The sequence below is a fragment of the Falco punctatus genome, assembly GCF_963210335.1.
Source record: "Falco punctatus genome assembly, chromosome: 18".
Taxonomy (NCBI): Eukaryota; Metazoa; Chordata; class Aves; order Falconiformes; family Falconidae; genus Falco; species Falco punctatus.
Window position 1 is genome coordinate 2,635,433 of NC_137598.1, and position 262,389 is coordinate 2,897,821.

The 262,389-nt window shown below is 58.9% G+C and overlaps 22 protein-coding genes and 1 long non-coding RNA gene across 69 annotated transcripts in view; 14 read left to right on the forward strand and 9 right to left on the reverse strand.

Annotated features, from left to right (window-relative positions):
- The window catches only part of LMNA (lamin A/C), a 22,136-nt gene extending 20,108 nt beyond the window's left edge, over positions 1-2,028 (forward strand). For both annotated transcript variants that reach the window (XM_080368745.1, XM_080368744.1), the window contains exon 12: positions 438-2,028. In XM_080368745.1, the coding sequence (XP_080224871.1) occupies positions 438-470 (33 nt within the window). In that variant the 3' untranslated portion in view covers positions 471-2,028. The remainder of the gene's footprint in view (positions 1-437) is intronic.
- A 3,399-nt stretch (positions 2,029-5,427) lies between these two features.
- On the forward strand, positions 5,428-16,548 carry SEMA4A (semaphorin 4A). Of its 3 annotated transcripts, none has more exons than XM_080368739.1 (15): positions 5,428-5,560; positions 10,313-10,453; positions 11,484-11,644; positions 11,779-11,841; positions 11,968-12,066; positions 12,562-12,670; positions 12,775-12,891; positions 13,009-13,139; positions 13,218-13,387; positions 13,476-13,617; positions 14,025-14,214; positions 14,313-14,428; positions 14,520-14,680; positions 14,769-14,881; positions 15,442-16,548. In XM_080368739.1, the coding sequence occupies exons 2-15, from the start codon at positions 10,360-10,362 to the stop codon at positions 16,041-16,043; spliced, it is 2,268 nt and encodes a 755-aa protein (XP_080224865.1). In that variant the 5' UTR covers positions 5,428-5,560; positions 10,313-10,359; the 3' UTR covers positions 16,044-16,548. The 3 variants fall into 3 exon arrangements, with proteins under 3 accessions (XP_080224865.1, XP_080224867.1, XP_080224866.1); XM_080368741.1 differs by lacking the exon at positions 5,428-5,560 and adding an exon at positions 6,507-6,676; XM_080368740.1 differs by lacking the exon at positions 5,428-5,560 and adding an exon at positions 8,687-9,846.
- Positions 16,549-18,724: 2,176 nt separating this feature from the next.
- SLC25A44 (solute carrier family 25 member 44) lies at positions 18,725-29,006 on the forward strand. 3 transcript variants are annotated; one of them, XR_013924348.1, is made up of 5 exons: positions 18,725-22,992; positions 23,307-24,042; positions 26,045-26,172; positions 26,718-27,175; positions 27,687-29,006. XR_013924348.1 is itself a non-coding variant. In XM_080368766.1 (5 exons), the coding sequence occupies exons 3-5, from the start codon at positions 23,421-23,423 to the stop codon at positions 26,907-26,909; spliced, it is 942 nt and encodes a 313-aa protein (XP_080224892.1). In that variant the 5' UTR covers positions 18,725-22,516; positions 22,882-22,992; positions 23,307-23,420; the 3' UTR covers positions 26,910-29,006. The 3 variants fall into 3 exon arrangements, 2 of the variants coding, with proteins under 2 accessions (XP_080224892.1, XP_080224893.1); XM_080368766.1 differs by having other exon boundaries at positions 18,725-22,516; positions 22,882-22,992; positions 26,718-29,006; XM_080368767.1 differs by having other exon boundaries at positions 18,725-20,625; positions 22,882-22,992; positions 26,718-29,006.
- Positions 29,007-29,720: 714 nt separating this feature from the next.
- Positions 29,721-33,533, forward strand: PMF1 (polyamine modulated factor 1). Its single transcript, XM_080368771.1, has 5 exons — positions 29,721-29,895; positions 30,237-30,342; positions 30,757-30,857; positions 31,622-31,817; positions 32,200-33,533. The coding sequence occupies exons 1-5, from the start codon at positions 29,756-29,758 to the stop codon at positions 32,251-32,253; spliced, it is 597 nt and encodes a 198-aa protein (XP_080224897.1). The 5' UTR covers positions 29,721-29,755; the 3' UTR covers positions 32,254-33,533.
- A 128-nt stretch (positions 33,534-33,661) lies between these two features.
- On the forward strand, positions 33,662-43,005 carry BGLAP (bone gamma-carboxyglutamate protein). Of its 2 annotated transcripts, none has more exons than XM_080368772.1 (4): positions 33,662-34,524; positions 34,783-34,827; positions 34,928-34,994; positions 35,176-43,005. In XM_080368772.1, exons 1-4 carry the CDS (start codon positions 34,344-34,346, stop codon positions 35,306-35,308), a joined length of 426 nt encoding a protein of 141 aa, XP_080224898.1. In that variant the 5' UTR covers positions 33,662-34,343; the 3' UTR covers positions 35,309-43,005. The 2 variants fall into 2 exon arrangements, with proteins under 2 accessions (XP_080224898.1, XP_080224899.1); XM_080368773.1 differs by having other exon boundaries at positions 35,179-43,005.
- SMG5 (SMG5 nonsense mediated mRNA decay factor) lies at positions 42,376-73,670 on the reverse strand. Of its 4 annotated transcripts, XM_080368735.1 has the most exons (22): positions 73,538-73,670; positions 66,564-66,662; positions 65,783-65,906; positions 64,983-65,139; positions 61,866-61,955; positions 60,473-60,562; positions 59,507-59,585; positions 58,781-58,906; positions 58,259-58,327; positions 55,840-56,048; positions 55,558-55,695; positions 53,771-54,472; positions 49,644-49,813; positions 49,284-49,359; positions 48,417-48,592; positions 47,214-47,372; positions 46,935-46,994; positions 45,928-46,087; positions 45,446-45,536; positions 44,729-44,803; positions 44,272-44,410; positions 42,376-43,875 (listed from the first exon to the last, which is right to left on the reverse strand). In XM_080368735.1, the coding sequence occupies exons 1-22, from the start codon at positions 73,612-73,614 to the stop codon at positions 43,792-43,794; spliced, it is 3,150 nt and encodes a 1,049-aa protein (XP_080224861.1). In that variant the 5' UTR covers positions 73,615-73,670; the 3' UTR covers positions 42,376-43,791. The 4 variants fall into 4 exon arrangements, with proteins under 4 accessions (XP_080224861.1, XP_080224863.1, XP_080224862.1 ...); XM_080368737.1 differs by lacking the exons at positions 42,376-43,875; positions 44,272-44,410; positions 44,729-44,803; positions 45,446-45,536 and having other exon boundaries at positions 45,952-46,087; positions 46,935-47,011; XM_080368736.1 differs by lacking the exons at positions 42,376-43,875; positions 44,272-44,410; positions 44,729-44,803; positions 45,446-45,536; positions 45,928-46,087 and adding an exon at positions 46,103-46,750.
- Positions 73,671-74,751: 1,081 nt separating this feature from the next.
- Positions 74,752-78,888, forward strand: TMEM79 (transmembrane protein 79). Its single transcript, XM_080368748.1, has 4 exons — positions 74,752-74,890; positions 76,360-77,181; positions 77,405-77,618; positions 77,893-78,888. The coding sequence occupies exons 2-4, from the start codon at positions 76,449-76,451 to the stop codon at positions 78,095-78,097; spliced, it is 1,152 nt and encodes a 383-aa protein (XP_080224874.1). The 5' UTR covers positions 74,752-74,890; positions 76,360-76,448; the 3' UTR covers positions 78,098-78,888.
- Positions 78,889-79,022: 134 nt separating this feature from the next.
- On the reverse strand, positions 79,023-82,491 carry GLMP (glycosylated lysosomal membrane protein). Its single transcript, XM_080368747.1, has 6 exons — positions 82,285-82,491; positions 81,440-81,697; positions 80,991-81,173; positions 80,610-80,828; positions 80,169-80,446; positions 79,023-79,993 (listed from the first exon to the last, which is right to left on the reverse strand). The coding sequence occupies exons 1-6, from the start codon at positions 82,351-82,353 to the stop codon at positions 79,825-79,827; spliced, it is 1,176 nt and encodes a 391-aa protein (XP_080224873.1). The 5' UTR covers positions 82,354-82,491; the 3' UTR covers positions 79,023-79,824.
- Positions 82,492-82,545: 54 nt separating this feature from the next.
- CCT3 (chaperonin containing TCP1 subunit 3) lies at positions 82,546-91,033 on the reverse strand. The gene is made up of 14 exons (XM_080368746.1): positions 90,882-91,033; positions 89,401-89,462; positions 88,899-88,949; positions 88,747-88,809; positions 88,045-88,141; positions 87,503-87,620; positions 87,120-87,306; positions 86,512-86,661; positions 86,106-86,238; positions 85,531-85,612; positions 85,225-85,405; positions 84,701-84,946; positions 83,988-84,119; positions 82,546-82,896 (listed from the first exon to the last, which is right to left on the reverse strand). Exons 1-14 carry the CDS (start codon positions 90,910-90,912, stop codon positions 82,792-82,794), a joined length of 1,638 nt encoding a protein of 545 aa, XP_080224872.1. The 5' UTR covers positions 90,913-91,033; the 3' UTR covers positions 82,546-82,791.
- Positions 91,034-92,559: 1,526 nt separating this feature from the next.
- On the forward strand, positions 92,560-97,541 carry SSR2 (signal sequence receptor subunit 2). 2 transcript variants are annotated; one of them, XM_080368768.1, is made up of 7 exons: positions 92,560-92,911; positions 93,168-93,300; positions 94,942-95,096; positions 95,653-95,751; positions 96,135-96,243; positions 96,414-96,491; positions 96,783-97,541. In XM_080368768.1, the coding sequence occupies exons 1-7, from the start codon at positions 92,745-92,747 to the stop codon at positions 96,891-96,893; spliced, it is 852 nt and encodes a 283-aa protein (XP_080224894.1). In that variant the 5' UTR covers positions 92,560-92,744; the 3' UTR covers positions 96,894-97,541. The 2 variants fall into 2 exon arrangements, with proteins under 2 accessions (XP_080224894.1, XP_080224895.1); XM_080368769.1 differs by lacking the exon at positions 93,168-93,300 and having other exon boundaries at positions 92,873-92,911.
- Positions 97,542-106,836: 9,295 nt separating this feature from the next.
- TPM3 (tropomyosin 3) lies at positions 106,837-127,401 on the reverse strand (the record flags this gene model as incomplete). Of its 18 annotated transcripts, XM_080368756.1 has the most annotated exons (12): positions 127,287-127,401; positions 126,591-126,716; positions 119,917-120,050; positions 118,981-119,098; positions 118,664-118,734; positions 117,250-117,325; positions 116,707-116,769; positions 116,472-116,541; positions 114,585-114,663; positions 112,595-112,658; positions 108,665-108,784; positions 106,837-108,058 (listed from the first exon to the last, which is right to left on the reverse strand). In XM_080368756.1, the coding sequence occupies exons 1-11, from the start codon at positions 127,398-127,400 to the stop codon at positions 108,707-108,709; spliced, it is 993 nt and encodes a 330-aa protein (XP_080224882.1). In that variant the 5' UTR covers position 127,401. The 18 variants fall into 18 exon arrangements, 14 of the variants coding, with proteins under 14 accessions (XP_080224882.1, XP_080224885.1, XP_080224886.1 ...); XR_013924342.1 differs by lacking the exon at positions 112,595-112,658; XR_013924343.1 differs by lacking the exons at positions 112,595-112,658; positions 117,250-117,325 and adding an exon at positions 117,824-117,899.
- Positions 109,665-113,545, forward strand: LOC308055136. The gene is made up of 2 exons (XR_013924349.1): positions 109,665-111,515; positions 111,554-113,545. It is a non-coding gene; the product is annotated as an uncharacterized lncRNA (long non-coding RNA).
- Positions 127,402-131,845: 4,444 nt separating the features above from the next.
- LOC308055133 (protein C1orf43 homolog) lies at positions 131,846-136,116 on the reverse strand. The gene is made up of 7 exons (XM_080368770.1): positions 135,960-136,116; positions 134,743-134,844; positions 134,370-134,478; positions 134,068-134,121; positions 133,606-133,772; positions 133,444-133,502; positions 131,846-133,029 (listed from the first exon to the last, which is right to left on the reverse strand). The coding sequence occupies exons 1-7, from the start codon at positions 136,026-136,028 to the stop codon at positions 132,831-132,833; spliced, it is 759 nt and encodes a 252-aa protein (XP_080224896.1). The 5' UTR covers positions 136,029-136,116; the 3' UTR covers positions 131,846-132,830.
- An 81-nt stretch (positions 136,117-136,197) lies between these two features.
- On the forward strand, positions 136,198-167,037 carry UBAP2L (ubiquitin associated protein 2 like). Of its 15 annotated transcripts, none has more exons than XM_080368720.1 (29): positions 136,202-136,282; positions 140,142-140,271; positions 140,853-140,930; positions 141,311-141,445; positions 143,949-144,117; positions 144,432-144,527; positions 145,273-145,318; positions 145,585-145,697; positions 147,345-147,419; positions 150,961-151,013; positions 152,522-152,607; positions 153,069-153,240; positions 154,125-154,326; positions 155,551-155,828; positions 156,088-156,260; positions 156,977-157,166; positions 157,770-157,824; positions 158,269-158,443; positions 158,681-158,753; positions 159,452-159,647; positions 159,754-159,842; positions 160,531-160,584; positions 161,203-161,284; positions 162,815-163,032; positions 163,121-163,226; positions 164,413-164,480; positions 164,780-164,977; positions 165,438-165,488; positions 166,028-167,037. In XM_080368720.1, exons 2-29 carry the CDS (start codon positions 140,182-140,184, stop codon positions 166,121-166,123), a joined length of 3,417 nt encoding a protein of 1,138 aa, XP_080224846.1. In that variant the 5' UTR covers positions 136,202-136,282; positions 140,142-140,181; the 3' UTR covers positions 166,124-167,037. The 15 variants fall into 15 exon arrangements, with proteins under 15 accessions (XP_080224847.1, XP_080224852.1, XP_080224851.1 ...); XM_080368730.1 differs by having other exon boundaries at positions 165,453-165,488; XM_080368728.1 differs by having other exon boundaries at positions 160,537-160,584.
- Positions 167,038-167,931: 894 nt separating this feature from the next.
- Positions 167,932-169,900, forward strand: HAX1 (HCLS1 associated protein X-1). Its single transcript, XM_080368362.1, has 8 exons — positions 167,932-168,072; positions 168,270-168,484; positions 168,584-168,729; positions 168,856-168,901; positions 169,021-169,136; positions 169,257-169,407; positions 169,481-169,627; positions 169,773-169,900. The coding sequence occupies exons 1-7, from the start codon at positions 168,020-168,022 to the stop codon at positions 169,597-169,599; spliced, it is 846 nt and encodes a 281-aa protein (XP_080224488.1). The 5' UTR covers positions 167,932-168,019; the 3' UTR covers positions 169,600-169,627; positions 169,773-169,900.
- A 1,284-nt stretch (positions 169,901-171,184) lies between these two features.
- Positions 171,185-172,488, forward strand: AQP10 (aquaporin 10; the record flags this gene model as incomplete). 2 transcript variants are annotated; one of them, XM_080368361.1, is made up of 4 exons in its annotated part: positions 171,185-171,316; positions 171,399-171,536; positions 171,623-171,741; positions 171,820-172,488. In XM_080368361.1, the coding sequence occupies 4 exons, from the start codon at positions 171,217-171,219 to the stop codon at positions 172,396-172,398; spliced, it is 936 nt and encodes a 311-aa protein (XP_080224487.1). In that variant the 3' UTR covers positions 172,399-172,488. The 2 variants fall into 2 exon arrangements, with proteins under 2 accessions (XP_080224487.1, XP_080224486.1); XM_080368360.1 differs by having other exon boundaries at positions 171,217-171,741.
- Positions 172,489-174,894: 2,406 nt separating this feature from the next.
- ATP8B2 (ATPase phospholipid transporting 8B2) lies at positions 174,895-185,849 on the forward strand. Its single transcript, XM_080368359.1, has 27 exons — positions 174,895-174,987; positions 175,932-175,990; positions 176,683-176,796; positions 176,980-177,159; positions 177,258-177,319; positions 177,466-177,538; positions 177,896-177,966; positions 178,113-178,192; positions 178,399-178,557; positions 178,632-178,720; positions 178,796-178,992; positions 179,710-179,918; positions 180,133-180,176; positions 180,251-180,416; positions 180,496-180,684; positions 181,221-181,336; positions 181,456-181,620; positions 181,712-181,823; positions 181,974-182,079; positions 182,199-182,340; positions 182,427-182,610; positions 182,800-183,023; positions 183,275-183,358; positions 183,571-183,816; positions 183,959-184,097; positions 184,185-184,321; positions 184,435-185,849. Exons 1-27 carry the CDS (start codon positions 174,927-174,929, stop codon positions 184,720-184,722), a joined length of 3,696 nt encoding a protein of 1,231 aa, XP_080224485.1. The 5' UTR covers positions 174,895-174,926; the 3' UTR covers positions 184,723-185,849.
- A 146-nt stretch (positions 185,850-185,995) lies between these two features.
- On the forward strand, positions 185,996-189,798 carry IL6R (interleukin 6 receptor). Of its 2 annotated transcripts, XM_080368367.1 has the most exons (10): positions 185,996-186,188; positions 187,379-187,624; positions 187,709-187,832; positions 187,943-188,127; positions 188,214-188,374; positions 188,468-188,612; positions 188,708-188,751; positions 188,897-188,966; positions 189,075-189,183; positions 189,266-189,798. In XM_080368367.1, the coding sequence occupies exons 1-10, from the start codon at positions 186,080-186,082 to the stop codon at positions 189,453-189,455; spliced, it is 1,383 nt and encodes a 460-aa protein (XP_080224493.1). In that variant the 5' UTR covers positions 185,996-186,079; the 3' UTR covers positions 189,456-189,798. The 2 variants fall into 2 exon arrangements, with proteins under 2 accessions (XP_080224493.1, XP_080224494.1); XM_080368368.1 differs by lacking the exon at positions 188,897-188,966 and having other exon boundaries at positions 189,266-189,340.
- Positions 189,799-191,597: 1,799 nt separating this feature from the next.
- SHE (Src homology 2 domain containing E) lies at positions 191,598-196,013 on the reverse strand (the record flags this gene model as incomplete). The annotated part of the gene is given in 13 exon segments (XM_080368702.1): positions 191,598-191,788; positions 191,790-191,931; positions 192,347-192,456; positions 192,458-192,467; positions 192,590-192,600; positions 192,602-192,741; positions 193,588-193,663; positions 193,665-193,761; positions 193,763-193,898; positions 194,713-194,719; positions 194,721-194,840; positions 195,617-195,898; positions 195,900-196,013. Coding segments are annotated over 13 exon segments (1,290 nt in total). The 3' UTR covers positions 191,598-191,743.
- A 4,024-nt stretch (positions 196,014-200,037) lies between these two features.
- UBE2Q1 (ubiquitin conjugating enzyme E2 Q1) lies at positions 200,038-209,237 on the reverse strand. Its single transcript, XM_080368786.1, has 13 exons — positions 208,850-209,237; positions 207,518-207,622; positions 207,076-207,180; positions 206,667-206,717; positions 203,617-203,757; positions 202,944-203,028; positions 202,428-202,488; positions 201,806-201,896; positions 201,650-201,708; positions 201,325-201,373; positions 201,024-201,119; positions 200,803-200,869; positions 200,038-200,476 (listed from the first exon to the last, which is right to left on the reverse strand). The coding sequence occupies exons 1-13, from the start codon at positions 209,132-209,134 to the stop codon at positions 200,445-200,447; spliced, it is 1,227 nt and encodes a 408-aa protein (XP_080224912.1). The 5' UTR covers positions 209,135-209,237; the 3' UTR covers positions 200,038-200,444.
- A 553-nt stretch (positions 209,238-209,790) lies between these two features.
- CHRNB2 (cholinergic receptor nicotinic beta 2 subunit) lies at positions 209,791-214,304 on the forward strand. The gene is made up of 6 exons (XM_080368782.1): positions 209,791-209,963; positions 210,877-211,022; positions 211,155-211,199; positions 211,725-211,834; positions 211,961-212,921; positions 213,975-214,304. The coding sequence occupies exons 1-6, from the start codon at positions 209,921-209,923 to the stop codon at positions 214,143-214,145; spliced, it is 1,476 nt and encodes a 491-aa protein (XP_080224908.1). The 5' UTR covers positions 209,791-209,920; the 3' UTR covers positions 214,146-214,304.
- Positions 214,305-216,156: 1,852 nt separating this feature from the next.
- ADAR (adenosine deaminase RNA specific) lies at positions 216,157-229,678 on the reverse strand. 4 transcript variants are annotated; one of them, XM_080368975.1, is made up of 15 exons: positions 229,534-229,678; positions 225,827-227,366; positions 224,266-224,452; positions 224,027-224,184; positions 223,479-223,620; positions 223,064-223,281; positions 222,666-222,822; positions 221,455-221,626; positions 220,778-220,871; positions 219,222-219,350; positions 218,986-219,119; positions 218,328-218,510; positions 217,759-217,871; positions 217,259-217,386; positions 216,157-217,029 (listed from the first exon to the last, which is right to left on the reverse strand). In XM_080368975.1, the coding sequence occupies exons 2-15, from the start codon at positions 227,269-227,271 to the stop codon at positions 216,798-216,800; spliced, it is 3,492 nt and encodes a 1,163-aa protein (XP_080225101.1). In that variant the 5' UTR covers positions 227,272-227,366; positions 229,534-229,678; the 3' UTR covers positions 216,157-216,797. The 4 variants fall into 4 exon arrangements, with proteins under 4 accessions (XP_080225101.1, XP_080225100.1, XP_080225099.1 ...); XM_080368974.1 differs by having other exon boundaries at positions 225,827-227,369; positions 229,534-229,668; XM_080368973.1 differs by lacking the exon at positions 229,534-229,678 and adding an exon at positions 228,535-228,682 and having other exon boundaries at positions 225,827-227,369.
- Positions 229,679-242,763: 13,085 nt separating this feature from the next.
- Positions 242,764-262,389, reverse strand: part of KCNN3 (potassium calcium-activated channel subfamily N member 3) — a 20,626-nt gene continuing 1,000 nt past the window's right edge. Inside the window, exons 1-8 of the mRNA XM_080368994.1 lie at positions 262,145-262,389; positions 258,099-258,194; positions 253,692-254,110; positions 249,885-250,026; positions 247,826-247,936; positions 246,493-246,620; positions 246,264-246,333; positions 242,764-245,803 (exon numbers count right to left, since the gene is read on the reverse strand). The exon at positions 262,145-262,389 is cut by the window's right edge and continues 1,000 nt beyond it. Of these exons, the coding sequence (XP_080225120.1) occupies positions 245,507-245,803; positions 246,264-246,333; positions 246,493-246,620; positions 247,826-247,936; positions 249,885-250,026; positions 253,692-254,110; positions 258,099-258,194; positions 262,145-262,389 (1,508 nt within the window). The 3' untranslated portion in view covers positions 242,764-245,506. The remainder of the gene's footprint in view (positions 245,804-246,263; positions 246,334-246,492; positions 246,621-247,825; positions 247,937-249,884; positions 250,027-253,691; positions 254,111-258,098; positions 258,195-262,144) is intronic.

Sequence of the window (262,389 nt, forward strand, 5' to 3'; positions counted from 1 at the left end):
ACCCCTCCGGGCTTGCCCAAGCCTCTTTGTGAGGGGAGCGTGGGGTCTGAGGGGGATGGGAAAGGGCTGTGGCCGTAGCATCTCCCCACCCCATCCCACGCTCAGCTCCCCCAGAGCATCTCTGCTCCCCCCACGGCTCTCGTTCCACCGCGTTTCGCCGCCGCGGAGCGTTGTTCCTGCTGGTAACAGGAATATTGCAGCACTCGACTATTAATACCCTCACTTTTAGTCAATATTCTCAATTTTCTGACTTCAGCACTATAAATACCAGCTAAAGGGTATTTATTATACCCCAAGGGCAGGGGTGGACGAGACCCAGGGCACCATGGACATCCCGAGGGTCCCACTCGGACACCGCTGCCTCCCCCGCAGCCAGGGCAAACGGGTAGGGATGCTGAGTTATTTCTAATTTTCTCCTTTGTCTTTCTTCCTCCCAGGCTCAGGCCGTGCAAAACTGCAGCATCATGTAACTCCGTGGCACCATTCCTGTGTTTCCTGGCCATCTTGAGCTAGTTTTGTTGTTTTGTTGTTTGTTTTTTTTCCCAAAGCAAAAGAAAATTTTTTTCCTTAAAAAATACGATACCAAAAACCAAGGTTGGGGTTTTTGTTTTCTATAGCAGGAGTTTTATATATATATATAAATATATATATTAAAAATGCTAAAAGATGCTTTTTTTTTTTTTTAAAGAAAAACTCTATTTCTATAAAAAAAAACCAAATAAAAAAAAGCTTTTTCAGCTTCAAAATTTTTTTAAAACTTCAGCCAAAGACACCGAGGAATCGTGTTTACCGAACAGCCATGCAGGAAGAGATTGTAGTTTAATAGCTCTTTAGATTATATCTTTTTTGCCAAAGCTCTTTATATAGGACCGGGAGAAGCGAAGCTATCCCCACCGGAGCTGCGCGGCGCCGCGGCACGAGCGGGTCCGCAGAAGCGCTGGGGCAGAGGCTGAGCGCCCCGATGCTGGTGCAGATCATCCTGCCGGTGCTGGTGGGTGCTGGTGGGCACGTGCCACGGAGGGTTGCTGTCTCAAGCAGAGCACAGTGCCTTTGCAACCCTTCTCTTTTTCTAGTTTTTTGTTTTTTTTTTTTTTTTTTTTTTTTTGGTGGATCTGAACCCCAAATTCCCTTCCTTTTTTTTTTTTTTTTTTTTTTTTTTTAATTTTTTATTTCACTGCCACGCCGGCGTGGGGGGCTCCTGGCAGCTTGCGGGTGATGCCCCACGTCTCTCTGTGGCCGTGTGGGCATTATCCCCCCTTCCCAGCCCCTTGCCCACGTGCACTCCCAACGCTCCACGTACTGTATTTCCCATCCAAGGCACCTCTTTGCCCTTTGGGTTTGGTTTTTTTTAATTTTATTTTTAAGCAGCCGAGTTGTGCCTTAGCCCAGGTGGGGGCTGCTCCGGAGCCGGGCTGGGAGCCCCCCAGGACCTTGCACGGCGTTGAGGGTAGATGGAGTAGGGGAAGTGAAAACCTGCCGGAGCTGCATCCCGGGACCAGATGGATTTGGCAGATTGGGTGGTGGACCTCACTCCTGCAGGCTTGGAGCCGGTGGGACCCCCTTGGACCCCCTTTTTGGGGGCTGCTGCATCCAGTGTGGTTCACCTCTGTTCTTCTCGGCTGTGGTTAGTCGGGCTCTTCTCTGGTGGCAGGAGCTCAGGAGCCCATTTCAGGGCAGGATGAGGCCAAGGATGCTTAGTTGGGACAGGGCTGGTTTGCCAGGAGGGCACTGGGGGAGGCTTTTTGGGTGAGGGGGATTTGGGGGTCTGGCACGGGGGGCTCCTCTCTCTGCAAGGGTCCATCCAGCTGTTAACAGAGATTTCAGCTTTTTGCCTCGATCAGGGTGTGCCTGCAGCACCCCCTGCCTCGAGCGCAGCCTGGGGGAGGGGGGGGGGCAGGTTCAGTTCCCCAGCACGAGCCCCCCCACTCCGGCGGGATCTGGTGGGACCCCTTATGTATCTGTGCTTGCAAAGCTTCTGTATTACTGCCTGTATTTCCTTCCAGAATCAATACAGCCAAACCCTTCCCACCCCTGTGTCCGTGTCATTGCTGTCCTGGGGGGGGGGGGGGGGGGGCTGGGGGGGGACACGCTTTGCTGCAGCCCAGCCTGGCCTTGCTCTTGCCCTGGGGCTGGGGGTGGGGGTCTCTTTTAGCCCCGCAGCGAGGGTTGGGGCTCAGCACCCTACCGGGGGTAGGGGGGAAACAGGGTGGTCCCGCACACCCTGATGCACCCATGGGACACCCCGGGTGGGGTGCTGAGAGCTGGGAGGGTGGGGGGTCCTTGCAGGGCTAGTACCCCCTCCCCCCCCGAGGCTCGGTGCTGATGCAGAGAGGGGATAGAATTTGGGGAGAGGGCTCAGAGATTCCCACCTTTTGGGGTTTTGGGGAGCAGACATTCCCTGGGATGGGACGGGGTGGGATGGGACGGGGTGGGGATGGGATGGGATGGCATGGGATGGGATGGCATGGGATGGCATGGGATAGGATGGGATGGGATGTGACAGACTGGGATGGACTGGGGGTGGGGGTGGGGGTGCAGAAGCAGAGTGAGCTCCTGAGCGCAGGTTTGCTCCAACCATGGGGATGACCCCAGCACCCCACCGAGGGGACCCCCCCTGTTCCCCCCGCCCCCTGCCAAGCCGTGCCAGGCACTGGAGTGAGGCGGGATGCCGGGGAGAAGGAGAGCCGTAAAGCCAGCGCATAATCGGCTTTGCCGGGCACAGCGTTGGGGAGCCGCAATGTGAGCGAGCGCGGGCGGGCGGCCGGGGTGCAGGCACAGCCAGGTAGGTGCCCGGGGTGCCCATCCTGGGGGTACCCCCCCCCCCCAGTGCTCAGATGCCTGGGTCCCCCCAGCCGTGCAAGTTCATAGCGCCCAGACTTGGGTACCAGCAGGGCTGAGCCGCACGAGGGCAGGGGGTGCCAGGGGGTCTCTAGGGGGTCACTGCCACCATCCAGCTTTGGGGTGGCTTTTGGGGACATGGCAAGGTACCCACATCCCTCCCCAGGACGGGGGGTTACGGTGGGGGGTCACAGGGTGGCACGGAACACAGTGGCTCCAGCGTCACCCCCTCCCTGTGCCACATTTGCCCCCCCATCTCTGCCAGCTCAGGGATGCCAGTGCCACAGCGCTGGGACAGATAACCGGCACAGCGGGTGACACCGAGGAGCTGCAGCGTGTCCCCCTTGCGCCCCGAGGTGGGACCCCAGCCTGACCCCCAACCCCGCACCTCCGGGCTCCAAAAGTCACGAGATGTGCCCAAAATAGCGGGTTGCTGAGCGCCGGGGGGGGAAGGTGGCTGCGCTGCCGGGACCTTCTGCCCCTGCCCCACCGCGCTGTGGGGAGCAAGGAGGTCAGGAGACAAGGGGAAATGTCACGGGTGCTCCCCACACCCCCTGGGACCCAGGCGCAGCGAGACTGGGTCACGCTGGGGAAGGGCTGAGCTGGCAGCATCACCCTGTGTCTCCTCACCACCCTCGGTGACCCATGGTGACCTGTGGGGTCCCTGCACGGTCCCACGAGGACCTGGCACAGCCCACGGGGACCCTGCGCGTCCCACGTGGACCTTGCACAGCCCCGTGTAGACCTTGCATGGCCCGGTGGGGACAATTGCACAGCTCATGGGAACCATGCACAACCCTATAGGGACTGTGCACAGCCTATGGGGACCTTGCACACCCCTATGGGGACCTTGCACAACCCTTTGGGGACCTTGCACCACCCATGAGGAGTGTGTAGAGTGTGTATGGCCCATGGGGACCTTGCACAGCCCTATAGGGACCATGCATAGCCTATGGGGACCTTGCACAGCCTATGGGGACCTTGCATCACCCATGGGGTGTGTGTATGGCTCATGGGGACCTTGCACAGCCCTATAGGGACCATGTACAACCCGTGGAGACCTTGCACAGCCCCACCTGGACTTGGCACACCCCTGTAGGGACCTGGCACACCCCTTTGGGGACCTGGCACAGCCCATGTGGACCTTGCACAGCCCCACGTAGACTTTGCACAGCCCTATAGGGACGATGTACAGCCTATGGGGACCTTGCACAGCCCCTATGGACCTTGCACCACCCATGGGGAGTGCATATGGCCCACGGGGACTTTGCACAGCTGACGGGGACTGCGCACAAGGGTGCCTGTGCCAGAACTCCAGCCCTGCTCCAGCTGGAGCAAAGTGGGGGCTGGGTTTCTCCAGTTCCTCCTGCAATCCTGCAGGGCTGAGCCCCGCTCGGAGCTCCCTTGGGAAGCAAGAGGGGAACCGGAACCCGGAGCAGGGGGCCATGACCCACTCTCACTCACTCATGCCGCAAGTCTCGGGGTCTCTGCAGAGGCACCCTGGGGTGCTGGGTGGGAGCACTGGGGTTTGGGCACTGCAGACACAGGGAGGGCACCTGCTGGGGACCATCAGGCTTTTTTTTTTTGGGGGGGGGGCGGAAATTTAGCATAAGGGTCCCTTGGAGCAATTGCTGGGATCGGGTAGAGCCAGGACTGACCCCATGTCCAGCAGCCACTGGGGTTGACTGGGCTGGAGCATGGCTGAGCGGGTGCTGGGGGCTGAGCCGGGGGCTGGGGGCTGAGCAGGGGCTGGGGGCTGAGTGGGGGCTGGGGGCCTCACAAGCCCCACGCTGGCCCCCTCTAGGCCCCTGCGTGCCCGGGGGGATTAAGGTCAGGCCGCCCCGCTAATCCCAAGGGTGGTTTAAGACGTGAGCCTGTGCTCCCCTGCCACCCCCAAGGCTGCACCCCAAGGTGCTGCACATCATGGGACAGCCGCAGGGCACCCTTGGTGGGACAAGGCAGGGGTGGGGGGGCCACGGCTGAGCCCTTGGGGTGGGAGGGGGTGCAGAGCAGCTGCCTTTCCACAGCAGGCTTCGGCTAAGCCTCTGGTGCCGGCGGGCACAAGGCACAAGCTCCTTACGACTCCCAGGCAAAGGCTCCCGACATCCCAAGCCCCGTGGGAACGGGGGCAGCAGACCCCGGGACCCCTCCCCAGCCCTGGGCAGGGCAGGTACCCCCAGCGTGGGGTGGAAACGCTTGTCCCCAGCCCACTGCTTGTGGGGGTGTTGGTAGGGGCAGAGCAAGAGGGCTGGCACCGCTCCTGGGTGCCTCCCCAGCTTGTGCAATTGCTGGCTGGGTGCAAAGTGACGCACCCAGGGTCACGCAGGGGAGGAGGTGGCAGAGGGAGGAAGCAGTTGGGGGGTGGGGGTTCTGTTTCGGGGCTCAGGGCACCCCGCTCCCACATGGGGGAAGGGGAAGGAGGGTAAGTTCCAAAGGAGAAGTGGGATCTGCCTGCGCCAGCTGGGCCAAGGCTGCCCAGCAAGGGAAGTTTCCAGGGGGGGGGAAGTGCCGTGGACCAAAATTGGATGTTGTGGTTGCTGGGGGGGGGGGGGGGGGGGGGGGGGGAGGGGGCGGAGTGTGGGGAGGGGGATATATGTGGCCGCTCAGGATCAGCTCATAGTGGCTGCTGGTGGCCCCGTGACCGGGCCCTGAGCCCCCTCCCGGGACCCCCCAAAGGCAGGAGGGGACAGGCAGCCAGAGCCAGCACTGCTTGTCTGGGGGGGTGAGCAGAGCCGGGGGGCTGAGACAGGGGTGCAGAAGTGGGGGTGCAGGGGTGGGGTGTGGGTAGGGGGGAGCAGGGAGGGGGTGCCAGGATGCAACACAGAAACAGGGATGCAGAGATGGGGCACAGGGATGCTGTGTGGATATGGGGGTGTAGAGATGGGGTGCAGGGATGAGGGTGCAGGGATGTGGTGGATATGGGGGAGCAAGGATGGGGTGCAGGGATGCTGTGTGGATATGGGGGTGTAGAGATGGGGTGCAGGGATGGGGGTGCAGGGATGTGGTGGATATGGGGGAGCAAGGATGGGGTGCAGGGATGCTGTGTGGATATGGGGGTGTAAAGATGGGGTGCAGGGATTGGGGTGCAGGGATGTGGTATGGATATGGGGGAGCAAAGGTGGGGTGCAGGGATGCAACACAGAAACAGGGATGCAGAGTTGGGGTGCAGGAATGTAGGTGCAGGGATGCGATGTGGGTACGGGGGAGCAGGGATGGGGCACAGATACAGGGATGCCAAGATGGGGGTGCAGGGACATGGCACAACCAGAGGGGTGTAAAGATGGGGTGCAGGGATGTGGTATGGCTACGGGGGTGCAGGGATGCGGTGTGGATATGGGGGCACAGGGACGGGGCGCAGGGATGCGGTGTGGATATGGGGGCGCAGGGATGGGGCGCAGGGATGCGGTGTGGGTATGGGGGCGCAGGGATGGGGCGCAGGGATGCGGTGTGGGTATGGGGGCGCAGGGATGCAGCACAGATACAGGGATGCCAAGATGGGGCGCAGGGACACGATGCGGTTCTGGGGGCGCCGGCACGTGCCGGGAGGGGTGCTGGCGGGGGCGCGCCGGGGGGGGGGGGGGGCGCGGAGGGCTTCCTGCGCGTGGCCGCGCACCTCCGCGGGGGGTGGGGGCGGGCGCGTGCCCGCCCGGTGCACGCGCGCGCCGGGCCGGGGTGCAGGGGTGGCCGTGCAGGGGCGCGGGGTGCGCAGCCGTGCCCCCCCCCCGCGCCGCCCCGGCCCGGTGGCCCAGGCGAGGCCGGCCGTAGCCATGGCGATGTGAGCGGCGGCCGCGGGCCCCGCGGGGATGCTGGACCCGCCCGGGCGCGGGCGCTGCCACAGGTCGGTACCGGCACCGGGGCCGGGCAGGCGCGGGGGTGGGGCGGGGAGAGCCGGGGCGGAGGGTGGTCGCCATAGCGGGGACCCCCCCGAGCAGCTCTGACATTGCCGGGCGGTGACAAAGGGGCTGAGGTCCCAGCGGCGGTGAAGCCCCCCCACCACCCCTGCCTTGCATCCTCGCCTTTGCACCCCCCCAGCCCCCTTTCTCTCCCCCCATCTCCGGTGCATCCCTCTGCCCCCCCAGCTCCCTCTGTGCATCCTCCTGCCTCTTCCCGGCTCTATCTATCCCCCCCGTTTGCATCCTGCCCTTCGCATCCCCCACCTCCTGAATCCCTCCCCCATCACCCCCTGCACCCCCCAGATTTCCCCCTGCATCCCCCCATACCCTCACAGCATCCCCCCCTCCCCCCCTTGCTTTCTATCTTGCTCACATCCCTTCCTGCTCCAGCTTGGGAGGGGGGATCAAAGGAGCCTCCCCCAGCCACAGCCGGGCTCCCTCAGCCCCTGACTGGTGCTGGAAGCACCCCAGCACCCCCCACCCACGCCACAGGGGTGCTCCTGGGGGGTGACATGGGCAGGGGGTTGGGATCAGGTGGCAGGGAAGGACCACACTCTGCCCTGCTGCTGGGCGACCCCGGTTCCCAGCCACTGGGGAAACTGAGGCACGGGGAAGGTGCGGCAGCCAGGAGCTCAGTGCCGATGTGCCCCCCAGCTCCACGTCTGCCCTGGGCCACCACGTCTGAGCACAGGCCGTGTCCCAGGACAGGTGAACCCCCTTTTTGCACCGATGATGGGGGGTTATCAGCAGCGTGATCTTCCCCAGCTTGTAGGGAATCTGGAGAGCGCTTGGGTCAGGGGACCAAGTGCCGTGTCCCAAGTCCCATGGAGCTACAGCCATGGAGAACCTGGAAGCACCAGGGAAAACCCACACCCCCCCAGGGAAAACCCACCCCCCCCCCCCGGCGCTGCGAGGCCCTTGGTGACACTGGCCTCCACGTGCCAGGAGGCTGTGGTGGCCCAGGCCACCAGGAGGGACAGGGCTGGGACAACACTTCCAATGCCGCTGGAGCATTCCTGAGGTCATCCCTGTGTCAGAACTGTCTCATCCTGGGGGGACACTCTCAGGGGGCTCCCCCCAGCCCCACCGCGGTCCCCCCTGAACCTTCAGCCTCACCGAGGAGCTTCCCGTCCTTTTCCCATCCCTCCTCCCCCTCTGCCGGCCCCGGTGGCTCCAGCCCAGGGCAGAACAATGCGGCTGGTCCAAGGCCCCGTTTTCCAGCCAACCCTTGGCCAAGTGGGAAATCCGGGGCAGAGTAACCTACTTTCTGGGTTTGACAAGGAGCTTTCTGTCCCAGCCAAGCAAGGTGGCAGGGGGGGGCACTGCCCTGCCAGGGCTGGGGGTCCCAGCAGGCGGATGGCTGGTGGCACCAGGGGAAGGCAGGTAAGGAGGCCCCGGCAGGGCAGGATGGTCCTCAGCCTTGTCTGGAGCGGGATATTGGGGTACCTCAGGTGAGGCTGTGGGGTTGGGGGGACACCAGGGCTTTGGCTTCGGTGGGTTTCTCGCCCACCGGCGTCCCAAAGCAAGACGATGGAGCGTGCAGGGGTCCTGGCTGCCACGACCGCTATGGGCTGGGGGTGGGGGGGCGATGCTCGGCCCCAGGGGGCTGGTTTTGGGGGCCAGTGCTCAGCCCCATGGGGTTTTTGTGGGGGGCGATGCTTGGCCCCAGGAGCTGTTTGTTGGGGTGATGCTTGGCCCCAGGGGGCTGGTTTTGGGGGGTAGTGCTCAGCCCCATGGGATTGTTTATGGGGGCAATGGTTGGCCCCATGGAGCTGTTTGTGGGGGGCGATGCTCACCCTCAGGGGCTGTTTGTGGGGGTGATGTTTGGCCTTAGGAGCTCTTTGTGGGGGGCAATGCTCAGACCCAGGGGCTGTTTGTTGGGGCGATGCTCAGCCCCATGGAGCTGTTTGTGGGGGTGATGCTCACCCTCAGGGGCCGTTTGTGGGGGGCAATGCTCAGACCCAGGGGCTGTTTGTTGGGGTGATGCTCAGCCCCATGGGACTGTTTGTGGGGGACGATGCTCAGCCCCAGGAGTCTGGTTTTGGGGGCAGTGCTCAGCCCCATGGGGTTGTTTGTGGGGGCCATGCTCAGCCCCATGGAGCTGTTTGTGGGGGTGATGCTCACCCTCAGGGGCCGTTTGTGGGGGGCGATGCTCAGCCTCAGGGGCTGTTTAAGGGGGGGTGATGCTTGGCCCTAGGGGCTGTTTGTGGGGTGATGCTCGGCCCCATGGATCTGCTTGTGGGGAGCAATGCTTGGCGCCAGGGGCTGTTTGCGGGGTGATGCTCGGCCCCATGGGGCTGGTTTTGGGGGGCAGTGCTCAGACCCAGGGTGTTGTTTGTGGGCACCACGCTCAGCCCCAGGAAGCTGTTTGTGGGGGTGATGCTCACCCTCAGGGGCCGTTTGTGGGGGGCGATGCTCAGCCTCAGGGGCTGTTTAAGGGGGGTTGATATTTGGCCCCAGGGGCTGTTTGTGGGGGCGATGCTCATCCCCATAGATCTGCTTGTGGGGGGCGATGCTTGGCCCCAGGGGCTGTTTGTGGGGTGATGCTCGGCCCCAGGGGGCTGGTTTTGGGGGCAGTGCTCAGCCCCATGGGGCTGTTTGTTGGGGCGATGCTCCGACCCGCTGTTGATCCTCACAGTCCCACCATTGCTTTGCTCTCACCCCAAAGATTTCCCCAAAGCCCAGAAGGGAACCCAGCCATCTGGGCACCCCATTTCCCACCCTGTCCCCCCCTGGGCACCCCAGCTGGAGGAGCAGAGCACCCCGGCTCCCATCCCAGCTCCCTCCAGCAGGCTTCGCTGCCTTCCCGGCTGGGGTGCGAGGCAGGCGAGGGGGGAGCAGGTCCCCGCTGCCCCAACCTGCCGAGGCTCGTCCTCTTCCAGCAGGACTTTCTGGTTCCAGCAGTCCCCGGCGGGGCCACGCTGGGCTGGGCTGGGCCGCAGCAAACCCTGCCACGAGCTGGGCTGGGAGCCTGGCAGTGCGGCAGGATTTGGCCAAGTGCTGGGCATGGGCCTGTGGGGGTCTTCTGGTTGCAGCCCCCCGGGGCCAGGCACCCGCTGGGTGACGATGCTCCAGGGGTGGAGGTGAGCCAGCTCTGTCCTCGCCCGCCGGAGAGGTAATGTCACTTGCTGGGGACACGGTGGCCGCCTGCAAGGGGTCTGGGGGACTACGTGGCTCTGCAGACGTTGCCCCTTCTCCACTGCTTCTGGAAAGAGCTGCAAGAGGCCGGGGGTGTCCCATCCCCCCCAGTTTTGCGGAGTAGAGGAATCATGGAGGAATCGCTGCTGGGGACGGGCACTGTGGGGCTCTGCGGGGGCAGGGCAGGAGCATCTGGGCACCCCTGTGCCGGGGGTGGGGGTCCCGCTATGGGGAGCCCAGCAAGGCGTGGGGACATCTCCGCCTGCCCTGGGGTGGCAGTGGGAAGCTCGTACCCACATTTGGGGGCCACGCACGGCTTCAGGCAGCGGAGCCCCACGCCCCCCACCCCCACCCCCCACCCCTCGTGCTGGGTGCTGGCTTCCCCCCTCTCATTTCCGCTCGGTGACACGCAGCGCTTACCCTAACCCTCACCCTTCCCGCAGGGATCGTGCTGGGACCCTCCAGGGGTGCATCCCTGCCGCCCCCCGCCATGCCCACAGCTGCCCTCCGCCTGCTCTGTGGTGTGGTGGTGCCGGCTGCCATGCTCTGCGCCGAGCCCCTGCCCCGCGTCACTTTCCTCGGCGGTGAGTATGGGGCAAAAGGGCTGGGGGCAGGATGGGGACAAGCTGGGGGGACACCCCCATCCCCCCCATCAGCTTGGGGGAGCAGCCATCCCCAGGGCTGAGCATCCAGCATCGGGGACCTGGTGCTCTCCACCGCAGCATCCCCATCTCCTTACCCCATGTGGGGCAGGGGGAAGGTGGTGCTGGGGTGGGCGCTGGTGGCAGCAGGGCAATGCAGGGGGCTACGGGACCATTTTTGCGGGGGTAGGTGTAAGGTGGCCGGTTGGCACCCAAACACCTCGGGGAGTGGGAGGTGGGTGCCCCCCCAGGGTGCGGTTGTGGCACCTACCTGGCACCCAGGAGCTGCTTCAGGGCCACCTGGGGTGGAGGAAAGAGCAGTAGGGTGCTGCGTCCGGGTGGCAAGGGAAGGGGGTTGGTGGTGCAGGGGGCTGGTGAGGTTTGGGTGGGCAGGGGGGGTCTGCACCCCCATGGCAGGGCCATGCCCTCCGAGGCGCCCGCCTGCGCTGCCACTTCCCCTTCCCCATGCAGCCATTCCGAGAACTGCAAAATGCGGATGGGGGGGGGGGGGGTTTCCCTGTTTCGATGGCTGGCAGGGGCAAAGAAGAAACCTGTGGCCCCCCACTGTGCTTGAGGGCACCGGAGGGGCTTGTAGCCCCCCAGGTTGGCACCATGGGGTGGTGCACCCCCACATTGCCCCATGGCTGTGGCCCCAAAGCATCCCAGGCAGAGCTTGCGGCCCAGAACACATCCCCCATTTTTTGCAGGAGAGCAAAGCGGCGCGGCTGTGGGGGCTTTGCAACTGGGGGGGGCGTCCAGCTCCTGCGGTGGGACCCCAGGGGGCCGGGGAGGTGTGTCAGAGATGAGTGGGGAAGTGGGGGCAGCGATGGGGGGCTGCGAGGGGAGCGGTGCACCCCGTTTCCTATGTCAGAGGCGACACGAGTCAGACGGTGTCTGCCTGGGGCTGCTGGTGGTACTGGGACCCGTGCGCGCGTGTCTTGGCCCCCCCGTGAACTCCCTTTGCTCCTGCCAGGAGACCCCCGGCGGTCCCTGACCCATTTCAGCCAGGACAACGTCTCCCACTACGACATCTTCCTCCTGCACGAGAGCGAGGAGGAGCTGTACGTGGGGGCGCGGGACCGGGTGCTGGCCCTCAACATCAGCAACCCGGGCAGCATCCGTGCCAAAGCCTCGGTGAGCCCCTCCTGGGGAGCTTGGGGGGGGGGGGGGGGGGGCTGTCCCGTGCCGTGCCTCAGTTTCCCCACTCAGGCTGGGGGCGGGGGGTGGCCCGGCTCAGCAGCTGTGGACCCTCTCCCTTCCCTCCACAGATAATGTGGGGACCCACGGCCGAGAAAACCTCCGAATGTGCTTTTAAGAAGAAGAGCCAGGAGGTGAGAAAGCACCGTGGGAGGTTTGGGGAGGGGTCCACAGGGAGGCTGTGGCGGAGGGGGGAGGGGGGACGTCACACAGCCACAGGGATGCTCAGCCCCCCCGGCTCTGCTCTTTCCCCCTCACAGACCGAATGCTTCAACTTCATCAGGGTCCTTGTAGCTGTGAACCAAACCCACCTCTACGTCTGCGGGACCTACGCCTTCAGCCCCGCGTGCACGTACATCGTAAGTGCCAAGCCCCACCGGGGACGGGGACGGGGACGGGGACGGGGACGGGGACGGGGACGGGGACTGGGACGGGGACGGGGACGGGGATGGGGACAGGGAGGGCTCGCCAGACATATCGTAGCATTGCTATCAGGAGCCACAAAACACCAGCCCAACCCCCCCCAGTGGGATGGGGGAACCGCAGCACGGGATGGATGGGGGTGCTGGGTGCCCCCCACCAAGGTTTCATGCACGTCAAGAGCCCCCGATGTTTCTTGCCGTGGCTGCCAGCGGCTTTGTACCTGCCAGCTCAGATGCAGGTGGTAAAAAAAGATAATTTGGGGTCCTGGTTGCTTCTGGGCAATGCCAGGCAGCCCATCCCTGCCTCAGTTTCCCCACTTGTCAAGCAGATGGCGAGTGCCAACGCTTCCCCGCAGGGGCTCCCAGCCGTTTCTTGCAGGTTTTGGGGTGTGTTTTAACCCCCTGGGCTGGTTTCCCCCCCCTTTCCCACAGCGCCTGGAGAACTTCACGCTGGTGCCCAGCGGCAGGGGACAACCTTTCCTGGACGGGAAGGGCCAGTGCCCCTTCGACCCCCAGCACACCCACACGGCGCTGCTGGTGGGTGAGTACGGGGGGTGGGCACCCAGCCCTGGCGTGGAGGCGAGGTAGGGGGTGGGGGGTGGGGGTGTCCCTGACGCCGCTCACCCCCTCCCCATCCCGGAGCAGACGGTGAGCTCTACGCTGGCACCATGAACAACTTCCAGGGCAACGAGCCCATCATCTCCCGCTCGCTGGGCAGCCGGACCCTGCTCAAGACGGACGCCTTCCTCCGCTGGCTTTCGGGTGAGGGGGGTCGGGACCCCCGCCTGCCCTCCCCTTCCCTCTGCCTAGGGATGGGGGGTCTGTAGCAGCCCCCCCCCCCCCTCCCCCTCACGCCTGCCCTTGGCTGTGCCCCCCCAGCCGACGCCGCCTTCGTGGCCTCCTTCAGCATCCCTGGAGATGACAAGGTCTACTTCTTCTTCGAGGAGACGGCGGATGAGTTCGATTTCTTCGAGCGGCTCCTGGTGCCGCGGGTGGCCCGTGTCTGCAAGGTGGGTGCGGGGATGGTGACGGAGGAGGAGGATGGGGGTCCCCCACCCTAGGGCTGAGCAGCCCCCTGGGTCCCGCAGAGTGACGTCGGGGGGGACAAGGTGCTGCAGAAGAAGTGGACCACGTTCCTGAAAGCCCAGCTGGTGTGTTCGCAACCCAGCCGCTTCCCCTTCAACGTCATCCATCACGCCTTCGCCCTGCCCCGCCGCCATGGCGGGGCCGACTTCTACGCCGTCTTCACCTCGCAGTGGTGAGTCCCGGCGCCCCGGGGAGGGGGCTCTGGGTGCCCTGGGGACCCCCCCTCCGTCCTCCCCACGCTCACCTCGCCATCCCTGCAGGCAGGCGGGCAGCGCTGCCGTCTGTGCCTACAGCCAGGAGGCCCTGGAGGAGGTCTTCGAGGGCAAGTACAAGGAGCTGAACAAGGAGAGCTCCCGCTGGAGCGTCTACAGTGGCCCCGACATGAGCCCCCGCCCCGGCAGCGTGAGTGCTGCCCACCCCCGGGGGACGAGACCCTCCTGGGGGGACGATGCTGGTCCCCGTGGGGAGCCCTTTGGCTGTCCCAGTTTGCCCTAGGGTGGTGCAAGTGGGATGGGAGAGGGGGAGGGTCCCTCGGCACCCAAGCGATGCTGGCGTGGGGCAGCCTGGTGGCGCATCTCGCCCCCCACTGCTCCCCCTGCCTCAGTTTCCCCACGCCGGGGGGCACAGGAGGATCGCCCCGCCAAGAGTTGAGTGTGGGGACGTGGCAGAATGGGCTGGGGATGGGAAAGGGGAAGGGTCCCTTGGTACCCAAGTGATGCTGGTGTGGGGCAGCCTGGTGGTGCATTGCCCCCCACTGCTCCCCGTGCCTCAGTTTCCCCACGCCAGCACTGACTCCTCTCTCCCCGCAGTGCTACATGGGCCCCTCCTCCGACAAAGCCCTCACCTTCATGAAGGACCATTTCCTCATGGACGGGAAGGTGTCACCCACCCAGGGGCGGCCGCTGCTGGTGAAGACGGACGTCACCTACACGCGCATCGCGGTAGACGAGATCCGTGGCGTCTCGGGGACCACCTACCGCGTCATGTTCCTGGCCACCGGTGGGTTTACGTGGGGGGCACACGCACAGGGTGCCTGGTCACCCTTCTTTTAGCGCCCCCCCCCCCAAACACCGGTGACGCCCCCTGTGCCCCCGCAGCGGAGGGTTTCCTGCACAAAGCGGTGGAGCTGCCCAGGGGTCCCCACATCGTGGAGAGCATCCAGCTCTTCGGGACGCCGGAGCCGGTGAAGAACCTCCTGCTGGCCCCGGGGAAGGTAGGGGACGGGGAGCGGGGTGACCCAAAAGCCCACCCCAAACCTGGTGTGGAACATGGGGGGGTTCAGCCCTGCTCCTCTCCCTCCCCAGGGGATGCTCTACGTGGGTTACTCTGGTGGCGTCCTCCAAGTCCCGTTGGCCAACTGCAGCCTGCACCGGAGCTGCGCCGAATGCGTGCTGGCGCGGGACCCGTACTGCGCCTGGCACAGCCTCGAGGGGTCCTGCCAGCCCACCCGCGCCGCCCGGGACACGTGAGCAGGGCAGGGGGAGCAGCGGGAGGAGGGTGGCCGGGGGGATGTGGACGCTACCGGGATGCTGATGCCGCTCTCCTGGCCGCAGAAGCGCGTGGCTGCAGGACGTCGAGGCGGGGAGCCCGGCCACCGTGTGCCACCGCGGGAGGAGCGTGGCCATGCCCCGAGCCTGGGGGGCACAGGAGGATCCCCCCGCAAAGAGTTGAGTATGGGGACGTGGTGGGATGGGCTGGGGATGGGAAGGGGGAAGGGTCCCTCGGCACCCAAGTGATGCTGGCGTGGGGCAGCTGCTCCCCGTGCCTCAGTTTCCCCACATCTGGGGGGCACAGGAGGATCCCCCCCCAAAATGTTGAGTGTGGGGACGTGGCAGGACAGGATGGGAAGGGGGAAAGGGCCCTCGGCACCCAAGTGATGCTGGTGTGGGGCAGCCTGGTGGCGCATCCCCCTATCCCCCCCAACTGCTCCCCATGCCTCAGTTTCCCCACACCTGGGGGGCACAGGAGGATCCCCCCGCAAAGAATTGGGTGTGGGGACATGATGGGATGGGCTGGGGATGGGAAGGGGGAAGGGTCCCTCGGCACCCAAGTGATGCTGGCGTGGGGCAGCTGCTCCCCCTGCCTCAGTTTCCCCACATCTGGGGTGGCACAGGACTAGCCCCCCCCGTGAAGAGCTGAGTACTGGGACATGGTGGGCCAGGCTGGGGACGTGGAGGGACAGAGGATGGGGTGCATCACCCCGCTGTCCCCCTCCTCACGCCGCAGGGCTGACCCCCCCGCTGAACGCCGTGGTCCGTCTGCCGTGCCCCCACCGTTCCGCCCTGGCCACCTACCGCTGGCAGCAGCCGGGGGGGGGCCGGGGGGCCACGGCGCTGCTGCCGGACCACACGCTGGTGGTCATCGTGCAACGGGGCACCGCCGGCACCTACACGTGCCAGGCCACCGAGAACGGCTACACGTGGCCCGTGGCTCAGTACCACCTGCGGGACCCCAGCACCCCCGAGGAGGGTTTGCCCTGGGGGGACTCAGCCCCCAGCCCCCAGTACTCTTACTGGCCCCAGTTTGTCACCGTCACCGTGCTGCTGGCCGTGACGCTGGCGGCCGCCGCCGGCCTGGCTCTCCTGGGCTACCACGACCAGCTGAAAGCCAGGAGCAAGGTGAGGGGGTGCAGCGCGCCCCGCAGCCCCCCCGGCCAGCGCCGCGAGAAGGTGCCCCTCAATGGGGGCACCCCGGAGCCCCCCACGCCCGGAGCCCCCACCGAGGAGGAGGAGGACGACGAAGGCTCCCGCGCTTGCTGCCTCCAGCTCGACGGGGACGTGGATGCCGATAACAACAGGGTCCGCATGGCGGGGGGGGACACGGTGTGATGGCGATGATGGGGCGGGGGGGGACCATGGCGGGGGGGGGGGATATGAATGTTATGAATGTGAAAATTTATTATTTTTTTTTATTTAATACATGTTTTTAACATAAGGTACCATTGGGGGGGGGGGGGCTGGGTGCAGCGGGGGGGCAGCAAAGGGGTAGGATGGGGGGGGGGTGCAGAGGAGGAATGAGGACAGGGGGGGGACAACAGTGGGGGCTCGGTGGGTGCTGACACCAGTGTCACCCCAGGAAAAAAAAGTGGATTCCATAAAAAATCCCAAATGGGATGGATGGGACAGGCTCCATGGGGGGGGCACCCACCCCCGGAGAGCCATGGACCCCCCTCCCCCCCAGCTCCCCCCCCCCCATTGGCCCCAGCTGCTTTTTTGATGACCTTGAGCCTTTTTTTTTTTTTTTTTTTTTTAAGACGAACCAGCTGTACATGTTCCTGCTCTTTGTACATTTGATTCTATTTTTTTTTAATTATTATTAAAAAGGAAAAGCTGCTGCGTTGCGCTGCTGGGCCCCAGGAGCAGTGCCAGGAGAGCGGTGACACACGTGGGTGTGCAAGGTGTGCATGCATGCGTAGTGGGCGTGCGTGTGCAAGGTGGGGGCGTGCAAGGCGTGCACAGGTGCAGTGGTGCATGCACACCCAGGGTGTGTGTATGTGCGGGGAATGCGCGCTCCTGTGCAACACCGGGGGTGTGCAAGGGTGCAACACAGGCATGCATGTGTAGTGCGTGTGCAAGGTGGGGGTCTGGACAGGTGCAACGCGTGCATGCCCGTGCAGTGTGTGTGTGGAATGTGCATTCACGTGCAACACGGTGGTGTGCAAGGATGCAAACATAGGCATGCCCATGCTGTGTGTGTGCAGAATGGGCCTGCGTGTGCAATGTGGGGGTGTGAAAGGTGTGGGTGCACACACAGGGTGTGTGTATGTGAAGGGAATGTGTGCTCCTGTGCAACACGGGGGTGTGCACGGGTGCAGCACAGGCATGCATGGGTAGTGTGCGTGTTGAAAGTGCATGCATGTGCAAGGTGGGGGTGTGCAAGGTGTGCACAGGTGCAACACGTGTGTATGCACAGTGTGTGTGTAGAATGTGCATTCACGTGCAACATGGTGGTGTGCAAGGGTGCAAACATACGCATGCACATGCAGTGTGTGTGCAGAAAGGGCCTGCGTGTGCAATGTGGGGGTGTACAAGGTGTGCATGCACGTGCAGTGTCTGTGCTGAATGTGTGTGCATGCGCAATGCGTGGGTGTGCAAAGTGTGCATGCAGAATGGGCCTGCCCATGCAATGTGTGAGTGTGCAAGGTGCACACAGGTGCAACACGTGTACGCACGCGCAGTGTGTGGCATGTGCATTCACATGCAACACGGTGGTGTGCAAGGGTGCGATCTATGCATGCCCGTGCAGTGTGCATGCAGAGCGGGCATGCATGTGCAAGGTGTGGGTGTGCAAGGTGTGCGTGCACATGTAGTGTGCGTGCATGTGCAAGGTGTGGGTGTGCAAAGTGTGCGTGCACGTGCAGTGTGCGTGCAGAACATGCATGCATGTGCGGTGTGGTGTGCAACATATGCATGCCTGTGCAGTGTGCATGCAGAGCGGGCATGCGTGTGCAAGGTCGGGGCATGCAAGGTGTGCAGGGGTGCAACACGCACATGTGCACGTGCAGAGAATGCGTGCACTCCTGTGCAACACGGGGGTGTGCAACGGTGCAGCACAGGCATGCACGGGTAGTGTGCGTGTTCAATGTGCATGCATGTGCAAGGTGCGCGTGTGCAAAACGAGGAGCAAGGAGCCGGGGTGGGGGGGGCACCCCCAGCCTCCGGGAGGGGGAAGGGCCCCCTTACACCCGCCCGTCGCTCCCATCCCCCCGGTGCGTCGCTGCCGCTCCCCCCGCGGCTGTGCCCTCTGCCCTCCCAGCGGCCCACGCCTGCACCCCTCCCGGAAAGCCGCAGCCGCAGCCAGGCGGTAAGAGCCGCTGGCCCTTTAAGGGCGGTAACGAAACGCTGTCGCTTTAAGGCGAGGGCGCCGCTCTGCGCATGCCGCTGCCCTCCCCGCCCGCCTTGCCGGGGCGCAGCGGCCGGCATCTTTACTGCGGCCGGAAGTGCGAGCGATCACTTCCGGAGCGGCCTCTGCCCTTTCCCAAGATGGCGCCCGTGCTCGGGCGCTGATTGCTCGGGCGGCGCGCGAGGCCCCGACGCCCCACCGCCGTTCACTTCCGGCCGGCGGCCGCTGAGGGGGGGGCGGGTAGCGGCCATGGGGCGGTGGGACCGGCCGGCGGCGGGGCGGGACGGGACGGGGGCCTCCCCTGCGCCGGCCGTGAGGTGAGGGGGCGGCGGAGGCCGGGCCTGTGCCGCGGGCCGGGCGGCTGGGGAGCGGCTGGGCGCTGGGCCGGGAGGAGGAGGCCTGGCCTGGGCGGGGGTGGCCCGGCTGGGGGGCGGCTGGAGGGGGGGGGGGGCGATGGCGAGCAACCGGGGGGCTGGTTGGGGACGTGCAGAGAAAGCGGGGTGAGGGGGGGCGGGTTGGATGTTGGGGGGGGGGGCTGGGGCCAGACCTGCCTGGCTGAGGCGGCGGGGGCTGCGCCATTGAGCCCAGGGGCAGCTGGGGGAGGGGGTGGGGGTCCCTGCGCCTCCGGGGCTGCAGGGGGCAAAGCTACGTGCGGGGGGGGGGAGAGGGGGACATGTCTGCGGCGTGGAAGCAGGGTGCTGGGAAAAGGCTGCTCGTCCTCCGCGCAGCTGCTCAGCGCCCGGTGACCTTGAGCAGGTCCCGTGCCGAACGCCGCGCCTGTTCGCCGCCTTTACAGCACATCAGGGATTTTGTGGTCGGCCCCGACATAAGCGCTGAGATGGCTTCACCTACACGGTAGGCGGGTGGCTCGCTGAGGCGGCTGCCCGGCTCCTGCCCGCGCCTCCCAGCGTACCGGGGTGCTGGCCTGAGGGCGGCTGTGCCTCATCGCTTACAGAGAAGCAGCTGCTCACAGAGGAGCTGCACAGCTTCAGGGAGGCTGGCTTTATATCCGCTTCCATCCCAGGGTGTGATCGTAGGATGGGTTGGCTTAGAAGGCATCTCAAAGGTCATCCAGTCCCACCCCCCTGCCCCGGGCAGGGCCACGTCCCACCAGCCCAGGTCGCTCTGAGCCCCATCCAGCCTGGCCTTGAGTGCTTCCAGGGCTGGGGCACCCACAGCTGCTCTGGGCCACCTGTGCCAGCGCCTTGCTGCCCTCACAGGAAAGAATTTCTTCCCAATATCTAATCTCAGTCTCCCCTCTTCCAGCTTAAAGCCGCTCCCCCTTGTCCTATCGCTACAGGCCCTGCTAAAAAGTCCCTCTCCAGCTTTCTTGTGAGCCCCTTTACGTACTCTTCAGTGCTGCTCTAAGGTCTCCCTGGAGCCTTTTCTTCAGGCTGAACACCCCCAGCTCCCTCAGCCTGCCCTCAGAGGAGAGGTGCTGCAGCCTCTGATCATCTTTGTGGCCTCCTCTGGACTCGCTCCAACAGCTCCATGTCCTGGAGGCCCCGGAGCTGAATGCAGTGCTGCGGCGGGGGGGGGGGGGGCTCCCCAGAATGGAGTAGAAGGGGAGAATTCACCCCTCCTCACCCTGCTGGCCACGCTGCTGGGGGTGCAGCCCAGGAGACTGTTGGCTTTCTGGGCTGCCAGCGCACGTTGCTGGCTCATATCCAGCTTTTTATCACCCCCCGGGTCCTTCTCTACAGGGCTGCTCTCAATCCCTTCCCCGCCCAGCCTGTATTTGTGGTTGGGATTGCCCTGCCCCACGTGCAGGACCTTGCACTTGACCTTGTTGAACTGCACGAGGCCACCCCTCGAGCCTGTCCAGTCCCCTCTGGATGGCATCCCTTCCCTCCAGTGCCTCGACACCCCCCCCACACCCCCCCCAGCTTGGTGTCGTTGGCATTTAAGGAGTGTAACAGTAAAGACTGGGAGAACGGAGCTGCCTGCTCAGACCAGGTTCGGCATAGCGTGGCACGGATAAAAGGCTTCACATCTGAGGCTTGTAGTGGATTTCTTTGATCTCGTGCTTTCCCACTTGAGAGGATCTCCACAGGCAACCGCACAGAGCGGCTGGGGCTTGGAAAGGCGGCGTTGCCGCTGGCTTCTGGATGGTTCCCAGGCTGTCCTGCTATGGCATTAGTATGCCGAGCAGGAGACGTCCTCGGCCAGGGGTACACAAAGACCCTGTCTTTTATTTGCCAAAGAATCATATTTAGGTACAGCTGCAGCACAACTGGTTTGGGGGACGGCTTGAGGGGGCTGCACGAAAAAGGAGATAAATTGCTGGGCTGTTCGTACCAAGTTGTGGTCCGTGTTTAGAAGACTGAAGCTGTAACCTGTAGGTTATACTACAAACTGGCGAGAGAGCAGCATCGGGTGCAGTCTGCTGGGTAATCCTCTGCTTTAATTTCTAGGCAGAAATTCAAGAAATGTGTTTCTGTTCACGGTGAGAAGTCACCGTCTGTATAGGTCTAATGAAGTGTCGTTTTGGTGTGAAAACTTCCAAGTGCACAGAATGGTTCCGTGACCTGGAAGGGAAGCTGGTGTACTTCTATTTCGTTTTAGAGGGTAGGTCAGTTCTTTTGAGATTTAGCAATTATTTTTATGTCTTCCCTAAGTTAGTTGAAAGATCATCAATGAGTTACTGAAACTGGATGTGAGTGGATCACTGCTCTGAGCAAGGCCCTAGATTTAATTTCTGGAAAAATAAATGCTCTGAGCAAAACTCTTGTCTTGGCAGAGCAAGAATTGTGATGGTGGTGGTCAACTGGGAGCATCCCTGGTGATGCTGGGATGCTTTCCCTCTTCACACACCCCCCACACCCCCACCCACCCCCCCTGCAGGAGGAATTTAGGGCTTGGAAGGGCTTGGATTGCTTGCGGGCCCTGGGATTAAAGTGGCATTGTCTTTCTAATTTAGATCCTGAATGAAAGGAGTTAGCAGTAAGAATCCAAAGAAAGTACAGTTATTTCCTCAAGGAGGTTATGGCTAAAATTGTAAAACCGAAGCACTATAGCACGTAAAACTAAATAAAACTCAAGGCTACTTTTTTTGTTATTATTTATTCTCAGTATTGCAGCAGTGAGGATTTTTCTTAGGTGCACCTTCAGCCCTTCACGTGGGGAGCTCTGTTACATATGGTCCAGGTTTTGGAAGGCAGAGGAATTTGGGGTATGGAGTAAACCCTCAGGCTTCACCAGGAAATTGCGTTGGCTAGACTTCATCTCATTTATATTTTTTTTTTAATAAAATATTAAGCTAGTGGGACTCCTAACAAGAATAAAATTACGTTTTCGTAGGTGCTGTGTGCAGATAATACCTGTGTAGGAAGCTTTCTGCTGTCTAATTATGCCTGTATTAGTGAACCAGTAATACTGTAATTATAATTAAAGCAATACAACTTTTGTTTAGACAAGCCATGGCGTTTGTTATGCGCTGTCTGTCGAGTCAATTGGCTGGAATGATGGAGTGCCGTTTTCTTTGTCCTAGGTAAAACAGGGTTTCCCCCACCCTCCCTCTTGCACCCGGGTGCCCGTAGATCTTTTTAATTTCACCGTCCATCAGCAGTGGGGGCAGCCTGTAATGCTGTTTGCTGATGTTAAGCAAATATTTTGGTGGCAGATAGGCGATGAAACGGTCTCTTAATAGTACCCCCCTGCCATAATTTCATAATCATAAATTTCTTCTCTAGGTAATTTTGTTTTGTTACTGTTATTTCTAACCAAATGGCCCTTGACTGTTCGAGCTCTCTGCATGAAACCTGCAATTTGGAGACATTTGCACCGTGGCCTTTTTGCATTACGCTGGTAACGTAAAATGGCCCCCAAACTGGTGTTGACTGCATCTGCTGTTAAATTTCAGCGAATTGAAAGTGAATCTGTTTTCACAGCTCTGGTTTCGGCACGCTTGTTCCCTTTCCTGCCTTTGCAAGTGGAGCTACTTGGTATTGCTCTGCTCCCCCGACGCTTCGGCTTGTGCCTGCGCACAGACTTCAAATACCCGTTGGCTGGAGCCTGGGATATAAGCTGTGACGCAGCTGCAGTCAAGCTTTTTCTAAAAATTTAGCCATCTGTTATTCCAGAAGACCCGTAGATATTTTTTTTGATAGGGGAAGAAAGTCCTTGTGCTCCGTGAAATGATCAGTTTCACACGGAGTTGGTTCTTTGAGATGCTCTTCTCTCTTTGCTTGCGTACCCCTGGCCCTGCAAGGAGGTGTAGCTTATTCCGGGCTTGGTTAATGATGCACCACGTTAGAGCAAATTACAACCAGGAGGGAGGCGGGTGGAACTGCAGAGTGTCTCGTCCTGGGGAAGCCGCTGTTGGTGACTGAGGCGCAGCGGTAGGGCGTCAGGGGCAGGAGCCAGGCTCAGAATGCCGGAGGAGGCTGAACCAGGCCCTCCCCTCCTCATCCCTCCGTTCCTGCTGCTCCGAATGCTGCCAAAGCTGGAAGCGCGGCAGGTTTGTGAGTGTTACCGTACCAGAAGTGGTGATGCAGTGCTGGAAGTGAGGATGAACTTTGCTCGCCTGAGCTGAAAAGCGTGGTTAGGCACTGCCTAACTGAGAAATCGCTGGGCTGTGATTTTTTTAACCTTTTCTTTTCAGGGTCGTGGTCATCAAATGTGGAGACTCTGCACGGCTGTTTGCATTTGCCTAGTTCTCCCATTGTTGCTCCTCTTTTTGCTGCCTTCTCCTCCCCCTTCCCTGGCTGGCATCACCCTCCAGCTTTAGGAAGGTCGAAATAGAAACGCCCAGAAAAACAGGTCTAATTTGTGCAGGCAATCTGGGAACGCAAACGGAGCCTTGTCATTTCCTTCTTTGTACAGAGCCTGGAACTGAAAAGTGGCATCCTGACATCCAGGAGCATCCCAAACCCGGAATGACTGGGGAGAAGCTGCTTTGGCTGACAATCCCTCTTCCTGCGCGTTCGTGGCAAGGTAGTGCGAGCTGTCAGAGCCGTGCTCTTCCCTTGTGGATCTCAAAGCTGCTTCGCAGAGTCTGGAGCGTAGCGAGACCTGCCGTGTGTGCGGGCTGCTGTTAAGATTTTAACGAATAAAACTATGGTGACATCGGAAGGTGCTGCCATCAAGCACGCAGCACGGCCCTGCTTCCTGAGGTTACAGCCCCACCGCTCTGCCCACAGGATGGTCTGTGCCAGGGTTGTCTCTGTGCTTGAGGAAAATCGGCAGAGTCAGGTGACGTAGGCTAATTGACGTGCTTAATCATCTACTGAACGTGTCTCTCGTTTCAGATGCCGGCCCTTCCAATCTAGTCGGTCGAGATCGGAGGTCTGAGCCTGGATCTGCTCTGTATTTTTGAGGTAGATCCGGGACGTACCACCTCTCCTGCCCCGCTCTGAGGAGTCATGGAGGACAAACGCAACATCCCCATCATTGAGTGGGAGCACCTGGACAAAAGGAAATTCTACGTGTTTGGGATTTGCATGACTATGATGATCCGGGTGAGCGTTTACCCTTTCACGCTCATCCGGACGCGGCTGCAGGTTCAGAAGGGCAAGAGCCTGTACAACGGGACTTTTGATGCTTTTGTGAAAATCCTGCGGACAGAAGGGACAGCTGGGCTCTACCGTGGCTTTTTGGTCAACACTTTCACCCTGATCTCTGGACAGTGCTATGTGACGACGTACGAGCTCACTCGGAAGTATGTGTCACGGTACAACAACAACAACGCCGTGAAGTCTCTGGTGGCCGGTGGCTCAGCCTCCCTGGTGGCCCAGAGCATCACGGTGCCCATCGATGTGATCTCCCAGCATCTGATGATGCAGAGGAAGGGGGAAAGCATGGGCAGGTTTAAGGTGCAGAACCAAGATGGCAAGCGGATGTTGGTCTTTGGCCAAACCAAGGACATAATTGTACAGATTTTCAAGGCCGATGGCTTTAGAGGCTTCTACAGGGGCTATGTGGCCTCGCTGCTCACCTATATTCCCAACAGCGCGGTCTGGTGGCCCTTCTACCACTTCTATGCCGGTAAGTGAAAGGACCCTTTGAATGCATCTCATCCCAGGAGACCTAGAAGCCCCCCCAAGACTGACTCTGAAACTGTGGATCCAGCGGGATTTGCTTTCTCTCTTTGATTTTTGGGGTGGGAGCAGAACCTGCCTTGAAACAAATAGCCGTATTCAATGTAAACGACTTCTGCAGGCTCCGGGGGGAGGTTTAACAGAGCGGCACCGGTTTAAATGCAGAGTTAAAGAATGGGGGTTCAAGTGCTAGAGGACTTAAAACGAGGTGGCTTTAGGCAAGAGGGACTTGAAGCATCTCCTTTAAACTTTCTCTTCTGCTAATCCCAATTATTGCTTGCCTTTTGCACGGAAGTGAGGGAGGCTGTTGTCTGGCACTGGACAGAGTTTTGCAGCCACCGTGTGAGTATAATTCGTCTTTCAGTTCACGTGGGCGCAGGAGTCTTGTAGGTAGCAAAAAGACTTCCACAGCCCCAAATCTCTTAGCAAAACCAAACGGGAGGCAGAGACAAATGCCAAGTCTTCCGTGGTTTTCTGTCTTAAGAGCGTGCCTCAGTTTCCCTAGCTTTGAAACTGGCACCCAGCTTTGAGATATAAAACTACACGTAAGAGTATGTTCTGTCTCCCTAGCTCAGCTCTGGTAATCCTTAGGGTGTTCCCAAATGCTAAAGATATTGGTCAGCTGAGATTTTTCCTCCCCCCCCTCGCCTCTGATAATCCTTTAGATTTCTGTCCTGCAGCTTTGCATGTGGTTTTTAGACTATTATTTACCTAACAGCAATCTGTCTAAAAATGGTGATAATGAGAGGCATAGCTTTCCCTGTGCTAGGCTTAAATATATCTTGGAAATCACCTGCTCTTGAAAATACAGGTGTCTTGGATGTCTGGTTTGCTTTTCAGAGTGGGCGCTTTCCGGTAGCAATGGGGAGCGTTGGTTACGCGTCGGTGCTGGGTTTAAATAGCAACAGCAGCTTGTGATGTTGGTCCAGTCTGAACTTTTTTGGGAGCACTTGCCTTCCCTCTCCATGTCAACGTTTTTTAATACCAAAATCCACTGTGTTAATTGCAAGACTTTGATGCCAGAAAGGTTCAAAAAGTGAACATCTAAGAACAAGCAAGTTAATACGGAGAGAACAGAGCTTGCCTTTTTCAGCTGTTTGCTCTCTTTTCTAGTTTTTCGCTGTGGAAATCAAGATGATGCTAGACATAAGCCCCAGCTGTCAGTACACCTCTAGTTTGGCCGCCTTTTTTTAGTCCTCTGCCCTGGTCTCGGCCGGCAGCGGTCACTGAACCTCCCTCGGGGCTCAAAGTACACTGCTGGCAGCGATTCCGATCCGTGTGCCGAGCCGCCGGCAGAGCACCTTCCTTCCCTCTTGCCAGGCAGGCACAACCACCACGTCATCCAAAGAACCTGGGACTTTGGGACGGTCTTCCGTACAGCTTTAACCCATAAAGAGCATGGGAGATTCCCATCCCGTCGGCCGGGTAGCAGGAGCAGAATGAGGAAATCCCGGCGATCAGCAGTACAGAGCGCTTTTCTCCTTAGAGATTCCACGGCGGGATGCCGTCTAGATTTCTCTTGGACAATGCGCTCGATGGTCGTGACAGCTTTCTGGATCTGTGTGAATCTCTGCAGATGACTGATAGCCTTGTCTAAAAGTTTCCCCCCTGCCTTTTAAAAGGGGGGGTGGGAGGGTGAGAATGTTTCCGTGCTCTATTTTGGGGACATACAAGCTTGTTCTGCCCTGTTGGCCCCGCAGGTCTGAGTGCCGCTGTTTGGGCTGCTGGGAGGCTGTGTGATGGAGCACTGAGCCGTGGGGGTGTTTACAGCCTCGCTCCCCACGCTTTGATGCAAAAAGCACCACTTAGAGGTGGCGTGGGAGGAGGTGACAGGTTGGGTATCACAGGTTCTGCCCACCGCAGATCAGCCTAAATTAGGAGGTGGAATTAAGGGATTGATAAGCAGCCACTTGTCTGAAACTTTCTCTCTCTCTCTCTCCCGTTCCCAGAACAGCTTTCTGGCTTGACTCCTAAAGACTGTCCCCATCTCCTCCTGCAAGCTATATCGGGGCCGCTTGCAGCTGCGACGGCTTCCACGCTCACCAACCCCATGGACGTCATCAGGGCTCGGGTTCAGGTGAGAGCTCAGCCTGCTTGGCGTGTCCGTCGGCCACAGCAGCGTGACGCGGGGGTGGGGTTCGCTCCCAGCTCTTTGATCTCTGCGGCTTCAGGTGCGCTGCTCCCCTTTGCAGGTTGTTCCATCCTAGATATCGCGCTGCTTAATTTGCACTCGGCATTAATTGGAGGCGGCTCAGGTAGCAAGGCTGGCTTTTCGCCTACGTGGGCTGCTCAGATGAGGTTCCCCAGCAGACATGGCATCCTTTGGAAAAGGAGAAGTGCTTCTGGCAGTGTCACTTGTAGTGAGACTCGAGCTGTTGTGTTGATCCAGCCCCTTCTAGATGGAGGCAGGTGGGAGGACGGAGGTGGTGGGTCTCAGAATCCCGCTTACCATTGCCTCTGGGACTTCTTGCTTCCCCCGCACCGCCCAGGAGTTCTGGAGACTAGGTCCAAGTTACTGAACTGGCTGCTCTGTGGTTTCTAGAGTCATCAGTTGGAGCAGAACCCCAGAGCAGCTCCGCGTGAAGCCTGGCAGCTCTGTGAATGTTTGTTCTGGCTTTGCAGGTGGAAGGCAAGAGCTCCATCATCCTCACCTTCAAACAGCTCATGGCGGAGGAAGGCCCCTGGGGCCTGACGAAAGGCCTCTCTGCTCGCATCATCTCGGCCACTCCTTCCACCATCGTCATCGTGGTGGGCTATGAAACTCTGAAGAAGCTGAGCCTCCGCCCAGAGCTGGTGGATTCGAGACACTGGTAGAGGCAGCTGGGGGAAGAGCGACGTTCCTTTTGAATCCTCTGAATTTGAACCATCACGGTTGAAGGCTCGGGAGGAGAGGCAGCTACTGTCTCCCTTGTCTCTGGGTGGTTTCACAGTACAAGGCAGAAGCAGGAGCAACCGCAGTTCACCTCTTTAGATTTGATTGTGATGCAGCCAGCGCTCTGCTGCTCTTTCTGCTTAAAACCGTCAAAATGTGACCTTCGGCGAGGCTGTTTGCCCGTGGCAGCGCATTCGAGAGCAGCCAGGTGTGTGAACGCATCCTGGCAAGTTCTGAATTCCCTTTTTTTAAATTAAAGACTTACTGGCTGAAGCAAAAAGCCAGTTTATTCTCTAAATTATTTGAATTCTTTGCCAGACCTTCCGAGGAGGGGAGTCTAACAGACTGCAGCAGAGCCCTCTCGTGGGTTGGGTGCCGACTGCAGCTGTACTGTGGCAAGCTGGAAGAATAGAATAGACCGGTAGATTTCTTCACTTGCCCACGTTTATTTCTAGAAGATGCAAGACGAGAGTAACCTGGAACCACTTAAGACCTTATCTACCGCGTTTCGAATAGATCCCTACATACCTTTTTGTGTATGTTCTTGGAAAACGTTTCCTATCTCATCCTTTCAAACAGCAAGCGGGCTGATAGGCGAGTTAGGAGTTGAGCTGGCTATTTGTCGTTAGCTGATGACAATTGTGACACCTAACCGATGTTTTTAATCTGTTATTTAATTATTTTTTAATTTTTTAATTTTTTTTTTTTTTTAATTTTAGGGAAGCTTATTCTGATTTCTGGGAGACTTGAGTGGTTGTTCTGTGGCCTTGTTCGATGTGAGTGTCCATACTGCATGTTCGGTGTGGCTGCTGCCACTTCCCACCTTTTAGTTAGTTTAAGCACAAAGGAAACATCAAGTTGGGAAGTGTCGGATTGCTGTGCTGCCGGCAGCCGAAACGAGAACTCAATGTGACTTGAGCTAGCCCTGGATGTGAGGTGGGGAAGGAAAAAAAAGAAACAAACAAACAAAAAAAAAACCAACCAACTTGTACTGGCTTTTGATCCAGTTCAAACCTGATTGGCATGTTCATATTGAATAAGGAGTAATGGTTCGCTAATACTTTGTAAGTTTAAATCCTGCTTATCCTGTTTGGGAAGGGCAAGGACGATTCTTTGCACACTCTTGCTGGATCAAAATCTGAAGCGATGGTCTGTGTCTTTTTACCAGATGCAAACTTGCAGGCGAGTGATGAAGCAAGAGGCTGCTCTTTGGAAAGGAGGAAGGAAGGGCTTGTTTGACCCCACTCTGCCGGTCTCGGTGTGTGAGAGCCACCTCTCACGACGCCGGCCCGCGCGTGGTGCCCGTCCCAGTTAGTTGTGTGTCTGAGGGGGTGCGAGATGCACCCCCACATACCAGCTCGTGTCTGTTCACCTCGCTGCCGTAATGAGGAACTCTTGGTTGTAGCGTGGTGGTGCTCTTGGCTGGCTTCTCACCTGGGACTTGCTGAGTGTGGCTCTCGCCTTCCTCCCGACGTCGGCAGCTCAGCCCGTGCTGAGACTGGATGTGCCGCGGTTTCTTGCCAGAGGTGGAACCAGGACAGACAGACGCTGCTGGAGTTGGAGAGACTTTTATATTTAAGGGCAGAACTCGGTTATAAGATACTGTACTGCATAATGAGGTTGCAGATGAGTCATCCAAGGCCTTTTTAATCCCATCTTTGTTTTCTGCGGCGTTAAATAAGGTGGTGTCCGCCTGAGCCGCTGACAGAGCTGTGCGTCCTGCAAGCTGCTCTTCTGTCATGGTTTTGTCGTTTAAAAGACGATGCCAGCTGGCTCTTTCTGTACTAGCCAAACAGCGGCATCACCAGATTGCGAGGAGGTGTCCCGAGTAGCCCCGCGCTCACAGGAAGGCGGTAGTAAGGCCGATATTAACAAAATAATCATCAGCCTCTGCTGATTGCCAGTGGGGGAAGTCCAGGTGTGTGTCGAGGACCTGGCCGGTGGCACGAATGTAGGAAGACACTCTCAAGCTTAATATTCCTCTCTTAACCAGCGAAGTTCTTGACAACTAATAAAACTTTAGAGACCTTCAAGTTTGACGCCTGAGTTCAAAAGATGTTTGTCTCAGCAAGGGCGCTCGCTGAGGGAGTCTGCTGGGTTCTGTCGTTTCATGATGCTTTTTTTTCTCTCCTGGTTTTTGTGTTTTGCCTTCTGAGGTAGCACTAGATGACCTGGAAACATGACGGTGACAGCACGTAAGGCTGAACACGCCAGAGAAAATCAGGCTGAAGCGTGTGCGGCACCAGGAGTTGCCAGCCCAGATCCCCCTGGGCGGAGCGTGGCTGCTCCTCTCAGCTCTCACAAGCGGTATCTTGACATGGGAAAAATGGCTTTTCCCTCTGCCAAACTGGGATTATTCCTAACCTTTGGAATTGTTCAGCCTTGCTCGTTTTATTTCATTAAATGAGGGGAAAACCCGGGATGGGGAGCAGGGTGGGCTCTGCCACGGGGGTTTGAAGGGGGGGGATGGTTTGTTCTGGTATCAGCCCACCCCGGGGGCTGGCAGCTCGCGCTGCCTGCGGGGGCGGGACGGACGAAGCGACACACACACACACACACCCCTCCCCTCCCTCCTGCGCCCCTGACCCGCATTTTTAACGCTTTTTGGGGTTTGTTTTTTTTTGGAGCGTGGGGCAGCAGCGCCGCCGCTGGCCTGAAGGCGGCGCCCTTCCCCGCATGCGCACTGCGCGGGGGCGGGTTCCCCGCGCCACCACCAATGGGAGCGGCGCGGCGCGGGGGCGGCGGCCAATGGGAGGAGGCGGCGGCGGCGCTGGGCGGGCGGTTGGAGATGGCGGCGGTGCGCAGCGACGCTGAGGAGGAGGCGGCGGCGGCGGGGGACCCTGATGGCGGCCCCGAACAGCCGGGCCGGGCCCAGGTGTTCGGCGCCGTGGTGGACACCTTCCTGGAGAAGCTGGTGGCGGCCGGGAGGTGCGGCGCGGGCGGGGGGCCTGAGGGGCACGTGGAGCCTGAACGGGCAGGGAGCCTGAGGGGTGGGGGCCTAGGCCTGAAGAGGGGGGCTGAGGGGCGGGGGGCCTAGGCCTGAGGCGGGGGGAGCTGAGGGGCAGGGGGCCTAGGCCCGAGGAGGGGGGCTGAGGGGCCGACGGGGGCCGTGGAGCGACCTAGGCTTGAGGCACGGGGTCTGGAGGGGACCTGAGGGACTGGGGGCCGCCGGGAGGGGGCAGCTGAGGGGCAGGGGGCCTAAGCCTGAGGCATGGGGGGGCGGAGGGGGCCTGGCAGTGACGCCGTGCCCCCTCCCGCCGCTGTTGCAGCTACCAGAGGTTTGCCAAGTGCTACCGCTGCTTCTACCAGCTGCAGCCCCAGGTGACCCAGAGCATCTACGATCAGTTCATCGCCCAGCTGCAGGCCTCTGTCAAGGTGAGGGGGAAGGGGGGGAGGGGCCTGCCTTCGGAGGGGCTGCGGGCCCTTGCTGCAGCAGCCCTGGAAGGGTAGCAACTACATTTCCCCGACGGCGGAACCAGGCAGCGAAGACTGCTCCCTAGAGGCTCTTCCAGACCTCTTTGTCTTCCCCGGATAACGCTGTAGAATTACAGAATCGTTTAGGTTGGAAAAAACCCTTAAAATCATCGAGTCCAACTGTTAACCTCACGCTGCCGACTCCACCCGCCACGTTACGCATCTTCTAAATGCTTTCAGGGATGCTGACTCTGACACCTGGTGATTCCTAGGATGTCGCCTTCATCCAGGGGAAAGCGAAGGGCTCACAAGAGCGATGCCCCTGTCAGTTCAGTTTGGGTCCTGCTGAATCCCTGTGCTGTCCTTCCTTTGCAGGAGGAGATCCAGGAGGTAAAGAACGAAGGGAATCTCGACGCGCTCTTTAATTCCCTGGATAAGATCGTGGAGGAGGCAAAGAACAAGGAAGAGCCTGCATGGTATGGATAGTCTTGCAGAAGGTAGTCAGGGGAGCGTGTGTGTGTGGAGGCGTGTTTCCTTCGAAAGTCAGTTCCTGTGTGATGTTTGGGTCGCAGTGACGTGTCCCGTAGGCCTTGTGCTGCAAGGGAATTCTTTAAACCTCAGGTATCTTAACAGCGATGTCATTGAGCCTAAAACATCCAAAAATAAGTTTTCTCTGTGCTTCCCTAGGTCACGTATCTATGCTTCCTCAGCGCAAGGAGTATGTTAGTGGTGCTGAGGCTGGAGGGGGGAGGGAAGCTCAGTTCTGAATAATTCAGAAGGCTGATGGAGTGGTTTAGGCACAGCTGCTGTTCGGAAAGCACAGCTGATGTCAGTGCATCCTGTTGGGGTGCCCTGCTTGGACTCAGCAGGTGCTGGGGGTCGTATGCGCTGCCTTTTCTTCGCCCTAAAGGCAGCCTGGGTCTTTTAATCAAAAGCATCATTGTGATTTCTTGTTGCTGGGTTTGGGGAGGTTAATGACATCCTGCTGCCTCCAGGCCTCAGCTAAGGGCAGAGTTTTGGGAAGGACTCGTCCCGTTCCGTCCCATCCCGTGTGGCTCTGCAGCGGGGTGCCCGTTAGACGCACGCGTTGTAGCTGTCCTCAAAGTGGGGAATGTAAATCGCTGCAGTCGGCGAGCCGATACGTTGTGGCAGCCACTCGGCTTCTATTTAAGCTGCATGAGACTAATTCCTGCACGAGGCTCTTGCTCTCTGGTTGCTTCACATCCCGGTTTGTTCCCAGGCGTCCCAGCGGGATCCCGGAAGAGGACATTTGCAGCGTTGTGGTGCCGTACCTCCTTAAGCACAGGTTGTACTTGCAGAAAGTCCTAAAGGCGAAGGAGGAAGAGAACAGGAAGGTGGCAGAGTCTGTGCTTGCGGGGAGGGATAGGATTGCAGAGCTGCAGCAGCTGATACAAGCTCGCAAACATGCCTGGCAGGTAAAAATAACAAAGAAACAAATTAAACCCCCTTCTCTTTGCAGCATCAGCCTGAAAGAAGCGCGGTTCTGGGGCTTGGCTGCCAAAGGGCTGCGCTATATTTAAGCTCTCCGCTTATCGAGGGCCTCACTGGGAGCCGAGTGCTGCTGAAACTGCCCTGGGAGGCCCGGGCATTTTCACTGGAGGTCTCAGATGCTTTTCCCTGTGTGCTGGGGGGGATATTTCGGTGGGCGAGTGCGTGAGATTAGCGGGTTGTATTCCGTACGTGCGGGGGACGGCGGTGTATATGGCACTCTGCTGTCGGCCTGCTTCGTGTCCTCAGCGCTGGCATCTGTGGAGAAGACACTTTTGCTGAGCTCAGTGGTGGCTGTTTGCCTTCCAGGCAATTAGTAAAGAGCAACGAGAACTCGTCATGACGTTCAAGGAGCCCCAGTGAGGAGCTGGGGAGACTCTCCACGTTTCGCAGGAGGATCCTCCTCTCCGCAGCGCTGACGGAGCTGGGAAGCGGGACTGTGCGTGGCGTATACAAACCACACAAACTCCTGGTTGTCTCCCCGAGCCAGCAGACACTTGTGGTGGGACTGAAAAGCTGCCGGACTTGCGCAATTTGATCCAAGTTTGTGAAGAAATAAAAATGGAAATAGATTTCAACTTCCTATTCCCTGCTCAGCTCAACAGGGACAGACCCCCCCCAGATCTGACAGCCTGCACGCTCACCTGCTGCCTGAGGTGTGATCCTGGCTTCCTGAAGGCGGTTTTGTGGCCGTGACGCTATTTCAGACGAGCATTAGAGAAAAATGGGTGCCTGGCTGGAGCGAGGAGCCAGGCAGCCGTAGCCCACCGAGTGCTCCCGTGACATTTGCTGCATCCGACTCCTGAGCTGAGTTTTTGTTCAGTGTCCTTTAAACATTTTTTTTTTTTTTTGGTCAGTTTTGTTCCATATCTTTAAACAATTGTCTGACTGTGACCCATCAGAACAAACGAGTCGGCAGCTGCTTTATCACGCCAAGTGCCTCGTTGCCTTTTATTCTTTTTTTTTTTTTTTTCCTCTAGTTGTTTTCCAACCCCAGCAGTTCCACGCCGAGGGCGCTTCGCTGAGGACTGCAGTGCGACGGATCCGCGGGTGTGCCGTCCGCAGAGACGAGCAGAGGGTGGAATGGCCCTGCCTCAGCCCTGTGGGCTCCTGGCACAGGGGTTTCATGTTTTCCCATGAAAGCTCTGTATTGACTCCTGGAACCAAACTGGGTTTGATTTTACCTGGGTGGAGTTGTTCTTTATGGAATTTTGCCCGCCAGGGAAGAGGGGCTGGCTGGGGCCAGCCTGGCAGGGCCCTGGTGGAGCCCTGCAAGCGACACATGGCTTCAAAACGAAGAAGAGATGGTTCCTCTGGGCTGGGCAGGTAGTGGGAGCCTTCCCCAGCCTGCCAGGGCCCGATTGCGAGTGTTTCCACCAGAAACCAGATCTGCCGAGGTCACCTGCCGCCCTCCTTGCCTGCCAGTACACGCCATCCCGAGGAAGAGGCTGTGCCCCCTGTGCTGGGGCCATCCAAAATCTGGGAACAACGGTGGCAATTTCCACCCAGCACCAGCCTCTGTTTTTGATTAGAGGCAGCCAGAGCCTGTGATTGACTGATTTAGGCATATTTTCCTTCTGTCGTAAACAAGCCTTCCCTCGCTGCATTATAATCTAAATAAATCGGAGCTGTTGTTCCCCCGCTCTTGGCTCCCGCTGCCTGCGCTTGGCCCGCGCACTCTGTAGTTCGTGGGTTTGTTTGACAAAGGTTCTGGCTTCAGCATTTCTCTCCTCCTCCCCCCGCAAAGCCTCCGGTTCCGCTTTTCAAGACAGGGCTGGGATTTATAGGATCTCCAAAGTCTGGAAAGCGGTCAGGAGCCCAAAGAGGAATGTCGCCCCAGGCGGCCCCGGGAGCTCCCACCGCTCGGAGGAGCAAACTCTGGAGGAGGGGGAGCGCCCTGAGCCCTGCGGGGGGCTTGGGGAGAGAAAGGGTGGGATGAGCAGGAGGTTCTGCTTCACCTGCTCCGCTCCCCTGTGCCGCAGCTGCCAGCCCCCGCTGGGGGTTTTGGGACACCCCCCCCCCCCCGCTGGGGGTTTTGGGACCTCGTTGGGGGTTTTGGGAGGCACAGCCCGGGGCCGCAGCTCTCCCACGGCGTTTCCCACCAGGAGCAGCGGTGGTGGAAGGGTGTCCCACCCCCCCAGCCAACAGGCTCCCCCCGGCCCTGCGTGGAGAGGAAAACCCTGCGGGATTTCGGCAGGGCAGCACCCCTGCTGGGATCCAGCAGCGGGAACTGGGACAGACCAGTGGGTGACTGGGGAGTCCAGCCAGGAGTCCCATCAGTGCCCCATCTCCCATCCCAGTTTGGGACTGGGGGGGACTGGGTGCTGCCCGGCCCCACCACCCATAAACCCCCACCAGTCTGGGGTGGCGTTTCCCTCCCCTGGTGGCTGGGGGGAACCAAGTTCATCCCAAACCACAATTGCTGCCTGCGCTGGCGGCTCCCGGCCCGGCGGATGTGCTGGAAATATCCGTGGCGGGGCCGCGGGGCCCCTCCCGGGCGGGCGCAGCACCCTATAAAGCCGCTCGGGGCTCGGGGGGCTGCACCCAGCCCAGCGCCCGCGCAGGGAGGCAGCATGAAGCCCCTCGTCCTGCTGAGCCTCCTGGCTCTCCTTGCCCTCGGCCTCTGCCGCAGAGGTGGGGGGGGGTACGACCAGAGTGGTGGGGCTGGGGGCTGGGGGCTTGGGGTGGGGGGTGGGGGAGAGAATTGCTGAGCCTTGGGGTGGGGAGGGAGGGGGGGACAGGGCTCTCTCTGCTGGGTTGGGGGGCTTGGGTGGGATGAGACACCCCAAAAGAGGAGCGGGGAGGGATGAGACCCCCAAAGGAGGAGCGGGGAGGGGGTGCAGGGCCTTGCTGAGCCCCCCGCCCCCCCCCCCCCCCCCCATCATCCCGCAGCTGCTGAGCGCTCCATCAGCGCCGACGACTCGCCCAGCTCCGAAGGTGAGTGTCTGCGGCCGGATTTGTCCCTGCTGCCCTGGGGACCGGGATGGGGGGGTCCCAGCCCCACGCCCACCCCCGACCCTCTGCTCTGTCCCCGCAGCCTTCATCTCCAAACGCGCCAGCGCCGCAGTGGTGCGCAGACACAAGCGGAATTACGTCTATGACAGGTAACGCTTGACCCCGGCGTGCTGGGGACTGTGTCCCTCCCCGGGTGACACCGAGGGAGCCACACGGTCCCCAGCCAGCCCACGCGGTACAATCCTGGTTTGGGGCAGGGACCCTTCCCCAGGAGCTTCCAGCCCCTCTGTGGGGCTGGGGACCCTCCGGCATCCCCCATCTGTTCACCAGCAGCGTCTATGGCGTCGTGCGGGACCCGCTGGAGGCCAAGCGCGAGGTGTGCGAGTTCAACCCTGACTGCGACGAGCTGGCGGACCACATCGGCTTCCAGGCTGCGTACCAGCGCTTCTACGGCCCCGTCTAGCCCCCCGCCGCCCCCCCGGTGCCAGAGCTGAGCGCCCCCACCTCCCCCCGCAGCCACCCCCCCCCTTGGCATCCCTTCCCGTTAACCGTGCAAAGAAATAAACGCACAAACGGTGTCACCGGCTCCTTCCTCAGCCGAGGGGGTGGGATGGGTGGGAGGCCGCAGCGGTAGGACCCCACAAGGCTGCACCCCTCCCCCCGGGACCCCCCAGCTCACCCGGCAGAAGAGCGGGATGTTGTCACAGAGGAAGGGGTACACGAACGCCGCCGTCCGCAGCACCTTGCGCAGCCGGGGATGCTCCAGCTCAGGGAAGCGGCGAAGGGGGAACAGGGCAGGGGGGCGGACAGGACACGATGCGGACGTGTGCCCCCGTCAGCCCCCACGGCGAGGACCCAACAGGCACCTTGGCTTTAGGCCAGAGCCTGGGAGCCCCCCAGAGACACTCTGCAGGACCCCAAAGCTGAGGAGGAGGAGGAACCCGCCAGCCCCAGTTCCCATCCAGCTGCGGTGCTGGTGCTTCCACCCCAAAACGTACCGGGGGTAGCAGGAGAGGCCGGTGCAGACAAAGGACTTAAAAGCAGCCGCGGGGACAAAGTAACGGTGCAAAACGGCGCTGAGCCAGGGGTCCGGCACCGCGTAGGCGCCGTAGGCCAAGGCAGAGCCTGCAGGAGAACGCAGCGTGGGGCCAGCGGGTCCCTGCCCCGGCCATCACCCCCCTCCCCCCCAGGGGCTCACCCAGCCCGTAGAGGCCGAGGGCTCCGCAGTGGCAGAAGTAGCCCAGCCGCAGAGGTTGCGTTACGCGGAAGCAGGACATTGAACTTGGCGGTTGGGGAAGGGTTTCCCCAGTGGGGAAACTGAGGCACGGCACGTGGAAAGCAGCCCGGCAACACAAAGGGGGTCCTGAGCGTCCCCCACCCTGCCCCCAGCCCAAATCTCACTCAGTAGTTTAGAAGGGGGGGAAGAGGAAAAAGGACAGAAAAAAAGGAAAACCACCCAAAAGTGGCCGGAGACACCCCCCACCCCCGCGCGGAGCGGGAGAGCTGGTGAGGGGCACCGGTGGGGTGGTGGGTGCTGCTGGGTGCCCCCTCTTCCAGCCACCCAGGGAGCCCCCTCCCCGCCACCAAGGGCTGGGGGGGCTCGGACCCACCGCTGCCGCTCGCTGCCCTTCTCCTGGCCGCATTCCTGGCCCATGGCCGTGGAAGGTGGCCAGGGGGTCCCTCCCCAGAAGCTCCCCCCAAATCCCCCCCCTGGATGCAAGACCCCTCACTGTGCATGGAGGGGCCCTTGTGCCCCTCAGTCAGCGGAGGGGCTACCAGAAAGTGGCTCTGGGCACCCAACTTTCAATGCCACGAGCCCTTCAGCTGGGAGAGCTGGGGGGGGGGGGGGGGGGTGGTGGAGCTGAGCGCCACGTCCATGCGGGGACCCCCAGCAAACACCCACCTGGCTCCCCCGCAGGGTCCCTGCAGATGAGACCTGGGAGATGTAGGGGAAAAGCAAAAAAAATTTGGGAAAAAAATATCCCCAACTGACCTGGGAGCATCCCACTGGCACCCGGAGGCTGGAGGTGGCCGTGGTTTGGTCCACAGGAGCAAATGCCAGTGGAGACGATGCCCACGCCAGCGGAGATGATGCTCATGCCAGCAGAGATGCCCACACCAGTGGAGGTGATGCTCACACCAGTGGAGACGATGCCCACACCAGTAGAGACAATGCCCACACCAGTGGAGACGATGCCCACACCAGTAGAGACGATGCCCACACTAGTGGACACGATGCCCACACCAGTAGAGACAATGCCCACACCAGTGGAGACGATGCCCACACCAGTAGAGACAATGCCCACACCAGTGGAGACGATGCCCACACCAGTAGAGACGATGCCCACACCAGTGGAGATGATGCCCACACCAGTGGAGACGATGCCCACACCAGTGGAGACAATGCCCACACTGCAGCTGGATGCAGCCACCACTCAGAAGGTGGAGGGTCGGGCCGGGAGCAGGATTGATGCTCCCGAAGGCCCCATCTTTGGGGATTTATTGACCCCCGTGGGTGCTGGGCACAGCGTGGGGATCCCAGAATCCCAGGATCGAGCGGGTGCGGGGCTATGGGAGGCCACATTTCTCTGCCCGGCGGTGCCCGAAGGCTGGGGGGGGGGGGGTCTGGGGTCTCACCACCTGCCCACCAAGGGATCTGCTGGATCTAGAGAGGGCCCTGGTGCCACAAAGCCCCTCCAAAAACACCTGCATGAGGCACAGCAGAGCCAGCGTGGGGGCAGGGAAATCCCATCTCCAAGCGGGGAGAAGTGGGAAGCGGAGGGGGAATGGTCGCTGAGTGGGGCTGGAGGGAGGGGGCTCCTGGGGCAGCCCCCCAAGCAGCAGGACCAGGAGCCCCAGCTCCCCCCCGTCAGTTCCACGGTTTTATCCTATTTCCATTTTGTGGGAGCAACCCCCGCACTGAGGGGCAGCAAGACGGGGAGTTTGAGGGGGGGGGGGGCAGGCAGGACGCCCCCCCAGCCCCCGCCACGGCCGGGAAGGTTTGGCACAGCCCCCTGGAGCTGGAAGAGGCGCTGCCAGCCCCTCTGGAGGGGACAGAGGCGGCAGTGACAGGTCCCCTTTGTGCCACGGCTGCGTTGGGACGCTGGGCACGTCTCGCCCCACGGGAAGAAGTCGCCCCACGGCTTGTTTCTCCCACTCGGGACCGAAAGCCGGATTTGCCTTTTCCCCACCTTTTTCCAGGGATGCCACCAGCAAAGCCCGCTCTCCAGGGGTGGGGGTGGGGGTCTAAGCAGGATGAGACCTTCCCAGTGCCGGCAGCCTCCGAAGAACTGGGGGAAGAGCCAATCCCATCGGTGCTGGCTCCGTGCTTTCCACCAGCAAAGCAAATCAAGGAGCTTTGACGGGGATGGAAGACTCCCCACCCCCCCGCCCCCCACTTTTTCTCATCACCAGTGCCCGGCGTGGACCCCCCCCAGTGCCCTGACCCCCGAACCAAGCCTCTGAAAAGCACCCTGGATCACCATTTCAAATTAACACATTTTTCATAACGTCTGCTTCCCAATTTCCCCCTTCGATGATTTTCCCCGAGAAACCGCCGCGGTTATTCGGGCTGATGGTGGGGTTGGGGATGCTCCTGCGGGCAGCGACGCCAGGAGTCCCGGCGAGGGGATGAATTTGAACTCCTCCCGAGGCGCGAAGGCAGCCAGCAGAGGGGAAAGGAACCAAGGAAACGTTATTCCCGTTACCAGGATACGGACCCACCTACGCTTCACCTTATCAAATCAAAACCGAACCAAGGTTATGCCTTCCTCCACTCCCGTCAACAGTCAAAGCGATTGGGAACGGCAAAGTTTTGGGGTTTGGGTTGGTTTTTTTTCGTTGGTTTTTTTTTTTTTCTGAAAAGCAAAATTTCGTCAAAGTGCACATTTGAGAGCAGACTGTCAAAAAAATCACAGAATAATTGAGGCTGGCAAAGACCTTTCGGATCGTCAAGTCCAAGCGCCCGTCTGCGGAGCCTGCGTAAGAGAAACGCGGGCTGGGCTGGGAATCACCACGAACCCGAGAGATAAAAACATCTCGTATTTTATTAAGCTAATCAATGTGTTCAGATCACAGTCAAGACACATGCCGTGAGAGCCCCCCCGAGCTCCTCCTCACCCCAGCTGGGCTCCAAGAGCCGGCCCCCCGGCCCCCCCAGCCAGAGCTATCCAAGCACAAAATCCCCAAAATCCCAAAAAAGTCCCCAGGCTGGGCTATTTTTTTTTTTTACTATTTTCTTTTGTGCTCCAACAGGAGGACGGAGGGAGAGATGATTGTCCCTCGCCTCGACCCAAGCGACCGTCCTCTCCCTGCCAGCAGACAGAGACAGGGCTGGCGACACCGGGGTCCTGTGCCAACCCTCCTGCCCTTCTCGCAGCCGCCCTGTTTCCCCATCCCCCCCCAGAAAAAATCCTATTTTCTGCCCCGGCCAGACTGGCTAGCTCCACTGGACGTCAAGGAAATAAAAATAAAAAGAAACCCCAGATGCATGCGGAAATCCAAGGCGCTGCAGGCGGCAGCGAGCCGAGCAGGGATGGGAACAGAAGGAAGTCGCTTGGCACAGCCCGTGAAACCACCGAGGCCACCAAGCCCCGGGGTGCCCGTGCCCACCAGCCCCGGCAGGGGACGGCCCCCAGCCCCCGCGGGAACCCCAGCGAGCCTCAACCACGGAGCCCACCCCACCGCCCCCCGAGAGCGCAACGGGGCAGCAACCGAAAGAAAAAAATCAACCCCAAGGACCGCGCGGACCCCCAAGGACAACGGGACACCAAGGACCACACGGACCCCAAGGACCACGCGACCCCCGTTCCCCACAACGCTTCCAGCCCGCGGGCTCGCTTTGCTCCTTGCTCTCCTTCCCAGCGCAGCGGGCCGTGCTGGGAGCCGGTACGGGAATGGCACCGGAGCGAGCAGCGGGGTGAGCTCTGGGGAACCTCCAGCCCCTGGAGCCACGGGCAGAGCGGCGGGCCAGGACCCACGGAGCCTCCCCACGGCCCTCCAAGCTTTCCGTAGCCCCCGAGGGCTGCTGAGCATCCCCAACCGACGCGACGAGCCAGGGAAACCCCGTCTGGCCGGGAAATCTGCTCGGGTGGGACGGGGAAGCGACGCACCGAGTTCCCTGTGGGGCAAACGGGCACCAGCCTTTGGACATCGCGGTTCCGTCTCAATTTATACCCAGGGAGGAGACTCCAAGTCCTGGCAGGCGCTGAGACTGGGGCCAAGAAGCATTTTCCTTCCCCCCAACCTTGTCAAGTCGCCGCCTGCCCTGAGGCCACTCTGGGGAGGGTGGGGGAGGGGGGAGGGAAGCTGTGGAGTCTCCCACTTTTTCAGCTTCACGGATGTCTGACTGGGGACGTGCATCCAAAAAATAAAATTAAAAATAAAATAATAATAAAAATCAGGTCCTCAGCTACAGTTGCGTGTTGTGGAGAGGAAGCAGGATGGCACAGGGATCTGCCAGGGATTTTTTTTTTTTTTCTTTTTTTTTTTTTTTTTTTTTTTTAAGAGGTTACAATCCCTCCAGCCCAGGAGGAACAGCAACTGTCCCACCTGGCTCAGAGGTGCAACAGTACTGGAAGATGCCACCGGGCAGCCGAGACCCTCGGTTGAAGGGCCAAGGCCTCCTCCTCCTCTCCAGGTGTGCCAAACCTCAGGGCAACGTTCAAACCCCCCCTCAGGAGCCCGGGGCTGTTACTATGGGATGGTTACGAGGGAAATAAGGCAACAGCGCCGCTGCTTTTTAGGAAGCACCCCCCTGATCTCACCCTGCGACCCCCAAGTGGGCTCGCTGCAGCTCAGCACCGTCTGGGTACACAAAGGGCAAGTTCATTTTACTTTCGTTCCTAAACTGCCTTCTGTCTCCAGCCCCAACAAGCCATCGGTCTGACGCAGTCGCCCACCCTCCGTGTCCCTGTGCCCCCTCCCCGGACGGTGACAGCACTGGTGCTGAGCCCGCAGCACCCGGCGCTGAGCCCGCGGAGCTGTACGGACCGAGCCACGCGTGAGCCGTTATTTACACCGCTCTTTTTTTTTTTTTTTTTTTCCCCTCCCCTCGAGATCCAGCAAGGGAAGACAGTGGCCCAGAGCAAAGCTGAGGAATTCCTCCGCCAGCTCCTCGCTTTTTTGATTTCAGCCAAGCGCTGCAATTCCCTTCAACCACCCCGAAAGCACCAAGGGAACGACGCCGACGCCTCCCGGGACCGCAAACACAGCCAGGCTTCGGGGGGGGGGGGGGGGGGGCAGCCCTCCGGCAGGCTGCAGCCCCTTCCCCTGTGCTTTGCAGGAGGGAGGGGGATGCTTTTCTTAAGCAGCAGAAGGGGGAAAATAAAAAATAAAAATTTAAAAAAAAAAAAAAAAGCACAATCCACCAGCTGTCTCCCATCCCACCGAGCCAGGCTTCCACCGAACAGGGGGTGCGCTGCGCCGTAAGCGAGCGGCACCCCCCCAGCCAGGGGCAGAAAGGGAGGGGGCTGCTCTCCACTTCACCACATCCTTCTGGCCAAGTCCCACAAGGTGATTCTCTCTTTTTTTTTTTTTTTTTTTTTTTCTTTCTGTTTTCTTCTCGCACCCCATCGAGCAAAAATAACGAGCTCGACGAACAAATGGCTTCCGCTAAAAACACTGGAGGAAAGAGCGACTGACAAGCCCCGCAGCCCCCCCAAGGTCTCCGAGACCCCCCTCAGCTACGAGTCCGAGTCTTTGCCCTGCTGCTCCGCTTGCGTCGTTCCCTTGGCTTAGCCTAGAAAAGCACCACAAGTTTTGGGAGAAGCTGCAAAAAAGGGAAAAGGCTGTCGGGAAAAGCTGCCGCTATTCCTCTCCTCCCGCTCCGGCTGGAACTGGGAGCTCGGCCGTTCCGCTGCGCTACCAGGCTGCGTGCTGCAAAGGAACCGAAAGCGGGATAGAAATGAATCCTCTGCGACTTGTGCTGGGCTTTTCTTCGGGGTTTTTTTGGTGGTTTTTGTAGTTTTTACCTGCAAACAAGGAACGTCCTGCCACTCCAGTACAATGCACCGCGCTAGGAAGTCTGCACAGACCGTACGTTACTTGTCTCGCCGTATTTACGACCCTTTTGTAGCAGCTTCTGGCCGGCCCATGTGAAAAAAAACACCTTAAATGTAGAAGACTAGCGGTGGGGTTTGGTTTTTTGGGGTTTCTTTTTTTGGTTGTTTTTTTTGTTTTTTGTTTTTTTACTTGCATAGCTGCTGTTAGTCCATGTGGATGGAGACATCTGGAGTCCGTTGACACAGATGAACTGGGAAGAGGCCGTTCAGCCCATCTCCCATCGCTCTGCCGTCCCGGAGCGACCCGATGCTTCAATTCCAAACATCAGCGTGGGACAGGGGGGGCAGCCATGGGTTGGGAGGTGCCGTCGGGATCAGGGCGCCATCGGGATGCAGGTGCCGTCGGGATCGAGGTTTGAAAGGTCCCTCACAGGTCACACGGGGAATGAAGCTTTTCCAGCAGCCGTCCAGGTAGCATCATCCCTTCTCTTTTTTTTTTTTTTTTTTTTTCTTTTTTTTTTGGGGGGGGGGGGGGGGTGATGCAAAAAGCGCTGAACGGTTTTGTGAGCTCGGTCCTCCCGGGTAGCGGCAGTCACCTTCTGGCTGCCCCGGAGGGATCTGAGGAGGGGGGATGCGATCAAGTTCCGTCACCCTCTCTATAGCATGGCATAGCAGCAGGGGCGCGTTGGAAAAACCAGAAGAGAGAATGGCTTTGAGATCCTCCTTCCTCCTCCACACCTCGTTGCAAGATTAAGAAGCGGGGGGGGGGGAGAAACAAAAAAATAAAAATATATTTAAAAAAAAAAAAAAAAAAAAAAAAAGAGGAGACATTTGGGTCCTTCGGAGGTGGTTTCAACCCCACACGGCTCTTCTCTCTCTCCCAGCAGCTCCGCTGGATTCCACCCCTGTTCTCCAAGGTCTAACGCAGGAAGGGACGAAGCGGGAGGGCTGGGGAAGGAGGAACAGATCCCAGATCCTTGTCACCTCTCGCAAGCAGCCCGGCCAAGCTCCCGTTGCTCGTGAAGCAGCTTGGAAGGAGAACAAGGGGGTGCACCGAGCCCATCGGGGCGCGTCGGACTGGCCAAGAGCCCTTTGCACTGAGCCCGTTCCACGGGGGACTGGGAAAGGAAATAAATATGCTTGTTCAAAGAAAAAAAAATTATATTAAGAGCTTTCCCCCCCCTTGTTAAATAGCATAATTGTTTCCTTTTCTCTCTGACACTGGAAGAGTATCCAGAACCCCAAAGGAACTCCGCTTTTTTTTCTTTTTGAGTATTATTTATATATAAAAAACCTAAGGATTGAAAGGAAAAAAAAAAACAAACCAAAACCCTAACCCTTGAAAAATAATTAATTCAAAGGAAGAAAAAAAAATAAAAATCTGCTTTCCTGTCAACAGATTGCCAAACAAGAGCTAAACACTCTTTGGATCTTCTTTCCCAAGCTAGGAGGGCTCCGTTTCTGCTGCGCTGGTTTGGTTTCACGTCAGTCCAGTCCACTTGCTCCAGAGGCCGCCTGCCCATTTGAGATGACCAAGCAACAAGCTTCGGGAGGAATGGGGGGGGGGGATGAAGGACTGCCCGTCTCTCGCCCACCTCTGCCGACTGGGAGAAGGGCAGAGCTCTGCCTCGGCCGTGCCGAGGTGCCTCTCTCTTCTCAGAGCACTTGGCGCCGTCGGAGATGTACAGCCGTCTGGTCAGGATACAGGTGGAGGGTTGTCTGTGTGCGTGCCCAAATGGGATTATTTTTTTTTTAAATTTTTTTTTTAATTATTATTATTATTATTATTTTCTGGGTAGATATTTTTGTTATTGTTGCTGCTGGCTGCTGCTGCTGCTGCTTCTTCGTGTCTAAGTGTCGCCTGGATTTTTGTTTCCTTCGTTCAGACGCTGCACGTTCCGAGAGGGGGAGAGAAAGGTACACCAACCCGATGCCTTTCTGAACATCAGCCCATCTCTTTCCACTGCTTGTAGAACTCCAGAACATTTTTTATTTCTACACTGGCATTGGCGGCTGCCTGGATGGCAGACTGCAAGCAAACAGAGACGAAAGAAAGTGGGTTTTGGTGTTTGTTTTGTTGTTTTTTTTTTTCCCTCGAGAAGGCTGCCCATCACGACCTGGAGATTCTCTGGCAGAGTTTTCCAGAGCTAAAAGGGTCCAAATCTTTGGGCTAAAGTTGCCCTGGCATGAGAATGACTTCTCCCACCTCCCCCAGGGGTACTTGGCACCGCAAAAGCACAAGCAAACAAGGGGCCTTCAAAGAAACGGGAATCACGACTCGTAAAGTGAATTCGGGAAACCCAGGACACTTATTACCTAAGGCAGAAAATGTGGGGGTTTTTAAGAAAAAAATTTCCTGCCAATCAATCGGATTTTAATCTTGCTAGGAAGCAGAAAGGTCCGGCTCAGCCGAAGAGCGACTGACCTGCATGGGCGCTGAGAACGTGCTGGGGTCCTCCAGCTGAAAGCCCGTGATGATGGTAACCATCCCCGTGGTGTCGTCCTCCCCGCTCCCTTGGGACACTGTCAGTTGTTTGCAGCTGTCCAGTATTTTATAGAGATTCCTGCCAGACAGACACAAGGCGAGAGGGGAAAAGTCAGCAGAAAGACCCCTCGTCGGTGCAAACGCTTTCCTGCACGCTCAGGAGGACACGCTGCCCGTTGAGGGCTTTTCTGAGACCCTTCTTAGCACCAAGCGTTGGGTGCCGTGCCAGACACACTGATGGGTGCCCTCACGCTCTCGTTAGGGAATTTGATAATTACTCACTCACACAGAGCACCAAATGGAGCAAGCTGCACCTTGCTCTGCTAACACCTCCCCCCCAGAGCCACCCGCCTGCTGGGAATAAGGCTCGGACATCTCCAGGCGCTCAAAGTCTTACCAGGCATCTAAGTCTTGTCTCTTCAATTTATGCCTCTCGAAGCTCTTCCCAACATCTTTCTGGCACCGAATGTACCTAAGGAAAGACGAGAGTCACCGAGCTCAGACAGCGACTGTCACACAGACTGGAAATGCTCCGCAGCAGGTCCACCCGGTGCTGCAGGACCTTTGCGCCGCGCTGGCTTTTAGCAAGCGAAGGAGCAGCCAAAGGTCTGCCCGTGGAATCCCCTGGGAAATCCCTGGGGTCACCTCCCCCCCAGCATTCAGCGCCGCTCCGTGCCCCACAAGCGTTTCAAAGCCACCAGCCCTGACACAGGCCGTGCAGGTGCAGTTTGTCTGCAGAGGAACGCCACGATTTGTCCCTCTGCAGCTAACCTGGGCAGTGACAGCGCTCCCACCGCTCCCAGCGCATCGGTAAAAGGTGCTGCTCGGCTTTCGACACCAATACAGATGCAACTCCCTCTGTTACTCGGAAGCAGCAACATCTCAAAGCCGAGCAGCAACTACAAGCACATCTGGAGAACCAGCTGCCAAATCCGTTACTTCACCCCCTCCCCCCTCGCCAAGAGCATTCCTGAGGCCTGGCTTTCCCTTGGCCCGCTCCCTCGCTCGGCTCCGAGGGATGCGCAGCCTGCTCCCACCACTGGCATCTTCTTCCACCCCCCAAGTACACCCAGCTCAAACCCAAGGGCAAACCGCAGCGCTCTCCCCCTCTCACCTGTTTCCCTTTTTAAATTCTGCCTCCAGATAGCGGATGCTGTCCCGAGCACCTGCGTTCTCTTTTTTCAGGAAGTCCAAGCCATCGATCACTAACAGAGAAGAAAAAAAAAAAAAAAAAAAAAAGGAGCAAACCCATCTGGCTAACAGCTATACTTTTGCAAACGAATCCAGATGGGTCAAGAATTCCCCATCCCACCGAACCGTCTCCGAGGCACGGCTGCCGCAGGAGGCAGACGAAGCGGAGGGTGAGCTCTTTTTCCAGCTGTTCTTCAACACGCTATTGTTAGATTCCGAGCATGGGCCACACATAAAAAAGGCTCCAAAAATGAGACGTGGAAACGGTGTTTCAGCTGCTCCAGCCGAAGCAAAGGACAAAAGCAGTGGGAGAGAGAGCCACCCCTTTGCCCGCAGGGCTCGTTTCCTAGCGGGGAGGGAATGAGGGGAAGGCAGGCTCAGCTGCGTGACACCGAGTCCTCATACCTGTGCGAGGGATGATGATGATGAACCTCCCGCTGGTGGCCAGCTGCTTGACAACAGCCAGATGCTGGCAGAGGGCCTGGGTGTCCGGGACGAGATAAGGAGACATGGCTGACTGCGCTTTGGGCTGCTGCAGACTTCCCTCTAGCTGCGAAACCTCCAGCTGCAAAAAACAAACAAACAAACAAAAAAAAACCACACACACAAGGAGAGACGCTCGCTTCACATTTACGTTGAAACAAACAATCGAACACGGTGAGGCTCGCCCTGCAAAGCTCCATCAGGCCCTTCCAGCCTCTCAGCACACGCAGCAGAGGGCTGGATGCAGCCAGTGGGTCGGGGGGAAGCGACCGTCCCGCTCCACGCTGCGCCTCGGGGCACTTCAGTGTAAGGAGGACGTCAAAGTATCAGAACGTGTCCAGAGGAGGGTGAGCAAATGGTGAAAGGTCTCAAGGGCAAGACTTAGGAGGAGTGGCTGAGGTCACTTGGCTTGTTCAAGCTTGGAGGAGAGCAAGGCTGAGGGGTGCCCCCATCACCCAGGGGTGCCCCCATCACCCAGGGGTGCCCCCATCACTGCCTCCAACTTCCTCACGGGGGACAGCGGAGAAGGAGGTGCTGATCTGGTGACCAGTGACAGGACAAGGGGGAACGGAATGAAGCTGCCTCAGGGGAAGGTCAGATCGGACATTAGGAAAAGGTTCTTCGCTGAGAGGGTGGTGGGCCACTGGAACAGGCTGTGCAGGGAAGTGATCTCAGCACCACAGCTGTCAGAGTTCAAGGAGCATCTGGACACCGGTCTTTGGCATATGGTTTGGTTTAGGCAGGCCTGGGAGGAGCAGGGAGTTGAACTCGATGATCCCTTGTGGGTCCCCTCCATTCTGCGACTCTTTGCAGAACAGATTTCGTGCCTCTGTGCGGGAGGGGAGCAGGGCTCCCCCCCTTCCCTTCCTAGTTTCAGACATTTCAACCACTACCCTGCCAGTTTTCAGGCTGGAACCAGCAGCTCCTACCTGCAGTCGAAGCTGAGCCATATCTCTCATTAGCCTGTTCCGACGAGCTTCCTCGGCAGCCTAGTTACAAAAACAAACTTCCAGATCAGTTAGCAGGAAAGACGCAAGCTGACACCAGCACGCGCTTCCACAAACAGGGGGAAAAGGGGACGCCTGAGCGGCTTTAAGGAGCAAAACTTTCACCTCCCACCCAAGACCTGCGCTTACAGTCACGCTCTAACAGGGATGCCCAGGAAATCGTGCCGGGTACGGAGAAAGAGCCCACCTCTGCCAACTCACCATGTGAAACTGGGCTTGAGCCTGGTGCAGCAAATTGTCCTGCTCGGACTGTGCTATGCTGATGAAGATCCCAAGCTCCGAGTTGAACTGCAGGATGCTGCCTTGCAAGTGGGTAATGAAGTGGCCAAAGCTCCGAATGCAGCAAATCCGAACGACAGACTACAAAGAAGCAGAGAGGCCATCACCAGTTAGGTCTCCCCACGGGGCTTGGAGCCTGAACCAGCTCCGACCCTGCAGCTCACGCATTTGGAAAAGGCAGAAACTGTTATTAAAAAAAAATAATAATAATCCAAAGGCAGTATTTCTGACGGAAATGTGCTTCTGAAGACACAGACTGCAGGAAAGCCTACAGTTGGACAAGAAAGCTTAGAAGTGCTTGCAGTCCCGGCTTCCCCAACTCAAGAAAACATCACCAGGCTCCTACCTTCCTCACTATAAACCTCTCCTCAAGCCCTCAGCGCTGGGAAAAGGAATCAAATAAACCAACAATCTACATCTGATTTTGGGGCAGGCACGAGCCTTGGCCGGGTTGCCGAGCAAAGGCAGCCAAAGGTGAGCTCCGGTGGGATGCGAGACCACCGCACCTCGCTCCAGCTGCCCCCACGACTTGAGATGACATTCAAGATGACCGAACGCGGATCCCACATCACGCATTAGAGCGGTGCCCTCAGATCAAGGCAGAAGATAAGATGGTCATGTATTCCCCACTCCAGCAAGGCAAGACGGGAGGAGAACTGCCCAGAAATGCTCGCCTTGGCCCTCTGTGCCTGGGAGAACAGAGAGGAGCGCTCTGCGAGGGCACAGAGTGCCCCACGAAGTGAGATTTCACCAATTTTTGCGTTTACTAGAGATCCTGCGGCTCCAACCAAATTCCCTTCATCCAAGGCAGGGTGGAGACAACTCCTCTGCCCCGACAGGGAGGACTTCACGCAGCAAAGCCGTCAACATGCGGCTCCGCTTCCTTTCATCATGACTCCAACAGGGAAGGGAAGGCGAGGCAGTTTTCTGAACACTGATTTTTGGGTAGACAGGTGACTGCAGCCACCACCACCGCGAACCCATCTCGGATTCACAAGTTGGAATCAGTTTGGGGTCTTTTTTGGCGAGAACAAACCAGATCTTCATCTGCACAGCTGAGACAGGCTGCACCTCCAGACAGGGAAATGCAGCTTGTGCCAAGATTCAGGCTTTACCCAGACCCACCTCCTCAACTGCTGAGAAAATGGGCCGGTCCTGCTCGAAGTTAAACCTCTTGTGTGCATTTTTCAAAGGGGGAAGATTTCGCAGGGCCACGTCTTCCGGGAGCAGCAAGTTGGCTTTCAGGTCTGGGAGCTCAGCACCACTCAGAATGTCCTTGACTTCATGACATAGGGCCAGCCCTGGAGAGGATGGAGGGGAAACAGAGCAATAAACGATGGCTTGAACCAACTGATGTGGGGACAAAGAGGAAAACTGCTTGAAGGCACAGTCTGTCACGATCAAGGGCAAAGGTTTTAAGTCACACGTGTACTGTGCTGAAGGAGGAACAAGGCCACCCACAGTACTTGTCCCAGCCAACCCACTGAGGTGCACCAGTTCCTCCAAACTACAGTTTTTCGGATCAGCTTTCCCATTTCCCCCGGCAGAGAAGCATCCCTGTTTAAATCAAGCTTCTCATGATCCACAGGGATCTTTAGGCTTGAGGTACAGGGCGCATCGTGAGCATTTGGAGCTTCAAACACCGGTTTCCACGACTGCCATGACAAAAATCACACCTTTACTTATGGCCTTGACAGTTAATTCCAACGGTGTTGGCCACCCAGGGAGTTCAGACACACAGGTGTGAGTGTTTCAGCGTATTGTCAACCATATATAACGCGTTAATAGGACTAAAATCTACGGGGCAGTATTTAACTGGAATGATGTTTAAACAAAAAAAAAAAACCAACACATGCACGATGTCACTTCCCATCGTGCTTACAAGCAAACTGCTACTGGCAAATCTCTCACCCCAGGATCTACCACACCCCACGGAAATCACTGGTGACTAGGCTTGCCGAGCCATTACATTGTCACTCCCTTCTCCAGTACCTGATTCCTGCAGGTCTGCGGCAGAAGGCAGAAGGTTCAGGAGCACAGACAGCCTGTTCCACAGGCTCTGAGAACTCTGCAGGAACAAAACACAAAAGGCCACAGAAAACATCAAGACAGATGTATGCAAGAACCTGGCTGCCTGGGCTTTCCAGCCTCTTTCACAGACGTCCAAATGCTTTATGAAGAGTAAACTTGACTACGCTTCCTGGGTCCAGATTATCCTAATTCACCGGGTGGGGTATTTAACATCACCTTCTGTCCAGGACTGGGACAGCAGCTCCAATATACCCCGAGCATCCCAGCCTGGGGGGACTGAACAGATGCAGCCTTGGACCGAACACCAAGCACAGTTCCCACCTGAGCACACATGATGATGAGGTCCGTGTTTGTCCTCAGCCAGTCCAGGAACACCTTGACCGTGAGCAGCAGCCCTTCATTGGTCACTATTTCTAGCTTCTCCTGAAGAGATCGCTCGTTCCTGCAGGATTTGTTACTTGAAATGCTTTCCTCAGAGTCAGACACATCATCTGGAAAGTGAAGGGAGAAGTAGGATGGCAGGCATTAAACCCTTTGAGAAGCCAAGCCCTACCGGTATGAGAACAGCGCTGGGTTGGCAAGACTTGAGTTGAACTTCTCGGTGCCTCCACACGTCCTCACAAAACCAGTTCCCTGTCCCCTACGCTGTCGCTAAGAGCGTATCACTGTTGCATTTTCTTCTTCGTTGGGAGAAGACCGCTAAAACCTCCCTGTGAAAGTCTGACAGGCACCTCAACCCCTGCAGCAGCCTCCAAGGGGCTCAGGAACGGAGCCGGAGGAAGCAGCACGCGCTGACCCAAGGACCGTATCATTTACCGCAGAGAACAGAGCCAGCCATCACCCTTCAGCTCAGCAGGCGCCAATCTTCAGGCTACGTGAAAGAAAACAGTAAGGCTATTTTACGAGCCAGGGCCTGGGTGATTTTAAATATTGAATATGCTTCGCGATCTTGTCATTCTACAGACCTGAGGATCTCAAAGCCACCGCCGATGAAACGCACGCCAGCTACACGAGTGACCCGAGGTCAAGGTGGAAGCAAGCTGGGAATCAATGAGGCATTTTGCTACAGTCCCTTGGTTTAATTGCGCCGCTTCTGCCTATTAGCACGGCAATTATCATTCAATAAAGCCCCAGAAACAAAAAAAGGGAGGAAGTAATTTATTCCGGAGCCATCCCTGATAGGGTGTGAAGACCATTAAATAGCTTGAGTTTTCAAACAGCGCAGCTGAGGCAAGGAAAGCTCAAAGCTAAAAAGCGCAGGGGTTAGTTCGCTCAGCCCGGCTCGTTCAACCCCTCATTTGTTACATCTGTAAAAGTATCGTGGCCGCAGCATTCAAACACCGTCCCGGAGCTCCAACATCTGGGTAAGCCATTGAAAGAAAAATGTGAAACAAGACCAAAAAAAAAATTAAAAAAAAATCATTTCTTTCTTCCTTTACCCCCGTCTCTTTCACGTGGCTGGGGAGCAATGCCGGGAGTCAGTAAACATTAACATGATCTAACACTCCCCCTTCCAAATCCTGAACCTTGCCAGTGCTGCAGGCCCAGTGAAGTTGGCAACACGATGCAAAAAAAAAAAATAATAAATGTTTCCTTGCTCCAGGGAAGCTGGGAGGAATGACAAACAAGACCCAACAGGCCCATGTGGTTGTATCTGAAATACAAACAACTCCCTGTAGTGCATCAGATCTCCCTTTCAAGCTGGTTGGTTGGGTTTTTTTTGGTTGTTTTTTTTTTTCCCCAGAACATTACTCGGTTGTGTAAGTTGCACGATAAGAAGAGTCATTGCAGCTCCACCTGCCGTGCATCTGCAGCCTGCTTCAGCCCCGAGCGCTCAGCGGGTCACAGAATGAGGCCCCCAACACCTGTAGCACAGACCTGGGTCACACCTTACACAGAATTCCAGACTGGTCAGGGTGGGAAGGGACCTCTGGAGATCATCCAGCCCAACCCCCCACTAAAGCAGGCTGCACAGGACCACGTCCAGGCAGATTCTGGACGTCTCCAGAGAAGGAGACGCCGCAGCCTCTCTGGGCAGCCTGTGCCAGGGCTCTGCCACCCTCACGGGAAAGAAATTTCTCCTCATATTCAGATGGAACTTCCCGTGTGGCAGTTTGTGCCCGTTGCCCCTTGCCCTGGCGCTGGGCACCACTGAACGGAAAGCCTGGCCCCATCCTGCTGGCACTCGCCCTGAAGGTATTTGTAGACATCGGTAAGATCCCCTCTGCCTTCTCCTCCCCAGGCTGAACAGCCCCAGCTTCCCCAGCCTTGTCTCATCAGGGAGATGCACCAGCCCCTCATCATCTTCGTAGCCTCTGCTGGCCCCTCTCCACCGGTTCCCTGTCTCTCTGGAACTGGGGAGCCCAGCACTGGACACAGCGCTCCAGGTGTGGCCTCCCCAGGGCAGAGCAGAGGGGGAGGATCCCCTCCCTCGACCTGCTGGCCACGCTCCTCCTCATGCCCTCCCAGATCCCACTGGCCCCTTGGCCAGCAGACAACTGCTGGCTCACGGGCAACTTGCTGCCCACCAGCACTCCCTGGGCCTTCTCTGCCCCCCAGCAGGTCACCCCAAGCTGTGCTGGTGCGTGGGGCTGTTCCTCCCTGGGCGGGGGATCTTACGCTTGCTTTGGTTGAACGTCCTGAGGTTCCTCTCTGCCGGACTCTCCCACCTGCCCAGGTCTTGCTGAACGGCAGCGCAGCCTCCAGCCGCTCCTCCCAGTCTCGTATCATCAGCAAACCGAGCACACTCGGTCCCTGCAGCCACGTCAGCGATGAGCAAGTTGAAGAGGACAGGACCCAGGACGGGACCCAGGACTGATCCCAGGGGAACACCGCACCCGCAGGCCTCCAGCTCGACTCCGCGCCGCCGGTCACAGCCCTCTGAGCTCTGCCCTTCGGCCAGTTCCCAACCCACCTCACTGTTTGCTCCTCTAACCCACCCCCCCCCGGCTAACCTAGGAGGAGGTTATGGGAGACAGTGTCAGAAGCCTTGCTGAGGTCAAGGTAGCCAATGTCCACTGCTCTCACCGACCCAGCCAGCCACTCCACCAGAGGGGCCTATCCGGTTGGCCAGGCAAGGCTTCCCCTTGGTGAAGCCACGCTGCCTACTCCTGGTAGCCTTCTTTTTCCTCCACATGCTTAGAGATGACCTCCAGGCTGAGCTGTTCCATCACCTTTCCAGGGATGGAGGCGAGGCTGACCGGCCTCTAGTTCCCTGGGTCTTCCTTCTTGCCCTGTTTGAAGACTGGAGTGACACTGGCTTTCCTCCAGTCCTCAGGCACCTCTCCTGTTCTCCATGACCTTTCAAAGAGGATGGAGAGTGGCTTAGCAGTAACATCTGCCAGCTCCCTCAGCACGCAGGGGCACATCCCATCAGGGACGTTGTGGGTGTCAAGTTTGCCTGCACGACCTCTAACCCATCCTCCTCGACCAAGGGAAGATCATCCTTTCTCCAGACTTCCCCTCGTGCCTCCGGAGCCCGGGATTCCCGAGGGCTGGCCTTAGCAGTAAAGACTGAAGCAAAGGCAGCGTGCAGTAACTCTGCCTTCTCTGTAACATTTGGCACCAGGGCACCCACTTCACCCAGCAGCGGGCCCACGTTTTCCCTAGTCTTCCTCTTACTACCGATGTACTTGAAGAAGCCCTTCTTGTTGTCCTTGACATCCCGCAGCGAACGGACCTCGGCCTTCCTCATCGCATCCCTGCACACTCTGACGGCATTCCTATATTCCTCCCGTTCTGCCCCTTTTTTCACATTCTGTAAACTTCCTCCTTCCACCCGAGTTTTGCCAGAAGCTCCTTGGTCGTCTACGCAGCTCTCCTACCCCCTTTGCTTGACTTCTTACTCATAGGGATGCACCCAACTTGAGCTCGGAGAAGCGACGCTTGAATATTAACCAGCTCTCCTGGACCCCCTTACCTCCTGCAGTCCTAACCCACCAGATTCCTCCGAGAAGGTCCCTGAAGAGGCCAAAGTTAGACAAGCTCCTATGAGAGCTTTGCAGGTTGAGAACCTGACATCTCACAGAGACCTTCCCAGACTGCACCTGCACTGTCCACCGCCAGAAGTGCTATGAAGTGTCTGATTCCAGAGATTTCACATGGGAAAAGGAAGGCAATCCAAATTTTTAATACCTGCTGGAATTATCCTCTGTATTACCAGAGCTGCTCAGCACTTAGCCTGTTGAGCAGAACAGGTAACCCTGGCTGCTGCGGGTGTTTCCCCTCGGTGCACACATTCCTGGATGTCAGGCAGTACGAGCAGAGCTCCTCCTTCAAGAAACACCCGAGACTTGCCCAGGACTTGGGCAACCTGCTCCTCCAAACCTGCCCAAAGGAGAACTTGCACCACGAGACGGAGTGGATTTTACAAGCAGACTGCTACAGCTTGCAGTTTTCTACACAGAACTGCAACACCAAACACTTTGAACGAAGCTGCTGATCCTTACCTTGCTCTGCCAAGCTGGGCTTCTCCAGATCTCCATTGACACACGGTTTGCTTTCTATTCCATCCTTCAAGACGGGTGGTTCGCTGTTCGGTTTCAGAAGGATGTTGCTGAAAGTGGGAGCCAAGCGAAAGCAGCGTTTGGTCTGAAACAGCTGGGTGGACATGGCCTGGAGATTACTGGCTATGCTGGCATCGTTAGTGCTCAGGGAAGCTGGCCCATTGACTGCTGAATCTGGAGCCTCAATTTTAGAGATGCTTGGGCTCCTGGAGTCCCCCAGCCCGCTGCCATCCACACAGTTTTTTAAGGCCTCTTTAGGCCCGCTTTTGCCTCGGCCGCTTCCCTCCTCCCCCGGCTCATCCTCCATGTCCTCCAAGTCGGACCGAGATTCTTGGCTGTTCATGTCAGAGTCCGTCTCCACATCAAAAGCAGCTTCTGCTTCCTCATCGCTCTTCTCTGAGCCACTTTCTGAGCCATCACTGCCCTTTATGGAGCCCTGGCTGGAGTCAGAGTCAAAGCCCTCGCTCAGGTCACTCTCATCCACCTTCTGGGGGTGACGGCGGCGACGCAAACAGGAGAGGCGGGAGTATTTCTTGCTTTTCTTGCACTCATTCTTCCGTTGCTCCTCGCTGGGCTGATGATTGGCCAAGTCAGCTTCAGCTTCCTTCTCGATCGAGTTCAATGGCTCCCGTAGTTCCTGGTCATCTGCAAGCATTTAAAATGAGACCACAAGTTAAGAAAGTCCCGGTGTGTCACACAGGCTGCCTGCCAGCCCTGAACCTGAGCAAGCAGCGGTGCAAACTTCAGCCATCACTTCTATTAGTGACTTTAACCAGAGAAGAAGTAATGGCAACCCTAGGAGAATGACTCACTTTCTAAAAGGTGCCCAGAAAGACGTGGGAAGCCTGGATTCCTACTGCCTAAGCTGTGCTGCTCCGTTATCAGGCAGTGCCGAGGGCTGCCTGACCAGCACAAAATCCACGACTGAATTTTCCATCTTTTCCCCAGCTTTCTACAGGCTGAAAGCCAAGCGACCCACCAGGCAGGGCAAGGGCATGTGCCAGTCAGCTCAATAAAACCAGCCACTCCACCCTGTAACCAGACTGAGTTGACCTAATCCTCTCCTCGACTAACAGCCTCTCCAGCAGCCCTGTGTCACCTTGACAGCTTCAAAACCCATGCAAGGGAGGAGTCATTCATTGTTGCTTTTCAGCAGGAAAACTCCAGTCTGGCTTTCTGTGAAATATTACAAATTGACTGTTTGCAAGGGAAAGATTCAGCAGTTTTATTCTCCGCTCCACAGGATCCCCTGGAAACTAAAGCCCTGGTTTTGTCCGAGCAGAGGTGAGGTGTGCTGAGCAGGGCCTGCCTCCCTGAGACACTGTTCTGCCAAGACTTCACCTGAGATCCTCTCCTCAGCAGAGGAGAAGCGAATCCAGTAAATAACAGCAAATAGAGAGACAGAAAATAAGGAGCACAGTTTGGAGTAAACACATGATGAATGAGATGCCAAGAGATACAGAGAGATAACTCCTTACAACAAGGAAAGCAACATTTTTCATCCTGTGATGATTCTGATACTCACAGACAGTGTCTAAGTGGAGACTGTCTCAGCAGATTATCCACTTTGGGGATTTCAGCCCAGCAGTCAAAGATCAGGAAGTCTCTAACGCCACTCAGGCACTACACTACAAAACCCACGCCGAGGAGATTTAGGAAAGAAAAGTAACAGCCAGCCCTACAGGCAGGCAGCTGGGGAGAGCCAGCTTATACTGTCTCCATTCCCTTACCTGTGCCATCGCTCTGAAAGGCTGGAACTGGGTTTTCCCCTTCTTCTAGCTCTGCCTGCAGGCGAATATTGACGTGATTTATCAGGTGAGAGAAGAGGGCCAGGGTGAACGCAATGGCTGCACTGTACTGCTTTGAACCTGCAACAAGACAGCACAGTGAGGCGGAGGAGCGTGACCACCAGTCCGAAAGATGAATGCCAATTAAGACACCACCTTCAACCTAACGGGACTGCTGAATGTCAATCACTACTTTTCTGAAAGGCTGAATTAAGCACTGATTACCTGCCCTCTTGAGGCTGTGAACACTCATAAGGCAGATGATCACCATGCGAAAGATCAGGAGATCCGGAAGGAAGGAGTAGCCGCTCTCATACTCTTCTTCATCTTCACTAGTTGAGCTCAGATTAGGAGGAGAGGGCAGGTAGAACAAGCACAGGTTGAAATCCTCCAGCACAGACTGGCAGAGAGATGTCAGCTCAGAATCCAGAGAGCTTAACAAGAGGAAAAAAACCAAACAAGAATTATTCTTCAAGGCTCGAGCTCCTGGCAATGTCTGCATGGAAACAGAGGCAAAACTGGCAGTGAGGCACTAGGCAGGATGAAGCACCAGGGAATATACTGCAGGCAACAACAGCTATGGGAAACAAGCGAGATTGATCAGATTATGTTTTCCTCCCCAAAGCTGCTCAGCAAACAATAACCAGAGCACATCCCTGCAAAGAGATGGGTCACCAGCAAACAGATGACTTTTTCCCTGGAACTAAAGCAGTAGTCATTAGGACACAGAGGGCACTTCAATGCTAAAGGTAGCGAAAGGTTCAGATCCACTGCTCAGTTCAAGGATTTATATTGCAGCGCACAAACTGGGGACTCAACTTTTCCTCCTCCCACGTCTCTCATTTGCAGCCCTGTAAGAATATTCCAAAATCCTCTGTAGCTATCAGCTACTCCAAAGGAAGCACCCATGCTATTCGGTATGGGAGTCTCCTAGTTACAAAGTAAACCCATGTGCAAATCATCTAGCAAATACTTTTCAGAGGTTAACACGCTGAGGAAACTGAAGTACGTTTCCAATTTTCTTATGCGCTAAATGTGTGTTAAGCAGATATTAAATGAGCCTTGAAAGTTCCACTCTGGTATAAGTCAATATTTGAAAGCTAATCCCATACTGGGCTGCATTAGCAAGGGCACAGCCAGCAGGTTGAGGAAAATTATTATCCCTATTTGGCACTCAGGAAACGGCATCTGGAGTACTGCGTTCGGTACCTGGGGTCCCCAGCACAAAAAAACCCCGACCAAACAAAAAAAAAAAAAAAAAACACCAATAAACTGGACTTAGTCCAGCAGTGGACTGTCAAGGAGAATAGAGAACATGATTTATGAGACAAGGCAAAGAGAATCGAGTTTGCTCAGCCTGAAAGACAGAAGGCTCAGGGGGTATCATCTTCTCTTTCCATAGAATCGTTTAGGTAGGAAGAGACCTTTAAGATCAAGTCCAACCGTTAACACAGCACTGCCAAGCCCACCACTAAACCGTGCCCTTAGGTGCCGTATCTACAGCTCTTAAATACCACCAGGGATGGTGACTCAACCACTTCCCTGGGCAGCCCGTTCCAATGCCTGACAGCCCTTTTGGTGAAGAAGTTTTTCCTAGCATCCAATTTAAACCTCCCCTGGGTGCAACCTGAGGCCACTTCCTCTTGTCCTACCACTTGTTACCTGGGAGAAGATGCCAAATAGGTGGTTACAGAGGACTGAGTAAGACGCTTCTCAATGGTGCACAACAAAAGGAAGGGAAGCGATGGGTACAAACAGCAGAAAAGGAAAAAGAAACTAGATGCAAGGGAAAAAAAAATAAAAATTCCACAGTGAAGGTGGTCAAACACTGGGAGACCAGAGAGGTGTGGAATCTCTGTCCTAAGATCCATTCAAAACTCAGCTGGATAAGACTCTGAGCAACCTCGTCCAGCTCCACATTTGTATCTACCCTCACAGCGGACCCTGCTCTGGGGGAGGACTGGACCCCTGGAAGGTTCCTTCCAACTTAAAACTACCCCACAGTGAGTTTAACTGTATCCTGTGTATAAAGCCCTTTAAAACACCTGCTCTACTTCAAGCAGTAGATTAATTTACAATCACCTGAAAACGAGACAGAAGGAATCCAAGGGCGGGGGGGTGGGGTGGGGGGGATGTGGGGAACCACACAGCTGTACAAAGCTTTCCACTTATTCTCACATGAACAGGTTACGCTATTTGTTTCTTTGAACGAGGTATTTGGTTACACATTTCCAAATGCAATGAACAGCCCTGCACGCGTACTGACGATACCTCTTTGCTGTCCTGTCAGCCTGAACCCAGCGCTTGCCAGGAAAAAGCATCTGATGACTGAACAAAGCAAGAAAACACCAAAGGCACAGTACAGCACAGAGGCGAGCTGCGAGGCTCAGGAGTTCGACATTCACTCAGCTCCTGGCTTGATTTAGCCAGAGGCGCGAAGTATTTAACCCTTCGGTATTTCAGCCTCCCTTGGAAGGCAATCTTCTTTGCTCTCCCAACAAGATTAGAAGGCTATAAAGTCTTGGACCTAATGGCAGAAAGCCTCGGCACAGGCACTGTTACCCTACAGGGAACAGTCTCTTCCGATTCTGAATGCCTGCTGCTGTGAGTTACCAACAGAAGATACAATCTGCCGTAACCTTACCTGCTCTTTGGCTGCAAAAGACTCTGCAGGTACATAAAGCTCACCAGCAACCTCTTAATGTCTTTGCCTCTAAAAAGATTGAGAGAAGAAAACTGTAAAGGAGGTGTCACCGAGAGGGACCAGACTAACAGAGCTCTATTAGTAGGTAAATCAGGTCACAGTTGAAAAATGACATTTTGATGAAACTGGAGAAAAGACAACAGCTTACACACTGCCAACGTGCACCCGTATGCCTCAACCCTCACCATGAACAGTCACCAGCTCCAGGGGAGAGTGAGAAAGTCTCTCACCCCCAAGTCTACACCTAGGGAGCATTTAGCTTTTCTCCTGAAATTACGAGCCGAGAGATCAAGAATGAGATGTAGACTGGGGGTCTCAAAATTCCAGAAACAGTCACCGCCTCAAACGGGCCATCTACCAGTTCCCCCTCCCCAGAAAGACAATACTCTCAACCCAGAGGATGACACTGGCAGGACTGCAAGCCCTCAGCCTGCATCCCTCTCCTTTCCTTTTCCCTCTTACCGTTTCTTGCTTGGAGACAACTTCCTGGTTTCACATTTCTTCAACTGCTGATACATTTTGGCTGCTTTGTCATACAGCCGCTTCAGGTTCCCATAGGCACCTTCAAAGGACACTTCAGACTGGATGCTGAGAGTCCAAAAGAGAACACATCAAAAGTTACTTTGCCACAAGGTTGCTCACGTTTTATGGCTTGAATTCACCAGCAAGTTATTCAGGCATCTGAGCATGAAGACAGTTACTTGGTGCTTTTGTTCGAGCATGCTGGGCTACTTCGCTCCCACTGATGTCTGCAAACCCCACTTCAAGCCGCACCGCAGCTCCAGCTGCGATGTTTACACACCTTTTCAAATTTGGGCCTCAAGGCCGTGTTCAAATAACTGAATTTCACCCGCTTCACTCCTCAAGGTGCCTCACTCACCACCTCCACCCCCCCTTCAAACCTGGCTCTCTAGCACAGGCAGAGGGCTCAGATGAAACCCTGCCTTCCCAGTGCAGCCTTGCACGTATTATTTTAGCAACCAGCACGATGGTTTGATTTGACCAAGGCTCCTTCTTATTACCAGTCCTGCTCGAGGGTGAAATAAACCCATCTCTCCTCCCCCTCCCCTGAAACTCATCCACTGAAAACAATCGCAAGCCCAAATCAAAGGAGAAAAGAATCTGGCACCGGCAACCACAGTGCATTGATTCTCTGTCCAGGAAGCAGAGATCCTCAAAAACACTCACCAACGTAAATAGCAATAGGTAGCCTCCACGTTGTAGTATTTGCTCCCTGCTAATGTCCCCAGCTGGTTAAAAGGCATGCCTGTCATGAAAGAGAGGGGCAGTGGAATTAACTTACAATTCTCCAATGTCCCTGCTAGAAAGCAGATCCTTTCCCTCTCACTATGTTTCACACAGGAGGGAAGTCAGGAGACAAAAACAGTAGCAAAGCTGCAGTACAAAGGTCTTGACTACTCAATATTTTTGCCACCCAGGAATTTTTCCCTCTTTTATAGTGCTTTTCGATCCTCCCCAGCTTCCTGCCAGTTATCTACACAAGAAAGCAGAGCAAACAACGCTGCTGCCCCTTCTTCTGTATTAATAATGCTACAGCCTTGACCCTGTATTCCTCTTGACACAGACATCGTCTTATCAGGATCTAAGAGTTCTGATCCAGCTCACTGTGGCACATAAATTTTTGTCACTTATTGATATTTGGGACCAGCCTGTCAAACAACTCTGTGAAAACTCTGCAGAGACAGCACAGAGAAAGCATTTCTCTGGAACTGCACATTTTAAGATAAGACAGGCCCTCAACTCTTGCCACAACGTGTTCTCGCAAGGTAGTCGCTTCTGAAGGAGAAAGCAGCACGTGAGGTTATTTTGCAGGGGTAAAAAGAGGGAGATGACCAGATGACAGCTGGATCTTCCCTTAGCTAGACAAGCACAACTTTCACCGATGTCTGAGCTTCTCCAAGGTTATCAGGTGAGTAAGTTGAGGTCATTGGCAAAGAGCACCTTTGCTTTAACTCCTCTCTTTGGCTTGCCAGCAAAAGAGATACTCAAAGGAGGAAGGAATTTTAACCAGAAGATAAAACTACTCCTCCCCCAGCAGCAGGATAGAAACTTGACCAGCGTAGTATCACAAAGTATTGTTTTTAGGCTGCAGCAACACGATTAACAAGTAAAAATTCACGGTAACTCACTCACCAATTTGTGGTGCAACAGAAAGGGCTTGATAGTAAAACCGCTCAGCCAGCAACTCCGTGTCCACACCTGCCAGCTCGTTCTGATAGCGAGCTGAAAGAAAACCACATACCACACATCAGAAACCAGAAGGCAGTGTCTTCTCTCCCCACAGATTAAAAACACCACAAAACTAGAAATGCTGGCCAAACCCATCGACAAACCCATCAAAGAAGAACTGCTCCTGGCAAAACACAGAAATGTACAGAGTTTGCCAGGCCCATTTGAAGCACTTCTATTTTAACTGCATTATTCTGCACATCACAACCCCTGCCACTTCAAGCAAAGGGAATATCCCTCAATGCTTGTGGCAGCATGTAAGCAAGAGGAAGACATTCCTCTGTTCCATGCGTTAAGTGCTGATTCATTTATCCTTGAAATAACTCAAGAGTTGTGCTTCATTTTCCAGTACCTCAAACCAACCACATTCTACTACAGCGGAGTGTGAAATCTAAATCAAGTCAGTTGACCTAATAAAATCCCTGGCTGTGGATAGACTGGACCTAATTTATTTATTTTACCTTTTTCTGGACAACAGATGGCATTTTGGAAACCTTAGGTGAAAGCATTGTGAAGAGGTGAGCACGTTTCTCTCCCACCAGTCAGGTAAGTCATTCTTACTACCCCTGTGAGACATCTATTTGTGATGCCATTTTTAGGCTGACTCATGTGCAACAATAATGCCAAACAGTTTTCAAGAGCTCGAAGGCTGCTGCGTGTCAAACACATTTACCCGTGCCACACTTCCCATAGCTGTTTTTCACACAGTTACATGTTTTCTCGCTGCCTTCACTCCCACGTGTTCACAAGCGAGCGAGAAGTTGACACACTTACCGCATGCTCCCAGGAGGTCGTGACTGTGGGGTAGACATGCCCCTGCTATAAAAAGGATGACACGCAGCCAGACACAATAACAAAGAACCTGGGGCTCTGCAGTGGCCTATTGACATTATTCATTAACAAACCTGATTTTCAGTCACACTCGTGCTGATGACAGCGGCTCCGTAAGGCGACCGACCTCACAGCGAGTCTGAACAGAGAAGCCAGCCCACCAAGTTCCCTTCGCACCGTCCAAACAACAGAAATAAAAGCAAAGGCTTCCGTTCCTGCACCGCCATGGATGCAGCTGCTTATAGCAAACTCCTCATCCACTTGCCCAAAAACAAAGCTTCAGTTTGTCGCAGTTGGGTTAGCCGTGAGGATTTCAGCTTAAACCAATTAGTGACAAACGTGTCAGAAGGAAACCAGTGTCTGCCAGTAACTACGGCTGGTGACTAACGATGACGGACTCAGCACTGTACAGGCACCATCTTTTTAATGACTTAAACGTTGCCCTGAAAGATAACGCTGTTCTTACCTAGATCCCCCAGATAAACCAGACATCTGTGACACGCCATCTGTGCCCACTCCATCTCCTTCTCCGATGCAGACACAGGTTTCTTGCAGCCTACATGAGAAATACGAAGTCACAAACACCATTTAAGTAAAAGCTGCTGGAAAAGACACACGAGCAGCCCACACCTCTGCCCGAGACACCCAACGTTTCACCAGATGAAAACAAAGACCGCATGGTCAGGTCACACTGTTGGTTGCCACCTGTGGCACCTTACAGACCAGCACTGGCTCACTCTCGTTGCCAAAATGTGGCAAATCAATGTAGAAAATACACCAAGGGGGAGTGGGTGAGCATCAGTATCTCCAGTTCCCTGCTGGCTGGGGCAGTTCGTGTCACTGCATCACTAAGTCACCGCAATGACTGCCACTCAGACTTTGCCTGCAAGGTATGCCCCGGAGAGCTGGCTCCACTCGGACAGCTGGCTCCACTCACACTCAGATGAGAGGACAAAGGCCAATTCCTGTCTACGAGCCATGTGATCACGTTAACGTTGAGCACAAGCTAATAAGGCCTGTCAAGAGGCTGATTTCGTTAGCATGGCTAATGAGGGCGCAAATCCCTGGAAGCCAGAACGAAGCCTGAGCGCACTTGCACCTGGCAGTAGCCCACAACACAAACGTACCTCGCCTTAGAGCGAAGATGGAAACAAACCCTCAAGACTGAGATCTAGATTTAGGATTGGCCAGCCAAAAAAGGGAGGAAGAGGATTAAAATAAGGAAAAATCAGGACAGCAAATCTGCATTGTGTACAGGGCAGCTGCAGTCGGTTAGGAAGAATTGCCTCCAGACAAAACCGCCTTTGTGTCCAGAGGAGGGCAAAGCAGCTGGTGAAAGGACTGGAAGGCATGTCCTGTGAGGAGCGGTGGAGGATTCTGGGCTCGTCTAGTTTGGAGAAAAGGAGGCTGAGGAGCGTCCTGAAGAGGAGAAGTGGAGAGGGAGGTGGGGATCTCCCTGGAAGATGCATGGGAATGGTTCGAAGCTGCATCAAGGGAGGTTTAGACTGGACATTAGGAAACATTTCTTCACCGAAAGGGCGGTCAGGCACTGGAACAGGCTTCCCAGAGAGGTGGTCAATGCCCCCAGCCTGTCAGTGTTTAAGAGGCATTTGGACAATGCCCTTAATAACACGCTTTAACTTCTGGTCAGCCCTGAACAGGTCAGGCAGCTGGACTAGATGATCGTATTAGAGGCCCCTTCCAACTGAAATACTCTGTTCTGTACTGAACTTACAAAAAAAAAAAAATCAGGCAGTGGAAAGTGTCAAAACCAACAGGGGAAGGCTGCAGCCAGCTGATCTGTACTAACTTAAACCATCAAGGTGACTCAGTTCCTGGGAGGGTCCACTGCTGGCGAGACCGTGCTTCCCATCTCCCCACCAGCACCTTCTCCCCAGCCCGCAGGATCACGGTTCAGCCAGAGATGAGGGAGCAAAGGCCACTGCGCTTGTGCTTCCTCTCCGGCGAGCCCACCGGGCAGACCAGGGGCACAGATTCAGTCCAGGTTCAATCTTGCTGTTGCCAAGGACTTCCACCTCCTGGAGAAAATTCCCTCAAGCAGGAATCCCAAAGGAAGATTTTTTTAAGACCAGTCCAGCCCGTAGCAAGTTGCTCCTCTCTTGGCTTAGATTCAAACGGTGGAACTGGAATCAGGAGGCTTAAGTGACCAGTGAGGAACGATTCCCACTTACTACAGGCACTGTACGAGCTGCATTACACAAACACATGCCCTTCAAATCCGTGTCCACATACGCTATTGGACCCATCATCCCTTTCTTTTTTTGCTTTGAATCCTCTTGCTCCCATTTATACAGCCATTAGGCTGTGCCCACCCCGACGGGATTCTTACACATGCACCTTCTCTGCACAGATGCAGGGTTACAACCTCCCTTGTCCGGTTACATACCCCTCTGCTGCACCATTTTAATTAAACGAGCCCAAACACATTAAGAAACCTGAATAAGGGGAGCCTTTCAAAAGCAAACACGCACCACAGGGTACAAACTTATCTGGAATGTGCATTTTGAGAATTTATTAATTCTACAGCACCGAGATACATTTCTCAAAGCAACAGTTGCCAGGGACATCTGCCTTTTAAACCGACATTTCAAAGCTGATCATGATACAATCATCTCTCAGAGCTAAGAATAGGACACCAGCAGCTAAAACGTTCTATTGCTAAAGACATACTAACTTCTCTTGTGCCAGTTCCTGCCGCCCTCCCCCCTGCCAGCTTTAAGAACACCAATTAAACCCTTGCTAATACGGTTCACAAAACATCTGGAGGCTCCACTTCTGAGCTGGACCCACACGAACAGAAACACGTGCCCTGGAGCCACGGAGCACAACCCAGGAGCGAATGGGAACAAACTATTACAAGGTAAATCGAGGATGTGAGTGCATACACAGCCCTGAGCTGTTTCAGGACTGTAAACACTCTTATTCTTCCTCCTCCCCTAACAGTTAAGATACCTCAAATTACCTTGCATCTGAGGGCATGCACAGAGGCGGTTACCCGAGACACCTATCATACCTTACTCTGTTCTGGGAGCTTCCTCACGTTCTCAGTCCAAGATTCAACAGCAGTTTCAAAGCTACACACAGTACAACTAGGAAGTACGTGAAGGCAGCGCTGACAGAAGGGGCACCAAGAGGAGGAACAGTATCTTCTATCTAGTGAATAGGATGTCCTGACAGAAATGTGTTGATTTCCAGAACCTCTTCCCCCAATGGCCCGTTTGTCTGCTTTAAATAAGCTTTTTAAAACGTTCTGTACAGCCAGAAGTGCTCTTCAATTTTCCATAAAAATCTGCCACCATGAAACACTTGCTAAAGAATTTTCTAAACAGTGTTTTCTTCCTGTTAGAAACTCTTCTTTCTTCCCTAGTTCAGCATTAAAAACCCCACCAAAACAGTGTCGGAGAAAAGAGAGCAGGACAGACAGTCTGTTCTAAACAGATAACTGGCTAATGAGAGGAAAAAAAAAAAAGAAGATAATCCCTTGAATGCCGCAACAAAGATGGGGAAGCCACCTGTCTGGGATTCAGGCCTTGCCCACGAGTCCAAGAGCCGGAGCACTAACCTATGAGTGGGTCTGTCACATGCGTCCAGTCAATGCAGCACTGCAGTTCCAGCTGATAGTGAGACTGAATGTAGAGAAGAAGGTGCTGGTAAAACCCTATGCCAGCCACCAAGTGAGTCCGGTACGCACACTCCAGGGTGCTACGGCTGTGAATGTGCTGAAGGGAAGAAAAATGAGAACACGTTAATGCAGCCTAGGTAACATTTTAGGCTGACCACCCAAGTTACACCAAGTATGAAGCAAGACAGCAGGTAGCTCAGCTGTAATCGGTTTTGCACAGTTTTGTACCTCCTCTGGCTCAACAATGTTGCACCTCGTGGTATTTACTAAGGGTCCTATATACTTGCTGCAACAACAAATAAATAAAATCAAGGTGTCTAGTGAGAGAACCTGAAACACATTCAGGCAACCAAATCACCAGGAGAGAGTTCACGGCATTCAGAAATACAAGCGTGAGTGTTCTCCAGTGAGCAACTGGAGTAAAGACAATCAGCGCTGACAAAGCCTCTTAAGATCGTCGCTCTCTACGAAGATCTATGTCTTCTGAAAGCGGGGAGACAAAAATGAAGCAAATTATGTTGAAATATCCTCAGCAATGGCAGTGCTCTCAGCAATTATTAAAGCTTACCTGCCCACAGCTAGACAAAAAGCGTATGTCAGCTCCACGATTAAAATTCAGGAGTGCCTGGCTTCCTGCCACAGCTTCAGACCACAGCTTCTCCAAGGAAATGAAGCTTTTAACTTGGCCTTACCCACTGCACAGCCAGAGACTCTCTCCTGCCAAAGCCATAGATACCTGCCTTTTTATTTGTTTTAATGAGCTGGATAACTTCATAGTAAACTTTTCTCCAGAGCAGCTCTTCTGCTTTTCTTCCATAATCCACTGGATGCAAGAACATCAGCTTCACGCACAGCTCCCGCAGCCTGAGACAGCCAGCAGAGAATTCACATTTAGCTACAGCGGCTTTAAACACAGCTGCCACTACCGAAGCACGGAAGAGGAAAATCTGAATTCATTAGGATGGATGAGCTAGGCCATCTGGTGATGGTACAGCTTAGATCACTCCCACACAAGAGCATCTGGAAAAGCCACACACCTAACCTCGTTACCTTGCTCAGCTGGCCATCAGTAACTTCCTAAATTGCAGTAATGTCAAGAATTGTCTTGACAGCTTAAAAAATTGGTAAGAAAAATCATCCCTGCTAGGCACCCTCTGAACCTGATAAAAGTTTTCACACATATAAGAAGTTTCTTCACCACACAGGTGGTTTGTTTGGTTGGTTTTTTTTAAAGATAATTACAAGGAAGGCATTGGCCAACATGAAGACAACGTATTTATATTACGACACCCAGGAAAGCCTTCAGTCCATGGCTGGAGGGTTAGGTGCTGTTCAATTACAGATCGGAAATCTAGCCTCAGCTTCAAAAACCTGGAGGGCTCCCCAGTCTACAGGTGCGCTACAAATCAAATGCACGGTGAACCTGCAGCTTCAAAACCTCCCTGTGTCGCTTCACGTGGATTTTCCCCAGCCAAACACATATAAAACCAAAAACCAACGCGAGCGCTCTGCCCAACTTACTTGTTCCTCAAGCTGATGTTCTCCGGCTTGAACACTTCCTGATAGGCTGCCTTATTCCCAAGGATGAGATCCAAGCGGTGAACGGCCTCTACCACTGCCCTGCAAGGTAACACAGAAAGAAGTTTCAGAATAGCAGGCTATCTGGAATTATTTAATGAGATCTGGCGTGTCCACGCAGAACCATACTAGCCTAGTTAATTCCATTATTAGCAAGCCACGTTATATCACCACACCATATTAATTGATTTCCTTTCTGCCCTCTTTTAAAAAGCTTATGGAAAGAAAAAAAAAGAGCAGGGTTACAGGCGCTGTAATGATCTGGCTGCAAATCAGCTGTTTAATCACCAGTTACCACTGCCTGTCTGGTCAAAAATGCCAATTATTTCTACAATAGTAGTCACAAATGTCTTTGGACACGTTAGCAACTTTAAACCTCAGCAATTAAATCACGCTATACACACACTCAGATTAATTTAAACATCTTAAACTCTATGAATAAAAAATGGATTGATTTCTAACAATTACTGATTTGATAGGGTAAGAGTCAAACCTCCACCAATTTCTGTTTCCTTACCAACTTGTCTAGGAAAGAAGGCAACTCACGTCATTCTCATTTGCCAAAACTTCCTGATCTTCGTTACGGTGATTCATTGACTAAAGCCCTTAAAGATCCCTCAGTGATAGGTAACAGATATTGAGAACCAGCCTAAAATGTGAAAACTATTACGAGAATTTTCCTCCGAAAGCAGCTAGAAGACAGACCAAGCAACCTCCAAACCTCTGAGTCATGCAAAAAAATACTTCAGTGAATCACTGCCTGCCCAAGACTCTCCTCCTGGAGGAGGAACACCACACCGTGTGTAAAATCTCAAGCACTCGAAAGTTTGTAGCTGCAAAAAAAACAGACTACAATTCCAGAACGTTGCAGTGAAATAAAACCAGGGACTTACAGAAGCGTTAGCGCCGATGGCAAGCACCCTCATCAATATCTCACGGACAGTTTGATAGAGCAAAAATCGACCAGCCACGTTAAACCCTTCCTACCCAGAGAGGTCATCTCTAAATCTCTGTCTTTGTCAAGTCTGTGTTTGAGGTCAATAAACTGACTCCTGAAATTAACTTTTCCCAGCTGTTGACTCTAAGAAATACGTTCTCCAAGCCACCCCCAGCCATTAGCTACCAAAGGCCACAGGTACTTGTTCTCCCCCTCAACTTCACATCCATCTACCCGTCACTCCTCATTTGTTCTAACACCTTTACCGCTCCTGCTGCTGAGCCTGCTGCGCACAGAGAACTGTTTGAACAAGAAGCTGAAGACAACCGAGACGCATCGTAAATACAGAACGAGACAGACCCGATCCGAACAAACTTCTGCAAAGCAGAACAGCTGGGTGCTGCTAGCAGCCTGCTCCCCCCTCCCCGAAATCTCCATCACCTGCAGAATGCAAACTCCCTCGTCACACTCGCAGCACAACGCAGCTTTTTTTGGCGCACATGCACGAATGGTTGCTGGATTAAATACGGGGCACTTGCAAGGGAGAGCATGCAAAGCCATACGCTAAGGAGGGAGGCTGAAATCGCCACCACTTCCTTGAAAACTACAGATATTACTGTAAAGCAACTCACTGTTTCATATACCAGCCCCTTACCAGCAAGGCAAATCTCCTTTCACAAACCCACCACACTAAAAGGAATCCCCCCAAAAAAAACAAACAAACAAAAAAAAAAAAAAAAAAAAAAAAAAAACAACAACAACAAAAAAAAACCAAACCAACAACCAGAACATTCAAGAGCTCAAAGAGAAAATGTCCCATCTCATTCTAGGGCACGTGAAGACTTTCATGCCAGGATAACTGGAACTCTCATCTGCGTTCCGTATATCACAGAACATCACAGAAGAAGAGAAGCATAGGGAACAGGACTGTCTTACACAATGGCTCAGGGGACCAAAACACCAGAGTTGAACCAACTTCTTCCTAAACAATCAGAAGAAAACCAACAACAGAGTGAGAATCACGTATGAAAGTCAGCTACTAACCTTGCTATCTTCAGCCACTTCCGCTCACTAGCATCTTTCTCACACAGCCTGACGGTCCTCTGCAAGCTCTAACACCCTAATGTCCTCAACAACAAGGAAGGCAAGCAAGTAAAATGCTTTTTTGGTTTACAGGTAAAAGGCAGTAAGCATGAAGCATTCATCCATGCTCACAGCATATTGGCAGTAGGGGGAATTTAAAAAAAAAAAAAACAACCACCAAATAACACACACTCCCATTTCGGTTCCCCAAAATAGATCGCCGCAAAAGCAGCAGGTAATAAACGTATCCTTGCTGCAACCTGCAATTAATGTCCTGTCACTCAAATGACCCCCAAAGACCCTCTGCAGCCAGTGCTGCAGCAGGAAACAACCAACGCGCCTCACAGGGAACCGATTTGTTTCCTATGCAGAAGGGTGACCAGAAGAAAGGGGAACTGCTGAATCATTTGATTCCCAGAGTGCAGCACAGGAAAACTATGATCTTCTAATTCCCAGAATAGGCAGCCTCTACGTCTTCGAAACAGCTGTACAAACGCGTTCGCCGCGCACTGCATCGGCAGCTGCTGTCTGATACCAGCTCCCATGTCACCGACACCGCAAGGTGGGAAATGACTGCACGGTGACTACAAGCAGCCGACACCAGCATCAAGGACAGGGTCAGCCCTTAGCGAGCGATGTCACATGTGGAGGTGTGAACCCACCTATCCAAATCCTCATGTGCCAGTTAACTGCCCGCAAAGACTCAACACTGACTCCTTCTTCTGCCACTTACTCAATTCAGATTCCTTGGGGGCACATGGTCCAGGTTCTCTCACTGCTCAGTAACTTACCCGCCAAACAAGCCTCTGTTTTTCTAACCTCTCACAAAAAGGGTCACAAAACCTCATTGAAGAATCCTCCCGAGTTCAGCAGTGACAGACAGACATCTTGATACTGTGCAGCACAATACCCATGAAAGGAGAGGAATTACTCAACAGGCAGCTGCCAGAAGCCCCTTCCCAAACTGCACGCAGACAGACAGCTCTTTGGCTGCCAACAGTATCAATGGGTAAGAAATGTGATCGAGCAGTTCAGGAAAGCCTCCTCACATGCACCGGGACTCAAACGCCTGCCAAATGTGAAGTAATTTCCTTCCAGGGACTATCAGAGGAGGGATATCGGAGGGGATTTCACCTTCCCCTCGAGCAGAGGGCGGGAGGCATCCCGGGGCACGCCTCTCATACAACCTCCTTTCCTACAATGGTCAGGGATGGGCACATGAAGACACCGGTTGCTTCTGCTACTTTTTATGGATTCAGAAAGAAACACAGTTGGTGACTTGCAGGCAGCAAGGTTTATCTTTTAGGATGCAGGTCCCTGAGCTGTAAGGCAGAAGGCAGACCCCACGCTAAAACGTCATCTTATTCGCACGAGCTCCACGCTGGAAGAGGCGGAGGCAGGAGGAAAAGAAGAATCTGTGACAGCCAGTGATGACCTGCAAGGATCCTGTGTCCGCAGCGGTGAGGAAAGGGGACACGGTGAGGACAAAACGCACAGGAGCCAGCCTCACTTCAAAAGCATTAGGAAACGTCAACACAGGCGCTATACACCATGCACTGACTTAAAACGCTATTTAGCATTCGTGCCTTGGGTGGCTTCAAACCATGGGCTGAATTTTACTCAGCAGTTCAAAGGCCAGATTTTGTCCCAATACCCATTTTTACACCTGCTGGGTTTAAACGTTGCTTTCAGACAGCACATCAGAACCACAGAGGAGGCAAATCAGATGCCAGTCTATTAAAAGAAGCAAGTACAGCCCATCATGCCAAGCAGGGTGGAAAGGGTCCAACATGAAGTCCTCTTCAGCCACACAGACACCTCTATCACTTTCCTTCCGTGCCATTAACATTCTGGGATGGGGTAAGACGGCAGGGAGAATTGTTTGTCCTCTATTTTTTTTTATTATTTACTTAATACATCACTAAGAGCCACAGCCTCTCAAGAGTGAGACATTTCTCAGGGAACCGCAGCCATTCATTTGTATCCTGGCATGTGTCAGTACACAAATACTACTGCCCAGAACAAGGCTGGCAGACAAGAATAGTAACGCAAAGCCAACGAGCTAATGGTTACCCAGAATCCCGAAAAGAAATCTGCAAAATAAATCTGGTCACCCTACGCTAAAACATAGATGGTAAACCAGCACCACCCAGGATAATCCGGCTGCCACGTTTCGAGGTGAAACTCGGGGATTACTGACCCAGGAAGACTGGAATGGAAAAGAGCAAAGACCATCCTACAAAGAGCGATGGGCAACCTCATCTCCAAGAGGCCACTCCAACGGCCAGCGTACTTGCCAAGGTCCGTGGAGACCTGGGCTCAACTCCCACTGCTCTCCCGAGCAGACACAAAGCTGATCCCACGCAAGCACAGTTTCTAGCTGGCACTGTGACATTCAAACATCTGCGATTCAAAGGCACTGTTTAATCCAGTGGCCAAAAGTTTCCAGAGACAAGTCAGCCATCACACCAAGTACAACGTGCTTCTTAGGAGGACAGGGAGTTACTGCTTCATCTAACTGAACTTCGGGCTGAAATAGAGAAGAATTGACAGGAGACAAGTTAAGGTAGAAAGCTTGCTAAGAGAGCTCTCAGCTACGTAGCACGAAAATTTGTGGCCACTGCAGATATTATAAATCCTGCTCTAAAACCACAATACTTACTTCCAGCTGAAAGAAAAGGCATCTCTACAGGCACATGGTTTTCTTTTTTTCTGTTGTAAAAATGCTATAAAGCAACCACACACCTCGTTCTGCCATAAAAATCTAAACAGAAAACAACCACTTCCTTGCCTTGATGACCAGTCCCACGTTTGGTCAAGAGATGTTCGCTTGTGAGCTCCAGCGGCATAGCAAGGTACCGCTTGCCAGGTGAGCTACGCAGCACAGACATTCCTGGTCCACTGTGACCACAAAGTAAAACACATCTTAAATCACGATGGAGGCGGTTTACACAAAACACATTCCATTTTGCAAGCAGGAGCACATACTTGCTCTCCAATCCTGCCCACCACACCTCAGGTGGCAGCGGGCAAGGTGTTACGCCGCGCTAGCTCAACTGCTAGCAGATGTGGGAAGCCACCCCTAAAATCAAACGGGGTATCTCAGCGTGACAGCAGATACAGAGCTCCACAGCCCCAGAGGCGCTTCCAGCATGACAACGCAGCCCACACCTCCAGTCATCCAAGCCATTGTGTTTTACCACTGACTTCGCAATAAGAAAAAGAAAGGCACCTAATATAACTTCAAAGTGCAGGGAACGTGCTCGTATGAAGCGCATCATGGAAGGAAACAAATTCTAGTAACTACCACTCAAACCTGCTATTAGTGCTTTGGACTTTTGGGCAAGGATCTGGCCAGGTTTCTCAGAGGGAGGCATGCCTTGTCCTGTTTTAGAGGAGGGCAGTGAGGTTTTCCACGAAATGAAAGGACATGCCCAATGTCACCAAGATGAAAAGAAAACGGACCCTGACATCAAACCCATCTCTTGCCCTCATCATTCTGCTCGTCTCCGAAACCACGCTGTCGCTGCTGAACCTCCGCTACGAATCTGCTTTACTGATGGAGAAATTGAGACAGAAGGGGACAATTTCTGGGCCACACTCACAGAACAAGTCATCAGCAGAGCAGAGGCCAGGCACCTCAGTGCTGACAGCGTGGCACCTCAACCCTGCTGGGGCGAGCTGACCAAGGCCACCATCATTTCCTGACTCTCGCCTTCTGACGCCGTTTCCAACGCACAGTGCAGAGATGTCAGCGCAAGCGGAGTCCCAGCAACTGTTTTATTGGGAAGATCTGCAGCTAGAGCAGTCTTGCCCTCCACACAGCAGGACAGTGTCCTGGCACAGGCTCCTGCTCATCACACCCTGTTCTCCAGCACCTTCCACGCAATCCCTGTCTACTGCCGATGCCAGGGACCACGTCTCCAGCCCAACCTCTCCCCGGATGCCCTCCACATCTTGCCCTTATCCCACTTTTCCCGTACCTCCTTCCCCCTCAGCCGCGACCTCCCTGAAACCTGCATAACCCCATCCTCCAGCTCCCACATCTCCCTGGGTGCCCCACGCCCCCTGATCCCCTCCTCACCCTCCCACCTGCCTTCTTCCCCCCCTCTCTCCACCGTTCTCCCACCTTGCCTGGACACACACCCACACACCCCAGCTCCTTCCCCCAGTGCCCTTTGTCTTCACTCATCCCCCCTGGATCGCCCGTATCACTTTTTCACCAGTGCCGCCCCCCACCCCGTGTACTGCCCGTCTCCTCCGGATCCCACACAACCCCCTTCCTGCTGCTCCCTTCCCCACAGGCCCCCCTATGGCCCCCCCTTAGCGCTGCCCACTCCCCCTGGATTCCCCCCGATCTCCCTCACCTGTATTCCACCATCCCCTTCCCCTGCTTCTCCCCATCTTCCCTAAAGCCTGCGCTCTCCTTCCCCCACCTTTCCCGAATACCTCTGCCCCAGCTCTCCCCTGGATCGCCCCCTCCCCTCCCCCGTTCATCCCCGGCCCTCCCCCGATTCCGCCACCTCCTTCCCCAGCCCCCCATGAACCCCCTGAGCACCCCCTCTCAGTCCCCTTCACCTCGGTCCTCCCCGCTGCCTCCCTCCTCCCCCCCACCCCAATCCCCTTCGCCCTTGTCCCCCTCTGGATCCTCCCCATCCCCTTTGCCCCCTCCCTGTCCCCCGGGTCCCCCTCCCCATCCCTGCCCCCCTCCCCCGATCGCCCCCAGCCCCCTTCACGCTCCGACCTCCACTGGAACCCGCCCCATCGCCTTCCTTCCCCCCGGTCCCTTCAGACCCCCCAAGCCCCCCCTCACCTCCGTCCCTCAGCCCCCCGAGCCCCCCCCCGGGCCATCCCCCTGCCCCGGCCTTCCCCTCCCCCGATGCCCCCCTCTCCTCACCGGTACAGCCGCTTGGTGTGCAGCACCTTGGCCTCCGGCTCGCCGCTCTCGCCGGTGGCCCCACCGCCCTGGCTCATGGCGCCCGGAGAGGGCAAGGCCCGGCCCGGCCAGGCACGGCCCACCGCCCCCTCAGCACCGGCCGCGCCGCCGCCGCCGCCGCCCCCGGCCCCGCTCGGCCGCCATGGCTGCGCGGCTGCCCCCTGCCCCGAGCAGCTCTCGCGAGACTTGCCGCGAGAGCGGAGGGCGGCGGGCAAACATGGCGGCGGCGGGGCTGGCCTCACCTCGCGGGAGTTGCCCTTCTCGCCTCACCCGTACCTAGTGCTGGCAACATGGCGGCTGCGCGGCCTCATCTCGCGAGATTGCGCACGCGCCCCAACGCGCGCACGCGGTCGCCCCCCCCCCCTCCCCCCCGCCAGTACTTAGTGCTGGCAAAGATGGCGGCCGCGGTGGCTTCAGTCAAGGCGTTTTCATGGGCGCCGGGAGGTGGGACCGGGCCTGAGGGCGGCTGCCGGTTCCCACCGGGGGCCTGGTGGGCCTTCCCCGCCTGCTCAAAGAGCGGCCCCTCCATCATGGGGGTCCGTGAGGAGGGGTCCCGCCCCTGGGAATCGCTTCGTGCCGCCGTGTAGCGCCATAGGCTGGTGCTGCTGGAAGCGGGGGGGGCTCCCCGGGGTCCCCCCCGGTGCTCCCCCTCCTCAGCGCGGCCGCGGCCCTGACAGGAGCAGCGCCAGGCCGGCCCTGTCTGCCAGGGCAGGCACGGGGGGCTCCTCCTGGCCCCCCCCGCCCCGGGTCCTGCCGCCGGCCTCCCGGGCAGGGACCCCCTGTTGGGGGGGGGGGGGCTGCCCCGTGCCTGCCCCGGCCTGGCAGCTGTGCTGTGCCACGCAGGGACCCGCTGGGGACAAGTCCCCCAGCACGCGGGGCTCAGATGGCCCCCCTGGGGACATGTCCCTCAACACAGGGGGGGCTTGCAGGGCCCCCCTGGGGACCCGTCCCCAGCTCAGGGTGGGCTCGCAGGGACCCCCAGGGGACCCGTCCCCGGACATGGAGGGACCCATCGCCCAGCTCAGGGTGGGCTCGCAGGGACCCCCTGGGGACCCATCCCCAGCACAGGGTGGGCTCACCAGGTCCCCCAGCTCCGGGTGGGCTCGCAGGGCCCCCCCGGGGACCGTCCCCACGCGGGTGTGGGTGCCGCGGGCTCTGTGTGGGGCGAGGCGGCCGCGCCTGCCCGTTCCGCCCAGCCCCACCTCGCCCGGTTGAGCAGGTTTGAAGTCCACAGGGCCCGGCGGTGGCCGCGTCCCAAGGCCCCAGCCCGGCTCCCGCCGCCCCCCGGCCCCATGGCCCCCCGCCTCTCTCCAGGTGAGTCTGGCAGCCCGGGGAGCCCGGTGCCACCTTCCCTCCGTGTCCCACGGGGTGACGAGCCGGGGGGGCCGGGAGCGGGGAGGGGGAGGCCTGCGAGACGCTGCTTTAGCCATGTTCCCTCGCGTGGGCCGCGGATGGGGCCCCGTTCGGCACCGTGCCTCAGTTTCCCCACACCCGCAGCCAGGCCGGGGCTCTTTCTGGGGGTGCATGTGCCCAGCAGGAGCCATTTCTCCTTGCAGGAGGCTCCCACGGATCCAGCAACGCCTGGGGATGGGGAGCCCCTGCTAAGGGGGAAACCCATGAGAGCTCTCCGGGATCTCCTGCTCCCCCACGGCGGGTAGTGCTTGGCAGCCCCCTGTGCCCACCCCGAATCCACCCCAACCACAACAGGCAGCAGATCTGGCTCAGCGCGGCTCAGCTTGGCTCTAACCATGGCTCCTCGATGCGGAGGGCTGGCCCCCCCAGTACCAGGGCTGGCGCCGCGGACGGAGCCAGCAGCAACCCCCGCCCTGGTGCCCAGCCAGACCCCCTGGGACGTTGGGCCAGATGGGGCAGGAATTCCCAAGCTGTGCTGGTTTTGCAGCCAGATCCACGCACCCGGGGCTCACCAGGTGCCCAGCTCTGGGCGATGGTGCCCACATGTGTGGTACCGCGTGCCCCGAGCCTGATGGTGCCCACGCGCGTGGTACCGTGTGCCCCGAGCCGGATGGTGCTGACACACATGGTACCATGTTCCCTGAGCCCGATGGTGCCCACACACACGGTACTGCGTGCCCCGAGCCGGATGGTGCCAACATGCGCGGTACCACGTTCCCTGAGCCTGACGGTGCCCACACGTGTGGTACCGCGTGCCCTGAGCTGGATGGTGCTGACACATGGTACCACGTTCCCTGAGCCTGACGGTGCCCACGCGCATGGTACTGTGTGCCCCAAGCTCAATGGTGCCCACACGTGTGGTACTGAGTGCCCTAAGCCAGATGGTGCCAACACACGTGGTACCACGTTCCCCGAGCCTGGCAGTGCCCATGCGTGCAGTACCGCGTCCCCCGAGTCCGATGGTGCCCACACGTGTGGTACCACGTGCCTTGAGCCTGATGGTGCCCACACGCGTGGTACCATGTGCCCTGAGCCTGACAGTGCCCATGTGTGTTGTACCGCGTCCCCCGAGTCCGATGGTGCCCATGCGCACGGTACGACATGCCCCGAGCCTGACGGTGCCGACACACGTGGTACCACGTGCCCCAAGCCTGACGGTGCCCGCACGCACAGTACCGCATGCCCTGAGCCCACTGCCGGTGTGGGGGCTCAGGGATGCTGGGCTCTGCTTCCCCCTGCTATTAGGGGGCAGGGGGGCGGTGGGGGGGGCTCTGGGGTGGCAGCTGCCAGTTAGTACCCCACGTTGTCACCGGGGCCGTGCGTGTGACCCGACCTCTCATTTCTGCTGTTTTTTCTGTCTCTCGGCGCAGGGTGAAAGCAGGAGGGGCAGTGACCTCGTCCCCTCTCGACACCCCAAAACGCAGAAGAGCGTCTTGCCTGCACCGAACCGGCTTCTCCCATGGCTGCTGCTGACCCCGTCCTGCCCCCTGAGGAGGTGGCTTTGCTGGAGCTGGGGAAGGGGGCCCTGGCCACCCCCCCGGACAAGGTGCCACCAGCCCCAGATGAGCACCTGGGGGACCCTGACAGCACCCTGCCATGGGACAGGTGCCAGCATGGTGCCCACTGCCAGCCAGAGCCCGCCGAGACCAAGAGGCGTTCAAGCCCCGAGGGGGGCCGTGAAGCCCCCGGGGAGGCTGCTCTCACCTGCCCCCCAGCCGAGGCCGAAGCCGAGGAAGCCCCCGGGCCACCCATGATGGCAGCCCATGTCTTTGTGCCCATCGACCCCCAGTGCATCGAGCGGACCCCCGGCAAACAGAAGAAACAAGCCACCCCGCGGCCCCAGCAGGAGGGCAAGGGGGGCTACGTGCCCCACAGCGACAGACCCGACATCCTCCGCCAGAAGCAGGTCTTCCTCCCCACGGGCCCCTCGCGCTACAGGGACCCGCTGGGCTTTGAGGGGCGGGTGGCCAAGGCACCGACCCAGGAGCCACCATGCCCGTGCGTCAGGGACTGCAGGGCCGGCAACTTCAAGGCTGTGGCTTCAGTGGCGGCGGCCCTGCTCCTCTGCCCCTGCCTCGTCTACGGAGCCTACGTCTTCCTGCCTTTCGATGCCCCGCTGATGCCCACCGTCAGCGCCCGCCTGGTCTACACGCTGCGCTGTGCCGCCTTCGCCACGTTCCCCATCGTCCTGGGTGAGCTGCGGGGTCCCGAGCCCTTCGCCCCCCATGCACGGGGCAGCGTTACCCCCGGGGGAGCCGGGAGCAGAGCGGGGTTGAGCTCTTTGCAGCTCCTTTGCTCCCAAACGGAGCAGGAGGGGTTTCCTACACTGGTCCCCTGCCCCGTTGCATCTCCCTGGTCCCCCCTCAGCCCTCCGCCACCTGGCCGCCCGCTCAGCCCCTCTCTCTCCCCCCCCAGGGATGATCATCAGCGGCATCTCCCGCCTCTGCTCATCCGCGCTGGAGCCCTTCGGGGAGCTGCAGCAGGAGGTGGAGATCCACCGCACCTACGTCTCCCAGTCCATCCACCTCTTCATCCTCTACTTCTTCAACATGGCAGTGCTGGCCACCTACCTCCCGCAGGAGGCCCTCAAGCTCATCCCGCTGCTCACCGGGCTTTTCGCCATCTCCCGGTAAGCAGCTCCGTTACCCCACCCGGATGCTTGGGGTGCAAACGGAGCCTGGCGGTGCTGGCAAACCCCGTGCCCGGCTGCAAACTCCTGCTCCGGCAGTGCCTCCCCCGGCTGACAACAGCCAGGAAAAGCGGCACAGGGGAAGGGCTGCTCCATCCCTCATCCCGCTTCCCGCGCTGGCCTTGCCTGGCAGTGCCTCGCCGGGGCCAGCCCGCCGGAGCGAAGCTGGGTGCCAGCCCCGATCGCTCAGCCCGCACCTCTCCGCTCTCTGCAGGCTGATTTACTGGCTGTCGTACGCCATCGGGCGCTCCTTCCGTGCTTTCGGCTTCAGCATGACCTTCCTGCCCCTCCTGGCCATGCTGCTCTGGAACATCTACAGCATGTTCATCCTGGAGCCCGAAAACCTCCTGGCTGTGCCCACGCCGCAGCCCGAGGGCCGCTCCAAGGACGGTGGAGCCAAGCTCCGGTACTGGGGGTGAGAGGGGCTCCGGGGAGATGTGGGTGCGGGGGTGCCAAGCCAGCAGAGCCCTCTTCCATGGGGATGGGTTGGTGGGATGTGCCAACCTCCTGCCGGAGCCGGCTTTGCCCAATAAAACCCTTCACCACGTGGTTCCGTGGCTGGTTTGGTGGGGAGGGCGGGTTAAATTCCCAGCGGAATCACCGCTGCCAGGACTCAGAGCTTCACCCACAGGATGCCGTCGCCCAGTCCCCAAACGTTGTTTCCGAAAGGGGAAAAATCAGACCTTTCCCCAAACCATCCATCTCCCAGCGCCGCAACAGCACCCACCCTGCACCCTGCTCCTGCAGGGCGTGTGGCCAGTCCCACCCAGCTCGTCCTTCCTCCTCCTCTTCCTCCTGGGAGAGGTTTAGCACCTGCTTCCTGAACCAGTTGGCTGTGTCGGAGGGAGGGAGCCCTGCCAGGAGGAACTGGGATGGCGGAGATGGCACCGGGCTTGCTGCCACCAGGGCTGGGGAGGGCCGGTCCCCCCCAGGAGGGGCACCCAGCCGGCACCCCAGCGCTCTGCAGGCACCAAGGGACCCCTGGCAGTGCACCCCCACGCCAGTCTGCCTGTCACGGTTCTTGGGCATAACCCAAACGCGTTAAAAATCCACCGAATAAAGGGAACACCTTTCCATCCCCACATCGGCCGAGAGTTTGGCTCCTCCCGCCTCCCATCCTTGCGTCCCACGGAGGCAGCTCCCCTGCTGCAGCCCAGCCGGGTCAGAGAAGGGAACACGGTCCGACTCTTCCAAACGCGCTTCTCGGGATGGAGACGGCCCGCGGCTCAGGGAAAACCAGCCCGGAGCACCACACGCTGCTGCGGGGACCCTCCCTCCTCTCCGAGGCTGGTTTTGTCCCGAGAAGGAACTGCCCTCCCAGAGCGCAGCGTTTCCACAGGGAACTTCTGGAAATCCGCTTTATTTGGTTGAAGCCAAAGTCAGCGATGGAGAACATGAAATCCCGGCGCAGCCCCAACTGATGTGGGCCCTTCCGCCAGCACCCAGCAGCCGCAGACCGCGCTGGCCTCGTGGCTTCAAGCAGCTGGAGAGCACCTCCGAGCCGGCCACCGGCTGCGGTTAACCACCAGCGAGGCCAGCTCAGCACCTTCTGGGCTGACAGGATTTATCCCAGCTCAAGCAGCTGCGGCAAAGCGGCACTGGGTTTCCCTTTTGTACCAGCAGCCGGTGCCCGGTGGGGATCGAGGGGTCTGTGAGCCCCAGCTGGGGCGAGCGGGCAGTTCTGGGATGCCCCCTGCACAGCAAAATGAAGGCACCCTGTGCGCTGGCAGGGGCAGTACCAGTCCCCAGCCCTCTCCTCCAGGTTGGAGCCCCCCAGGCAGCCCGGGAACAGCACGGGACACGGCCCAGCCAGGCCCAGCTGCTGCGTGGCCACAGACACGACAGTGGTTTTATCCCTTGGGAGAAGGGGGATTTTTCCACGGCTCAGAGCAACCCTGAGCAGCCATCCCCGGTCATTTCGCTGGATGGATCAGGAAAAAGCAGAGGAAGAAGTGTAAGCGGGTGCAGGATCTGGGCAGGAGGAGGGAACGGGACAGGGGGATACGTGATGTGGGAGCTGCTGCAAACGGTGCCCCGGTCCCCTCCGAGCCTGGACCGCAGGGAGGGCAGAGAGGAGGCTGCAGCGGCCGCGGTCGTTTCCTGGTGCCAAGAAGGATCCTGAAGGTCTCTCCAGAGACCGTCCCGCTCAGTTGATGGGTTCGTACTCGGAGTAGCGTTTCCTCTGGGCAAAGAAAACCACGCAGCTGCCCACCAGGAGCATCACCATGGGGGTGCCCAGCGCCACGGCCATGATGGAGATGACGAGTGGGGAGAAGGTGTCCTTGGGGGGCTGCCCGAAGCCCAGCAGCACCGACCTGCCAGAGGGGATGAGACAAATCAGCCACGGAGACGGGGATCAGCTGCGTCCCAGGGGTGGGATATCCAGGGCTTTTGACCCCCTATAGGATCAGATCGATTATTTCACAGCAGGATCCCACACGGGGTTGGAGAGGGTTTCCCAGAGCCAGGGGAGGCGAAACTCCTTCTCACCAGCTCAGGTAGCGTTTCTCCTGGTAAACCTGCCCATCCTCTCCCCCAAAAGAAATGTTGATGGCGCTGATGGTGTAGGTGCTGCCCACACCCTCCCCGAAGTAGGCGCGGACGAGGCTGGACACGGGCAGGCTCCAGTTGGCCGCCTGCAGGCTGTGGGACCGGCACTGGATGTTGTCCTCACGCCGCGGGGTCTGGGAGCCGTAGGCTGTCGCCTTCCACTGCAGGAAGCTGAGCGGGGAGCTGTCATTTTGGGATTCGGCGACCAGGGAGAGCATCTGGTGGAGAGAGAGCAACGGGTGAAGCGAGGGCAGGACGGGGGGAGCCTTTGTGGCAGGTCAAGCCACAGCGGGGAGGCAGGTTGCCCAGCCCGCTGGCCCCAGATCCCCCTCCCCCTGCAGCAGGGGATGTCCCCAAGCCCAGCCGTCACCCCACACTCGCCTCGAAGATGGTGGGAGTGTACTCATCGTCGATGGAACGCGCCGAGCGCAGCTTCTGCGCCACCCCTGGCTCTTCCACCATGGCCACCTCCAGCGCGAAGCGGGAGCTGTTGCCCCGTGGAGCCACCCCGGCCAGAACAAACTCCACTTTGGAGCTGTTCGCCGTGTGCAGGAGGCTGGGCAGGGGCCCGTCACGGCCACCCACCTCGTAGGCTGTCACCTGCAGGGGACACAGCCCAGAGGGACAGCGCCATCACCGGCTGGGACACCAAGGAGCTGCGTGCCCTCTCCAGAAGGTTCTTTGGAGGCAACGCGGTACCGTGTGCTCGCTACAGTGTCCCAGTGTGGCACGTACGCCCCACCTCTGCCCCCCTGGACTTACCCGAAAGGCCAGGCTGCCGTTGGAGAAGGTGCCACCCGGGTCGGTGGCCGGGACGCCCTTGAACTCGGCCATCAGGGCCGTGTGGTTCAAGGTGCCATTGACGCTGTCCCAGGAAAAGTCCGACAGGTCGTAGGTGGGGTAGAAGAGCTCTTCCAGCATTTTGGTCTGGCTGTACTCAAACACCTAGGGACAAGGAAGGGGAGAGGGGCCGGGAGCCACCGGCAGGTGCTGGGGACACCACCGCACCACACGGTGAACCAGGGGCTGCCACCGGGGAGAGGAGGGACTCCAAAAAGGAGCTGCCTTGGCCAACTCAAGGCACCAACCCAAGCCAGAGCCAACCAGGGGAGGAGGCACAAGGGGCCGTTTCGCTGCAGCTGGGAACGCTGCCGGCCGACAGCGCAGCCCCCCCGCCCCCCCCGCCATGGGGCAGCTCTCCCCAGCGGTACCTTGGTGAAGACAACGGCGGCGGAGTAGACCACGCTGCTGGGGGGCTCGATCCAGACGGCGCCGGTGGGATCGGGAGAGAGCAGCTGGGTCCAGTTGAGGCGCAGGGCGCTGCTCCCGCTCGCCGTAGCCACCAGCAGCGCGGCGGGGGCCCCGATGCTGCTCCAGACGTAGTGCAGGGTGTCCCCCCGCCCCACCGCCCGCACGTGGAGCAGGTTGACGGAGGAGCCGTTCCAGCCGGGGTTGTACTGCATCGACACCTGCGGAGCAACGAGGGGCTCAGGGGGCTCAGTCCTACCCAGCGCTGGGCGAGGCCGAAGGCGCGGTGGTCGGTGCGGCCCGGGGGGCTCTGGGGGCCCCACCGTGGCCCAAGTGGTGCTCAGCCAGCGTCGCACGGCCGATGGGTTCAGAACAGCTTTCGGCACGGGCTGGCAGCGCAAGACCCCCGCCGTGCCCCCCCAGGGCAGCCCCTCCAGCCCCCCGGTGGGATTTGCCCGGTGCAGCGCCGGTGGGCGCCGCTCTGCTCCCCACACCCGGTGTGTCTGGGCTACGGTACCGGCACCGCCGAGGCCACAGGGCTCCAGACCCCGCTCCGAGCAGGATCAGACCCCCAGAACTTCCCCTGGGTGCCTGGCGCGGCCCCACAGGCACCAGGGGCTGGAGAATGAGGCGGCCGCCCCCTCCCCCCAGCCGCGGTATCACCGCCGCCCCCTCCCCCCCCGGCGCCGGTCCGAGCCCCGATGCCGCCCCCGCGTCCGTCCCCCGAGCCCCGGTGCCGCCGCCGCCCCCATCCCTCAGGCCCCGATCCAAGTCCCGGTGCCGCCCCCGCCCCCCCCCCCGGACTCACCCGCCGCCCGGCCCCGGCCCCCACCCCAACCAGCAGCAGCAGCAGCGGTAGCCGCGCGCCCGCCGCCATCTTGGAGCCCACCCGCTCACATGACCGCGCACGTGACACACCCCTTTAAAGGCGCCGCGCACCGTTTTCTTAAAGGAGCCGCCCCGCCCCTCAAGACGGATTTTAAGGGGCCGCATTCACCTGCCCATCGCCGCTTGGCAGCCCCAGCGGGGGCGGCTCCTCCCTCGCTCCCCCTCCCCCATCAGCACAGGCTGCATTGACACGTTTTTATTTACGAGACAAACCGTCAGCGGTGCCTGCCCGGACCCGGGGCGAGGCCTGGGCTCCCCTGGGGACCCCCAGCCCTTCCCCACCCTCCCGGGTTTATTTCCCCGTCCCTCCCACAGGCTTGAGACAAACTTTCCCCCCGCTCAGCTCCAGCCGGGGGGTCGCTCCAGCTCTTCCCACCGTCGAGTCCCCGGTGCCCGGTTCTTCCCAGCGGGGGGATCCCCCCCCCTCTTATTCCTGGGCAGGCTCGGGGGCGGCCGGCTGCTTGCTTTGATCGTCCCCCTTCTTTTTGTGTCCCGACACAATGTCATCGATGCGGAGGAGGAGAACTGCCGTCTGCGGAAAGGTGCCGTACCCCGCTCCGTCAGGAGCTGGTCAGAAAAAATAAACCCCAACCGACCCCCCCCCCTCACACCCAAAAACCACCAGTCTGGCGTTAAAACAACCCTCCGAGCGCAGCACTACAGGAAGGACACCGTGCCTGTCGCCCACCGTCAGGGACAGAAAAGGGGACATCGGTTCTTCCTTGCCTTCGACCCAGCCCCACCAGCAAGTGCTCAAACTGGGAGCTTTGCTGAGGGGAGGGCGGCTCGGGCCAGGACGAGGCGAGGGGCAGCAGCTGCCCCGGCCACCCCCGGGGTTCCAGGACATGGCTGGCACCCAGCCGCCCACCCCCGGCTCAGCCCGTCCTTCACGGAATCACACCACGCTTTGGGGGGTGAAGGGACCCTTCAAGATCATCGAATTCCAACCCACTGCCATGGGCAGGGGGACACCCCCCCACGGGCAGGGGGACACCCATCCCACCAGCCCAGGGCGCTCCCAGCCCCATCCAGCCTGGCCTTGGGCATGTCCAGGGCTCTGGGCAGCCTGTGCCAGCGCCTCGCCGCCCCCACAGGGGAGAATTTCTTCCCAATATCTTCATCTCCCCTCTTCCAGCTTAAATCCGTTCCCCCTTCCCCATATCCGATTTAAATCCCCCCTCTCAGTGTAAAATCATTCCCCCTTCCCAATATCCAATTTAAATCCTCCCTCTCTGTGTAAAATCACTCCCCCTTCCCCATACCCGATTTAAATCCCCCCTCTCTTAGTTTCAATCCATTCCCCCTTGTCCTATTGCTACAGGCCCTGATAAAAAGTCCGTCCCCAGCCTGTCCTGGTGGGACTTGCAGAAAAAAAAGGGGGGGGGGGGGGGGGGAGGAATATGGAACACGACAAGTTTTAGCCACAGGATCAAAACCCAACCGCTCTGAGTGCCCGAGTACGGGCTCCCACGGGTGCTGCATCACATTGTCACCCCTCCCGCATCAGTGAGCTGAAACACCCGCAGGCACCACGCTCAGCACCCCAGCGCTCAAGCAGTAACGCTCCCCTCTCCCAAAAGACGTGCCACGGAGGCTCGGAACTTCTCCCGCCTCCCTCCTTACCTCTACCGCCGTCTTGTAGGTCTGCAGTTTGACTGCTAAAGGCTCCCAGATCCCCAAATCCTTCATATCGACTAAAGCTCCGGTCTCGCCGTTCACTCCCCACGTCTGGCTGCCTTCTTGAGTGTGTTTTGCCTGCAAGTGGAGAGGGACAGGTCACCACCGACGCCATAAGGCAGCAAAGTCACCTTCTGGAAACGAAAAGTGACCCACAGGGGCTCAGGAAAATGGTAAAAGGTCATTAGAATGTTTTCAATTCTGGAGCTGATCCATGAGCGTGTTACTGAGCAGCACCTGAAACAATTATACTGAACTTGCACTCAGAGATATTCTCTCTCGTGCCATCCCATCTAATCTCCCAAGGAAGATTCTGGGTTTGTTCACCCCCAGGGTTTTGTTGTTTTCTTTTTTTTAACGCTGGTACCTCCAACAAGCTATTTAATTCCACCTGCACCCTTTCAAATTTGGCACAAACCTTCAGGAAAAACGTCTGCAGCTCAGCTAATGCCAAAAAACCCCAACAATCTCAATCCCCTTTAACGGACGGGTTACTTCAACACCAGTTTCCTTTGATGTAAAAGCTTACTGCCACTAAAGCCGCTCCCTCAACAAGCTGCTCGCGCAAGAGCAACACCAGGGAAGGACCGATCCGGGGAGCAGGAGGCAGCGGGAAGGGGCTGAAGCTCCTCAGAAGACCCCCAAGCCCCACGCCTTACCCTGAGCGAGGTCAGCACACGGATGGTACTAGCACCACAGTTCTGGATGAGCGTTCGGGGAATGACTTCCAGAGCCTGGGCTACGGCACGGTAAGGCCACTGCTCCACACCCGTCATCCCTTTGGATTTCTCCGTCAGCGCGTGGGAAACGGCCATTTCGGTCGCTCCCCCTCCCGGCACCAGCTGCGGATCCATGAGGACGTTGCGACACACCTGCATGGCATCCTGAAGGTTTCGTTCTACCTCCTGCAACAGGTATAAAAAGCAGAGGATCATCGGTGGCAGGGAACCGTGGCACACCAGCAGCTGGGAAGGCGGCCAGTGGGGCCGGCTCCTTGGACGGATGGAAAAGCTTTGCCTTCACTGGGCAGCACAGCCCACCAGGTGGGAATCCTGGTGTCGCTGCAGAACCCGGAGGAAATTTGAGTTTGCTTCATCCGCACGCGAAAGCTGCTCGAAAGGAAGCAATGACACCAAGAAGGTGGCCAGGACGGGGCGGGGAAGCGGCACGTGTAATAACTTACTGCTAGGATTTCCTTGCTGGCTCCACGCAGAATGATAGTGCAGGCCTTGGGGTCTTTGCAATCGGTGATGAAGGCAAAATATTCATCTCCTATTTTTTTAACTTCGAAGAGCCTGGCACCAGTCCCCACATCTTCCTCCCGCAGCTCATCGGTGCGGCTCACGATGCGAGCTCCGCAGGCCCTAGCAGGCAAACACCGCTCAGGTTAGATGCTCACAAGTAAAGAGCTGGGAGAAAAGGGGTGAGGTAAGAACAACCGCGCGCCACAGGCGGCGAGAACGGGCTCCAGCGAGGAGACGGCGTTTACCTGGCGATCCTGTTGTTGTCCGTCTTTCTCACTCTGCGGATGGCGGTGATGTTGGCTCTCATCAGGTAGTGCTGGGCCAAGTCTGAAATCAGGATCGTGACATTTTATTGATGACTCAGCGCTATTGTGACAAACTTTACGTTATCATTAAAATAAAAAAGGTTAACAGGAAGAAAAAACCTAAATGTAGCTTCTTAAACCAAGCTGCAAGGCAAATTACAGCGCAGCTTTGCACAGTTTGCTAGGCTCAGCCCTGTATTTTGATATTATGATATCAATATATTGATATTTTGATAGTGTTTCCAAATGCTGGAAAAGCACAAAACTATTTTAAGCATCCACGTTCACAAGGCAACCTCGAGAACCAACTTCAATGCCTGCCATGTAGAACAATTGCTAGAAAGGTAAAAAACAAAACCAAACCAGAGTCACATTCAAAACCAGGCTCGGGGGGTGTGTGTGTGTGTGGCTTGGGTGTTTTTTTTCTTTTTTAAAAAAGTTACAGAACAGTGCATTTAACACAGCGTGAACCCTGAGATTAATTCAACACGAAGGAAGATCACGTGTGTTATTACCAGAAATTCCTTTCTCTGTGATGACCAGATCTGGCTTGACTCTCATCAGATCCTCACAGATCTGCTGAATGTACTCTTCCTCCATCTGCAGGATGCGGGCAAAGTCTTCCTCCCGCGTTATTTCAATATCAGTCTGCACAGAAAGAGGTGTCAATATCTCACCGTATTCCTTCCAATCCTCCCCTGAGTCAGACCCAGATCCCCTGGCTTGAGTGATCTTAACTCCCTTTTTCTCCAGGGTACTGACCCCGCAGCGGAATTAGCCCATACAAGCAAAAGGTGTCTGGAAAGGCAGAACGTGAAGAAATCCTTCTGCCACTCACGCTTTTAGCTAGCTAGCTGGATTTGTTCTCTTTACTACTTTTCAATCAAAAGCTGCCGACATCTCTACCGAGAGTTGCTTTACCTGGCTCTCTCCTTTCTTGTACTCTAGTGAACAATCCAGAAGGACAATGCGGGGATTCTTAATAACACGACGCATTCTGGGATGAGTTACATCTTTATTCACCATGATTCCACGCAAAACGCACGAGTCTTCACTAAAACCACCTGGAATCTGAGAGACAAAAGAAAGGGGGAAAACGAGGCAAGTCAGTCTAGGCAAACCCGGGTATCCGTGCTCCTCAAACTATCCATCCCATGTACTGAAAAAGGAAAAACCCTCCCGAGTAACCACGATGCATCCAGGTCACAATCCAAATTAATTTTAAGAGCACGCTGACTTCGGGTAAGTGAAATCCATGGAAGACCTTGAGAAACTGCTCACACCCCCCTTGCCTGGCAACAGGAAGGCGGAAACTGAAACTTAAATGGTCTTTTTGACAAATTTTCTAGAAAAGCTGAAATAACTGACTCCACTTTCACTGTAAACCAGCAAGGCTGCCAGCACCGATGGAAATTCCAGGGTTTTGCCTGCAGATCAGTAGACAAAACTCTTCCCACTGCATCTTTGGAACAACCAGCTCAGAAGGGGAAAGGGGCACACAGGTAAGAAACATTTCAGGACATACTCACCTTTTCTACTTTTGCATATTTTTTAATATCAATTTCCTTTCTGCCATTTTCTTCAAACTCCACGGTCTTAACAGCATCAAGAGCAATGCTGCAGGCCAAGTCAGACCAGCGGTTTATTGCCTTGGTATTTATAGCACTCTTTATTATTTTAAGCATCATCTCTTTGTTGTTCACGTCCACTGGAGTGCTGACACCAAGGGAAAAAAAAAACCAACACAGTAAACTGAGTATTACTCCAAGCTACAACCTATTCATAATCCCATTGAATCCCTCTCCAACTATATTAAATTCTATTTTACGAGCACGATTCCCTCAAGAACCATCTCTAAGCAGCACGGAAACACCACATCCCTTCTCTCTAACTCCCACCAGCCCACACTTACCCAATTTTCTTTAAAATACTGATCATGTCATCCAGAGCTTTACGGTAAGCCCCAATGATCACAGTTGGATGCATCTGCTGTTCAAGGAAGTGTTCGGCCACAGAGAGCATCTCTCCAGCTAAAAAAAATAATAATAAAAATCATCAAAATTCCCCAGGTAAGTTTGTAGAACAATCAACAGTCAAGACAGGAGAACAGCACACCAGACAAAAAGTATCTGCTATCCATGTAGAGAGCTCTAACATCATCTATACTTTTCCTTTATACTTACATATATACTTATATATAATATAAACAGATGTATAGATGTACTTATATATACCTGTCCTTATCTCATGGAAAGAACATAACCTCACAAAGCATGGAGCTGATAACCTAAGGGTCTAATGAACATCCTCTGCCACAAGCGACTCTAAAATTGAGTTGGTAAATAATGAGCATCTGTCTCGTTAAGGCATACTTACTGGGCTCTGATGAGCAAAAAGGGCAAACTTCAGCCTTAAGCCTTTTATAAAAAGTGATGTCTTATCCACTCTCCTTACCAAGGATAATTACAGATGTGGTCCCATCTCCAACTTCTTCATCCTGAGTACGGCTGATCTCTATCATTGATTTTGCAGCTGGATGCTGGACTTGAATCTGCAGGGGAGCAAGGGGTATGTTTTGTGTTCCAGAACACTAAAGCTAAAACATCTTGCATCACCCCATGGCACAGATACCAAACCTTTTAAACAATCAAAGGCATTCTGCCCAACCATAGCAAAGATATTTTTTTTTCCTTTTTGAGACCCAAAATAAGGCCTTTTATTTCACAGGACTGCGTCTCTCACAGTTTTTCAGACATTACGATTTTTGTAATGTTATTTTAACAGCACTTGCACCAGAAAGATGACAGTGATTTCTTGGTCTAATTATTTGGTGCTGTAAAAGCAAACATCTACTCCTAAGTTTTTTGATGCAAATGATTATAGCTACAATTACCATAGCACTTACATCGCTCTTGTAAAATCTCTGTGAAAACTTAGCACCCTGGGGTCAAACCGACTTTTCTGAGGAGGAAGAGCATTCACTGGAAATATTTAACTCCTCCCCAGTCAGCACCCTTCTTGGTACTGCTGTTTACTACCTCCTGGCTCTCAAGACAGACGATGAAATAACACAGTTCCACTGCCAGCTATGTAACTGTATCCTCGAAGATTCTGACTCGCATGTTAAGTAAAAACAATCCTTTAGGAGAAACTTACTTCTCTAAGAATAGCATTGCCATCATTGGTCATCACAATCCCACCCATGGGGTCCAAAAGCATCTGAAACCGAAAGAGAAGCAATTTTTACACTGACTGGTAATGTGTAGTGTTTCAGTACACAGCACAGGTACTTCAGCGACAGTCCTTACCTTCATCATAGCTCTTGGTCCTAAACATGTTCGGATAATGTCAGCAATAGTCTAGGAGGAATAAAAGAAATGAGGCATCAAAAAGTCTAAAAACCCCACAGTCTATATGAAACAAGCAGCCAGTGCAAAGCTTACGTGACCCGATCACTCTGCAGCTGCTTAGATGCAGCAGAAGTTAAGAACTGTGTGGGAACAAGGCCAGCGGGATTGTAAGAGCACTGGCACCACACCGAATTATTATTGAAAAGAGATTTCAAAATTTAGACACACTCAGATTTTGCAGAGAAAGAGGGTTCAGTGGGTTAAACTCCTCCATGTTCAGTTACACTGCACCTATTTAACACTGAAAATTCATTTTCTATGCCGCTTTGCTCTGGATTCATACAGAGAAAACATGCTTCAGATCTAGTTTACCCTCTTAAATATATAAGTATATAAATATACACACACATATATTAAAAACCAAAAAGAATCAAAATAGCCTGACACAAGAATACGGTACCTTGGCAGCAGTGATGTTTCCAGTCTGGACTTTTCTTCCAGACTCGCGTTTCATATTCTGACCTGAAATTTTTAATTTAAAAAAAAAAAAAAAAGTACATTAATATGATCTTACCAAGTAAGTCCAAGACTGAAACGGTGATTCAGACAATGCATCAAAGACACCATCTCAATCACACGCACTTGATATATGACCAGTTCGAAATTAAGTTTACAATATAAATACCACAGCCACTCTAAGACATAAGCGCCAGTGAAAAACGACATTCCTTATTGTAACAGAATTCCTGATTAGCATCATAGTTCAACTGAAACAAAATTTTGCAACCCTGGAATACAACCTGTTCCCCCAAGAAAAATCAAAGAGCAGTGACTCTGAAGAAATCTGCCAGATCACACAGAGTAAAGAGAACATTGGTTTAAGATTTATGTATCAGTGTTGCTCGGCCTTTGGCACATTAGGGTGAGCTGCCACCGCCGTGCCACAGTCTCACAGATGTACCTGGGGACTCGTTGTCACAAGGGTCTGCCCTAAAGGACCCTAAAGCACCTTGAGGCTTGGTGCCGCTTGTCTTTTGTTACAAGCCTAGGCTGGATGAGCACAGATTTACTTTAGGAGTGGATGTTTGTGCATATACATTTTTAAAACACAACAAAAGCAAGCATCCAGAGAAAGGCAATGAAGCTGGGGAAGGGTCTGGAGCAGAAGCCTCATGAGGAGCGGCTGAGGGAGCTGGGGGCGTTTAGCCTGGAAAGGAGGGGGCCTCAGGGGGGACCTTATCCCTCTCTACAGCTGCCTGGAAGGTTGTAGACACGTGGGGGTCAGTCTCTTCTCCCAGATAACTAGCAACAGGACAGAGGAAACAGCCCCAAGTTGTGCTAGGCGGAGGGTTAGATTGAATAAGAGGAAAAATTTCTACACCAAAAGGGTGGTCAAGCATCGGCACTGGCTGCCCAAGGAGGTGATGGAGCCACCATCCCTTGGAGGCGCTCAAAAAGCGCATGGGTGTGGTGATGAGGCACACGGTTCAGCAGTGCCGGGGGAGCAGGTTGACCTGGCGGCCTTAAAGACTTTTTTCTAACCTAAACGATTCTACGATAAAGCAACAGCAAAAGCAACACCAAGAACAAAGTAAGGAGGCCTAAGGAAAGGGCTACAAGCGCTGCCTCTTGGCTAAGGCGAGCAGCCCAGGCACAAACCGACCCCAACGAGGGGAAACACGGCTGCGGGGGGAAACAGGGCTGGGGGAGACAAGAGATCCGCCAGGAAGGCCTTAACGAGCAGCGCTCCAGCGCAGGGGGCGGAGGGGCCCGGGCAGCGGCTGTGCAGCCCCCGCGGGGCCCGGTGGCAGCCGGCGGGAGGGGAGCGCCGGGCCCGGCCGCGAGGGGGACCCAACATGGCGGCGGGGAGGGGAGAGGGGGAGCCCCCTGCTCGCCCCCCAGCCCCGGGGGGAGGCCGGGCCGGCAGGCGGCGACACTCACTGAGGACGAGAACAGGCCGCGGGCCCATCATCGTGGCGGCGGCGGCGGCTGCAGCGCGGCGCGGAACCTTCTGGAGACAGCGCGCCCCGCGAGCTGCCGCCTCACCGTGCCGCGGCACCCTACCCCGCCTCCCGCCCGCGCCGACCAATCCCGGCCCGCGCCGCTGGCCCGGCGCCCAATAAGGAGGCGGTGCCCCTCCTCCCCGCAGCCACAGCAAGTTCGGTTGAGAAGCGGCGCCTCAGCGCATGGAGCCGCGGCGTGCTGGGAGGGGCCGTGCGGGACTACGCATGTGCGGGAGGCCAGTGCCACATGAGCAAAGGGGCGGGGGGACGAGCAGCGAGGGAGTGCAGGCGGGCCTCTCCCCTGCCCGCTCCCCCTTGCATGGCGGAGGCACCGCAGCCGCTATCTGCCGGATCTCCGGGCGAGGTGTGAGGCGGTCGAGACCTCTGAGAACCCTGTGTGGGAGGGAAGTCCTCAACGCGTCCCCCCCGCCGTCAGCGCTGTGGTCTCGCCCACCTCACGCCGCGGGCGCGGGCTCGCCGCGGTGCATGCTGGGAACCGTAGTTTCTGAGGCGGCCGGGCCGGTCTCGGCCCATCCCGCTCCCCTGGGCCCGTCCCCGTCACAGCGGCTGAAGCGGGGCTGCCCGGTGCAACCGAGGGCCCTCCCGGGGGCTCAGATGCCCCCTCAGAGCACAGCAGCTGCGAGGTAGTCTGGCAGCAGCCATTTTTGTTACAGGGCGCTTTGCCAGGCCCCTCCGGTTGCCCAGCGGTAATGGCGGGGACAGAGGCCACACCACCAGCTCCCTCCGCCCTCCCGCACCCTGTGTGCCTGGAAAAGTTTCCAGCGTTTCTGATTATTTGTTTGCCCCCCTCAAACTGTTTGCTCAATAACAAGGCTTTGTTTTCCCTCTCTCATTTCCAGCTCACACCATTAGCCAGGAAGAAACACAGACAGAAGTAGGTTGGCTGCCTTAGCGTCTGCTAGTCAGCTGCCTGAGGAAGGGGCTTTGCTGAGAAATTCGAGCCTCTTTGTAAAAAGCTCTACACTTCTCAGGCCAAGGACAGGTATTTTCTCAGTATTTGTGTGATGGGGCCCTCATCCTATCATGACGCTGCAGCAAACCCTGCTGAGGTGTGGGGCAGGGCAGCCCAGCTGCCATCCGCCTCCGTGGTGGGTGGCCAGCACTGGTTTAAGCTCTGTGGTGCTTTCTGTAGTTGGCAGCTTGGATAAACCCTGTGTGGCTCGGCAGGGAGAGAAGAAATCGGGTGTATGGGGAGCCACTGCTAAAGGTTGAAAGTCGGAAACTTTGATAAAAGAAAGAGGATGAGGTGGTGATCTGGCAGCTGGAGCCCTGGAGAGGTGGATTCATGGGCTGTTTGTTCGGTGTGTGAGGAAGATGCATGTACGGAGGGGTGGTTTTTTGGCCACTCTCCCATCAGAGGTCTGCAGGCAGCTGTCTGAGAGACACTGGTATAGGCAACCTCTCAAAGCTTCCTCCAGCACTGAAAACCAGGCCTCGTGGCTTTGTGTTGTTACTGGTTTTGCAACAAGGAGGTCCGGACATTTCCTAATCTGTTGGAAACAGAAGGGTGGAGCATCTCTGCTGTGGGGTTAGTTACACGGAGTATCCCTAATATATCAAGATACAGTTTTGGGGCTTGTGCACTAGGACAGGCATCCCACCTTCTGTTTGAGGAATTTAACCCTGCTCTCATCTTCTCCCTCGCTGCTTTCCAAAGCCTCGATGCGGTTGGCAGTGCTGGCGAGCTGGGCAGAGTTGCTAGCCATCTTCCTCATGGGCATCCTGCTGCTCTGCGTGGAACTGCTCTTGCGAGCCATGGTGGTCATTGGGCTGCTGCTCTATGTGCTTGTCACAAACTGAAGGCCGGCCAGGTGGAGAGGGTGCCTCTTTTTTTCCCTTGGAGAAGGCGATAAGAAGAGAATTGTGCCGACCTCGAGACCAGATGGGGAGGAACGTGAGCAGTAGCCAAGGGAAGAGGGAGGTATGGCCACCTTCTGCCTTCCTACGGTACGTCCCTGCTCGGCAGCTTTGTTGTCGCCTCTCCCAACGCACCGACTTGCAAGGGGCCTCCAGCAAACCCCAGTCGCAGCTCCAGACCGAGGCCTGTTCCCTCAGGAATTGCCGGTGGGAGCCTGGTCTGCCGCACCCCCTGCTGCCCCGGCACCCGTGGGGCTGGAGGCTGGGTAGAGCAGGGGCCGGCACTCTGCGAGAAGGGGTGACAAGTGCTATTTTTGAACGAAAACCTGGTGGTTTCGGGTTTTAGGAAAGCTGCAGCCTCCTGGGCGGGGAGGACTACATTTCCCAGCATGCCGCGGGCGACCGCCATGTTGCGTTGCGTCACTTCCGCTGCTGCTACGCTGACTCGGCCTTGCACTGGGCGCCGAGGGGCAGAGACGGTGAGGGCCGGGGGGGGGGGTCCTGGTCTCGGGGGGGGGGGGGGGGGCTGGTCGGGGCCTGGCGGTGGCTGGGGTGGGGGTTTTGGGGGGACGGGAGGGCCCAGCCGGGCCTTGCTGCTGGTGATGGCTGCGCTCCCCATTTCTTGAGCGCTGAACCCAGCGGTAGCGTTTAACTATACGTTAAAGATATATGTGCGCAGAGCGTAGGTCAGGCTGGCCCTCGAGCTGCCCGGAACGGTGATTTAAGGAGCTTCTGATCCAGGGACTCGGCCTTGGTAGAGATGAACCAAAGAACATCCCGGTTTTGCCGTGTAGGCCGGCGCACTTAGACCATCGTGGTGTTAAACCCTGAGTCGTCAGCTCCTGCAGCCCTCAGCCTTGCCCTGGCCTCGTTATAACACTAAAAATCACACCCCCTGAGGAAATAAAAAACACTAAAAGACCCTTCCTCAGAGAGCGTGTGCAGTAGCATAAGGAGTATAATGGATGTGCCAAAGTGTAGTCAGTTATCTGTACTGACCTGCCCGCCGGGCACAGAAAGTGTGATAATTTTGGTGTATAATGTTTGTAACTATGGCTGGCTTTGGTCGCTTGCACCCAGGTTTGCACAGCTCTGTCGTAAACCAAGATCTCATCTCGGGGTGTCAAACTGGGCTCTTGCACGGCAGGAACGGGCTCACGTTTGAGAAGCGTTGCCGGCTGGCTCTGGCGTAGGCAGCAGCCCGTGAGACGGGGATGTTCTTGGGTTTGCGTGGAGCTGTATCCCTGAGCTGCCTGCCCTGCGTGGGTGTGTAGGAGCAGCCGAGGGTGTGTAGGAGCAGCCAAGGGTGGGAACAGGAGTGTGGAGACTGTGGCAGGGGAGGAGAGGGGAAGGAAGGGTCCTCCAGCGTGGAGGCTCTGACACACCAGCGGTTTGTGTGCTTCAAAGCACTGACAAGTCTCCCGATGGGTTGCGTGTCTAAGGGGTGTGTGGGCTCCTTGTCCTCTCAGCAGGGCAGCTCCAGAGATGCTCTAGGAAAGTGGGACACGTGGCCTGAGGCAGGGATTGACCGAAAGGCCACTGGAGGGAGTTGGTGGTACCTCTGTGGCTGGAAATAGGAAAGGATAAGAAATGTTGGAAATGAGGAGCTAGGAGTTTCTAAGAACAGACAATTTGGTGGGGAGAAGAGCTGACTCTGTTGTATAAGACACTGCTGAGAAGCTGCCGTGCTTCGCAGTGGCAATTACTTGCTAAAACCGGTGAAACGAATTGCCAGAGCTTTTGCTGTGGAAGTTAGTTAGAACAGGCTTTGTGATCGGAGACCTTTGCTAATTACTAAGATGTGATAAAGGGGAGCGATACTTGCCCAGGCTTTGAAAAGGGAGAAAACGGTCATTTTTCTTCTGTGCCTGCTGGTCTGGGTCACTGCCGTGCCAGTTCCTACGTCCTTGCACGAAAGCGCACAGGTATTTCAGGGGCAGCTGCAGACTTGTGTGGAGCGAGGGTAGCGCTCTGCCAGCTTGTGATAATCCTTTATCAATATTGCTGTGACGTGTACAGCTGTTCTCCCACTACACATGAATGCCTGAATCGTCTTGTTTTCATCATTCTTTTTGCAATTAAATCATCAATGACGTTTCGTTTTCTTTTTTTTTTCCTAGATGAAGCTCCTGATTCTCGCCGTGTTTGCCCTGTTTTACGTGGTGCGCTGTGAGGAAGGTGCCAGGCTCCTGGCCTCCAAATCTCTGTTAAACAGATACGCAGTGGAGGGCAAGGACTTGACGTTGCAGTACAACATCTATAATGTTGGCTCCAGGTAAGCCTCGTCCAGCATCCTAGTACTGACCCAGGGCAAACGTTATGTGTGTATTACTATTTCTGTACTCCATGATGTGCTGTTAGCTTTGCTTCCCCTAACTCTGAGCTTACCAGCAGTGCTTGAAGATTTGACCCTGCAATTTGCCTTTTTCTTCCTCTTTCGTTGTCCTTCCTTTCACCGTTTCCTGCTTTCACCCCACGGCTGCTCTAGCTGTTGTTCCAGTGTGGTGTAGTTACTTTTGTGACGCTCTGCTCCCCATGCACGCAGCCTCTCACTCTTGGATTTGTGAGCTCTTTCGCATCTAGCTTCCCATTTTTGGGTTTTTTTTTCTTTCAGTTTCTCTCAGCTTCACCTTCCTCTTTCTGCAGTCTCCCTGTAATGCAGCTTGACTCTCCTCCCCATCTTCTGCCAGTGACTTGTCATGTTTCAAAAGTCAGTTTTTCCAGCTGCTGAACTGTCAGTATGGAGCCGTCACCCCCCTTTGGTGCAGTACCCTATGAGGAGAATGCCAACTCTAAGATTCTTTTCTCATCCCTTTTTTTGTTGCATTTAGTGCTGCTTTAGATGTGGAGCTGTCAGATGATTCTTTCCCCCCCGAAGATTTTGGCATTGTCTCTGGGATGCTCAATGTCAAGTGGGACAGGATTGCTCCGTATCTTTTCATGTTGTGAAATCTCAGCACTCATTCTCACCCCCAAGCATCCTGTAGCTCTCCTGTCTTCATCCATTTTCGCTGAAATTCCAGCATGCCAGACCCTGGGCAGGGTACTGGATGCAAATCTCTCTTCTTGAAGGTGCTGTGTTAAAAAAAAAAAAAGTTCCTTGCAGAGAGGGCCAGGTCCCTGTGCAGTTCCTCTGCCTGGGATGGAGGAGCAGCTGGATCAGCCTTGGATGGGTCTGGATGTCTGTAGCCACAGGGGGCTCGCATCTGTCAGCCGCACTGACTTTTCCACCTGGTTTGAGGCTGCTCTTTACCCATCTCCTTGCTTTTCTTTGATGAAATGCAACGGTTTTCCTTAACTTAATGGCTCTCAGAGCAAGTAACGTATCCCACACTGTGGTTCTGCGGCCTCTCAAAGCTGGTTACTTCAACTTCACCTCTGCTACCATCACATACCTGGTGCAGGAGGGCGGACAGGTTGTGGTGAGTTGACTATTTGTAGGATCCTTGCCCAAATCGGAGAGCAGATACACCTGGCTGCGCTCCTTGAGCTGCTTGTTGGGGGGTGGTGCGTGTCCCTGCTCTCCTACGCTGCACAGGCTCTGTTGCAAGAAAGAAAGGTGGCGAATACTATGTTTTTCCCCCTCTTTCAGGTTGGTTTCACTAGTGCTCCAGGGCAGGGAGGCATCTTGGCTCAGCGTGAGTTTGACAGGAGGTTCTCCCCTCACTTCGTAAGTACCTTTCAATTGGGAACAGAAAGTGCAACCCAGCGCGGTGGCTTTTGGTCAGCTTGTGGTGTGTTTGGTTCGTGCTACGGTCACCTGGAAAATTCCAACATGGATTGCAGTTAATCCATATTGGTTGTCCAGAAGAGTATGGCAGAAAAAGCAAGGAAATCTCATCCTGGCTGCCTCTGTGGAGGAGCTGGCATGGTGGGATTTGAGCTGGAAGAAGATCTGATGGCTGCAAACTCACATGTACATGATTTGTTTTGACTTCTTTGTCACCATTTCTCCTTCTAGCTGGACTGGGCAGCTTTTGGTGTGATGACCCTGCCCTCCATCGGGATCCCACTGCTGCTGTGGTACTCGAGCAAGAGGAAGTATGACACCCCCAAGACCAAAAAGAACTGAGCAAAGCCACCAGCACCCCAGAGCTCGGGAAAGAAGCCACCCAGAACAGCAGGGATCAGTAACAGTCAACCTGCCAAGCACCGCCCTGTCGGCAAGAGGGAATCCAGCACTTCAACAGCAGCGATGTGTTGTCTTCTACATTTTAAGAAAGAAACAAATGAAAAAGAACCCAACTGGAAATCCCAAACTGCCTTGTCTGTGTGTTCGGAGCAGAGGCCCCTCGCTTCGTTGCAGACAGTGCTGGTGCCTCTGTGCTGTGACCGAGGGGCGCAGCTCTGCAGTGTCTGAGGCCTGCGCTGCCTTCCAGCCTCCATTTGGCCCAGTGGCTCTTTGCCCGCTGCAGTCTTCACAACCGAATTAAATCTCAGGGCCCCCTTCTTCCACGTGCTGCCTGCCTCGCTGAAACATCTGCGGGAAGGAGCTCTAGTGACAAAACCAGAGCTCCTTTTGCTAGAGGCTTCTCAGAGCTGCTGTTTTTTCAGGTGGGGTGCAGGAGGTCCCTGTTGATGCTTGTTCTCTCGGAAGCCCCGCTGTGTTTCGGTGAGCGCTTCGTTGCTGTGTTTCTGTTCTTTCTGGTTGCTCTGTTAAGGGTTGAGCTGTGTTGAGGTACTGAGGATTTTTTTTAATAAAAGAAACACCATGAAAGAAGTTTGCCTTTCTTTTGCCAGGAAGTCCTGGAAGCACCTGGCTGCTAATAGGTATACAGTCAGTAAAATAAATCACTATAAATAAAATAAATAGAAGAGGGAAGGAAGGGCCCAGAAGGCCTGGTACTTTGCACCAGCTTTTCCTCCAGCTCCAAGCCCCAATACGAGATTTTTCTTCACAGCCATACATAATGTAGCTGTGACTGTGCCTTGGGCAGCAATTTGTGCTTTTCCTGTGGGGGAGGTAGTGGCATAACAAGGGCTGACAAGTGGTGAGAGGTGGCTGGTTTCTGCCTTGAGCTCTGGGCAGGGAGCCCGGGGCTGTTCACAGACCGTGGCTGTGCCATGCTCCCGTGGCACTGTATGGCTTGGTCTGCCCAGCTGTTGGACCTCACTCAACAGCATGGCGGTACCAACTGAGAAGTCCTGGGCCATGCCAGAGCGAACGCTGTGCCTTTGTTACCAGACCAATGTTTCCAAGTCGGAATTTCAGAATACGGACAGGCTGAGAGAGCTGGGGTTGCTCAGCCTGGAGAAGAGCAGGCTCTGGGGAGACCTTAGAACAGCTTCCGGTGCCTAAAGGGTGCTTATAAGAAAGATGGGGCCAGTCTTTTTAGTAGGGCCTGTAGCGATAGGACAAGGGATAATGGCTTTAAGCTGAAAGAGGGGAGACTGAGATTAGATATTGGAAGAAATTCTTCACTGTGGAAGCGGTGAGGTGCTGGCACAGGCTGCTCAGAGCAGCTGTGCGTGCCCCATCTCTGGCAGTGCTCAAGGCCAGGCTGGATGGGGCTCAGAACAATCCATTCTAGCAGAAGGTGTCCCTGCCCATGGCAGGGTCAGAACTAGATGATCTTTAAGGTCCCTTCCAACCCAAACCATTCTGGGATTGTTCTCTAGACCCTTGGCGCCAGCTTTGCTGCCCTGCTCTGGACACGCTCCAGCACCTCCATGTCTTTCCTATGGCAAGGAGCCCAAAACTGACCACAGGATTCAAGGTGTGGCATCACCATTACAGGGGGACAATCACTGCCCTCATCCTGCTGGCCACACCATTTCTGATACAAGCCGGGATGCTGTTGGTGGCCTCCTGGGCACACGGCTGGCTCATGCCCAGCCAGCTGTCAACCAGCACCCCCAGGTCCTTTCCCCCCAAGCTGCAGCGCTGCCTGGAGCTGGTGTGACCCATGGGCAGGACCCGTCACTGAGCCTTGTTGAACCTCGTGCACTTGGCCTTGGCCCATCGGCCCAGCTCCCTCTGCAGAGCAGATCAACTTGGTGTTGGCTGTGAACTCAGTGCACTCAATCCCCTTGTCCAGATCATTGATAATCAAATTATATTAAACAGGACTGGCCCCAGCACTGAGCCCTGGGGAACACCCTGTGTGCATGGCGCCAGTGGGATCTAACTCCATCCACCACCACTTTGGGCTCGTCCGCCCACAGTTTTTACACAGTGAAGTGTGCACCTGTCAAAGCCGTGAGCAGCCAGTTTCTGCAGGAGAATGCTGTGGGAGAGAGCGTCAAAGGCTTTCCTCCAGGCTAGGTAGACACCATCCATGTCAAAGGCCCATCCACGCTGGCTGGGTCTGATGCCCCTATTGTCCTGCACATGCCGCGTGATCTGCACTCAGGGCGATCAGCTCCATGCCCTTCCCCGGCACAGAGGTCAGGCTGACAGCATGTAGCCCCCCAGACCCTCCTTCCAGCCCTTCTTTAGATGGGTGTCCCACTTGCTGACCTCCGGTCTGCTGGGTCCTCCCCGGTGAGCCAGGGCTGCTGATGAGGCATGGGAAGTGGCTCAGTGAGTGCTTCCACCGGCTCCCTCGGGTGGATCGCATCCGGTCCCAAATGAGGTCACATTATATGCCGTTAAAAATTGAAAGCGAATGCTTAGAAACTGTTAGTGGAAGGGGAATGACGATACATGCATTGTAAACTTCTTACCAGTCATATATTCTCTGTGGTCCTTTAAAAAACAAACCAAACCCTCCTCTCTCTCCATTAAAATTCTAACTTCAGTGAAAAGATCCCATCTTCTTCCCACCATGAATCAATTCCCAAAGCTCTCCAAATTTCTGTGCAGGAATTTCAGAGAGTACTGTGCATTTGTGAGCTAAACCACAACCGAGGTCAGTACCGCCACTCCAGGCACTTGTGTTTTGGCAATTCTAGGCTCCTCCTCACTACCATGGTGGTACTTCCCTGCTGCCCTTCCCTGCAAACTCACACACAGGCATTTCCCAGACAGCGAAGCACAGAGCTCTAGCCCGTTACACCTGAATTCCTCACATTAGGTAAACAGGAGTAAAGCAGCCAGCCCAAACAGCTGTTGCTTCTGTTTCATAAGCTACATAAAGTACTACTAGTAGTAATACTCACTTTAGCATGCTAGAATTAGTGAATTAGAGAGCTGAAGCAGTTCTTTTTACTGATTTCATCACTCAAGTAAACACCCTCCTCAGGGTTTAAACCTGCATTAAGTTACTCATCGCAGAAGCCCACGAGGGTAAGAATCCTCCTTCTGGCCAACACAAGTTTTCAGTATCAGCTACAATACCGACCTCAGCGGCTGTTACAAGTTTTGTGGCAGGTACGTGAATTCTTCCTGCTTTTAACCAAATTACTTCTAATTCCAGTTGATCCCGTAAAACCAAAACAACTAAGCTTTCAGACATCTGAGTAAACTAAACAGCCTGAAGTGGTCTATAGCTCTACTTCCCAAATAAACCCTTCACATCCTTGTCAAGGGCTCAGCTGTTTTTGGCCAAGCAGGGAAGGTTTATTTGGCCAAGCAGGGAAGGTTTAGCTACCACGTTTCCCCGAGCCGCCGAGTAGATGGTTATATTGCCCCGCTGGCTTACCATTTCCAATCTGTCACCTCTACAATGCCTGTAACTGCTGACAAAACTAACATACTGACATTTCTTTGAAAGCTCTTTTGAGCCTTGTTGACTTCTCTCGTGGATTGAATAGTGCCTTTAACAATATCCCCCCTGAGGGCGCCAGAAAGCCAGAAAAACCAACACCACGTGCAGCAAGAGCAGCTTCCCACCCAACTTGTAATGGCGTCATCTCGTGTTTACAGGAGGAAACAAGTTCAACTGAAGCAGCGGTTTTACATTTACCCCATCGCCTCAGCTCTCCCACTACAACATGATATCAAATCCGCCACTCATGGCAGTTTTTTTCCAAGGCCAGCTTTTCAAGGTCAAGGCAACCAAGATAAATGATTAACATTCTGTCCAAGCAGAAGGGAAAGGATGAGATGGAAAAGAATAATATGGAAAGATAATTGTGAAAAAACAGTAAGTTTTCCTCTGTCTTCACTAACGACCTGGATAACACCCTGTACAGCGTCCTTACCGTTACTTGTCCAAGCTGGTTAACCTCAGGAATGGAGCGGTTAGTGACAGACAAGTGGATGATGGACTGTGGCTGGGGCCACCTTCTGACATCACCTGAAGTATATTTAAATAAAACACAAAGCCGTTCACTGAGGAAAACAAACATACATATATTCACAAACCTAAACCCTGGGGTTTAGGGAATTAATGTCTCCAGTTGCCTGTTGCATACCTCTCCCGCAATATACTGAGGGGGAAAGGAAGCTGTCAAAAATTCTGATTTGTTCAGAAGAAATGCTCGCCTGCATCATACTGTGAGGAATACGAGTGATTTTCTTTGGAATCAGCTTAAATGGAGGAAAGACCCAGTAAAAGGGGAAATATTCTGCTGTAAAATGTTATACACATTTCTCTTTTTTGAAACATCAGTAGACAGAATACTAGGACTGTTAGTGTCGAATCACATGAGCCTGTCTAAGAAGATTTTGGCACAGATTTATTACAGAGTACAGGGATTTCTAGTGAGGGAAGTGATTCTGCCTTCTGAATGAAAGGACTAGGAGAAAACAACGGATACTTTACCAAAATACAGAAATGGTATCAATGGTCCCTGACAGCAAATATTTATAAGATCCTTTTTTATATGAATGTAAAAAGATATAAAACATCCCGGCTTCAGAATATCATCCTAAGTGGGATTATTTTTATTTTTTCTTAAAGAACTTTGGAAAAAGGATTCCACAATGGGTCAGAAACACTCAAAGGTAAAGCAGATTTAAAAGCTGCATACTCTTAGCTTGACTTTCCAAGGAGCAGAAGTAAATCTTCTTCCCATCTTGTCCCAGGCCATAGCTATCAGTTGTCTGGCCGACAGCAACAGCTCTGAAGTACATACAGTTCAGAGTATTTTCCCACTTCTTCCATTTGCCTGTGAAGACACCTTGCCATGGCTTCACCGTTCATTTCCTTCACGATAACTAAGAAAGAACTGAGGCAGGAACTATCTACTAGGCAAGTTGTGACTACTCTATATTGAGGCTTGGCTTTTGGGATACCCATAGTCCTAGACAGAGGATGCACGGAGCTCCAAGTGGCAAAATACCACCTAATAAATACAGTAAGCGTGAAGGAATCAGTTCCTCTGCCAGAAGAAAGTGTATGGACTAAGCTACCAGCTCAGAGTCAATGCAGAGGCGTATATCGCTGTTTCAGATGTGGTTTATATAACACAGAAACATCGGCAGTGGGAGATGAAAAAACATCTTAATCCTGCAACTAGGAATCTCAGAGAGCTTTACAAATAAAAGTCAATTGCCACAGCCTGCCAAAAAAAGTTATCTAGAAATTCATTAGCATTTTACAGAAGGGTAAGTGGAGGTTCTCCTGAGAAGTCATTGCTAAAGCTGGCAATTACAGTCCTGACACCTTTTGTGCACTCTACCAACATTTGCACAGTAGAAAATAACAAGTGGTTTGTAAATGGTGTTTCTTCTGTAATTATCAGTTCCGGTTTTTTTTCAATAGAAGGTGAACATTACCAGTTAGTACTGCAACCTACCAACTGTAGTACTCACACAAGTATAATAGGAGACGCTGCTTGCAGCTTCAGCTTCATATACCTGAAGTTATTTCCTCTGCAAAGGAATTCAGTGAAAACTCAGGATTTGAACAGTAACAATGAGAGACTTGCCAATCTCAAGCTAATTAGAGAGAGAAGGGGAGAGCAGAAAGGAGCAGAGTGCTTCACACATTCTTCCTTGAGGGCTCTGTATCCGTGTCCTGCTCTGCATCCTTAATTCCAAGGCCTATCTTGGTCTCCAAACACCCTGTAGAGAGTAACTTGCTCTTGCAAGAGAAATAGAGCGCAGCTTGAACCACAGAGCAGTTCCTTTCACATAGGTGTGAACAAGAGTATTATTACATGAACTGAGGGACTAGAGAGAAAAAATTCTGAAGAAAATTACCACCTTTGCCTCTTAACTGTAGAAGATCAGAAACCAGTTCAGCTTTTATCCCTGCATTGCCATCTTCCAGGACCTGAACTATATGGTAAGACCCCTCATGAGAAGACAGGAGCTCTTTAAAATGCTCCTTAGAGAAATGGTGAGTTACTCTCAGGTTCTGCAGATAGAGATTAGTGAAAACTGTGCCCCCCCCCCAAGGAAAACCCAGCGCACTTTCCACAAACGCAGAATTGTGCATTTCTGTAGAGGTTTGTAATGCTGTAAGAAGATTGGTATGGATGAAATGTGAATAGAAATGTTTGTGAGGGAGAGACTGAGATAACAACACAGCAAGGGTTAAGCTCCTTCTCCCTCTCATTTCCTTATTAGTGCTAAATATCTGTAACACAATTAATCATGGCACTCCCTTTGGCAGCTGCTGGTTGTTAACTAAACACATACTCACATCAGATAAATACAGTTTAGTACTGGCTGCATCATAAACTTCCTCAGTGATCACATACTCTCACTTCACTTCCAGTATCCACCTGTCTCCTGCGTAGACGGTGAAACCTGAAATAAAACCTGTGGTTTGCTCCTGACAACCATCAACAGCAACTAATGGTAGTAATTCATTTTTCATTAAGAAACACAATGTATTATCAAAAATTATTAATCTGCACACCTCAACTGGCTTGGAAATCTGAAGTTTGTGTTATGCTTTGTCCCAGGGCAGGCAATCAAAGTGCCAGTGATGCCAATTTCTCTAACAGAAACATCTTCCTGCTGCCAGTAAACAGATTTCAGCACAGAATGGAGAAGGACAGCCGTGAGGCAGCCTGCACTTATGGTCACTGTGAAGCTTTTCTGGATAGGAATTAGTGACTGAAGCAGAAAAGCTCTCATTATGCATCCTCTGAAGTATCCAGTAACATGTAAAAACTAATTCTTGAATCCAAACAAACACTCTCCAACAAAAATAGTTCAGCAAGCAGCACAAAAGTGGCACGAAGGCAGTCATGACACACGCTTTCCAAGCTCCGAGGCCCATTCTCTGTTGTTAATCTTTAGTTTAGTTAATTACGCTGATTTAGAGAGCAGCCCACCAAACTGAGAAAAGCCAACTTCAATTTTCAAATCAGTGCACTTGAAAAGATGCAGTCTGCTTTTGTCTTAAGATTTAGATGCCTACTGCCAACATAATGGATGCAGTTATATTTTAAAGAAGTATGTTCCTGATTAAAAAAAAAAAAAAAGGGGTGAGTTTTACAATTCATTTTCTTATTACCTACAAATTCAGGTTCCACACACATAAATAGTGCAATCAGGAAGACCAGATGCAGCTTGCATGTGAACATCTTTGTTTTCCTATAGGAATTCTTTCATGATTTTCATTTTATTAAAAGAGAATACAGACATCCTCAGAGAGCCCAAGTAACTACTCTGAGAATTTAAAGCATTCAGAGAAACTCAGAATTAGACCCCAAAATTTTCTGTTTGCCTTTACAGTCTCTTTTACTACAAATCAGGTTGGTCACACTCAGGAAAGACGGCCACATATCCAGACATAAGATTTAGCTGGAACTCTCTTTAGAAGGATACTCTTATGAACAGAGCCAAGGCTGCTCTGTCCCAGCTGCTCTCACTGTGGCTGTCTTCACCTCCAGGCTACTGGAAGAAGGTCAGACCCACTAGACACAATAACTTGGTTGTGAAGTTCAAGTTCATGATGTTCAAGGGCAAGTTATAATTCTGCAAAAAGGTCACTTTACAAATTAGGGGAATCTGATAATCCTCTACAGCAAGGCGAATTCACACAGAGACTAAAACTCATGAATTCTTGCTAGCTGACATAGTGAAACCAAACCTCTATTCCTTTTAAACATGAAGACAACAAGAAGCATTCCTTTCTCAGGAGGAAAAGTTACAGCTTTGGAATTATAGGAAACCTTATCCCACAAGCAATACCTGTGATGTCCAGAGCTCTCACACCCAGCTCCAGGGGAGAATCATCCTGAGTTGGGGAGAAAATTTCAATATTGCCTATCATATCAACAATGTCATCATGACAGAGCAAATGGCTGGTCACTACGAGAACAAATAAACCTTAATTCAGCACCTACAAGCTCATAGTGGCTTCAAAACTCATGAAAAACTAGTACGAGTATAAAGAACAAATAGGTGGCTTCCTGCCCTACAGAGCCTGAATAATGGTACCACAAACCATAGGTTTTTCAACAGAAGAAATTGTTCGTTTTTCTAAAAATTTACATCTATGTGTACAGTCCTGTGCTCTATGAATTTTTACTTTTCTACCTACCACGTTCCTCAGCCATCACAACACAGCTTAGCTTTCTGGCTTGCAAAGACTGAGCAGACACCAAAGCTGTCCGGGAACAAAGGACACTGTTCTCATCAACGGGCTCAGCAGAGGCTGTATCGTAACACGACAAAGGGCTGAAAAAAAGACTGGATGATGTTTTCCCCCCCCCTCCACTCACAGGTATATCTTTAAATGGGCTTAAAAGCAGGAAGTGCTTAAATAAATGCAGGTTTGTCATTAAAGCACTCCCTTTTTTTTTGGTATTTAGTCCTGTAATAACCCACTTCAATGCATTTTCAGTGCTGGGTGGAGCTCGCTCACCACAGGTCACCTATTGAGTCCCAAAGGTGCACAGGCTGATGGCCCCTTGGGGAACAAGTTTTGATGTTGACACCGGCCAACAATTAGAGCCCAAAAAAACTAACATCCCAGGCTGGGCCCGCGCCAGCTGGCAGCCACAGCCAGGCACAGCTGGGGTGACATGGCCTCCGTCCCCCACTCCCTGTCAGATCGCACAGGCCCCGCACGCCACAGGGCTGCTAAACGAGGTGGGCACCTTCCCATCCCGCCAGCACACAGCACGGCCATGCCCACCACCCCACAGCAGATCCTGAGCTCAGGGTTTTGCTTCTTTTTTCAGGACAGACCCTAGTGCTCTCCAAACCTTTCCCTAGCCCAGGAAAAGAAGCCACTGACCCCTCCTCCATACACCCTCCCTTAGTCCCTTTTTTCTCTAGCCTTCTTCCCAGAGGGTTCCCACCTCCACCACTCCCCACAGCCTTTTTTTCCTCCCCTCAACACACCCTGTTTCCCCGAGAAGCAGCAGCTTCCCCACCACTGCCCGCTCACCAGGGCTAACAGCCCTGCCAGCTGCCGGCTCTAAGGGAACCCGCGCCTCCCGGACACAGGGCAGCAGCGCTCGGGGCACATCTAACGTAAAGGCCAGGAGGGGCACCACCAAGAGCAGGAGGAGAGTAAGGAGGAGGAGGAGGAGGCGGACGAGGAGGAGGGCGGCAGCCGCCCGAGCCCCCCTCAGCCCCTCACACCACAACCACGACGGCGCCAAGCTCCGGCGCGCGCGCTTCCCGCCTCCCGCGCGCCTACCCGCCCCCCGCGCGCATGCGCCGCCTGCCGCTCCCCCGAGGAGCTGAGGGGAAGGGCGAGGTGGGCAGGGGGGGTGAAGCTGAGCCGCCCTGACCCGCTTTTGTGCCCTCATCCTGGGTAGAAGCAGACCGGCCTGCCCTTATCATCCTCCGATCTCCCCTCTGAGGGACAGGCACAGGCCTAGGAAGAAGCAAGACAGCCTGGCCTTACCGCCCCCATCTCCCCTACCCTGAGGGACAAGGACAGGCCTGGGAAGAAGCAGGACAGCCTGGCCTTACCGCCCCCATCTCCCCTCTGAGGGACAAGGACAGGCCTGGGAAGAAGCAGGCCAGTCCGGACTTACCCCCCTGCGGGACAGGCCTGGGAAGAAGCAAGCCAGACTGGATTTATCCCCCTGTCCCCTACCCTGAGGGACAAGGGCAGGCCTGGGAAGAAGCAGGCCAGCCTGGCCTTATCCCCAAAGCCCCAGTCTCCCGCTGCCCCCGAGGGAACAGCCCCAGGCCCCAGTCTCCAGAGCCACCCTCATCCCCTGCAGGCCCGGATCGCACACAGTAAAGCTCTGCAGCCAGACAAGCAGCGTGGAGGGATTGTTTTTTATTTCAAAAGACAATAGGACAATTTTTCAATTTAGTATCAAAACACTTGATAGGGTTCTTTTCTCCGGATCGGCCCCTAAAACTGCTACAACCAAGCAGCATGCTCAAACCACAAGCTACACGCCGCGAGCTTGACACATCTCCACACTCAGGCTTCACAACAACTACACATCAGCAATGCACAGCAAGATGGCTTGTACCTTATTTAAGACACTAAGAGCACTCCTGGCCAGGAGGGAAGGCCTCTGTTCCCTCCCTCACGGTAGGCAGAAAAAACTCCAAGAAAAACAAGGCTGTTGTACTTAAGCTGTTAAGTGTAACCCAACGATGAGCAATAAAGCTTGGTGCCTCAGCACTTCGCGAAGGCAAATTCAGCCCCTGTGTAGCAATGGGTTAGAGGGGCTGCGGCTTCTCTAAGCCCATTAAGGAAATGAAGTGGCCAACAGTGCGGGGGGGAAGGGAAACAAGCCCTGTGAAGGTCTAATTGTTCAGATGACAGGCTTGGCTTTTAAAAAAAAAGAAAATAATAAAAAAAAACCACAAACGAAAACAGTCACCTTTCACCCAAGTGGCTTCTCCACAACACAGTTACCTTAAAGCTGAGAAACTGAACTGCTCTTTTGGCAAACGGCTCCTGGAAAGGAAGTTTTCCCAACGGGCTTCCATCCCTAGCCTGGCTACTCTGATTCAGTGGCCCACAGCCAGAACCATCACACCCTCTTTTCCTCTCCTGCCAAAGCAGGGTGGCCCAGAGCTGATTAACAGAAGGTTAATACCGAATTTTAAAGCCAAGAGCTTTGAAGTGTAGCTCACCAGCCTCACGAGTTATTTGGAATGTTTACAATGGTTGCTACAAAAACAAAATAAAACAAAAAAAAAAGGTAGTTACAAAATGTATACATCTCAAACATGCTCCCCAAACATTATTGCATTGTTTGCTTCCCTTAATAATGCTGTTTGAAGCTCTGCCCAACCTGATGGCCTTTAACCCTGAGGCAAAGGAGATTTGTGTTTGGTCAAGTTGGCAACAGAAAGTAAACTCTGGTCCCCAAGGGTTAGAGGTCAGCAGCGGCTGGGCCGCCCCCCCGGGCATCGTGTGGCAGAGGCAGTGGCAGGGATCCATTACATCTCGTTCAGGTCTAGCAGGGTCTGGTCCAGCATTCTTTGCGTGCAGAGATGCTCCTCTTTGGTGGATTTCAGTTTATCTGGCAGGAAGCAAGAGGCAAGAGTTACAAGGCAGCTTCCAGACAACCGAGAAACCTTGGCCAAAGAAAGCTCGCGCTAGCCCCCCTTTCCCAGCACGCTGCCGCAGCGAGTCCTCAGACCGGGGGTACCTGGCTGGGTGCAGCTAGAAGCTCTGAAGTTACCTGGCTCATTTGTAGCCCTCTCGCATTGCCAGTGCTCCCCGGCGGCACCGTCACGATGTACTTTTAGCCAGTGCTCTAGGCAGTGTTGTGCATGCAGGCACCTCCGACTGCGGCTAGCTTTCCTCAGGGCTTCAACACTTCTAGACAGCAGACCCCCGTGGCCCAGCAAGGCACCCAAGAGCAACGCGGAGGGGAAACACGCTGAGAAATCACCCCCTGCGATTACAGCTGGTTGTGCCCCCCACCCCCACCCCCCTTCCCCCCAGCACAGGACAGAGACGCCAAGCTGGTCACCAACTACCTAGCAGCAGGGAGCAGACAACCATGCCTCAAGGACAGCAGGGAAAAGGCTGTTTTCAAGTGAGGGGCAGACAAGGAGCGAGTAGGAGCGAGGATGCTGCAATTCTGCCCAAGACTACAGGCAGCTGCACAGTTGATTCTCACATGTTCCTTAAGGCAGGAGAGCTCAGATCAGCAACTAGCGCTCTAGGTAGGCTTCACTCCAAAGGTGAGCCCACCCTTATCACTGAAGAGATCCACACGCTGGGACACCGGCCAGACAGGCTGTAGAAAGATGTCCTTTAGGTACAGGTAGTTTCTCAAAGCCGCTCCCCAACCTCCCCAGCGTCAGAAACTGCTCACAGAGAGAGAAGCAGCCTTCCTAGAGCACTAGCAACAGCAGGGTTCGAAAGATTCCCTGCAGGCACTCAAGACACAGCTTCATGCTGTGGATTTCGGGACTTGCTTTCCAGATGTCCGTGCGCTTTCCCAACCCGTTCTGGGGCTCTGCAGCTGCACTGGAGTCAGATCCCAGGAACAAGCGCTTTCCCAAAACCTTCTAGAGGTTAGGACTCAACTACATAGGAAAGTACTACAGGTGTGCAGTGTCTTAGAGACCACGAGGTCAGTCATTTATTGTTAGAAGCCATCATTCCATGCAGCAGGAAATCCTACAGTCATTCAGCTAACAGTAAATTAAGTCATAGCACTTGACAGGCATCTTTTAGCAGACACAAGCCTAATTTCAGCCCGCCCCTCTCTCGGTGGGTGCAGCCATTCTGGTCCCATGGAGGAGCCAGGTGGGACCCCCTGGATAAGTGAACAAGACTGCTCAAAAAACAGCCAAGTCTGAGGGTTACTTCACCAAGAATAGAGGTTACCTTTATAAAAAAAAAAAAAAAAAAAAAACACCCAACAAAAAACTCTTAAATAAATTAGAGGATAAATTCAAATGCCCCATTAAATAGCAGCAATTGCATAAAATTTGCAAGTCTGCCAGTCTTAAGAATGATCAGATTTCACTGTGGTCCACAGCACTGGTGGTCGCAATAAGCTCGTTTAATTAGTGGGCCCCCTTCTCAGTCACACAGATCATGCAGCGTTAACTTCAGCTCGTTAGAGAGCAGGCGGTTTTTCTCAAGCTGGCTGTACAGGCGCTCTGCAGCAGCAACAGGATTAGGGGAAACAAGAGGAAGAGAGAAAAAGAGAGAAAGGGAAGGTTAGTAGAGTACCCAGATGAGCACATCAAATAAGCTGTCTCCGTAATGCGTGCCTCTGAGGATCCAGTCTAGGCTATTACACGGATGAAGGTGAGGAGAACAAAAGTTTGTCTTACAACTTGCACTTCAGCTCAGGAAGATGACAGAGGAAACCAAGTATGGGCAGAAATGGAAGCACTGCCAAGGACTTGCAAAGGCAAAGAAAAGAAGAGAACACCAGAAGAGGAGCCTGGAGGCTGGGCTGTCCCCAGGTAAGGAGAGAGACACGGGATGTGCTTTAAGCCTGTGGAGCACTTTGTAGAAAGAAGTGGTCCTAGCACAGCTGAACCAGAAGCACCTTCCAGCACGAGCCACACCACGCAGCGGTGCGATTGATGGGGTTTTTAACAGTAGGCCATGGTTACCAGAACTGGGAATGACAGCATCTCATACCTGACCCAGAGGACACTCCTGCAAGGACATGCCTTTGTGCCACACTAACAACCCACCACATCTAGACCAGAACTGAAGGCAGGATCTGCTTCGGGTTCAGGACAGAAGGCACAGCTGAACCAGAAGCACCTTCCAGCACGAGCCACACCACGCAGCGGTGCGATTGATGGGGTTTTTAACAGTAGGCCATGGTTACCAGAACTGGGAATGACAGCATCTCATACCTGACCCAGAGGACACTCCTGCAAGGACATGCCTTTGTGCCACACTAACAACCCACCACATCTAGACCAGAACTGAAGGCAGGATCTGCTTCGGGTTCAGGACAGAAGTTCTGAAGCACAGCTGCTCTTTTACATCTGCCCCACAGCAACTACGCGCATCCGCCAGCCTCCGCCTCCCATCCGGTCCCTGCCCTTACAGCCTCACAGGGCTCTAGTGACCACGCTTGTCCCCAGGGATGGTACCAACCACGTGCTCCTCAGCACCTCCAGTGAAAGGGAGAACCAGTCTGATCTTCTCCCAGGACGGGTCACCTCTCAGGGCTGTAGGGCCACCTGTCAGCCACAACCAGCCACCTCAGAGAGCCAGTTCATCTTCTATCTCTGCCCATCTACACAGGCAGGGTCCTTCTGGTCTGACAACTCCAATTCCTGCATTTTGGGGGAATTCCAGGCAGCAAAAAATGCTTATATGACAGCTCCCAGCCTGGCAGAACTAATCACAAACTGTAGCAATATGCACAGTGTGCTGCCTCTGCCTGATGAGCAAGCACAAAGCTCAGCAATTCTTGCTGGCCTTGGGCTTCTTCTCAAATCCTTCTACTACAAGGTCCCTAGGAATCTCACCCTCTGAAGGGTCTCTACACCATCCTCATTGCTTTTAACATCGGAATATTCTGCCTTTCAACAGGACCTGGCCAGGTAAAGATTCAGGACACCAGGTCAAGCTGTTCACATGGAGCAGCCAAAGCACGTCGCCCTCTCCAGAGCCTCAGCCCGGTCCCACCAGCGTGATGGCCACACAAGGAGGGGAGCTCACCTTTACCAGCCATCCTCAGCTCCTCTCAGCCCTCGACACCTGCTCAAGCTGCACCTCACTCTGCAGGACAAAGGGTAGTAACACTGCCTCATTGTCCCTTCTTCAATGTCACCAAGGGACCAAGCAACAGCCAACAATTTCTGACCCACTGCAATCTAACCAAAGGCTGAGGGAGGTTGTGGGACAGGGGACGGGTACGCCCCATCCTGACCTACACCAGAGCCGACCTTGCACATCAGCTACTGCTGCTGCTGCTCTGGCCTCCGTGCTGGCTCTGAGCAGGTGGGCTAGGCACCTTGATGCCAGTCTCCAGCCCCAACCAGGTGATCAGGGCTGGTCCTGGGTCTCCAGAGCAGCACAGGATGGGAGTGAACTGCAGTCAGAAGTACCAGTGACTGTAGGCTGGTGCAGCGGCTCACAGCCTTCAAGCAAGCGTTTTACTGCTTGTGGACAGGGATCTGATAGACCCAGCCACGTGAGGGAGCAGACTGACGGTAATAATTAGCGTGACCCTTCACAGACCTCAGGAACAGCTCCTCAACATGGAATGCTTGCCCGGGTATGCTAGGGCTAGCTCTAGTGTTTGGCCTGCTCACTTCTCCACCCAGCCCACAGGGCAGCCTTACCAGCTGTCCTCGCAACCCGGGGAGCTCCAGGACCCATGCCTCCTGGTCAACTCATCAGCACTTACAGTGCTCCTGAGCCAACAGCCCGGCTCACGGTAACCAGCCTGCACAAGCCTAGCAATCCAGTCAGACCAGAAACCTCTCCAAACCTCCCAGGGCAGAAGTTGCATCACCCACCCACCCTTCCATCTACCACCCAGCACGGAATTCCATCAGGATAAGCAGGGAAAGGGCCTGCCACAGCCCAGCCATCGATAACATCACTTGCAACATCACTGTGCAACAGCAGAGCCACCAGCTCCTGGAGGTCAGTAATAAACCCACAGCTGACAGGACCTCCCCAGGAGGAGAGAAGCCATTTCACAAGGGGAAGGTGCCACCTCCCACCCAGTTAGAGCTGACAACTCAATGCTGGGCTGGCAGCATCCACAGACCTGGATGCTTGTGCCAGCAGCCCTGCCCACTCGTGCAAGATCCACCCCCCCTGCTCCAGCTGCAGGTTTGGTTACCAAGGAGTTACGGGTTCTTGCTTTGTGCTTACAGGGCACAGTCATTGCCCCATACCCCAGGAGAGTCAGACCACCATCTGCCAGAGCTTTCCAAGCTATTACCCTTTGAAATTCCTTTCGGGAATGCTCCTTCCTTCCCCGCCCAGAGCCAGCAGAAAGCTGACAGCCCTGACACAGAAGACAGCGAGAACAGGCTGGGGCAGTTCAGCGTGTCTGGACTATCCTTGCTGCTAGTGCCATTTGTGAGGAGAATGGAGTGACACAAACCTGAGGAAACCACGGGAGGTGTCCCATTTCATCAAAATTCTGTTCATGAAGGGCTCTTCGGGCACTGTGGCAGATGAACCAACCCAGAAAGGGAAAAAGTATTTGACAAGCCACCGCACAAGGCAGCACACAGTTACAAAAGGCTGATCAGTGTTTATGATACCAGAGCAACCAGGAACAAACCCTGACCAGTGGGGAGACACATGAAGTGCTCGCAGCCCGCAGCAGTGCTCAGTGTAACGCTCCATGCCGCACTCCCAGGAGGATCCCGTCACCCTCAGCCCCCGCACAGGGAGGGAAGCTCTGCACAACACGGATTCCCTGGTTCAGACGCCCACAGCCATGCTTCATTCCCAAAACAAGGGGCCACACATCCCCCCTCGCCCCCCACTTCCCACCCCAGGCACAGGCAGCACCTCACACCCAACCAGTCCCATCCAACTGGAAACCAGCCAGAGCTCGCTTGATATTTATTAGCTTTCACACCCCGCTGGTGACCTAGTGACTATCAGGCGTGGCGACTTCCCACTGCAAACCAGTGTTTGGAAAGCCACCCCAGTGAACACCACAGAGCAGGCAGGTGTGAGGAGTGACTTCAGCCAGGCTGCAGCAGGCACAGCTCGAGGGTTTCCTGCTACAACCGCCCCCCCCCCCCCAGCTCCCATTTAACCCTACGGAGCACGCTGCATGCCGAGGCACCACTCGCAGAGCTGCAATTCACATCCACCAGCCGGCAAGGCACCCAAAGAGAAAAATCCGGCACATTAATGAAGTCTGTGTATTCCACCAAGGAGGATGAGGGTTACACTGGTTTGAAGGCAACATTGAAACAGTTACTCTAAAGCAGCCAGTGGTCACTAGAAACCCATTTCTCAAAAGCACCAGCCGTTCCATTCAATTGATACAAGAATTGTTTTCCTTAAAAAAGGTGACATCATGCTCAAGCAAGAGGCAAGAGAAATACAAAAGGAGCTTTATGGCTCTACGCAAAATATGCAGATAAGAACAACATACTCCCAGCTACACCCAGACATTGAAAGGGCAGCCCCTCAGAGCACAGCAGTGTCTGGCACATCGGGTCAAACAGAGGGAGCTTTGTTTAGGAGCAAGTGCAGCATAACTGGGGGGCTGCTGCTGCTGTCAAGCTTCAGTGTCTTTACAGCACTCGTTCCCAGGGATGCCCTGTGCACAGTAACTGGAAAAAGGTACTGGAATTCAGAGCGAGATGACGAGAGCGTGAATGCAGGGTGCAGATGCAGAACAAGCCACCAAGCAGAGAGGCAAATCCAAAGTGGAGTTTGGAATCGCAAGGCTTATCTGTGTGAGACAGAAGGAGACACTGATTTTTAGAGAAGCTTAAGTGCTTGTGCACAGCAAACTTGGCTTAGGGAGCTTTTGGACACGAGCGTTAAGGCTCTTCCTCTGCAGTGCAAGTACTGGCCTCTCCTTGGTTAGTGCTAAGGACTGTGCAGAGCAGCTGTTAGCCGGACCCACTGCAAACCTGAACAGAAAGCCGAGGAGCAAAGTTGCAGAAACATACGAGTTCAGCTACTTCCACAGATCTGTGGTTCATGATCCAGCCCATCTCAAGCCTGTTATGGCAATTCCTAAGGCACCCGCTCGAGCGCTCTCCACAGCCTCTTCCAGGAGGAATCACAAGACCATGGCTCAGTGGCTCCAGCAGGCAACTAAGCCACATTACCTTAGGAAGCCTTTCCCAGTGGGACTGGGAATTGCACTCAAGAGTTCAAGTCGGAACCCTTTCAGGCCAGCACAGCGCTTGGTGTTACACATGCGGATCACAAGGACCTAGAGTTAGAGTACAGCATGCTGCAGGGAAGCCTCCGCAATCCTCGAGGCAGAGATCTGTAGAAGTAACCTAGACACAGCGCCATCGATTCTCCAACTATGAAAATCACAGCAAACCAAGCAAGCTCTGGCGGTCTAGCCTGCTGAAGCGAGAGGCGAACACCAGCCAGCTCATATTTACATGGAAGTCATGTCATTCAGGGCGTGGTCCAGTTCCTCACTAATTGCTTTGTACTTCAGTTTCTGGGCATAGAGCTCATCTAGAAGAGGTTTAGGAGGAGAACAAAAGGGAAACAATGAGGGAAGGCAGAGGAGTTCTTCCAATACCCTGGGGCAGGAAAAGCAGTATGGGCTTCACCAACAGAAGAAAATGAAGTTAGATGTGGAGCCATCACGACTCCGTATTAGCTCCCAACAACGAACGGGAGGGTTCAAACAGCCCGAGGACAGTCTGACCAGCAAGTGCCTTCCAGGATTACAAGGCAGCTCTAAGGGGAGAAGAGCCAAGAACCACATCAGCTTGTGAAAACAGGCTGCCCAGCTAGGTCAGCAAGAACCACTGACAGGAGGAGCAGCAGGGAAGGGCAACTCCATCCACCTAGTGAGAAGCTTGATACGCCCAAGGCGGGCGCAGATCAATTGAGGTGCTTTGTTCTCACCTTCAGTCTCAATACAAAAACCGGCTTGGGAGATAGTCAGCCCCGTAATAGTCCTGGGCATCAGAGGGAATTCCCGTTCCGTAGCACACAGCTAGGCAGGGTGAGCCGAACAGACGAGGCACACCCCTGTTCTCCATCAGATAATGGAGCAGACAGCCAGATCACCCACCTTCAGGGGAGGAGGCCGTCCTGACACTCATCCTGATGCACTCCTTCAGCACTGCACAGGGCTGGCACAAACTCCCCCCAGCTCTGGCTGCCTAGGCTACAGTACAGCTGGTTATGCTGTTAACGGCTTCAGAGAGCCCAGAGAACTTTGTCAGTTGTCATAAACTAGGTCACTTCAGCAGCAAGGCTGGAGACCAGAGCCAACTCTCAATCAACACGTTTCAAGGGGAGCATGCAGGGATTTGGAGAAGGTTTTGCAGTTCCAAACAAAAAAAAAAAAAAGCTTGCCCTGGATCATGAGATGGCTCAGATTGCTTCTTGGCTGCGGTTCTGGAACAGCTCAGCTGACACCATTGCTATTTCTAGATAAAAAAACCTCCTGAGTGACTCCAGACAGAAGGATGTGGCTTTGAATCTCCAAGACCTGGCACTAAGAAACCACAAAGGCACATGCTGTGGTCAAGGCAGGAGGCCTGTATGAGTTCTGGTGTACCAGCACCACCACTCCTGCCACAGCCCCAGATTTAAGGGAGGCAACTGGAACTTTCTCCTTCTGTGGCTTGGGGAAAGGTAGGATTCTGCAATGGCTGGCCTCAGGAGTGCTCCTGAAGGACTGTGAAACCAGGAACTGGAAGAAGAAAGGAACCCATCCTTGGCACAGGCTGACCACCACACTGCACGGATGGGGTTTCTGGTGATTTAATCTTGAACCAGGACTGATACTGGGGAGCCTGAGTCTTCATGGGGGCTGTTTCAAGACTCACTGACTACTGTGGCTGACTTGCAGCAAGGCTGTCTGCAGCAACCAGCCACACACGTGACATTCTGCATGGAAATACGTTGTTGTAACCAATTCCTGTGTTGGATTCAGCTGCTTCCCTCCTATGCCGCTCCTTAAATTGGGTTAAGCTGGAGCGTAGGAAGCCAGTTACATTCCTGAGGACATCACGACCAAGATACACCAGCCGCACTATCTGGCACTACCAGCCAGATACGGCAAGGTGTTTGGATCGAGAGCTTGAGACCTGCCACAGCGCAGCCAGGGAACCGTTTTCAAAGGAGATACACGGGGCACAACTCTTGAGCCGGGAGGCAGCCTCACCTTGGAGGCTGAATTAGGTCATGCTCCAAGTATTGAGGAGCAGAGCGGTGCCTCCACTCCTCAGCTATCTGGGAGACAATCTTCCTCAGCTCCCCACTCCTCACCACATATTCTTTGGCTTCCCAGCCCCAGCATGTACCTTCCAAATCATCAATAGTCTTCTCCAGCTTGGCTACAGACCGTTCAGCGAATTCAGCACGGGTCTCCGCCTGCCAGACAGAAGCAAGCCAGTTAGTACAGCAGCTCTGGGACACAGCAAAGGACTACAGAGGCATCATCAGCCCGAAGGCACGAAGCCTCCCACCCTCCGGGTCTCTCCCCAGTCAAGCTGAGGCCAGCTCACCCAGCTGGGCTATCCCAGCATAGTCGCTCACCTCTTTGAGTTTATCAGTCAGGATCTTGATCTCTTCCTCATATTTATCCTCTTTTTGAGAGTACTGTGGAAAATGAGAGGAGTCAGCAACCAGCAGCCCTAAGTACCTCCCACTCCAGAGAGCCCACAGCTACAGAGGGAGACAAACTCCTCACTGCAGCGCACATGCCCACAGAAACTTCCAGCTGGGAGTCGCTCACGTCCGTAACCCTAGTCCAACAGAACTGGGTCAGGCAGCAAATCCCACATCACGCACGGAACACAGACTTGGGCGCAGAAAAATTCTCACCCCAGCAGCATAAACACCTTGGGTGACTGAGCCTGCCCCAAGGCAGGGAAGGGCAGCCAGGCTTCCCGCACTCCCAGCTCCTACAGCCAACATCAGCCCTGCACTGAAATCCATTAGCTCTCCCGGGAGAGCAAACGCAGCTCTCCTCGCTCGCTTAAGGCTGTGGTTGCATCATTTCCATCCCAGTGGGTGCTCTGCTGTCACACACCCTCCTCGTAAAACAAATGTTTCTGGCCCTTGGACAAGCAGCCCTACCTTCTCAGCCTGAGCCTCAAGAGACTTGAGATTGTTGGTGACATTCTTCAGCTCTTCCTCCAGCTCGGAACACTTACTGTGGGGTTTCGTAAAGAAAGGGGGGGAGAAAAAGGAAAAGAAGAAGCGGGAGGGAAAGACAGGAGAGACAAGAAGTGAATTCATGTGCAGGGAAGCCCCAGAAGTTCTTTAGGAGTCGGTCTGCGATCAGACTGGATGGGACCCTGCTTTGAGGCACTTGTGCAGAAAGCAAGTTCCCTTCCTGCCTCCAAGTTCATATATTTGAAGCGTTCTGCCAGCACATGCGCAGGGCACTGAGCTGAGCAGCTGAGATGTGGACACAGATTTCTGCTGGACCTGGAGTCTTCAAGTAGAAAATGCATGTTTAGATTGCTGTAAGGAGGGAAGCTGTTCTGACGGACAGATGGACAGCCACCACCACTCAGACCAGAATATTGATGGGCAGAGGACAGAACATTCCAGGAGAGAGAAAGACGCAGTTAAGCTGAGGGAAGAAGCGTAGCAAGACCACCACAAGAGTTCTGGTTTAATGGTTTGAGAAGGGAAAGGTTAGTACCTTTTCTTCGGCAACAGACAGACACTTCAAGTTCTGGTCCATCACTCTGATCTGCTCCTGCAGGTCCCGGCAACGACTGTTAGTGACGGTCACACGATGGCACAAGCCAGGTGGGGGCAAGGGTCAAAAGGAGCACCAATAACACAACACCGCAGAGCAAAAAAAGGGAGTAGGGGGAAAAACACAAAAAAGTCATGGTCATGACATGCATGTCCAGGCAGGAAGCACAGTGCTACTGCTGCATACACGCTAACTTTGTTAGACAAGGCCCTGAGCGGCTCCTCAAAGATCAGCTAAAGCATCCGGACACGTGGAAGGAGCCCAAATGCCACAATTTGTGCCTGCTCAGAGCAGAGGAAGTCCAGCTTGTGACTCAGCAGTGCAGAAGTCTGTAGCGGTTGCTATGAATATTTTAAGAGGCACAGTTCTGCCCTCGGACCTTCCGCATGCCACTCAGCTCCCAGCCCAGGAGGCCTCCGCCACTTCAGCACAAGCGTTGTGCACTCACGTGCCCCGTAGCAACGTGTAAGGACCTTGTGACCATACATACAAAAGCAGTGCTGGTGAATACCGAGTGGAAAAGGATTATCCAGCCTCGCTAACCAGGGAGTCCCTCCGTGCAAAGGGGCAGAACATCTCCACTCCAAGGCAAATCACCTCGTTGCAAACTCCACATCCTCGATGGACCCAATCCCATGCCAAGCAAGAGAGTGGTTCCAACTCTTCCATCTGAGAATCTAAACCTACCCTGTGCTCCAGGCCTTGTGTAACAAGGTTAGAAATGCTGTGTTAGTTCCCATGCAAAGGTAGATGCCAGTTACGTGCAAGCAGATTACTCACGACTCTGCAAGCTCAGCTCTCTCTTCGGTACGCTCCAGATCTCCCTCTATGATCACCAGTTTCCGAGCAACCTGGAAAGGAGAATCTGAGTTAAGAGGACGAAAGATGATTTTGTACTTGCAGGCCGTGCAAGGCAGGAAAGGCAATGCCTGCAGGAGTCACCGGAGCTGCCAGAACCTTTTGGCTAAGGGGAGCACTGATGTAGCCCCACTGAGAGCCAGGCTCTCCCCCCAGCTTTGCTCAGGAAAGCCCTGTCAGCAGGAAGAGGAGCCGCCTCTCCTGGCCCGGATCAGCTGTAGAGCATCCAAGGGTCTCACCTCCTCATACTTCCTATCCGCCTCCTCTGCAATGTGTTTGGCTTCCTTGAGCTGGATCTCCTGCAGCTCCATCTTCTCCTCATCTTTCAGAGCTCTGTTTTCAATGACTTTCATGCCTCTGCCCAAAAGAAAGCACAGGGAGGGGAGATGTATAAAACAATCCCGTACAAACCGGTGGTGTAATGGGTTTCAGAGCATTACCAGTGCTCCCCCAGGACCACGCTGCTTCCTTATGAGCCACAACACCTCCAAGTGCAGAGGGTAGCACAGGAAGGCAGACACCGCTGGGCTGATGCAAACACAGCGACCTCAATTGCTCAGAATTAACTGTTCCTTGGAGCGTTACTCCAGCAGCTCATTGCACTCCTGGACCAAGGGAAACGCGCTGCTGCTGAGAAGAACAAGCCAGGCTGTCTTTCCAAGCATTTTCCAGGCTGGACCACAGGAAGAGCCAAGTCCATCTTTATGGCAGGACATCAGCTGGGTCAGGCTGCTCACTACGGCGTGTGCACCAGTGAAGCACACCAGCCAGCTGGAAGTGGACTGCGCCCCAATGAATCACACCACCGGGTCAGGGGACGGCTGCCAGAAGGGAGGATGCTGGCAGAGGCAGCGGGAAGAGAGTCTTCCCCACCAGCAGCCACCTTCATGAGTCAAGGGTGTCCCAGAACCCACTTACTTCTCCTCCCTTGAAGGCGGGGAGGCACAGCAGCGCACAGCGCCTACGTGCTCCTTAGCCTCAGGTTCCAAGATACTCACTTAAGGCCAACAGCATTGTTTGAGTTGCTCCGCAACTGGTACCGACTCCCACATCCAGCCTTGATGTGGTGTCTACTTCCCACCCTCCAGGAAGCCCAAGAAGTTGATGGCACCAAGCCCTCGGTGAGGAACATGTCCGAGATGTTTGACAGAGTGAGAGCAGCAGCCCTTGCTCACCTTTCGCTTTCATCTGCGGCCTTCTCTGCCTCCTCCAGCTTCTGCAGAGCTGTGGCAAGGCGCTCCTGGGCTCGGTCTAACTCCTCCTCTACCAGCTGGATACGGCGATTCAAAGACGCCACTTCTGCCTCAGCCTAGAGGGAGCAGATGAGGGCAACTCAGTCTGCGGCAGGTTTAGCAGTTAGCGCAGGGCAGCTGAGGTCTGCCTTCAGGTCACCAGCAGCACATGGGAAGCCAAAACAAAGCCCCGGTGCTTTATCCACTTTCTTACAGAGGCTGCACTCCCATATGCTTGCTCGCACGCACGTTACGCCTCGCAACATTTCACACAAGCTTTGTCCGTGCAGCAGTCATCCCGCAGGTTTCTCGCCCGTCAGCTTGAGCTGACGTGACAGTTTAAGCCATAAACATTAAGTAGATGACTTACGCTGCTAATGGGTCTTCTCTGCAGCTGCTGTAACCCTGCCAGGCCATCAATCACAGTCCTGTTTACCCACCACACCAGAGCTCTGGGACAGCTACCGTTTAGCACAAAGTCACTTTACTCCTGTGATCTGGACACGGGCATTGCTTGAAACCAGCCCTCTCATCAGCAACGTGAGGAAGATGAACAGCTCGAGAGGTTTGCCAGACTGTGTCAGGGCACTGGCAGGCCAGGCTTTCTACGGCGCCAGCCCCAGCCGATGGCTGTAGTGGCCACAAGCCCAGCGGCTCGAGCCCCGGAGAGCTTCCTTCCTCCCTGCGATTCGCTAATAACCCAGAGAAAGAGCAAAAGCCTCAGCACCCAGTCCTGAGAGAGTTGAGGAGGCTGTTCCCAGCCGCAGCCACACGCCACCAGCCACCTCAGCTCAGTTGTCCGTGCCAGGAGCCGGCCAAATCGCCGAAAGCCCGCAGGCACCGTGCATTCGCCAGAAGCGCGACCACAAAAGTGACCGAGGCTTTACCGAAGCAGCAGAGATCAGAAGCCATCGTACACCCCCACAGCCCGGCCTGTTAGAGCAGCACTGCTATCGACCACCAGGCATCTGCTCCCAGCCCAGTGCGCATCAACCCTGGCCCAGGGGAAGCCCAGGCGCTTTGGGTGCACCAACCCCCAACGCCAGCCACCCAAGGGGAACCCAGAATCCTCATCTCCAACGGGATAACCGCACCGGCACAAGGATGGACAGGGCTGCAGCCATTTCAGGGCAGCACTGTCATCTTCTACAGGGACCCGTGCGCAGGCACATGCCAAGCATATACGAAATACCCCAGCGACTCGTAACAAAGCAGCCTGCAAGGACACGCTGCTTGCAACCATGCCCAAGGAGGGAGGAGCAGGGTGATGAAAGAAGCCAGTGTTAGAGCAGAGCCCAACACAAATCATGTTCAGCTCCCGGGAGGGGCTGTCCAAGTTTTTCCCCCCTCGCAGCATCAAGACCAGGTTGTGAAAACCCAAGTTGAAGAGCAGCTCCCATGCCCGCACGCCCTGCTCTTCCCCGGGGAAAGCCCCCACACTTCGGTGCTGGAAGGTGACGGCGCTGCAGCGGGCTGCCCCGGAGCCAGCCCCACCAGCACCTTCCTCCGAGGAGGATGTGGTCTGCTGGAAGAGGAACGAACCCAGACGATAAGCAGAACTGGGAAAGAGATGGCTCGATAGGCGTCTTTGGCCTGGCGGAGGCAATGAGCTGTCAAGGTGGAGAGCCTCCTCCCACAGGATGGAGGCAGCCTCTGTTTCCTGACCCTCTGAACCGCATCGTTTCGCCCGGACATCCTGCAAGGCAGCGCTTATCCACCCCAAAAAAAACCAACTAACCCTTGCTTTTAAGGGACTGCCTGTCCCCCTCTGCGGAAGGGTCCTCACACCTCCCTTTCTGCTCCTCCTCTCTGGCTGCAGCTGAAGCCGTCGGGCTTCCCCAGAGCGCAGGGGTGACGCTTCCAGCCAGCGTGTTCCCGTTACTCCGTGCATCCTTCAGGAAGGCTGCCCCAAGTCGGGGAGCTACCGAGCTCCCCTCAGCCCTCCAGGCTCACCGTGGCTTCCCCAGGTCCCACAGATCCCAAGGGCCAGGCCACAGGGTGAACACAGACACCACCACACTGGGAGCACTGGTTACCACACTGGGACCACTGGTTGTCTGGGAGAAACACGCACGTTTCCCATGACAACGCCGCTACTCCATGAGAATTCCTTATGTGGCTGCGAAGAGCGAGCCCAGCTGAGGTCTGGGAGTGGCCTCGTCCCACTGCCCGGCAGCTTCTGCCACCAGCCCCCACGGGCAGGACCCCCACGGGCCGGCAGGACCCCCCCCCCATGGGCCGGCAGCCCCAAAAGGCAGGACCCCCCCCCGGGGCACCAGCCCACCCCCACGGGGGGGCAGAACACCCCCACGGGCAGGACCCACCCGGGGGCACCAGCCCCCCCCCCAACATGCAGGACCCACCCTGGGGCACCAGCCCTCCCCCCCCCCCGGGGCACCAGCCCTCCCCCCCCCCCCGGGCAGGACCCACCCGGGGGCACCAGCCCCCCCCGCCCCGAGGCGACAGGACCCAGGACCCCCCCAAGGGGCACCAGCTCCCCCCCCTCCGCCACGGGCGGGACCCCCCTCAGCGTCCCATTTCAAAGCGAATCAGCAGCAAAGTCACGGCCGAGCCGCCACCCGCGGGGACCTGCCCCGGGCCGCCCCATCCGGCCCCGCTCGCCGGGTCGGACGCTGCCGCCGTTGCCCCTTCCCTCGCTCGCAGCCCCCAGCTCGCTCCCGGGGCTGCCGGTACCGGGATGGCCGGGATGCGGGCGGGATGCCGAGCCCGGGGCGGGATGGGCCGTCACTGCCATTTTACCAGCACACGCCGGGGCTACTCGCACCTCGGTGCTCGCAGCGCGGGGCCAGACAAGATGGCCGGGGGCCTCCCCTCCCCACCCGGCACCCCGGGACCACCCCCCCGGGCACCGAGCGCCCACCCCCACCAGCCGCCTGCAGCTCCGGGCTGCCTCGGGTAACGATAACACAAGGATCCGCCGGCCCCGCACAGCACCGGGCCAGGCGCCCCGCTTGGGGGCAGGGGGACCCCAGCGACCCCCCCAGGGACACGCGGCGGGGATACCCGGAAGGGAGGGACCGGCCCGGGGCCCAGGCGGCTGCGGGCTGAGGTGGCGCCGGTTCGCGGAGACCGAGCCCGGGTCCCCGCCGATGCCCCCGCAGCACCGGGGGGGGCGGGCGGACCCGGCGGGAGCGACCCCCGGGCACCGCCGCACCCGCGGGACCACCCGCCCCGGCTCCAAATTCCCCCCCCCGGGGGGCGGCTGCGGGGCATCCCCTCCCTGGGGACCGGCGAGCGGGGCCGCCCCGTACCCCGGCCCGCGGCACCGGCGATACCTGCTCCCGGTTGCGGCGCTCGGCCTCCACCTCCCGCTGCAGGCGGTCGGCCCGCTCCTCCGCATCGTCCGCCTGCTGCTGCAGCACCTGGATCTTGCGCTTCACCGCCTCGATGGTGGTGGCCCCCGCCATCCTCCCGGCCCGTCCCGTCCCGCCGCTCCGCGCCGCGCCCGCCCCGCCCGAAACACCGGAACCCGCCGCCCCGGCCCCGCCGCCCGGGAAGTGACGTCACTTCCTCCCCCTCCGCCCGCGTTACCGTGGAGACGGGGAGCAGCCGCCCGGCGGGGTGGCCCGCGTGGGAGTGGGGGCACCGGGGCCTGCCCTGTGCCGGTGGGGGGACACCGGGACCCACTGCACAGGGGGGCTGGGGACACTGGGACTTGCCCCACGGGGGTGGGGGGACACTGGGACCTGCCCCACGGGGGGCTGGGGACACTGGGACCTGCCCCACGGGGGCTGGGGACACCAGGACCCACTGCACAGGGGGGCTGGGGACACCGAGATCTGCCCCACGCAGGTGGGGGGACATGGAGATCTGACCCACAGGGGCCTGGGGACACCAGGACCCACCCCAAGGAGGAGCTGGGGACACTGGGACCTGCCCCATGGGGGCTGGGGACATGGGCACCTGCCCTTCGTGGGTGTGGGGACAAGGGGGCCTGGGGACACTGAGATCTGCCCCACGTGGGTGTGGGGACACCAGGGCCAGCCCCATGGGGACCTGGGGACACAGATCTGCCCCACGTGGGGACACACACACGGAGATCTGTCCCACAGTGGCCTGGGGACACCGGGACCTGCCCCACGGGGGCCTGGGGACACCAAGATCTGCCCCACGTGTGTGTGTGGACACCAGGACCTGCCCCACACGGTACGGGGACAAGGGCCAGCCTGTCCCCACAGGTCCTGGCAGCCTGTCCCACACAGGCTCCCACGTCCCACCCCACACAGTGGCCATGCCCTGCCCCATGTGGACCCCCGGGACCCTCCTGCCTGGGGACGGGGCTGCCAAACCCCACCGGGCGACGGCTTTAGCCAGCGCTGAAATTCTTCCATCTCAGGGCAGAAAACGTTCCTCTGGGACCCCCCCCCCAGCTCGATGCCATGGTCCCTCTGTGCCCCCCCACCCTGGTGCCATGGCCCCCCTGTGCCCCCCCCACCCTGATGCCATGGTCCCCCTGTGCCCCCCCCCCCCTTGTGCCATGGTCCCTCTGTGCCCCCCCACCCTGATGCCATGGTCCCCCTGTGCCCCCCCCACCCCGATGCCATGGTCCCCCTGTGCCCCCCCCCTTGTGCCATGGTCCCCCTGTGCCCCCCCCCCCGATGCCATAACCCCCTGTGCCCCCCACCCCGATGCCATGGTCCCCCTGTGCCCCCCACCCCAATGCCATGGTCCCTCTGTGCCCCCCCCCCCGATGCCATGGTCCCCCTGTGCCCCCCGACCCCGATGCCATGGCCCCCCTGTGCCCCCCCCCCCAATGCCATGCTCCCCCTGTGCCCCCCCCACCCTGATGCCATGGCCCCCCTGTGCCCCCCCCCCCGATGCCACACTCCCCCTGTGCCCCCTCCCCACACAGCCTTTCCCAGTCGCATCCCCACACGCCGGAGTGTTCCTCTGCACCAGGGGGGTCACCGAGCACCCCGAGAGCTCAATAAAAACATGACGGAGCTGCCGCTGCCCTCGCTTGGAAAGGGAAAGGGGCGCTGGGCTGCCCCCCCACCCTGTGCCCCCCCACCCTTAAAAATCCTCAGCCACTGGGCAGAGCCGTGCCCCGGCGGTTCGTTTGCCGGGATGCAGAGGGCTGGCACGCTCGGCCAGCCTGGCACATCCCCAGGGATGGGCGTGACTGACGGGCCTGACCCTGGAAGGAGCCGGGATCTGCATCCGAGGCTCCAGGGTGTAAAATCCCTCCTGCCCCGCTTCCCTGAGCCGGGGTGAAACGGGGGCAGCCCCAAGAGCCACCGTGGGGGCTGAGAGCCAGAAAAAGGGGGCTCTGAGTGCCCGGAAAGGGATGAATGAGTTGTGAGGGGATTGGGAATGTGGTCCACGGCAGGGGGGGACACTGGGACCTGCCCCATGAGGGGCTGGGGACACCAGGACCCACTGCACAGGGGAGCTGGGGACACTGGGACCTGCCCCACGGGGGGCTGGGGACACTGGGACCTGCCCCACACGGGGCTGGGGACACCAGGACCCACTGCACAGGGGAGCTGGGGACACTGGGACCTGCCCCACGGGGGGCTGGGGACACCGGGACCCACTGCACAGGGAGGCTGGGGACACCGGGACCTGCCCCACGGGGGCTGGGGACACTGGGACCTGCCCCACACGGGGCTGGGGACACCGGGACCCACTGCACAGGGGGGCTGGCAGCAGGGAGCAGAGGGAGAGCGGGAGGGTGCGAGGGAGGGACGGGGCTCGCCCCGATGAAGCCACAAGCCGCGCCACAGCGATGCCGAACGGCCCAGGGCTCGGCGAGGGCTCGGTAGCCCCCGTTGGCACCTTGGTCCCCCGGCCAGAGCCGTGCCGTGCTGGGAAGAGCCATGAAGAGCCGTGGTGCCATGCGGGGGCTTGGGGGGCTTCGGCGCGGCGGGAGGGGAAGGCTCCTGCCTCCGGGCTGGATGTCAGAGCTGAGGGAGAGGAGGCTGGAGCCTTTCTCCCGGCTCCCACAGGTGGGAAGGTCAGTGTGGCCCCAACTGCTCGACCCTTGGCCGCCAGGTCCTGGCCGGCCGCCGCACCACGGGATGGCCGGGATCGCGGCCGGGCGGCGAAACCCTGCACCGCTCGCGCCATTGTTTTCCTGGAAACGGCCACCAACAATAGCTGGCTGTGCTGTTGTCTCTGCCCACGCCGCCTCCTCCTCCTCCTCCTCCTCCTCCTCTGGAGCTTGGCTCCTCCAGCGCCAACCATGACTCAGAGCTCCCTGGGGACACGCGTGGCCCCCGTGTCCCACACTCAAGGGGCTGCTGGCTGCTGCTCCGCCCTCAGCTGGGGGTCCCCACGCTCCGGTCTGGGGAGCCCATCCTGCTCCATCCCCGCTCCCGGGCTGCCCCGGACATCGCTGCCCAAGAAGAAGCTGGGACCAGTCCCTGCCAGCGTCCCTCTGTCCCCTGCGTGGCCGTGGGTGGCCCCCCCCGGGCTGTGTCATTCCTGGGGGCACTCCCTGCTCCCAGACCCCCCCACAGCTTTGCCAGGAGCCTGCCGAGCCCGGCAGGGACCCTCCTCTGTCCCCAAGGCCACAGGGAAGGGCTGCGGTCCCACCAGGACGGTGACGAAGGGAGGGCAGCTCCCGCAGCTCCCCCCCTGCCCCCCATACGTACGTCCGCTGCCTTCTTCTCTGCCAGCTCCAGCTTCTCCTGGGCATCTTTCAGGGCCTCAGAGTATTTGTCCAGCTCATCCTCCGTCCCCTTCAGCTTCTTCTGCATGGCAGCGAGCTCATCCTCCAGCTGGAAGGGCAGCGGCAGTCACCGCAGATGGGGACCCCTCTGGACCCCCACATGGCAAGACACCCCTGCCTGCACCATCCCAGGCTCGGCTCTGCCCCACACCATCTCTACAGTCCAGTCCCGGGGCCAGCTCTGCCCCACAGCATCCCTCCCACCCCATCCTGTTGCCAGCTCTGCCCCACAGCATCCCTCCCACCCCATCCTGTTGCCAGCTCTGCCCCACAGCATCCCTCCCGCCCCATCCTGGTGCCAGCTCTGCCCCACAGCATCCCTCCCGCCCCATCCTGGTGCCAGCTCTGCCCCACAGCATCCCTCCTGCCCTGTCCCAGGCCCCACAGTGTCTGTCCCTGCCCCACAGGCCACCAGCTGGCAGGGGCTGAGCCCTGGGCAGTCCTCAGGATGCCCCGTGGCGTTGTGCCCCAGCCGCGAGCTGTGAGACGGTGGCAGCTTTCGCACCCTTGTACCCCTTGCCAGAGTCTGCTGGGTCTGGGCTCAGCGCGGTCCAGCACGGGGGGAAGCCCCCCTGACCCCAAACATCCCCAGGCTGGGGGCTTCTGCTGCCCACCCTACCTGCTTGCTCCGCTCCTCCGCCTGCTTCTGCTCCGCCTCTGCCTGCTCTGCCCGGTCCAGGGCGTTCTCCTTGTCCAGCTTCAGCATCTGCATCTTCTTCTTGATGGCCTCCATCCTGGCTGGGACAGGGGCACCAGCGGTGGGGCGGTGGGCGGCGGGGCGGGCAGGGGAGGCAGGGCAGCAATGATGCCCGCTGCCCCGCTGCCCAGTTTATCAACCCTGCCCTGCTCGCTGGGGCTTTGCCTTTCTTGGGCCGAGCCGCCTCCCCACCTTCCCAAAAAGTCTGTGCTGGGGACCCATTGTCTGCCCTGGGGGGGCCGGGGGGCCGCAGCCTTATTTGGGCCCCAGAGAACAGCTGGGCTGGTTATAAAAAGGTCTGCGAGCTGGGGGTCCCACATTGTCCTGGCCCCCCGCCCCCCCATGCAACGGGACACCCTGGCCAGCGTCATGGGGACACCGTGCTCCCACCCAGCGCTCCCTCGGGACACGCTCGGGACACCAATCCGGGTCCATGTGGCACCGCAGCAACCCCCAGCAACCCCCCCCCCCCCCCCCCCCAGTTTGCACCCACCAGGGGCTCAGCGGGGTTTTGGTGGCCCTGGGCTGACATTTACCCGCAGCCGGGGGCGGTGTGGAAAAGGGCGAGCTCAGCCCAGCGCTATTTTGGGAGTGGGGGCTTAGCAGCAGCCCCCAGCCCAAATTGTTGGGCTCAGCGGGGAGCAGCAGAAGCAGCTGAGCCCCACACCTGGGGACGAGCCCCCCCAGCAGCAGGTGAGCCCCCTGCCCGGCTCCGGCTGCGCTGGTGCTTGGCACCAAGGCACAAGATGCTGTTGGCAGCTGGAGGAGCAAATTCCGGAGTCGCGGGGGAGGAATTCTCCGGGATTAGCATCCTCCTTGCGCTGGTCCCCAAGGTCCTGCTGGCCCCAGGAGCCAGGTCAGGGCCACCCACCGCTCCCATCCCAGGACAGATTTGGGGGGGCTGAGGGGGTCAGCACCCAGGGACCCAGGAGAGGGACCCGAAGCCCAGCGGCACCTCCCCACCACCCAGGTTGGGGGCCAGGAGGGATGGTGCCCACGCAGGGCCCCAAATGGTGCTGCCACCCCCGTGCCCTGGGAGCCATAAATAACCCCCCCGCAGCGGGGCGGCGGGGCCGGCGGTGGGCACGGGGCCACGTGCCTTTGTCCTGGGATCATCCCAGGCGTGAGCAGGGGGACAGGTGGTGAGCGCTGACCCTGCCGCCATCCCAAACCTCTGCCGGCCCCCGGGGGTGGCAGCCTCCAGCCCCCTCACCCCAGCCCCACGGAGACGGGCACGCAGTGCGGGCAGACGGCTTTTATTGCAGCAGCGGGGCAGGGGGGCAGGAGGGGCACAGGACACCCCCCCCACGCTCCCCCCCGCTTGCAGGAGGGTGCAGGCAGCATCTTGCTGGGCATCCCTGGCGCTGTAAGAATATGTTTGATATTTAGTTGGTTTGCTAATAAAACAACCTAATATCAAACATATCAGACAGAGGCAGGGGCAGGTGGAGGCGGCCGGGACCTGGAGCTCAGTTGCTGCAAGAGAAGGAGAGAAGGAGAGGCTGAGAGCTGGGGGGGGGGGGGGCATTCCTCACCGTCTGCCCGGGCAGGACACCCCAGGCACCGCGCAGGTAGCACTGCCATGACCGGGGTGTCCAGAGCCCACCGGGGCAGCGGCCCCAGCACTGGGATGCTCTGGGGTCCTGTGGCCAAGCCCTGAGGCATCCTGCAGCGGGGACAAAGCCAGAGCAGGGCAGTGCTGGCACAGTCCCCTGGCATGGCACAGCATGCCATGGCACACCATGGCACGGCACGGCACAGCACACCATGGCACACCACGGCACAGCACACCGTGACACACCATGGTGCAGCATGGCACAGGCTGGCACGGCATGGTATGGCATGCCACGGCACACCATGGCACACAGTGGCACAGTGTGGCATGGCACAGCATGGCACAGCACGGCACACCATGGCACACCACGCCATGGCACACTATGGCACAGCATGGCATGGGTTGGCACGGCATGGCACAGCACGCCACGGCACAGCGTGGCATGGGCTGACACGGCACGGCACAGCACGGCACAGCAGGCAGCGCTGCCCACCCATCCCTGCCCACCGAGGGGACCCCACGTCCGCTACTGCCTTACCTGGGCCGGCTTGGGGGGCTCCTCGGTGGTCTGGCTCGGGGGCCGCCCAGCCGCCGTTTATAACCGCGCTCAGCTGCACCCGGCGGGGGGACACGGCCGGCGAGCGCCCTGGCCCCGTGCACGTGGCCTCGTTCCCATTAATTACAACCCATCGACGTCCCCCTGCCCCCTCTGCAGACCCCCGTGCCCTTGCCGCCGAGCGCTGCCGGTCGATACGGGTCGATGGCCCTGCGCCGCCTGCTCCTGCCCCCGGTCACACTCCGCCATCATTAGTGGGGCCGTCGATACTGGGAGCCGGCCCTGTCCCAGTGGGCTCCACGCTGCCGAGGGGCTGCGTGTGACCCTGCCCAAGGACGAGCCCCGGCTGGCGCTGGGGGGCTGTGCCCCATGTCCCCTCCTCGTGTCCCCATACCCTTGCTTTGGGGAAGCCATGGGGACCCCCTGTCCGCAGGAGCGGTCCCTCCGTGGGGCAGCCGAAGGAGGTGACCGTCTGTCACCCTGCCCCATCTGTGTGGATGTGCCCCCCCCTCCCCGTGTGGGCACAGCTGGGTGACAAAGCAGGAACCCTGACCCCTCTGGGGTGGCCATTGGGACCTGGCCAGCCACGAGGGCATGTGGGGTGTCTGGGGGTGCCGGGACCTGGCCAGCCACAAGGGCATGTGGGGTGTCTGGGGGTGCCGGGGGCACGTGTCTCCCTGCGCCGTGCCGGTGCTTCGCCGCAGCGGGACCCCCCGACTTTGGGAAGGGTGTTGGGGACTCTGCAGGGCCCCAGACTTTGGGGGGCCAGTGGGGCAGCCAGAGCTCTGAGCGCCACTGGGGAATGGGGGACCAGGGGCTCCAGCGCCCACGGGGGCAGCAGGGCCATGCAGGGAGGGTGGCGGTGGGGACGGCAGGGACACATGTGGCAGGAGCTGGGGGCACGGGCGGGGGGAGGCTGATGTGATGCGGTCCGACAGCCGCGCTAATGAAGGGCCGTGGGCTGGGGCTGCCGGCCCAGCGCCCCCAGCCCTGTCAATAAGCGGAGCCAGGGCCGGCACTGATGGGCCCTGGGGCCGGGAGACACCAAGGTCGGGCACAGGCAGCGGGGACAGGACGCGGGGGACAGGAGCCCCCCTCGTTGGGCAGCAGTTGGGGGTTCAGGGGTGCCCGGGCAGGGAATGGAGCCAGAAAAGAGTCCCCCCAGCCTGGCTGGGCTCCTCATCCCGCTGCTGCAGGGCTGTGCCGCGTGGCCGCCGTGCCAGACGCGCGTGGCCGATACCAGCAGCCTGGTGGGCACCCGTGTCGCCATGGAGCACCCGCTGGCAGAGCCAGGCCGGCCATGCTGCCATCTCCTGGCGTGGCCACGGCTGGGACCGCATGTGCAGGATCTGCTCCGGGTGGGATCACGGGCCGCGCTGCCAGATTCCCACCGCCGGGATCCTGTGGGGCTGCGCCGTCCCTCCACCGGCGCCCAGGGCTGGCCTGCGTCCCCGCACGCCGCAGACGCACCCCCCGTGTTTTATTCTCAGCCAGGGAGCTGGGCAGTGCCGGGTGGGTGCTGAGCCCACCCGGTCGGGCGCTCCCAGCCGCCCCACGCGCTGCCACAGCACCCCACGGGCCGCTGGCCCACAGCTGTGGGGACGGGGGGTGAGCAGGATGGGTGCTGGGGGAACACCGGCACCTGCCTGCAGGGCTGAGCCCCATCCTGCCCCACCCCAGGGCTCCCCCTCGCCTGCTGCCCCCCAGCAGCAGGGGGGTCCGGCACCCGGGGGCTCCCTTTGCCCCGACTGCAACCGAAGCAAGGCGCTTGGCAGGTCCACGGTTTAACCTGCACGAGGGGGGATGCTGTGCCCCGCTGTCCCCATGTGTCCCCAGCACTGCCCCCTGCCCCATCCCACCTTCTCCCAGCGCAGCGAGGGGATCTGGCTGCTTGCCAGCGCCATGGCCAGTGCCACTGGGCCACAGCTGCCCTCCGTGCCAGCCACACCGTTAAGGGCACCCCAATGACCGTTAAAGGCACCCCAGTGACCATTAATGGCACCCCAGTGACCGTTAAAAGACACCCCAGTGACCATTAAAGGCACCCCAGTGACCCTTAATGGCACCCCAGTGACCCTTAATGGCACCCCAGTGACCGTTAAAAGACACCCCAGTGACCATTAAAGGCACCCCAGTGACCCTAATGGCACCCCAGTGACCATTAATGGCACCCCAGTGACCATTAATGGCACCCCAGTGACCGTTAAAGGCACCCCAGTGACCCTAATGGCACCCCAGTGACCGTTAAAGGCACCCCAGTGACCGTTAAAAGGCACCCCGATGACTGCGGCAGCGGCACGGGGACAGACGTAGCCCCAGATCCGGCAGGGAAGGGTTCCCCACAGCCAGAGGCCAACGGCACGCATCCCGCTCGGGGTTAACTGTCGTTTTATTAAACAGCAATTAAAAAGAGTGCAGAGGCCCGGGTGAGGGGCAGGGGTCCTCGCCCCACGCGGGTACACGCTGCGGCGAGTGGTGAGCAGCGGGCACTGCCGGTCGGCCTGGCAGGACACAGATGTCAAGTTGGGGGCCGCGAGCTTTCGCCCCCGGGGGCTTGGCAGCCACTGGCACCCGAGGTGCTGGTGAGAGTGGGAGGAAACACCCCCTTGGCAGGACAGACAGGACGTTCGAAGCTGGTATTTGTCTGCTCGAGACATCCCCAAATGCCCAGGTGCAGGAGAAAAAAAAAGAAAAAAAAGAAGAGTAGAAACCGCAGCCCAAAGAGGCACCTCAGCCACGGCGGCTGAGAACTGGCCACCAAACTATTTACACTCCATCCAGGCACCCTGGTGCACGGCCCCGGCACACGGGCAGGCAGCGACGGCGCCGCAGGGAAAAGAGGATTCACCCTTTGGAAGGAACAGACGAGTGGCTCCAGAGCCCGAGACCCACACGGACAGGACGGACAGACAGCACCAGCTCCCACCGGCCGTCACGGGGCAAGAGGACAGGTGGAGGAGAGCGCTGGCTGGGATCGAGGTCTTTTCATAAATAAGCTAAAGCTAATCAGTTTATTCACAGGGCCAGGGCTCCAAGACGTTGCTGGACTCGAAGCCTGAAGCGTGTCCCGAGGAGGCCGCGCGGGCCGATGCCCTCCAGGTCCAGGGCAGGTCCCTAGGCAGGCACACCGCTCTGAAACGCGCTCGCGGCGAGGGCCGAGCCCCGCCAGCCAACCCAGCCTCCGCTGAGCGACGACCTCCGGCGCCGTGCAAGAGGGAGACCCCAGAGCGCAGCCGCTTCCTCCCGCCGCTGCCCGAAAGGCTCAACTGCGGCCAAAACCCACCCAGGACCCCAGCTGCGCCCGGCAAGGGGCTCCGCTGGTGGCAGGTCCCCGGAGCAGTGCTCCCTGCGCAGCTCACAGGGTGCTCTCCAGTGTGTTGTAGTTGTCCTTGAAGCTCTTCAGCTCCAGGAAGTGTTTGGCACGTTTGCTCTTCTGGTTGGAAGGCAGGTAGGTGACCTGGATGGTGGCGGGGTTGGAGACTTCGGAGGAAAGGGTGAGGTCCTTCGCTGCTGACTGGTGCTGCCGCTGGCTGCTGCCTCCCCGGGCCTTGGTCCTGCAGGGAGAGGAGAGGCCTCGTCACAGCTGCCACCCGCCCCAGAGGTGCTGCTCGACCACCCCATCCGTCTGCCCGACACGAGGCAGATCTGCCCTCGGGACAGCAGCGCTCACTGAGGGTTTGAAAACCAAGGGTGGGGGTGCCAGGCCTGGAGCCCACGCGAGGTCTCTGGCTCAAAGCGGCCGGCCCAAGCAGAAATGTGGTCTGTGACCAAGTGACAAACCCAAAAATGCATTAACAGACGGGCTGCAAGGAGTAAGGAAGCCTGGAAAGACGGCCAGGCGTAACAGCCCACGCCTGAGGCTGGGTTTTGCCCCAAAGCCCACCTCTGTTCCCACCTCCATGACGGGCTACTGGAGCCCAAGAACCCACCACCGCTCCCCACCTGCACCCCCAGGCACTGACACTTACATGTTTGCCAGCTCGTTCAGAGCATCCTGGTACTTCAGATATTCTGTTTTCCCAAAGACCTGGATGCAAACAGAAAAGACCATGGAAAACCCAGCCGAGGCGACAGCGCGACCTCATCCAGCCGTCAGAGCAGGGGCTGGGCGACGCAGCACCGGCGCTTACCCCAGTGCCGTAGCGGGCACTCTCGTACCCATCCAGCAAGGTGTCGATCAAGGCTTTGCGGATGCCTTTGAAGGAGGCGCTGGAATTCCGCAGTTCCAGCAAGTAGGCACAGAAGTTCTTCCCTATTAAAGATTTTGGGTATCGCCCCTCTGCGTGAAACGGGATTTCTGGAACAGAAAAAGGCACCATGCAACCGGCTGAAGGGCAGGTAAAAATGCCTCATTTTTTCGTGGCTAATTAAACCTCCCACCTCGTCTGCTGCCTCCATCTGCCGACTGCTCCCAATGCTGTGAGTAGAGCTGACCCTCAGGCTGCCAACCCCGGGTGGGATGAGTGACTGCGCTCCCGAAAGCAGGACCTCGAGCCTTATGAGGCTGCTGACCGATGCGCCACATCTTATTCCCTCTACACACGGTCTCCCCCCACCCTTCTCCCCCCACTCCCACCCGGAGCTCCCCTTACCAGATGTTCTGATCGCATCCAGCGCCTTCATCCTGTACAGGTAGTTATAGCAGCCTGGCAAAGAGAAAAGCCACCGTGAAAGCTCTGCGGAAGGTGGCAGCGGGAGGGAGGTGGGGAGAGCAGAGAGGAGCAGAGCGCAGCGCCACTGTCTCCTGTCGGCTCGCCAAACGCGACGTTGCAACGGGACAGGCAACAAGAGAGGCCGGTGCCGCAACTCGGCGACAGGAGAACGAGCTGCCGCAGTGGGAGAAGCACCAGACAGTGTCTCTGGTGGGCCCTGACGCGCCGTGAGAAGAGGGTACCTTGTGTTTCCAGCTGCAGAAGCCTGCTATCATCCTCAGCTAACAGCCGGGGCTCGTACTTGATGTCTTGTACCCTCGACAGGCGAATGTCGATTTCTTCCTTTAAATCCTGCATAGTGTGGGGGGAAAAAAACCCAAAACATTTACAGAGCGCTCACTCTGTCTGTGGGATCACAAGGATGATAACGGTCAAGTCCTGGGGGCCCTCCGAAATAAACCCGCTCTCTCTCCAGCTGCTCATCGCCACACCAAGGTGGCAGCTCCTGGAAATACCCAGTTCTGAAGCAGCCCCTGCCTGCCCTTCGGGGCACGGACGGATCCACAGGGGCAGGGGAAGGAGAGCACATCTCCCCACGGGGCCACACGCACCCACCTTGGGCGCGTGCTGTCCGACAGGCACGTGGGGGCCACGGCGGGACTTCATGGCGAAGCGCATGATCTGGCGTTTCACAAAGATGAACAGCAGCACGAAGACCTGGAGCGCCAACAGCGGGGACGGGGTCAGGTGTGCTGAGACCCCCCCCCCCACCAGGGTCTCACAGCCCCATGGACTCCCTGGTCCCAGCCCCATGGACACCCCAGGCTGAGCAGCCACCGGGCCCCCCAGACCCCCCAAACTCGGCAAGCACAGGATTCCCTCTTCAGCCCATCAGGAACCCCACGGACACCCCAGCCTCCACAGAGGCTCCTACTCATGTCCTCTCCCTGCCCCACAGACGCCAGGACCCCACGGGCACTCCAGCCCAACCCTGTAAGGACCCCGAGTCCGGCTCCGTGGGAGCTCCCCATGGATTCCCTGGGACATGTCCCAATGGAGCTGTGTGGGCAGCTCAAACCTGGCTTCACAGCGCCCCATGGACATCCCAGGATGGGCCTCGGAGGGACCCCACAGCACTCCAGGCCCAGCCCCACGGGAGTCCCACAGCCACCCCAGGATCAGGCTCACAGCGGCCCCACGGACACTCCAGCCCCAGCCCCACAGCCAGCCCAGCCCCACAGGAGCTCCATGGACACCCCAGGATCAGCCTCACAAAGTCTCCATGGACACTCCAAGCCCAGCCCCACAGCCACCCCAGCCCCTCAGCCACCCCAGGATCGCCTCACTGGAGCCCCGTGGACAGTCCAGGCCTAACCCCGCCGCCATCCCAGTCCCATAAGAGCCCCAGCCCCCCCCCCCCCGCCCAGGATCGGCCTCGCAGGGACCCCATGGACACCCCAGGATGGGCCCCCCAGCCGCCCCAGGATCAGCCTCACAGGGGGCCCATGGACACCCCAGGCCCAGGCCCATCCCCACAGCTACCCCATCCCCACGGGAGCCCCACAGCCATCCCAGGATCGGTCTCGCAGGGACCCCACGGACACCCCAGGATGGGCCCCCCAGCCGCCCCAGGATCGGCCTCACGGGGGCCCCACGGCCACTCCAGGCCCAAGCCCAGGCCCAGCCCCACGCCCAGGCCCAGCCCCACGCCCAGGCCCAGCCCCACAGCACCCCCCAGGATGGGCCTCACCGCCGCCCCGCAGACACCCCGAGCCCGCTTCCAGGGGCCCCCGCCACGTCGCCCCGGCCACCCCCAGGCCCTCCCGGCTTACCAGGCTACCGTAGGCCATCACCAGCACCACGTTAACCCCGGAGAGCCAGTTACTGCCGGCCCCCGCCATCCCCGGCCCGGCCCGGGGCCGCACAACATGGCGGCCGCCGAAGCCACTCCGCGCCCTCCCCACGTGACAGCGAGCACAACCCCTCCCCCTCACGTGACGCGGGGCGCGCGGCGTCACACGCCAGCAGGGCGCCCCCTTCCGCCGGGGCCCCTCCCCCGCATCACGTGGGTGAAGCCGGGCTGGCCCCGCCCCCGCGCCCTCATCACGTGATGGGGGCGGGCGCCGCTGGTAGTTGTCAGTGTGGTGAGACCCAGGTAAAGTTGGCTGCGCGGAGGCGGCGGCGGCTCCGGTAACTGCGCGCGGCCCCTTTAAATCCCGCCCCCCCTCCTTGTCCCTGTCCCCGTCGTCCCCCCCCCCGCCACCACCGTACGCCCCCCTCGGCCCGTCCGGTCCCGCCGCCGCCCGGCCGCCCGGCCCCGCCGCTCCGGAGGCGGCCGCCGCGCCCCGCCGCTGCCGCCGGGCCCCGCGCGGCCTAGTGGGCCGGGCCGCAGCCGGGGGCTGGCGTAACGCGCGGCCGCCGCAGGTGAGGGCGGGCGGGCGGGCTGGAGGCGGGCGGAGGGGGGGGAATGGCGGCCGCGGCCATGAGGGCGGAAGCGGCCCGCGTTCGCCCGCCTCCCGGGTGCGGGCCCGGCCTGGCGCCGCGCCGCCGCGGGAGCTCCCGCGGGCCCGTTCCGCTTCCCCCTGGCCGCCCGCCTCCATTGTGTGCGGCGGGCCCGGGCGGCTCCGGCCCTGCCGCGCTCCCGGGGCCCGCCCGGCCCCCGCCGCCGGCGGTAACAATGGGAGCTGGGGCTCCGCGCGCGCCGCCAGGCCGCCGGCTGCTTCCCCTGGGGGGGGCCCTGCCGGTGGCGGCCGCTCGGTGCGGGGCGGCCCCCCTGGGCGATGCTGGTGCGGTGCTCCCGGGGCGATGCCGGCCCGCAAAGCCCGAGCCCCCCGCGGGATCCCCCCTGCTGCCTCGGGGCGCTCCCCCCGGGCGGGGGGCGGCATCGCCCGCCTGAGCCTTGCCCTAAAGCGCTGCAGGTCGGTGCCCAGCTGAGGGCTCTGGGGACGTATCTGGGGGCAGCCCCCCAAAAATCTTGTGCTCTGCACGCACGGGAGCTGCGGGGCTTGCAGCTGCGGTGCGTTTGCTCCACAGAAAAAATCATAACCCGGATTAACTGGGCTCCTTCTGCGCTTCTTCTGCCCAGTGTTGCAGGAAAATCTGTTGCAGGAAAATCTTTCCCAAGGCTTTGCCCTCCGTGGTCCTTTGGAGCCTTTTGCACATGTTAATTGAAATTTGTCAGAGGGGCATGAAAAAACAAATTTTTCTGTATTAACAGAGAAGGGAAACTGAGGCTGGGATGTGCAGGGGCTTGCCCAGCACCACCCAACAGGTCTAATGCAGCCGGGGATAGTGGATGTGACCGACAGATCCTTGTTCCAAAACTGTAACTTACCTGAAATTTCTAATAAAATAAACAGTTTGTTACATTTTTGTATCACCTCTTTTTCCCGAGACTCCGCACTTCGTGTAGCTGAGACGCTCTCCTCTCTAGACGTTGAAGGCGAGTAGCGGTGTAGTCTGAAAAGGGGTAACGGCAAAGTGCGTCACGGTTACTTGCAGCTTTCTTTGAAGAAAAGGTGTTGTAACCTGTAGCTCTGAAGCTTCTTGTTTTCCCTAAATCCTGTACGGACGCATCGCTTTCCCGTTGTCTTGAAACAGAAGCGCTGGCCTGGTTTAACGCTACTTCTCTGGTGTGGCTCAGCCACGGTTTGCTTTGGTTGGAGTCGCCCTTTTTTATGACATCCGGCTTGGTGAATATATATATGGGTTTGCTCTTTAAAAAAGACCAGAAAAAAAGAGGTAAAACACTTTTGATGAAGACTGCTTTGAACTGGTAAACTTGTAGTCTGGTTACTTCTCTGCGGGGCCAGTTCGAGTGTCTGGATGACCAAGATTTGCGGTGAAGCGTTGCCTGTGAGCTGTAGTAAAGTTATGATTGAGGAGTAAATTAGCAGCAGCCAAGTCCTCTTCCCTTAACGCAGCGCATGGGGCGTTGCGTGGGGATGCCCGCTTACCCAACAGTCTCTGCAGGGTCTGGGGTCCAGCTGATATTTTGATAACGGATGTTTTTCTTGTGTGTGTGTTTTGTGTTTTTTTTTTTTTTAATTTTACATGTTAAAGAAAAAATTATCATGATTGAATTGTGGCAGAAATGCAGCTGGGCAGAGCAGAGCGTGGCAGCTGTTGAACAATGCCCAGCCACTGCACAAAGGTTCGGGGCCGCAGACTGCTGGAACTGTATCCTATTGAAATTGCAGATTAAGTTACTGCAAACGCGCAGGATTGCTTCCCTCTGGGCCTGCAGTTCTGCTGCCAAATTGGTTTAATATGACAACTTGTTTGTGCGTGAAACACTTAGAACTGGGAGAGACGTAGCAGTGGAGAGCGAAAATAAATACCGTGGGGAAGAAGCCTGCGTGGAGCGTGGGAGGGATGGCTGCTTAACCCGGGAGGCTTTGTCTGCTCTGCCTTGGGTGAAGCCTGGGCTTGGTGCTTTTCCTTAAATCTGCTCGGTGTCACCTGCACCTTGAGGGGTCCTGGTGACCAGGCAGGTAGCTTGGGTTCTTCTCTGATAAGAAACCATGGTGCTGTATAGCTGGAAAACTGTGGGTTTAAGTCGCTGCGAGGCATGGGTGGCCCCAAAATGCCAACTTTGGAGGTTTTGTGGGAGGAATTGTGCTTGAAAACTTGCCTGCGAAGGAAGGCTGGATGCTGATGGGAGCAGGAGCGGTGGCTCGCGACGGCATAGAGGTGCCATTAGGGTCTCCGTGCTCTTGGGGAGAGATGTCGCAGCCCACTTGAGTACTCCGCTCGCAGACCTTGACAAGAGACTCCCCAGTTCTCGCCAGGCTGTTTGCTAACCCCGCTGCTCAGCTCTCCCCGCTTTATGCACCAGGTCTTGCTCTGTGCTGCCATGTCGGTGTTCGCAAGCAACGTTTCAGATCAAATCCTGCAGGTCGCATTTTCTTGCTCGGGTTTCCTCCCTGCTCTTCACGCTCTGTCTGTGGCTCCTTCCCCTGTCCCAAGCATCTACCTGCGGCACTGGCACCTGGAGCAGCCCCTGCCGCTTTGGAGGAAGGCGTTGCAGTCTTGTTAATGAAATCCAAAAATGTGAAGTTCACAATTACTGATATTTCGGCTGTTTGAAAGTAGCAAGTCCTGCCAAGTGCTGTGGGATGCGTCTGGCATCCCTTGTGCCTGGGAGATGATTGGCAGGGTAAAACTACTTAGTGCTGATCCCGTTCTAACCATCCGGGCTGGGCTCTTCCCCTGAAGCTCAGTGTGAGGTGTCAAAACTCCGCTTGCTTTGGATGTTCCGTGGCCTGAACTCTTACTAGGATTGTTTTGGCCTCGAGCGGTTACCTAACAACGTTACTGGCTGTTATTTCTTGTTGACATCTAGTTCGGTTTTTTTGGTAGTTTTTTTTAATACTCGGTAGAAGAAAACTTAATATTTCCAGTTCTGAGGAATAACTGAAGCAAGCAAAACCGGGCAGTTCTACAAGGGCGGTGTTTTTTTGAAATAATATCCCGCAAATCTGTTGCACCGCTTACTACTGGAGTGGTTTTGCTTCCCCTGCCCTGCTTTGAAGGCAGGAAAGGAGAAGGGAAAGTAGTAGATGTGTCTGAGGCTCTGAGGTGTTCTGCTCTCCAAGTGAAGTTCCTTTAGAACTTTTTTCCAAGCCTTCCTTGATCTGGGTGATCACTGTAGCCCTTTACAGCTCTGGTCATGGCAAATCTGTGCCAGCAGCAAGTCATTAAACCCTTCAGCCCGAGTACTGCTGCTCCTGGGTCCCGATTACTCCCACCTGGACGCAGGTGATGTTCCATTTAGGATGCTCCACCGTGGTAGCGGTGGAGAAACTCTTGGGAAGTACAAGTGGCTTTTTAGTCTTGGGGGCACGTGGAAGTGGCAGGCTGGCCCGCCGTGCTTCTTGGGGAAGCAGCGGCGAGGGTGGGGGCCCACGACGGCTTTACCGACTGCCTCACCCACATGCTGGTTCAGTCTTGGTCCTGCCTTTTGTTTTTGGTTTCTAACGGTCTGTTCTCTCTTCTCCCCTGACCCACCGCAGAGTTCTACCTTGTAAATACTGTTATTTGTATATACTGTAAATGATGACATCGGTGGGCACTAACCGAGCCCGGGGGAACTGGGAGCAGACACAGACACAGAGCCAGACACAGCACAAGCAGCGGCCGCAGGTAAGGGCAGCGTCCGTGGAAACCAGTTAGCTGGGAGGCGGAGAGCTGGCACTCCTGCCTGGCCCGCTGCTAGCACTTGGGCTCGGCCTAACGAACTTCTGGGTGCTGCTCCTCGCAGAACCAGGTTAATTGGGCGGCCGCTAACGGTGGGGCTTCTCTACTGGTGTCTCCGAGTGGGGGCTGGGCTTGATGTTTGGGTTTGCCTCCATCTGACCGTTCCCCGTTTGCTCTCGTGAACGCGAGTGGCTGAGGAGCAGCCTGCAGTGGGTCTTGGCGTGCTGGTGGTGCTGAGGTCGGCTCAGAATGGACGGTTTCGGTGATTGCTGCTCACCTGGCACCATGGGGCCATCCAGCAGCACCTCCCTTTCTTGCATAGTCCCCCCGCACTCACTCCTCTCAGACTTTCTCTCTGAAGCTTTCCTCTTTCTGACCCTCATTTGCGCCTCCTTTTCATCATACTGATTCCCTTCCAGAAAGGAAGATCTCTCCAGAGATCTGAGGGAAGCGGCGTGGCCTTTGGAGAATGGTTTGTTGGAAACGCACCGCTCTAAACGTGCTCTCTCTACGTTCCGTTTCTTTAGGCCACTGCGGAACAGATTCGACTTGCACAGATGATTTCGGACCACAACGACGCTGACTTTGAGGAGAAGGTGAAACAAGTGAGTGTTGAAAGTGAAGGTGAACCCTGACGGGAAGCCACGGTCGATGTTGAGAGTACTGTGAGTGCTGGGAGGTGTGAGAGGGATGCGGCTGGCTGCTCCCTGAATTCCCTTGGTCCCCGGAACGCAGGGAACGGGTGTTATCCTGAAAAGAGGAGGCTGTAGGTTGGCTTGGGGTGAAACAACAGTGACCCACTCTCAGTTACTTGTTGAAAGGGGCATAATTAAGCTGAGAAGGCTGGGGAGACTCCCAAACCCTGACATCTCTCTGTAGGATTTCTGGTTTGGGATTCAACTTGCTTGCCTCCTAAGAGATCCGTCGGGATTTTGGTGCGTTCTTGGTTTGGGACATGCTGACCATGGTGTGGCCTTCTTTGCAGCTGATCGACATCACAGGCAAGAACCAGGATGAGTGTGTGATTGCTCTGCACGACTGCAATGGGGATGTTAACAGAGCCATCAACGTGCTGCTGGAGGGCAATCCGGACACGGTAGGATTGGGTCCTGTAAATCTGGTGAGGCTTAGTTCAGTGTAACTGCGTATTTGGAGACGAGACGTACAGTAATGTCTAGATAACGAGAACCAAAACGACTGAGTCGTTCCACAAGTAGCATGTAAAGCGTGATTGTGTCCTGGCTTCTTAACGCTGCTCTCTGTAGGCTTGCACAGAACGCGAGTGTGGCCAGCAGGCCCAAAGGGGTAGAGGGGAAAACGCAATAAATCCTTTCCTTCCTATTCCTTTTGAATCCAAGCACCTTGACGACAGTACAGTGGCACCTGTGTAAGCTTTCACACTGCTGTGAGTGTGAAGTAACTTGTGTTTTCCCACAAGGGCTGGGTGACCTGCATTGAAAGGCAGGTATGTGTCAGCGGTGGTTCCTTGCTGTTAGGGAAACGCAGTTCTGCGTCTCTGGCGCTAAATGTTCGCTTCCCAGCGATGCGCCGACTGCCTTGTGTGCCGCTGCCCGTGCCACCTTTTGGAAAATCTTTTTGCTGTTTGTTTGCTGTGGAGTTAGGCTCAACCGCTGTCACTCATGCAGGTGCCTTCTGAGGCAAGCCAAAGTCAGCTCTGAGAACAAGCGGGTGCTTGCTCAGGAGGAACCTTCTGACTGGTGTGTGGGATGTCATTCGTTTTGTGACAAAGACAGCAGAGGTGCAAGATCTCTTACAGCCCAGTAAAAAGCCTACAAATATCAGAGCCCTCCAAACTGCTGCTGATCAAACGTATCCTCCCAGCGCCCTGCTTTGGCTGAAGCTGACTCAGCTCTTTATGGAGTTGAGACTCTAAATATCACTTCAGATTACTATGCATGAGTTCTTTTATTATTATTGCTATTAGTCCTTGAGTGTAGATGGAGGAGCTGGACATCTCGGACTATATTCTGTGTAACTGCTCCCCAGCGTTAGGTGCCTTGCTAGCTTGGGCACCAGCCGAGTTCAACTCAGTGCACGCAAGCATTTTTCCTTGCCTTCAGAGAGCCCTTTCCATTGACAACTAAACAAAATAGCTGTTGAAAAATCCTTTCTAAAAGGATGATATCAATGTGCCTTGCTGAGGCAAAGCTTTGCCACAGCTCTTTATTTTCTTCCACCTCCCCTGCAACCAGTGGCTTCCAGTTAAACAACAAACTCCCGCTATCACAGCACCTGCATTTCCTAGATAACACGGTGCTTGTGAAAATAACATCCAGAATAGTGTGTGGCAAACAGTGTTATGTACCGGTACCTCCTTTATTCAAGCAGCTGAAATGCCCAGCAGCGTGAGAGATGCAGGGCGAGGCACGGTGACTGCAGAAGAGACAGGACTGGAGCTGGCAGAGCAAAGCCCTCGGTGCCCGCCGCTTCTCCGGCCTTGGGGGGCCTGCGGGCCGGTACCCGCAGCACGGAGTGTGGGCAGCAGCTGTGCTGGAATTGGTCAAAGGTCTTGGAGCTGCTGCTGGCCTGGATTCAGCTTGTGCAGCAATCCCGTAAAGGGGATTTTCTGATAAGGAACAGACTTGCTAATTGCTCACATACTCCCGTGCTGATGAAGACAGCTCACCTGCTGAGCTCGTTACTCAGAACATACTGTATTTCAAACAGTAAAGGAGCTGGTGTGATCTTAGCATTAGGTTAGATTTGGCTTAAAATTACAGTATTCCAAGTAAATATTTTCCTAAATTTCCTTCTGAGCCAGATACCTATGGAGAGAGACTTCAGAAGCCTTGGGTTTAAAGGCAGTTTGTGCCTCTGTGGTTTGTTTGGTTTTTTTTTTTTTGTCACTGTCCCTGCATGTTGCCATCCAAAACCAGCTGTCTGCTTGTCTGCCGGTTATGTTTTCAGGTGTTTGTCAATGACTTGTGACTATTTTTAATTGTTCTAACAGTGTGTAGCATCAGTTTGAGTGTGAAACTGCTGCAGTCTGTCATAAAATAAACCAGTGCGGCCCCATGGCAGTAAGCTGGAGTGCTTAACTTCTTACAGATGAACTTGGGATGACTTGAACTTGCTTGTTGAATTAATTCTCTGCTGCTCCTCTCCCTGTGAGCTGTTGCGTGGCGAGGAGTTTCGTTAAATCACTCTGCATCTGAGAGACTTAACTTGCCCTAAAATATTGACTGCAGAGCCCTTTGGAACGTTTACCTGGGTGATTCGGAGAGCTCTGCATAACAGTGACCTGTATGAAATCGCAGGGTTTGGTTTTTTCCCCCTAAACAGGGTAAATTTGTCCATGCTTTGAACCTGAGTATTATGCCCACTCTGTTTAAGAGGTTTAGTAGATCTTTGTAGAAATAGAGTAACTCATCTTCTGTTATCTCAAACTGCGTGCCAGTCAGCTGTAAGAAAGCTTTCCTTGAAGGAAGAAGCTGTACTGTGTGTAGGCTGATAGACTTTAAAAAAAAAAATAAATAATGGGCTGGAAACCGTTTTTCTGGTGACCTTTGTTGTATTCTCTGTAGCATGTTTAAATATATGTGTATTTGCATCGCGCATCGATCAAACTATGATTAACTTCTTTCCCCTCTGCAAACCTTCAGCATTCCTGGGAAATGGTCGGGAAGAAGAAGGGTGTCTCAGGACAGAAGGAGAGTGGACAGACAGAACCCAGTGAAGAAAGCAAAGAAAACCGGGAGAGGGATCGGGATTTCAGCAGACGACGTGGCGGGCCACCGAGGCGGGGGCGAGGTGCCAGCCGTGGAAGAGAGTGTATGGACCTGCCCTTTAATAACACCCATAACACTTGGTGCCGCGTAAAAGCTGTCAGTAAAGCTTCTTGGGCAGGATGCATCTTTGAGGAGAGCCATCCCTCTGTGTGTGGCCATCTGTTTGAGGCTCCCCTGTCTGAAATGATTCCTTGGGTGATCACCCTCGATACCATCAGCTTAAATAAAAGGAGTTACGGGAGCGTTTGGCAGCGTGGTCTCCCGCACAGCCGCTGTGCTTTGGTGTTTGAGGTCTGGTCTATCCTCCCTAAAGCAGGATGGATCTTGAAATTGTCTTTGCCTCCTTCTGTCTTTCAGTTCGGGGCCAGGAGAATGGACTAGACGGTGGTAAGAGCGGAGGATCCTCTGGAAGAGGCACAGAAAGAGGGAGGCGGGGACGTGGCCGAGGCCGAGGTACACACAGGGTGGGAGGGCAGAGGGGGTGGGAGGCGAAGAATTACGTTAGCATATCTTATCTCCTACGTGAGGTTTGAAAGCTTCTTACGGGAAGAATTGCCAAACTGAAAATAAGCACTTGGTTTTTCTGTTCTTAGGCTTGCGCTTAGTACTTACACATGGCCTCCCCATCTTAAGCACGCTAGAAACCGCATCTAGTTCTTCTGTCCCATCTGTGCAGTTGAAAACAAAACAAAAAACTTTATTGTATAGCAGTGGGAAGTTAAAAAAACTAATGCAACAATTTGGCAGGTGGGCCAATTGCTTGTTAGCCACAGCGTCTGGATCCTCCTCGTTCTTGCACGTGTATCTCTGAGTCCCGTTGCTCTGCAAATGTTTGCCATGGGTTTTCACTATTTTAGCAGCAGAAATTCATTCTTCCGCAAAATCCATGCCGCTCAGGAATTATTGCTGAGGACACACGCTGCAGAAATCAGAACCTGGGGTCCAGTACTTGTAGTTTGTGCCAGCGGGAAGCCTTGTCTGAGCCTGGAATTTTTTATAATTGCTAATTACACTGCCAGCCAGCTGAGGTCATTCCCATACTTATAAAGACGCTGCTGGAAATCCTATCAGCTCGGGAAGATCCTTACCACTTTCATATTCTGGCCATCAGGACTCCATATGTTGTTCAAATGTTTCTTTTCGTGGTGGTGCAGAGCCAAGAGAGGTGCTCAGCAGTGCATGTGTGGATATTTTACAGGTGGCTCTGGAAGGCGAGGGGGAAGATTTTCTGCCCAGGGCATGGGGTAAGTGTCACTGGCACAAACTGCAGCATAGTAGCGTTTGCGTCAGTCGTTTGTGTTCCAATTTTCCGTGTGTTTTTTTGTTAGTAAAGCCAAAACTGCATCATACTAACTGAAATTTGGAATTGCCGGTGTAGCTAAAGCTTCCCTCTGCTGAGAGCAATGGCTTTGGAGACTCTTTGAGATGCGTCATGGTCTGAATAAAATCAGTTGCTTTTCAAATGCTTAAGGAGAGGGAGTAAAAATTTCCATCCTCGTATTTCTTACAGAACTTTCAACCCCGCTGACTACGCTGAGCCGGCCGGCGCAGATGAGAACTATGGGAATAGCAACAACAACACATGGAACAACACTGGCAGCTTTGAGCCGGATGATGGCACAAGTAAGTGGGCTCGGAGCACGCGATCGCTGTGGTGTATTTTTTTAGAGGGTAAGTGGATTTAGTGTCCATCCAGTTACACTCGGGAGGTTTTGCTCTTTAGGGATGGAGGAACAGGTTGTTGGTTCGGAGGTGGGTTTCAGTTTACACCCAGAGGTGCCTTTGCATCTGTTGGGGTAACCACGTTGGAAACTGGGAGCTGGGTGATTGTTCTGGTGTGAGCTTGTGCGTGCCGTTGCCCAACAGAGGCACAGGAACACTTGCCTCCATTTGTTTTCCAATAGAAACCATGCTGCCTCTTTGGAAAAACCTTTTTTTTTTTTTTTTTTTTTTTAATCAACCTTAGTGTGACAAACACAATCGAGTTCTCCTGATATTTGGTGCATCCTCCAGAGGATATTACTCAGAGTTCAGATATCTTGCTCTTGATTTCGGTACGGGGAGCATTCTCTTTCATGGTCATCATGCTCAAACTGCTGTAACTTCCCTGTTGGAAGCAAACTTTTCTTCACTGGGTGGTTTGTGAACGCCGATCTGCCCTTGCACATTCTCTTGCAGTGGAAAAATGGTCCTTTTTTTTTTTTTTTTTTGTTTCAAGTATGTACACTATTGTAAGACACAAGTGAGCTCAGATTTTGCAGTATTAACTGGCCAGAGTTGCAAGGGACAGTCCTTAATCGTAAGTAGTCTATTTGTGTGGGTTTTTAAAGAGTGGTCGTTTGGGTTTTTTAGTTTTTTGTGTGGGTTTTTTTTTTTAATGGAGCCATCTTGCACCACTGTGAAGCCAAACTATTTTTCCATGGTTTTTGAGCATTCAAGTAAATACCATGTCTTGGTTATAAGAAGCGTTCACAACCGTATTAATGACACTTGAGGCTACTTCCATGTTTCTTGTAGTTGCTGGAAAACTGATAGCTTTGGAAAAAGAGAATCAAAGCACTGTAAACTGTGATGCCTTTTACTACACGTTGTTAGTGTAGGGTTTGGTTTTTTTGTTGGTTTGTGTTTTGGTGTTTTTTGTTTGTTTGGGGTTGGTTTTTTGGTGGTGGTTTGTTTTTTTTTTTTTTTTTTTCCAGAAAATGGAGAGCTATTTTGAAAGGCCAAAAAAAAAAAAAAAAGCATGGTTTTATAAAACACTAGCAGATTGAGTGATCATCTTCTTGCTGACTGAGAAACGGGAGTTTTAAATACCGGAGGGAGTAGTGTAGGCATGTGTTAAGGGCAATGGGTACATTTGTCTCTGGAGGAAAAAGGGATGGGAGTGGATGAGCTCTGTGTGCTGGAAGTTTAACTGTCTATCTGAACAGGCTGCTGTGGGTTTGTTTTTTTTTTCCTCTCCTGTGTTGTGGAATTGTGGAACAAAGTGGGTCAGAGCGTGGTTGGGGGGGAAATTGAAGATTTTTCTGATGGAAAAACGCAGATTTGCTCTAGTGCAACAACGCAGCTGTGAAGTTTATTGTACAACTACGCTGTTCACCTGTCGTGCGTGGTCGTTTTGTTCCCGTTTTCGTAGCCGCAGGCATCTCTTTAAATTACCAATATCCACAGGTACAATGTGACTGGTGTTCATGGGGGCAATGAAACTCACCTTCGGTTCTTTAAGTCAAAAATTTCACTGGTTGTCTTTCTTTTCTTTTTTTTTTGTTTCAGGACTTGATTTCATTGGGGGTGAGGGGTCAAATTATCCCCGAAAATTTGACACTGCTCCTGGTACGATTCATCCAGGTGCACTAACTGCCCCGGATACCTTTACTTTATAGCTTTTTTTAAAAAAACCAACCTGAAATATCTGTGGATATGTCATTCTTCTTTTCTCTTTAATTTGTTCATTGTAATGAATATTTGACGTTTGTTCTGACTGTGCTTTTACTAATGCTGACACTTTGTGAATGGGGAGAGGTTAAGCCAAATTCTTGTGGATTATAGAAATTTAAACTTCAGCCGCTGCTTCTCCATACCCGGAGCAGCTCTGTGTCCGCAGCACTGATGACAGAGTATCCCACCCAAGGGGAGGAGGAGGTGTGAGGCAGCTGAGTCGCGTTCTGCTTGTCTCGCACCCGGAAAGCTGTGTCTTGCCGTTGTCCCCCTGCCATTTCCTTGACGTGGTGCTTTGCTTCTGCGGCCGCCGCTTCGCTGGCCTCCCCGCCACGTTTCTGCTTAGGGTCAAAACGCTGCTGCAAGGGGAGTTCGTCTGGGTGAACTATCTCAGCGCTTTGCCCCTGCTGATGGCTGCCTCTGGGCGAGCGAGGCGCTCGGCGGCTGCTTTGGGGTGCTTTTGCTGCCTAGCTGCTCCTCTTGGCCTGAGCAGACCTGCCCTGCAGTTGAAGATGACGATGGATTTGGAGATGACCGGGATGCCTGATGGCAAAGCTGTGCCTGGCCACTTTATTTTTTTTGTTTTTACACTCTGATGCCTCATGAAGCCAGAAGGCACCCATGAGATTATCCAGTTTGCTTTTTACGCCTACCGAATCCCATCGGTGTCTGTAAACGAGGCCGAAATCGCATTTAATGTCTCCTCCATCTAACCTGAGGTCTGGAAGTCAAAGTTAAGGGCCCTTCTGGAGGAATTTGCCACTTTTCTCTGGAAAGTCAGGACAGGAGGGGGAGTGTTGGCACTCTAGAGCCTCTTTTGCAGGGGCCCAGAGGCTGGCGTGCTTGGAGCACTGCTCTTGCTTTGCAGCATCTCCTGGTTCCCACCTCTGGGTTAATTTTTAACTCCTACAGGCAGCACAAAGCCATCTGCTGCAGGGCTGCCATTGTGGTTTTGCCACACTTTGCTCTTGTTTGGATTTACATTCCTTTGAGGTGCGGGGGGCGGGGTTGGCTCTGTCACCCTTGCAGACTGGGGGATGAGCATGTGTCCACTCATTGAGATAGTGGCAGGACCACCTGGTGGGCTGCGGGAGGAGCAAGCTCGTTGCTCATCTCCCAATTTAAAATGAAGAAATAGTGTATTTTTGGGGGTGGGAGAGCCCTTGGAGACACAACGGGATTTTTTTTTTTTTTACTTCAGCACATTCATATTTGCAAATGCCTCTTGACTTTGAATTTTATTTTTTCCCCTTTTCCTGGTTAGAGAAGCTTAAAGACCAGCAGCTCTTTGAAGGGCTTTCTTAAAGCAGCGGAGGGATTGCCGATCAGAAGACAACACTTCCGAAATGGTGTTAAAGTGTCAGGGCATTGCTTCCGTTCCAGCTTTCCCTTTTGTAAGAGCTTGATGGAGAGCAAGACACTCTGTTTCTTTCAAGAAACTGACTGCGCTGTGCTGGTTGGGAAGCTTTCCGGAGCATTTCTGCTGAACGCCCAGTTGTACATTGCAGGGCTTCAGTTTTCCATCTGTCTCTTCATGTGCAAGGAGCACAAGCCGTGCTGTGAATAGGTGTCCGGTCCTTGAGAAGCAGCAGGCTTGCCGGGAAAGCTCCATCAATGGCTGCTCTTCATCTGCAGGATTTTCCTTCTGCTTTCTGTGCTGGTTTGCTTTTCTTCTCACTTCTCCGAAGTGAGCGAGACTAAGAGAGCCCTGTGCCATGTTTCTACATGCACAAACTCTTCTTGGGGCAAATCTGGCTTCCTGCTCTCCCCTGCCAACTGCAGCTGACCCAGGTACCTTCAGCTCCCACTTCACCTCCTGGCTAAGGGTCGAGCTGGTAGGATCTTTCTGGGCCGTAAAAATCTGGAAAGGAGCCTTCCTGCTGCTGATACCGCTGTGAGGGCACAAAAAAGAATCTAAGGAATGGTGGAATCTGGGTTTTCAAACCCCAGACGTGTTTTGCATTGGATGTGTTGAACTCCTCCAGATGCTTCTAGCTGGGGAGAAAGGGTTAATGTGCCTTGAGACTCCTGGCACTCAAGGATTCTGTGCTGTATTAATAATTGGAATAGTAAACCAAACAAACAAAAAAAAAAAATCCAGGAAGGCTTCTTGAATTGGCTCAAATTGTCAAGAAAAACGAAACAGCCAGCAAAACAACAATGCAAAAAGCATAATTCACTGATCATACACTGATTTCATGCACTAAATACCCCACTTCTAGCCAAGCAGTTGTTTGGATGTTTTTGCTTCATAATTTAAAGTATATATGGGAAGGTCCGTTGTGTTCTTCCCACCAAAATCTCGGTGAGCCTGATTGTGTCCTGCAGAAGAATTCGCAATGTTCTTGTTGCCCACGTGCTCTGTTTTTGTGCTGTAAAAGGCTTTCAGCTTATAAGAGGACTGATGCCAACTTGTTCCGTCCTTGTAAATGTCTCCGGGATTAACCCTGTTGGCCGTGTCGGGTTTGTCGATGGGGTTTGCACGGGCTGAAAACAAGTTGTGCAAACTGGGGCCGGTTTTACAGTCGGAGGTTTTGGGTTTGTAAAATGCTCCTGCTATCCTCCCACACCAAATCTTAAGTTGTCTAATGGATTTGGAAGTTGCCATGTAATATTCAAAGTACCAAGGTTAAAATGTGATGGATGTGAGGGACGGAACAAGTTGGAGATGTGGCCAGGGAAAACTTATCTCTTACTTTTTTTTTTTTTTTTTTCTGGTAAACTTTGCTCTCACAAACTGTGCTGGACCGCAGCTGAAATCTTGTGCTTTTCTCCCTCATGTTTTACGCTACTCGCTTCAAGCATCTCTCTGAAATTGGTCACGGAAAATGCAGGAATTGCTTAGTCCCTTAAATTTTCCTTTGATTCCCATTTGCCTGTGCACAGGAGGTCCTGGTGCCGTGAGGTTTCAACATTTTGGGGGGTGGGGGGGAGACGAACCACGTGAATGGTTCCGTTGTCCCGGGTTTTACAGAAACGTAAGGTTTAACCGGGTGGTGAGGTCCTGCGCGCGAGCTGGCAGGAGGCCCGCGGAGGAGGTGCTCTGTCTGAGCTGCTGGGGTGACACAAACTGCTCGTCACTGCGGGAAACGTGCAGCTACTGCAATAAGAGGTGAAAATCAGGAAAATGGCACAAGGAGGCTGTCGGGGCTGATGCCAGGGCTTCCTTGCCAAGCTCAGCTTCCCTGTTTGGTGTCGGGGTGTGTGCGTTTCCCTAGCTGCCAGCCCAGTGTTCCCTCTCTTTCAGCCTAGCCTGCCCGAGCAAGGCGGAGGCGATCCCATCACGGTACCTTGCCCCAGGAGTTTTGGGTTGGGGTCAACTGCTTTAACTTGTCTGGTTGGCAAATAAAAACCCTCTCGGCTGCTTGCAAAGCTCCCCAGTGCTTCCCTGGCTCTTGGAGGCAGAGCTTTGATGCACACGTAACTTTTCTACCTGTTGTTATCCTTGTAGGTGCGTGGAGGGCAGCGACGGAAGAATGGGGCACGGAGGACTGGAATGAAGATGTAGGTACTCTCCAAACCCCTCTCCTCCCTGCGTCTGCTGGTGCTGTCCGGTTTGTACCCACGCGGCTACGAGAGGCGCACAAAGCCCGTCCATCCTTCCCAAACTATGGGTATAGCCCAAGCCAGGCTCCCAATTCCAGGAGCTATGATGAATAAGTAAAAACCACTGCTCCTAAATTACGTGTGTAGTAGAGCTTGCAATAGGAGCCCAGGACAGGAAGGGATCTCCCAGGGCATCGAGTCTGGTCCTCTCATTTCCTACAGCTGCCTTACGGAATTCTTCCATAAACTGAAAGACTCTTTCCTGACTCCACGCACGGTTCTTGCTCTGCTCCCGCAGTGGAGCGGCAGTTGGGGGAGGTTTGCCTCTGGGACACGCCACGCGCCGTGGAGGAGGTGGCAGCAGTTTCGTGCGTGTGTCGCATCCCTGTTCACACACACACACATCTGCTGGGCCTTGTGATCTGGATTGAACAGAAGCTCTTGGCTTTACCGTCGGACTTGCTCGATGGCATGTCTTCCTGCCTCTTGTTCTCTACCCAGCGCTTCCTCCAGGGGAGAATGGACGTTCTTCTCACCTGCTTTTAATGCCTCAGTATCAGTTTCTTCTGAAATGGGCTTCAGTCCCTCTCTGAATCAAGGGTGAACTTCTGTTCTTGCAGGTGCTCGCAGGGTTGGGCTTCTTCAGTGCCATTAGTCTTGCATGCTCATTTTTGCTAAGCCTACAGATCGGGCACGAAGGGAGAGCTCTTGCTTCCCAAGCACTGTCCGAAGGAAGCGCTCCTGCTGTGTTTGGGGCCACAAGCAGCTTCTCTGTCTGTTCGGTCAGGGCTCTGCTTGAAGAGAGCCTTTGACAGCCTTTCCTGCCTTCAGTTGGTGTGATACGCTCCCCAGGGCTCCTGATTTTGTTTTTAAACTCTTGCAGCTTAGTTGCCGGCGGCTGCTCAGTGTGTTCATATTCAGATACGTTCTGGGCTAAACCACAGGTGGTCATTAAATCTCCCCTTCATTCATTTTTGAGCGATGTTTTTTCCCTTCCGTAGTTGAGGTAGGTCTGTTGGTCTCCGGTCAGATCATCCAGGTGAGGCCAGGATTGTTGGAAACTTAACTATGGGTCTGAAGTTTTTTGTTTTTTTTATTTGACTTCTCTAGCAGTGGTTGCACCTACCTGTGCAGTGGGTTTTGCAGATCGGTGCTGTGTAACATCAGTTCAGAGCGTTTGTCTCGGACCCCAGCAGCCCTAGTGGATTTGTGGACTACAGGAGATTTGTAGAAGGATTTGTTGTTTGGGTTTTTTTCCATCAGCAGGTGATTTGTGCACTTGCCCGAGAAGAAACAAATTAAACAGAAGCTGATTCTGATGAGAGCCAGTGTTAGAGAAGTTTAGATCTAAATGCTTGAAGTCCTTGAATCTTTCTGTGGCTGGGCAAGCTTCTGCATGCTTTACACGGAGACTCGAGACGCCGTTCTCACTTTTGGATTCTTTTTTCCATTTTTGTATCTTTCAGCTGTCTGAGACAAAGATCTTCACCGCCTCCAATGTGTCTTCAGTGCCTCTGCCTGCCGAGAATGTGACAATCACAGCTGGACAGAGGTGACAGCCCATGGCAATGCTGTTTACATGAGGAAAAGTGGCACACGAGCCCCAGAGCCATTTGCCATCTCAGCCTAAACCTTGCTAGCTAGCTAAAATGCAGCAGCTCTGAATAAGATCAGATGGATTTAAATGGCAAAGTTTAGTTTGGAGTTTCTAGGTCCTAATCCTGGGTTAGAGTTTTCCTAGGCTCTGCTGCGGGTTCTTTCAGATTTTGGGGGCATTTTGCTGGGTTAAATTAATGGGAGATGTGTTTTAAAATAGGAGGCCATGCAGAATCTTGCTTGTTCCCCCTCCTTTTGAGGTGGCTACTGGCAGTTGTGTCAATGTCCCGTAGATTCATTCAATTTGTAAAGTAAAAGGTATAAATTGTGAGGCTGGCAGCAGAATACTGCTGTAGCAGAAGTGGGGGGGGTGGCAGAGCTCGTGTTAACCTCAGTGTGTTTTCTTTCTTTACCCAGAATTGATCTTGCAGTCCTGCTAGGAAAGACTCCCTCTTCTATGGAGAATGAGTCAACAAACCTGGAGTCGTCCCAGGCTCCTTCCCTGGCCCAGCCACTGGTGTTCAGCAATTCCAAGCAGAGTGCTATATCCCAACCTGCCTCTGGTAACTCCTTCTCTCACCACAGCATGGTAAGGGAACACTCGGCTCTGCCAGCACGCGGGGTTTGGCAGGTGTTGGCTTCCCTGGCGTCTTCTGTCTGCGTTTGGGCGACGTGGGGAACACAGTTCTGATGCCTGCTCACTTTTTGTGGGTGGCGGAGTCCTCTGCTCGGCCATTGGCCAGTCTGCTCTAAATACGGAGGCCTGAAGTCTGTTGCTTCATTAAAAATTATTGGGATAATTCCTCCCCTGTTGCCCTTGTCAGATTTGCAACACATGCTGTTTTCCTGCTCAGAGGAAAGGAAAAACTCTTGCGGGCCAGGGCTTGCAAACTGACCAGTTTAAGAAATGGAACTGGTTGGGAGTTTGGTGTGGGATGAAATGCTGGCGTCTCCTGACAGGTGAAGGAAGGAAGCGCTGAATCTGAACCAGGGCTGTACGCTGAGCTGGGCAGGTGCTGCTTTGTGTAACTTCAGCAAAAGAAATAAAGATTGTGCCGCTTCACGGTGATGTAGTTCAGGAAGGATTTTTGAGCCCACCTTAACTGTAAAGCCAAGTTCTCCTGGTGGTGGTTTTGTTTATTTCAGCGCAACGATGTGAATAATTTAGTACATTCTTAAAGATCCTATTAACTTTCTTTGTAAGCCTCCTTGACACTGTGAAATGCCTCAGGTTGGGTAATAGATAAGTGTGCCTGCGCTTGCAGGTGATAAATGCTGTGAGAGAAGTACAAGCTTTCCTTGCCAGCGGTGCCTGTGTGCATCTGGAGCTCAAGAGTGTTAAGCTGAGGCACCCAGTGAGCAGCAGCAGGGTACAGCGCGTTCAGGCTTATGTGAAGAAATGTGTGTGTCCTCTGAGCCAAGTTCCAAGCCAAGGGAGATGCTGACTTTGTTATTTCATTGCTGAAATTGCAGGTGAGCATGCTGGGGAAAGGGTTTGGAGACGTCGGGGAGGCCAAAGGCAGCAGTACCACAGGTTCCCAGTTCCTGGAGCAGTTCAAGACAGCCCAGGCTCTGGCTCAGCTGGCTGCTCAGCACACCCAGCCTGGCGGGAGCACCACTGCTTCGTCTTGGGACATGGGATCCACTACGCAGACCTCGTCTCTTGTGCAGTATGGTAAGGAAAAGCAGCACAGGTCCCCAAAGTGGGGGAGCGCATTCTCCCAGAGCCGCAGAAACGCGCTGCGAGCAGCGGTGTGGGGGATTCGGTGGAGGGTCAGGTCACAAGTCCACAACAAGTTCACAGCCGTGTTGGAGAAATCAAAAGAATCGTGGGTGCAAGTTTGTGAGAGTAAAATGCAACAGTGTGTGTGAGTCTTTCCCTGTTCCTTTCATGCTTAGAGCAGTTGAATCTGCCCCTTGGTGGTTCCAGCCAGCTTCAGGGCCAGGGATCTGGCATTCCTGAGGGCCCTCACAGCGTGCAGGGCTACTTCTGGTGTAAACCCGTGTAACGGGTCTGAAAGTGGGCACATCTGGAGAATAGTTCCCAAATACTAACGCTTGTCAGTCTCATCTCGCTGCTGACTTGGTGTTATCTTTTAAAAGAATGCGGTTCTGGTGACTGTTAAATGCCAAGGAGTAACTCTGCCTCTGGGCTGGCATGAGGGAGTCAACAGTGACTGAGAGGCTCCTGCTTTTCAGATGAGATGCTGAACCCTGCTGCGGTCGAGTACCGGTGCCTTTTCTTTCAGCTTGTTTATTTTATTTCTTGCTATAGGGGGATGGCTCTGGTTCAAATCTAAGCTGAAGAAAAATCCAGCCCTGTCCTAGTGACAGTCAGCGTTGGCAGCTCCTGATCTTCTCAGACAAGGAGCCACAGAGGAGAGTCAGAACAGGAGCTGGTTTTTAATAAGCTGCAGTTAAGGCTTAGGTGAAGGAGGGTGGTGGTGCAGTTGTGCAAAGACCTGAGGGTGGGCAGTGCTGCTTGGAGGATACCCAGTGCCTGCAGGGGGAAGAGCAGGCAGTGAAGTGCAGCAGTGTTGGCAGGGAGCGAGAGGGAAGTTGTGTCTCTCTGCCATGCAGTGCCCCCACACAAGGGACTCTGAAGTCCAGCTTTTCTTGGAGGATGGAGGACTGGTGCTGTGCAGACTCACTCGGTCCCTTAGAGGCGTTGGAATGGAGCTGAGGGGAGAAGGGCTTAAAGGGCTCGGCAGTAACAGTGGTGAGAACGCGGAGCTGGGAATGGAGATGCTGATGTTCTCTGCGCCCTGATTTTAACAGGCTCCAGGAGGAGTCATAGTGTGAAATGATTTTCTTTTTCTCGATGCTGCCAAGTGTCAGAACTTGACTTAGTTTTTTAAGGAAACAAATCCTGCTAACTCAACTCTTTCTCCCCCGGTAGATCTCAAGAATCCAACAGACTCTTCGGTGCATAGTCCCTTCACCAAGCGTCAAGCCTTCACGTCAACTTCGACCATGATAGAAGTGTTCATGCAGGAGAAGCAGCCTGTGGTGACCGCCTCCACAACCATGCCGGCACCCCCTTCCTCGCCGCTGCCCAGCAAAACCAATCCTGTTCCCCAGATGTCCCCAGGGTCCTCGGACAACCAGTCCTCCAGTCCCCAGCCAGCACAGCAGAAGCTGAAGCAGCAAAAGAAAAAAGCATCGTTAACATCAAAGGTGCGGAAGGAGTCGGTGCGGCAGAGCTGCAGAAAAATCCATTTGGGCTGGGGAGGGAAGGGCTGGGCTTGGCCTTCCTGCAGTTAGCGTTGGGTGGGCTTGAGGGTGGCGGAGAAAACACGCCTGCCTGGGTGGGACAGTGTCATTCGGAGGATGCGAGCCTGGAAATCCCATCGCGTGCTGGGCAACGCGGATACTGAAGTAGTTTTCTGCCCGATGGAGGGAGCGCCTGACCCTTTCTGTTGTTCCTCCTCGGCAGATCCCTGCGCTCGCGGTGGAGATGCCTGGCTCGGCGGATATCTCAGGGCTAAACCTGCAGTTCGGGGCGTTACAGTTTGGTTCGGAGCCTGTTCTCGCCGAGTACGAATCGACGCCCACAACGAGCGCTGCCGTTAGCCAACCTCAAAGCAGCCTGTACACCAGCACGGCTAGGTGAGGACGCGGCGCTGGGACGGGGGTGGCTAACGAGCTTTGGGAGGCAGCTGATCCCGGGGACTGAAGTTAGGCTGCATACTAGTAGACCCTTTCTGACTCTGCCGTGGTCACAAAGGGGGGACAACGTATGCGACAGCAAAGCGTAAGTTTTGCAGACTGGTTCAGGCAGCTCCGTGCCTGACTGGCCTGTGGCACTTACACAGAAAACAGATATTCCCTGCTGCCGTGAAACTGTGTTGCTGGAAACACAGGAGGGGAGTTGCCAGCGCAACTCCTCCTTGTCCCTGGTGATGGGATTCCATGTGCTCTGTTCCGCTTTTCACTTGGCGAACAGGGATGCAGTGGAGCAGGCACTTCTGTGGCGATGATGCCTCGCCAAAGCGAAGCGCCTCTGTCGTCTTTTGGGCTGACCCTTAGCATCTGGCTGGTCCCTTGAGTGCTGGGACCTGGGTGGTGGGTGGCGGTTTGTGAGGTGTCACCTAGAGCACCGCAGTGTGTGAGGGAAGGCTGCAGCTTGGTGCCAGCATCCTCCTGCGCCTGGGTTAGCCCTTGTCTGCGTACGTTTCTCTGCTTGGTTTGCTTTGGGTGGTGCTTTGATGCTGATGCTTGGGACTCTGGAAGTGTAGAGCCTACAATCTGGGTCAGCAGCTTACAGCAGGACTGTTTTGGAGGAAAATGTAAAGGCTTTTCCCCTCCGTTTCTTCACTTTGTAGTGAATCCTCATCCACAATTTCGTCCAATCAAAGCCAGGAGTCTGGTTACCAGAGCGGCACAATACAGACAGCAACGTTTACCTCCCAGAACAGCGCTCAGGGACCACTGTATGAACAGAGATCCACCCAGACGAGGCGATACCCAAACTCAATCTCGTCCTCGCCCCAGAAAGATCTGACCCAGGCGAAGGTAGGAAAACAGCTTGGTTGGCTCTTTGTGCTGAGTAAGCCTAGCGGCGCTGTCCTGGGGGGAGCCGAGTGGTTGATCAAGTGTTTCTGTGATCCTCCAGCCTCACCCACGTGGCTCGTGGGCTTTCGTGAGAGCTTTCTGGCGGCTGCTACCAGAGCCCTTAGTTACGTTACTTACCTGGGGCCGGGCCAGTGGGGTTAACAGCGGTTAAGTTGACGGCGGGCCATGTGTCGTGTCACGCATAATTACCCTGCTGCAGGGTGGCGATCAGGCTAAGGATTTAGTTTTGTCTTAAGGATTTGGTTCTGGCCTGCTGCACGCAAGTTCAGTAACATCAGTTTTGGCTAACGAGCTCAGGTTGAGGATGCTGAGCCGGCCTAACCACCAGCAGCAGAGAAACCTCTTGGACCGCTTGCTCAAATAAGCACTCGAGGGTCACGCTGGCACTGGGCTAGTTGAGCTCAAGACTGACCCCGGTGCCGTCTGGTGACACGGGGCCTTTTTCACAACTCGGGAGGGAGTGTGGGAGGAGGCTGATGCTAGATCCGCCTCTGGAAACGAGCAGCTGCAATGCCCAGTATTCTTTTTTTATTTCTTCCTCAGAATGGTTTCAGTTCTGTACAACCCACGCCATTACAAACCGCGCAGGCTGTTGAAGGTAAGAAAGAGTCTGTCAGTGCGGTGGGTGTCCCGAGCCTCTTGTAACTGTTCATATTCTTCCCTTTGGATGAAAAGATTTATCTGTGCTTTCCCTGCTGGACTAATTGCTGCCATTCAGATTATTTGCTTGCCTCGAAATGTTCAGCTTTCTGCTGATGGATCTTTGATGAGTCACTCCCTGATGATAATTTACTGTGACTTGTTTGTAAAAGGCACCTCACCTGCAGGTCTTAAAGCTCTTTACAGAGTCGATGGTGGTGGTGGGGTAAAGTGAGGCACAGGACACAATCGCGCTGTGTCACAAGCATGTAACTGGTTGGTAGCGGTGAGGGAAGCCTCAGATCTCCCTGCTCCTCTAGCTGAGCCTTTGCTGATCCTCGCCACTGAGTTGCCCTCCAGGAGCTGGTGGTAGCTGCCCCTCACCCAAAGCTTTTGTTTGCAGGTGCTACAGGCCCCGCAGTGAAATCAGATTCCCCCTCTGCTCCCAGTATCGCGCCTCTCAACGACGGGGTGTCTGCATCGTCCTTGCTGACGACAGCCAGCCAACACTCGACAGCTCTGAGCAGCCTGAGCCACAGCGAGGAACTCCCCAGTACAACCACCGCCCAGCTCAGCAGGTGAGCAAGCGTGGGGGGTGGGTTTCTAGAGCAGCAGAGCTAGGAGGGATCTACAGTAACCACCAAAGCCTGTCGCAGGCGGTGAGGAAGACTCATCCCACCTGAGTAGACGGGGAATGGGATCTGGAATGGAATTGGTAGCCTGGTACCAATTCCTGGTAGAAATAATAGAAATTCCTGGTAGCCTGATGCTACCAGAGGTGACTCTCTGACCACCTTTTATTCCTCCTTCCGCAGTACGTTACCCACCCAGCAGAACAGTCTGTCCTCATCCACATCCTCTGGGCGAACGTCAACTTCAACTCTTCTGGTGAGTCTGGGTGCGCGTCGTCGCGCTGTGTGCCCCAATTCCTGCTCAGCTTGGAGAGCTCTGCCAGTGTGCCTGACCTGGGGTGCGTGGTCAGCGGGGTCTGCAGCTGTGACAGGAGCTGCCAGGTTGTCCTGCTGGAGTTCGGATGTTGTGTGGAGAGAGAGGACAGGGGGTTATGTTGGAATACCATCCGTGCAGCTCTGGCTCGAGGCTTTTGATGCCCTGCCTGTTTCGGACCTAGCAGCGGCTTCTTTCAAGCCTGTAGCAGCTCTTGCTGAGTTGCAACCAGATGTGGGAGCAAACTGGTAGCTGATGGAGTGTCACTTCTCAAACGTGTGTACTGCCGGAGCTCCTGCAGCACGGAGTCACGGGGTGTTGGCTTCTGCAGCAGAATAAATCTCCCCGCCGCAAATGCGGCATTCAGCCCCGCTTCTCCCAGCAGACAGACATGTTGGGACACAGCCACGCAAGAGGCTTGGAAGCATTAGGAATTGGCTGCTCTCAGGACTCTGGACCTCAGCCAGATGCAAAGCAGGTTTCTTTGTAGCCTGCAGCAGCCGAGTTCATTGCAGGCTCTCGGGAGCATCCGGGTGGAGGCAGAGCCACACAAGATTTTGCCTAGAGAGCGTCCCGCAGTTTTTCTGCGCTGGGTTACGTTTGCCTGCTCCCCTAACTCTCTTCCTTTCCTCCTTCCCTAGCACACAAGTGTGGAGAGTGAAGCCAGCCTCCATTCTTCTGCTAGCACTTTCTCCACCTCCTCCAGCACAGTGTCAGCCGCCCCGCCAGTTGTCAGCGTTTCATCCAGTCTCAGCAGTGTCAGCAGCCTGGGCCTCAGCCTCAGCAGTAATTCCACGGTGACGGCCTCGACTCGCAGCTCCGTTGCGACAACATCAGGTATTTTCCCTGGTCCTGCTAAATAGGAGGAGGGTGTAGGGGCTAAGAGGCAGCGTGCTGCTGTTTGCTTCACTGTGGAACTTTTCCTTTCTCTGCCTTTTTTCAGGAAAAGCCCCTCCCAATCTCCCTCCTGGAGTCCCACCGTTGTTGCCTAATCCGTACATCATGGCTCCAGGGTTGCTACATGCGTATCCGGTGAGTGGGCTGACCAGCTCTTTGCAGTTATCATGCACGGGATCCCTCCTAGCTGGCAGGGAGGGATGTCATGTAGTGGAGAAACCAAAACCTGCAACATAAGCCCAGCGGGACTGCCTTGGATGGGAGGAGTTTGGACCTGCTGTTTTCCATAAAACAGCAGCAGACAAAATCCATGAGCCCATGGGAGTAAATGTCTGTAATTCTGGGCACCCCAGAGCAGACTCTGTCTGCCTGTTCTCTGCAGGCACCCCCACCCCCCAGCCTCTGGGGACAGCCCTTGGGGTCAGAGTGTGGCTCATGAAAGCGTAGAGCTGTATCGGCAGCGCGGTATGGCAAAGGCCGAGTAGTCAGAACAAGGGTGGCGATGGCCACCGAGTCTAGCGGTGTCGTGGCCCTCTTCTGAAGGTGAGGACAAATGTTTGGTGTTGGAATAATTTCTAGAGGAAAACTACTGAGTGCCTTTGTGGTCCAGAGCAGGTGCTAGGCATCGGTGCTTGCTTCATTTGAGCAGCTCATAAAACCACTCTTGGCAGTGTCAGTCTTGGGGCAGTGAGTGATGGCTGCTTGCTCCTAGGTAATTGTTTAGCCACTGATTGTTTCTGCCTTTGTCTCACGCTTATCTAAACGTTTATAAGTGTCTTTATCTGGTCTGTGTCCCTCACATCATCTCCTGCTTTTTTTCTAGCCACAGGTGTATGGATATGATGACTTGCAAATGCTCCAGACGAGATTCCCGTTGGTGAGTACTGAAGACTGACGAGCTCCTCGCTGATGCTGCGGGCTTTGGGCGGACAGAGGGGGCAGGCTGGGAAGTGGTCCAGAAGAGCTGGGAAAACAGGATGCTAAGGGGATGTGCCTCTCCGTGGCAGCAGCCAGGAGTTCATCAGCTGCTCCTTGGAGTTAAGAGTTAATTATTCAGACAGCGGTATCGATGGTGGGGCTGGGGAAACGTGAGAGCTGCGGCAGGCAGAGCTCTTTCGCCGGGCACTGGTGTGATGAGCCGTTGTAGATATTTGCCTCTCATCCTTGCAAGAGGCAGCGACTAATTACTTTTATGACAATGGGGTTTATTTAGCAACAGGACATTCTGTGGTAGAGCGGAGGGGGAAGCCCAGGCAGCGTAAGGACTGCATACCAGTAGACCTTATCTGGTTCTTCTAATAGCCAGACAAGGGGGACGGTGCATGCTACAAAAACCTGGGGTTGCTGTACGCTGCAATCAGCCTCCGTGTGGCTGATGGAACTGCAATACTCCCAACATACCTAGCGGCTGCAGTCCAAAATTCCTCTTTTCCGAAAGATACTGCTTTATATCTTTGGACAGAGCTCATAAAACTTTTTTGGTTTTATCCCTCAGGATTACTACAGCATCCCATTCCCTACGCCCACCACCCCACTGACTGGAAGAGATGGCAGCCTGAGCAGCAATCCGTACTCTGGTAGGGAAAAAACATCACGTATCCCGTCGTGTGTTTGCGCTGCTGCTTACAACTAGTAAGGTGTAACTAGTATAACTAGTTGCTTGTGCCGTTGTCCGCCGGAGTTGTGCCTGCACCTGGTGTGGAGCATGCTTCTCAGCAGCTAAATTCTTCCTGTTGATCATCTGGTTGTGTCGAGGGGTGTTACCCAGAGGAGGTGGACAAGGAAAGGGAGCAAGGACAGGCTGAAAGAATCTGTGAGGTGTAAAACTGGGGAACTGCTTTTCAGGTCGTGGTGAGGCAGGGGTTAAGCAGTGCTGCTCAAGCACTTAAGGTAAAAATACAAATAAACACAATCTGGGGAAATGAGGGGGGTTGTCTCATGGAGAAAGCAAACTGGGCATTTAGGACCTGTCAGATTCAAATGTGATGCCCGCTGGGCGGCTGATCTCGCACTGAAGTTGGTAGGTGCCTTTATTCACGCTGCGGATTCACAGCGGGCAGCAGTTGTGCAGAACTTTCACATGTTTTAGGAATTGTCACACTTTGCAGATTGCTCTTTTTTCCAGCACCGCTTCCCCCCTGCTTCAGCAGGAGCCTGTTTGTGCATAAGTGCTTTTGCCCGGTGTGCTGAGGCTGAAATCCCAGCTCAGAGCGCAGGCACTGCTGCCTGCATAATTTGCCAAGTTGGCACTGGTGATAATTAATGTCTGTGGCTATCCTGGACTCGCTTGTGAGCTGGGGCAGCACTGAGAATTTCACTGGCTTACTGTGAGAGCTCTGAATAGGGGGAGTGTTTACATGGAAGAGCCGAGCAGGTGCTCGTGAAGGGCAGCAAAGGGAGCTTCCCCGAGCCCTGCAGCCAGGCCCTGGTGCAGTGCCCAGACTGGGAAGGGAGGAAGCGATATTTCCCAGTTTTGTGATATTATTTCCCAGTTTTGCGGGCTGCTGAGCCTCTGCGGCAGCTTTTGATTTAGCGCCACCAGCAAGAGAGAGGGAGGCATGAGCCCTGCTGTAAAAAGGGGCCATTCACACATCCTCACCTGGAAGATACTTGACTCTCCTCTTCAATGAGGAGCTGTTTGCCCATGGGACAGGACACCACCCCCACCCACCACCCCCCGGCCGCTGCCCTGGCCTCGGGTCTGGCTCTGGAGGGAGGGGGGTTGGGACAGGACCCCCCCGGCTGCTGCCCTGGCCTCGGGTCTGCCTCTGGAGGGAGGGGGGTTGAGTTCAGACCTGCTGCTGATGCAGGAGGAGGCTCAGGGAGGTGGCAGACTGACTGGCAGGCGGCGCAGCGCTGTAGCTTAGGCTGCTGTGGGTTTCCCTGCCCTGCTGAAGTCCTCTCAGGGACAGGAGAGCAATTAACACTTAGCCTTATCAGCGTGCCAGGATCTGAGAGCTTTGGGGCTGGTCCTTAATAGCTGTAGGAGGGGGGGTGATTCAAGGCACCGTTGATCAGAAGGCTGGGTCACCTTTGGGCTGAGCTGGAATGGGCTGGGATCTGACAGGGCTGTTCCTCCATCATCTCCTTTCATCTCTCTGTTCCAGGTGACTTAACAAAATTCGGCCGAGGCGATGCCTCTTCCCCCGCTCCTGCAACAACTTTGGCCCAGCCTCAGCAGAGCCAGACCCAGACTCACCACACCACGCAGCAGACGTTCCTGAACCCGGCGCTGCCTCCTGGCTACAGTTACACCAGTCTGCCCTACTACACAGGGGTACCAGGGCTCCCCAGCACCTTCCAGTATGGGCCCGCCGTGTTCCCTGTGAGTCTCCCAGAGGCAGGGCCTGGGATTTGGGCAGGAGGGGAATGCGGCAAAGCCTCTCCTCACTCTGCTGCTCTTCTTTCTGTAGGTTGCTCCTACCTCTTCCAAGCAGCATGGTGTGAATGTCAGCGTCAACGCATCAGCCACCCCTTTTCAGCAGCCCAGCGGCTACGGCTCTCACGGATACAGCACTGGTAAGGGACCCGACGGAGCGTCCTTCTCAGCGGGTGACGCCGACGGTGGCGGGGTTTGTTCACAGTCTCACTGAGCAGTGCAAGGGGGCTGCTGTCTTACTGTCTCCAGCAGTAAGGGAGGAAAACGGCCACGGTGCAACTCGCAGGTCATTTGATTCTCCTTGGAAAGGCCCTGGCTTGTTCTGCATCCAGGTCTGGAGCGGGTTTAAGGAGTGCGGAGCACTTCACCCCCTCTGTGGCCAGCAGCCAGGTGGCTGGGGCCTCGGATTCACGTCAGAGAGCTCACGCTGCTGAATTGTTTGGGGTTTGGTTCGGTGGTTTACTGCCTGTATGTGATCAGTAGAACCATAATTATTCCGGATTTGAGCCTGGGAACTTGCTTGACCCCTGTGTTTGGCGGGCGCGGGCATTCTGGAGAAGGGTCCTCTTTGATTCAAAGATGCAAGAAGATTGTGAACCTGCAGCTTGTCTCAGTACTGGGTTTCACTGGTTAATGTCTGGGGCCTGCATCTGGGTCCTCTTCCAGCCTTTAAAAAATCCTGTTGTGCCTTTCTTCACTACGTCACAGCCCTTCAACACGCTGGGTTTTTTTTTTCTCTTGGCAAAGATATTGCAGCTCTGTACCGGCTCACCTGGTACCGAGTCCTTCAAGCCTCTTGCATTTCAGCACTTTTTCTGGGCCTTACACGATTGCTGAGGTTTTTCTCTGTGCCACCACCTTTCAGAAACAGCCAGCACCAAACGCAGGTTGTGTGCCAGCATTGCCAGTCGTCGCACCAACCGTGCCAGAGTCACCTTGACGTGCAATTGCCCAGTTTATATCGGAGGAGCTCGCAAGTCGTTCTTGCTACCGTGTTGTGCTGGAAGTTTTCCTGCTGCATCCCTCCAGCTACTTCTCAGGGTTCCTATTTTCTGGGCTCTTCAAGAATGCGTTTCTCTGGGTGGCAGCAGGCCCTAAATATGTTTCTGGAGGCGTTCAGATGAACCGCTTGTGGTCAGAGCGGAACGACTTCAGCTCGTACGGCTGCTTTGCAGCTTGGCCTTGCCAAGACGCCGCTTCCCAGGGCGATGTCTGTCTCCGAACCTCACGTGGCTGCCGCCCGCTAGAGCTCTGCACCCCCTGACGCTGGCTCTTGCTGAACCCAGGGCTGCTGCCTAACGCTCGCTTGCCTTTCCTTCTCCCCAGGTGTATCCGTGACATCCAGTAATACAGGAGTGCCGGACATCTCGGGCTCTGTCTACTCCAAAACTCAGGTTAGTGCCTGGGGCGCGCTCCAGGAAGGCGCTGAGCGGAAAGGCAGCTCTGAGAGAGCCTCCCCGGGCAGCCAGGCCTCTCCCCCTGGGAGCAGCCAGCCAGGGAGAAGGGAAGGGATTTATTAACCCTTCCCAGCTTAGAGCAACTGCAAGCCCAGAGTGAGCCACAGGTGCCGGGAACAGGCAGAATCTCCGCCACGCGCTGATGCTGGGGCCTGTGACCTGTAGAGCTGGGCAGGGGCAGGGGAGCACCGCCCGGCCCCCAGCCCCTTACTCCGCCGTTGGCGTCTCCTCCCCAGCAATCCTTCGAGAAGCAGGGATTTCACACTGGAACCCCGGCAGCCTCCTTCAACCTGCCTTCAGCGCTGGGCAGCGGCGGCCCCATCAACCCTGCGACGGCGGCGGCGTACCCCCCCACCCCTTTCATGCACATCCTGACCCCGCATCAGCAGCCCCACTCGCAGATCCTCCACCACCACCTGCAGCAGGACGGGCAGGTAAGCGACCCCCCCGGCTCCCCGGCCCTTGCTGGGGTATCTCCTAGGGCTCTTGCTCCCCCCCCCCCCCCCACCCCGGCCCCCCTCTCCCTCCCTCCTTCACGCCCTGCGGCGGACACATGCGGACACGCGGTGACACGCACACGCTCACACCTGCACATACACACAGGGCCGATAAGAGGATGAGGTGAGGAAGGCCCCGGGGTGCGCTCCGCTGGGGGGGTCTCGGCACAGCCCCCTTGGTGCCGGCCCGTACCAGGTACGGTGGGGTCGTGCCCCTTCCCGCAGACACGCCTGGTACGCCCTCAGCTCCCCCGTCCTCGGAGCGGGGGGCTCCGCAGGCCAGCAGCGAAGGGGCTCCTCACCACAGCCATGACCCCGCCGTAGCTTGCAGGTCTAACCGTGGATTTCTATTGTCATAGTTTGTCCCTTTATTTTACATATCCTGGTACTGCAACAGCTTCCATATTTGCAGATGATACTGTGCTGCCAACGCCAGCAGGAAGACCAGGTAATGAACCTCTCTGATAATGCATTGCACTTGCCCTGGGGTCTCCCCCCGCCCCTAAGGCCCCCCAGGCTCACGTAGCCCCTTCCTTCTCCCCCCCCCCGTGGCCCCGCGAGGCGAGGAGAGAGGCCCTCAGTCAGTATGTGCACACACACACACCCGCGCGCGCAGACACACACCCCCCTGCTCGGACCCTTCCCCCCCACCCCCACCCCCCTTTCCCCCCTCCCCGCAGAGCTGCCAGGGCCCTCGCTGCCTGCGCTCCGGGCACGGTGCTGGTCTGGAGGAAGGCGCAGAGCGGAGGGAGGGTGCTGGGGCTGCTGGGGGGCAGCCGGCGTGGCACAAGGGTCGCAGGAGGCAGCGTGCCCCGGTGCCGGTGGTGCTGAGGCGGGTCAGCGAGCAGCCGAGGAGCCGGAGCCATCCCGCGGGGACGGCGGTGCCTGCGGTCGAGCCACGGGGTTGGGACCCCGCAGGCGGCGGCGGCACCACCGGTTCCCCCCCTCGGTAACCGGCCGCTTCTCCTTCTCGCCCCCTCCCCGCAGAGCGGCTCCGGGCAGCGCAGCCAAGGCAGCTCCATCCCCCAGAAATCCCAGGCCAACAAGTCTGCCTACAACAGCTACAGCTGGGGCGCCAACTGAGGCCGGGGGCAGCCCTCGCCCACCACCACTTGCTTCCAGAAGAGAATCCCACCGAACCTGACGCCGAAGGAGCCCGGGGAGGAGAGCGCCCTGCCGGGGGGTCGCGCCTGGGCCCCGCAGCCCCCCGGGAGGGCAGGGCGGGCCGGCAGGCGGCTCTGCATTGTCTGTCTTCAGCCACCTTTCCTGTTGTATGTAATATAGAATTTGTATTTTTTCTTTTTTTCTTTTTTTTTTTTTCCTCCTCTCTCTGCATTCAGATTCTCAACCGTTTGCCGTAGGGGCCTTTTTTGGTTTTTACTCCTTTTTTTTTTTTTTTTTTTTTTTTCTTCCCCTTCCTCTCCCCCCATCTCCTGCTGCCCCACAGCCTCTTGGATCCAAAGGAGTGGAAGCTGCGAGTCGCCTACAGCAAACCCCCTTATTATTAGGATTAAGAACAGTAATTGATATGAACAGCATTGTAAGATGAATTAGTTGAAGTGTTTTTTTGTACCGTGTTCTAAATTTAATGGATAAATGTGTCTTGTATATAAAAACAAAAACCCCACGCCGTCCTGTAGTTCTCTCATTTCCTTGCCCACCCTCCGCTGCTCTCTGCCATGGGCCCAGAGGTGCCCCGGAGGGGGCCGCCCCCCCCCCCTTATTTTACGTTCTCCATCTGTGCCCCCTCTCTCCCCATGGGCCCCTAGCGCAGGTCCTGTCCCCCCCCCCATCCCCTGTCCCCCCCGTCCCCCCCCTCCTTGCACGCTGTAAGTATCTTCTGCTTTTGGTTTTTGGGGGTTGGGGTTTGGTTTTTTTTTTGGTCTATTTTTTTTTTCTATGCAGTCCAGATCTTGTATTTTTCAGTTCAAACTGGTCACTTAAACTGAAGCCCCCGTGCGGGTGATTTACTAAAGAGAATAAAGATCACAAAGTGATGTGTGTATTTTTTAATACCTACCTTCTCAGCCTGGTTCCGTATTTTTGGTGCAGGGTGGGGGAGGGCCTGGGTGAGGTGGGGGGGGGAGTAGATTCCCCCCCACCCCTCCCTGGCTTCCCCCCCTCCCCATTTTGTGGATTTTTCCTCTCCCAGCTGTGGCACCAGCATCCCAGCGCAGGGACAATGTCACCATCCTTTTCCCTGCTGCCTCCCCAGGGACGACCCCCCTCCCCCCCCGCCCCTTTCCATTTCTCTGCCTCATCCTGTGTGGTGCGCAGCCCTTCTCCCAGTTACCCCCTGCTCTGGTGCTACTGGTGCCCCACATCTGAGCCTGGGGGGGGGGGGGGGGCTCTCCACCCCCCTCATCACCGTGAGGGCCTTGGGCAGGGACTGGGTGTCATGGGAGGGGACTGGTGGTGTGGCAGAGGCTGTGGGTGCCCTGGCAGTGGGTGCTGAGCACGGGGGGGCAGGGGGGGCTGCAGGGTAAGGGGCTGGGTTTGGGGGGGGGGGGGGTTCCCCTTGCTGCCTCCAGCCCCTCCTGGTGCTCTGGGGTCCCAGCAGAGCCGGAGGGTCATGGGCTGGGCTGATGGAGCTGGGCGGGGGGCACATGGGCAGAGCCGGCGCCTGGCAGGGCTGCAGGACCCTCAGCCGGTGCAGGATAGGGCCCGGTGCCCGCCCCCCCCCCCCCATTCTCTATGAGACCCCCGCTGGGCCCAGCGCCGCCCCGTACGGCTCCCGGCCCCTAAGGGGGGCCCTGGGGGGTCCCGGGCGGGCTCGGCAGCCGGACAGGCAGGGCCGGGGCCGGGGGGGGCTGCGGGCCGGGCGGGGGGCCCGTGGATCCGCCTTCGCTCCAGGCCGCGGCGGGTCGATGGCGGCGCTTTGCGACACCCGGCGGCGCTTTGCGGCGCTGCGCGGCCGCGGCGCTTTACGGCAGCGCGACCCGGTAGCGGCGGGCGGCGGCCCACCCCGGGCGGAGCGGCATGAGCTTTTACGATGTGTTTCGTGGCTTCTTCGGGTTCCCGGGGCGGCACAGGTACCGGCCCCCGGCCCCGGCTGGGCGCCCCCGCTCCCCCCGCCCGCGCAGACCCCGGCCCGGCCCCCGAGGCTGCTCCCCGTGCCCCCGCCCGCACAGGCCCGGTGGCTCCCGCTGTCCCCACCCCTACCCCTGTTGCCCCGGGGGCCCTGGCCCGGCCCCCGGTCGCTCCGTGTCTCAGCGCTGCGGTCCCGCAGGCCCCGGGACCCGCTGTTCGGCGGCACGGCGTGGGACGAGGAGGAGGAGGAGGAAGATGACGGCCCGGCCCCGCCGCAGCCCCCCCACGACTTTGCCTTCGGCTTCGGCTTCAGCCCCGACGGGACCCGCGGCGCCTTCGAGGAGCTGTTCCGGGACATGGGCGAGCTCCTGGGGGTCTTTGGGGGGGGCTGGGCCAGGCCCCCACCGCCCCTCGGTAGGGATGGGATGGGGCTGCCCCCCCCGGGGGCTCTGGGGGCCGGTGCGGAGCCCCCCCGGCAGCCCGGCCTGACCTGAACCCCCTTTTTTCCCCCAGAGCCCCCCCTGCCCGGCCCCGGTGAGGGCAGCGCGGGGCGGCCGCTGCGGGACTCCATGCTGAAGCAGCCGGACGCTCCCAGCGCGGTTCCGGGAGGCCCTGAGGGCGCCAGGGACCCTCCCCGGCCCTGGAGACCCTTCCTGGGGGTGGGTGAGGGCTCTGCCATCTCGGGCTGGGCTGCGGTCGGAGCCTGTCATCGTGGTGTCGGGCCTTGTGTCCCCACCACTGGGTGCTTTGCGTCCCCGTCACTGGCGCGTGGCTTTGCCTTGCAGCTGGACGATGCTCCCCCAGCTTCTCCTGGCCCGAAGGAAGACCAGGGTGAGTGGCGGCAGCGCGGCCCTGGTGTCTCTGCCACCCCCGCTCTACCTGCCTGCGCTGCCGCAGCTCTCGGGGCACGTCCCCGCGCTGCTGTCACCCTCTCACGTCTTCCCCCGCAGACTTGGATTCCCACGTCTCCTCCGCGGGATTGGGGACCATCTTGAGACCTGACGAGCCCAAGTCCCGCTCTTACTTCCAGAGCGTCTCCGTCACCAAAGTGACTCTCCCGGATGGGGTGAGTGTCACCTGAGGGTGCGGCAAGGGGCCACAGGTGACCCGGGGACACCATCCCCAGCGCAAGGAGCAGAGCCCCCGGGATGGTGGCGTCTCTCTCAGGGCTCGGTGCTCCGCGCAGGCGGTGGAGGAGCGTCGGACCGTGCAGGACAGCCAGGGCCGCCGGGAGACAACAGTGACTCGCCGGAGGGGGGATCAGGCCTTCATCACCACCACCAAGGAGGATGGGCAGAGCAAGGACTACCGGGAGGAGGTGGTCAACATGGATGACCGTGAGTGGGGTGCTGAGGAGGGCGAGGGGAGCAGGCCGGGCCCCCCCTGAGTGGGCTCTCCTTGCTCTCCCAGGGGAGCTGGCGCAGTTCGCGGGCTCGTGGCCACAGCAAGACGAGCTCTGCGCTCCCAAACTGAGCGACCCCTCGTCCGTGCTGGGCAACTTCTTCCGACGCTGGTTCTCAAGCTGGTAGCTGTGCCCCCGCCCCGGCTGAGCACCCCGTATGTGTGATGGGTGCAGGGTGGGGGGACCCTGGGGCTTCCCGGGGCCGTGGGGACAGACACCAGCCTGGGGGCCAGGGCTGCCGGCTCCATCGAGGGCGGGCGGTGGGCAGCAGCCTCTTCTCCCTGCCTGTTTTTGTTGCAGGTGGGTCAGATCCTGCTAGGAGCTGGCGCCTGCCCGCCTTCAGGGGTGCTGCGGAGCTGTGGGGGCAGAATGTGTGTGTGTGCGTGCGCACGTGTGTACAGAGCAATAAAGTCTATTTATGCTAACGATGACTTGCCGAGCTCCTTCAGGCTGGAATCTCCCTGATGCGCAGGCAGGAACCCGCTGGGCTGCCCCACGGGTGCAGGCAGCTGCCGGGCTCCTCCACCCCAGCCCTGTGCCCGCGCCCCCTGCCCAACCTCTCCCCCGTTTCCCTGCCAGCCCAGCACCGTGCTGACACCTCCCCTGCGCCACTCTCAAGGGCCGGTGCTGGCAGCCTTTCCCCAGCCTCTTCGTTAGCGCTGCCTGCGGTTGCGGCTTGGGCAGGGATCTGGCAGGGAAAAGCGGAGCTCCCGGGGGGTAAACACGTCTGTGCCAGCTCACCTGAGCAAGGTCTCTGTTCCCCACGGCTGTTTGGGGGTCCTCGGGGGCTCCCACCAGGTCTGGTGCTACCGGGGGCCACCCTTGTCACAAGGCGCCACTGTCCCTGGCCCCATGCGGGACTCTGGTCCCTGCCAGGCGTCTCCCTGTGGTGTGGCTCTGATTAGTTTAAAGTCTGCGTGTTATCACCCCCCCCAGCCCCGGGGCTCATAAAATCTCGCCAGGACGGAGACACCGCCACTGCCGTCCTCGCTGCCTGCTCCCGGCCAGCCCCATGGGCTCCGCTTCCTTCTTGAAGAGGGCCCAGGCTCTGCTCCGCGTGCAGAACCAACTGACGCGCGAGTGCCTGGCGGAGCTGCTGGCCGTCTTTGTGCTCATGGTGAGCAGGGCACGCGGCTGGGCCGGGGCTGACCGTGGCGGGGTGGCAGGCACTGGGGGTCCCCGGGCTCCCCTGCCTGTCCCTCACTAGGAGCTGGGGGGTTTGGGGGCTGTGCCGCGCTCGCGGAGCGACTTGGCCTCCCGCTTGGATCCTGCGGGCGCTGTGTGCCTCGACGCCTCCCGCCGTGGAGCAGGCAAAGGTTGGGGCTCCGGAGCTGCGCTTGGCACCCGGGCTGCACCCCGCGATGGCAAACGGTGACACTGGTGGCACTCCTTCCCCGCCATCTCCCCAGGGGAGGAGAAAACTTAATTACTGATCATTTCTTCACCTCGCTGTCAAAACCATAAGCCGGACCGGTAACCGGTAACCAGTAACCGCCTCCCTGCCTGTCCCCGTCCGCAGCCCAGGGGACAGGGGAGCAAAAGCACGGAGGCAGCACGGGCAGAGGCGCCGGAGCAGCCTCGCTGCCCTTGTGCCGCCTGGGATCGGCACCAATCCTGCCAGCGGCTGCGGTGCAGGGGGGTGGGGGTCCTGGGGAGCGGTGGGGGGTTTGGCGAGGGGCCGGGAGGGCTGCGGTGGAGCCGTGTCCCTCTTCTCCAGCTGATCACCCTGGGGGGCTCGGCACAGATGGTCACCAGCTCGGGGACGAAGGGGAACTTCCTCACCGCCTACCTGGCGGGCGCCCTGGCCGTCATGGTGGCCGTCTACACGGCAGGAGGAGTCTCCGGTGAGGCTGGGGAGGGGGTCCCAGCTCCCGCCATCCCCCAGCTCCTGCCGGACCCCCTGCTCCCAGCCCCTTTCCGTTGCAGGGGCCCACCTGAACCCGGCGTTCTCCTTCGCCATGTGCCTGCTGGAGCAGTTTCCCTGGTGGAAGTTGCCCATCTTCGTGGCCGTGCAGACCGCGGGAGCCTTCATCGCCGCCGGAGCCGTCTACGCCCTCTACTACGGTACGGGGGGGGTGGGGGGTGCCCGCGGGGGGAAGACGGCGGCTGTGCCAGGGTGGCCGGGCTCGCGGACAGATTCTGCGCCACAGATGCCATCCAGCACTACAGCAACGGGACCCTCACCACCACCGGTCCCCGGGAGACCGCGTCCATCTTCGCCACCTACCCCGCTGACTACCTCTCCCTCTCCAACGGCTTCTTGGACCAGGTGGGTGCCGGTGCTGGCTCCCCCCAGACCCCTCCGGCGGTGCCGATGCGGCGCTGAGCTGTGGTGCTGGCCCCACAGGTGATGGGCACGGCGCTGCTGATCGTGGGGGTCCTGGCCATCCTGGACACCCGAAACAAGGGTGTCCCCAAGGGTTTGGAGCCGGTGGCCGTGGCCCTGCTGGTGTTCTCCATCGAGGTCTCCATGGGCTCCAACTGCGGTTGCCCCATGAATCCCGCGCGGGATTTTGGCCCCCGGCTCTTCACCTACGTGGCGGGTTGGGGCACCGAGGTCTTCAGGTGGGTAGAAGGACGGGGGGCAAGGCGGGGGGTGCGAGGTGTGACCCCCTGCCCCACCGTACCCCGTCCCCAGCAGGGGCGATGGGTGGTGGGGGGTGCCAGGTGTGACCCCCTGCCCCACCGTGTCCCGTCCCCAGCAGGGGCAATGGGTGGTGGTGGGTGCCGGTGGTGGCACCGCTGCTGGGGGCCGCGGTGGGCTCGGCCCTTTACCAGCTCCTCGTGGCTTTCCACCACCCGGCGGAGGAGGGGGACCCCCCGGCCCAGCAGAGCTGCCTGGTCCTCACCAACACCACCATCCCCCCAGACACCGAGCTGGCACCGGGGGAGAAGGACCCCGGGGGGGATGCTGCCCCAGAAGTGATGCTGGGGACCCCCTCGCCACCGCCAGCTGGCAGCAGGGTCCCCCCCGCCGTCGCCCTCACACCATTAAAGGAGCCCTGAGGCTGCAGGTGTCGTGTCCGGACATGGGTGACAGCCCCCCACCCCGGTGGGGACAGAGCGGGCCAGGCCTGGCAGCAGGGGGGGACCCCAGCCTGGGGTGCATGTGCAGCTGGGGGGGGAGAACTGCCCCCTTGGGACACCCCCCCCAGGGCTGTCTCTAGGACCCCCAAGGCTGGTCCTGGTATCCCCTGGGGCTGCCTCTGCCCCACCTGGGACCCCCTGGGACCCCCTGTGGCTGCCCAGCCCCCCCCGATTGTACTCTGGGACCCCCCAGGACCCCCAGGTTATGCTCTGGGACTGCCCGGGACCCCCCTGGTTGTACTCTGGAGCCCCCTGGGGCTGCCGAGGACCCCCAGGTTCTACTCTGGAACCCCCAAGCCCCTCTGGAGCTGCCTGGCCCCCCCCTAAGGCTGCCTGGTTCCCCCTGGGTTGTACTCTGGGCCACCTGGGAACCCCCAGCGGTGCCTGGGACCCCCGGGTTGCACTCTGGGACCCCCAGGACTGCCTGGGACCCCCGGGCTGCACTCTGGGACCCCCCAGGACTGCCTGAGACCCCTGGGTTGTGTTCTGGGCCCCCCTGGCTACACTCTGGGGACGCCCCTAAGGCTGCCGGGGACCCCCAGGTTGCGCTCTGGGACCCCTCTGGGGCTGCCAGGGACCCCCAGGTTGCATTGTGGGACCCCCCGAGACTGCCTAGGACCCCCGGGCTGCACTCTGGGACCCCCCAGGACCGCCTGGGACCCCCAGGCTGCACTCTGGGACCCCTGTGGGGCTGCTGGGGACCCCCGGGTTGCACCCCGGGACCCCTCTGGGGCTGCCAGGGACCCCCAGGTTGCACTCTGGGACCCCCCAGGACTGCCTGGGACCCCCAGGTTGCACTCTGGGACCCCTCTGGGCCTGCCTGGCCCCCCCAAGTTGCGCTGTGGGCCCCCCAGGCTGCACTCTAGGACCCCCCGGGCTGCCTGGTTCCCCTTGGGTTATACTCTGGGCCCCCCGGGGACCCCCAGCAGTGCCTGGGACCCCCGGGTTGCACTCTGGGACCCCTCTGGGGCTGCCGGGGACCCCCGGGTTGTGTTCTGGGCCCCCCTGGCTACACTCTGGGGACCCCCCGGGGCTGCTGGGGACCCCCAGGTTGCATTGTGGGACCCCTCTGGGGCTGCCAGGGACCCCCAGGTTGCATTGTGGGACCCCCCAGGACTGCCTGGGACCCCCAGGCTGCACTCTGGGACCCCTGTGGGGCTGCCGGGGACCCCCAGGTTGCACCCCGGGACCCCTCTGGGGCTGCCAGGGACCCCCAGGTTGCACTCTGGGACCCCTCTGGGGCTGCCTGGGACCCCCAGGTTGCGCTGTGGGCCCCCCAGGCTGCACTCTAGGACCCCCCGGGCTGCCTGGTTCCCCCTGGGTTGTACTCTGGGGCCCCCGGGGCCCCCCAGCGGTGCCTGGGACCCCCGGGTTGCACTCTGGGACCCCTCTGGGGCTGCCGGGGACCCCCGGGTTGTGTTCTGGGCCCCCCTGGCTACACTCTGGGGACCCCCCGGGGCTGCTGGGGACCCCCAGGTTGCGCTCTGGGACCCCTCTGGGGCTGCCAGGGACCCCCAGGTTGCACTGTGGGACCCCTCTGGGGCTGCCGGGGACCCCCGGGTTGTGTTCTGGGCCCCCCTGGCTACACTCTGGGGACCCCCCGGGGCTGCTGGGGACCCCCAGGTTGCACCCCGGGACCCCTCTGGGGCTGCCTGGGACCCCAGGGTTGTGCTCTGGGCCCCCCTGGCTACACTCTGGGGACCCCCCGGGGCTGCCGGGGACCCCCGGGCTGCACTCTGGGACCCCCCAGGACTGCCTGGGACCCCCAGGTTGCACTCTGGGACCCCTCTGGGGCTGCCTGGGACCCCCAGGTTGCACTGTGGGACCCCCTGGGGCTGCCGGGGACCCCCGGGTTGCACCCCAGGACCCCTCTGTGGCTGGCGGGGACCCCCGGGTTGCACCCCAGGACCCCTCTGTGGCTGGCGGGGACCCCCCGCGTTACGCTCTGCCCCCCCCGCGTTGCACTCCGGGACTCCCCCCGGCCCCCGCCGCCGCCGGGGCCGCCCCGTCCCCCCGGGCAGCGCCCCCCGCCGCCCATCACTTCCGCCGCCGACCGGCGCCGCCGCGGCCATGGGGCGCTGAACGGCGGCAGCGGCGCGGCAGCGGGAGCGGGGCCGCAGCGGCCCCGGCACCGGCCCCCCGGCCCCGGGCCCGGCCCCGGCCGCCCGCTCCCCCCCCATGGGCTGCGGGGCCGCGGGCCATGGAGCGGTGCGCGGCCCGCCGGGCCCCAGGTGAGCGGCGCGGGCCCGGTAGGCCCCGGTAGGCCCCGGTGGGCCCCGGGGCGGCCGTTGCCCCGGCAACGCGGCGGGGCGGGGCGGGAGGGCCCGGGCCGGGGCACCGGCGGCGCGGGATGGAGGCCCCGCAGCCATGACGGTGCCCCGGGAGATGCCCGAGAAGTGGCCGCGGGTCCGCGCCGCCGGCGGGGCGGGTGTGTGCGGGCCGGGGGGTCTGCGGGGCCCGAGGATGGGGGGCTGGGGGGCTGGGGGTGCAGAGAAACAGGGCTGGGGGTCCTGGGGTGCAGGGCTGGGGGGCTGGGGGTGCAGAGAAGCAAGGTTGGGGGTCCTGGGCTGGGGGGCTTTTGGGGCTGGGGGTGCAGAGAAGCAAAGCTGGGGGTCCTGGGGTGCAGGGCTGGGGGCTGGGGGTCCTGGGGTGCAGGGCTGAGGGTGCAGAGAAGCAAGGCTGGGGGTCCTGGGCTGGGGGGCTGGGGGTGCAGAGAAGCAAGGCTGGGGGGCTTTTGGGGCTGGAGGTGCAGAGAAACAGGGCTGGGGGTCCTGGGGTGCAGGGCTGGGGGTGCAGAGAAGCAAGGCTGGGGGTCCTGGGGTGCAGGGCTGGGGGGCTGGGGGTCCTGGGGTGCAGGCCTGGGGGTGCAGAGAAACAGGGCTGGGGGTCCTGGGGTGCAGGGCTGGGGGTCCTGGGGTGCAGGGCTGGGGGTGCAGAGAAGCAGGGCTGGGGGGCTGGGCTTGTAGGGTTGTGGGTGCAGGGCTGGGGGTCTTGGGGTGCAATGAAGCAGGGCTGGGGGTGTAGGAGTGCCGAAAAGCAAGGCTGGGGGTCTCAGGGTACAGGGAAGCAAGGTTGGGGGTCCTGGGGTGCAGGGCTGGGGGGCTGGGGGTGCAGGGCGGGGGGTACAGATAAGCAGGGTCAGTGGTCTGGGGGTGCAGAAGAAGGGGGCTGGGGGTGCAGCGGGAGCACAGGCTGCACAGTGTAGCTGGGGGGGGACGGGGGGGGCTTCCCTGTTCCCCTGGGGTCTGGGGTTTCTGGGCTTGCCTGGGGGGCTTTTGGGGCACAGGGGAGCTGAGCGGGTGGGATGGTGGGCCCGGGGGGGGGCTGGGGGGGCTGGGGTGCGGGCAGGCTGACGGGCGCGCTGTGTTGCAGAGGAGGAGAGGCGGGTGCGAGCCAACGCGCGGGAGTACAACGAGAAGTTCCAGTACGCGGTGAGTGGTGCTGAGCCCCGGCCCTGGCGCCCTCATCCTGCCGCAGGTTTGGGGAGCTGGGGGCTGCGTCACCCTCCGGGTCAGCAGGGAAGGGGGGGTGGGGGTGGGGTGGGGGGTGGGGGGGCAGTTACGGCTAAAAATAGATGTTTGTCCCTGAGAAAATTGTGCTGACGAGCTGGTAGTGCCAAGAGAGCTCTGGAGCTGGGGCAGCCCAGCTGGAGGGGGGCATGGCGCGCTCCCAGGGTGGGGAATGCAGCCCCCCCATCCTCTGGGGGGGCTTGATCCCCACCCCCCCCGGCTCTGCCTGCATCCCTGTGGTGTCCGGAGCCGCTGGGGGGGGAGCAGAGCTCACCTTGGCCTCCCCCTCCACGCTGGAGGTTTTTTCTGGCTGCTCCAGACCAGAGGCTGCCCTGGCCTCGCTGCGGGGGAGCGGGGGTCCGGGTTGGGGTGACCCTGGCGGGGGGGGCTGGATGCTCCGGATGCTGCTGCCAGAGGTGGCTGGTCCCTGGGTAGCGGCTGGCGACTGAGGAATCAGCTTCTGGGGGAAGCTGCCACACAGTCGGGGCAGGGGCAGGGGATGGGGGTCCAGGCATTCAAACTGGGGGCGCGGTGAGTACAGCCCTCCCGGGAGTGGTGCCGGGGGGTCCTGGGGCCTCAGCACCCTGTGAACTCCCTCCTCTGTCCATCCCCAGAGCAACTGCATCAAGACCTCCAAGTACAACATTGTCACCTTCCTGCCTGTCAACCTCTTCGAGCAGTTCCAGGAAGTGGCCAACACCTATTTCCTCTTCCTCCTCATCCTGCAGGTGAGTGTTGGGGGGCCCAGGGAGGCAGATGGGGCTCCCCCGCGCTGTCCATCCCTGGCTGGGCAGCTGGGAGGGCCCAGGGCATCTCCTGTCCTGGGGCACGGTGGGTTTGGCACCCCGGAGCAGGGGTAGTGTGGGCCTGGGGCTGGCCAGGTCCCCTCTAAGTCCCCTCCCTGTCCCCAGCTGATCCCGCAGATCTCTTCGCTCTCCTGGTTCACCACCATCGTGCCTTTGGTTCTTGTCTTAACCATCACAGCTGTCAAAGATGCCACCGACGACTATGTGAGTGGTCCCCCCTGCACCCCTCGAGCCAGGCTGGCTGCCCTCTGGGCATGGGGGCAGGGGGCTGTGACCCCGGTGCAGGTGTGTGGTGCCCGGGGCCGTGGCCTTTGCAGGGGGAGGGACACAGGACCCCGTCCCCAGCGGGGCTGACGCTGCCGTCTCTTCCCCTCTGCACCCAGTTCCGCCATAAAAGCGACAACCAGGTGAACAACCGGCAGTCTCAGGTGCTGATCGGCGGAGTGTGAGTGTCGCGGGGAGGGGGCAGCTGGGGAGGGGGCACGGGGCCCTGGGAGACGCGGCACAGGGCTGCAGGCAGGGGCAGAGGGCGGCGGGGCAGGGGAGAAGCGGTGCTGGTGGCTCCCCCCTAACTCCACTGTCCCTCTGCAGCCTCCGGCAGGAGCAATGGATGAACGTCCGTGTCGGAGACATCATCAAGTTGGAGAACAACCAGTTTGTGGCGGTGAGTGTGGCCCCAGGGCAGGGTGACACATGGGGACAGCCACCTGGGGTGGTGCTGCGCCCAACTCTGCTTTTACGCTTCTCCATCACCTCCTGGTGTGGAGGCACCAGGGACTTTCCAGCCTGGAAGTTCCATTTCAGTTGCGGTGTTTGAGCCGTGTTCGAGCTCTCGGGATTTGGCTGCCGTGGGCGCTTCAGGCGATGGTGTCCTGGCCAGGGTGCCGGCAGTGCCCTGCTAAGGACGTGTGGCTCCGGAGACCCCGCCGGCTCCTGGCATCCGAGGGCTGGAGCTTCCCTGGGGAAAGGCGTAGGGGAGCCCCGGTGTCAGCACAACCCTTGCCATGTCTCCCCCCGGCAGGCTGACCTCCTCCTCCTCTCCAGCAGCGAGCCCCACGGGTTGTGCTACATAGAGACGGCGGAGCTGGATGGGTAGGTAACCCCTGCCCCGCTCGGGTGGCGGCGGAGGGCGAGGGGTGGGAGTGGGATCGGGAGCTGCCAGGGAACTGGAGCTGGGCAGCATCTGTGAAGACCCTCCCTGTCGCTGACCCCGCGCGTGGTGCCTCCTTAACCGGCAGAGAGACCAACATGAAGGTGCGGCAGGCCATCCCCGTCACCTCGGAGCTGGGTGACACCAGCAAGCTGGCTCGGTTTGACGGTGAGTGCCCGCCACCAGCCCCCTGCGGTGGGGCAGCCCCTGCCTGCCCTCCTCCATCACCTGGCGTGGGAGACACCGGGACCATCCACGCGGTCCTGTGGCTCGGAGCGGATCTCTGGGGAACTGGGGGCGGTGGCTGGGAGCACTGGGATGGAAGTGGCCGCCTGGAGAAGGCACCTTACAGCCCAGCCATCCCCCGCGCTCAGGCGAGGTGATCTGTGAACCCCCCAACAACAAGCTGGACAAGTTTGGTGGGACGCTGTACTGGAAGGAGAACAAGTACCCCCTGAGCAACCAGAACATGCTGCTGCGGGGCTGCGTCCTGCGCAACACCGAGTGGTGCTTCGGCCTTGTCATCTTTGCAGGTGGGCTGGGACGGCTGCCACCGCCGCGCCGCGCGGAAGGGAGAGACCCTGCTGACGCCCTTCCCTCTCCCCAGGGCCCGACACGAAACTGATGCAGAACAGCGGCCGGACCAAGTTCAAGCGGACGAGCATCGACCGGCTGATGAACACGCTGGTGCTCTGGGTACGCGGGAGGCAGGTCCCAGGGGAGCCCCGGCTCTGGCACGGTTGAGGCTCTGATGTCTTCTCCTGTCCCCAGATCTTCGGGTTCCTGGTGTGCATGGGGGTGATCCTGGCCATCGGCAACGCCATCTGGGAGCACGAGGTGGGCGTCTGCTTCCAGATCTACCTGCCTTGGGATGAGGGGGTGCACAGTGCCTTCTTCTCCGGCTTCCTCTCCTTCTGGTCCTACATCATCATCCTCAACACCGTGGTGCCCATCTCGCTCTACGTGAGGTAGGGCAGGGGCCGAGGGGCTGGGCTGGGGGTGTGTGCGAGGGGCAGGCACCAGGCGTTAGGGGTGCCCTCTGGGGAGGGGAGACGGGGATGGAGACCCACGGGCAGAGCTGCGTGCGTGGGGTGGGCTTGGGCTGCTCTCCTGGTGATGGGCCGCGTCTGCCCTCGGGGATACCCCAAGACCTGAGACCCCACAGGTCCCTCGGGGCCCCCCCTGGCTGCGTCTGTCTGGCTGCTCGTCTCTCCCTGCCCTGGCTGCACGCTGGTTATTTTGCTCTGCCCTCCTGCAGCTCCCAGGCTCCTGCACTGTCCCCTTCTCTCTCTCTTTTAATTTCTCTCTCTTTTCGTTCCCCAGCATGGGTTCTGTCACCCTTAGCCCCGAGGTAAGAACGTGTCGCCCCCACCCCTCCCACTAGCTCATTGCTGTCTGCCCTGGGGGCTGGGGAGGGGGTTCGGGGCGCGTAGCTGTGTGAGATGCCTGGGGAGCTCCGCTCGGTGACAGGCTCCGTGTCCCCAGCCCTGGCTTGGCGGTGGCTGTCACTAGGAGCGGGTTGCGGGCCAGCCCTGGGGAAGGGTGTGGGGGACCCTGGGTGCTGGGGTGCCCTAGGTGCTTGGGGGTCTGGGGTGGGCACGTGTGTGCCCATCGCTGGCTGAGCAGAGCGTGCTGCCCTGCCCTGCTGACACCCGGCTGTCGTGTGTGTGTGTGTGTCCCCGCAGCGTGGAGGTGATCCGTCTTGGGCACAGCTACTTCATCAACTGGGACAAGAAGATGTACTGTGCCAAGCGCCGGACGCCCGCTGAGGCGCGGACCACCACCCTCAATGAGGAGCTGGGGCAGGTGGAGTACATCTTCTCTGACAAGACCGGCACCCTCACCCAGAACATCATGGTCTTCAGCAAGTGCTCCGTCAACGGGCACAGCTACGGTGAGCACCGGGCGCTGGGGCCGGGCTGGGTCTGCCTGCAGGCTGTGGGGGCTCCGGCTCCCCTTCTGCAGACCCTCTGTGGCAGCCAGGGGACAAGGGGGCTCGGCGTCGCGGCGTGGGGCTGCCCCTGCCCCATAGCTGCCCTGGGTGTGGGCGCTGGTGAGGTGGCAGCGTTGGGCCCCTGTCCTGGTTAACTCCGTGCCCTGGTTCGCAGGTGACGTGCAGGATGTGCTGGGTCACAAAGCGGAGCTGGGCGAGGTAAGGGGGCCGCGGGGGCCGTGCCTGGCGGTGCCGGGGGGCGCAGGGGGTAACGCCATCTCTGCCCCTGCCAGAGGCCAGAGCCAGTCGACTTCTCCTTCAACCCCCTGGCTGACCCACGGTTCCAGTTCTGGGACCCCAGCCTGCTGGAAGCCGTCAAGCTGGGAGACCCCCACGTGCACGAGTTCTTCCGCCTGCTCTCGCTCTGCCACACCGTCATGTCCGAGGAGAAGGACGAAGGTGGGCGCGGGGGGGCAGGATCTGGCCCTGCACGGCCTGGGGCATGGCGCTGGCTCTGACCCCCCGGTGCTGTCCCCAGGGGAGCTCTATTACAAGGCTCAGTCCCCGGACGAGGGAGCGCTGGTCGCCGCTGCCAGGAACTTCGGGTTTGTCTTCCGGTCCCGCACGCCCAAAACCATCACAGTGCACGAGCTGGGTCGAGCCATCACCTACCAGCTGCTGGCCATCCTGGACTTCAACAACATCCGCAAGCGCATGTCCGTCATCGGTGAGGTCCTGGGCATGGCAAAGCGGCGGTGGGGCCGGGAGAGCAGCAGTGGGGCTGGGAGAGCCACGGTGGGTCTAGGAGGGCAGCAGTGGGGCCGGGAGGGCAGCAGTGGGGCCGGGAGGGCAGCAGTGGGGCCGGGAGGGCAGCAGTGGGGCCGGGAGGGCAGCAGTGGGGCTAGGAGAGCTGTGGTGGGGCTGGGCGGGCCACGGTGGGTCCGGAAGGGGAGTGGTGGGGCCAGGAGGGCAACAATGGGGCTGGGAGAGCTGCGGTGGGGCTGGGAGAGCCCAATGGGTCCAGAAGGGTGGTGGTAGGGCTAGGAGGGTGATGGTGGGGCCGGGAGAGCTGCAATGGGTCCAGAAGGGCAGTGATGGGGCTGGGAGAGCCGCAGTGGGGCTGGGTCATGGGGGCTGGGCGCGGTGCGCTGGGGACACAGATGGTGACGAGGCTGCGGAGGCATCGCGGGGTCGTGGCTGGGCTTGGAGCGGGATTCGCTGCTGCGCTCCCGAGCCAGGCAGCTTGTCCCCTGCCCCCTGCAGTCCGCAGCCCCGAGGGCCGGATCCGGCTGTACTGCAAAGGTGCTGACACCATCCTGCTGGAGCGCCTGCACCCCCTCGCCCAGGACCTCGCCAACGTCACCACCGACCACCTCAACGTGAGTGGGGCAGGGGCTGGGAAGGGGAGCTGCCCGCGCGTGCCCCATCCTGGGGGGGCAATCAGGGTCTGGGGGCGCCGTCGGGGTCTGCCAGTGCACCCAGCTCCAACCGCTTGCAGGAATACGCGGGCGAGGGGCTGCGGACGCTGGTGCTGGCTTACAAAGACCTGGAGGAGAGTTACTACGAGGAGTGGTCCGAGCGGCTGCACCGAGCTGGCAGTGCCCCCGAGGCCCGCGAGGATCGCCTGGCTCGGCTCTACGACGAGGTGGAGCACGATATGCTGGTAGGTGGGCTGGGGGTTCGGGGAGGGGGGGGGGGCAGGAGGCAGCTGGGGGCAGCCCCTGCTGACCTCCTGCCTCTTGGGGTCCCCCCAGCTGCTGGGAGCCACGGCCATCGAAGACAAACTGCAGCAGGGGGTCCCCGAAACCATCGCCATCCTGACGTTGGCCAACATCAAGATCTGGGTGCTGACGGGGGACAAGCAGGGTGAGGGTCTGGGGGGGCTCTGGGCTGGCTGGAGGTGAGGACGTTCGTGTGTTGGGATCCCACCTGCTGGGGGCGGGGCGGGGGGGGACACACGGGACAGATGCTCCCCCTGGTCTGACCCTGGCTCAGCCCCTGGTTTCCCGTCCCCAGAAACGGCTGTGAACATCGGCTACTCCTGCAAGATGCTGACGGACGACATGACGGAGGTGTTCGTAGTCACGGGCCACACCGTGCTGGAGGTGCGGGAAGAGCTCAGGTGAGGCGCGGCGGGCAGGGCTGGCCAGGGGACACGCGTGGGGCCAGCGTGGGGCTGGGGGGGGGGATGTCCAAGTGCCCTGAATCGGGGGCCCCCCAACCCCTTTCTTTTCTCTTCAGGAAAGCCCGGGAGAAGATGATGGACGCATCGCGCTCCGTGGGCAACGGTTTCTACCAGGAGAAACTCTCCTCCTCCAAGCTCACCTCAGTGCTGGAAGCCATAGCGGGCGAATACGCCCTGGTCATCAACGGGCACAGCCTGGTAGGGACCTGGGGGCACTGGGCTGGATGGGGCACCGTGCCCCGCTGGCGGCCGTGCCCCCAACTGTCCCCCCGCTCTCCTCGCAGGCCCACGCGCTGGAGGCTGACATGGAGGTGGAGTTCCTGGAGACGGCGTGCGCCTGCAAGGCCGTCATCTGCTGCCGCGTCACGCCCTTGCAGAAGGCCCAGGTGGTGGAGCTGGTGAAGAAGTACAAGAAAGCCGTGACCCTGGCCATCGGGGACGGCGCCAACGACGTCAGCATGATCAAGAGTAAGGCCTGGGGTCTGGGGAGCCGCAGGAGGGACAGGGCCCGGCTTGCGCTGTCCCGGCGTCTGTGGCAGCCTCCGTCCTCACCCCTCTGCGTCCCGCAGGAGCACAGTCCTGCTGGGGGGTCCCAGCCCTGGTCCCCTGGACTCTGGGCAGATTCCTCCTCACTCCGTGTGTCTCTTCCCTCCACAGCCGCCCACATCGGGGTGGGCATCAGCGGGCAAGAGGGCATCCAGGCGGTGCTGGCCTCCGACTACTCCTTCTCACAGTTCAAGTTCCTGCAGCGCCTGCTCCTGGTGCACGGGCGCTGGTCCTACCTACGCATGTGCAAGTTCCTCTGCTACTTCTTCTACAAGAACTTCGCCTTCACTATGGTCCACTTCTGGTTTGGCTTCTTCTGTGGCTTCTCGGCGCAGGTGCGTCGCCGGCTCTTGGCGCTCAGAGTTGGGGAGGGTCCGCCGGCGGGACCCCTCTGCTCAGGACCGTGCCCCGGGCTCCCTGTGGAGCCTCGTCCTGCACCAGCAGGCGCAGCCTGGGACCCCTCCAGAGCATGGGGGGCTGGCGGTGGCTCTCCTGTCCCCGCAGTTGTGGGTGCGGGGACGTGGGGGCCAGCTGGGATGCGAGGCGGGCAGGTCGTGCGTCCCCCTGAGCGCTCCGTTCCACGCAGACTGTGTACGACCAGTACTTCATCACGCTGTACAACATCGTCTACACGTCGCTGCCCGTGCTCGCCATGGGCGTCTTCGACCAGGTACAGCCAGGGCTGGGGAGGGGGGGTCCCTGGGTGCCCCGGGAGCGGGCCCAGCTCCCCCGCACGGCCCACCCTGTGGGAGGGAGGGCTGCCTGGGTGCCCGGGCTGGGCTGTCCTCGTCCCTGGGCTGTGGTGGAGGTTGGTGCAGCCGCAGCCGACAGGCTGTGCCTGCCTGGGGCTGGAGAGAGGTCCCCAGTGCCCCGTGTCCCCAGGACGTGCCGGAGCAGCGGAGCATGGAGTACCCCAAGCTCTATGAGCCTGGGCAGCTGAACCTGCTCTTCAACAAGCGGGAGTTCTTCATCTGCATCGCCCAGGGCATCTACACCTCTGTCCTCATGTTCTTCATCCCCTACGGCGTCTTCGCCGACGCCACCCGCGATGATGGCACCCAGCTGGCTGACTACCAGTCCTTCGCCGTCACCGTCGCCACCTCCCTCGTGATTGTCGTCAGCGTGCAGGTAGGGAGGCAGCTGCTAGGCCCCAGCTCCTCACCTATAGCACAAAGCCGGGGGGGAAGGTTTGGGTCCCATCCTGCTCTGTGGCTGTGCTCAGAGCACCGGGGCTGTCCCTTGAGCCCCATCTCCTCCGTCTCTCCACCAGATCGGGCTGGACACAGGCTTCTGGACGGCCATCAACCACTTCTTCATCTGGGGCAGCCTGGCCGCCTACTTCGCCATCCTCTTCGCCATGCACAGCGATGGCCTCTTCCAGATGTTCCCCAACCAGTTCCGCTTTGTGGGTGAGTCCTGGGGGGAGGGGGGGCTGAGTGGTGTCCCCCACCCCCGTAGGGTGCTGAGCCCCAGCCAGACTCGCGCTTTCCCCCCAGGTAACGCGCAGAACACGCTGGCCCAGCCCACGGTCTGGCTGACCATCGCGCTCACCACCGTGGTCTGCATCATGCCCGTCGTGGCCTTTCGCTTCCTCAAGCTGGACCTGAAACCCGAACTCTCGGACACGGTGAGAGTGCGTGGTGGCCGGGGGGGGCGGGCAGCCAGGGGGTCACCTACCCGGGGCGGGGGGGGGGGGTGGGGGAAGTTCTGTGGGTCCCTGACCCTCTCCCGTGTCCGTGTCCCCAGGTGCGCTACACTCAGCTGGTACGGAAGAAGCAGAAGACGCAGCACCGGTGCATGCGGCGCGCGGGGCGCGTGGGCTCGCGCCGCTCCGGCTACGCCTTCTCGCACCAGGAGGGTTTTGGGGAGCTCATCATGTCGGGCAAGAACATGCGGCTCAGCTCCCTGGCGCTCTCCAGCTTCGCCGCCCGCCCCAGCACCGGCTGGATTGAGACCCTGCGCAAGAAGAAAGGCAGCGACGGCAGCACCGCCGGCAGCCCCAGCGGCGTGGCCGACAAGATGCTCAAGGTGTGAGGCTGGGGGGGCGGGGGGGGGTCGCATCCCCTCCTGTGCAGCGGGGGGCTCCCCTCGCCCCCTTCTCTCACCGTGGTGGTCCGGTAGGGCCAAGCCCCCCCCTGGGGGGGGGGGGGGTCCGGGGCTGCATCTGCCCAGGTGCCGAGGTTTGGAGGAGTCTGGACTGTCGCAGTGTAACCAAAAAAATATTCTCCTCGTCCCCGGGCTGGAGGGACTGACGGTGTCCCCAGCAGCCCCCCGGGCTGGAGGGATGGACGGTGTCCCCGGCAGCCCCCCGGCAGCCCCCCTGGGCTGCTCCCCTCTCAGTATTCACCTCCCTGGAGCGCAAACACCCCATCACACGCGAATGTATCACGCCAGAGCCACCGCCGTGGGCAGGCACAGGGGGTCTGGGGGGGCTGTGACAGCACCCCGCTCCCCATCCCCCACCCCTCACCCACGTGTCTTCTTTTTATATAAAATAAGGGAAGAAAAAAAACAAACAAAAAAAAAAGACCCACAAAAAAAAAAAAAGGAGGAAAAAAAAAAAACCAAACACAAAACACCCCTCCAAGTTTACAGAGCGAGTTGTTTCAGCGTTGGCAGGGCTGGGTAGGGAGAGAGCGCGGGGGGCTGGGGTGGGGGGCGAGGGGTGTCCCCTCCCCCCCCTCCGGCTGGGAAAGGGGAAGTGTTCCCCGGCTTTGCGGGGAGCTGGGGTGCTCGGCAGGGCTGTGATTCACTTCCACGCCGGGGTCTTGCGCAACCCTCGGCCTCCGCTTCCTCCTCCTCTTCCTCCCCCTCCTCCTCCTCGCCGGCTCCCCGGGAGCGGGACCCCCTGCCGGGGGGAGGGGGGCGGAGGGGGGATTGTGTGTGTGTCCCCCTCTGCTGGGGGTCCCGGGGGGGGTCGGGGGGCCGGGTCCGCTCTCTCCGTGATACCAAAGAGGAACCCGTTCAGGACGGGCTCTGGCGTGGGCCAGGGTCTATTTTGGGGGGATTTGGGGAGGGGGCGAGGATCGGGGCGTTTAATTTATTACACGTTTCTATATCGCAGAATTGTATCATTTTATGGGGCCACAGAGGGGGGGGAAGAAAAAAAAAACAAACAACCAAAAACCAGCTTTTTTTTTATATAAAAATAAGAATTCTGAGCCGTTTCTGTCGTGTCCTGTGTCCTGCGGGGGGGGGCGGTGGATGGGCCCCTCCCCCCCCCCTTGCCCGGTGCCGGCTGGCCCCGCCCCCCCGGGCGCACGTGCTGCCGCCGCGGGGCCGCCCCCGCCCCCCCCTCCCCCCACCCCACCCCCGTCCCGGTTTCACAACCGCGGGCACCGGCCGCGCCGCCGGCGGCTCCGCCGATGTTTACCTGCCCGGGGCCGGGCGCATGGCGCGGCCGCTGCGGCCGCTGCTCCCGCTGCTGCTCTGCCTCCCCCCGCCCCTCCTCCTCCTCCTGCCCCCCGCCGCCGCTCCCGGGCGGCCCTGCAGCCCCACGGGTGAGTGCGACCGGTCACCGGTGGGGGGGGACGGGACGGGACGGGACACACACGCACACACCCCCCGGCGCGGGCATGGGGACAGGGGGACCCGGCTCGTGCGGGGCACCTGGGTGGGTGCTAAAGCTGGGAGAGTTCTGGATGGGTGCTGGGGCTGGGTGCTGGGGCTGGTTGGGTGCCCAGACTGGGCGCTAGGGCTGGTTGGGTGCCCAGACTGGGTGCTGGCTGGGTGCTGGGGCTGGCTGGGCACTGGGGCGGGCTGGGTGCTGAGGCTGGGTGCTGGGTGCTGAGGCTGGGTGCTGGGTGCTGAGGCTGGGGGCTGGGTGCTGAGGCTGGGTGCTGAGGCTGGGTGCTGGGTGCTGAGGCTGGGTGCTGGGTGCTGAGGCTGGGTGCTGGATGGGGGCTGGGTGCTGAGGCTGGGGGCTGGGTGCTGGATGGGTGCTGGGTGCTGAGGCTGGGTGCTGGGTGGGGGGCTGGATGGGTGCTGGGTGCTGGGCGCTGGGTGCTGGATGGGTGCTGGGTGCTGGATGGGTGCTGGGCGCTGGGTGCTGGATGGGTGCTGGGTGCTGAGGCTGGGGGCTGGATGGGTGCTGGGTGCTGAGACTGGGTGCTGATGGGTGCTGGGTGCTGGATGGGCGCTGGGTGCTGGATGGGCGCTGGGTGCTGGGCGCTGGGTGCTGGCTGGGTGCTGGGCGCTGGGTGCGTTCCCGGCAGCAGGAGCCAACGGGAACCAGCAGGTCCGCGCTGGCCGTTGACCTTTGGAGCTGGAGCCGGGAGAGCTGCCCCTGTGGCCCCACTGGCCCCAGCCCAGGCCTGGCCCGGGGCCACCGGCCAGCCTGGCCACTTAACCCCTGCAGTGCCAGCCCCCCAGGACCCCCACACCCCCCGCCCCGGCCCACGGCTCCCCACACCGCCCAGCTGGCTCCCACCACCAGACCCCCAGTTTGCACCCTGGCTGGGTGCTGCGGGGCTGGGGGGGGGCTGGGGGGGGGGGGCCTGGTGCCTGGCTGGGGGGGGTCAGGGGAATCACTTGCTCCTCGGTGCCTCCTGCAGTGACCGACACCGAGGAGCTGCTGGGCACAGGGGACCAGATGCTGGGGTGCCCCCCCCCAACTCTGGGGCCACCTGTAGGGTCTGGGGTCTCATCTCCGCTGCCTGCCCCCCCCCCCCCCCCCATCTCATCCCTCCAGGGCTCTCACGGGACACAGTGCTGGGACGCCCGGGAGCAAACGTCACGTTGACCTGCCAGGACCAGGCACCAGTGAACATCCCGGTGTCCTGGCAGGTGGAGGCGCGGGGGGCTTCGGCGGCGGGGGGCCGCAGGCTGGCGGGGGGCAACGTGCTGCTCCTGCAGCGGCTGCGCTACGAGGACTCGGGGCGCTACAGCTGCTCCGTGGGGGGCCGCCCGCTGCGCTCCCTGCGCCTGCTGGTGGAAGGTGGGTCCACGCTGGGGTGGGGGCTTCCCTTGTAGCATCACCGCCCCCCCATCCGGCATCCCCCAGCGCCTCCCTGCCTTGCAGAGCCCCCCGAAACTCCCCGCGTCTCCTGCTACCGGCGGAGCCACGACAAAGACGTCCTGTGCGAGTGGCCGCTGCAGGCGAAGCCGTCCCCGGGGACGCGGGCGATGCTCTGGGTGAAGCGGAGGTGAGCGATGGCCCCCCATGGGACATGATGGGGGGGGGGGGGGGCTTCGCTGTCCCTCCCGACTCCCCCCACTGTGCCGCAGCCCCCGCTGAGCCGCACGGATCCCGCAGGTTCGTGGCTGAGAACGCCACGGAGCAGCGGTGCCGCTACTTCTCCAAGGCGCGGAAGTTTCTTTGCCGCGTGAAGGTGCCCCCCGGGACCGACGACACCAAACCCCTCGTGGTGTCCACGTGCGCCCACAACGGTGCCGGTGCCTCGGCCGGCGAGGACAGGATCATCACCCTCAGCAGCGTCCGTGAGTGCCGCTCTCTGCTTGCCGGGGTCTGGGGTGGTGCGGGGCCGGGTCCTGAGCCCCCCTCCCCCCCCCCGTTTCCCCGGCAGTGAAGCCCGACCCCCCCCTCAACGTCACGGTGGAGGCGCTGGAGAAGGCGCCGCAGCGGCTGCGGGTCAACTGGTCCTACCCCTCCTCGTGGGACCCCCGCTTCTACTGGCTGCGCTTCCAGGTCCGCTACCGCCCTGAGCCTGCCCGGACCTTCACGGAGGTGAGACCCCTTCCCCAGTGGGGGGCTGTCCCCGGCAGGGCTGTCCCCAACCCCCAGCTGCCCGTGTCCGTGTCCGTCGTCCCCCCCCCCAAGGTGGACCAGGTGATGACGACGTGGCTGGACATCCGTGACGCGTGGCGGGGGATGCAGCACGTGGTGCAGGTGCGGGCGCAGGAGGAGTTCGGCCACGGCGCGTGGAGCGAGTGGAGCCGGGAGGCGGTGGGCACCCCCTGGATAGGTAGGGGGGGGGGGGACGGGACGCATCTGGCCCTGAGGCTGGGGGGTCAGCCCAGGGTCCCCCAGCCTCACAGAGTCCCCCCCTTCACCTTGCAGACCCCAGCGACCTCACCTCTGAAATGGGACCCTTCAGCTCGCAGGTGGGACGTGGCCTCAGCCCCGGGGGGTGGGGGTGGGGGTGGGGGGGCGCGACATGCTCCCGAGTTGGGTCTCATGTCCCGGTGTGGGACAAGGGGACAGCAAGGTGGCACCTGTCCCACCGCACCCCCCCACCTCATCTTGCAGTTCCCCGGGGAGGACGGCACCTACGGGATCACACTGCCCCCCGAGCTCTTTGGGGAGGATGATGCTGGTGGTGAGGAGGGGGCCCTGGGTTGGCTGCAGGGGACTGGGACCCCCGTGTCCCTTGTCCCCACAATGAGCCTGTCTGTCCCGTGTCCCCCCGCCCCCCCGTCTGCCGCAGGGACCGTCGTGGAAGCCAGCACCCGCTCCGTGGCGCACCCCCATGCCTTCCTGGTGGCCGGGGGCAGCCTGCTCCTGGGCATCGCCCTCTTCCTTGGCATCGTGGTGAGGTCTGTGCCTGGGGGGGGGCGGGGGGGGGCAGAGGGGCTCCACCGGCCCCCCCTCACCTGGGACCGCTCTCCCCTCTTGCAGGTACAAGCAGATGTGGCGGACGGGCGGGTTGCGGACAGCCAAGCCGGAGGGGGAGGGGCAGCATGTGCTGGTGCCCCTGGGCCCCCCCAGCCCCCCCCTCAGTGACACCCCCCTGCTCTCGCCCCCCGCCCCCCCGGTCCCCGGGGCTCTCCACGTCACCAACTTGGACTATTTCTTCTCAGGACAGTAGCCAGGGGCTGGCTGCGCTGGCGGGTGCCTGCGGGTCAGGCAGGGGGGTCCCGGGGGCAGGATGTGACCCCACGAGCAGCCCCCCCCCCATCTGGGGGTGCTGAAAGCCACCCCTGCGCCCTGTGGGTGAAAGCAGCCTCGCTGGGGGGGGCTCAGTGCCTCGGAGGGGGGGCTCAGTGCCACCCCCATGGAGAAACCAGCTGGGGGGTCCCCCGAGATGGCCCCTGGGGGGGCGGGGGGCGGGGGGGCGCAGCTCCAGGGCTGTGGCCAAGCTGGGAAGGCACTGGATGCGCGGGAGCAGGGCCGGGTTTGGGGGTCCCATGGCTGAAGCGGAGCCCCCACCGGGCTGGCTGGCTCAGCCCCATCCCTCTGCCCAGCCCGCCCCCCCCCCCCCCCCCCCCCGGGGGGCTTATTTTTAAACGCGTGTTTGGGAAACGTGGCCAAAGGTGCCTCAAATAAACATCTTGGATTTGTACTGGGGGGGGTGGCTTGGGGTTTTTTTTTGGGGGGGGGGGTGGGTGCTGTGGCCAAAGGGTCACACTGCAGCCTCCATCACCCAGGGGTGACCCTAGGGGGCTGTGCCCCCCCCCCAGTTGATCCCATGCACCCCCAGCCCATGCACCCTATGCCCCCCCCCCGTGCCATGCACCCCATGTTGCACCCCCCACGCTCGCCCCCCATGCCGTGCAGACCCAGGCTGTGCCCCCCATGCCCAATGCCCACCCCCCCCATCCCCCACCTTGGGTTGCGCAATGCCCCTGGGAGCTGCAGCTGCACCCTGGCAGGAAACCGCAGGGCGAGGGGACAGGGCGCCCAGCACCCTGGGGACACCGCGTTCCCCGCCCCGCGCCCTATAAAAAGCCCAACAGGATGCAGATGCGCGGGTGGGGGGAGCCCTGGTACCCCCGCCCCCCAAAACTGGGGTGGCTCCTGCTGGTACCAGCTGGGGGGTGTCACCCACTTCTGCTCCCCCAAGCAGGCAGGTGACCCTGGGGGGGGGGAGGGGCCCGATCCTGGGGCAGCCCTGGTGGGCCCCCAGCCCTGGAACCCCCCCCTGGTTTCAGGGAGTGCTGGGGGGGTGCTGCTGGCAGAGCCCCGCGGCCTCCCCCCACCCCAGACCTGGCTGGGGAAGGGGCTGGGTGTCTCACTGCCCCCCCCTCAGCACCCACAGCCCAGGCACTGGCCCATCCCGGCACCCTCGGGACCCCCAGCCCCATCCCTGCCCCACTGGAGACCTCAGCCCCAAACCTGCCCCATCCCTTCCCCATTGCAGCCCCCAGACCCAACTTTGCCCCATTGCAGCCCCCAGCTCCATCCCTTCCCTGCTGTAGCCCCTTGCCCCAACCCAGCTCCACGGCTTCCCCGTTCCAGACCCCAGCCCCACCCCTGCCCCAACCCTTCCCCACTGCAGCCCCCAGCCCCATTGCTTCCCCACTGCAGCCCCCTACCCCATCCTGCCCCCCCAGTCCCGTCCCTTCCCCACTGCAGCCCCTAGCCCCATCTCTTTCCCACTGCGGCCCCCAGTCTCCCCATCCCCATCCCCTCCCCATTGCAGCCCCAACCCTGCCCCAGCACTTCCCCATTACAGCCCCCAGCCCCATCCCTTCCCCACTGCAGACCCCAGCCCCCCCACTTCTTCACTGCAGCCCCCTGGCTCCCCAACCCCATCCCTTCCACGCTGCAGCCCCCCCCTAGACCCCCCCAACCCTATCTCTTCCCCACTGCAGCCCCCAGCCCCCCCCAGCCCCATCCCTTCCCCATTGCAGACCCCAGCCCCCCCCAGCCCCATCCCTTCCCCATTGCAGCCCCCAGCCCCATCCCTTCCCCACTGCAGCCCCCAGGCCCCCCAGCCCCACCCTTTCCCCATTGCAGCCCCCAGACCCATCCCTTCCCCATTGCAGCCCCCAGGCCCCCCAGCCCCATCCCTTCCCCATTGCAGCCCCCTGCCCCTGCAGGACCACCTGCCTCCTCTCAGCCAACAAGTTTATTTTCCTACATCATTGACACATCCCACCCCGCTGCACCCCCAGCCCTGGGCACCGGCGGCCGCCCAGCACCGGGCCAGCTCTGGCACAGGGTGGGCAGGATCCGTCCCGGCGAAAGGGCAGCACAGCCCTGCCGGAGTCCAGCGGCGGGCAGCGGCCACCAGGCAGGAGTGGGGGTCCCCGCGGGGCTGGTCCTTTGCCAGACCCTTCCCACGGCACGTGGCAATCGCCAGGGCCGGACCCTGCCCCACAGCGCGGGGCTGAGGGGGCTGCAGGCCGGGGTGGGGGGGGCCATCAGTGGGTGCTAATGCCCCTTGCAGTGGACGGGGTGCAGCAGGGCCATGTGCTCGGGCCCCCTTGAAGGGCAGCTTCTCGGTGGAGTAGTAGTGCACGACCTCGGGGACGCTGGCGAAGACGCCGCTGGCCTGGCTGAGCGTGTACTTGTTGTCCTTGGTCTGGGCCACCAGGATGTGGACGCAGCCCTGGCTGGTCCTGGGTGGCCGGTGGGCGTCAGCGGTGCCGCCAGCCCCCCGGCGCCCACCCGCACCCGCCACCGAGGCCGCAATCCACCCCTGTTTGTTCCCGTTCCCGTCCCGCTCCCGATTGTTTCGGCTCCAGGGGCTCCGCTTCCTCAGGAAGGAAACGCCGCTGGCGCTCCCGACAATGTGCCGGGGAGGGGGATGCACCGCCTGCCCCCCTCCACCTCCTCGCACCAGCACCGTGCCAAGGATGCCTGGGTCCCCCCACCCCCACCCCATAGGATGGGGGGATGCCAGACCCGCGACCAGGCTGCTCCCACCCCATCAGGGCTCTGGTGTGAACTGGGGGCTCCTGCTACAGCATCCCCCCGGGGTGGGACCCCCCCGGGGCTGGGACCACCCTGCCCCATGGCCGCTCAGCCACTCACTTGAGCGCGATGGAGTACTTGCTGCTGCCGGTCTCGCTGGTGCGCACCAGGTAGCCGGCCTCGCGGCACGCCTGCAGCCGGCTCTCTGCCTCGGCCCTCGTGATGGCCCCCATGGTACCAGCTGTGGGGGGGAGCGGGGTGGGGGGGATGCTGAGCGCTGGTAAAGCCTGGAACAACCCCCCCCCAACCCCATATCCCATGTCCTGCCCTGGCTGCTGCACGTGGCTCAGCCTCGCGACTCACGGCTGCTTCTCCCAGCGCCAGGGCAGGGTCGACCCGCTCCCCCTCGCCATGCTCGCTGCCCGCTGCCTTCAGCATCTTGGGGGTCCAGCTCTTCTGGCGTAGGTGCTGCCGCGGCGTCTCCTCCTTGGGGCGCTCCGAGCCCTCGAACTGGACTGGGGAGGGGGAATGAGATGTGAGCCCCCAAAGCTGCTCTCGTACCAATTCCATCCCCAGCTGCATCCCCATCTCCGTCTAGTCCAACACCTTCCACTGGACCAAGTGGCTCAGAGCCTCGTCCAACTTGACCTTGACCCTTTCCAGGGATGGGGCATCTGTCACGGCTGAGCAACCCGTGCCAGGGTCTCACCACCCCCAGTGCAGGACATTTTTCCTTATATCTAGTTTGAATCCACCCTCTTGTAGTTTAAAGCCGTTCCCCTGGTCCTATGGCTAAAGGTTCTGCTGAAAAGTCTGTCCCCATCCCTATCCCTGTCCCTGTCACCAATCACATTCCTGTCCTCATCCTCATTCCCATCCTCATCTCTATCCCCATCCCCATTCTGGTCCCCATCTCCATCCTGGTGCCCATCCCCATTCTGGTTCCTGTCTCCATCCTGGTCCCTGTCCCCCATCCTAGTCCCCCATCCCCATTCGGGGTCCCCATCCCCCATTCGGGTCCCCATCTCCCTCCTGGTCCCCATCCCCATCCTGGTCCCCATCCCCATCCCCATTCTGGCTCCTGTCCCCCATCCCAGTCCCGTCCCCATCTCCATCCTAGTCCCCATCCCCCATTCGGGTCCCATCCCCATTCGGGTCCCCATCTCCCTCCTGGTCCCCATCCCCATCCTGGTCCCCCATCCCCATCCCCATTTCTGGCTCCTGTCCCCATCCCAGTCCCCGTCCCCATCTCCATCCTGGTCCCCATCCCCATCCTGGTCCCCATCCCCATCCTGGTCCCTGTCCCCATCCCCACCCTGGCTCCTGTCTCCATCCCGGTCTCCGTCACCGCCCCCCCCTACCTGACAGCGCTTTGACGATCTGCTCCTTCTTCCACTCCCAGGGCTGCTCGTACTCGCCGGCCGGGCGCTCGTCATTCCTCGGGCAGGCGCCCATCCCCAGCCCTTGCCCTGCGCTCAGTGGCCCCCCCAGCCCCCCCGTCCCCAGGCTCATAGGGGGTGTCGTAGAGCTGTGGCCCCCTTCCCTGCCGCCTCCTTGCCCCCCGGCCACTTGGCCGGCTCCGTCTTGCCACCCCCCTCCCCAGGCTCGCCAGGACCGTCCAGCAGCAGGATAGCTTTGACCAGGGGGTCCTTGGAGCCCCGACGGCGGATTTCTGCGGGAAAGAGGGATGGCGGGTCAGGGAGGGAGCTGTGCGTCCCCTGAGTCCCCCCTCCCTCTCCTCCCAACACCTGCCCTTGGGGGGGATGTACGGCCAGGGACCCCACATCGGGGATGCCCCATTGGGAACCAGCTCGGGAGGAGCCGGAGCAGGAAGGGGCCCATCCTCGTGGCGCCTGGCCCTGTTGTCCCATCCCCAAGGCTGCCAGCACCGGGAACACCGAAATATGCCGCTGGCACCAGCCGGGCTCTACGGCGGCGGGATGCTACACCCCACGCCGGAGCTCAGCCCCACGGGGGGGCTCACACCACCCCCTGGCCCCCCCGCTTCGACCCCCGGCGCCAGGCTCCGCCAAACAGCCCCGGCTGTCCCGCATGGAAAAAAAACATCAGCAGCAAATCTTTTATTTCCAGCTTCCGGCCGAGTCAGTTCCTGTTGTTGTGGCCAGCTGGGCGGCCGCCACGCCGGCCGGGGGGTCACCGCCTGGGGGGGGGGGGGGCACAGCCACAGGGAACCCCCCAGAGCTGTCTGCATCCCCCCACCCTGGGGACAGCTGGGTGGCACTGGGGGTTTTGGCACTGGTCCCCAGACACCCGTCGGGTGATGGCAACGGGTCCCGGCACCGGGCGAGGGGCCGGCGGGCAGGGGTCAGCGTCCAGCCTTATCTGGCCCCGCGCAGCCGCAGGAAGCGGCGAGTGGCTTTCCTGTTCCCGGAGCCTCCCGGCGGCTCCGAGGGCGCTCCCGGTTGGGGAGCAGTGCCAGCGGTGCCAGCGGTGCCAGCCGCGCTGCCCGTGGTGCTGGCACATACCTGTGATCCATCTGCTGGGCGTCGTAGGGCTCCATGTAGCCGTCGTTCTCCCCCAGGCGCTCGGCTTCCCGCTGCCCCTTGGTGCGCTTCGCGTCGTAGGGGTCGGCATAGTCCTCCAGGATGATGACCTGGGGGTGGCACGGCCACCAGGGGCCTCAGGGGGATGCTGCAGAATGGGCGGGGGTCCCACTGCATGTCCCAGAGATGATGGAGCAGGGGGAGGCCACCAGGGGACTCAGGGGGACGCTGCGGGGTGGGGTGGGGTCCCACTGCATGTCCCAGGGATGATGGGAGCAGGGGGGAGGCCACCGGCAGCCTCAAGGGGCTGCTGCGGGGTGGGGGTGAAGTGGGGGGGTCCCACTGCCTGTCCAGGGGTGGTGGAGCAGGGGGGAGGCCACCAGCGCAGAGCCAGGTGGGACACTGGGGTCACCACGGGGCGGGGGTGGGGGGGATGGCAGCGCACTGGGGTAGTGCCACGACCCCACAAGGGTGCAGCAGCGGTGGGGAGGAGCCGGGGGGGTGCTGGGGGACCCGTTCAGGTGACACCCCCTCCCCAGCTGGCTGCCAGCCACCCCAGGGCAATGGGGGGTGGGGGGGTGGGGTGGGCAAAGGCTGGATCCCCAGAAAAGCTTTGTGTCAGCCTTTGTTTAGCCGGGGTCAGGGTGGGATGGGACACGGCGGGACACGGCGAGGGGGCTCGCCAAGTGCTCCCCCCTCCCCAGCAGCCCAAGGCGGGGGGGAGTGAAGGAGCTTTGAAGGGGATCGGAAGGCGCTGGAGCTGGGAGCGATGAAAGCCCGGGGTCAGCCGGGCTAATGAGCCGGAGCGGTTCAAGCTGCCATCGCTTCGCGCCGTGTCCCCCACACCCCACCCCCCACCCCCCATCCCCCCAGTCCCCCCCCTTACCGTCTCTGTCTTGGGGGTCTTCCCCTTGTCCTGCTCCGGGGCTGGCGCTGCGGTGGGCAGGGGGCCGGGGTACCCCTTCCCGTTCTTCTCGGGAGCCTCCACCTTGATGAGGCGGTTGATGTAGGTGCCGCAGGTTTTGGGGGGCCCCTCCGCTGCTCCCCCCTCCGCTCGGGAATTCTTCCGCATCTTCCCGGTGGCGGCCTGGAGCAGACCCTGCAGGTTGTCCCGGGATAACCGACCCCCCCCCTCCTTGCCACCCCCCGGGCCGGCCCGGCAGCCCCCCCAACTCGACGGCTGAGTTCTTGCGGCTCTTGGCCAGGCTCCCGCCGCCCGGCCGAGCCCGTTCCGACACCGTCTTCAGGCTGGACGGGAATTCCTTGAACCACTTGGCCGCCATGGGGCTGGCCAGGGGCAGGGGGCCGCAGCCCCCCCGGGGCTCCCCGACGCCCCCGGCTCCTGCCACCGGCTCAGGCCCGGCTCAGCCGGGGGGCACGGGGCATCCCGCTCGCCCCCAGCCCCGGGAGCGGGACCCTGGGCGGTGGGGGGCCAGCCCGGGGCGGGGGGGGGATGCGGGCAGGGGGGCCGGGGCCTTCGCCCCCGGCGCGGGTGGGGGGCTCCAGGCGTCCTTCGCCCGCGCGGGGACGGCTGAGGGGTCCCCAGGGATGCCGGCTGCCGTGTCCCGCGGAGGGGAGCGCGTCGCCCCGGGGCTCCCGGGGTCCCGGGCGGGGCCGGGGTCTCTGCTCCAGATGGGGCGAGGCGGGGGGGTCTCTCCGGCCGTGCGGGGGGGAGCGGCCGGGGCGGCCCCGGGCCGGTTCCGAGGGTCCCGCGCCCCCGGGGAGGGCAGCCGGGGGGGTCTCTCCGGGCTGGCGGGGGCCGGGCAGCCGGGGGGGTCCGTCGCGGCTCCTCGGCGGGGCCCGTCTCCGGGGGCGGCGGGGCGGCGGGGGGGGTCAGGCCGGCCCGGGGGGCCCCATGCGGCGGGACGGGACGGGACGGGACGGGACGGGACGGGACGGGACGGGACGGACGGAGACGCAGGGGCCGGAGGGGGCGGCGGGGCCGGCGCTCCCCGCCCAGATCCGGAGGGGGCGGCCCCGGGGGACGGCGCGGCACCGGCCGGGCGGGCGGACACCGGCCCCGCAGCTGGGGCACCCGCGCCTCCCCCCCCCCCCCCCCCCCCCCCGGTGACTGCGGCCGCCCGGAGCGGCGGGGCAGGGCGGGGGGCTCGTCCCGGGGGGCCGGGAGACAGCGGGACCCTGCCCGGCCGGGGGGGCGCGGCGGCTTGAGCCTGCGCATGGCCCCCACGCGTGGAGCCTGGGTGTGGGCTGCAAGGGGAGACCCCCACAGACAGCCCCCGTGCATGAACCCCGTGCACAGCCCCCGTGCACAGCCCCCGTGCACAGCCCCCGTGCACAGCCCCCATGCATAGCCCCTCGTCCACAGCCCCCGTGCGTGAACTCTGTGCACAGCCCCTCGTGCACAGCCCCTCGTGCACAGCCCCCATGCACAGCCCCTCGTGCACAGCCCCCGTGCGTGAACTCCATGGACAGAACCTGTGCACAGCCCCCATGCACAGCCTGCCGTGCGTGGACACTTATGTTCAGCCCCCCTGCACAGAGCCCTGAGCACAGCCCCTCGTGCACAGCCCCTCGTGCATGGACCCCACTGATGGAACCCATGCACAGCCCACCATGCATGGCCCCTTACACCAGCTCCTCTGTGCAGAGTCCCGCGTGCACAGCCCCCGTGCACAGCCCGCAGCCCGTGGACCCTTACGTGCAGACCCCCTGCATAGAGCCTTGAGCACGGCCCCTTGTGCACAGCCCCTCGTGCATGGACCCCATGGATGGAACCCAGGCACAGCCCCCGTGCACAGCCTCTTACACCAGACCCACTGACATACCCTGTGCGTGGCCCCTGGTACCCACAGCCTCATGCACGGACCTCATGGATGGAGCCCCTGTGCAGCCCCCGTGCACAGCCCCTACACACAACCCCCCTGCAGGGCTCCGTGCTCAGCCCCTTGTGCATGGAGCCCCCCGTGCAGAACCCATGTGCATCCCCCGTGCACAGTCCCCTACACACAGACCCCTTGCACGGGGCTCCGTGCTCAGTCCCTCGTGCCCAGCCCCTTGTGCACAGCCCCTCGTGCATCCCCTGTGCCAGGCCCCGTGCCAGCCCGCCGGGGCACGGCCCCACTGCGCTCGCTGCCGCTGCGGTTCACCCCACACCAGCACAGACCTACTTTGGCAGGGCTGTGCCGAGCCCTTGCCGGAAAACCCCGGCTGAGCCCAGAAATTTGGCTTCCTGCAGGGCTGGTGGCTGGGCCGCGTGGTGCTGGGGGGGGCGGCGGGGGGCCCTGACCTATTTGCACAACGGCAAGGGATGGGGGTGGGTTTTGCGGGTAGAGCTGCTCCCCCAGCCCCCAGCACGGAGCTGCCCCAGCTCGGGGCAGGACACGGGCTCCTCCTGCTTGTAGGGGCCAGGGAATGTCCCCAGGGTCCTGCTGCTGGGAGGGGGGACACTGGGGGAGCAGACCGTGACCCGGCAGGGACGGCTGGTCCCCAGCACCGTGCCCCCCTGGTCCGGGCTCAGGGGGGGTGCTGGGCAGCCTCGAGCAGCGGCGCTGCCAGCAGTGCCATGGCGAGCGGTGGCAAGGACGTGCCTCGTGGTGGCCAGTGGCACCTAAACCGGCAGCGGGAGCAGCTTCACCTTCTGGAAGCCCCAGAAAACTCCATGCCCCCGCCAGCATGCTGAGGGAGCTGGGTGGGAGAGGTGCCGCTTTCCTTCCTTGGCGGATTTCCATCTCCTTTCACCATTCCAGGCATCCTGGCAGCAGGACGGCGGTGCCGGCAGCACCATCTCGGTGGCTTCGTGCGGTGGGTGGCAGTGCCAGCAGCATGCCACCCACGCGTCCCCACCGGGAAGCCTCTCCCGGCCACCGTGCCCCCGGCCAGCTCCTGCAGCGGGGGTGGCACTGGGAGCCTTTCTGGCAGTGGGGACAGATGGCACCGCGTACCCGCTTCTCTGCGCAGCCAAAACGAGGAGCGCCGGAGCCCGTCTGGGAGCAGGATGGATCCTGGCGCTGGGTGGGTGAGAACAGACGGGCCAGGCACCCGCCAGACGCCAGCTCGTGCTGTTCCTGCCGCGCTGGGTCAGCCGCAGGGGGTCTGCTCCAGCTCTCCCACTCATCCCGGTGCGGAAAGCCGGCAGCATTGGGAAGCACACGTGCCGTGAGCTCACCCAGTACGCCCCGTACACCCAGTACGCCCCGTACACCCAACCCCTCCACGGCAGCCAGCAGGCACAGCCCCCCCCCTCACCAAACAGCAGCAGCACCAGCTTTTGAAACCTGTATTAAACCAGCTTAACCCCCTGCCCCGGCCAATGGGGGAGCGGAGCCGCTCGGTGTCACAAACCCTCTGGTCCTTCAGCAAAGCCACTTAAAAATAGTCCCCCAGCCGGGGCTGGAGCGGGGCAGCGTCCGTCATCCCTCTCCTACAGCATCTTTTCATGCCAAGGCTGGAGCAGGACAACGCCTGAATTAGGGAACAGCTGCTGGCAGAGATAACGGACTTCTGAGGCTCTTTGATTTTCTTGTAACTTTTAATCAAAGCCAGGGAATTAATGGGGATGGCGCGGCTCAGGCAATGAGGCCGCGATGCCCTCCAGCCGAGGACACGGCCCCAGAAGCCGGAGCAGCTCCGACACCCAAATCTCCTTCCAGCAGCCTCCCAGCGGGGCAGAGGGAGTTGAGGAAGGGACAGGGGCACGACTGCAGCACCGAGCTGAGCAGGAATGAGGAGGAAAAATCTAAAATAAAACCCTCCAGCCCCACGCCCGTGGCTGCAGGAGTGAGTCCTGGGGAGGGAGGAGAGCAGCGAGCGCAGCCAGCGCTGCCCCCGCTCCCCTTCGCCCACTTGAGCCTCTTGCTTCTCTTAGTGCTTGGTAAGATGGGACACGGAGATGGGGGTGAGCTGGCAGCCCTGGGGGGCACCCACACCCCCCTCACCCATAAAAAAAGGCTTATGGACCTTCCCCTCCCCCACCTGCAGGGGTGCAAGGTGGCAGTTTATAAAAAGTCTGTCCTTGGCCTAAGCGAGAAGGGGACAGAAGCCCTGCTCCCTTGTTGCCAAAAAAAAAAAAAAAAAAAAAAAAGAAAAAAAGAAGAAAAAAACAGTTTTCTTTTTCCAAGGTAGCTGCTCCAGACCTTCCTGTGGCTTGTCCAGGGGGGGCTTCGTAGCAAGTACCGAGAATCTCAGGCCGTTCCTGCGCCCCCACCTCCAGCGCAGCCCCTCGGCTCCATCCACCCCCCCCCCAGGGCTGAAGATGCCACCAAGGGCTTTGCTCCTGCCGCTGCCAGCTCAGGGTACGATCCACCCAGCAGCAACTTGGAAAAAAGAAAAATTATTCAGACCAGCATCTTCAAATTAACAAACTGTAATTTTTTTTTTTTCTCCAAAGATACATTTTCCATACACATCCATCATACACTGTAACAAAAAAAAGCAGTGTACATGAAATAAGAAAATAAATTAAATCCATAGCATAGGTAAGGAGGACGCTCTAGACTGGAGTAGAGTTGAAAGTTTCCAGCGATACAAGAGGCTCAAAAGTTTGTTTTAACAAGAATGCCTGCTAGCAAGGGTCCAGCAAGTGTTTTAGGTCAGTCCAACTGCTTAAACAGTTTTATTTAGAGTTTTTTTTTTTAACAGCCATTATTGTCCTGCAACAGGCAGAGCTATGACATCCTGGGAGAAAGCCAAGAGGCATCGGTAAGATCCAAGTAGAGCATCCAGAAGATAATCAGATTGGTCCTACAGCATCCGCGCTAGCCATCCTCCTTGGGTGGTGTGTACCAGCCTGGAACGAGAAGAGAGATCCATGAGGGATCCACGCCGGGAAACGCTGCAGAAAGCGGCAGCGCAAGCGCGTCCAGTCCCGCTTCCCAAGTGCCACATCTCCCCCAGCACCGGGGGGGTTTCTCTCCTGGTTGCTCCCCGAGAGCAGGCGGACAGCCGAGTGCTGCCTCCAGTCACGGCTGAGGGAGCTCAGCACCGACCAGGATAGGGCAGAGGGACACTGCAGCCAGACGGTGGGCGGAAAAAAATTCCGGTGGCTTGTCAGATGCCGGGCCTAGGGGAGCCCGGGCTGGCAGGGGAAACGCACGCCCTCCCCTCAGCCCTTACCATTCTTCTCGTGGATCTGAACCAGGGACTTGTAGGACTGCTGTGCTCTCGTCAGGCTGTACTGATTCTGCAAGGGAAGCCAGGGTGACCATCAGCCCACCGGAACCCAGTGCTAACTGCCCCTGCCCCCGCACCACGCCGCCAGCGCCACCCATCCGCTCACCCGCCCCCATCCCGCTTCCCACCGCTCCCCGCGTTCTCTTACGCCGACCCGGCCCTACCTTATTTGCTCCAAACTGTACTCGTGCTTTCCCTTTCACCAGAGTCGCGCTGATCTGCATGATCACTGACTCGATGGAGTACGCGCTGCTCCAGCCCTGGGGACACAACGCAGCAGTGAGGCCAGCACAGGCAGGACCCCCGCCCAGGGGCTGTGCTTCCCCACCCCAGCAAAAGGTTCTGAGCCCGGCGCGGGCATCGCAAGCTGCCAGCCGGGGGTGCAGGCAGGATTTGGCTGGTAGCAGGAACACAAGGCGTGGCGGAGCAGCGGCTACCCAAGCCCACGCAGCGGCAGGGACCCACCTGTTTTGTCAGTAGCTCCATGCAGATGGCACCGCCACCCAGAACGTACCTTGGGGAAGAAACGAGGCCACGTTATGTCAGAGCCAGCCACAGCCTCACCCACCCGCTGCTCCAGAGACGGATCGTTGTCTCAGGGTCGATCTCAGATGGAAACATACACCACCACAACAACAACAAAAAAAAAAAATCCAACCCCCCCACCTACGCTTCCCGGGAGAGCGACTGCAAGCTGGTATCGGGGCGATTAGGGGCAGCGCTAGAGAAACTCGTGGTGAGAACGGCAAGCAGCGCGGGAGACGGTGAGCGGAGGCAGGTAGTCACTTACCCCCCTGACAGCACCGGGGACACAACCCTTACGAATGGTGGATCAAAAGGAAAGTTATCCTGGAAGGAGAGAAGGGAACAAAGCCGCTGAGAAACATCACTGAGGACTCGCCGCGGCAAGCGTGCCTCAAGGAGGGGGAGGTGCGGGAAGCCTTACTTTAAAGGAGAAGTTGAGGAGGATGAAATCTGTTCCTTCTTTCTCTTTGAGGATCTGGAGATCGTTGTGCAAAGCGCTATCCTCGTCAACCCTGCCGAACGAAAATCCCCGAGGGTCAGAGCCGAGGCCGTGCACCTCGAGTCAGCTGCGCTCGCTGCCGCCCGAGCCCAGAGCTACTGTACCTGCACAACCTGGCTGCCACGCCGGCCCGCGGGTTCGCACCCAGAGGGCAGCGACAGCACGGGCTGTCAGCATTCTGCTCCCGGTTTGCAGAGAAGACCATCACACCCTTTTTGCATGCTGCCAGCTTAAAAATAAAAGACTGCCTGGCCCAAGGAAAAGGCAGCAGCCGTGTCTGGAGGGTGTGAAAGCTCGGGGTTTTGTCTGATGCACCTCTTCCAGGACTCTAGGAACAGCAGACAGACTTGCAGAGCCCTCAGATATTCTCATCTTTCTCCGGAGACGTCATCTCCTTTCTGATGCGGAGACAGCAAGCGAGCTGCCCGAGAGAAGCTAACCCAAGGTCTGCCAGGTGCTCCCCTGCCCTGCCCACTCCCCCTCTGGCTCACAGGGACATTCTGGTCCCACCACAGTTTGCATGATCCCGAGCTATGCCACCTACTTCAGGAGTTTGACGTTCCAATCGTACAGGCTGTCGTTCACTAGTTCAACTGCATAGTATCCTGCGAGGCAGAGAAGAGGGGTGTCACTACGGGGGGAGGCTGAACAGCGACTTGAGCCACCACCCACCCATACTTCAACCCCCACTTGGCCCTGCAGCACCACCTCAGCCTGGCACAGACCCCTCCGCGAAGCAGCACTTCTCCAGAAGAACCATCCCGTTGGTCTTTCCCAAGTCCTTGGGCTCAGGGAAGGGGCAGGAGGACCATCACCCTCCAAGCCAGGTAAGCCCCCCACCCACAGCACGCTCCTCACCTTCCAGCCAGCGCTAGCAGGGAACAGAAAGGCAGTTTTGCTCGCTCTTGACAGAGCGACAACCGATGGCCAGAGATCCCCTCCCCCCCAGCTGAGCTCAACAGCTCTAAGGCCCATCAGGTACCACCCAGGACGACGAGGAAAACCCCGTCACGAAGAGCGGAGCAGCAGCCCCTTCCCCCGAGCTCCCCGTGGTACTTACCACCCTTGAAACTTGGTGATCGGTAAATATCCCTGAGCTCCTTCATTAGCCGGTCGGTGGCCTGCACAGACCCAGACACTGCACCCTGGGAGGAATTTGGGAAGTTGCATCGTTACACCGCACCCACCACGGCTGTTGCTCTACGAGGCCAACACCCGAGCCAGAACTCCCACCTGGCCCCTAAACTAGACCTTACCGTGCCCCCCACCTCTCAGTCTTCCCCTTTCCCCCTACAAGAACTTCCCTTGCTCCAAACACGCCGCCCCAGGCAGCAGAGCTGCAGCAGGAATGCCTCCATGCCCTCTCAGCTCTAAGAATCTCAGCCCAGGAGTATAAGAAAAGCACAACCCACCCGCCGCCTCCCCAGCCCGCAGCGAGGTGCGGCTGCCGGGAGCAGAGGGGAACCCCAGATCTCGCGACAGGAAGGCTGCCCCACGTAGCACCAACGCTACCCGAGGCTCACGCATTTCCCCGAGCCGCGGAGGCAGTTCGCAGCCCCCTGCATCAGCCACGCCAGCCCCGAAGAGCCACCGCTGCACCTCTGGCCGGGGACAGCCCCTCCGACTCAGGGTGAGCGGGTGCCTCCGCTGCTGTCACCCTTGGGTCCCTCTGCTGCTGTCACCCTTGGGTCCCTCCGCTTCCCCAACCCCCCCGCCCGCCCGGTGACACGTACATTTAAGTAATCTTGCCTCTGGTTCTTTTTTATTTTCTCTAAAATGGCGAGGTTTTCCTTCCCAATGCCTTCATCCTCTGTCTTCTTCCCATCTGCCGGCTCTTCCTCTTTCATCTCATAGTGGTCCAAGTCCTCGGTGTCCTGGGAAGGCGAGAGGAGAGCTAGTGGGAGACGTGTCTTCGCTCCTCCCCGCTCCAAGCACTGCAGATGGAAGCTGCCCTGGACCAGGAAGGATTCCTGGTGCTCCTTCCCCTCCCCAAGCCCTGATCCGAGGCACAAACCGGGTGGAAGACACCAGACCTGGGCACGCTCAGCGAAAAGGTTTCCGGCACTGGGCCCCCGCTGCCCTCCCTTACCAAAGGCAGCCGGCAGAGCGGCACGATTCCTTTTCCAGAATTAAATCGGGCTTGTACGAGCTCTTTGGTAGCTGGGTTCTTCCCTTCCAAATATCATGCTGTACTGGGTTTGCTGGCAAGGGTTTGGTAGCCAGGGGGCTACAGGGGTGGCTTCGGGGAGTTGCCAGAAGCTTCCCCCCACATCCAACAGAGCCAATGCCAGCCGGCTCCGAGATGGACCCACCGCAGCGATGGCGGCAGCGCCTCTGATGGCGTGTTAAGAAGGAGGGGAAATAAAATAAATCTGCATCAGGGGAAGAGAGGAGCGAGACTGTGAGAGCAGCAGCCCTGCAGACCCCCAGGGCAGGGCAGGAGCGCTCCCGGCCGCAGCAGAGATTCCCCGGCAGCTGGAGGTGAAGCCCCCGGCGAGGCAGGCTGTGCCCCCGGCCCCCGGGGGAGCAGACCCCCACCCACAGCCCGGGGAGGACCCCACGCCGGGGCAGGGGGTGCTCGCAGGAGGCTGTGACCTGTGGGAAGCCCACGCTGGGGCAGGTTTGCTGGCAGGACCCGTGGCCCCGCGGGGGTCCCACGCTGGAGCAGGTCGTGGAGGACTGTCTCCCGCGGGAGGGACCCCACGCTGGAGCAGGGGAAGAGTGTGAGGAGGAAGGAGCGGCAGAAACGACGTGTGATGAGCTGACTGTAACCCCCATTCCCCGTCCCCTTGTGCTGCTCGGGGGGGAGGAGGTTGAGGAACTGGCAATTAAGCCCGGGAAGAAGGGAGGGGTGGGGGGGAAGATGGTTCTTTTCTGATTTGAATGGTAATAAATTAAACTAATTTCCCCAAGTCGAGTCTGTTTTGCCCGTGATGGTAATTGCCATTATCTCGACCCACGAGTCTTTCATTACATTTTCGCTCCCCTGCCTGCTTGAGACGAGTGACGGAATGGCTTCGGTGGGCACCTGGCACTCAGCCAAGGTCAAACCACCACACATGCCCATCTAGAATTGGCCATTTATCTTATGTACGCTCCCCCACGAGCCCAGTCTAACTGAAGGGCACTCGCATCTCGTCACACACAGGGCTCAAGCCGCCCTGTGCCACATTTCTGGATGGCTGGAACAAAGCACAGGTACCGGGTGCGGCGCTGCCGGGCCGGGCCGTTCCCCCTTCACGTGCCAAAACCCAACGTGAGCAGAGGTCGCACAAGGAGAAGAGACCCTCACACAGGAAATTCAGTGGCCTGGGACATCCTCCCCTCCAAAAGAGGTGACGTTTCACAGCGTGTCTGGAAGCTCTTTGTAGATCAGCTCAGCACCGCGCTGCATGCCCTGCCGCTCTCCTTAACCCTGCTGGCAGACGCTGTCCTGCATCCCTTTCCACCAGACTCTGATGTTAATACCCAGTAAAAACCAGTCGCAGCGATGGGGGCCACGGCGGAGATCTCCCCCCATGCACTGTGTCAGCACCACAGCTACCTGGAAGCTGCCTGCAAATGGCTGTGGGTGCACCCGGCTCCAGGGCTGCTATTAAATCCTCCAAACAAGTGTTTACTTCAGCCTCTCCGGGCTAGCTGCTGCTATTCTGGATAAGCAGCATTTTTGGAAGGGCTTTGACATTTTTAGACTGTCACACAGGAAAAATAGATCCTCCTAGAAAATCCCTCGAGTGGATTAACCTGCATAATGCATATCTGCACCAGGGCACGGCTCTGCTGCTCTGCTCTTCCGACACAGCCCAACAAATCCAACTAGTCAGCAGGAAACCTTTGCTCTGAGCGACAGCGCTGGCCCTGCACGACGATGCACAGCGTTAGCAGAAAGCGTGAGGGGGAAACACTCCGCTCCTGAGGATTGCTTTTCAGCCCACAGGAGCGTGAGGACTCACACATCACCAGTTTGCCGCGAAGTGGCAAGTCTGCAGATATGCCAGGTTACACCGGTACCAGTTTAAGCCACCGCATTTTCTCTGGGGACCCTGGCAAAGGCCAGCTTTGATTTAGCAGGCTATTAACTTTGCTAAACCCCCAAAACTGCTAAGCACGCTGCTAAGTGACCTGCCCCCAGGTTCTGTGGTGCTGCTGACTCGATGCCCGTGCCTCTCACACCCCAGGAGAGGCGCGTGAGGCATCGCTAAATGTCACCATGGAGATTCAAGATTATTCCACCCACTTCTAGAGATCTCTAAACCGCAAACCAAACAACCGAAGCCTGCAGGTTTTGCAGCATGATATTCTCAGCCTGCAGTAAACGATGGCTGCCTCTGCTGCTCCTGCCAATTAGCTTGCTCACATGCCCAGCCATCCTACCTTAATCCTCTCTGCGGGAGTCCCGTTTTCACGGTGCGATTTCCCCACCAGAGACGGCACCCCGGAAATCCCATCACTCGTGAGTAAATTTCAGGCTCTAGAGCACAGCAGCACGAGCAGAGAGAGCTGTCCAAGAGGCTCCACTCTCAGCTCGTCTGGATGCCTTTGCACCTCTTGGCTGCTGCAGGCCCCTGTGGTTTGTGAACAGGTTGCTCCCACCCGTGGCTCAGCACCTGGGTCCACAGCAGCAAAATGCTGAGAACAATCTCAACGCTGTGCCAAACTTTTCCCTGCCTGGACTCCCCAAGCTCCTCCCAGACACAATCCCTGTGCCCTCGCACCTTTCCGCGGGCATCTCCCTGCGCTCAGCTCTCTGGCGTACTTCCTCACGCAGCGAGGCAGCACTTACCTCTGGCATCTCTTCATCTTCCTCTTCAGAGGACACCTCTTCCTGCACGGTCTGCGGGGACAAAAGGACAGAGACAAGAGATTGCACCTTCAGCTTCCTGGGGCAATGCTCTCCTGCCTTCCCAGACACTTCTGAGGAAAGGTTAAACAGGGATTTACAAGAACCACCAAGTTAAAAGCAGAGTGAAGCCCAGAACCTTTACAGGAACCCACACCAGAGCAGCTAAACAGCACTGAGGCCCAATGGAGCAGGCTGGCATCACCCAGGACAGGAATCCACCCTGGGGAGAGGAGATCAACACCTCACCTGCTGCATTCCTCTTTTGGGGGTCACAGAAGCCTCAACCTCTAAAGCAAACTCCAGGGAACTCATTTTATGAGCTTCAAAAGTCTCATCCCGGGTCACTCACCTGTTCCGCCGGCAGAGGCTGGTCCAGCATTTCAACATCTGGATGTTGAGGGAGGTTGTAGAGTTTGCACAGGTCGGAGATTATTCGCTTCAGGTGCTGCAAAAGCTGTCCAGAGACCAGGTAAGTGTCAGAGAGGTGCAGAGACCCCCACACCCAGCCAAGCCTCAGCTGCCCTCAGCCCTGCAACGCCTTCCCTCACAAATGAGCAAGCCAAGGCTCAGAGGCCGCTCCTTCCCACTCCAAGCAGCAGCCGACACAGGGGAGGAAAATCACACCCCAGCATGAGACTCAAGAGAAGTCAGAGCTGCTCATCCTAAATTTCCTGAATCCTTATGAGACCAGAGGCGCCCCCACAGCTGGAGGCACGCAGCAAGGATTTTACCCTCCCGAAGCAGCCAGCCTCTCGGCACCCCTCCCCTTGCCCCAGGCAGCGCCCCCTCACCAGCGTATTTCCTTTCCTGACTTCCACCAGCCTCTCCAGGATAGCTGCCAGGTTCGGATCGTCCGACTCCACAGACCATATCGGAGGAACGGCTGGGTAAGACTCCTGGAAACAAGAAGGTGGTGTTTGAACTGCTGCAGCTCCCTCCGTCACACTAGAGCAGCCAGCAGGGAAGAGAGCAGCGAGCTCAGGACAGGGAGCTGCAGCCCCACATCTCCCAAAGATCCCTCCAGACCGCAGAGATCAGGGGAATGGCCCCCGAGTGACCGTATCCCTCCTCCAGGCTAATCCCGGGGCCAAGGGCAAAACAAACCCCCTGCTCCAACTGGCTCAGCTCTGTGCCGCTTCCCCTAAGCCCAGGGTGGAATATGGAGGCTGGTGACATTTTGGCCACCCCTCCGGCCACTGGGGCCTTTGGGGGTTAAGGCAGGACACGGAGCATGTTCCACGCCGTCCCGCGGGCCTCGTGCCTCGCCAGGTCTGGACCAGAAGCGCTGCAGAAGAATCAGGCGACCCAGCAGCACCCGCAGAGGGGCAGAGGCCAAGCGGTGTCTTTAAGCCAGGGCAAAGCCGCTGACGACGCTCCCGAGTCGTCCCTTGGGAAAATCCCAGATCCTGGCCCTGATCAGCACCGCACCGGGGGCTTTCCCGGTTCTGCTTCTCCCCTGTGGCCACGACACCACCTGAACCTCGCCCGATGGGATCCGCACCACATCGCAAACCGGCCCAGCACCAGGATCCCCCAAAATCCAGGTGAGGATGAGCCAGGGTGGATGTGAAGAGCCACGTGGGACACCCCCCCCCCCAGAAGAAAACCATCTCAGGGCAAGCACAGAAAAGGGGGCGCAGAGGCTGTGGGTACCCCCTCCTCCAGGCATCACTGGCCAGGGCCACCTGGGACCCCTCCTCTAAAAAAGCCACCTCAGGGCAAGTACAGAAAAGGGGGTGCAGAGGCTCCGGACAGGAGGAAGGGACACCCAGGGAGGGGAGACTACTGCCCCCCCCCCCCCGCCCGCACCCCCCATCGAGGCTGAAGGCGCCGGGTCTGTTCTGCTGGGTGACGCTTCCCTGTGCGGAGAGCCCCGTTGAGCTCGGGGGCCCCGGGAAGGTGGGGGGGGGACACGGAGGCTGCTCCCCCCGCGGCCGCTTGAGCCTGGCCTCGGCCCCTCGGTGCCCCGGGCCCAGTTTGGGCCGGGCCAGCCCCTACCGCCCGTAACGGCCCCGGGCTCTAACGGGCCGCGGCCGCCCCACAGCGGCTCGGGGTGGGCCCCTCGGTGCCGGGGTGGGCCCCTCGGAGCCCCCCAGGGCCGGTGTCACCCCCCCGGGCCTCACCGTGATGTTGCAGTGGATGCGGACGGGCCCCGGTGGCGGCCCCCGGGAGGCGGAGGCCCCGGCGCGGGCCCCGGCCCCCGGGACGAACTCGCAGCTGATCTCGTCGGGGCAGGCGCTGCCGATGCGGAACCGCTCGTGGCCCCGGTGGAAGATGGACTCGAGCAGCCGCAGCTCCCGCCTCAGGAGCCGCCCGGCGGGGGCCGCCGCCACCTCGGCCCCGCTCCGCCCGGGCCCCCCCGCCGCCGCCTGCGCCCCCGCCGCCTCCTCCGCCCCCGCCCGCTGCATCTTCCCATGGAGGGACCCACTCCGCCGCCGCCGCCGCCGCAGCCCCCGGAGCCGGCCCAAGATGGCGGCGGGACGGCCCCGCTCTCCGGAAGTGACCCCTCCCGTCGCCAGCGGAAGGGGCGGGGCATCAACCGCCGGAAGCGCTCGCACGCCCGGGCGGGGCGGTGCCGAGCCGGAAGTGACGCCAGCCAGGCGCCCCGGACAGTGAGGGGCGGGGCGAGCGGGAGGGGAGAGCCCCGCCCCTGGTGGGAGGAGTCACGGGGGTCACCGGCGCGGGGGGGGGGGGGTCGAAGTCTGGGGGGACCCGGTGTGGCCTGAGGGGTCCCGCAAGTCCGGGGGTGTCCCGGGGCCCGAGACGCCCCGTGTGTGGTAGGGTTGCGGGGGGGCCCGCGACCCGCCTGGGAGCTTCCCATCCCCCCTCCGGTGCCCGCCGCGGGCCCCCCCCCCCCGGCCGGTAGCGCGCAGGGACTGGGGGCTGGGCCCCGGCTGAGCGGAGGCTCGGGGGACCCCGCCCCCCCCCTCCCGGTGTCCCCGGGGCGCGACGGGGGCGGGGGCGGGGGCGGCCCCGGGGCCGCTGACGGCGGCGGTGACGGCGGCGGAGCGGGGAGCGCGGGACGGCCCCGGCGCAGCGCCCGGCACCGCCTCCCGCCCGGGGCCGCCCCGCCCGGGCCGCCGCCGCCGGCTCCAGCACCGCGGAGAGCGCGGGCAGCACCGGGGACAGCGCCCGGGCACCGGCAGCGGCACCGGCAGCGGCACCGGCAGCGGCACCGGCAGCGGGCCGCCCCCATGGCGCTGCTCCGCGTCCTCTGCCTCCTCGCCGCCCTCAGACGTAAGTACCGCGGAGGGGGGTATGGCGGGCACCGGCACCGGCACCGGCACCGGCGGAGAGGGCCCCGGGCCCCGGGGCTGCGCCTGTTGCATAGGGCCGTCCGGTACTGGCCACGCACAGACCCGGAGCAGAGCCGGCACCGGCCCCGGTGCTGCCCTGGCCCGGCCCGCCGGGGCTCCCGGGGCTCCCCGTTCCCCCGGGGCTCTGCGGCTCCCGCGGCACCGCTGGGCCCTGCGGCTCCGGCTGCCCGAACCCTGCGGCGGGGGTACCGGGGCAGGCAGGGGCGGCAGAGACCGGCAGGGACCGGCAGGGGAGGGCAGGGACAGGCAGGTACTGGCAGGGGGTGGTCGAGAATGGGCAGGGGAGTACAGGGACAGGCAGGGATGGGCAGGGGTGGGCAGGGACAGGCAGGGATGGGCAGGGGACAGGCAGGGGTGGGCAGGGGACAGGCAGGGGTGGGGCAGGGGAGGGCAGGATGGGCAGGGGAGGGCAGGGACAGGCAGGGGTGGGCAGGGACAGGCAGGGGTGGGCAGGGATGGGCAGGGGACAGGCAGGGGTGGGCAGGGATGGGCAGGGATGGGCAAGGGATGAAGCAGAAGCAGGCAGGGGAGGGCAGGGACAGGCGAAGAGGGCAGAGGGGACACCCAGCAGGCTCCTGCCTGGCAGCACCAGGGCTTCAGCCCCTGCCCAGCCCCCCCCGCGGCTTCTCCCCCCCAGCCCCCCCCCCTCTGAGTCTCCCCATCTGCCCCTCGCCCCCCCTGCCCTGCCTGTGCTGGCTGCCCCCCCCCCATCACAGCCCCCCTCGGGCTGCCAGGCCCAGACCCCCGGGCAGGCACGGGGTGGGGGGGGTCCGGAGCCCGCCGGGGGGGCCGTGCCCAGCAGTGGGGGGGCTCAGCCTCCCCCCCCTCCCCAGGGGGCCTGGGCACGGACACGGAGGAGCGGCTGGTGGAGTATCTGCTGGACCCCGCGCGCTACAACAAGCTGATCCGGCCGGCAACCAACGGCTCCGAGCTGGTGACGGTGCAGCTGATGGTGTCCCTGGCGCAGCTCATCAGCGTGGTGAGTGGGCCAGGGCTCTGCCCCCCCCTCCCCCGGGGGGCTCTGCCCCCCCCTCCCCCGGGGGGCCCTGCAGCCCCCTCCCCTGCCCCCAGCCCCCCCCCCCCCCGCTGACTGGCCCCGCTCTCTCGGCAGCACGAGCGGGAGCAGATCATGACCACCAACGTCTGGCTGACCCAGGTGGGAGCCCTGCGCCCTGCAGCCCCTGGGGCCACCCTGCCCCAGTCCCCCCCGTGGCCACCCTGTCCTGGGGTCCCTCCTGCCCCCTGCCCTGGGCCCCCTGTGTCCACCCTGTCCTGGGACCCCCTGCACCCTGCCCTGAGCCCCCCGTGCACAGTGCCCTGGGCTCCCCCCATGTCCACCCTGTTCTGGGATCCCCTGCACCCTGCCCCAGCACCCCTGTGGCCACCTTGTCCTGGGGACACCCATGTACCCTGCCCTGGGACCCCCTGCCCCCCCCCCCCCATGTCCACCCTGTCCTGAGGACCCTCCTGCACCCTGCCTTGGGTCCCCCCATGTCCACGCTGTCCTGGGGACCCCCCTGCACCTTGCCCCACCCCCCCCTTCCATGTCCACCCTGTCCTGGGGACCCCCCTGCACCCTGCCCTGGGTCCCCCCATGTTCCCCTGTCCGAGCACTCCCTTGCCCCCTGCCCTGGGCCCCCCCTGCCCGCAGCGGGGCCAGGCTGAGCCTGCCTGTCCGCAGGAGTGGGAGGACTACCGCCTCACCTGGAAGCCGGAGGACTTCGACAACATGAAGAAGGTCCGGCTGCCCTCCAAGCACATCTGGCTGCCCGACGTGGTGCTCTACAACAAGTAGGTGGTTGGGTTTTTTTAGGGGGGGGTGCCATGCATGTCCCCCCAGCCCCACCCGGGGCTCGGGGTGGTGCTGTCGCACCGCTGGAGCATGGCCAGGGCTGACAGTGCATCTCTTTGCCCCAGCGCTGACGGGATGTACGAGGTCTCCTTCTACTCCAACGCAGTGATCTCCTACGATGGCAGCATCTTCTGGCTGCCGCCGGCCATCTACAAGAGCGCGTGCAAGATCGAGGTGAAGCACTTCCCTTTTGACCAGCAGAACTGCACCATGAAGTTCCGCTCCTGGACCTATGACCGCACGGAGATCGACCTGGTGCTGAAGAGCGAGGTGGCCAGCCTGGATGACTTCACGCCCAGCGGTGAGTGGGATATCGTGGCACTGCCAGGACGACGCAACGAGAACCCTGACGACTCCACGTACGTGGACATCACTTACGACTTCATCATCCGGCGCAAGCCGCTCTTCTACACCATCAACCTCATCATCCCCTGCATCCTCATCACCTCCCTGGCCATCCTCGTCTTCTACCTCCCATCCGACTGCGGTGAGAAGATGACGCTCTGCATCTCTGTCCTGCTCGCCCTCACCGTCTTCCTGCTGCTCATCTCCAAGATCGTGCCGCCCACCTCGCTGGACGTGCCACTGGTGGGCAAGTACCTCATGTTCACCATGGTGCTGGTGACCTTCTCCATCGTCACCAGTGTCTGCGTCCTCAACGTGCACCACCGCTCGCCCACCACGCACACCATGCCGCCCTGGGTCCGCACCCTCTTCCTCCGCAAGCTCCCAGCGCTGCTCTTCATGAAGCAGCCGCGGCAGAACTGCGCTCGCCAGCGCCTGCGCCAGCGCCGACACACGCAGGAGCGCGCTGCCACCGCCACCCTCTTCCTCCGGGCCGGTGCCCGCGCCTGCACCTGCTACACCAACCCCGGCGCTGCCAAGGCTGAGGGGCTCAACGGCTACCGGGAGCAGCAGGGGCCGGCGCCGGCCCCCACAGCCAGCTGCGCATGCGGGCTGGAGGAGGCGGTGGATGGCGTGCGCTTCATCGCCGACCACATGCGCAGCGAGGACGACGACCAGAGCGTGAGACGGGGCAGGCGGGGTGGGGCGGGCAGGGCTACGGGGGGGTGGGCAGGGCTGTGGGGTGCAGGCAGGGATATGAGATGCAGGCAGCGCTGTGGGGTGCAGGCAGGGCTGTGAGATGCAGGCAGCGCTGTGGGGTGCAGGCAGGGATATGAGATGTGGGCAGCACTGTGGGGTGCAGGCAGGGATATGAGATGCAGGCAGGGATATGAGGTGCAGGCAGGGCTGTGAGAGATGCAGGCAGTGCTGTGGGGTGCAGGCAGGGCTGTGAGAGATGCAGGCAGGGATATGAGATGCAGGCAGGGCTGTGAGAGATGCAGGCAGGGATATGAGATGCGGGCAGCGCTGTGGGGTGCAGGCAGAGATATGAGGTGCAGGCAGGGCTGTGAGATGCAGGCAGCGCTGTGGGGTGCAGGCAGGGCTGTGAGAGATGCGGGCAGAGATATGAGGTGCAGGCAGGGCTGTGGGGTGCAGGCAGGGCTGTGAGATGTGGGCAGGGATATGAGGTGCAGGCAGGGCTGTGAGAGATGCAGGCAGGGATATGAGGTGCAGGCAGGGCTGTGGGGTGCAGGCAGGGCTGTGAGATGTGGGCAGGGATATGAGGTGCAGGCAGGGCTGCTGAGGGTGGGCAGGGCTGTGGGATACAGGCACCGGGGGGGTCCCTGCCTGGCCCTACACCCCGGGACCCCCGGCAGCCCCCGCCCCCTGCCGCAGCCCCAGCCCGCAGCAGCCGCTCTGGAAGCCGGGAGGCTCCCGGGGGGCCTGACCCCGCGCTGCACCGTGAGGATGCAGAATTTGGCGGAACCGGCCGGGCTGGGGCTGCAGGGCTGGGGGCTGCTGCCCCCCCCCAGCTCAGCTCCCTGGGGGAACGAGTCTCCCAGGCTCGGCGCTGGTGGCGGTGGGGGGAGCCCCACAGGGCCATGGCGAGCTGGCAGGGCCCCCGGAGCTGCGGTGCTGAGGGAGCAGGTTTGGGGCTCTGCGGAGCTCCTGGTCCAGCCCCGGGTGATAGCGGGGGGCCTGGCCTGACCCAGCATCTCTCCCGGCCCCGCGCAGGTGAGCGAGGACTGGAAGTACGTGGCCATGGTCATCGACCGCCTCTTCTTGTGGATCTTCGTCTTCGTCTGCGTCTTCGGCACCGTCGGCATGTTCCTCCAGCCGCTCTTCCAGAACTACGCCACCAACTCCCTGCTGCAGCTCGGCCAGGGTCCCCCCACCTCCAAATAGCGCCGGGTGGGGGGTGGGGGGGCACCCACCTGCCCCAGGGACAGTGAGGGACCGTGGGCTCCGAGCCCTCTCCCTGCTGCCCAGTGGGTCCCAGTGGGACGGAGAGCCGGGTGCTGGGCTCCGGGCAGCCACTGCAAACCAATAAATGCTCACAGAGGAGGGGGCTGCTTCCACCGAGCGTGATTTCATCCCGCATCGCTCCCGGCAGGCAGGGGGGAGAAGCCAGGGTTGTGGGGGTGGGGGGTGGGCTTCCAGTGGCTGGGGTAAGAGGCTGGGGAGGATTCAGCTCTGGAAGAGGAAAATCTCAACTGCTGAGGGGGCACAGGGGTGCGGAACCAGCCCCACGCTCCGCTTGCCGCATCTGCTCCCACCAGCACAACAACGTGGGGGGGCCCCAGCCGGACCCCTGTGCCGTCCCCAGGGCTCCCAGCCGGGGTAGAGCCGCGCTGCTGCGGCAGGAGCGGAGGTAGGGAAGGAGGACGGGGCTGTTCGGCTCCAGCTCTCCCGCATGTACCAGCCAGATGCTATTTTTAGGTCCTACCTGCAGGCAGGGCCAGGGCAGCGAGTGCCAGGGATGGCTCTGCACTCCGGCAGTGCCACTCACCCCTGCCAAGCTCCAGGCTCCGGCACCCAGAGCAGCCATAATATTAATTCCACCAGGAAAAAAAAAAAAAAAACACCAAAAAAAACCAAACGGAAAACACGAATAAATCACAACCAGAGCTGGGAGGGTGGCCAGGTCCTTGTGGCAAGTTGTGCCAAGGAGATGGTGGCCCTGGCTGGTCCGGTAGCAACGTGTCCCACGGTCTCCCTCGCAGGCAGGAATTGGCCTCGTTGGGGAAAGTTGAAATGGAGCGTTTGCTATAAATACCACTAATCCCCCGTGCCGGGGGGAGCGCGGCGCAGACGGGGGGCCGGCGGCACACAGTGCCGGGGGAAGCCACGCACTAGAAATTAATTTAAATCCCAGCACTTCACCCAGCCAGAGAAATCCCAGCCTGCTTCAGCTGATGCTCCTGGACCTCCTCCTCCTCTCGGGGTGTGCCCCCACACTTCAGAGCTTTGCCCTTCAAGCAGCCCCCACACCAGGGGCTCATCCTGCTTTGTCTCACCTCTGCACCCCCACTGCTGTCGGTGCTGCGCTGGGTGACGGGGGTCCCGCTGCGCCCTGGAGCCTCCCGGTAGAGCAGGAGGGCGCGGGGAGCACAGCAGGAACCCCGATAGCTCCAGGCACAGCAGCCTGAGCAGGATGAGGAGCCCCCAGCCCCGTCCCTGCGCTGTCACCCTGCTCCGTGCGCTGGGCAGAGCGGGGTGCTGAGGCTGCTGCGGTCAGTGTCCAAGCGCCGTCGGCCGCGGCACGAGCCCGTCCCAGCCTTCCAGCCAGTGTGGAGCCTGCCTGGTGGCCCTCGCTGCTGCGCAGGGGGGTGCACAACCCTGAGATGCAGCCAGAGCCGGGGCTCCCCCAGCCTCAAGACTTCGGCTCGGGCTACACTAACCCTTCCGGGGTCTCTTTGCAATCCCACCGATGCCAACTGCCCCGTCCCGGGCAGAGCCAGCACCAGCCGCGCACTGGGCCAGGGGCTGTGCCAACAGCAGGCGGCTCTCCAGCACCCAGCACCCAATAAACCGGCTGTGGAACGGCAACGGCGTCTTCTCACCTTCTATGAGCGCGTCCGGCGTGGGGCTGAGCTCAGAGAGAAGCGGCCGTGCGGCGTGGCCTGCAGCCACCACCAGCCTCCCACAGACCGGAGAAGCAACGCCCCATCCTAGAGACAGAGGTGGGTGAAGGAGCCAGAAAAACCCTGTCCTGTCATTTCAGGGTACACTGAACCCCCCCCCCCCCCCCGAGGGCTCAATTCTGCCCGATGAGCCCCTGGCTTAATTCACAGCTCCACCCAGCTCCATTCATCATTTGATGAACGATAACTCACTCCCCCACCCCCCCCCCGCCACGTGCCTCTCCCACCCCCACCCCCACCGGGAATTAACACACCCATGGCACAGCACCAGCTAATAATACAGAAATTTTCTTTTTTATTATTATTATTAACGCGGAATGTTATGCTGGTCCCGCTGGTGTCTTGCGGAGATCAGTCTCGTGCCCCAGCTCAGACGGGCCCGCCAGCCACCTTGTGATAGACACACACGAAACCAGCCAGCTTTTTAGCTTTGGGGTTTTTTTTTGTGTTTTTTTGTGGGTTTTTTTTTTGTTTTTTGTTTTTTTTTTTTTAAAAGAGAAAATTTGCCTCAAAACCTGCCAGAGGGATCTGTAGTGCATGGTCCAAAGATTTCGAGCTTGCAGTCTGAGAATCCCTTTGGTTTCTTGTGCCTTCTTTTAAGAAAACAGAGGAGATGAAAACATAAGAGCAAACGGGGACTGAGCCTGCCCTAGCTTAAAAAAAAAAAAAGAAAAAAAAAAAGAAAAAAAAAAAAAGAGACAATAATTTCCATGCATGTTTTAAAAAGAGAAAGGGGCAGGGTCTCCCAGTAACAAGAGCAGAGGGAGAAGGCAGCCAAGCCAACAGGGCAAACTGGCCCAGTGCTCCCCGTTCCACTTCAAAAAGGTGGTGGTGGTGGAAGAAGGACGCGTACACCCACGCACGCGCCTGTGCACACTCACCGCCCTACACACGCAGGGTGCCTCATTACGCGTCAGAAAGAGAAATTATCTTCCTCTTGGGGTTTGCGGATCCAGCTGCCGTAGCCCATCTCTTCCAGGGCGCTGAAGAAGCACTGCTTGGCTTCTTGGTAGGCTGTGGCTGCCTCCTTAGCGTCCGAGTACACCGAGAGGTTCTGCAGGTCTTTGCAGTTGTTCTTGGCACATAACTGCTGGAACAGGGCAAACATTTTCCTCTTGGACACACGAGACACCTCCAGCTTCGGTCTGAGAAGGAAGACAAAGGCAGCAATGAAGGACACGATGCTCAGAAGGGCAGAGGGGAGCAGGGGGCTGGGCTGGGCAATATTTTGTTCTGCTCCCATCAGTTCAAAATTCCTCTCTCCGACCCTCCCCACACGTAAGGTGCTGTAACAGCGCAGAGGGGACCCGCAAGTTCAGCACCGCCCCCCCTTTCCCCAGACAGAAACGCCGCGTCAGGAAAGGCTGTTCTTACCCATCTACTTTCCCTTTTGTGCCATCCAAGACCTCAACTTCGCTTTCATCAGCAAGACACCAGTTCACCGAAGACTCTTTTGTCTTGCCCGTCTGCCTCGCAGAGTCGTACACGCTGACTCGCCCAACCTGCGGAAGAGGACGGAGGGTTTCTTAACACCGGTCCCGCCGCACGAGCCCACTGGTAAGGGGAGCCCCTTGCCTCTTCCACCCCCTGCAGGGTTTCAGCTCAGCCCAGACTCCCGAGAGCAGCAAGCACCACGTTCTGACCAAGCTGAAGGCTACGGGAGCAACCTCGGTCTCCCTTTTCCCCAGATTAAGTCATCGCCAGTAACCCCAGACACTGTGGGACGACACAAAAGGGGCAGGATCCCGGCCATGAACCCCCCCGAGCCTGTCTGCGGAGGGTGACCCCCCTGCAGAGCCCCTCAGCGAGGCCCGAGCCCCACAGCGGAGGTGGAAAGGGGATGGAAAGACGAAGAAGCACCAAGGCTGCACTACCTCGGGATGGTTAACGTGATACGGAGCCTGGAGCTTTTCCTGCAGCGCGTTCTCATCTCTTGCCAGGCGGCAGCAGATGGCACGTGTTAAATGTCCCTGACTGTACAAGTAACCTGTGGGGACAGACACGAAGGTGTGAGGACACAGGCCGGGCGCTGAGGATCCCAGCGCTGCTCACAAGCTCCAGAAACTTGAGGCCACATGGCTCAGCGACAGCTCCGCGTGCCCTAGATGTGCGAGATGAAGGTTCACAGCCTGCAACATTTCTCACTGAAGACACAAACAGGCAATTTTTGTCTCCCCCTCCTAGATCACATGTGCCTTCTAAAAAATCCAGAACCTTGGAGAAAAGAACCCACTCCACCCACAGCATCAAAACCACAAACTCCCTTCTCACTTCCAAACAGCGCAGCTCTGCCAAGAGCGACGTTTCAGTCTGTTACTCCTACAGCCTCCACAAACCAGCTTTTTGGGGGAAGGGAGGTTACTTGTCGCTGCAGCCCAGTTCAAAGGAGCACGGCAGCACATCCAGCCCAGCCCAGAAAGGACGGGGGGGGTGTGTCTCGTACCAAGCGTAACAGAGCAGAGATAAACGGGTTCTATGAAGTGGGACAGCAGTGCCCCTTGCAAGCCAAGGATATTCCAGCGTAAGATTTTGTCGCTGCAGGACATGGTTCGTAACCGCTCCCCGTGCTGGATCCCGTCCCACGTGGGCACAATGTCACTGGACTCCACAGGAATGGTACCTTCCCCTGCAGAAGAAAAAAAGATAAAGTAAAAAAGACTCTGTAAAGAGTCAAATATTCAGTAAAACAAAACTCCACCACCAAACCGCACAAGAAACTATCTTCTAACTCACAGGCGTGGAGTAACCTCCGGAGTCAGTCTGTTACCAGGCTCTGGGAACAATTTAGGATCACGGGAAAAAGGGAACTCAGTACTGATTAGAGATGAGTCATTTTTAACGTGGCTGAAGCAGAATGAAACAGCATTTCACAGCAAACTTCAGCTATGCTCTCGCTAGCGTGGCAGTCCAACAGGCAGAGCTGGGAAGAAGGGACTCTTTTCTAATGCCCCCAGCCCTTCCACCCACTTCTTTTGCTTCCTGAAGGTTTCAAATCCCGCAACAGCACCAGGCAGAGAGGGGTAAGGGAACTCCGGAGCTCCAGAAAGGCTCAGAGGAGAGCACCGGAGCCACCCCACCGTGCAGGGAGCCAGCGCACTCACCGTTCTCCACCTTGGTACGCAGCTTGCCCTGTTTGGGGTTCTCAAAGAGGGGCTGATGCTGGGCTTGCCCCACCACGGCCGCCTGATCGCTGCAGGATTTATCAAAGAGCGCCCCGTCTCCGCAAGGTGCTGTGCTAGAAAACAAACACTCCCCAGAGGTTAGTGCCAACCCCCAGAAAACAGGCAGGGCCAGGGGTGCGACAGCGCCTCTGCCACCACTCACTGCCTGCACCAACCTGATGTAGAGGTGAAAGGTGACGCTGCTCTTTATTTTGAGTCTCTTCCCTCCCGCTGGCTCAAAAATGCTCTCTTCTGCAGAGGAAGGATTAGACGGGTCATACTTCATCAGCTCGCTATAGAGAAACCTGAAAATAACAGTGGCACATCAAAAGGCTGCTTCGTCTCTCAGACAAGGAGCATTTCAATCCTGCCTCCGCCCGGGACACGCAGCAGCCCGGGCTCTGCCTCTGCTGCCCCAAGCCACCCGCTCCCGCCGCACAGGAGAGCGGCAGCCGTGGCTGAGGACATCTGGAAGCCAACAAATCGTGTTTGATGCCCCAGAAAAGGCACGAAATCAAGCAGATTGCCTGCCACGCAATAGGAAAGAAGCATTCTGGCAGGTGAGCAGAGGGAAGCAGTGGCAGGAGAGAGGAAGGAGCCTGCCTGGCTGCTGCCTGCCTGCACCCGACCCCGGTGTGAAGAAGACTTCAAGGTTATTAACCTAGCACCTTTAGTCAGCACCGAGTTTGCAGTAAGAGTAAACAGCCCCGCGGGCAGCTGAAGGCAAGTGGTATTATTAGCACAACCCCATGATCTGTTTACAATGACTGGGTCTTTTACGGCTGTTTCTGTCCGGGAACAGGGAAAAACCTTGAGGTCTCCAACAGAGTGTCAAGGACTTAAAAAAAAAAAAAAAAAACAACAAAAACAAAACCCAAACCCTGCAGCTTCACGGAGACTCGTCAAGCAGAGACTGCACAGGGACTTCTTTTGGAAGGAGAGGTGGAGCTTGCTGTTCTCAGCTGTGCCAGAGCAGCCCAGCAGCCACAACTGTCAAGATTAACATCTGAGACAGACAGCAAGAGCACAACCCCCTGGCTTCACAGCTTGCTGGGGACCTGCCCCCAGCACCTTCCAGTGCTGAGGGACGCACAAGAGCATTGTGGCAGCAGGCAAAGGCTTTAAGAAAGCTTTGCTGCTTGCAGCTGCAAGGGCAGACATGAACGAGGCTTGCGCAACTTCATCTCACTTCAGCTTTTCAAAAAAAACCGAAAGTGCCACCCTGATTGTTTATAAAGGGAAGAGAACAATTGTGCAGTTTAGTTGGGAAAACCCTTTCCAACCCATGAAAAAAGGATTCCTGACTTATCAACGCAAACACATTGGACATGTTTTCCTGCAGCCTTCCAGACCCAAGATCCAGAAGGGCCAACGGGGGACCTGGCCTGCAGATTCCCCAGCACCTCGGCTCAGACAGAGCTGGGCTCAGACCAAAGCAGCGTGTTACGCGCCAGCCAAGCAACCTCTGCAGGATGCTTTATTTTAAGTACATCAGATGCAGCCCTTGGGCTCTTGGCAAGTTTCCAGCGCAGTACTAATTTGGGCACCATTCAGGCATGGCCCCTTCTTATCAGAAATAACTTCCCTCTATTTAGCACCACATGGGTAAACAGTGGCAGTAGAGAATCACAGTCTCTCTCAACACAGCAAGGAACCATCACAGCCACATCCCTCTAGAACAGGTCAGCCCCTCTTGGCGGGCCCCTCTCCTCCAGGTTTCCCCTTCTCTCACCTCACAAAGCCTCTTCGAGAAATGATTTCTGCATGACAGTCATTCACCGTCTCCCCCTTCAAGCTCAGCTCTTCTCCCTTCACGCAACGATTGCCTGAAATAAAGAAAGGCAAGTGTCAAAGTCAAGGCCCAGCTTCACAGAAAGAGGGAGGGCTTCATCTTGCTTCAAGTTTTACTGCTTTAGGCTCCTGAGCAGCAGCAGCACCCCAACTGTTAAATCATTATCCCCATCCAAGCAGTTAGGAAAACGAAAGGGACAAAGAGCACACACTACTTTAGGGACAGCAGAGACTTAAACTGTCCCAGTTTTAGGGGCAGTGTCCCCTCCCGAGTGCTGTTCAGTCCCCCGCTCCAGGTGGGGGCTCAGGAAGGGCACTACGGCACACGCAGCGGGGAGAAGCTGGGGGATCTTGGGCTGCACAACGTGAGGAATCCGTGCTTTGATGCACAGACCAGCACGCAGCAACGCAAGCAAAGATTAAGAGCAATACAGCTGCAGGCACATTTGCTTTGTTCTCTCTCCATAACCAGATCACTTGTGACACCACACGAGCCCTGGGAGTGTTTCTTGCCCTCTCTGAAGAAGCCTACAGCAACAGCCCTTCCCTAGTGGCGGCTGACAGGGAATCTAGCCGGGAAGTGAGAGTTCAGTTTGTGCTGGAAGAAGCTGTTCCTACCCGTTCCGATGCTGACCACTACTCCCAGGCCCTTATTTCCTTTCCGCATGATGATGGCAGCCAGGATCTTCCTCCCCAGCAGACTGTGCTGGATGCGAGCGGTGAGGGTGTTGAAGCGCTGGTGGCTCAGCATGGCAATCTGATCGTGTAGGGTGCTGCCGCTCACCGGGAGCTGGAACGGGGACACAAGGCCAGGGTTACTAAGAGATCACCAGCAGGTCACGGAACAAAACAGCTCAAGAAGTAGTAAGCTGAAGCGCAGCTATCCAAGCAGATGGCAGGAACGTGGAAAACATGAGCTACAGGCAGCGCAGTTTTGGGGTGAGCGCATGGACAGCATCACGTCAAGGGGTGGGTGAAGTTCTCTTAGGTATTTCTGGGAAAACCTCGTCTAACGCTTCGAGTTCTGCTTTGAGGACATCATTAAGAGGCAGCAGCAAGCTGTCTTCCTGGCAGCAAGTGAAACGGGCCGAGGGATGGCCTCCCAAGGGAAAACCCCCGCTGCAAAGGAACAAAAACCCCATCTTGCCTGTTCCCAGAGACTCAGCCAAGGAAATCTGTTCCCGGCTTCGGAGGAATTCCTCCTCCGGCTGCTTGTGAGAAGACTGCACAGTCACTCCCACTGCAGATGGGCACTTGCCTCCTCTAGCATTGCTGACTGACAAATCCTCCCTGATGGCTTTTCTATTTAGAGCCACAGCTGCTGCGCTCAGCTGTGCAGCCTGGAACACAGCTTTTAAGGGATCACAGAACTCTAAGTGTGATTTAAAGCAGCACAGGTTTGGGCCAGCTATCCTGACACAACCAGAGCTTTGCTCTTATCTGATGCATGAGTTTTTGAGCTGACACATGATTTTTAATGCAGCAGGAAGGAATTCAGGATTAAGAAAAAAAAAAAAAAAAGAAAAAAAGAAAAGAAGTCACAGAATTAAAAATAAGTGCGCTCCTGCTCCACCACAGGAACACATTTCAGTGGCTTGGGGAAGATTCTGGTAATAATTTAGCCCTAAAGCAGAGGCCGGCAGGAGGGAAGAGTACATCCATGCCCTGAGGAAACACCTAACCCACTTCAGGAAAACTGTCAGCTTATCTACACCTTCAGACAACAAAGATCTCACGGTTGATCCTGAAAGCATTTTTCTGCTGGACTGAAAGGCACAGGACAGGGAAGGCTACACAAGCAGCCCCAGCTGTGGAGGAAGAGGATTTACCTCGGTGATGTTCATCCCTTCCATGCGCTCAATCTTCTCCGTTTCCCCAATCAGGACCCTGAGCGCTGCGTCAGCTGCCTCCTGCTTGCCCTGCTTTTTGTTGTGCGCCGTTACAGCTGGGAACCAACGGCCTCCGACCTTCGCCTGATAGACAAACCTACAAAGACAGCAGCGCACCTCTGAGAAAAACCAAGAAACCGGGGGATTTCAGGATTTCAGGCTGGTTTTCAAATTCCCTCAGTGGAGAGAGGAGCGGAGGTAGCTCATTGTTATCCGGACACAAGGTCTGGCAGAGGCAGCAGCTCAGCCTCTTGCCACCTCAAAGAGCATCAGGAATTTTGCATTCTCTGCCCTCTCTCCTGTACAAAATTTCCTCCTGGACAGATGCAGCTACTTACTTGGGATCATGGGGAGGTCCTGACTGGTCAATGAGTTTGAACTCTGCAGCAAACCCATTGGAGCGGGCATATTCCAGCAGGCCACTGACAGGATTGACATTAAGGTATTTGATGAGCTCTCCAACACCCTTCGCTTTCGCCACCTTAGGTTCATCTGGAGTGGCGATCCACGGTCCACAGTTGGGCATGGACTGGTCACCGTGGGGCTTCAGGACAGGCTAGAGCAGAGTTAGACACAGGAGAAGGCCGTTAAACACCGAGCAGCTGGTATTACCGCAGGCCAAGGGCACTCAGCACCTCTGCTAGAGCCAGCACATAACCTTGGTGGGGTGAAATCCAGTGGAATACGAAATACGGGGCAGGGGGGGGAACCCAAACCAAAAACATTTGGCTCTTATAAAGAAGCTCTTCGTACCTGTTCAGGCAAGACATGGGGTACAGACTCTCCAGAAAGAATCTTCACAGCAACTTCGGCTGCCATTTGCTTTGCTCCCTTCTTGCTGTTTCCTACCACAGCAGGGAAAATTTGGTCACCCATTTTCACACAGTAGCTGAACCTGACAGGACATTATAGCACATGAAAAGCGTTAAGCACAAGTGTCTCGATCTGTTTATTATCCCCTTCTCCCAGGTTCAAGTTAAATCCTTCCAGGTTATCTCCAATTTAAATCTACCACCATGGCCCTAAAGACTCCCAGTAGGGCACCACCAGGTAGGGTACAGGACTGGAACCCATTCCTGGTCTGGCAGAAGCAGCAGCATCCTTTCTCTGAGAAAGGGCATCGGCTTTGGTCTCTTTCTGGAGGCAGATGTCTCGGAGGAGCCATGCCCAGACTCCTCAGAGGAGAGGAGCGCTCAGCCAGGTTTAGTGACGAGGCCAGGAAGGTGGGTAGCGTGCTGAAGAGGAAGGACATTAAAGAAAGGGTTTCTATCCTCCCCAAAGCTGACACCAACATGCCATACCTCGGATCGTGAGGTGGGCCTTCCTGAGAGAGCAGCTGGAATTCAACTGTGTTCCCTGATTTTTGCCCGTACTCCATTAATACGCTGATGGGGTGCTTCCCAGGAAGCAGGCTGAGAGGAGCCGATGCAGACGACGGCTCCGGCTCTGGATGCAAAGGCTAATGCAGGAAAACCAAGGAAACCAGTTTCAGACTAAACACCGTTCGACCAGCCTCACCAGTAAAGAAAAGAAGACTCACCAATTCTGGTTCAGAGCTGTCGGAGGGAAACGGCTCTTCACATTTAATTCCACCGTGTCTTCCGTTGTCTGCTTCGCTCATCAGGACCTTCATGGCATTGGCTGCAGCCTCTTGTTTCGCGAGTTTTTTGCTCCCTGCTTCCGCTGGTGGGAATCGGCGCCCATTAATCACTGCCTGGAACTTAAATCTTTGAAAGAGAAAAACCAAAGGGGTAAACTGAGAGGCAAAAAAAGCGTGGTCTTCTCGGAGCAAGCAAGGCTGTTCTTGGGAGTTCAAGTGAGAAGGAACAGCTAGCTCCTGCCTGGGAGAGCAAACCCAGGCTGCCACGTGCAGAAGTCAAAAATACCAAGGGTGCCCCAACAGCTCTGCATCTGGGCCTCGTTTCGTCACCTTTCTGGATCTGTTCATGGTGGAGGAGCGGCTCCAGACCTTGTTCTGAAGGAACAGGATGAACCGCCTCCTTCCACAAGCACCAGAAACGCGTAACGGCTGGGTGCAAGGAGCAGTTTGGTTTCGGTTCCTGCACAGGCATGAAGAAAGCTCAGAAGCAGCCTGTGCTGTTCCATCTGCACCACCTGGTCATCTGGGGTCACTCGTCCCTCTGGCATCTCCCCTGGCTATCCAGTGCAATCACACCACCTCAGAGGTGCCGCCTCACATAAACCTCTTGCCTTTGATGTTTCTGTCTCTCTCCTCCCCGGGAACTCTAACAAACCCAACTTCCCTTCTGTCCTCCAGCCCTATGCAGAAGAAACCCGATTGAACAGGTCAGACCAGATCTGGAGAGGGGTTATGGGGCTGAAGCCCTCCAGATCCCTCCTTAAAAAAAAAAAAAAAAAAACCAAACCAAAAAACAACCCCCACCTCCCCCCAAAAAAAAGGCAAAAAAAGCGCCTGGGCCTCCATCTTTAGAAATTAGGCCAATTTTCCCGTCTAGCGGATCTATTGACATATGCCCGTGTGGCACATATGGTGCTTTTCACCGTCTCGCTGGTGCTCAGGAACAGCCACAATTCCACAAGGGGAAGCAGGACTCCAGAGACTGACGCTGCAAATCCTAGCGCCACGCTAAGTGCTCTCCGCTCGCAGAGGCTGCTCTGACCTGCCACACCACGGAAATATCCCGAGTGGGTTCACCTCGCCTAACCCAAGATATATCTGTACCCAAGCACTTTGCTCTGGGCTCCCTTTGTACCACTTCCAGGGCGAGAGCATCTTCAGAGGTGGCTTAGCAATACCAGTTTCCCCCTAAACAATCAAACTGAAATCAGTTTTATCTGATAATACTTAATCAGATTAAATCAGACAGGACCTAGCCAAAAAGATGACTCCCACCTTCACTGCTCAGAATGAGGGGTGCCAAAACTGGGCTAACCTGGGGTTAAATTTTAGCCTTCATTTGGCTTAAGCTGCTGCAAGGAATCCACTAGGCTAATCCTTCTGAAATGAAGTAAACATTAACGAGCAGGCTCTTCAGGGCAAAGTTGACTGGGTGAAGTTAGCTGAAGTCAGGTCATTTTAAGCAAAAAGACAGCTCAGGAAAGGTAGGAAATTTTATTACCGTGGGTCATGAGAGGGTCCACTCTGCTCCAGCATGGCAAACTCACAGTGCTGGCACGTGTACTGGGAATATTCGGTAAGGCCACTCACTGGGTTCTTCTCCTGACAAGCTATCAGTTTCTCTACGGGTGTACATGGGAAAGCAGTTTCAAACTGGGTGGCGTAAGTGGGGGAAGACTGGGAACTCATGATGGATTCTGACTCATCAGGCTGCTTGTTGATAGCGTTCAGATTATCTGGGATATCATCCGTGGCCCACTTGCCGTTTTCAGAGTTATCGTAATTATTCAGACTGGAGAATTCGGGCTTAGTTTCCACAGGTGGGGCTGCATCCGCGTCACTGGCATTGCTCTGATCAGTCTGCCCCCAGGGCTGCTCTCCGTTTTCTATACTTTCTTCTTCCAATGCTGTCACTGCTGGTGTAGCTATGGTCACCTCCTGGGGACACGGTGGAACAGCGGAAGGCGGAAAACCCGGCTCAGGCGCGAGATCCACCGTCTGCGTTACCACGCTGGCCTTCAGCCTCATCTGCATCCGCTCGCGTTTCCTATCTGTCAGGGACCACCGCGGGGGGCTTGTGTTCTCCTTGTGGACATCTCCCAGCTTCTCCAGAGCGCTAAGAAAGGCATTAACATCCTTGGCCCTTGAAAACCCAATGTTTTTGGCAAGGTTGAGCGCTGTTGTTTCCGCCACGCTGAACAAGTAGTTGCAGATTTTCTCCTTGGTTTCAGCCATCACAGGATCGGCGCCTCCCGAGCCGGGCGCGCTCCTCTCTTCTCCTCTGCTCTCGCAAGGTGGATCTGCGTGATCACCGCTGTGGTCAGCGGGGTTTGTTTCGCTCCTTGTGCTTGGGCTGGCGATCCTCCACAGCGGCAGCGTGTCTCCGCCTTTGTGCAACTTGCCCTCCCTGAAGAGTTTATACAAAATGCGGTTGACCTCTTTCTTTTGAGTTTTAAGTTTACGTACGAGATCATGAACTGTACAAGTCTTCCCCTCCCCAAGCTGCCTGAAAATAGACAGAATTTCTTGTTCACGGTCTTTTCCTGCAAGAGACAGTCTCTGGAAATTCAACCCGATGGTGTCAGAATCTCTCTCTGAGTCCTCACGATACTGAGGAGGGCAATAACGTGGCGAAGTCTTCACCCAGGGACGCTCGCTGGACAACCTACGCCACCCTGGTCTGCTGCAGCTGGGTTGCCATCTCTCTGCAGGAGCCGGTGCCACAGCCTGCAGGCTTCTGATGCGTGTATCCTTGTGCTGTCCCTGCCTCTGAAGCAAACAGACTTCAGAGTCCCACCCAGTTAGGAATGGCTGGTGTGAAAAGGTTTCCCGATTAGTTTCTCCTGAGGTATGAGGGTGATTAAAAAAGCCTTGATTGGTGCTGGGGCAGTTAAGTCTTGAGCTGGTACGATACGAGCCTCTGCCTCGACCAGCGCCTCTGTTCATAGCGCACCGCTGGGACACGTGTGAACCAAGCTGCTTGCGTGCCAGCAGAAGGGGAGCTGCGGTTCACTCTGCACTCTCCCGTCCTGAGCAGGCGCCTGCTAGGAGGAAAAACACAGGAACTGAAAACACAGGAATTCATACAGCTATAGGATTCCAGAAATACAGTTTACACAGCTTCCCTGCTACTGAGGCATTTCAAGCATCTTCACCGGGTCCAGCTTTCCCATTTTCTACCAGTTTAAATGATTCGTGTAAACACAAATACCAAACTGCGTCTGCCCAGCACAGAACCCAGGAGTCAGGAATACACAGGGGAAGTTAATAACAAGAAACAGCTACAGTAAGAGCAACCCTCTGTTACTGTTGGACTGAATTTCAAGCTGTGCAGGGGCCGTTTGGCTGCTTGTGACACCTTCTGTCAAAGGCTTCACTCCTCTGCCCCAAAGGAGAGAACCTCAGACCCACTTTGCAGTCGGGAGAAACGGGGGCACAAGGAGGTAAAGCAGCTCACACGGTCACACAGGACAGAGTTGCAACAGGCTCGCAACAGACTCATGGCCAAAAAAAGTCTGAACCCCCAAACGTCCCTTGCATCCTGGACATTACGTGACCCACAGGCGGAAAGCATCATGCCACAGGAGAAGTAAAGTGATAACACACGGGGAAACCGGATAGGTGTGCAGCGGGCAACAGTACAAAAAAATTTTTGGGACCTTAGCCCAAATTCCACTCCTATCACACACAGCTGTCCCACTGCCCTCACGCACAGGATGTAAGTCTAAGCTTTGAATATGCTTTTTAAAAATAACTAACCCAGCACAGGATATATTCTAGCTCTCTAACAACAGCTGGTTGTGAAACTGAGTGGATAAACCCATGAAACTGATACCTGCTGCTAGGTCCCCATCCTACCTTCTTCCTGGTGACCTCTTTAAGGCACCTGCCTTCCTAAAGACAGTTTTTCCGATGCAGGTGAAGCTCCCTATCTTCACCCAACACACCTCAAGGCCAACTTAAATTTACCTTTCATTACACAGGTTCATTAACAGCTTCCAGCTGCACCCAGCTGCCAGCACTGTGACTTATTTTACCAACCCCAGCAACCAGGGGATCCACGTGCGGTGCTGGAGGCTCAGTCCCAGTTCGGGGGGTCCCCGCTGGCCCCCTACTCAGCAAACTCGGGTTTAAAAACGACCCCTGAGCCAAAGGCGGGGCAGAAATCCTGGCAGGCAGGAAGAAGGAGGGTTTAAAAAATGCTCTTACCTTGTCTCATGCATATGCCAAGTGCCCTTATTTTGTGAGAAAATTAACGGGAAAAAGAAAGCCCGACGGGCAGGACATGCCCGGTGGGGGGAGGCAGCGCTGGGTGCTCTGCGTGAGGGCAACCGGTCACCCCGGCAAGATGGCAGCGGGCTGCCTTTCGGTTTCGGTTCCCGGTCCCGCAGCCGCCTCCTCGCCCCGCCCGGGGCCGCCCCCTCGCCCAGGGAGCGGGCAGGGAGGGGATGCGGGATTGCGGGATTACGCTCGACTTTGTCAGCTCCTTCCCAGCGGCCACAGCCGGGCCCCGCCCGGGAAAGCGACCTGGTGGGATGTTCTTTCCCCCGGTACCGGCGGGGATGGATAACCACGAGGTGCCGATGGGTCGGGATCGTGGGTGGCACGGCGTGGGGCGGCTGCTCTCCCGGTTCGGAGGGGGCTCACGGGAACGGCAGCCCCTCAAACCAAGATCCCAAAGCAGATACGTGCCACCCTGCCCCCGTGTCACACCGCTTCCCCCGGAACCACGGCGGGCCCGCGCAGCCCCCGCCCCCCGCGGCACGACTGGCTGAGCCCCGGCAGCTCGCCCGGAGGGGGGCACCGGGGACACGGGCACCGGGCCGGCCCCCACCGGCCAGGACTCAAGGAGAAACAGCACCAAGGAAAACACTTTATTCCACGCGTCCCGCCCGCGGAGCGTGCGGAGGAGGGCGCAGCCCGCCCTACCCGAGCCCCGCAGGGCCGCCGGGACACGATCACGCCGCCTCCCCGGAGCCCACGGGCGGCCCACGGCGGAGGCCGAGCGCGGCCTGCGCGGCCCCGGCCCGCCTGTGCCACCAGGCCCCACGGCGGCCGCGGGGCAGCCGCGCAGGCGGCCCGGACGCAGCCCCAGCGCTGGCGGAGGCCCGGCGGGGCCCAAGCTTTAGCGGCGGGGCGAGGCCTGGAGCCGGGCCGGGCCTGGGCCTGCCCCCGCCCCGCGGCCGCCGCCCCCCCGCGCCCCCTTACCCCCTCCGCTGCCGCCGCTGCCGCCGCTGCCGGCGCACGGTGATGACGCGGCGGGCGCCCTCCCGCGCCTGCGCAGCGCGGCGGCCATCGCTGCTCAGGGCAAAACCCACGCGCGGCGGCCATGTTTAGCCGGGGCAACGCGTGGCTGTGCCGCCGCCGCGGCCGCCAGGGCCCGGCTCAGCCGCCCTCGCTCTCCCGGGTGCAGGAGCGGCCGCAGAGTGCCCCGTGCCCCGGCGGGCGGCAGCAGCCGCTCCCGCTGCGTACCGCAGCACGGCCCGTCGCGGCGGGAGCGCCCGCCCAGGCCGTGGCGCCCATGTGCCCTGCTGCGCGTGCGCCACAGCGCGCCCTCCCCCCGCGCATGCGCCCTGCCCCCGCACGGGGATCGGGGGGGGTCCCCGCTCCTCTGTCGGCCCCCAGCGGGTCTGCCCATGCCGTGTGGGCCCTCTCCGCTTTCCACGGGCCCTGCCGTGTGTCCCGTGTGGCTCCCCGCTACTCTGTGTGCCCCCCCGCGCCGCCGCCACGGGCCCCCCATGAGCCCCACGAGGGATCGGGGGGACCACAGGGGGAATGGGGGAGCACCACGAGGGATGGGGGGGGCGTGGGGCGCCCCACGAGGGAAAGGGCGGCTCATGGGGAGGCCCACAGGGGGATGGGGAGCCCCACGAGTGAATGGAGGGGCCCACAGGGGGATGTGGGAGCCCCACGAGGGATGGGGGGGCCATGGGGAGGCCCACAGGGGGATGGGGAGCCCCACGAGAGATTGGGGGGGCCCACAGGGGGATGGGGGGCCCCACGAGGGAAGGGGAGGCCCATGGGGAGGCCGACAGGGGGATGGGGAGCCCCACAAGGGAATGGGGGGGCCCACAGGGGGACGGGGAGCACCACGAGGGAAGGGGGGGCCACGGGGAGCCCCACAAGGGAAGAGGAGGCCCATGGGGAGGCCGACAGGGGGATGGAGAACCCCACGAGGAGGGGGCATTGGGAGGCCCACAGGGGGATGAGGGAGCCCCACGAGGGAAGGGGGGGCCCACGGGAGAAAGCGGAGCTCCACCGCAGCTGGAGGGAGGGCCCGTAAGGAATGGGGGTCGCATGGGGGGCCCTGGAGGGAGGGGTGTGTGTGGAGGGGTGTAGAGCCACATGGAGAGCACAGCAGGGCCTACGGAAGGGGGGGAGCCCCGCAGGGCATGGGGAAGCCCACTGGGGGCCCATGGAGGAGCGGGGACGCCCCTCACCCCCCCCAGGGCCCCCCACATGGTCCCCATTCGCTATGGGCCCTCCCTCCGTCGGTGGGGTTCTGCTATCTCCTGTGGGGGCCCCCTTCCCTTGTGGGGCTCCCCATCCCCCTGTGGGCCCTCCCGTGCTCCCCCCCAACCCTCGTGGGGCTCCCTTATCCTCTTGTGGACCACTCTATCCCTCGTGGGGCTCCCCCTGTGCCCCCCTCCCTTCCCTCGTGGGGCTCCCCATACCGCTGTGTGCCCTCCCATGCCCCCTCCCCCATCCTTCTGTGGGCCTCCCCATCCCTCATGGGGCTCCCCCATCCCCCTGTGGGCCCCCCTTTCCCTTGTAGGGCTCCTCTGTGAGCCCCCCATGCCCCCCCCATCCCTTGTGGGGCTCCCCTTTCCTCCACAGGCTCCCCCTTTCCCGTGGGATCCTCCATTTTAACATATTTTTTTTTAATGCCCCCTCCAGTCGCAGCCTGAGTCGCATCCCACCCCATCGCACAGCCTTTTCCAAGGAGATGGAGATGTTTCCCCCCCCCCCCCCCGGATCCCAAAGCAGGTACAGCCCCCGGTCCCGGCAGATCCTGCAAAACCCCTCCTCATCGTCTGCGATCGAAAACTACCGGCAGGGAACAGATTGTTCCTGTCTGCTGCTTCGCTGCCTGCGTGTAAATAGTCGCATGTCATTTACCATCTGGCAGTGGGCTCCGGGTACCGCGGCGGCGCCGGGTGCCAGGCGGGAGCTGTGCCAGCATCACCGGTGGCTCGTAGGGCTCAGGGCAGTGCCCATGTGCCACCGTACAACCGGTGAGCGATAGTCATGGCTAGGACCACCAGACCTTCTTCTGCCAGGGTGGTGGGTGTGGAGGGGAGCCGGGAGGGGTGGCCATGGCATCTGGGTGCCTTTTGGGGGGGCCATCTGCCTGTGCTTGCCTATGAATGAGCAGAACGCATGAGGATGAGCTCTTGGAGGATGCTGACCCTCTTCCAGCGGCTCTGCCCATCCCAGGGAGATGGTGGCAGCATGTGCCTTCAGCTCCCCGGTGACTTTGTGGGGGCATTTCCACAAGCTGGGAGTCCCCACAGACACACAGAGACAGTGTCGGGCCCCGGCACCACCAGGCTCGACTGACGCTCGTGTTCAGTGATGTTTTCCAGAACCTGAGGTTGAAAGTTGTTCAGGGTTTAGTTTCTCTTTTTTTTTTTCTCCCCAGATGATTTCTGGGTTCAAAGATTTGAGGGCTTGGGTTTCCCAGCTCGGTTTGGGGGGGAGGGGGGGTGTGTGTTCTTGTTGCTGCAATGTCTTGTTTAAAACAGGACCCCTCACCCCAGCTGCAATGGTCACACCTTCATTCCAAGGAGGATTTGGGAGCACAACGTCTGCGACGAGGCTCCCAGCGGACCTGCAAACGCCGGGGTCAGGCACCACCAGTCCGCACACGCCGCATCTCCCACCCCCTCCGCCAAGGCAGGAATGACTCCACAGAATGCAGAGCACACGGCCGTCAGCTCCTCAATCTGTTCTTTCCCCCCCCCCGCCCCCCGCTTTTAATTGCTTGTGATCACTCCCAAGCTTTAACCCAGCCTTGGTGAATGTGATTCATCCTGGCTGCTGTTAAGGCAGGAGGGGAAGGCTACAACGCGCCGCCGTGACATGAAATAATCTATAGCTGGCGTGACGGGGCCATCTATCCTCTTGAATTGCAACGCCCTAAATGCGACAAATAGCCAATTAATCAATACGGGTTCATTCTCTGTACTCCGTCTTTATGGAAAACTGGGCAGGCTCCCAGCCGGTTTCCATAGGAACGTGCTGGGAGACTGGGAGAACCGCTGGCTGCTGAAAACCCAGCCTTAACGCAACGGTGGCGGCTTCGTGCTGGCAGAAGCTCCCGCCGCCGCCTGCCATCGTGGCCGTGGAAAGCCGAGTCAATCCGTGCCGGAGATAAGGAGCTGCCGGCCGATAACCCGCTTACGCGCGGGTACCTGCGTTATCCCTGCAGATTTTGGTGAAGGATGGAAAGAGCTTCTCTGCTTGCTCGGCACTGGCATCCAAGGATGCCGGGGGTCATGCTGCACCCCCCTGCTTCCCTGGGGGCTCCCCCAAACCCCCCGCTTCCCCAGGGCTGAGCAAAGGCTTCCCCGCGCGATGGCAGCATTTGCTCAATCTCCAGCGCCAGCTGGAGATGCCTCAGGTGTCTGCTTTGTTTTGCTTCCCTCTTATGAAATGAAATGAGAGGAAATAAATTGTAGCACAGCTCCCCCGCCCGACTTTCTGTTCAAATGCCAGTTCTCAGCTGAGGCTATTGTTCCGCCGAGTTTCATTTTAAACTGCTTTATTAGACGCTCTAAAATATCTCGCTTCCTCGCTCCTGAAGGCAGCCTGTTCCTACAAGAGAGATAAAAGCTGATGGCTTGATTGCAAAGGGGACATTTTGTTACTCTCCTACATCAGCTGCTTGCATTTTTTAATTGAAGGCAGCCCTGGGAGCGGTGGGGGATTACAAGCCGTGCCGATGCCTGCTCCCCTCCAGCCCAGGGGTGAGCTCTGCTTTCGCACCGCCGAGCCAAGAGGTGCAATTAGGGTTTGGCCTTTTTGCAGAAGCTCCCAGCAAGTGCTCCAGGCTTCTCGTATCCCATGTGGAGCGAGGAATTGGGCCGAGTTGGTTCCCACGTCCTCCCAAATGTTGCCCTGGCTTGTGTCCGGCTGTAGACATGCAGCTGGGAACCAGCCTCGAAAATCTCCGTAACTCCTGTGTCTTTCTTCCCTCCAAGAAGAACTGAAATCTTTTCTTCCAACAGATTTTTATCATGGCTGTGAGCAGCGTGCAGGTAACGCACGGGCGATGCTGCCCTGTCCCGAGCCCGGGGCTTCGGTCTGGGCACTGCTGGGTCCCAGGAAGTTATTTTTTTCCACCCATTTTTACCCCGAGGGACCACTTCCCAGCTGGGGAAGCAGCAGAGCTACCCAGGGCCTTGTACGAGCTTTTTCTCTCAAGGCTCCTTGCCGCTCCGAGAAGGAGCAAACCCGAGCTGTGCCACAGCCCCAGCAGCTGCCATCTCTGCGCTCCCCGGGTGTCAGCAGCGATTACTCATCTCCAGAGCTCCCGCTGTGGAGCCGAGGGGCAGAGGAGGCTGCCACATCTCCTGGCACCTCCGTCCACACGATGCTCATCCTCCCTGGGTGTTGGTGTGAGCTCCAGGGATGCGCCAGGATGCTCCCCCAGCCATGGTGCTCAGCTGCCAGCTGCCGTGGAGCCCAGCAGGGAAAGGCAGGTGGGGCTGGCACAGCTGCAGCAGGCGAAGGAGCCGGCGCGGTGACTCCCACGGCAGCTGCGGCGGTGGGAAGCAGCACGGGTTTCTTCCAGCTGTTACCAAAGGTATCCTTGAAAATAGGCAGGAGAAGGCAGAGCGCGGTGCAATCACCCGCGTGGCAGGGGATGCCACGTGAGCACAGCCTTCACCTTGAGCTCTTGGATGCTGAGGGGCTCATCCGTCAGGATTTTAGAGCCATGACAGCATCTGCTTGGCAGGAGACCCTGCGGGGGGCTCCGGTCTGGTGCCACGCTGGCTCAGACAGGGGCTGGGGGAAGACTGGCAGCTCCCACCGACTGGCACGCTTCAGGCGCCGGCGTTTGTCCCTGGTCTGGCTCCAGCCTGGTCAGCTTCTCCCTTCCCGAATTGTCATCTCTTGGGTGATGGCCAAAGCATCACTGCAGGGTGTCAGACGGGGACCCCGGCAGCCCTTGAGCTACTCAGCACCTCTCAGAGCTTGTTCTTGGAGGGGAACCAGCGAGGGAAATGGGGTTACTGTCACCGCTCTGAATTAAAAAATCCTCCTTAATGCCAGAATTTGAGGAGCTTCCTAATACGTGTCAGTCAACACGGCATTAATACTCTCTTCTGTGACCTTTACATTGCCATCCAAGCCCAGGTTCCCCTTTTTTGCCCTTTGCTATTCCCTTTCATATTTAAAATTAAATCTGATTTATCTGCAAGAGGGCTTTATCGTGCCCTCAGACAAATCAAAAGGATTTCACAGCCCTGCCATGGGTGGAAAAGCATCAGCCCGAGGGCAAAAGGCATCCCGTGCAGCCCCCCTGCTCCCACTGCGCTGGTCTGATTTTCACCCACATCGCCTGTAGTTCTTGCCGTGGGGGTCCCGGCTGACCCCCACCCATTTTCTTCAAGGTCAGAACTGGGCACCACTGCTCCCCGCTCCCCCTGATTTATGTGCCATCGAGCACCGAGATGCTAATGGACCATCTCGCAGGGGAAAGCCTGGCGCAGGCAGGGCTCTGAAGGGCTTCCTGGCATGTAGGGCTCCTTTGTGCCTCCCACGGGATCCCATTACACCTCCTTCGCTGCTTTTTTCTTTATTCGCTGCGGATTTTTCTTTTTTTTTTTTTTTTTTTTTTTTTTTTTCAGGCAGCACGAAGCAGCGGCTTGCCGGAGCCAGCAGCGCGCAGGGATGGAGAGGCGGGAGGGTGGCTGGAGGGAGTGATGAATGGCACAGGAGATGCCGGTTGCAGATCTCAGGGACATGAACAGCACTTTAATTGGTTGGCCGGCACAGATTTCCTCACAAACAGCATTTTTTAATCTAAAAGAAAGCAAGAAACTGGAACGTGTCTTGCTTCTTTCATGGCTTCCCTGGAGGCAGCAGCAGCACATTAAGGAAAAAGAGAAGGAGGAGGAAAAAATAGTCAGAAGCACCAGGTGGCTGAATATCTTGCAGCCTAATTGATTTCTCTTTAATTAGTACAAAACCTGTTGCTCTCAACCAACGTTCAGTGCCAGCTTTGGAGCAAGCAGCATCCTCCCCGGCCCCACGCCAGCACAGCTTGGCACAGCGGAGAGAGGAGAGGAGCCGCAGGGCAGAGCGCGGGGTTGGCGATGCCTCTTCCGTACCTGGGAACTGGGGCCACTGGCGGCTCCGACGCCTTGCTTGGCACGGGGAGAGCAGGAGGGAGGGCAGCCAGCCGCCTGGGTGCCCCTGGCACAGCGAGCCACAGCGAGGGGCTTGGAGGGGACCGGCCAGAGCACCTGAGACATAGGGGGTGGTTCAGTGCCTGTGCCTGGCACCGCTTGGGAGCCACATCCCAGTTCTCAGCCAGATCCAGCATTTTTGAGATGGGAAAGAGCTCAACTTCATTTGGGGTGAAGCTGCTTCTCCGCTTTTTGCCTCCCGGCTTCCAAAAGGATGTTGGAGCCCTCGCATGTGTTTGGAACCCGGCTTGGCATTGGCAAGGGCTGCTCCGGGTTAGGGGGTGACTTTGCCAAGCACCCCAATGCTCGCCCCTCGCAGCCCCCAGCCACATCCCCTTGTCATTCCTCGGTCCCTCTGAGCTGTGCAAGGGCTTCCCCTGGCGCAGGGTGGCTGGGGGGGCTCTGCTGTCACCCAGCAGCTCCTCCCCAGCAGACACAGGAATCAGACCCTCCTCTCAGCCCTGGGTCTTCGGTTTTATCAAAATACCATCACGCCTGAGGTGATAACTTCTCCGGAGGTTTTGCAGCAAAGCCCCCGCCACCAGCTGGCTCGTGACAGTTGCTGTTGCTCCAGCACCGTGGCTGCTCCCCAGCAGGAAACCCAGAAATACTCATTGAAGTCAAAACGTGTCATTTACCGGCGCATTTTACAGCCAGTCCCTGCTAGAAAACAATTCTTACTGTGCCAGCACCAGGCCAGCAGGCTCGGGGAAAGGGAGATGGCTTCTTCCATCCTGATAGCCACGCAAAGGGACACGAATGCCGTTAACACGCGCCCGTTCTCTGTGGGTGCTCATGTCGGTGGCAGGCACGTCTGAGAGAGAAGAAGGAGCCGATGTGCAAATGCTGTGGCCTGAACAAGAAGCTCAGGAGGTAAAAAACGCCCTGGAGCCCTGGCACCCAGCCCCAGGTGTCTCCACTGGGCAAGGGAGCCATGTCACAGTGGCACCGTCACCGGCTCCGGTGGCTGATGGATCCCAGCTGTATGGCCCCGGAGCGGGAGCCGGAGCATCCCTCTCCGGGCTCTGGAGGGCTCAGGAGCAGTTTTCACGGTGCTGAGCTGTTTGGCTGATGTTGCACAGACCTCTCTGAAGGTGTGATCTGGCCTGCAGACCTCACACCGCCGCACAGATAATTACCAGTAACAAACGACCCTGCTGGTGCCCGCAGTCCCAAGGCTGGGGTGATGAATTAGCAGCCGAGCAGCCTTGATTTTACCTTGGAAAAGGAGCCTGTCTGGGATGGAAATAGCTGCAGGACAGGCCCCCAGCTCGTTTTATTCCTGCAGCAAGGGCAGGAGGGTGTTTACAGGATGTTTTTCTGCCTGGGCTTGGGAGCAGTGGATCGGATCTGCCTTGCCCAGCTGGAAGCTGCAGCCCCCCCTTGCTCACCGCCCGCCCCATTCCCTTGGGAGCAAAAGCGGCTCCGCAGGCAGAGAGGCTCCGGGCTGGTAGCTGGGGAAATGCCGGCGTGCAGGAGCCATAGGTCAGCACTGGAGCCATTTTCCTGCCTGCCTGCAGATGCAGAGCCTGATCCAAAGACCCCTGTCCCCCTCCCCAGACCCCCCCCCCATCCCCAGAGCTGCCCCACACATCCTGCTGGTTCCCAGCGGCCAGGTGCCGATGCAAACCCGTACCTTGTGGGAACATCCACTTGTGGTTTTTCTTTCCCTTGTGGAAAGCCAGCAGTTCCCCGCTGTTTATAGAAGCTCTATCTATAAGGAACTGCTGAGCAAAACAATGGGGAGGGGATTTTCCCCCCCTCTTTTCCTCCAAAGTGCATTTCCCCTCCTGTCACCACCGACCCTGGTGCTGCCACAGGCACGGCACGCTGGGATGGGTGAAGATGCCCAGACCCTCGCACTGCCAGCAGCACCCTCCATCTCTCCATCCCTCCATCTCTCCATCCCTCCATCTCTCCATCCCTCCATCCCTCCATTCTCCCCTCCATCCCTCCATCTCTCCATCCCTCCATCCCTCCATTCTTCCCTCCCTCCCTCCATCCCTCCATCCCTCCATCCTTCCCTCCCTCCCTTTATCCTTCCATCCCTCCCTCCCTCCCTCCCTCCAACTGGGAAAGTGAAGGGCAAACGGCCACAGGGAGGCGGAGACCTGCATTATGGACGTGATTCTCTTTCTCCTTGGAGAAGCCTTAATCCCGAGCCATTAATAAAAACAGATTTCATGCTGCACACAAAGATTAAATGACTTCTGCCTTGTCTCCGTGGGCAGTATCAGAAATACAGGGCTCGGCCACGCTAAGCCACTAATACTGGAAATGAAGCTCAAGGGTTTTAATCACCTATCAAAGAGCCTCTCAGACCACTGGAGATATTTGGGGATTTACAGGTATTAGCTCAACATGAAAAAAGCCCAATTTACCGATTCATCACGATTCAAGTGCAGCACACCACCATCCTCCCCCTCTGCTGGCCCTGCGATGCTCGTGGCTGGGTCATTCGGGGGGGCTGTGGTCTGGCACCCTCCTGGTCCATGTGTGGGGACGTGTTTTGGGGCAGCCGGTCTCCCAGGCTCCCGATGGAGCGAGCCAAAGCTCGGCTTTTGACTCGTTGCTTGAATTTAGTGGAGCTTGGTGGGAAAGGATCCAGCCTCCCCTTCTCCCTACCGCTGTGTTCCCTCTGTGAAAGTTGTTTTCGTGCCCTTTGTGCCCCGGGCAGCTTTTATCCTTGGTTTTTTGGAGGTGAGGGATGAACCGAGCCGTTAGCCGAGCTGGGGGGAGCAGCTCAGATCGGTTTGGGCAGAGCTGGGGTGAGTGGGAGGGAAATCCTCAGGGATCCTCGGCACAGAGCGGGAGGGAAGCGCATCAGCCGTGCCACCGAGCATCCCTGCTCCGGCCCTGAGCCACAGCCCGAGCGCAAGGGAACCCCGACTCCCTTCCAGAAAGACCTTTTGGGAGCAGGTGGCTGGAAAACACCTTGCTGCTCACGTCAAGCCTGGGAGCTGGGGGCTCTGGAGGGGCAGCAATCAGGGCACGTGGTTTTACAAAGCACCCAGCAGCTCCCGGCACAGGGAGCGCAGGGGGTCCAGACATGTTACCCCAGCCCCAGCATCACCCCACGCAAGGGACTGGGGGTGCTTCCCCCTCGCCGGGGTCTCCCCACAGCACACAGACGGGCCCTGAGGGGCACAGAGCTGCTTCCCGGGGGGGGGGGCGGGAGCTCAGCACCACTGGTGGGACCCCCACACCGAGCAGGACCCTCACAGGTGAAGGTGTAACCATGGCAAATGCCGCCAGCATCACTCCGCATCCCGATCCCGACCCCAGCAGCAGAAAGAAGAGAGCTCCCGAGACCAGCCGAACAGAGGGGTCAGAAGCGTTTCTAGATGTACGTATATATCATATATTTGTGTGTGTAACTATACACAGATAGCTGCATACTTACACACCCGCACAGGTAAATATTTATAGATACTGACCTCTTCAGATTAAAGTCCAAGGCACTTTTTACAGTGAACAGGTTAAAGCCATAGTTTAAAACATGCCTGTTTCTGGGTACAGCTTGGGTTTATGGCAATGCTGTGGGGACCGGCCAGTCCCCAGTTCCGTCCCCCCGGCCGGGAGATCGGAGCAGAAGGAGGGATGTAAGCCCGGAGCCTGATCCTGACCACAGAGACACGCAAGCGGCTTCTGCCGGGAAGCGCGTTGGCAAGCCAGGGTGTGCTGAGACCTCAGCACGGGGGGGAAGAACACTTAGGGCAGAAGGAGCAGAAGTGGGCGCACGTCTCGCAGCGCCCGCAGCACCGGAGCCCCTGGCCAAGAGCACCCACTGGGTGCCCCACGGGGCTCCGAGGTGGCTCATCCCACAGGGAAATGACTAATCCCACACAGCAGCTTTTCCTCTCCCCTGCAAAAGCCCCTCTCTGCCACCCCGGACCCTCCAGGTGCCTTTGGGAGGGAGCTCAGAGCCAGGAGAGGAGAAGCTGGGACTAGTGCAGAGCCTTGCAGCAGCACCTTCCCCTTGTCAAACAGCTGGGGAATCACCTTCCCCTCCCCCAGCAAACCTACCTGGTGGCCATCACACATGTCTCTGAGCTGGCTGGGAGGTGCTGGGCAGGAGAAGCCCGAGGAAGAGCAGCGCGGAGGGGCAAGTACCCTCGAAATCCCCAGGCACCCCCCAGCCGGCAGCAGAGGAGGCTCAGCCCTGCTCTCCCAGGGGAACCAGCCCCTCTCCTCTGGCAGAGCTATGAACCCCCTCACTGGTCCCGGTGTGTCCCAGCAAGGGGAAGCTGCCTCTAACAACCACCCCTACAAGTGGGGGCAAATGTGTGGGGCAGGAGCAGCCCCCAGCCAGGCAATTCTGGGCAGCCAGCACCTGCTGGCTGGTTTCTGCGGGGGGATCTCGTATCCGGGCACCAGCAAGGAACCACTGGAGCTCATTGCTGCCGGGACCTGACCCTACTGGGATAACTGGCCTGGGAGGGTCAGGCCAGGCCAGCTGCGACAGTGATAACGGTGATAACGGTGACAACACGGCAGTGACTGCGCCTCTGATGGGGAAGAGCCAGTCCGGGGGCTTTTAGGCTTTCTCTGGGCAAAAGCAGCAGGAATTGGTCCCGTAGGCGCTGCTCATTCCCGAACATCATCACGCTCCAGGGGGAAGACTGGCCAGGAAGGAGTGGGAGGGCTGTCGAAGGACATTTTCAAACTTCTTTGCCCACAGATCCTGATCCAAAGGGCATCGGGTCCAGCAGCCCAGGGGCTGGAGGTAAGGGAGAGATGCTCCGGGAGGCTGGAGGAGCACTTCAGCTGGACGGCTGGGATGGAGCGGTCCTGGCAAGCTCATCCCGCTTTTCTTTCATGCTCAGGGCTTCATCCTGCACCATCACAGCCAGAGGCTGAAGGGAGCCAAAGCCGCAGCTCCCCAGGGCAGGGCATGGAGCCCAAACCGGACACTGCGTTCCCTCAGGGAGATTCACCCCAGGAAAGCGGGATCCCTCCTAGGAACGCAGCCCTTGCCTGCAGCGGCGCAGGTCACCGGGGCAGGGCTGACCTTACCCCCATCCCAGAAATGAGGTGTTGACCTGAGAAGAAAAAGCGAGCATGCTGCTTCTGCCTGCCTCCACCCAGCAAATCCCACGCCACCCGGCTCCACGGCTCCGGAGCCGAAGCCGTCACGAACAATCCTGCCTGCAGGTCCCCGGGCCGAACGCGGAGCAGCGTGTTTCGGCGGCTGGCATGGCACAGACCAGCTTTGCCAGGGAGGAGTATGCTTCCACCCTCACCCTTTCCTAGGCACAAGTGATTCCCTAGTTTTAAGCCTGCCTGGATCCTGCCTGTGCTGAGCCAAAACGTGCCCAAAGTCCAGCCGGAGGAGGGAGGCAGCACGCCCCGCACTGCTCCTTCCACAAGAGCCTCCATCCTGGGGGGAAAAAAGGGAATTTCGGCTCTTGCACAGCTGGTGCTGGGGAGCTGGGTCCCTCCTTCAGCTGAAGACCACCTGGATGGGGAATGGCTTTCCAGAAACCGCTGGGACCCTGGGAGAAAAGCAGGAGGGCAGACCTTTCCGTAGGGAGAAGCAGAGCTCTGATGCCATCGGGCTACGTGGATCTGGACCTGCTAAAGGCCAGCATCCAGGCGTTGGGAATGACTGCCTGGGGGGGAATAAGGGATAAGGAGCGTGGGGAGCCTTTTGTGGCTGGGGTCCTGCGCCCCTCCTCTGCCACCCCATCTTCCGTCCTCACCGGGAGCAGCGACTGTACTCAGAAACAGACATTTTGGGCAGCAGGCTGGCGTCGCTGCCTGCCGACAGCTGGGTCGGGTACAAAACCATAATTGAAAGTTACAATAACCTTTATAATATAGCAATATATTTCATAGTTAAAATAAACTATTATGCTTTCCCCTATTGTTAAAAAAGAAGCGAGCGGTACAGAGGCAAGATGCAAACCCAGGTCGAAGCTCCTTAAGTCTGGACAGAAACGTCTGTGAGTTTGCAGAGGACAGGATAATTTTCGGGGCTTTCTAGCACGTTTCCTCGCAGGCGGCACAGGGAGGAGGTTCGTGGAGCCAAAAAAAAACCCCCCAAAACAACAAAATAAGCCGAGGCTGTGCCGAAAATGAGACTGGCTGTGGTTAGGTGGGTCCTGGAGGGGCTTTGGGGTTCAGCCCCGTTGACGCGTGGGGTCGGATGAGGGAGGTTGGCATCTCTTTGGGATTATAACTCTGCAGCGCAGTTTTGTTCTTGTGCTTTTCCTCCCCCGGGGTCGCTGGTCCCAGCTTTTCTCTCTGCTTGTCTCGGGGCCTTTTGGGCTGCAGGACTCCACAACGATGTTCTCAGGGGTGCAGGCAGCACCAGCTGGGGAGTGTTTACCGGAGCCGTTTACCGGAGAGCTGCCAGCCCCTTGCCAGGAGGAGAAACTCCAGCTCCAGCAACCAGCTGGGCTTGACTGGGAGGGCTGCTGCCTGTACCAAGGCTGCTCGACTGCTGGTGGCCACGAGTGGCTCGCAGGGAGCAGGGCAGCAGCACCCCCGGCTCAGAGCCCCCCAGCATCAGGGGTACCACGGGCTGGGCTGTGCTGGGGGCTCCCCCCGATATCTGCCCTCACTGTGGCCTCGGGGCGGCTCCCCGGTCCCAGCAGCAGGGCTGGGTGGTGGGCTAGTCCTGGTGCCGGCCTCGGTGGGGTCCGGTGAGCCTGGTGCTTGGGGCGATGGGTCAGGGCTACCAGTACCGGTGTTGAAGCACTGGCAGGAGTGCGGGTACAGTATGGGGGTGCAAAGGGTGGGGGGCAGGGAGAAGGATGGGGTACAGAATGGGTGCTGCAGGGTGCATGGGATGCTCAGGGTGTGGGATGGGGGTGCAGGGATGCAGGAGGTGGGATGGGGGCGCAGGGATGCTCAGGGTGTGGGATGGGGGTGCAGGGATGCAGGAGGTGGGATGGGGGTGCTGGGATACTCAGGGTGTGGGATGGGGGGTGTAGGATGCAGGAGGTGGGATACGGGGTGCAGGGGTGCGCAGGATGCAGGATGGGGGGGGCAGGGGTGCGCAGGATGCAGGATGGGGGGGGCAGGGGTGCGCAGGATGCAGGATGGGGGGCCAGGGGTGCGCAGGATGCAGGATGCGAGGCACAGAGCATAGGGTGCAGACCCAGGGCTGCAAGGTCTCAGGCAGAGGGGTTGTTTGGGGTGCAGGTGGGGCAGGGGCGAGGCTGGGGGATGCAGGGTGTGGGGTGCAGAGATCCCACCGCCCCAGCCTGGCTCCCGTCAGCCCTCTTGCAATCCCGCTGAAGCAGATCCTTGCCTTTGTCCCAGGACAAGGATCTCTTGCTCTGGCCGCGATCCTGATGCTCTCACCCCCAGCCCCTCGCTCCCTGGCAGCGCCCCGGGGTCCAGCAAGCCGACAGCGCCTGCTCTTGCCTTGGTTTGATTTCACAGACCGGATCATTAGCCCATAAGGAGGTTCCCACTGGCCGCCTTGATTCTCAAGCATCAACGCTTCCTCCGGCTCTCCGACGCCCGCGATGCATGGCTGCAGCTCACCCCGTGAGCCCCGGGGGAGCGCGGGACCCTTTTTCTCTGCTGGCTGCCTGCAGACCAGTGGAGATGCTGCGTCTCAAGCTCATTCTCAGGATTTGCAACCTCTTCTCCATCACCACGCTGGAAACCTCCTCGAAGAGCTGGGCAGAAGCTTCTCCTGCCGGGGAGGTAGGGCTGAGGGACACCCGAGGCACGCGGGGAACAGAATAGACCTTGGGGGTCTGCCCAGGCAGCAGCGTTCTCCCAGCCATCCTGCCCACCCCCCCACCCCACCCCCCGCAATTACACTAATGAGAAGAGCTTGGAAGAGGGAAAGAGCAGCTCATGCCCAGAAGCTGAGGGTCTCCTGCTGGCCGAGGACCAGGCCAGGCTGGCAGCCGGCGCTGTGCCCCTCCTCTAATGCAACGGCCACGGCTCACGGCCCTGCTACCAACGCGCTCGACGCCACCACCTCTGCAGCACCGGCAGCTCCTTTTGCAGCACCCCCGCTGCCGCCTTGCAACCTTCCTCCTCCTCCTCCTCCTCCTCCTCCTGCCGCTCGCTGGGGCCAGCGGGAGGGAGGGGGGAGCGCTCCTCGCTAACTCCTGCTTGTTTTCTACGTAACTTTAATTGCAGGGCACGAGGAGTAAACCACCTACCACCAGTGGCAAGTGGAGTTTTGCACAGAAATTCCTCGGCATCGGGCTGGTACGTCCCTGCCTACGTGCGCGCAAAATCCAGCGTTATTTATGGAAGGGAAAGAGTTACAAAGGAGAAGATTACAGGCTGAGTATACCTGGAATAACACAGTGACTTTGATTACAATTACTGACACTGCTGGGTGAGGTGTAATTAATATCGTGGAGTAATTACACGGTTACTTCATCTGTTTAAAAATATATAAATAGCCTCTGCTGAGTTTTCATTGAAAGCAGCAAACACCAGCCCCAAAGTCGGAGCCCAGCAGGGCTCCACGCAGGGACTCAGCAGAGCCCCACCACGGCCCCAGGGCAGAACTGGGAGGCGGGGAAAGGGGGAAATGGTGAAAGCAGAACAGAAAACGGCTGGTTCCAGAAGGAGCCAGGTGATGCCGAGGGTACCTCAGGGAGCTGAACGCCAGCACTGAAAAACACCAAGCGAAAGGAACCTGAGGGGCTGCGCTTTGGCAGGCGCGAGCAGCGGCTAATGCTGAGCGCCGGCACAGCGCCGGCTGGTGCTGCTGATCCCCACCAAACCCAGCAGAAGTGGCACAAAGGTGATGGGCTTTGTTTTAAACAGATGAAGCGCCTGCCCCCGTGACCACATCAGTGGCCAGCGATCCCGGTGGATTCAGCGATCCCGGTGGATTCAGAGCTGCCTGCTGGGCTCGAGCATCGAGCGGAGGCAGTTGTAGCTGATGGGTTTTTTTCCTCCGGTGCAAAGAGCCCGCTGGCTTCCCAAAATGCTGGGGGGGGGGGGAGACACGACTCCTGGGTGGGCGGCGATGTGAGCACCTGGAGACCACCCCGGCACCTGGGCTGGCCCGCCAGCCCCGTCATCGGCCACTGCCACATCCCTGCCCGGCCCCGCGGCCCCACACGCTTTAGGCACTGCTTTCCCGGCACGTGTCTCCAGGCAGAAGATGACACTGAGGACCAGAAGACAAGAAGCATCCCTCGCTCTGCCCAGGCAGAAAACACTCACGGCTCCAGAGAAATCCCCGGGCACGTTACAGCCAGACAGTGGCACCCACCCAGCAATGCAAGGGGGGTGGTGTGGGGGTCCTGGTAGGGAGATGGGATGGAGCGTGGGCAGCGTAGGTCAGAGCCTGTGCGAGAAACCACCACGTTGGCATCTGCCCGGCGGGGCTTTGCACCGGTGAGAGGGGCAGGGGGCGAGGGGAGCGCCCCGGCCCCTGGTGGGGTCCACGCAGGGCTGGGGGGGGGAAACTCTCCCTCCGGCGTCTCCGTTGCTTCAGTGCTTCTGACTTGTTGTTTTGTTTTGTTTTCAAATGTGAAGACCTGAGATTGAGCGTGGGTTTTCCGGACACCACCGGACGCCATGGCGCGGGCTGGCCCGAGGCGTCGCCTCCCATCCCCTTCCTTCACCACGTGTAGAGGCACCTGAACGGGGATGCGATTCCCGATACCAAGGCGTTGGCAAAGCTCCGAGCAGCGCTTGGCACTGCTGGTCCCACCGGCTCCGGCCGAAGGGTCCCGCAGTGGATCGAGGACCAGAAGAAAATCCATGGAGACCTCGGGACCTGCGCGGAAACGCTTCCCCTATCCCTGGGGGGCTGAGGGGCTGCGGTTTTAGCAGCTGCTTGAGCTCGTGTAAGGGGTGGGGAAGGAGGTGGAGCTGACCCCGATGGGGCTCTCAGAGAGAGGAGTTTGTGGGGTGCCCACCGGCACGCTGACCCCCCGCGCCTCCAAGACGGCGGCGAGCAGGCGCTGCTGCTGCTGGCGCAGCATGTCAGCCATCAGCAGGGGCAGGGAGTTGAAGCTGGCGCTGAGCTGCTCCAGCTTGGACTCCAGGCTGCTGATCTGCTTCTCCAGGTCCTCGCTGCGGTCGTTGAGCTCGGTGATGAGGTCGTACATCACGTTCTGCATCTGGGGAAGGGGACAGAGGGGACAGCAGAGGGGTTAGTGCCACTGCAGCAGAGTCCTTTAGCCCCTTGCCGTAAGCAATGCCCCGAGAGCTGCCCCATCGCAGCCCACTGTGACCGCAGCTTGTCATGCCCCGGGACACCAAAACAAGAAAACTGCCTCTGTGCAGGCGGAGGGGCCAGGGGCAGCCAGCCCCGTGCTGCGGAGCAACTGTACCCCCGGTTTGGGCTGCAAAAAGGGGTGCAGGGAGCAAACCCCTTTCCTGGACCCCAGCAGCGCCTGGCTTGGGGCTGTGTTTCGCCTCCTGCCTTGCAAGGGCAGCCAGCCCACAGCAGCTATTCCCAGCTGACATCCAGCGAGCCGGAACATTCCACGGTCAGCCGGGTCCGCTCGAGGCTTTACGAGTGAAGAGAAACAGGCGGCCAGCCTGGCCGAGCCGAGCGGTCACCGCGGGGGGACTTGCCTTCGAGAGGTCCACCAAGGTGTTGGCTTGGTCGCTCAGCTTCCTCTGCTCCATCTTCACGCTCCGCAACCTGGGGAGAAGGAAAGAGCAACACAGCTGCACCCCCTCCCCAATTACAAACCGCACCCCAGGCAACGGGAAATTGTCCCCACGTCCCTGCCAGGGGCCAGACCCCGCTCCCTTGGGCTGGAGATCAGCATCCCGCCCAGCCCGGTGCGCGGCCCCTTACTGGTGAATGGCTTGTAGGAATTTCCTCTGGTGCTTCCTGACTTTAGCGTGGTCGATCTTCTTCAGCAGCTTGGTGTGCTTGTAGATGAGCCACGTTTCCCGCAGGACGTTGGCTGCCGCGTTCTTGATCTGCAAGAGGAGACTTGGCTGCAGGTCACCGGCCCCAGCTGCACCGGCACACAGGATTTCAGGGAGACGTCGGGCTGGCTCCGCCACCAGCCACCGGTGCATGAGCCGTGGCTGCGAGAGCGTTGACTGGCCCCAGCTGGAGCGAGGTGCTCGGCTCCGCTCCCACACGCTCTCCTGCAGCTTCGTGAGGGATCACGGGTGGCTCCAACGGGAGCAAGGACCAGCAGAGCTGCCCGCCCCGAGCAGCGGGTCTCAGCCCCCCAAGCACCTGCGTCCCCCTCCCACCCTGCACCGACGCTCTGCCACCAGGCTCCTCACCCCTGTGCCAAACTGGATCCTAAGCCTTTAGAGGAAAAAAAAAAAAAAATGCCCAAGTTTTTCTCCGTTCCCACATCCATCTGCCACTCTTGGCAGGCCCTGGATGGGTTACCAGCGCAGGGATGAGGTTTCCACAGGCTCCGCTGCTCACTCCAGGAGGAGCTGGCTGCCCCTGCCTGGCACGGAGCCTGCAGATCCACACTTTGCTTTCCTGGCCCAGCCATGCTGGGGCTCCTGACCACCACCAGGCCACCAGGGCTCCTGCTGGCACGTGGCTCTGCTCTCTGGGGTGACGTGGGGTGGCCTGGCCACATCCCAGCACTGGGACACTGCCATTCCAAGGGCTGCGCCAATGCTCACCTTGCCACCGTGCCCTATATAAAACACGGCTCCTGTCACCAGTGCTTTGCTGAGACCAGAGACCTCCTGCAGCCCCCCCACGCTGCCGGGGATGGGACACCAGACCCCGACACAACCAGCAAACGCACAGACCCCCGACCACAGCCGCAGCATCCCACGTCCCTCCTTGGGGTTGGAAACCACGGGAGCCTCCCGGCACAGACGAGGTGCTGAATCACCAAAATCTGGTTGTCTTCCTGACACCGAGCTAAATGAGCTCATGCTCCGCAAAAGGGGGGAGTCTGAATCCTCTCGGGCGGTGGGGTGGGTGGGGAAACACCCCCCAAGATTTTCCTCTCAGGGGTGTGGCTGAGCATCCTGCATCACCTCAATCCCTGGTACAGAGCTGGTGCTGTTTGCTTCCAGCACAGCATCTGAGGTGCTCGGACACCCTCCCCCACCACAGTGCCACTGAACTGGCACACAGCGGTGCCGACACCTTCCTCTCCCCCCCCGTGGTACCCCCAGCCCCCGCCACGGCACCTTACCCGCTTCGTCAGCTGCGTGTCCATCATGAAGTTGTGAACGTGCTTCTCGGCTTTGGTGAGCTCCAGCTTCCTGGCCACCACCGCCACCACCAGCGCCGTGCAGCCAGCACCCTGCGTGGGGACATGAGTCAGAGAAACAGCTTGTCACCCTCCAGCACCCTCGTGCGACAGCAGCACTCCCACCCTCACCACCGCAACCCCCTAATTAACTAAAGCTCCGTGTTCCCCCCCCCCCCACGTTATCCTAATGAGAAGATAACAGAGAGCCTGGGTGTCCTTGAGCAGCTGATGATGTGCTGGGTAATTAACAGCAGGGGCTGGGGCTGATTAAGGAGGTCAGCGGTGATCAGCAGTGAGTCCTTGTCACCCCTACACCCGTTAGAAATGGGTGCCCCCCCCCCCCCCGCAGTGCCCTGCGGGATGAGGAGCTCCCCGCTGCCAGGAGGGGTCCAGGGTGGGAGAACAAGTGGGGAAGCACCTGAGGGAGGGGGAAAGCGGAGAAGGGGACCCCCAGATCGGGACCCCCTGAATCGCCACGTGCCCCAGCAGCGACAGCTGGGAGGTCGCTTATCCCGGCGATTAGGGCTGGATCCGCGCAGCAGCCGCTGGCTCCGGCGCTGATTGGGCTCTGGAGAGCGGAGGTGCCAAGGCTCTGCTCCCTGGGGGGCTCCTGCTGCTGCCCCCTCCAGCTGAGCCACCCCCCTCCCGGCACTCTGGCAGAGGCCCACCACCCTGGCAAGCACTTCTTAATTTATTAAAGAGTCATTAATTAACACCATGCTCTGAGCCGAAGCCTTTAGCATCCCTGAAGGTCCCACCACGTGCTCTCGGCTCCCACCACTTTTCCCAGTGGAGCGGCTGCTCCTGGCACTGTGGCTCGGGGACCCCCCCCCCGCAAGCCCTGGCAGTGATGGGGGTCCCCAGTGCCGGCAGCGGGGGGGCTGTGCTGCTGGGAGGGGGTAATGCTTTGCCAGATGGTGTCCCAGTTCAGAGTAACCACTGGCTGGGTGGGAGCTCTGGGACTCTGCGGCACCGGGCCCCCCTCAGCTGAACGGGGACGGGGGGGGTGGTGCTCCCCTGCGCCATGCTCCCCACTCCGTCGGGATTTTCTCTCTCACTTGGCTCCTGTCAACAGCATCAGCCTCGCTGGTGCCCAGCCTCACATGGGACAGATCAAAGACTTGCAGATGATATAAAATTAATACCCACCAGCGGAGCTGCCTCGGCCGACGGTTCTTTGTGGGGTGCAAAGCGGCAGAGATGAGCTTGGCCAGTGCCGGGCACCAGCTCGGGGGGGCCGCAGCTGGGAAGGGGGTGACAGCTCCATCCCCGGGGGCTGGAGCCAAGAGGACAGAGCTGGGTGCTGTGACCGCAGGGTCCCCAGACGCTCCATCTGGAAAGCCCCACAAGCCGGGACATCTCCCGGGTGCCTTGGAGTGGGGACGCCGGAGGTCCCAGAGGACACTGACCCTTTGGCCATGCGGAAACAAAGCCGCGGTGATGCTGGTGGCGCGGTGATGCCGGCGTGAGCACAGCAGGGCAGAGGGCTCCCAGCTGGTCCCAGCTCTCGGCAGGAGCCAGCAGCATTTGGGATCACTCCAGGCGATAGAAGCCAGGTGGTGCAAACAGGGATGGCCAAGGGATGCTCGTGGGCTCCCTGGGGACATCCCTGACCCCACCGCGATCCAGCTCCCCCCTCCTGGCTGAACGCAGGTCCAAATCCACCCTGAACTCACCAGCAGGGACAGCGGGACATGGGACCGGCTGGTGTCCCACCCTGCACCCTGCGGGGCTGCAGCACCCGCCAGGGACGCGCCCAGCCTGCACCATCACCTCCTTAACCAAACCGCCACGTTCTGCTAATTACTGCGCTTACAGGAATTGCAATTACAGCTCTGTCAGCTTCCAGGCTGCGCGAGCTCGGAGCTGAAGCCATTATGCCTTGTGCGTGGACAAGCCAGCCAAGGAAGCGGCCCCCCTTAAAATCCGGTGGTCCTGCTGCCACGGTGGGGACAGGCAGAGCCTGCGGGACCGGCAGGCGGCTTGGTACGGCGCTTACCATGATGCCGGTGAGCAGACAGACCCCCTTCCCGCAGTAGGTGTGCGGGACCATGTCACCGTAGCCGATGGAGAGGAAGGTGATGGAGATGAGCCACATGGCACCCAGGAAGTTGCTGGTTACGTCCTGCTGGTCGTGGTACCTGCCAAGGAGACGCGGGCATCAGCGAGCATCACGGCAGGGGACAGGAACGGCTGGGGGGGGCACCTGGGCGCGGGGGCTGCCCTGGCACGAGGCTGTGCGGTGTGACAGGGACTAGGGATTAATAACATGGCAGGATGCCCCGTAGCAGTGGCGGTTGCGCAATTTCTGGCACGGGAAAACCCACACAGACAAAATCACAGCAAAAACTCAAAGGAAAGGGCTTCTGCTTTCCGTCAGACCTGTCACCACATCCTGGTCCCGCCGCCTGCGTCCCCGGTGCCACGTGGCGTGGCAGCCAGAGCCAGCTGATGGGAGAAACAGCTGCGGCTCTGCAAGGACCCCGACCGCGCCGGCTCGCTGCCGATGGCCTCCTACGCATCCCCCTGCTGCCACAGCTCAGGCTGAGCCCACTCCCCCTGCACCACCCCGGGGGTCTGTGCCGGCAGCGGCCCCGGCAGATCCCCCACGGATGGATCCTGCCAAGCCTCTGGCACGCACTGGCTCTCGGAAGGGGACGGGGGACGGCTCGCACGCTGGAGACGAAGCACACATGGAGTGGCTGCAGCTTTTGGGGGCGCCGCAAACTTTCCATGGCTGCGTCCCCACTGCGCTGCGAGGTCAGTGGCTGCCCTGGCCAGCCCGGCGGCCAGCTGTGGCTCGTCCGGCAAACACGCAACTGGGGGCTCCAGCTGCCTCCAGCTTCCCCCCAGCCGGCATGAGCCCAGCTAAGCCGCATGGGGATGCTTCGAGGGGATGCAGCGCTGGCTCCCGGCCCCAGAGCGGGGGCTGGCCCAGCCTGCAGCAGGATTAAGCCCCAAATCTCGGGATGCACAGGGGGCAGGTGGCACCTTCGCTTCGCCGCAGGCAGTGTGGTCACCCTCCTGCCTGCACGCATCCCTCTCCCCGCAGGCTTCTCCCAGGCTCCTCAAGAAATCATTAGAGGGAAACCAGATGGAGCTTTTGGCAATCCCCCCTGGTTCATCCCAGCTCCTCGTTCCCGGAGCAGTTGGGTTTTCTCCTCTTCCAAACTGTTTTTCCTCCCCAAGTAACTGGAGAATTGAATGAGATCCTGGTGCAGGAGGAAGCGCCCTCAGCCACGACAAGCGCCGCTGCCGCGCTCTGGGCAGGGCTGGCCAGGGGAGCCAGAGCCCATCACCGCAGCCACATTTTGGGGGCTCCCCAAAATCCCGGCACTGGCAGCGGCACGCATCCCCTGTCCCAGCCGTCGTGTTTCCCTGGGAAAGGCTGAGCCCAGCCCAGCCCGCAGGATGTGAGATCTTGAGCGGCGGGGACGACCCCGGGAGCATTGTGCTGGGCAAGGGGGTTACGGTGCCGCTGAAAAGCCGGACATTTTCTCTTCCGAGAAGCACTTTGAGCAGAAGGAGCCGATAAACAGGAGGGGCTGGCCCGTGGTGTGGGCAGGGAGAGGGGCTGCCCGCTCACACCGGGGGCTGCCACAGTCGGTGGGACCCCAGCACCGGTTTTCCATCACCCCCTTGTCTGCCCACCCCCACTAAGGGCACAGCCGCTCTCCACCAGTGGGGCATCGCCCCAGTCCTGCGCCACCATGAAGCAGAGCATCTCCACACCGCGATGCCACGGCACCGGCTGGGCTGAAGCCACCCCACGGCTTTGGGAGCACCCAGGGGGGCTGCGGGCTGGCTGCCCCCTCGCCCGGGGGAGCGGGGCTGCCTGCACATGCAGGCACATGTGCGAGCACACGTGCGCGCCGTCGGCAGGCAGGGCAGCATCGCTGGCACCGCAGGCAGCGCTGTGCGGCGGCCGGGCGAGCGGGCGAGGTTGCTAAGCGACTCGCTGCCTTCGGAGAGCTGCGGCCCCCCAGCATGCACAGGAGGATGCCCGGCAGCAACGCTGTGCCCGCCGGCATCGCGGCAGCCCACGGGGCCGAAGGGACCCTTGCACCCAGTGACCATGGCTTGGGGCACAGCCACGTCCGAGCGACCCAGCCCTTGCAGGTGCCGGTTGGGAAGGGTCCCACAAGCTGCAGGAAACTGGTTTCCAGTGCCAGTGCAGCAACCATTGGTGGGGACACGTCCTGGGGGGCCCTTGTGGGAACTGCATGGCACCCAGGGCCAGTGCATGACCTGGGGACGATGCATCCCTCAGGGATGAAACGTGTCCCAGGGGTCATGCACCCCCCGTCATGTCCTGCAGCCCCCCCAGTCGATGCACCCGCAGCTCTGTAGACAGAGGGACATGGCGGCAGCTGCGGTGCCGGTGATCTGCAGCTCCCTGTCTGCGTCATTTCTTTTTTGTTGTTGTTGTCGTCGCTAATGGCTTTTTATTTAGATTGCATTTTCCAGCCTAAGCCCCCCAGGTGCAGTATCAACCCCCCTGCGTGTCCCCTGGGAGCCTGTCTGCCCGCTCCCCATTTAGGAGGCACAAAGAAAAATCTCCTAAACACAATTAAGCAGCGAGCAACTACCCAGCCCATCCCGAGAGCATCATTAAGGGAGGCAGGAAGGCAAACACAGCCTGTAAAAGCGCCTAAAATCTCCGTGTGCTGCTCGGCTCCACTGCCCTGGTCCTTCAGGCTGCTCCAGTGCCCCTTCATGGGGTGACCGGTGCGACGGGTCCCACCCTGGGGAAGAGGAGGAGGGTTGACCTTCCTCCCACCTTGCAGGCACCCAGAAGGAAGCAGGGTGTCCCAGGGGAGCCAGGGGTGCCGGCAGGCGCGACCCCTCACACCTCAGTCCCAAAGATGGCACAAAGCTGCCGGAACTTTCAGCATTCAAGCGATTTCACTAATCCACAGACACCAAATATAATGCACCCGTTGCCTTGGGTGCGTTCCCACAGACCAGCCCCGGCTCTGAGGGACCCTGGGGGCGATGAGCCATGCCTGGATGGCAGCACAGAGCTGGCCTCGGCTCCGAGGGACCCCCGGGGCGATGAGCCATGCCTGGATGGCAGCACAGAGCTGGCCTCGGGGGACAGGGATGGCCCCACACCGGGACACGGCACAGGACACCCGGGGGGGACCTGCCCTCCCTACCCTGGGATGGATGGGTGTCGCTGGCACCATGCGCTGTGGCTGGAGAGAAACCCCCCTGGCATAGCACTGGGGTGGGCTGGGGGTGGGCTGCCACAGCCCCCCAGCTCCCGTCGGGGGACACAGGGGTGCCAGCATGTCTCCAAGAGATGGATGCAGAGCGGTACCCACCGGGGCCAGTCGCCACAGCAACCCAAACACTGAGCGCACCAATGCCGGCGTGATGCCATCCGGCAGTAGGTTTGTCACCACACGGTGTTGTCATGGCAGTCGCTCACAGCGATGCCAGAGCCCGAGCCAGGCACTGCCACTCGCCAGCCTCACGGCGCCTCTGGCTGCTCCCCATGCACGGCCCCCCCATCTCCCACCACCCCTCATACCCACCACCCACCCTCCTGGGGCTCCCAGCTGGCACTGAGCATCGTCCCCTCGCACAGGGACTCTGCCTGTCCCCCAGCACCGCAGTGTGAGGACAGGGCGGTCCCTGCCTCTGCCTCCTGCCCAGGACTGGGGCTCGTTGGTGGGAATCCACGGCTACCAAGCCCCCAGATCCCTGCATCCCTCCCCAGGATGCTGGGACACAGCAGCTGCGCTGAGCATCCCACCCCACCGCGCATCCCAACCCCCCCAGCAGCCCCAGCCCCTCTCACCTCTCGCACACCCGGACCGTCCACGCAGCGATGATCCAGAGGGAAATGCTGAAGACCAGCAGCACCGTCCCAGGGCAGATGGTCATGAGGGTCTTCATGACGAAGCGGGTGTTGAAGTTGATCTTGTTGAGCGCCCCGATGCTGCGCGAGGAGGCGTCGGTGAAGAGCTTGCTGTGCAGCAGCATCACCCGAGCAATCAGGTAGAGGCGCAGGAACATGGGGATGGACAGGATGATGTCCACGTCCGCCTCTGCCCGTGAAGGCGTGTACGAGAAAGCCAGGCGGGCTGTCCAGAAAAATTTGTACTCCCCAGGGATGGGGTGTATGGCACAAACCAGCATCTCCAGGCTGATGTAGAGGATGCGCTCGTATGTCATCGCTATCCGCCAGTCGTCGGCGCCGTTGTCGATCACAAAGAGCTACCAGGATGCAAAACCACACGGTTACCAGTAGCCCCGGCCAGCCCTGCCCCACCAGCACCCCAAGGTGGCAGGGGGGACTGACACCAGAGCCCCATGGAGCTGGGGATGGCTCCAAGCAGGAGGGCTGGGGATGGAAAAGGTGGGAACCAGCCTTCGCCATCACCTTGGCTGCTCCGCCTGGGTGGCCAGGGGATGGTTACGGTGCTGGGGACACCCCAGAAAGCTTTAGGGTGCCCAGCCTCAAGCACATGCCCAGGCACAGCATGGGGACAGCTCGCTCCAACCCGCTCCCACAGCGGCTGGCAGGAGCCCCCCTCCTGCCACAGCACCCCTCCCCCCCCCGCAGATGGACAAGCCGTGGGGCCGCTGAGCGCCAACATGAGCCACCCCAGCCCCTTCGCTCCCCCGGGCGCTGTACCAGTATCACCACCATGCCCCAAGCGCCAGGGCAACTTTTGGGGAGGGAATGCCACAGCTAGAGCACCCGGCTGCTGGCGGCGATGGGATCCAGTTGCCATAGCAACCGCCGGTTCATCCTGGGTACCAGCTCTTCTCCCACCACCGGCAAACGAGTTGGGGTCTCCGCAAGGAGCCAGGGGGTGGCAGCTTGGGCTGGCCCCTCCAGGGTGCCACCAGACCCCGGGGTCACCCACCCCGCCCTGCCTGGGCTGGTCCATCCTGAGGCTGCCATCGGCTCATCCCGGTGTGCCGGGGACACCAGTGTCACCTACAGCGGGGATGTGCTCAGGGCCCCTCCACAAGCACCGCTTGGCAAAGATGCCACCAGGAAGCCATCCAAGGGGGATGTGGCAGCCGGTACTACCGTCACCGGCGTGTCCTTGACCCCGCAAAGCGTGGAGCAACACCGGCTCACCCGAGGGGCCGGGAGCCCTCGTGGCCGCTCCAGCCCAGCCGGTGTGGGGGGAACATCTGGGAATAACCCTCCCACCTTGCCGGAGGCCCCGGTGCACCTGCACCAGCTCCTCACTGGCACGGCACAGCATGGCACAGCATGGCACGGCACAGCACGGCATGGCACAGCACGCAGGGCTCTCCCCGAGGACAGCAAGAGCCACCGGGACTGACTCACAGCGCGGCCGTCCCCGGCCACCTCCCTGGCTGTTTGGAAAGCCCCGCTCCTTTTAGCTGCTTTGTTTGAGAAATTGTTTATAAAAATGCTCCAAGCTGTCAAGGGAGATCCTCAGGCATTTAGCGAGCTGACAGCCCATTCCTTCCTGGAAAAGGGTGTTAAAAATAAACAAATTAGCAAGAGGAAAAAGGCAGGGAGCCTTTTGACTGTGTGTGTGGGGGGGCTTGCGACGGGCCAGGTCAGGGAAGGGAAGGAGCAAGGTGGGATTCGGGCAGGTTCCCCCTGCACCAGCCACTCTCAGCCCCGCACCTGCAGCGCATCACTGCGGGTTTCCATAGAAACCACGGCACAAGCCAGTGGTACCCGAGTGGGGCATCCCCAGCATCCCCAGCACTGGCTCCGGCAGGGGAAGGAGCAAGCGTGGTGGCCACCACAGCTCCAGACAAGTGAAGCACAAGCCCAGAAGCCACGGGCTGGGGGGGAATCTTCACCTCACTAAATGCACAACGAGCCCTGGGCACCCCAATGGCAGGGCTGAGGGGGGCTGTGCCCCCCCAAACCCCCTAGCTGGAGGTGGCAGCCTCCCCAGCACCGTGCTCCATCACATGGCAATAAACGTGGTGCTGGCAGAGGATGGCACAGCACGCTCTGCACCACCCTGGGGCACCGTGACGCGGCAGAGCCTGCCCCGGGGCGCAGAGCAGAGCCACCTCCAGGGCACCAAGCCTGGTGCCACCGGACCCGAGCCACCTCCAGGGCACCAAGCCTGGTGCCACCAGCCCAGAGCCACCTCCAGGGCACCAAACCCGGTGCCACCAGCCCAGAGCCACCTCCAGGGCACCAAGCCTGGTGCCACCAGCCCAGAGGCACCTCCAGGGCACCAAACCCGGTGCCACCAGCCCAGAGCCATCTCCAGGGCACCAAGCCCAGTGCCACCAGCCCAGAGCCACCTCCAGGGCACCAAACCCGGTGCCACCAGCCCAGAGCCACCTGCAGGGCACCAAGCCTGGCACCACCAGCCCAGAACCACCTCCAGGGCACCAAGCCTGGCACCACCAGACCAGAGCCACCTGCAGGGCACCAAGCCTGGTGCCACCAGACCAGAGCCACCAGCCCAGAGCCACCTCCAGGGCACCAAGCCCAGTGCCACCAGTCTGGTGCCACCAGACCAGAGCCACATCCAGGGCACCAAGCCCAGTGCTACCACAGTCAGCTCCAGGGCACCAAGCCCACTGCCACCAGCCCCTGCTGTGGGCACAGGGAGGGTGAGGACACGGTGGCGCTGCCGGCAGCTCCCCACACGCGCTCAGCCTAACGAAGAGCGAGTGACACAGGCAATTAGCAGCAGCTCGTGGCCTTGCAGCGGAAAGCAGAGCTGGGAAGCCGGGGCAGGCAGGAGGATCTTGTTCACCTGCAGCCCTGGCTGGCGGGTGATGGGCACAGGGACACCCCGGGCACCTGCCACCAGCCCATTGGGTGCCAGCAGGCGTAGGCAGCCATAGAGGGGGGACACGAGGTGACGGGCATGACCCCCGGAGCTGCACCCAGGACCCCAGGCACAGCAATGCCCCAGCCCTGGAAAAATTGAGGCACAGGAAGAGCTGGAAATGTCCCAAAGGACTCAGCAATTAATGCAATTAATACTGAGGGAAGAGGCTGAAGCAGCTGTAGGCTTTCCTGGAGGCCGGGGGGGTCTGGCAGTGCCGTAGCAGGGCGAGCGCAGCCCCCCCTGAGCAAGAGGGACGAGGAGCTGAGGATTTACGGCTCTGTCAGCCCCGCTTCCATCCCGGATGGATTATCAGCAATCCCTTTATAAGCACCTAAGAGATAATAGGGCGATCAGCAGCCAGCCCAGCTTCGTCCGGAGCAAATCAAGTCAAACCGATCTCATTCCCTTCCCTGCCCGCCTACCGGGGCTGCAAGGTGCGGTGGCACCGGTGCTGGGGTAGCACCGGTGCTGGGGTCCAGAGCCCCACAGAGGGATGGCAGCGGGGATTTGGGCTCCTGCCGTGGCCCAGAGCAGGGGGAAAGGTGGGAAGCCCCATGCACCGCTCGGGTGGACGCTGTGTTTGCACAACCCGCTCCCAAGAACAACAAGCAGAGGAAGCCAGCGAGCGTCGGGGCACGGTGCGCCCGGCTGACCCCAGCCGCCGCCACCCCAGGGTAAATATTATTCCAGCAAAAAGCAGAGTTCTCAAATATTTGCTTTGAGCAACCCACCGCCAGGCAGGCTGAGCCAGAGGGGTGGCTCCCGGGGGCCGGCAGGGAGCGAGGTGCCCACCAGCCCCCCACGCTGCCCCATCCCCCAGCCTCCGGTGGGATGCGGTGGGATCTTTGCTCCATCACCACACCGAACGCTCAGGGCAGGGGGCTCCGGCGTCCCCTCCCGGGATGCTCCTTCTCCTGCCCAGCAACCCCTTCCTCCTGGCCCCAGAACACAGCGGCATTGCGCCGAAGCCAGATCCCGTGGGGAAGCGCAGCCTTCCTGGAGCAAACTGGGAGCCCTTTCGTTTGAGCAAACTGGGAGCCCTTTCGTTTCCCAGCCAAGCTGGGGCAGGCGGAGAGGAAAAGAGTGGGCAGCCCTGATTAAGAAAGGATTTCACAGCTTTCCTTGGCACCTCAGCTGGTCCGAGCCCTTCCTGGCTGCAGCCTCCCCCAGCCACCGGCACCCTGTGCCCGGGCAGACCCCTGGTGCCTGGCCTCACCACCCCTGAGACCCCTCGCTGCTCCCCAAGACCCCTCGCTGCCCCGCCTTGAGACCCCAGCGAGGAGGGAGGAGGAGGCTCCATGCAGGCTGCGAGCTCGGGTACCGCATCCCACCGGGGTGATGGGCAAACCCCGCAGCCCACCTGCCCCGGCAGCCCCTTGCTCAGCGCCGGTGACACCGGAACATACCTGCACCTCCCGCGTGTGGTAGGCGATGATGAGGCCCAGCAGGATGACGGTGGAGAGGCTGATAAGGCATTTCAGGGCCAGCGAGAACATGGAGTCCTGCAAAGCAAGAGCAGGGTGGGCGTCAGGGGGGACGTGGCCGCAGGACCCTGCCGGCGCTGGCCGCGATGCCAGGCTCTGTGCCCCCAGGGAGATGCTGCCCCCCGCCAGTGCCGGCTTCCCCCCCACCGGCACTTCAGCTGCCACCTGGAGCAGCTCGGCACGGCAGCGATGGCACCGCCAGCACCACGGCCCTTTCGCCAAAATGCTTTTTTAATCTGATTTTGCCTAGTGTAGTTACGAGCCGCCCCTCATTGAGACGTGCAGCATCTGCACCCCGGCGCATCCAGCGTGAGCCCAAGATCATGGCACCCCAATGGATGGTCTAATTAGATCTTCCTGCTAATTAGCTCTACGTAAATTAAACCAGCCACTGATTGACTGGTAGCCAAGGCGGCTGCTCCCCGGGACCCCGTTGGGAAGAGCAGGATTCACCGCCCCCTCCCATGGGCTCGCCTCCGGACCCCATTGCAGTCGCTGGCAACCTCACGCTGCCGCCAGCCACGATCTGGCCCCGCTGGTGCTGGGGCATCTGCTGAGCACTGGCACCCCCTCGCCAAGGTGTTAGCACCAAACCAACCTTCCCTGCTACCGCCCCATCCCCGGCACCCTGAGACCCAGCACACTCGTGGCACAGTGAGATCCGGCACACTCATGGCACACCGAGACCTTGCCAAGCTCATGGCACACAGATCTCGCACACTCATGGCACACCAAGACCCTGCCCCGCTCATGGCATACTGAGACCTGGTACCTGAAGACCCGGCACACTCGTGGCACACCCAGACTTGGCACACTCGTGGCACACTGAGACCCAGCACACTCGTGGCACACCCAGACCTGGCACACTCGTGGCACACCGAGACCTGGCACACTTGTGGCACAGTGAGATCCAGCACACTCATGGCACACCAAGACCCTGCCATGTGCATGGCACACCGAGACCTGGCACACTTGTGGCACACCCAGACCCGGCACAGATGTGGTGCACCAAGACCTGGCACACTCGTGGCACACTTGTGGCACACCCAGACCCGGCACAGATGTGGTGCACCAAGACCTGGCACACTCGTGGCACACTTGTGGCACACCCAGACCTGGCACACTTGTGGCACACCCAGACCCGGCACACTCGTTGCACAGTAAGAACTGACACACTCGTGGCACACCCAGACCTGGCACACTCATGGCACACCCAGACCCAGCACACTCGTGGCACACCCAGACCCGGCACACTCGTGGCACAGTGAGAACTGACACACTCGTGGCACACCCAGACCCGGCACACTCATGGCACACCGAGACTCGGTACACTCGTGGCACACCCAGACCTGGCACACTCGTGGCACACCAAGACCCTGCCACGCTCATGGCACACCCAGACCCGACACACTTGTGGCACACCCAGACCCGGCACAGATGTGGTGCACCAAGACCTGGCACACTCGTGGCACACTTGTGGCACACCCAGACCCGGCACACTCGTGGCACACCGAGACCCGGCACACTTGTGGCACACCCAGACCCGGCACACTCGTGGCACACCCAGACCCAGCACACTCGTGGCACAGTGAGAACTGACACACTCGTGGCACACCCAGACCTGGCACACTCGTGGCACACCCAGACCCGGCACACTCGTGGCACACCAAGACCCTGCCACGCTCATGGCACACTGAGACCCGGCACACTCGTGGCACAGCGAGACCCCGTACACTCGTGGCACACCCAGACCTGGCACACTCGTGGCTCGCCGCACCCATCCGTTGCTCCCCAGTGCCCCAGGCTGCCTTCAGCCCTGCTCCTCTCCCTCTCCCCAGTGCTCCCCAGCCCCACGGGGCAGTCAGATGTGGAGAAGGGACTATTTGCCGCGGAGGCGGTGGCGCATTGTTAACAACTTGGCTCCGGCCGCACAATTGTGTGGATATAATGGCTGGTGCTGAGAGAAGTGCCGGGGACCAAACAACGGCTATTAATAGGCAAACTCCGGGGCAGGGCTCATGCCAAGGCTGCTCCGGATAAACCCTCCTCAGGGGCACTAATCCTGCCTGCCCGAAGCACCAGCACCCACCAGCCCTCCCGGCAGGCGGTACTGCCAAAGGCTGCCGCACACCCACCGCATTCACCGGTCCAGGTCCAGAGGGACCCAGCAGGAAAAGCCGCTGCTGGATCCCACGGTCAGGGCAAAACACTGGGGGGGGGGGCGTCGCCCAAACCGCGGTGACGCCTCAGCACCCCCGGCCCACATCCTCCCCACACCATGCAGGTGGCAGGATGCTTCACCCTGGCGGTGCCGCGCAGGCTGCCGGTGGCTCTGGAAAGCATCGGTGCTGGGAGAGGCCCCATCCTGCCCACACTCGAGGGACAGGCAAAGAGCCGGCAAAACCTGCCCGCTGCATCCTGGCTTTCCGGCTCAGCCCTGGCACCGTCCGGCCTGGGGAGCACGCGGCGGCGGCGTGGGGCAGAGCTGGAGCCACGCCAGGGCCGGCAGCACCGCCAGCCCCGGCCAGCACGACAGCTGCCGACCCCAGCCCCAGGCGCTCCCTTGGGCACGGCGAGCTCCAGTTTCCCACCGGGGATGCCGGGGCGGGGGTGTGTGTGTGTGTGTGGATTTATAAACAGTTGCCCATGGTCACAGCTCCGGCTAAGGGGGAGCCAGGGACCCCCCCGCACCCCATGGTCATCGGCACAAGCATGGTGGCAGGCACAGGGCAGTGGCTGGGTCTTTCCCAGCTGGCACAGCAGCTGGGTGCACGGGGGGCAGCAAGCACGGCAGCGGCACTGCCAGCACCCGGCGAGGGCAGCCGGCAGCCCCAGCACCAGGCACACAGGCCCAGCCAGCGGCGAGGCGGCCGCGGCGCAACAGGTAGCGGGCACAGGTGGGGGCTGGCGGCTCGGCCTTGTTCCTGCCAAAGCCAAGCGGGATCCACCAGGAAAAGGCTCCAGCAGCGAAGCGTCCCCCTCCCTCGTGGGGGGAGGCAGGGATGCGAGGCATCCCCCTGCCTTGGCTGCGGAGCAAACCGCTGCCGGCAGCCCCCACGCGCCTGCCAACGCCGGCAGCTGCGAGCAGCTGGGGCTCAGGAGCCCCCCGCCACCAGCCGGGCACCTCCATGGCGAGACAGAGGGGTCCCCCACGCCCACGGGACCCCCAGCCGCGTCCCTCTCTCCCTCCCTCCACCTGCTCCAGCTCTGCAGCCTCCTCCGCCCCCGCTGCCCTCCCCACCGCCCGCGGCGAGAAGCCCCTTCCCACCCCGCTCCTTCCCCTCTGCCGGCAGCACCGGAGCGTGGGGACCCCCACCGGCCGCCCCCAGCCCCCTCGGCAGCACTGTCCCGCTGACGCCCATGGGTGCCATGCCCGCCCTGCCGGCGCGGGTGCCGATGCCTTCCCCTCTCTGGATAGGTATAAATAACATGACAGATGTCTATACAAAGAGTTATTCATATCGCTGCCAACCAGTGCAGCCCGGGAGCAGGAGCTGGAAGGGGCGTGGGGGGGGGGGAATTATAAATAAAAGACACCGTCCTGCAAAAAAAAAAAAAAAGAAAATGGAAGAAAGGGGTGTGGAGGAGGAGGAGGAGGGGGGGGGGGGGGGAGGGGGGCCTCCGCTGCACCACGCACCACCGAGGGCACGGTGCCTCGAGCAACACCCAGCCCCGGGCCAGTGCTGGGCACCGCAGACCCCGGTGGGTCGCGCGTGGGGCAGCTCCGCCGGGACCCAGTGCAGCACCCACCCCAGCACCCACCGGTCACCCCATGGCCCTGGGCGCCCCCAGCCCAGCACTCTCCCTGTCTGACACCTGCGGCCGCGGTGTCCCCACAGGTCACCCCGTTGGTCCCTGGCCCCACCATTGGTCCCCGGCCAACCCCAGATGGGGCGACCGTCTCCACGCTCACCCCACCAGGCACCGTCCAGCGCCACCAGCCCCGCGCCCACCCACTTGGTCCCTACCTTGGAGTAGAGCCCCCAGGACAGCTCGGTCTCAATGACCATGACAACGATGCCAAACATGCCGAAGATGAGCGCGTAGTCACTGAGGCGCTTGCGCTTCTCGAAAAGCGCCCGGCGGTGCCCCAGCCGGTACCCGATGTTCTGCGCTTTGCGCTTGGGCCCCTTGGCGAAGGCGGCGGGGGGCGGCCGGGCGGGCGGGCGAGCGGGCCGGTGGGCGGGGGGCGCGTGGTTGTCCTCGCGGGAGA

Coding starts and splice junctions, on each gene's coding strand:
- SMG5 (XM_080368735.1), bottom strand. CDS start 73,614: ATGAGCCAGGGCGGTGGGGCCACCGGCGAGAGCGGCGAGCCGGAGGCC. Junction 65,907..66,563: donor AACATCAGCTTGAGGAACAA/GTAAGTTGGGCA, acceptor TGGCTGTCTCAG/GCTGCGGGAGCTGTGCGTGA. Junction 49,360..49,643: donor TCATCATCATGTGTGCTCAG/GTGGGAACTGTG, acceptor TTGTTCCTGCAG/AGTTCTCAGAGCCTGTGGAA.
- CCT3 (XM_080368746.1), bottom strand. CDS start 90,912: ATGATGGGCCCGCGGCCTGTTCTCGTCCTCA. Junction 89,463..90,881: donor GCGGCCTGTTCTCGTCCTCA/GTGAGTGTCGCC, acceptor TAAAAATTTCAG/GTCAGAATATGAAACGCGAG. Junction 87,307..87,502: donor AGTATTTTAAAGAAAATTGG/GTAAGTGTGGGC, acceptor CCTTGGTGTCAG/CACTCCAGTGGACGTGAACA.
- SEMA4A (XM_080368739.1), top strand. CDS start 10,360: ATGCCCACAGCTGCCCTCCGCCTGCTCTGTGGTGTGGTGGTGCCGGCT. Junction 13,388..13,475: donor GCCGTCTTCACCTCGCAGTG/GTGAGTCCCGGC, acceptor CCATCCCTGCAG/GCAGGCGGGCAGCGCTGCCG. Junction 14,215..14,312: donor CGTCATGTTCCTGGCCACCG/GTGGGTTTACGT, acceptor GTGCCCCCGCAG/CGGAGGGTTTCCTGCACAAA.
- ATP8B2 (XM_080368359.1), top strand. CDS start 174,927: ATGACGGTGCCCCGGGAGATGCCCGAGAAGTGGCCGCGGGTCCGCGCC. Junction 183,024..183,274: donor TCTGTGGCTTCTCGGCGCAG/GTGCGTCGCCGG, acceptor CGTTCCACGCAG/ACTGTGTACGACCAGTACTT. Junction 183,359..183,570: donor CCATGGGCGTCTTCGACCAG/GTACAGCCAGGG, acceptor CCGTGTCCCCAG/GACGTGCCGGAGCAGCGGAG.
- SSR2 (XM_080368768.1), top strand. CDS start 92,745: ATGTGCTTGTCACAAACTGAAGGCCGGCCAGGTGGAGAGGGTGCCTCT. Junction 92,912..93,167: donor CCACCTTCTGCCTTCCTACG/GTACGTCCCTGC, acceptor TTCGGGTTTTAG/GAAAGCTGCAGCCTCCTGGG. Junction 93,301..94,941: donor GGCGCCGAGGGGCAGAGACG/GTGAGGGCCGGG, acceptor TTTTTTTCCTAG/ATGAAGCTCCTGATTCTCGC.
- LOC308055133 (XM_080368770.1), bottom strand. CDS start 136,028: ATGGCGGGGGCCGGCAGTAACTGGCTCTCCGGGGTTAACGTGGTGCTG. Junction 134,479..134,742: donor TCGGACAGCACGCGCCCAAG/GTGGGTGCGTGT, acceptor CACACTATGCAG/GATTTAAAGGAAGAAATCGA. Junction 133,503..133,605: donor GTGCCCGCTACGGCACTGGG/GTAAGCGCCGGT, acceptor GTTTGCATCCAG/GTCTTTGGGAAAACAGAATA.
- SLC25A44 (XM_080368766.1), top strand. CDS start 23,421: ATGGAGGACAAACGCAACATCCCCATCATTGAGTGGGAGCACCTGGAC. Junction 24,043..26,044: donor CTTCTACCACTTCTATGCCG/GTAAGTGAAAGG, acceptor TCCCGTTCCCAG/AACAGCTTTCTGGCTTGACT. Junction 26,173..26,717: donor TCATCAGGGCTCGGGTTCAG/GTGAGAGCTCAG, acceptor CTGGCTTTGCAG/GTGGAAGGCAAGAGCTCCAT.
- BGLAP (XM_080368772.1), top strand. CDS start 34,344: ATGTGCTGGAAATATCCGTGGCGGGGCCGCGGGGCCCCTCCCGGGCGG. Junction 34,828..34,927: donor CGACTCGCCCAGCTCCGAAG/GTGAGTGTCTGC, acceptor CTGTCCCCGCAG/CCTTCATCTCCAAACGCGCC. Junction 34,995..35,175: donor CGGAATTACGTCTATGACAG/GTAACGCTTGAC, acceptor TCTGTTCACCAG/CAGCGTCTATGGCGTCGTGC.
- ADAR (XM_080368975.1), bottom strand. CDS start 227,271: ATGAACAGAGGCGCTGGTCGAGGCAGAGGCTCGTATCGTACCAGCTCA. Junction 224,453..225,826: donor GGACCCTCTCATGACCCACG/GTAATAAAATTT, acceptor TCTCTTTCAAAG/ATTTAAGTTCCAGGCAGTGA. Junction 219,351..220,777: donor TCTCGAAGAGGCTTTGTGAG/GTGAGAGAAGGG, acceptor TGTTATTTTCAG/GTTTCTCTATAGCGAGCTGA.
- UBE2Q1 (XM_080368786.1), bottom strand. CDS start 209,134: ATGCAGCGGGCGGGGGCGGAGGAGGCGGCGGGGGCGCAGGCGGCGGCG. Junction 207,181..207,517: donor TCAGGAAAGGAAATACGCTG/GTGAGGGGGCGC, acceptor GTCTCTGGACAG/CTTTTGCAGCACCTGAAGCG. Junction 202,489..202,943: donor ATCACCAAGTTTCAAGGGTG/GTAAGTACCACG, acceptor TCTGCCTCGCAG/GATACTATGCAGTTGAACTA.
- IL6R (XM_080368367.1), top strand. CDS start 186,080: ATGGCGCGGCCGCTGCGGCCGCTGCTCCCGCTGCTGCTCTGCCTCCCC. Junction 187,625..187,708: donor CCTGCGCCTGCTGGTGGAAG/GTGGGTCCACGC, acceptor CCTGCCTTGCAG/AGCCCCCCGAAACTCCCCGC. Junction 188,752..188,896: donor TGGGACCCTTCAGCTCGCAG/GTGGGACGTGGC, acceptor CTCATCTTGCAG/TTCCCCGGGGAGGACGGCAC.
- HAX1 (XM_080368362.1), top strand. CDS start 168,020: ATGAGCTTTTACGATGTGTTTCGTGGCTTCTTCGGGTTCCCGGGGCGG. Junction 168,485..168,583: donor CAGGCCCCCACCGCCCCTCG/GTAGGGATGGGA, acceptor TTTTTCCCCCAG/AGCCCCCCCTGCCCGGCCCC. Junction 168,730..168,855: donor CCTGGAGACCCTTCCTGGGG/GTGGGTGAGGGC, acceptor TTTGCCTTGCAG/CTGGACGATGCTCCCCCAGC.
- TMEM79 (XM_080368748.1), top strand. CDS start 76,449: ATGGCTGCTGCTGACCCCGTCCTGCCCCCTGAGGAGGTGGCTTTGCTG. Junction 77,182..77,404: donor CACGTTCCCCATCGTCCTGG/GTGAGCTGCGGG, acceptor CTCCCCCCCCAG/GGATGATCATCAGCGGCATC. Junction 77,619..77,892: donor GGGCTTTTCGCCATCTCCCG/GTAAGCAGCTCC, acceptor CGCTCTCTGCAG/GCTGATTTACTGGCTGTCGT.
- CHRNB2 (XM_080368782.1), top strand. CDS start 209,921: ATGGCGCTGCTCCGCGTCCTCTGCCTCCTCGCCGCCCTCAGAC. Junction 211,023..211,154: donor TGGCGCAGCTCATCAGCGTG/GTGAGTGGGCCA, acceptor CTCTCTCGGCAG/CACGAGCGGGAGCAGATCAT. Junction 211,835..211,960: donor GACGTGGTGCTCTACAACAA/GTAGGTGGTTGG, acceptor TCTTTGCCCCAG/CGCTGACGGGATGTACGAGG.
- GLMP (XM_080368747.1), bottom strand. CDS start 82,353: ATGGCGGCGGGCGCGCGGCTACCGCTGCTGCTGCTGCTGGTTGGGGTG. Junction 81,698..82,284: donor GGGCCGGGGCCGGGCGGCGG/GTGAGTCCGGGG, acceptor GTTGCTCCGCAG/GTGTCGATGCAGTACAACCC. Junction 79,994..80,168: donor GAGAAACGCTACCTGAGCTG/GTGAGAAGGAGT, acceptor CCCCTCTGGCAG/GTCGGTGCTGCTGGGCTTCG.
- PMF1 (XM_080368771.1), top strand. CDS start 29,756: ATGGCGGCGGTGCGCAGCGACGCTGAGGAGGAGGCGGCGGCGGCGGGG. Junction 29,896..30,236: donor AAGCTGGTGGCGGCCGGGAG/GTGCGGCGCGGG, acceptor CCGCTGTTGCAG/CTACCAGAGGTTTGCCAAGT. Junction 30,343..30,756: donor AGCTGCAGGCCTCTGTCAAG/GTGAGGGGGAAG, acceptor CTTCCTTTGCAG/GAGGAGATCCAGGAGGTAAA.
- UBAP2L (XM_080368720.1), top strand. CDS start 140,182: ATGATGACATCGGTGGGCACTAACCGAGCCCGGGGGAACTGGGAGCAG. Junction 151,014..152,521: donor CGGAGGACTGGAATGAAGAT/GTAGGTACTCTC, acceptor TGTATCTTTCAG/CTGTCTGAGACAAAGATCTT. Junction 164,978..165,437: donor ACCTGCAGCAGGACGGGCAG/GTAAGCGACCCC, acceptor GTACTGCAACAG/CTTCCATATTTGCAGATGAT.